We start from the raw sequence: 269,899 nt of genomic DNA, 5'->3' as shown, positions 1-269,899 counted from the left end.
TGGGCATCTTGGTCTGAAGGTCTAAATTTTCAGCCGTATGAATTTCACTCACATGATAAAAATTTCAGCTCTTTTACTTTACAAAAGTCAACAGATGAAAGAGTTGAGTAAATGTGGATGTTAAAACATAGGCAAAATGGTGAATGTTACACAGTGTGTAAAGTGGGCACTTAAACCAGCCAATGACAGGGCATAAGCCCTATAAATGAGAACACTTTCATATTCCCTTCTCAAAAATGCTTTTTCCTCTCCGTTGCAACAAGTTAAGATCTAAATCAGTCCCTTGGGAAGAAATCCAGCCAGTCTACAAACATTTCGACATACTCAAAACATTGTGAAATAAATATTTTTTAAATATTTGTTTTCCTTATTTAAATTACTGTGTTTCTGAAAATGTTTATTTATTTATTTAATTTTGTGTACATAATGTTATTTGTACATTGGCGGACTTATTGCTCAATGGCAATATCTTCCAACCAAGCAATAAAATAATAGTTTTATTTTTATAATTAAAGTTGAAAAACATATTCAATAGAAAATAAAGATTAAAAAGCTAAACATACATAAAAATAGAAATAAACCTATTTGTTTATAAATTACCTTAAATCAAAACTATTGATCAATGAGAAAAGGGAAAAAAGAGGAAAAAAGGAGAGATTAAGGAAGAGAAAGATGTTTCTTCAGACGTGATTTAAACAGAGATACTGTAGTAACATCTTTGATGGTGGATGGGAGATGATTCCACAGTCGAGCCGCATGGACACTATATGAGTTAGAGAAGAAGTAGGAATTGTGGATGGGTATTAAGGGATAGCGTTGAAATTTTTCACGCAGATATAAAGGAGCGTTAGGACTAAGTACATTGAACGGAAGTGAGAAGGAGTGATAGTCTCTCCGCTGTCTAATTTTGAGCCATTTCAGTTGCGTACGATAATCAGAAATGTGGTCATGTTTTCTTAGACCAAAAATGTACCTTATGCATGTATTCTGAAGTCGTTCAAGTTTATCGAGTTGCTCACAGCTTAAATCAGTCATGGAAAGATCAGCGTAATCTAGAATGGGTAGTAGTAGTAAGAGTGTATTTTAGTATTAATGGGTAAGAATTTTGGCAACCTTTTAAGTGAGTGTAGACTGAAAAATATTTTGCGGCTTAATTCATTAGTATGAGCTCGCCAGCAGAGATGTTCATTCATTAGTACTCCTAATTTTTTTCAGGATTTCTTGTATCGAATATTAGTACCATTAACATTTGGAGGATTAAGTGAAGATACCCGCAAACATAATTTGTGCTAAAGATGGGTTTAAAAGAGAGAGTTTCTGAGTTTCTCCAGGGTATGCTTGGTTACAGCAGTTTGAAGACTAGAAGGAATGTGTATTTAACAACGCACTTCTTTCGATTGTTGCGCGGTATTATTGACAACCCTGAAATTATGCGGAGCATTAGCTTTTATGTTCCTGATAATTACCTTAGACAGCGTCAACATAGACTGTTTCACGTTCCAATATACAGGACCAACCTGCCAATGGTTATGCCTGTTGGAAGGGCTATCTCTATGTTGAACAATATCACTTTGGACATTAACATTTTTCACGTCTCTGAGGGAGTTTTTCGTTACAAGATTCTCTTACTTTTTTAACATATTATTCTTTGGATATTATGTATACTAATGTGTTTTTTTTACATATACCTAATTATTTCTATATGTATGAATTAAGATATTTTATTTTATAATGTACATATATATGAATAAATAAATGATAAAATGATAAAATGATAAAAGTAAACCATACTCTTTTTTCCACGTTGATATGCAATTTAGTGTTTTAGACATCGATTATATTGCTTCACTGGTGCTTTCGGGTTTCAGTCCTACGCTTCGGGTACCAGTCTAGGGACTGTGAAATATTCTATTGCAAAAACACATTTTTAAATAATATTTCATGTTAACCATGTCGGGTATCAAATCCAAGACCTCTTAAGCTAGGGTTTCCTAGAACAGCGGTGCCCGTATTTTAACGGCCGTAGTGAACGGTGATGCAGTGGACAGCCGTCGTAAAGGTGATTAGAGAGTGGTTTCCTAGGAAAACGGTGTTAAATGGTGTTGATAACACCGTTTTCCTAGAAAACCACACTCTAGTCACCTTTACGACGGCTGTCCATTGCATCACCGTTCACTACGGCCGTTAAAATACGGGCACCGCTGTCCTAGGAAACCCTAGCTTTACACGGTAGGCAAATGCGCTGACCATTACACCAAGAGGCCGTGGTAATGCAGTAATAAATACGGAAATATATTTTTTTATTTGGGATAAAAACAACAGTTTTTACATATTTTGTATCCAGAAAATAAGAATAATTTAAACGAAAATTGTAAAAACCGTCAATATAAATTTTCCACAGTGGTGTAAGCTATTAATTTAGTACATTATCGGTATCAGAATAAATACAATTTAACAATTAAGAAATGTTGTGGTTTAAGTGGCCAATTTACACATTGTGTAATATTCACGATGCTACCTATATTTAAACACATTCTGCCTACATTCCTTCAGTACTTCCATCTGGCACGTACTAGGCAACGCCGGAAGATATTTTTTAATCTCTGTTATATGTATGTCAATATTAACAACTTCCTATATATTAAATCCAGTCCTAGTCTACAAAAATTTAAACAAAGTCAAAATATTGTTAAGGAAGTATTTATAAGCTGGAAATTTTTTTAGAAATGTGTCTTCTAAATCGGAATATTTATTGCCCAGCGCATGTAGCTGATTCAGTACATATGTATGTAATTGCTAGAAAATATTTTAATATGATGTACTTCTATAATAATACTGTTGATTTAAAACATCGTAAAGGAATAAATACAAAAATCAATCAATTCTCGACGCCAGAAAATTTCAGTTTTCATCTGTTTTCAGAATGATATTTTTTTGTTACAACTCTACTTTGGCTAACCTGTTTTTAATGACCGTATGATATCTTTCCGAACCTAGTCCTTATCAGGCTTTGGATTACATAGAAATGGTAGAACTTTATCGATGTTTGTGGATATATTAGAAGTTTATTTATTTATTAACGTCCAAAGGGCTTTTACATATAATTTGAGTACAAGCCTTCAAAATAGGACGTCAAGTTGACGATGGTAAGCATTTTCGACACCTCGTTCTGTCTGCGTTTAATCGAGGGAATAAAGCTGCTTGCGATATTTGCGCAGTGTACAATGAGCATGCTATTAATGTTTAACTAATTTGTTGTAAAATTATGAGGAGAATACATTACTGACTAATTTTTTTTTTCGTCCTCTTGTTCTCTTAATTTGGAAAAAAACGGAAAAAACTTATTTTAACACACAATACATAGTATATACTGTTTAAATCACGTCTGAAGAAACATCTCCTTTCTCTTCCTTAATCTCTCCTCCTTTCTTTTTCCTCTTTCCTCTTTTTTTCTTTTTCCCATTGAGCAAAAGTTTTGATTTAAGGTAATTTGTAAACAAATACGTTTATTTCTATTTTTATTAATCTTTAGCTTTTTAATTTTTTTTTCTATTGAATATGTTCTGTGACTTGAATTATAAAAATAAAACTTTTATTTAATTGGTTGGTTGGAAGAAATTGCCTTTTGGCAATAAGCCCGCCAATGTACAAATATCATTATGTTCAAAAAGTTAAATAAATAAATTCTTATATTTTCTTTTAAATTTTTAATTTAAAATAACAATACCTGAATAGTGTTTTGTCGGTAACACGATTGATTCTGTACAACTGACAAAAACAACCTTAATTTTAGTATCAGTTTTGCCATGAGAAAGCTTTGTGTAACCTGTAATTGCATTTTTCAATTATTGTTAATTCCGCCCAATTTTGTGGATACATATTTCTTCAATTCTTCCATCTGTTAATTTTGGTGACGTTTAAGAGCAAAAATTTTATCGATGAAGCTGAGATCCATCTAGCTGAATTTTTTCACCTGCGTACCAGACTTAAAACCAAAAGCTTTTTCGTCCATTTGTCGATATGCAAAAAGCGTTTGATAGAGTTGACCGAAATAAGCTTTTGAAGATGTTACCGGGGTATGTTTCTCTTTATAAGGACATCACAGCATGTATTAGGGTAGATGGATCACAAACATCGTGATTTGACATTCCTAAATTAGTCAAACAGGAACGTTGATGTCAATATGGCTGTTCAACGTATTTATCGATAATTGTATGAAGGAACTGAAAGTTTTAAGAACGGGAATTTTGTGATGAATATCGATAAATCGAATGTGATGGTTTTTTAAAGAAATGAAAGTATGACTGAATGTTAAATCATTGTAGATGGGGTGTTATACTGAACCAGGTAGAGAAATTTGTATATCTGGGAAGTATGTTTACTAGGGATGGAATGACTAAGAAAGATATAGAAATAAGGGTGAGTCCCGGAAACAGAGTGAGCTGTGCACTTAAACCAACCTTGGCAATTAAATATTTGTCCCAGGAGGCTGACCCTGATGTTGGAAAAACAGGGATAAAAGTATGTGCCAAACCTATATTTGATAGATGCGCAAATGTTGAGATCCGTACTAAATCATTTGAATAAATCCGTAGCACGTGACAACAAAATAAATTATTTTAATCAAATTACAAATTTAAAGCTTCAATTAAATTAACTTAACAGTAGAATCACCATGTAAAGCGCCCTTGAGGTATTTTATTACGAAAATGGCGCTATATAAGTTATCCACAATAAAATTAAAAAAAATTATGTAAGGCTTTTTAAAATAAATAAAATATGTGGGAGCTGCTTTATTATTTACCTTGTTTCAAGGTTTATATTTCAAATAGTAGATTTTTCGGCAATTGCTTTACTTTCAATTTAGCTAAACTGTTGGGATCATGATGGATATACTAAAGTGGGCCCATCAGAAATTTTTCAGCATTTGCTCGTGTAGAGAGAATACCACTCAAAACTTTTTATGAGAAGCCGGCCAGTTGACAGTAGTCAACAGGCTTTCTATTCCACTAGAAGATTGTTCGGTATTTCGTTCCCTATTTTGATTTATTTTGCCAATTGCCTTTGCTATTTTGACCATGTATGTTACTACGTCTCGTGTGAGTTCTTAATTACCTATCGCCGATGGGATGTCACATAGTTTTTCACCCGGGCTTCTGCATCGCGCCTCCAGCTGTTGTCTCTGAAAGCTAAAAAAAGGGCAAATGCATCAAACAGGTGAGGGACATCTTGAGGAGCTTCATTGTCGCATGGGCTGCTGTCGATCTCAAAGAACTTGAAACGATGCAGGTAGTTCATGAACCTACCATGACCCGTAAGAATCTTTGTGAACTCGTAGCCAGCTTTCTGCATTCTCCTGAAATCATAGGCATGAAAAATAATAGAGAAAAACATTTTAGTAATACTTCTGGTAGTTTCACTAAAATAACGATCGTTCCAGTGTTAAAGGGTCTTGCTTCTAATTTTCTTTTTGGCATAGCTGAGCGGTAAATTGGCAAAATCAGGGGTTATCTTCTTGAGCGTAGCCTTTTGAGCTTTTTTGTCAGCCTTTTCGTTGCCAAGGATTCCGCAGTGTCCCTTTATCCAGCCGATGTACACACCTTAGTGTCTGTATTGTAGCTTCTGGATATCTAATTTGATGTCCATTACAATAGGGTTGACCGAATTTCAGTCATTTATTGGATGGACGCCAGATTTGCATTCTGTTAGGATTGTTATTTTCTTCCATCTGTTTGGTGGCTTCCATAAAACATAGATCAGGGCTTTTCTGATCGCAAACAATTCCGCCTGAAAAATGGAGTAGAAATTGCCGAGTTCCAATTTTCTCGACGGTAGCTCTCTGACGCTATCGTAGGGTACAAAAACTGCACCTACTTTGCTGTCTAAGAGACTGCCATTTGTGAATATCCTCGACTCTTCTCGCGCCGTCCCAGGCAAAACCTGATCATCGTAGCCATGATCTTTTTTTTTTCGGTTTTCGGTCGTTTCGAAAGTACTTTGGTGATGATGACGGAAGTTTGCTGCATCAGCAAGCGTTGGGAAAAACATTTTAGTGATTTTACCTGCAGAAGAAGCGCGGTAATGATCCTCCCAACGCTGCTGCGTATTTTGTTTTATACAGCGTTTAGCAAAGCTAAGGGGAAATTCTGCTAAAGGCCATGATCTATCGGATAGTGCTCCGCTGGATAAGGAAGTGAGAAATAGTCTCCCCCTCCCTGATAAAATCTGTCATTTCGTAAGGCTAAGATAAGCATTATCGACAAAATCAAAAAATGAGCTTTGCGTTGGTTTGAACGTGTAGAGCGAATAAACAACGAAATAACGGCTAAAAAGATTTACGATGCAAATGCTGATGGATGCAGTAATAGAGGAAGACCGAGAAAAACATGGCATGACCAAATTCAACAAATACTTAAAGATGGACATGTCAAAAGTCGGAATAATCGGCGCGCGTGCATTAGAAGATGTATGAATGCAGAGGAAGCGAGATCTGTATGCAACGATAGAGTGTTGTGGCGTTCTATCCTCTCTGCCTACCCTTACGGGGAAACGGCGTGATGGTTTGTTTGTTAGTTTTGTTTTTCTTTTTAACTTTTTGTTGATGGATGTCTAAATCCCCTAGGGGGAGAAATCTACACCATGTCTACAGACATTTAAGCAAACTCGAAGTATGGTTGATTCACAAATCAGTCAATTTATCAATAGTTATCATCATCATCATTCCCTTTCCGCACCTAATGTTGCATAGGGCACTGCATTGGTACATCAATCGCAGTGTACCTTGACCGTGTTTTTACATGAAGGTAAGATGATCTGTCCTACGTTTCAGGTGCCAGTCAAGAAATAACAAAATCAAACACTTTAAACAACCTTCAAAATCAATATTTCACATCCGCCCTGCCAGGAATCGAATCCAGGACCTCACAAAGCTGGTGAACATTTATTCGGGATTATATCCCGAGAGAAGCCATCGAGTCAAATATACTCGTTCAGTATTCTAGTTCTTTTTCACACACAGAACTGTAATTTTCATTCTTCTGGTCATAGCGCCTTCAAAATAACATGAAGAAAAAAATTGTTTTGGCCTTTTTCAAAGTTTCTGAAGCAATCATCTTACCTTTATGAAACAAATATTTGGTGTAGCAATTCAGTGCCCTTTGTACCTTGGGGTGCTGATAAAAGGGTGGTGATGATGATAATGAATCATTACATTCATTTTCTTACACTAAATTGAAGATAAGTTTATCGTCGAATATTGTTATATCTTTTACTTATCCGTTGTAATCAAGGGCTAGAATAGGCACTGGATCGCGGTCCTGTATCTTCTCGCTTGACTAGTTCGTCCTTCTAATTACCAGAGATCGGACCGATCTGTCACCGTGACATTTAGCACCGAAAAATCCTATATAAATTTCACCCAAAATGTTGGAAGTTGAGGAAGAACGGAAGAAGACTGATAAAAAGGGTTTATACGTCGGGAATGATAGATAATCTGATACTTATAAATTAGAATGAGTGGTAAATCAGTATTATAAAGCAGAACAAACTTAATTATTTTTTTTTTAAAAAGGTACAGTTTAAAGAATTCGAAAAACCTTTGCATCAAATTTAAAATTTTACTCATGTGTCGGTATGATGTAGCACAAATCAACATAAGATTCAAGACTTAATGATTAAGTTGTATTTTTTATCTTCAGATGGACATTTAAACACCGAATTCGTAAAAAAAAATTGTAAAAATATACAGGATTTTGCTATAAAAAATATTTATTATTGCTATGCGAAGAATAATCAAATGAATGAAAGTGACGCTAATACAACGTCTAACGGTATAAGAAAGTGCACGAGTATAGAACTTGTATAACAAGGAAGACAGAGACGCTGTTCTGTAGCCGGTGTTCGTGTGAATGAGACAACAGCATCCAGATTGCACGATAGACACATGTACCATGCATGTGACAAAGAAAACGGTTCGTCACCAAAAAAAAATTATTGGCAGTGCGCGGGAGCGCACGATAGATAATGACTGACATAGTTATGATTTGTTTTTTAATTTTTCATTTATTTTTATGGAAAAAAAATGAATTATTAAAGGTTTGTCTCTAGGTTTTTTGAAAATGTCTGTTCTTCAGAATATTCCGTCCTTTTCTTTATGTAATACTACGTTAGAGCATTGTTCGGAAATGAATTTTCAGCCCAGCCTTTTAAAAGTTTGAGAACTTTGCGTACCAGAAGCTGATGATAATACAATATACTTTTCATAAATAATACCGATGATAATTTTACCTTCATGAATAAAAAAATATATTTATAAAATATATTAGTGTACCCACGCAGTTGGTGATGTTATTTTTATAATCAGTCGTGTAATTCAAAAATCAACATTGTTCATTTTTAAAAGTCATGAATATTTTTAATTCATTTTGTTACCTGTTTAAATGTCGTTTAAGTTATTCTGACTCTCAGTGTCTCATATAATGCGTTTTGTAAACACCATTACGAGTAATATAATATTTGGAATATTTGTGAAGCTTGGACAGTGGACTATGGGACGCTGACTGCCACTAATTTATTGTCTGTAGAACAAACAACAGCTGCACTATCTGCAGTCCGCAATGCATACAACATTAATAAAACATATTTATCGGGTAAGTTAGTTGCAAAATCCCCTGTATGCACTTTTTGCTAAATTCAGTCAAAACAAAATGATGAAAAAATATTTGCAGGCGTTGCCTAGTAAATAGGCTTCTGATGTTTCTTACGCTCTGGTAAAAACTTTAAAAAATTTACATGAGTTGAAAAAGTTTTGATGTTCGAACATAGGCAGAATGGTGATTATTGAAAGTGTATAAAGTGGCCACTCAAACTAACTTATTACAGGTCATAAGCCTAGGCATCCATCCGTCATAAGGACTAGGCTCAGGAGAATATCATACAATCATTAAAAACATGTTCGCTAAAGTGGAGTTGTAACAAAAAAATATCATTCTGATACCAGATGAAACTGAAATTTGATGGCGTCGAGAATCGATTGGATTTTATTATCCCTTAGGTTGTTTTAAATCAACCGTATTTATTTTTATTTTATTTTATTCCAGTAAAATGGCTAGTCTACCATATAAACATGAATATAATTATAAACATAACCATAAACATAAATATAAATATAAACATAAATATAACAATCAACATAAATATAACAATTAACAAAAATATAACAATAAACATAAATATAAACATAAAATAAAATTTTATATTTGCAGCACTTGTGGTGGTTTTAGCATATCGCGCCATCGCTCGTACAACGGTGAATGGATCCACCCTGCAGTGGCTTGGAGAATTTCGTTATTAGAGCTTATTAGCTTTTTATAATACTTCTTGATATTTAAATATTTTCTAGCAATTATGTAATGAACTGGGCAATATACATGCGCTGGGCAATGAACATTCAGATTTAGGTAACATATTTCTAAAGAAATTTCCAGCTTATAAACAATTCCTTGAAACAATATTTTAACTTTGTTCAAATTTTTGTCGACTAGGACTGGATTCAACCCTCTAGGAAGCTGTTTTTTTCTTTTTTTTAAATAAAAACAACAGTAATACAAAAACATAAATACAACATTATAGAAAAAACATAAACTAATATCAATTAAGTTTTCGGCATAATATAAAATGCGTTATAAAAATCCAAGTCAGTTAGATATTTATAAAGATGTCCATGTGTACGAGTTTTAGTGTGTGAGGACACGTGGTTAAGGAAGTGGGGTGTGGTTTTGGTAGGGGTGTGAATATAAGTGTGAAGGTGGGTTTATGGACAGGGTAAGTGTGTTTGATACGAGTAAATAGAAACATCTTAAATTTAGAATGTAAAAACATTTTTTTATTAAAAAAACAGAATTCCGTAAAAACAATTTTTTTAAATTCTTATTTTAAAAGTGGGTTTACTACAGTTAAATATATCTTTACTATTAAAAAATACATTTTAATTACGCGCCAAGCGAATTAAAAGAATATTCTGTGCATAGTTTGTGTGAACTGTTGGTATATGAAATTAATATAAACATATAACAGAGATTGAAAAATTGAAAAATATTTTCCGGCATTGTTTAGTATGTGTCATCTCTTTAACTTCACAAACATCTATAGATGGAAGAATTGAAAGAATATTGATGTTTAAATATTAGCAGAATGGTGATTGTTACATAGTGAATAAAGTGGCCACTTAAACTAACCAATGACGGGTCATAAGCCTTGAAATCCATCCGTCACAAAACGTCAGTACGCGATCTAGAACAACCGGTAACATCTTAATTTCAAAATAAAAAACAACTACTTCACAACATCATTATACTTACAGAGGAATATTTTTATTTTATGAAATAAACAAAGAAAATAAAAAGTGCATTCAGGAATACAACTTGTTAAAGAAAGAGAGGAAAATATATATTTATAATTCTTTTTTGTATAGCACTGATTGAAAAACCATTTATTTGTAATTTGTATGTTATATTAAAAGTATTTACTATTTTAAAATAAAATAAGTACACTTTTTTTTAAATACTCGGTAGACCGGTACTCTGATCGAATGTCACGTTTAAAGCTAAATCTAAATCTACCAAACATTACATAATCATTCTGACAGCCCGTAGCTTTCCATATTTTATGGTAGGAATACTTAGCCTGAATAATAGCCCCAGAAAACCACTTTGGATATCGCCTTCCTACAGTTGTCTGAGACTTTCTAGGAAAACAAGAATCAAGTACGTTAATCAAGTAAAAATGCAAGCATTGTTAAGGCTCTTTATAATTTATTATATATGTACGGCCTAAGTCAATTACAACAGTTACATGAAGAAACATAAATGCAAGAAACTGAACAAAAAGAACATAAAACTATTTAGCAAAGACAAACAAGGGCAAAACAATAATTGTATACAATATATTCAAAAAAACGAAAGACCTAAAACTTTGAGCTAAACCATGCCAATCCTACTTCATCCCACACTTTTTAGTCTAATGTTTAATTTAGTTTAATGTTTTTTAATTATGTGCAAATGCATTTTATGTAATACCTTGATTAACAAAAAAGTACCTCGTCATGTATGAGCCAATACTTTATTATTTTAGTATTTTTGTAGTAAGTTTTTTTATGTTCTTGTTTGTTTATTTCATTTATTTATTGCCTTTAACAATTACCAATTATATCGTGGGTATTCAAAGAAAAAGCACTGAGTAAAATTTTGCTGTTTTAACTTAATGATGAGGTTATGCTGTTGAAATATACTCTACAATCTGAAAAAACGCACCAAGTCCTATCTACACTAAAAGTCGAGATAGTTTCTGTAATAATTCAATAAAACTAAAATCCGTTCAGGGAAAAAGCACCAAGGGACAAGGGACGCCATACTGGTGGGCCATCAATAACAATATTTCGGATGTATTCAGCAGAGCTTATGGAGCAGTACTGGCTTGAGAAAGGGTGAGATTGTTGGTCGAGGACATGATATCCTGGAGATGTCCAGTAAGTGATGTCTACATGCTTCACTCAGGGGCAAACGTGGCAATTATTGTTTTCTTTCTTTCCTCCTTTTATTAATAATATATAACTTTTTAACATAACTTTTAATAACTTATAACATAACTTTTTAATTAGAGAAAAAAAAACATTTATCACAAAGTGAGTATAGTAGGTACAATGTGACTTCAATTTGAATTCCTTACTTTGGTATTAAGTATCAGCGAAAATACACTAAGTCATGTCAATCCACTATTATTTTGAAAAAAATGTTCTAAAAGTTCAGTTATTATTTATTTTACTATTGAATAAAATGTAATAAATAGATTTAAACTTTAATTACCTCAGAAGTGGTAATTTTGACTTAGTGTTTTTCGCAGAATACCCACGATATATTGATAAACAACCGTTTTTATTATTTGTTTAAATGGATCATTTAAAAAATGTATTTTCTCAATGGATTCTACAAACTAGATTTCGTAACCTCCTGGAGGCTGTTTGAGGTATTTTGATACACTTAAACTGAAAAAATACGTAGCTAAAATAACAACAATGTCTTGTTTTGAGATTTGCTGAGAAACGGGAAATTTTGAATGATTGAATGGGGTTGTTTATAAACAGGAATGAAAGGCATCCAGATACAAGGGTTGGAAGATAACGCCCGAGGCTGGTGAGGTCACCCTACAAGGGTTAAGTCCTGTTTTGCGATTTTTCGAATCGTTAAGTAAATAACCACTGTGAAACTGTTGTTCTGAATTATTGAGAAAATTCCAATGAAAATATTCGTGATGATATTACAACTTATATTTTAATATGAGTCATAAATTAAAAATACTTGATACACTTCTACTTATTCACTTGACCAATTAGCGCTTTCACCTTCTAATGGACATCTTCAGACCGGTAAATTAATATTATACAGTGTAAGGGCCATTTCTATGGGCGGGGAACAATCGCATAAGTCAAATTTATTTTTTATTTTTATTTGCTCATCTTGTAGTATGTAATTACGTTCACACGTGTTCCAAAACACATATGTCTAAAACTGTGTGAAGAATAATTTTGTCAATGTACTACTTTATTACACAAAATAATATTATTAGTTTTTTTTATACGCCTCCACTCGTTTGCGAGTGATTTTGGCTCTTAGAAACAAGAATAAGAAATTTAAAGAATATACGCTTCAGTAAACGACAAAAAAAACCCATACCCACGAAAAAATATAATATAATGTGAGGTAGTTCAAATCAGTATGAAAGAGTTATGTGACAATAAAACATTATTACCGTCTAAATAAAACGTAAACATAACATGAAATTTTGGGCCAAAAGTAAAGAGGGACATTTAATTCTAATTATCTACTTATTATTTACATTTGGCAAATAATATTTAACAAATTCAAATATTTTTATTATTTGTCCTTAAGAATTTAGTCAGAAGTAAATAAGTATCCAAATCATTCTGCGCGATTAAAAATTTTACGTTAAGAGGGAACGTATTATATTCTTCACAAATATTTTGAAAGAATTCGCTTCTTTCGTAGAGGGGACAGTCAAAAAACAGATGATCTAATGTCTCATATTATTAGTTATCTGCTACAAAAAAATTTCCCCGAAGAAAAAACTTTTCTTACTTTATGCCTTAAACGACGTAACATTGCAGAGTTATCACCTGATTTTATATTCCCGATCATTAGCAATAATGCAATTCCTATAAGTATGGAGAGAAAAAAGGACATTCTTTTAATGTTGTTTAAGATACAAAAACTGTCGCCTGAAAATGAGGCATTTCGACTTATGTGATTGTTCCCCCCCACCCATATATTTGTTTGAAACTAAATGTTATCTTAAGTGAAGGTACGTACATTTAAAAAAAAGTCGAAAAATATTTTTTATTTGTTCATTCATATTTTCCTCTTACAAACCATAATTGATAATAAAAATAATGTGACCTCAGTGGGGTTACCCGTGCCGAGGACACACTTAACAATATACTTTTTTGAAATGTTTTTACATCAGAGAATAAACAAAGAAGACTAACTTAATAAACAGAGATAATTAACAAAATATTTACAGTTTTAAAAACTAAGTTTTCGTATGTACATCTATATTATTTATATTACAAAACGCACAATGAAAATAACAAAAACCTTACATAAGCTATACACTTAGGGTATATGTAATACTCTAAAGGCCTTACTTATAAATCGGGTATAAAGTTAAGCTAGAGAATAGTGGTAGGATAATGATGGTATAGCAAAAAGTATTACTTATAGACCTCGCATAGAGTTAAACTAGGTTTAAATCCGGAAAAGCTACCATAGAAACTTATACCTGCACAAAATGTGGTATAACGCTGGAATAAGCACGCGATCTGTCAAAAGTTATATTTTTCGGTAAACAAAATGGATGGCTCATCAGCTTTTTTTTCAATTTTAAACAATTCGATGTCCTGCGACCTTCTTCAAGTAAGTGATTTTTAATAATTTGTTTTAATAATATCTGAAATGTTACAGGTTTGTTTGTATTTTGTAAAATCCAGTCTTTTGTCTACAAACATTTGGACAAACTAAAACATTGTAATAAAACTGGTCCACGAAGAAGTTTTGAAATTGGAAAATTGTTTTCAGGCGTTGCCTAGTATGTGAAATAATTCAGTCAAATTAATCCCTTTACAACAATAAAGGTTTCAGCTCTTTAATTTAACTAAAATCAACAAATTGAAGAAATATGTATGTTCAAACATGGGCAAAATGATGAATGTTACACAGCGTGTAAAGTGGCCACTTAAACCAACCATTGACAGGTCATAAGTTATGTAAATGCCTAAACTTCGATATTCCTTCTTTCAGGTATTCTTCATCCCTGTTGTAATTTGTTAACTAAAGAACTCGTTTTTACCATCTTCTTTATTTTTCCCAGTTTTGATTTATTTTCCTAACAGTTTTCTCCATGTTCTCCATTACACTGTCAGTAGTCTTGAATTGACTTTGACGTTTGTTTGTTTGTTGTTGTTATAAAAGTTACTGCGCACGCGCACATATCAGTGTTGACTGTTTAAAAAAATGAAGCGTGAAATAATCTGTGAATTGTTATTCCAGGTAATAAATATTTTTATAAGTACGTTTTTTTTATATCGGCAATAAATAGTTAACTCAGGTAGAGTTATTTCTTAATGTAAACCTGGTATAAGGAAATCTAATAAGTAAGGCCCTAAGGATATACCATACTTAATATTTTAATGAAACGAAGTGGGACAAGTTTATTAAAAACATGTGTTTGCGGTGCACTGGAAGGGAAGATTCTATTATGTCAAAATATTTATTGTTTTATTGCAATGTACCGGGTCAAACTAAGGGAGCTGATAAGGGTGAATTTTTAAATCCTATCTGCTGATTTATTAAAATTCTATGACACTTATTTTTAATTCTTTATACTTCCAAAATATCTAATCAACCTAACTTTGGACCTGTATGTTCTACGTGTAAAATTTTAATGTCTTTCAATTCATCAAAATTATATTTTCATCATCATTCCCTTTCTGCACCTTATGGCGCATAGATCAATGCATCGGTACACCAATTGCAACGTATCTTGATCATTTTTGTTACGTGAAGGTAAGATGATCAGTCTTACGCTTCATTTACCGGTCCAGGAGCAATGAAATATTCTAGTGTAAAAACACCCTTTTAAATAAATATTTCATACCAACCATGTCGGGAATGAAACCCGAGACCGCTGACCGCTGTCCATTTATATATGTTTAATCAGATATATGTTTAATTGTTTTATTTTATTGCTATTATTTTCAACATATTTTTTTTTTACCCACTTTTTATTCTTATTATTATAGATAGATATAAGTCCTGCACATGATTAAGGTTTCTTAATAGCAAACAAATATTTGTGTTAATATAAAATAGTGAATTTCTGTCAGAAATAAATGAGTGGAATCGATCGTATTATATTTAGATTACTTATTACTTATTAGGCAATAACGATGATAGGATCTAATCCGTAGTGGATTATCCCAATTTGAGGTTATGTAATTACAGTTACTTAAAATTATGTAGGTCATGACCGTTAAATTATACGCGATTAGGATTACTTACGTGAGATTTATTTTTCACTGGGCTTAATTGTAGAAATATATTATAATCTAGAACTTCAGAGATAAAACGTCACGTATAAAATTGGAGGCTGTGGGCGTGGGAAAAGAGCGATTTGTCTTGAGTTCACTTGTTTATAGAATTTTGACAGCACCCTCTGTTGGCTGGTCTTTCGTTTTGTACAATGTTCAGGCACATGACTCTCCCTCCAGCTGATAGCGATATAGCTAAGGTGCATGCAACTAAAGTCAGTTACGATAGCAACTTTAAAAAGTTCAAGAGTTATTAATATTAAATATTTTACCGGCTGTACACTGTTTATTGAGTATTTTTAAAGTAGTAATATTAAAGTTTAACCTTTTCTTTTATTTCTTTCTTATTTCATTTACATTTTTTAGGTCTTAATTCTAATGTGTACTTTTAATTTTCTATTTTTTTTTTCTGTAGATACTCGTATGAATTGAAATTCTCAATTTACTTTACTTTGTTTAATTTATTTTTTATCTTGTTTTGATTACATTTATGAGCACACACTATTTATATTTCTGTTTATTATTTTTTTTCTTATATTTTTAATATATTTAAGTAAATTACTATTCTTTAATTTTAATTGTATTCTTTAACTCTATTTTCTTACTTTAAAAAAAAATAAAATATCTCTTTAAACTATTTTTTATGTTTATTATTTTATACGTATACAGTATTATGTCTGTACTCTTTTTATTTGATTATTAATTAAAACTAATGTCTGAGCACCCGATGACAAACTATTATTGAATAGTTTATCGAGACAAAATATATCTTAATACTTTGTTTTCTTTATAATGTATTAATATTGTAAAAAAAATATTAAAAATGTGTTTTTTTTTTAAACATCTCGTTTTTTAGTTGATGTAATGGAAAAGTTCAGTGTTTATTATTTATTTTTTAAAATGTACTATTAAACTAAACATATTTTTTTAAATTTTCTGTATCGTATTATCAACACTATTTGTGTTATTTTTTTAAAACATCTCGTTTTTTAGTTAATGTAATGGAAAAGTTCAGTTTTTTTTATTTATTTTCTGAAATATACTATTAAACTAAACATATTTTTTTTAATTTTCTGTATAGTATTATCAACACTATTTGTGTTATTTTTTAAAAACATCTTGTTTTTTAGTTAATGTAATGGAAAAGTTCAGTTTTTTTTATTTATTTTTTAAAATATACTATTAAACTAAATATATTTTTTTAAATTTTCTGTATCGTATTATCAACATTATTTGTGTTATTTTTTTTTAAACATCTTGTTTTTAAGTTAATGTAATGGAAAAGTTCAGTTTTTTTTTTTAATATACTATAAAACTAAACATATTTTTAAAAAAATTCTGTATCGTATTATAAACACTATTTCTTAAAGTTTTGTGAATTTGAAATCACTTCGCGTGAGACATCCCCAGTTGTCTTCCCCTTCTTCTCGATCAGTTCTGCTGAGTGGTCAGTTGACCTACCGTAAACTGGGAATCTATCAAATCTCTCATTATTGGTTAAATCGGAAGAACTAGTGACTTCGTTCAAAGTAGTTTGTTTTTATTAAATATGTTCCATTATTTTTTGATACATATTTATTTATTTATTTTACACATTATATACATTTACCATTTATATACATATAAGGGCGGGTTTATTTCCTTAATGCAATTTCTCCCTACCTACCCAAACCGTTCAGTTTGAGAAAATTACAAGTACATGGACATATTGAATCCAACAGTTTTATATCAAATTAAAAACAAAGATTAAAATAAAAATATATAAAAAATTAACACTTAACTTTGAAGAGAGGAAGAGGGGATGGAAAGGAAAGAAGAAGGATAAAGGAACAACTTAATTATTTAGATAGTGACATTTCAATATTTAATTAAATGTAAATAAAGAAGGGGCGTCTTTAATATTAGTGGGTAGATTATTCCATAATTAAGCAGTTACTACAGTGAAAGAAAAAGCAAGAAAAGTAGAGCGATGGAAGGGTATTAAAAGGGTTCTCTCGTTACTAGAACTAAGAGATAGTCCGTGTTGTGATAGAGTTTGGAAGAGCTCTCTCAGATAAACAGGCGAAGGGGGATTCTTTAAAATATGAAGAAGTGATAGAATGTGAATGTTTCTTCTATGATACTAAACCAGTGTAGTTGCGTGCAATATTCGGCTACGTGGTCGAATTTGCGAAGATCAAAAATATAACGTATACAAACATTCTGCAATCGTTGTAACTTATCAAGTAGGTAATTCAGAGTTAGCATATGGATAACATACATCCGCATAGTCAAGGAGTGGAAGAAGTAACCTCTGGACTAATGTTTGCTTAACATTAGTTGGCAAAAAATTCTGTAATCTTTTAAGTGAGTGCAAACTGCTATAAAGTTTACAACTAACTTTGTTAACCTGATCGTGCCACCCTAAAAGCTTATGAATGGATAATACCTAAGTTTTTGACTGAAGTCATGAATGGAATATCTGTACCATCTATTTTGAAAAGAGGATGTGTGGAAAAATTCACTTTTGAATAAATTTATTGGAAGTCCATGTGTTTTTGTCCATGAAGAGATATGCTCGAGTGCAAGTGACATTACTTTATGCGTTTCAACAATGTCAACGGGTTCAAAATGTATATACAATTGCAAATCATCGGCTTATAAATAGTACGAACAGGGGAGGTTTTTAGGTATTGAATTGATAACTAAAAACCACTTGTGTTTGTCAAGTTTAAAAAATATTATAAAAAGAAACAAAAAATGCAAAACAAAATAATACAATAATTAAAAAATTGTAAAAATTGAAATATAATTACTATAAAACATTATAAAAAATTAACGAAGACTTAAAAACTATAAAAAATTCATATAAAACAGTTGTTAATTGAGATCCGACCCAGAAAATTTTATTCTTATTCTTTTTCTTTAAAAAAAACAACCAAATCGGTTCAATATTATGTATCTTTTTTGGGTGATACCGTGTATGTTGGATTTGATCCGACGTTTCGGCTACCATTTCAGGAGCCATCTTCCATCAGTTTTCCCGGAAGATGGCTCCTGCAATGGTAGCCGAAACGTCGGATCAAATCCAACATACACGGTATTACCCAAAAAAGAAACATAATATTGATAATAGTGACCGTGAAAACCTTCGCACCATTCAAATCGGTTCAGTTTTGGGGTACAAATTTTGTCAATCTTGGTTAGGCATAATTACTTCGACGTGCATTTGTCTTTTTCGCACAGAATCGGGGAGGCATTCGCGAGAGAGTGACAGAAAAACAATGTTCAAATAAAAAAAAACTCTTGACGCAAATTTATATCGCATAACCTTGTTTCAAATTTACAATAGTATATCACTCTATGCAACAAACCGTATATCACTCTATGCAACAAACGTATTTTGCCGTGACAGGAAAGTTCTAGCGTCAAGTAAAGTAACGAACTGATGTTGTCTGGAATTCGAAAGGTACAATATATAATATATCCATTTGTACAAGAACGCGTGACCGCTTTTCAAAATTACAAACGTTTGATATCAACTGTGCAGATGTGCACTGGTGAAAGCTTCTCATCTCGTAGTAGCGCCTGTATTGTGGTCTAACTGGATGAACAGTTCACGAGTATAAAGATAAAGTCTCATTTCGTATTATTTCATTACTCTTTCATATACTTTCAAAGGGCTACTATAGGGTCAAATATTATTCGCAGAACATCCCAGCTTTACATTAGATTCGTGTTTATTGATTTCGATTCCAATTTATTGATTTTGGTTTGCTGATTTAAATTGTGTTCTTGATTCAAAATTATTCGTTTAATCATAAAATTAAGAAAAGTCTAGAAGGAGCACAGAAATAATAATAATAATAATAATAATCCCAGTTTATTAACAAATATAAAAATTACTTTATCTACTACAAACACACTTAAGTAATAGATTTATCTGGATCATGTCTAGTCTGCCTAACTAGGTACAACCTGTTTTAAGGCAGACATTTTTATGCGAATATAAACATTAACATTACTACCTACGAGTTAATTTACTATCCAGTTATACTATAGTTATTTATTATTTAAGAATGTATTTTGAGTAAATTTTCCGATTTTTCTCGACCTAAACCCAGCAACCATTTCTTATCTAATTTATTCAATTGAATCCGGGTCATGGTTTTGCAATGTTTGGGTAACATATTGAATATTTTGGGGCCCAGAAACCTGAAATTTCTTTGCCCGAATTCAGAGTTTGAGATAGACCCCATGACCCATCCTGAAGTTTGACTTCTGGTAGTGTGGGAGTGCTCTTTTTGGGATTTGGTAGAATAATTTGCTTTTACAAACATTATTATTCTAAAAATATATAATTGCCTCATATCTAAGATCTTAAAGAACTTGATGCTGGGGTACATAAAGGGCTTTTTTTAAATTATTTAAATTATTTTAATTATTGATTTTTGAGCGGATTCGAGAGATTTTAATATATTTGAATACGTCGGCTGTGTCCAAAAAAAAACCCATTTCGCCCCATTTTCGTCGCGCGCATGCGTGAAGTCACCGCGTAATGTTGCCAGATTGCAAAAAATATAATCGTAACAAAATGTAAGATAATTATATTTTTTTAAAAAAGGTATTTGTTAATTTCTCTAAAATTGAATTTTACATGCGGAAACATTAATTGACACAACAGAATAGATTAGTAAATAATCATTTAATAATAGTAATTGAATTACTGAACTTTGAACTTAAAAAATGAAACAAATTTAATTTTACGTAAAATGGATATTTTTATGTCATGTAAAATAATTTTTCATGTTATAAAGATAATGTCAGTCAAATTTCCACCTCGGCGTTATTTAATCCGAGTGGTCCAATTTCCATTAGTTCTCTCATTAGATGAGCAAAGTATCGGAAAAGAATTACTACCCTGGCAACACAAACAAAATGTTATTTATTCTTTTAATTTTGTGTTTTTTGTTAATCTGACAGATGGAAAAATAATTAAATTTTTAAGTTATGCATTTGCTACTTACACATGAAATGTGATCCCATCCTGTTTTTTAAGATCCCAGCAATATTCCTACGCTTTAAAACGACACAACACGGCATAATTGAATTCGAATTGTGAGTTGCGTATTGAGTGCCGTCAACAATGAAACTAATGGGTCAAAACGTAAAACTACTCCTTTAAGAGTAGTTTAGACACCTTGTGTTTAGTGCGCGTATGCGGTTTCTGGACTTTTCTTAATTCTATGGGTTCATCTGACTAACTATTGATTTACATTTTTTTGTTATAATTTTATTGACAATTAATCGATTCGTTTCGAAAATTCGATGAATCCTATATAAATAATAATATGCAACAAAATTTGCCATCTGGCGGCCGTGACGGTTCATTAACAGCTGAAATACGATTTGTTATCTGTTGTATCTTTTAATGATCATTTTGGATAGTTTGTCGGTTTTTTGTTTCAATTTTAAGCAATTTTGAGGTCATGCAACCTTCTTATGCATAAAAATCGTATTATTTTCTTGGTATTTATATATTTTTGTACATACCTGATATTTCAAGTATTGTCCCGACATTTCACAAATTTTGTTTTTACCGTGCTGTTTTAATAGTCTTTTTTGCTCTTCACATTATATATATGATTTCTAAAATCAATCAATATTTTGTCAATTTCACTAGTCCACATCACGTTTGCACTCATTTTGACAGCTTTGACAAGTAATAATGTTCACCGCTACACGAGATAAACCGTTCGTAGATTGTTCGCACCGCTATAACAGCCGTCCTGCAAATGGCGGCACCGATGTTTGACGTTCTGCTCACAATCAACACTCTAGAAAACCAGCGCCATTCATTTGTACAGGCATTGGATTATAACATCATCCGCCGCCGAATGACAGCCGCTAGATGACAGCTCAGCTTTCGTAGGAAACCATAGCTTTAGCCCTACGACACCGATGATCGTGCAGTTCATTGGTAGACTAGTCCAAAAAAATTAGATCTAAGTTAAATATGCAGTTTTGTGTAACATTTTTCTCTTAATTTGATAAAAAAAAATTGTGCTAAAATATTTCTAAAAATTGTTTTTGCTGATAAATAAATATTTCCGTTCTTATTATTTACTCAAGTATTTCAATTTTGAAAGCCACTTTCATGGAAATCAAGTTGTGGTAGAGTGGAGTTTGAGCCTCTGACCTCTAGTTCGTTAGTTCAGGACTCTAGTCACGAGACCAGAACCAATAAAATGGTTATGATGGGAAAAGACCTAAAAAAAAATCCTCGGATGCGAAGCCTACCGGATTATGTGAAAATAAAAAGCGAGCTTTATCTGAGATGGTTTGGTCATGTAGAACTATGAACGACGAAAGAATGGTAAAACAAGTATATATGGCGAAAATCAACGGTAACGTGAGACGAAGTCGACCAAGGAAGACGTGACACCAAAATCTTAAGTCTGGTCATGTCAAAAGAAGACAGAACCGAAGGGCATGTATGACAAGATGTATGAATGTGTTAGAAGCTTTTTTTTTTATTTATAGACTACCAAACTACGGCAATTTTTTTCTCAATTATTTTTATGCATCGTATCATCATCGCTATGATTTTTAAAGTTTTGTAATTACTCCGCCCGTGGCGTCAATAGTTGTCGTCGGTGAGTTGGCCTGACATTCAAAAAGTGAACCCCGCACGTATGAATACACGTTTAACATGACTTCCCGGAAACCAGAAATATATCAAAACACATAATTAGTTTGCTATTTTAAACTAGAACTTGTGACGTTTTAAAGTAGTTCACTTTTATGAAAACGCGTTTTTATTATTTTTCAGTAAAACTAAAAAAATATTTTCTTTTATTTAATAAATGCACTTTTTTTACCGCTTGTAATAAAACATTATTTGTTTCTTCTTCTTATCTTGACTTCCTCATTTTCATTCACAAATATGACTAGGGAAGCTGGACTAGAATAGGACAGCCACGAATCTGATCCTGGCTTTTTTCTCTTTCCTGCAGCACTTTCCTTTGGATTGGATCCTAGCAATTTTGAATGTTACGCGGTGCGTAAAAAGGGTGGCCACTTTAACCAGCCGATGACAGCTCATAAGCTCGGTAATTGCTTAGCGTCCGTATTTCTTCTCAAAAATGTTTTCTATCTGGTGCAATACATTTTAATCTTGATAATTGCTTTGGAGGGGGAATCCAGCCTTGTACACAAGCATTTGGACATACTCAAAATATTGCAAAATGCTGTGTACTGTGCACCATCGCGCATCGGTCGCAAATTGGACATGATAATGAATATTTTTTATGTTATATGAGTCACGATCATTCTTCTCTTGAAGTATTTCAAGTACACTTGAAGTATGTTACAATTCAACATTTTCCAAACATACATTTATGTAATATGTGCTTCTACAATAAGTAACAGCAGGTATTTTAATTGGTTTGTTCATATTACCTACATGTCTACCTCCTCCGTTAGTTATTATCTTTACAATGATCCTGATTTTTTGGTAAAAGCATTGAAAGTAAAACGCGATTTTTCTTTAATTTATTTAATTATTTTTAGATATATATTTTTTTATCATACTTATTTTTTACTTTATTTTTTATGTATTTTATAAAGGCAACAGAATACAATACAACAAACATAACAAAACAACAAGGTATGTTAAAACAGGGATGAGAGAGTAAAAGTGTAATGATTTTTTTTTCTTTTATTTAGGAAACATACAGTACAGTTTTAAAGTTTTATATTTTACACTGTTAGACTTAACTTTAATGGACCAGTGAAGTTTTCATATTATAAAGTAATGTAAATTCTTCGTAACATTTTAATCGTGTATTAAAATTAAAGAACACCAACCTATCATTATATTATTATATGATTAACATAATTTCCACAACAATTACTTAAAGGTATAAAACTATAAACGTTCATTAATTATCTCACAATGGGTATGTCAATAAATCCTTACTTTTTTTTCCGAAATACAAATATAAGTTAAAATATTTGAGTTCGTCCAAATGTTTGTAGACAATACAAAAATATTTGTTAATGCCTAGACTTTCATATTCTCTTCTTTAAAACGTTATCTATCCCTATTGTAATTTGTTAATCTAGATGACTCCCGAGGGGGTGAAATCCAGTCTTTTGTCTACAAACATTTGGACAAACTCAAATATTGTAATAAAACCAACTGGTCAAAGAAGAAGTTTAAAAATTGGAAAATTGTTTTCAGGCGTTTCTTTTTACGTGAAATAATTCAGTCAAATGAATCTCTTCACAGCAATAAAGGTTTCAGCTCTTTAACTTCACTAAAATCAACAGATGGAAGAATTTAAGAAATATGGATGTTCAAACATTTAACGTTTCAATACTTTTAAATTTTTATACAGCAAAATGGTGAATGTTACACAATATGTAAAGTAGCTACTTAAATCACCCAATGCTTTTTGCTTTTTATGTATCTTGATATTTTTATGTTTTTCATTATGTATTTTTGTATCATTTAATTTAGTACTTAATCTTATTTGGCATAGTATTTATTACTCTTATTTTTTACTACAGTGTACAGTGAGTTTCTATAAACTATATCTTAATTATCATTTCAATTATATATTTATATTTATATATATTATTTTTCTATTGATTTTATGACACTATTATTTGTTTTTTTTTTAATACTGCTGTATTTTACTATTATTTTGTTGATTTCAATCATACTGTTATTTTGTATATTTGATTATGTATGAATCTACATTTGTATAATTTATAATTTACCGTTTAATATTTATATCTGATTATCTTTTATAACTTAAATTCATTGGAATTTTATTATTTATTACTTACACCTTGTTTTTCTGGATTGTTATTATATTGAATCACATGTCATTATATTTGATTCTAATCAATTTTACTAAGTATTTTTAATTGTTTTATTATGGCTTGACACGAGCACAACCTAAAAGGCCTGAATAAGTTCACATATATTTAAACGAGTATAATTTTGAATGAAGAAGTAAATAAATAAAATAAAATGACAGGTCGTGAGCCCTGTAAATGCCTAGACTTCCATATTTCCTTCATTAAAATGTTCTCCATACAAATACAAGTACCTAAATCCCCCATTACCTATTAAACACTTAACCTTGCCATTACCTATTGGTTATACCCACAATTATGATTACTGTACATGCCATATATATTAATATTAATTTATTTACTTAAGTACTTAGAATTTTCAATCCATTTAATCTTCACATTTATTTGAAAATGCGTAAACAAGGCGAAACAATTGTCACATAAATTTTTGTTTTTATATTGTCAAAATTAAATAAAGTGTTCGGTAGACTCAATCAATGTTTGATTCTTATATGAAACTTAGGTATTATCATTCATAAGCATTTAGACTGGCACGATCAGGTTAACGAAGTTAGTCGTAAACTTTATAGCAGTTTGCACTCACTTAAAAGATTACAGAATTTCTTGCCAATTAATGTTAAGCAAACATTAGTCCAGAGCTTACTTCTTCCACTCCTTGACTACGCGGATGTATGTTATCCAGATGCTAACTCTGAATTGCTTGATAAGTTAGAACGATTGCAGAATATTTGTATTCGTTATATCTTTAATCTTCGCAAATTTGACCACATAACCGAGTATCGCACGCAACTACACTGGCTCAGTATCAGGCATAGAAGAAACATTCACATTCTATCACTTCTTCACAATATTTTAAATAATCCCACTTCGCCTGTTTATCTGAGAGAGCTCATCCAACCTCTTTCACAACACGGACTATCTCTTCGTTCTAGTAACGAGAGAACTCTTTTAATACCCCGTCATCGCTCTAATTTTTTTGCCTCCTCTTTCACAGTTGTAGCCGCTCGATTGTGGAATAATCTACCCACTAATGTTAGAGACGCCCCTTCTTTATTTACATTTAAGTCAAGATTAAAATGTCACTATTTAAATATTTAAATTGTTCCTTTATCCTTCTTCTTTCCTTCCCATCCCCTCTCCTCTCTTCATAGTAAAGTGTTATTTTTTTTTATACATATATATTTATTTTTGTTAATCTTTGCTTTTAATTTTTGTATAAAATTGTAAGATTCAATATGTCCATATGTTTATAATTTTCTCAAACTGAACGGTTTAGGTAGGTAAGAAGAAATTGCCTTAAGGCAATATGCCCGCCCTTATATGTGTATTTATTGTATATGTATATAAAGTGTCAATAAATAAATATTAAAAGTATATTTATGAAGTTTTACAAAATAAACGCTAAATCAAAAGTAAATTAATGTTTTATTGTTTAGCTAACATATCAAGCATTTTATATTAAATATTTAATTTAAAATTTTCAATTTGATAGGTTAAAGCTCACACACACATTAGTGAGCTGTACTAAATAGACATTTGTTAAATAGCGCTAAAAATACGTCTTGACGATTTATAGAATCGAACCTAAAACCATTAATCATAATCCGGGAAATTGTAAGGGCGAAAATGTTTTCCAGAAACCGACAGTTGTTCCTTTCGCCCTTTTCATTATTTCATCGCGTACATTATACTGCATCGCTTCATCGTATATTTGTACCATTTATCACAGTCAAGGCGAAACTGACGTAAATGGCGACAGTAATAAAAATTCATTGAGGAAGTTCAGAGGTTTTCTTTATTTTTTTATTTGTTAATAGAGTACTAAACTAACCAATCAAAGAAAAATAAGTATCGTATTATCAGCGCTATGATATCAAAACTCTTTGTTGCTCAACTGTTCGCCCTCTTCTAGAACATGCCTCCGTGGTCTGGGGCCTTATGCTAGACTTATTTGTCTTTAGAATCGTATGCGACTTCCGTAATTCGACGGGTGGCAGCATTCTTGAACCACTCATACGAATGCAGACGATCGAAAAGCAATCGACTTTATCTCGAGTGCCCCAAAGCACTCGACATTGACAATCGAATGCGACACCGTAACTTCAGCTGTCAAACGTCCTTCTTGTGAAATGGTCGGCATTCATGTTTGAATAACGAGTAAGTATTTTTGTAATATTTTAACTTTAAATTTACAACACTGATCAATTTTATGATTATGGCGTATCAAAAAATGTGCAACAAATATAACTGTTCTTATTTTTCATCCATTTTTAAATGATGTTTCACTAGAAACATGATTTCAAAATTATTTTTTCGCTCGTCAATTTCAAAATACGTATTTGAGATATGTATTATACAATATCTTTTCAAAACCCATTAAATGAATATGCAATATTTCTAATAACATGTAGATGTGTGTTATGCCAAAAGCAAATAATAATTATAGATGTTGCAGTGTCTCAGTAAATAACTTTCTTTTATTTTTTCATAATATTCCATACACAAAATATTCAACGGAAGAAGTCTGACAAGAAACAATAAGAGTTTACGTGTGGCAGGAGAGCCATAGATAAATACAGATTTGTTAGTGATGCAACTTTCTCGTTCGTCTTTGTAATTAAATTGTCGGAGAGTTTTCAAGAATAGGATTATGACAAAGCAACTGAGATGCCCAATCGACTATTGTCGAGTGGGTGACAAAATGCCACATCTGTCCAGCATAAGGCTCCTGGTCTCCACTCTATGTCAATCGCATAAATCACATGGAATCAGTCCAACATCGCTTGCTTCGAAAAGTAGCGTGGATGCTTGGACAAGAGAGAGGTTATTATTTTTATTCTGCTATAGAGTCAATGTCAAATATTTCTAGTCTCCAAAAACGTAGAACTAATATTGATTCCATATACATGTTCGGCATACTAAATGGTATAATCGAATAATTCTATCATTACTGGGAGAAGTAAACTTCAATATTCCGACTCATAGGTTAAGAAACAATGAAGTACTGTTTATCGATTAGCATAGAACAAACTATGGCCTTAATTCTGCAATGACCCGTCTTTGTCGTATTGTTAACTCAAGACGATCTGGACTTTTTTGGTTCAAGTTTACAACGATCTAAATGAACACTAAATAAATAGTCTACATCTTGTCCTAATATTAACTTATATCTAATTATTTTAAAACTACATATTTACTAATTATGAACATTTCTAAACAATATACGTGCACTTCAAAAAACTTCTTTAAAGCCAACTCGAATACGATTATACTCCTCTACGTTGACTCATCTACACCAATCACGCATCTACGCCGATCTCGCTAATCTACGCCGCTCTCGCATAGCAACGCTGAATTCGCTCTTCTACGCCAATCTCGCCTATTACGCCGTTCTCGCACAGCTACGCCGAACTCATTCATCTACGCCGTTCTCGCACAGCAACGCTGAATTTGCTCTTCTACGCCGATCTCGCCTACTATGCCGTTCTCTCACAGCTTTGCTGAATTCGCTCTTCTACACCGATCTCGCCTATTACGTCGTTCTCGCACAGCTACGCCGAACTCGCTTATCTACGCCGTTCTCGCACAGCAACGCCGAATTTGCTCTTCTACGCCGATCACGCATTCAAGCAAAGCTACGCTGAACTCGCCCATCTACACCGATTCTGCATAGAAATGTTTTATCAATGTCTCGCCACGATGGCATTGTTTTCAACAACCTACGTTGACCTGCACAAGCATCAACGTACCAACAACCATCTTATCAACATGATAACATCATCAAGCATTCTGCAAGCATCATATCCAACCTTCGCAAGTCATGGAAAGAATCTTCATCACGCATTCACACATTCGGTTTGCCCTGAAACTCTTCGTTCTCTGACGTGAACAACTCATTGCCACGAAAAAGTGCATCATCTCACCCTGTAGATACCTGTCAATCTATAGTTAGATATTTCTCAGCAATGACCATCTGACAAATAGCTGGATTTAAATCAACGGATGACTTCTGCATTCAAATTTTAGTGATAACAATTCAATAACGTTTGCAAAAAAAATAATATCAATAATTTCCACTGTGAATCGTTTTATTTTTCGATAGATAATTATTTCAAGCACTGCAACGCTGCAAAGTTTATTCACACCAGAGTGCAACACTTCGATTTTCAGCGTCGTCAGCACTCATGGAACGACTCAAAATCGACAAGAAATTCAAGAACCGCTCTGTCATTACATTACCTGAATAACTTATATCAGCAGTACATCGCACCAAGATACTAGAGTCCTTCAAAAAATAAACTATCTTCGCCAGTTTGCCAGGAGAAAAACTTCATGTATCGTGAGATCACCTTACTGGAAGGGGGATGCTGTAGAGTCCATAGTTCATAGTCGATTACACACACGTGTTAAATTAGTTCACCTAAAATAGACCACTGACCGACGATGCAATGTCATCATTCTCAATCGAATCCAATACATTCGTAAAACGCAACTCTATGAGTATTGCACATAAAATCGGAGGGCATCGTTCTGCAGTACATTCACACCGTCCCTACCATGAAAAAATGAACTGCAAAAGAACGTCGTCTATAAAGAGACCATAGGACGCAGCCAACATCAGTCAGCCCGTTCAGTTAGTCGGCCCAACAAGTTCAGTTCAGTCAGTCAGACCAGATCGACGACTTCACTCAGTTCCAGCATGTAGTTCAAGTGCAGTTACTTCAACTCCTCATCGCCGAAACACTCGCCCGACATAATTCATTATTTATTCTTCATGTAATAAATATACATCAAACAGCAATCTCGTGTATTATCTGTCAATCTCTAACTGGAGTAGGAACTCCAAACAAAAAATTTTTTTTTTAAAAACCAGCTACTTCAAAACGTCAAATTTTTTTTCACAATTCGCTTATAGCATTATTATGTTTCATGGTAGATTTCCGGTTTCTTTTTTTTTCAACGTTTAGTGTATTTTGACAGCTACGGATTTCTACTTTTAAATGTCAGTACAACTCACTGACGATAACCCGTGACGTCACGGGTGAAGTAATTTTAAAATACAGAACTTCAAAAAATGAAAGTAATGATAATTGGATACATTTAACTATTTAAAAAATTAAACAAACTTTAAAAACATCCACTAAACTGTTATTGAATATAACACCAAAAAGTTATAAAGATTCGTGTTTACAAAAATATTTTTTTATATCTACTTCCCTGGTGAAGAAATAATGATAAAAAGGCAATAGCTCTGGTTTGATTAATATGTTTTTGTTGTTATTCGTGTTCTTTTTAAAATGTAACAAGATAATTGATTCAGTAGTACGAACGTTGGATTACTAAACCCGAAAAGATCTTAGATCCATTATTGCCATCAGATGAGAAAAATGTATCTCTGGGGATTAATTTCGGAACCATTATCAGACGGCAATGGTTGTTAACCTCGCTCGAAAGTATAGCCAAGGGTTAAAGTAGAATCTGTCTCTACAATTGAGATAAATTTGCCTTTTTCTCCGCTATCCCGTTACGTCTTTTTAGGGTGGACACATAAAATATGACGTAATATTTTCATATCTAGATTTAATAATGTCACATCTGCCACTGTCAGCTCTACGCTCGCTTTCATTCGCCAGTCTTAGTTGTTCTTTGGCGAAACACGCGGTGTTTTTATGTCACTCGTCAATCAAATTTGATACGCAGATATCGTTATATGGGAGCTTTCCCTACCTAGCGTACGGAGAATACAGAGACTTCGTCAAGCTAGACAGGAAGGTCGACCTCGTTATTTTATGTGGCGACCAAACTGTCGAAGTTACAATAGTTTGTCATTGAAAATAATACTTCTGTTCGAATTGACCCTGACATATAGGAAATAAACAACAATCTACAGACTAAAACGAACCCTTTATTTTTATTGATCACCCCTAAACTCCGCTTTTATTATATTGTTAGACGGCAGTTCTCTGTCGGTCCAATATCGTGCCATTTACTGGGACGAGATGACGAAAAGTCAAATACATTATTGAAACACTAAAAAACAACCAAGGGGCTATTCATTTTACGAATTTGTGGACGTGATTATTATTTTTTTATGACATTTGAATTTGTCTTTTTTTTCATTAATGTTTTATTAATTTATTTAAAAAATGTAACTACAAATACGCAATGAAATCTAATCGATCTTAAATCCACATACCATGATTTCAAGATTTTACTATAATCTTATTTCTAGAGGTGGAGTCAGTGCTATGTAAGCTCCTGACATCACTGCGACCGGTAAAGATCTTCTTTTTTTTTAAAAATAAATTTCACAAAAGGGAAATGTTTTTTTAAAAATTCTATACATATCTACTTTTACACATCTAGTAAATGTTATCAGTGTACCTCTCAAAAAAAAAGACTAACTCTTGTGCTTGGAGAGTGACTTACACTGTTGTAGTTGTTTATTTATAAGAGTTTATATAATTTTAAATACGAGTACATGAAAAAAAAAACATACGACATATAAAGAAAAATCATAAAACAATAATACATTCATACTTATTAAAATTTATTGTAGTTTTTACACGTGTTCAAAAAATTTCTTTAGATTTACTTTAAATGTATTTATTGATATATTATTTTAATAGTTTTTAGTTCATGGGGAAGATTATTATAATATTTTACACCTTTTAAGACAAAGCTTTTTTGACCATGACTTGTGTGGAATTTAGGAATTTTAATATTATGTTATGGTATCTGAGTGACTTATTCATCTCAAATTCTTTTATTTTTTCTTCTTTATAAATTTGTATAAAAGAATTTATTTTATAAAGAGTGTCTACTGTATGAATCTTAAATATTTTATACAGGCTTTCCGTATTAAATGTTGAGGGTTTTTTTAGAATTACTTTAATAATTCATCTTTGTACTATTTTAAGAGGGTTTAATATATTGGCATATGAACTACTCCACCCTACAATACCATATTGTAATAAAGATTGTACAATTAAGTAATAAGCTATTTTTAAATTATTGATTTTTAAAATATTCCTTAATCTAATAAATATGTATTTACATTTTCTAATTCGTTCATCTAGTTCACTAATATGGTCTTTCTATTTTAAGTTTTGGTCTATGTATACACCAAGATATTTAATTTTATCTGTTGTATCAAGTACTGAACATGTAAGATCGCAGTTAGTTTTGTTGCAATTGCTTTGGTGAATAATTATTTTTACTACTGAATCTAAATTTATTTTGTTAATAAAAAATGGAATTATTTTTGTCATTTCCGTATTTAAAGATAATATATTGTTGTCAAACCATAATTTAATAAAAAATTATGTCGGGAATCGAACCCGAGACTTTTTCAAGATCAATTTAGGATGGTATCGCAACACTATGGTATTATTTATATTTTTGTAGTACCTACAAATAAAGATTTGTTTATTAAGCCATTATTCTTCTTTCTGCACCCAGTGCTGCATAGAGTAATGCAGCGTATTTCAATCATTTGTTACATGAAGGTAGTGTGATCATTTTCACTCTTTAGGTGCCAGTCCAGAAACAGTGGAATATTGCAGTTCAAACAAACTTTAAAATCAATATTTCAGTTTATTTCAACAGAGAGGGAAAAATTTTTGAGAAGGGAATATGGAAGTCTAGGCATTTACAGGGCTTATGACCTGTCATTGGCTGGTTTAAGTGGCCACTTTACACACTGCGTAACATTCACCATTCTACCCATATTTGAGCATCTATATTTCTTAAATTCTTTCATCTGTTGACTTTTGTGAAGTAAAAGAGCTGAAACCTTTATCACACTCCCTAGGGAGGAAATCCAGCAAGTCTGCAAGCATTTGGACATAATCAAACATTGTTCAATATTTCAGGTTCATCCTGCCAGAAATCGAACTATAGATCTCAAAAATGGTGGACAAACGCATCAGCCACTACACAAAGAAGCGGATTTATCTCATCCCATTCAAATTTTTTACCCGAAAACAGCCATCAAATCGGAAGCACAAGGGTTCTGGTTCTATTTCACACACATGACTGTATTCTTTATCCGCCTTGACACAGATCTCAACAGATCTCACAGAGATCAACCTAAGTAAGCAGTTAACAAAAATATTATTTTACATCATTTAAAAAATTCATGTTACCTTTTTGTTTGACCTTATTTTTTGCAAAGTATTTACCAAAGTACAGATTTCCAACAAAATCTGAATAATAGCAATGGCGCAAGCAAAATTGCGAGTCTTATACTATTTGCGTTACGCAAACTATAAGTATTTTAATTCCTCTAATCCAGAAATCTCTTCCGATCGTTCGTTTTAAGGGGGATCACCTTAAGAGTCGGATTACAGAAAAAGCTATCAAAAGGCCCGCCTTCTTAAAAACCAAGGTTAACAAACTTCCTAGATTTTCATTCTAGACTTTGAATACTTGAATGGGGTCCCCGTTCTGTAGTTACCTCGAATTGTCGAATTTTTTTTTTTTTAATGAAAGTTTAATTTTCATACAAAAAGTTATTGTAATCTAATTAAAATAAAAATCGATATTTATTTATTATTTTGACACTTTATAAACTTGTAAAAAAAAAGAAGAGGAAAGTGGTATAAATTTGGTCAGTACTAAATTTTCATTTTTTATACTGACAACTCATACATGACAAATATTCCGTTCCTACCTACATGCTTTCTTATTTAAGTTGTTGTCGTCCTACCGTCCTGTGAGCAAGTCACATTGTGAAAAGTTTGTCTCTAATAAATTCTTAACGTATCCGGCATCCTCTGACAAAATTAAACTAGTGTCACATAAACAGCCTAAAATATACATCTCATAATCTATACGATACCGGTCATCTGTACAACAGTAAAAGGGAAGTGCTTCATAAAGGAAACAAACGGAAGAATTCAAAAGTGAGTAAACAATTTATATACTATCACAATAATTCCTGATCAGTGTACAGTGCCCGAAAGGTACTGAGCGGACCAAACGCAACTCTTTAAATCAGTCAGAGACTAGTGACTTATGTTAGCGAAAATATAATGTCTATATTTTATTATCAATGTTGCAATCAATGTTTATAAAAAAGATTAACTGAATATGTCGTACGTTTTTTATACCACTGTGCTTCAAAGAATTAAGGCAATTTCTTGCTACTTACCCAAACCGTTCGATTTGAGGAAACCAATAGTATACATATTATATTAATGAACATATTATGGGTATATTTGGGAATCGGGCCAAGTTGCTCCTTCACAACTGTGGTGTGTTGTTAAGGACGTTGTCCTCGTATGTAGGATTGGGTTTTCAAAATGTGTGGTTAAAAGGTTGGTTGATAGGTCTCGACTAGGGTGATGCCAGGTTTGAATAGGTTGATGCTAGGTTTTTGTCTTGAATAGGGTGATTCTGGAAATGGAGTAAATTTACGCACTTTGATTTTATTTTTTACTTCAATTTAAATTTCATTAATCCTTCAATTTTAATTTCACTATAAAACTTATGAGGTTTTTTTTTAAGAAATAAAAAATTATGTAAAAATCTACCCTAGAATATGAAGGGAGGAGGGGGTTTGAATGGAAAAGAAAGAAAAATATTATCATTTGTCGTTTGAAATTTCCATCGCATTCTAGCAGAGATAAAGCCATTGATAAAGCGATTCATGATAAGAAAACAATAATTAATAACCAAATAAACAATATTTCTTTTAGTCCTCTCCTGGCTTACTTCGAAAATAAAGATATCAAATTACCACTCGTGTAAGAAAAAACCATTTGATTTATTGGGTCCACGTGTAGTATTTAGTGAACATGATAGAAATAAAATAAAAAGGAATCAATTCATTAGTTACGTAAACCTTGACAAAGAAGCTTGTTTGCTTTGAAACCGGTCGGTGAAAAATAAAAATTTGTGGTTAAAAACAAAGTTTTATTATTTATTTTATTATAACATCATTTCTATTTATTGTTTTTACGTTATGATTTAAATTATACATGTTTTGTGGTTTCTTACGCAGACATTAGTTTGAGCTTAAATAAAAGGTAAGCTAGAGCATCGGAGTATGGATTTAATTGACATTGTAGCATTTCAATACAAGTTCAAACGTTTTTTAAACTGTTTTGTTAAATTATTAGTTTAAACTATACAGACGCGGCAATTCCTTAGTTTTCTAAAACAAAATTATTCGATTAGGAAGAAGCCGGCACACCGTATTTTTCCATTACTTTAGCTTCAATACCGTAATGTACACAGCATTCCTTAGGCTTAAACACCCTTGTCAGATACTCTTGTATTTCAAGGCTCTGAAACAATCTATCGATTTTCTATAAGCTCTAAATGTGGGAGTGATTGGAATAAGCGGTCGAAGGTAAATTTTGCTAATGGGCTTTAAAATTGCCATCCTACTTTCGGAGAAGAAATTCTTCCAGCTGATCGCTTCTGGGGGCGTAATCCTTGAAACTTATAAAATTACTTTTAGTAATTAAAGTTTTATTTTGTTTTCAACAAATAAATCCGATAAATGGGTGTCGAAAATTAAGGAGTTTTGCCAAAATAATATCATTTTAGCTCAAAAACAGTTTTGAAGATTACATATTTTTTGTACACAATTATTTCATTTAATTCTTATTATTTCAATTATTTCACACTTAAATGCATTATCACTTGTGTTAAGATTATATAATTATGTAGAAAGTAATGCTGATATTAATATCTTAAACCAATCATTAAATAATTATAGGAGAACTATAACGCAATGTATAAAATTAAATAGTTCCTTATGTTAGTTAGGTAAAATAATTAATAATAACTTTTTAGTATAATTCATTATCATAACTTTCATAATATGAATAGAATTTAACTAAGCTAGTCAATTTTTTTTAAATATATGTATACCCATATATAATCTTTTTTTTCGTCCCCAGCTGGAATTCTGCACTCCTACTTGGTAACCTTACTACAATGTTAGTATTAATTTATTAGAAAGGGCCCAAAAAAAATCTTTAAACAGGTGGACTACCGTTAAACTCTTAACTTCTCTAACTATGCTTACAGTATGCAGTGCCATAGAATGAACTCTCTTAAAAATCGAAAAATAAAGTTAGACCAATTATTTTTGCACAAACTAATAAACCTCTGATCAACTTAAACGTCTTCTTCGTCTGCTATCTAAACCGACAAGACAAAATCATATGTTTTACAGAGACAACGCGACAACTATACATTTAAAACAATTTTCAATACCTAGAATATGCTAGCAATTTCATTTTATTTTATAAATTTATTGCATAAATAAGTATGCATATTTAATACCAGGGAATCTATACAAAACTAGTCGATTAGAAAATTAATACAGAGCGTCCTCTGGTTAGGATAGTCTCCATCTAACATGGCTCAGCCTGTTGTAAGATGGAATTTTTTTATATTTTGCACAGAAATCTTTAATTCGAGTAATTAAAAAAAATACATTTCGTTATCCAAGTGACTTGCCGTTCAAAGAATTCAGAGTACAATATTATTATTTAACAGTATATATTGAGAACACACGTAAACCGAGACAAATACCCAAGCGTTAACCAAAACCATAATACAAGATTCTCCAATAGGAATCTGATACTAAGTGAAGGGGTCAACACTGTTCTGGCATCGAGGCAACACTATTATGTTGGCAAGGCGCATAATTTTTTGCCAGAATTGTGGAAAATCATGAGACTTGTTGTCAAGTTGAAGAAAGTGTTGACCTCGCGCTTTCATGACGTTGGTCGTAGGGAGATAGAGAGGTTGATGCATGCCGCGGATTAAAGATTCTTACTGGATGTTGAAAATAAAATATAAAAATAAAATATAATGAATAAAATACAAAAGGCAATCACGAAGTTTCGCATGTATTAATTTAATTTTGTATATTTTATGTATTTAATTATGTGTATGCGCATGAGTTTATGTATGTGTGCATACACATACATGTATGTGTGCATGTATATATATATATATATATATATATATGTATGTATGTATTTGTTTATATATGTGTATGTATCAATATGTGTATACTAGTAGGTTTATATTTTATTTGTCTGTTCTTCCTATTAATTTGTTAATAATTATTATGTATTAAAAAGTAAATGCCTAGTTTGGAACGGGGTATGTACCCTTGTTAGCTGAACAAAGTATACAAAAAAATGCATGTTAAAATATAATATGTATAAATAAATTAGTTGTTTTATAATACTAATATAACAATAACTAGAAAAAACTACTTAATAATAAATGCAAAGCTAATCAAATGTATGAATTTAATAATCATTATAATATAAATATAACGTATATATAACTATGGATTCACCGAGGTTGATATTTTTAATGACGATGAACGTTAATTTAAGTCAAAAGTCATAGAAATATTCAGAGAAGCACGTTATACTTAATTTATTATTATTATACTCGTATACTTTCTAAATTTGTTTTATTTAACATAATTTTAATTATTATGTCTTTGGTGTAAACATTTTTTTGTGTGCATTGGTGTCCTACACTAAAAGTGCAAAAAAAATGTCAATATACTTAGTACATTCTGTTTCCTAGTAAAATTAATAATCACAATTCTCTCCTAAATTACATGTGAACACAGCATGTACGAAAAAATATAAAAAAAACGTTTTCTTTGAAATGAACAAGTTAAAATCAATTTTGCTAAGTCAACTTATAACAATAATTATGCCTTAAAGATATTACAGTTTTACCTACATAATATGTTAAGTTTTATTTATTAATCACAGTAAAGATCTGTTACTTAAAGATGAAAGGCTGGAAGTCACTTTTTTTGCAAAATTGAGTTATAAATGTCATTTTTGTTCATATATTTAGATTCTTTTCATGCAAAAAAAATTGGAGTCCTCCGGTATACCACTACTGAAATAGCCTGCACTAAAACACCAGTAGTGCAGTAATAATACTCATTCTTTCAACAAAATTCAACGGTTTGCTGGTATTAAAGCAGTGGATACCGAATAAATTCCATAACTTTTATAACAAACTACCTCTGACGCAGGCGAGGGATTTTGCACAAGATTAAGTCTTATTGTCGAAATCAACCATAATTAACCATCATGTCATTTTTTTTGCCGTGATTGTATTATTTTACTTTGCTTTTATCACATACTGTTTACTTTCAATTACTGTTTCATTGCTATTAATATCAAGTCATTAAATCATATTTACCCGTTTTTTTCATAAATATTGAATATTTTAATTAATGGCACGTAATTGAATGTTTTTTCTTAGATAAAGTTTTAAAAATATATTGTTTTTCATTCAATATTCTACATTACTTTTTATACTAGAGGAATTAGGGCGCGGGCGGGGCGATTAGAACAAAAAACACTGAAGTCGCATAGTTATTCGATAGTCAATATTTTTAATGTTTTTTTCTTAAATATTCTTACTAAAAGCCTATAAATCCAAAAAAACAGCAATAAATTGTAATTTTATTTGTTTTAAACGCTATGATTTTTTTTAAGTTTCGCTTCTACTAAGTCAGTTCTCACGATTGGTCCGCTGACGATACGTAAACCGGATATCTTTCACAACTCTTTTATCATTGGTTGATCAACATGAACAAGTGACGTCGTTCAAAGTAGTTCGTTTTTATTTAAATATTTTTTATTCTTTTTTTCGTATATTTTATAGAAACTTTGCAGTACAATTTAATGCTCTTATTTTTACCCAGCGCAATAAAACATTTTTTGTATCCAATTTCTCGTAGGGCTGAAGTTCCTCATTAGAGCACATGTCTCACTCCTGTATTTAACCCACTATTTTTTATATCGTTTGGTAACATGTTGCATATTTTCGGTATTTTGTACTGCGGTATTTTTTTGCCGTATATATAGGAACAACTTGCCCATCCATAATAGTTAACTATTTTCAAATTGTTACCAACTTCAATTACATATCAAAGTAGGTACCTGTTACCTAAGTAAAAGAAATAAGATAATTAAGACATTATTATAAATGTTACTTTTATTGCCATTAAGGTATTTTGAGCTTACTGTGGATAACATACAGAATGTTACCTAATGTAGATTGTTGTTGATCTAACGCGATCCGTTCATTATTTGGCGGGAAATGGGAAATGGCGCTGTCTAAATAAGGCGGGAAAACAGAAATAAGCGTCACCGGCGTGTGACAAATGAGCGACAGTCACGCGACACGGCGTCGGTAGCCATCTTGTGAGCCGTTGTAAAATAAATGCACATCTCTATCGACAATACCGAAATCGGTTTGTTAAAGCTGTTGTTTATTAAAGTTGTCAAGTAACAATTTGACGACACATTTAGAAACACACGTATGCATTAATTGTTTTTTTTTGCCATTAACATTCTCAATATTATCTTGTTTTTCAAGTATATTATTTTATCTTATTTTCCCCATATAATTTTTTTACATGAATAATTATCTGTGCTATTACACATTTACATAATATATTTAACATTGAAAGGATTGGAAATTTTTAACGAATTTTTTTTTAATACCTAGATAATAAAAAACAATAAAACGCTTTGCACTTACAGCTAATCAAAACGGATTGTTTACCCTTGAAAATAGACGCACTTTATATCTGAATTATGCTATTTATATATATATTTTTATTTTTTTTTTAAAAAGAAATATTTGCGTTTTTTTTATGATTTACCCAAATATTTAATTTTGTGACCCATTTTCAACGAGTTGTAAATAACTCACTATTAGAAAATGGAATCAAGTTGGAGTAGAGTGGGATTCGAACCACGGACCTTTGGCCCGTGAGTCCGAGACACTAGCCACGGGACCACAACCCGACCATTATGAAACCATAAAGTAGACTCTTTTAACCTACTCTCCAAAATTAATCTTAATGTCCCCTTTCGCATGACAAGAAATAAATATTTATTCCATCTGCCAGTCTGTAGCACAAACTATGCACAACTCTCTTTCCTATATCGTTTTTGCTCAAACTATAATGCTTTTTTTCATCTGTTGATATATTTAACATGCCCTTAATTTATTTAAAAATAAATTAAGACTCATTCTTCCTGGATGCGATACGCTCCCACTTGCTATTTAATGATGCTCAAGCTTACACAAGCCTGAACACTTACTCCTACACAAACACAGCTCTACAATTACTCTCATACAAATACACACAAACACACCCTTTTGTTATACCACAATTGAATATGTATGATTTTTATTTAGAAACTTCGCTGGTTTGCCTTTAAACCGTATCTTTTTCACGTTACTATATCTTTGTCGACTGTTTGTTTCTGTATAAATAAACACCAGAGAATCTATATCAAACTTGTGCATTTAAAAATTAGTGTAGAATGTCCCCCGGTTAGGTTAGTCTCTACTGGTAATTTACATTTACACATTAAAAATGCTTTTTATAAATTTTGTTTTTCCATAAAAAACTAAACACATTTAAAATGTTGACAGTATATCGATTGTAAAAATACCTTTGTAAATGTGCTTCAATTCCATTTATGGGATATATATTTTAAAGTTATGTAGACATTGCTGCAAGAATATATAAAAATATACCATTTGTCACAAAAGTACATAAAAATCTTGAGGAATTTAAATTATTTGTAAAAAAATGGCTACTTGATTTGTGTCCCGAGAACTGTCTTGAGATGGCCACCCCACTAAAGCAGTAGACTTGTTTATATAAAATTATTTTTCCATTTCATGTTTTATATTTGTATCAGTGTCTCGATGAATATATTATGTCATATACGAGTATGTATATGTGGCATTCGTGCGGATGTTGGGCCACCGGGAACTTACCGATGTAAAGGTGCCTACAACAGTACCTTGTTCTTGGCCTAATGTCTGCCCAGTAGTAAAATATGTGAGCTGTACTAATAATATAATTTTGTTTTTTTTCTTCTTTTTTCCTTTTTTTTTCTTTTTATTATTTATGTTAATATATCTGTGTGGATTTAAAAATGAATGTGTATTATTTTATGTATATTTTTTTAGACATCATAAGTTTATATTAAATCATGTAAATGAATACCTCGACACAGGTTGTGCCCAGTATTAATATTTCAAACAAAAAGTGTTTTGTAAAACGTAAAATAAATTTCTTTTTTTAAGTTATGTATTTACAACTAAACATATTGCTTTTTTTACAGCTACCGTAGGACAACTCTACAATGGAAACAGGTAGAAATTTACATCTTAAATTGATTATCTGTATAAACTTAAAATACTCACCTTTTATTGTTGTATTTAGTGTGTTTGTATTTTATTAATGTAAATATATTGTGTTCTGTACATTATATTATTTTTATCACATCTATCTTGTTTTTCCGTGCATCTTTCCACCGTATTACTACCTATAAATACATGTTTTTTTCTGTATTATCTTCCAAGCACATTACCTATCTTGTTTGTCTAAGTATTTTTCTAGCATATTACCAATAAAATAACTTGTTTTTTATGAACATCTTCGTAACACATTATCGTTTTTTTTTTTCTGTTTACCTTTTCAACATATTATCTTGTTTCATAATTATCTTTTCTGCATATTTTCTTTATTTTTTTTTGTAGATCACCACAACAAAATTACAATTCTTAAAACATTATATGCTGTACTCCTTGCTAACAACAAAGAGCAACTGCAATTCTTGGTAACAAAGGTCTACGATGTATGCAAGACAAGCGATTTGCTGATGAATGTCGATAAATCGATCGTGATGGTTTTTGAAAGAAATGAAAGTATGGCTAAATGTGAAATCACTGTGAATGGAGTTATACTAAAACAAGTAGAGGAATTTTTGTATCTGGGAAGTATGTTCACTAGGGATGGAATGACTGAGAAAGATATTGAAAGGAGGGTGAGTGCCGGGAACAGAGTGAACGGTGCACTTAAATCGACCATGGCAAATAAATGCTTGTCACAAGAGGCAAAATTGGCCGTTCACAACGGAGTCCTGGTCCCGTCCCTAATGTATGGGAGCGAAGTATGGACTTGGAAAAACAGGGATGAAAGTAGGCTGAATGCTGTCGAAATGCGATCTCTCAGGCGAATGTGTGGTAAAACTATGAACGATAGATGCACAAATGTTGAGATCCGTACATTATGTAAGGCTGAGACAAGCATTATCGACAAAATCAAGAAAGGAGCTCTGCGCTGGTTTGGACATGTAGAACGAATGTAAAGCGAGAGAACGGCTAAGAATATTTACAATGCGAATGTTGATAGATGCAGAAATAGAGGAAGACCGAGAAAGACATGGCATGACCAAATCCAACAAATACTTAAACATGGACATGTCAAAAGTCGGAATAATCGGCGCGCGTGCATGAGAAGATGTATAAAATATATAAGATATATAAGATGTGTAGAGGAAGCGAGATCTGTATGCAAAGATAGAGTGTTGTGGCGTTCTATCCTCTCTGCCTACCCTTACGAGGAAACGGCGTGATGGTTTGTTTGTTTGTTTGTTTATTTATTCCTAAAAATGTGGAGTTGCTTTTTAAAAAAAATGTCAACGCCAAATTTAACATGACCTTATGGTATTATTACCAGAGAAATATATTTTTTAAATCAAAATTCACACTTATGATTTTGAAATACGGGTTAAACAAATGTATCAAAAATATATAAAAATAGTTTTAATTCATGTTTCACCAATCAATTACAGCGTAGTTATGTGTTGTTATAGATTTCCGGTTTCTGGGTAGCTATTTTTTCCAACGTTTAGTGTATTTTGACAACTGCGGAGTTTTTTTTTAATGGCAGCACAACTCACCTACGGAAACTCGTGACGTTACGGAGTAATTTCAAAATGACAAAACTTTTATAAATCATTGCCATGGTAAAACGACATTTTTCTTTTGTGGGTTATTTAACAAATTAAGTTTGCCTATTAACAATTCATTTTTATTTTTAAAAACAGTGAACTTACTCTTTGGAGTACCGATTCATATCTATGAACCATAGATCAAGACTAAGAAAAATAATTGAAGACAAGTTTTTTACTTACTTAGGTACTTAAAGGTTGCCGTGTTATTATTAAAACGAGAAAATATATCTATGTTAGTACCAACAAACTTTTTTCAGAAAAGCAATTCTTTGGATTTTAATTAATTCTGAAATCCGTTCATGGCGAAGCGTAATTTTAAAAAAGCACAGTAAAAAGAAATAAATATAGCCCCAGGAGTGAGCTTCAAATCAAAGTCAAAATTAGTTCCCCGAAATTTTCCAGAGAAAATATTTTTATGGAATAATTATATAAATGCTTCTCAATTAAGCATATCAAATTGCTTAGTTTATTCGTTTTCGTAATTTAATGGTCCATAAATAAAAATCTGAAAGTTTTTGTACCAAAAATTAAAATAAACAGAAATAACTCGAATATTTTGAGTGTGTCTAAATCATTTTAGACAACGTTGGATTTCACTTCCTAGGCAGTTATAAAGATGGAAATCTGTTGCAACAGAGAGAAAAAACATGTTTGAGAATGGAATTTGGAAGTCTAAGCATTTGCAGAGCTAATGATCTGTCATAGACTGGTTAAAGTGACCACATTTTTTTTATTTAACACTTTATTTATTTAACACTTTATATACATATAAGGGCGGGCATATTGCCTTAAGGCAATTTCTTCCTACCTACCCAAACCGTTCAGTTTGAGAAAATCTCAAGTATATGGACATGTACTATGTAATTATGCAGAATTTCATAATTGTATTCACAAATTTAAAACAAAATAAACTAAAAAATTACATTTTACTATGAAGAGAGGATAGGAGAGGTGAGGGAAAAGAAAGAAGAAGGAGAAAAGATCAACTCATACATTTAGATAGTGACATTTCAATCTTAATTTTAATGTAAATTGAGAACTAACAAACTAACTTAGTGGTAAAGTCTCTAACATTAGTGGGTAGGTTATTCCACAATCGAGCAGCCACTACTGTGAAAGATGAGGCAAGAAAATAAGAGCGGTGAAAGGGCATTAAAAGGGTTCTCTCGTTACTAGTTTATTCGTTACACTTTACGCACCAACCTCGTCTACAAATATTTGGACATTATTAAAAAATATTGTTTGTTAAACTAACTGGCAAAACGTATAAAAGTATTTTCAAGTGTTTATTTATTTATACATCAACGGTTCAAAGAACCTTTTTCAAAAAAATAATAATTTACAGAAATAATCACAGCATTGCACAATAATCATGTAGTACATAGTATGAAATAGTAGAATAATTAAAATTAAACAATTTAGTAAACATATAAAACAAAAAGTTAAAAAGAAACATAACATTTTTAAATAAAGATAGCAATAACCATGAGAAAATCTTACGTACTAAATATAAACATAACACAGTAAAGTTAAGAATAACTAGATAATAATAATAAAAAAAATAATACAACATTAGTACTTAAAAAATAAAAGTTGTTTGAGCAATAAAACAAAAATAAAAATAAAAAAGTTAAATTACTAAATAATAATACCTCTTTGTAGTGAAATCATCATCAGTTGGTTGGAAGAAGTTGCCATTTGGCAATAAATCCACCAATGTAAAATTTAAAATTTTGTCTAACATGTTAAATAAAGAAATAAAAAATCACGTATTCCAGGAAACAAAGTTAAATTTAATAATTTATTTTTAAATAAATCCATTATTTTTCTAAAAAATAACGAGTGAGAATTGCCTAGTAGGTTAAAAAATTCAGCCATATTAATCTCACCCACATCAATAAAGGTTTTGGCTGATTAACTTCATGAAAACCAACAGTGGAAGAGTAAAGGAAATGTGCATGTTTAATCATAGGCAGAATGGCGAATGTTACACTGTGTATAAAGTGGCCACATAAATCAGCCAATGACAGATAATAAGCCTTGAAAATGCCTAGACTATCATATATCAGTTTTTTCATGTTTTCTAGGTCTGTTACAACAAATTTAGAACATTTTAAGTACTCAAGAACATTTGTGAGCAAATACTGTAGTTGTAAGATATTTAATAGTAGGTTTGTCGATTGTGGACAACAACATTAGCTGCATATCCCGGCAGTCATTCCACGATAGTCTCTCTAGAGCCTAGAGTGAGTGATATCTTTTTTTTCAGTTAAAAGTACCGTCAAATGGGGTAACTTGAGACGAAATCGAACTTTTAACTTCTACCAAAAGTTCATTTACAATTATTTATTTATTTATTTACACGCGCTACGGGCTTTTACATTTATTAGAAATACATAGGTATGTATATTTAGTTAAAACTAAAGATACCATAAGAAAAACTGAAAGATACAATAATAAGTAAAAAATATGGAAATGTACAACATAGGTATATGGGTATATAGAAAGATATTTAATATATTTTCAGATAAAACATACACACATACATACACATGCACATGCATACATACATACACACATATACATACATGCATGCTTACATATATATTTACATACACATAAGTATATACATTATTATCGATATACATGAAAAAAAATAGTAAATAAAGACCAATATTAGGAGTTTTATTCACATTAATTTATAACCTTTTGAATACTTAACCTATAATTATATAAAGACGGACGAAATAAATCAACTTCTTCATACTCGTTACCTAGCCGGTGTAGTCTAAGTATTGGTGAATTGTAATAATAATTTTGACTGCCAGGATATTAAAACTTTAGCTGCCGATTATTTCGAACGGGTAGTTTTATGCTGATAATTTTACTTAATTCCGGGACGTTCAATACGCCATTTGCAATTTTATATAAGTTTAATAAATCATTTATAATTCTTCTTCTTCAAAGAGTTGACATATTTAGTGAACACAATAAATTATCGCAATCAATATTTTCAGTGGGTATATTAAGTTTGTAATTGATGAATCTAAGGAATTTACGTTGTAGTCTTTCTAACTTAAAAATATGAACATTGACATAAGGTGACCAAATCGTTGAATCGAATTCTAAATTAATTCTAACTAAGGCAGTAAATAATACGTTGAGGGTAGTGATAAAATTAAAATCCTTTATAGTTTGCTGCAAATATTCAAGACATTTCATCGCCTTATTAGTGATGGTATCAATGTGAAGAATAAACGATAATTTTTCGTTTAAAACTATCCCCAAATCCTTTATTTGTGTAGTTCTTCCCAGATTTATATTTTTGATTTTGTACTTTTACTTCTTCTTTTTAGTTTTTACTTCTTGTAAATGATATTACACAACATTTGTCGACATTTAAGAAAAGTTCATTTTTCTGGAACCAGTTGTAAAGCCTTACCAAATTAGACTGAAGAACTCCACAACCGATATCAAAGGTAATAGTTTTTGAAATTTTGAGATCGTCGGTAAAGAGAAGAATGTCTACTCTTTTATATATCGACACAATTTTGTTAACGAACAAAGAAAACAGTATTGGTCCCAGGTGGGAGCCTTGGGGTAACCCACTAGATGCCTCAAACTGATACGAGTTGGAACCGAATACTTTTACTAAGATTTTCCTTGATAACGGGTAGCTTTTAAACCATTCCAAGATATAAACAGTAATTTCCAATGAACTAAGTTTGTGTATTAAAATTGTATGAGAAACCTTGTCGAACGCTTAACTAAAGTCAGAATAAACTGTATCGTAATTTGATAAAATGGTGCATTTATCCAATCCTTTAGTCAATGTTTCCCTTTTAAGCACATTTAAAGCTTAGGGCACTTCCTAAATAACATTTAAAATTCACGTCTAAAAACATACGTTTTTGTCTTATACTTAGTTTCAATAATAAAGTCTTATTTTATCTTATTTCATTTTATTTTATTTTATTTTATCTCTAATTCTTAATATTTTATATGTATTTATATTTTCGACACTTGACACTTGTCGATATTTACTCACATGTCCACCCTCATTCCAATATAATACGCACTCACCCACCCTCTCCCTCACTTACACTCACACAAACACACTAGTATGTATTGTACGTGTATTTAATGTATTTCTGTGGATATCTGTCATTGGTTTTATTCAATGTATATTTTATTTGTTATATTTTTGTTACATATATTACTGTTGATATCCCCAATAAATAAAAAATAAAATAAAATTTTAAAAAATGTAGTCTCAAGTTGCACCTCAAAGCAGATTGGGGGGGTATTTTGGGACACTGCTCATTTTCTTGTCATATCTCGAGTTAGAAGGGGAATATAGATATCTTGAGATACTCGAAATTAAACAAATTATGTATTTGGGAAAATAAGCATTACAAAAACTGTTTAACAAAACAAAATCATGGGCAATTGTATTTCAGAACTAATTTAGAGAAGATATGTCTCCCTCTGAAAACTTTTTCAGGCGTACGTTTTCACATTGTTTATTTGGTCTCGACTAGCTAATTTGACATCGCTTTTGTTATAAGAATGTCGATTTCTTGGTATCACGACCGTAAATAAATTTGATAATGAGACAAATTACTACGTCATTGTGGTCTCCTATGCAAATTTGAAATTTATATCCTAAACGTCTCAAGTTAGATCCCAGTCTCAAGTTACCCCTTTTGACGGTATCATACTTGGTCTTCTATACAAATTTTAAATTTATATCCTAAACGTCTCAAGTTAGATCCCAGTCTCAAGTTACCCCTTTTGACGGTATCATACTTTACAAAAAACTAGTATACAAAATCTAGTGTTTTCACTTAATTGTTGAGTAAAAATTTTAAAACTATATATGACTGAAGTTCTAGCTGTTTCCTTTAGGAAAGACTTTCGTCGAATAACTTGGCCAGGATATGTAGGCGTGTAGATATGTTGTTATTGCCAATCAAGTTATCTACACCTCTTAATGTATCCAATATTTAATAATATGAAGAACCCTCAAAACTCATTGGTTTAAAACTCATTAGTGCAAAATTCAAAATAAGGCACATGAGGAAAAAAAATAATTGATTCATCATAATAATTTCCTTCTTTGCACCCAGTGGTGCATAGGGCACAGTATCGGTAAAGAAAATGCTGCGTATTTCGATCATCTGTTACTTAAAGGTAAGGTGATCAGTCTCATGCTTATGTCCAGAAACTATAAAATATTGCTGTTTAAACAACCCTTCAAATCAATATTTGACATCCACCTCACCAGGAATCAAAACTAGGACCTCAAAAATGGCAGACAAATGCACCTTTTGCTTCACAACGAGGCAGACTTTTCTCCACTCGATTTCTTATTTGCTCGAAAAATTGCTGGAGAGAACAAAATTTTTGTCACTTTTAATGCATAGATAAACGTATCGAGGGGTCCTAGACCCGTCGGTACAAACCGATGTACTTACATCAAAACTTGATGGTGAGGGGGTCGGTAGTGTATCTTCGTAATCGGTCGGGAGAATTGTATTTTCAACTATGACTATGACTGAAGCTATATCATTTTATTGCGTAGATATGTTACCGTGACGCATGCTTTCCCTTGTTTCATATCGATGTAACTACCCAAAACTTGAAGGTGGGGGGTCGATAGTGTATCTTCGTAGTCGCTTGAGAATTTATATTCAACTATACCGTCACGGTGGAGGTATGACGTCCTTAACTTTCCATCATAATCGAGGCCCTGTAATTTTAAGTTTTTATAATATTTTGAAATATCAAAATACCATATTATACATAACAATATTTGTATGTAAAATGTAATTAGTCGGACCAACTTTCAAACAACTCTACCTACCCGTCCTTCCCATTTCTAAGCGCACTCCACGTAACAATAATCCTACGTGTGAGTGCCGGTAACAACATTAAAAATGGCCGTACTAATCTATTGTTAACCGATTGAAGTGCTTCACAAATTGTTCAACAAGCGAGCTGTGCCAGCGTCCATTTAGACCGCCGCGCTAGTTCCATACATACAGCTGTGCCAGCGTCTCACTCCCGCCAGCTTCAGCAGCCAGGTTCTAGCACACGTCACGCTTCATCATCAGCAGGTTAGTGGAGTTTCGCCTTCCTTCCCCACCAAAACAGTCAACTATCTAAATTTTCCTCCTCCTAGGACGAGGTATTCTTAACACTTTTTCCACTCAACTGTACTTGCACCGTAAAATCTGGAAAAAACAAAAATAAAAAATTCAAAATCTATTAAAAATACCTGTTCTCAATAAATTGTGACATTAAATATGACGCAAATAAAATGTTTACATAAGTTCTTAGAACCTTTTGAACTCACTATGTTGAACATAAATAAATAAATATTAAAAAGCAACGGGAAAAGTATGAAAATATTACATGAGCTGCTTTTTGCAGTAACCTGAGACATATTGAATGAAATTCCATCGTAAAAGTTACATTCCCGGAGACTGGTACATAAATTTTTACTGTTATTATTTTGATTAAAGTTCAGATAGTAGGTAGAGTAGGTATACCCGCGTGCTTTGTTTGTGATATTTTATTGATATCTTTGTTTACCGTTAAGTTATCTATTCTCACTTTTTTAATCATCTTCGTCATTTTATATTATGTAATTCATATGGCATAAGACACTGCATTTGTACACTAATCACGAAATCTTACGGTTGGTTCTGAAGGGCCAATATCATATTTTATATGTTTCTTGCCACCATTTTGTCGATGTCAATTAAAAAGCTTTTAAAATTAACTATTAATTGTGTACATTGTAAACGGTAAACGTTCAGTGTAGGTTGAAATAAATTATTTGGTCCCAGGTGGGCGACATTATAGAGATAGATTATCAAAAATCAATAAGTTAAAAAATTCTTAGATGAAAAAGAATAATGCAGATAACCAAATAAAGTACCTACAAACACTTACCCTTTCATCAGTTTCGCTCAATCGGCAAGAACATGAGATTTCTCCAAAAAAATATAAGATTATGTTGTATAAATTTAACTTTATGAATGAAATCAAAAACGTCATCTATAAAATACCTTACTGTAAAATGGAACAAATATGACTCAAAGATCTGAATTTTATGAAATAAACAACTCGTTAGTGAAATACAAAACTTTAATAAAAGAAGCAATTCTCTACAAATGTACCAAGATTAGTTAATATAAAAATTCAGAATTCTGCCTAGCTAATATGAATGAGTGGTTGACAATAAATTTATCTAAGAAATAAATATTTGTAACAATAATAATGACAAGTGAAATAGATTATTGATTGTTTTCTTCTCGAGATGATATGAAATAATGTTGATTTTACAAAATAAAATCCGCAGATGGAACTCATCGTCTGCTTCCTTGCATTTGTAAATTTGTGTCCCATGATCTTGAAGAAAATTTTAAAATGCTGACATCGACTTTTCTTGGTATTTACAAATAAACTTCGTAATAATTAGTGATCCATTCGAATCATGGAGTAAATACACTACATTGTAAAATCTTTATCATCGGACAAGGTAGATAAAAGATGGGGTAAATAAAATAGAATACGGTGAAAAAATGGAAAAAGATAGAAAAAGGTGGAAGAAGGTAAAGAAAAAGGTAGAGAAAAGGTAAAGAAAAAGGTAGAGAAAAGGGTAGAGAAAAAGGGAACCTGTATAAAATACAATCTCATTAGAATATGATATCTCTCTCTACAAAAATTTCGGTAATAAATTTAAAACAAACAGGCTTACGTTACGTTGAACGTTCCCTTTCTTGAAGGACTACATTTTTGAAATGTGCGATCGCCTCTCTTTGAGTCTTTGCGCGATAAATGGACTCTTTGTCTCGAGTTATCAAATGAAGAGAAATGTACTTTTAATGCACGGATATCGTATGGATAAGTTACTACCGTGGCCGTCAGATGGCTCTAAATCAGGCAACTTAGAATTATAATCCAGTATTAAAATGCTTTCAAAACGGGGTACGTTGGACTTGTTTTTTACAACGTTACAACATCTGTCGTAATGTTTTTTTATTAATATATGTTTTCAAAGACGTCAAGTTGTTCATTATAACGCCACAAAATATCTAAATTATTACAAACAAACCATCACGCTGTTTTTCCGTAATGGTAAATGGAGTAGATGGAACGCCATATCTCTCTGTTTTTATATATAAATCTCGCTTCCTCTACATTAATTCATCTTCTCGTGCACGCGCGCCGATTATTCCGGTTTTTGACATGTCTTCAAGTGTTTGTTGGATTTGGTCATGCCATGTTTTTCTCGGTCTTCCTCTATTTCTGCATCCATCAACATTCGCATCGTAAAGTTTTTTAGCCGTTCTTTTGCTGTTCATTCGCCCTACATGTCCAAACCAACGCAGAACTCCTTTCTTGATTTTGTCCTCAATACTTATCTCAGCCTTACATAATGTACAGAACTCGACATTTGTGCATCTATCGTACATAGTTTTGCCCGACATTCGCCTGAGAGATCGCATTTCGATAGCATTCAGCCTAATTTCATTCCTGTTTTTCCAAGTCCATACTTCGCTCCCATACATCAGGTTCGGTACCAGGACTCGTTGTGAACTGCTAATTTTGCCTCTTGCGACAAACATTTATTAGCCAAAGTTGATTTAAGTGCACCGTTTACTCTGTTCCCGGCACTCACCCTACTTTTAATATCTTTCTTAGTCATTCTATTCCACGTAAACATACTTTTCAGACATACAAATCCCTCTACCTGTTTCAGTATAACCCCATCCCATTCACAGTGATTTCGCATTCAATCATACTTTCATTTATTTCAAAAACCATTCGATTTATCGACATTCATCAGCAAATTGCTTCCCTCGCATTCATCGTAGACTTTTGTTGTTACCAAGAATTACGGGTCCTCTTTTTTGTTAGTAAGAAGCACGGCATCATCAGCATACAAAAGACAGTTAAATCACCCGTTTTTGCTCCCATTCTTAAAAACCTTTCAATTCTTTCGTACAGTTATCAATATATGTGTAACTGCCATTATGATATCACACATCCCTGTTTGACTTTTTTAAGGATGTCAAACCAGGGCGTGTATGATCCATTTACCTTAACACATGCTGTGCTGTCCTTATACTCTTCGTTAATATTACGATTTACGTCAGTGGCCCTTATAGATCCAAGCCGTAGAAACATCAAAGTCTAAAAACACATTTTAAAATCCATATTTAATATCAGAAATCGGACACGAGGTGTAAGTGTCGCGAATTCACGGATCAGAGGGTCCGCGGCTCGAACCTTCTCTACCACAACGTTATTCCCATTTCCTAATCACGAGTTACTCGCACCTAGTAGTGGTAGCGTTTTTAATTGTTTTTGTTTTAATAGATTCTACTTTTTAATGTTTTTTTACGATCAAATTATTGGTTTTCAATCACTAATATGTCGTGATAATTTTTTAATGGAATGTAACGAAATCTCGAAATGTAATTAAACGAATTCTTAAAGGGATAATTAAGAGAAAGCAAACAGTTTCGGCAAATTCCCTTCCAATGTCCTAGAGGCGCTGAGGATTCTGTAGTTTGGCTTCTGCCCACCTTAAAGTAACACGAAAGTAAAATTAATTTGGTTCTATCCGCCACACAAATGCTGATTGTATCAATTTCGCTTGAAAAGTAATGAAAACGATTTATTTCACCGCGGAAGAATGGCTTTAAGCTTTAAGGGGATTTAAAACAAGTGAAATATTCCAGTAAATGCGTAAACGAGAAAATGATAATTTTCTTCTGGAATTCTAGAATTGCATTCATTTTCCGGAGAGCCGATAAATCACTACTAAAATTTTACGACATGAAATGTAATAATTATTGTTACAAATTATTCAAAAAGCTAAATCTACATAAAAAACTTTGATGTTTTATTTATTGTCGTACTATATTCAACATTTTTCATCCTTGAAACCACTTTTTATTTAGGAAAAAAACAACAGTTGTTATATAAAACACAAAATAAAAAAAATATTGCATACATCCAGTCAAAGTTTTTCACAAACATAATTAAGGTATTCTTTATCCCTGTTGTAATTTGTTAATAATGAGATAACATTTTACAAAGCAAAGAAAGAAAAAATTATATAAGACAAGAATATGAAGGTTAAGGGATGGGGAAATAGAGTGGAGGAGCGGAGGCGAGGTATTTTCATGATAAAGTTGACCGATTCAAAATTTTGATATGATAATAACATGAACATAATTAAAGGTGCATTATAAATTTATTTCGTTTGTTTTGTTTTTTTTGTGTTGTTCAAGTTATTTGTTTTATATTTTGTTATGATATATTTAGTTATCTTGAAAGTATCCACCATATATACCCGAATCCGTTTTAAAGACTAAATGTCTTTCTTTGGATTCACTCATATAACCGGAATTTTTTTTTATAAAGAATTGATTATATTTCTTCTTCTACTAACCAAATTATGTATGGAAAACCGGGAACAAATATTAAAATTCCTAAATTCCACACAAACCATGGTCAAAATAGCTTTGTCTTCAAAGGTAAAAAATTATAATAATCTCCCCGATGAACTAAAAACTATTAAAAATAATATATCAATAAATAAATTTAAAGTTAATCTAAAGAAATTATTGTTTAATGTTTTTTCTTTGTATATCTTATGTTTTTTTTTCTCATGTGACAATTATATAAACTCTTATAAATAAACAAACTACAACAGTGTAAGTCAATCTCCAAGCACAAGAGTTGGTCTATTTTTTTAAAGAGTTACAGTGATAACATTTACTAGATGTATAAAAGTAGATATTTATAGAATTCTAAAAAAAAACATGTACCTTTTATGAAATTTATTGATAAAAAAAAAATTAAAGTTAAAATATTTACATTTCCAACTTTTAATGTTCCTTTCGCTGTCGCTCTAAAACCCCCCTCTCTACAAGGTACGGACAAGGGAAACTATAAATAAAATAAAACCATCATTCAGTTTAAACCCCATTATGTCGACAGTGCAGTGATAAAAAATGTTAGTATCTACTCTCGAGCACCAGAACGCCCCCAAGTGACCCGCAAGACCGAAGACGCACCCAAAAGCCGCAGACTTACCCAAGACAACTGGTTGCAAACCAACTTTTCCACATCCCAAACCTACTTAAACTCTGATTATTGAAGATATCTATTTATCTAGATGTTTTGGTTCCTTTGTTTCATTGTTGTTACGAATGTCTATCTATCCTGCCAGGAATCGAACCGAGCATGGTATGCGAACGCGCCAAACACTACACCTCAAGGCGTAATTATTTCAATTCGATTACCTTTTTTAGGATTTTTGTTTTTCTGTGTCCAGGCGGATGAAGAATATAGTTCGGTTTGTGAAATAGAACCAGAATCTTGGAGAAGTATTTTCAACTCGATGGCTTCTGAAAGCAATCCATCTGTATACCCTGTTTTCATTTTTTTTTTGTTTCTCTCATACTAAAAAATATATTTATTTGTCAATAAACGAGTAACTCTTTTAAAATTGACAATATTTCAATTCCATAAAACCAGATTTTTATTAAATTTAACTATACTGATTAATAAATTACAACAGGGATGGAGAATACCTTAAATAAGGGAATATGGAAGTCAAGGCATTTACAGGGCTTATGACCTGTCATTGGCTGGTTTAAGTGGCCACTTTACACACTGTGTAACATTCACCATTTTGCCTTTGTTTGAACATCCATGTTTCTTCAATTCTTCCATTTGTTGATTTCAGTGAAGTTAAAGAGCTGAAACCTTTAGTGTTGTGAAGAGATTCATCTGACTGAATTATTTCATATACTAGGCATATTTATTAATCTTAATGACTCCCGAGGGGGTGAAATCCAGTCTTTTGTCTATAAACATTTGGACAAACTCAAATATTGTTAACTATACTATTTTCATTGCCGCCTTTCATTGTGAGTTAGGCAAATTAGAATATTTAGGGCTTATGTCGGAAATTGTCATCTCCCCCATGACTATATTGTAAACATGAATGGTAGCAAAAACTTTGTTTATTCAATGGTTACTAGACATTGTTTACGACTACTTAATTATATATTTCAAATCTGCATATTTAGTGATAAAAATATTTTTCCCTAGATGTAGTGTGCGTTGTGCGGTCAAGCTGTTAGCAAACAAAAAAGTTTTGCAAGTATCGCATCCACAACACCCGGCACTTTATAACTAAATAATTTTAATGCTGGCAGTTTTTAGTTCCGAGAATCCTTTGTTAACAGCTGCAATCTCTGACACCGGTGTGAAGGTTAACCTGCTAACAAATGCCACTTCGGATTAAAACCCCTTATATATGAGCCAGATTTCTCAAACAGAAGGCAAAAACCATTCTTTCCAGAAGTCTCATAACACCCGTCCTAACATATGGCTTTATATTTGGATACTTGCCAAACTTGATACTTGGCGAGGCGACCATCACAATCCTATGTACATTGGCGAATAGAGTGGCGAAAAACGGAGGCAAATGCCACGCTATGACATTTATCTTTTCTCGTTTTAAGACCCTGGTAAATTAAAATATATACCTAAACAGTATTTTTACAATTGATAACCATCTTGACTATTCGGTCTTTAAATACAGAGCATCATATACATATAATTTATTTTTCTTCTTCCTCAGCCTTGAGCTCTCCACTGCTACTGCTAGCAGGGGCGAATCGTCAAAATAAGCGATTATGTACGGCTTACCATTTTATTTGACTTTCGATAATAATGTTTTATAGTAGACTAGCGGACCCGACAGACGTTGTTCTGCCCGAACGTTGGCTTCCCTGTTATTAGCTTGGAAAAATATTTTTCATTGATTAGTAGGTACCTAGGTACTTGTTTATATTTGAATTATAAAACATAAAATAAATATTTTTTCAAATATGGCATTCTTTTTACAAACGTACAACTCCGGTTGTCTCACCAACAAAGGGGTGTACTTATGTAGGAATACGATTTTTTTCAATGTATTGAATTTAATGTTATTTAAGTGTTACCAAAAATCCAATCAAAATAAGAAATGGGTAGAAATTATAAGGAATTTAAGGAAAGAATCTGATTGAGATCCACAAAAAACAGATGCTGTTTGAACAATTTTTTTTTATACACAAAAAAAAATACCTTTCAATTTTTTTGCAAATGCATTCTCCTCGAATGCAGCCCTGGTAGATCGATGAATAAAACATTTTTGCTCCTAACATCTTTTTTATATATTCGATTGTAGATTTTTATATCTACGAACACGAACAGCGCAAATATCTATATTTCTCTGAAAACCGCACGTAAATCGGTTAAGCCGTTTAGGAGTACGGTGACATCACACGTACAGAGGAATTATATATATATAAAGAAGATATGTTCATGCAAAAATAAATCAAATAATTGCTATTTATTAGAAATCACCACCACCGCTTATATCTTCCTACAAAAAAATATCTATGAAGTGCGCCCAGCGCCCAGCCCGTTCTCAGTGAACGATGAAACTAGCCGATTACCTCAGTTTATTCCTCCATACAAAAAAGTACACTATATTTTACATGTTTAACCCAAATCAGCTTTTGTAGTACTAAAGCAAACTTGCAGATCACAAATATTATTTGAAGTTTCTTTATTTGGAACTAGTATTTCGAACATTTAATATTTCCGGAGGACTATTTTTCTTTGATAGGATACCGTTGATATATTATGTATCATATAGGACATGTGACGTTTGCAGTGGCCGTTTTTGTCATTATTTTTATTTTTTTAAATTGGCCAGTGCTCAGTGTTAACAGTTACTGCTGAATGTCATTGAGGTATTTGTTAAAAAAAACTTTTGCACATGTATTGTATTTAAATAAAATAGAATAAAGCTGCGTACATCGCGTGGTTAATAATCATTGTTGTTTCAATTGATTTTCACAAAACCACAGAAAATAGTCATTTGTAATTATATAACTTACATATTATGTACTTATATATAGGTACAAATTAATGAACATTTTTTGTAGATTACCTATAAAATAAATCTTGGCTCGCCACTGACTGCTAAATATCTAAAATTGGCATGTTCCAAACGTTCCACTCAACTCTGTCCCCCGCATTTTACTTACCGGTTTTACTAAAACTTACCGGAGTAACGTCGACTAAAATTATGTTTTTAATATAACTATTAAGTTCATTTACATCGTCATCATTACTAATAGAAGTCGAGGGTTCTATTTCCGGCATGATCGACATTGAATATTTATCCAAAAAGTCGTTTTTACTCTACAATCTTTCGTAGTCTCTTTTTGTAACAAATGATCGAAATAAGCTGCATTTGATTCAACAATGCAGTGCCTAAGGTTTGAAGATGCGCACAAGGTGCACAAGGGTACAAAGGTTTAAAGATACCCAAGTGAACAAGGGTTCGAAGATAGCCAAGTATACAAGGGTTTGAAGATGATGATCATAGATCATAGATTTCCATATTTCTCATAATTCCTTCATCTGACAGGAGAGACATGAGACTCGTTGCAGACCAATCCTCAGGATTGTGACCCAAGAAAGAGAGACCGTATAGATTTTTTACTTGATTTGCCTAAAACTTCACTTGATAATTTCTACCTTGAACCCAAACATTAAACATTAATCTTCTGGAGTGTTTGCTGAACCAAAGCTCATGCTTTATTTTCAATCTTATCAATAAAATAAAAAATATGACCATATATCATACTTTCGCTCCGAACTCAAGTGGCTTCGTTTTAATCAGCGCATAAACTTTCAATCTCTCTAACTTCTTTTTAAAATTCTTAACAACCCTTGCGTACCAAAATATCTTACTGAGAATTTAATTGACCTTTCTTATCACGGTCTATCACTTCGCTCTTTTCGGGAAGAACACTTCTCATTCCTCGAGAAGTTCATCATTCTTCAGCAATTCCTTTTTTGTTCACGGTATTAGACTTCGAAATGAGCTACCTTTTTGTGTAAAAAATACACTTTTAAGAAAAGCCTGAAACATTATTACACATCCTTAGAACCTAACCTCCCTTCATTTTATTTTTGTTTAAAATTTATTCAATTTTTGGTTGCGCAAGTGGTTGATGGGATTGGGTGGTTTGTGGCTGGATGGACCGCCAGTGGATGAAGGTCTACCTATTCTACCCATCCTGTGATCTCCCAACTTTCAATGTTTGTTATTCTCCTCGTCTCTATGGCCATGGGTATCTACGGTTGCTATGGGAACAATTTTCCATACCCAAAGCAACCAACATCAACAATAACACATTTTCTCTTGTTGATAATTTTTGTCAACTACCGCATTTTCATAATTTTATCTGCCCGCATCTGCTCGTCTTTTAATCATCTGCCTGCATCTGAACATCTTTTTATTTTCTGACCGCCGCTCCGCCACATTCATCTTTATATTTTGCAAATAACTAAAGTAAAAATGTGCCGTGTTCACCAGAAAAGGAAAAAACTACCCAGAAGCCAGGACTTGGAGATAGCATCCGGATTCCTGTCCCTGATTCCTTTTCCTGTCTTCCTAAAGGTAGAATTTTTGTTTGCTGTAGTTTGTTTGGCCGCATACTGTTCTTTTCCACATTTGCCATCTCCGCGCTACGCATCTTTTATTTCCCCGCAAAAATTAACACAGATTAACGATTCAGTCAAATAATATCCACGCAAATTATAATCGCCACCCCAATTATTATTTATTTTCTTTCCTGGATCCTCTTCCTGTCTCCTTCCAAACTCATTACCTGATCCCACATTCTTCATCATTTAATGTTGATAACATAATGACGAAGAATGTGGGATCATTTCTCTTTAATACCGCAGAGTGTGTGCGGACCAACTACTGCTTTACAAAATTATGACAGGAATGGTTGACTGTACAGAGCTGCTTGGTTTAATAACAATACACTTGCCAGCCAGGATTTGTACCACCTGTTTCATGTACCAATAAGTAAAACATCGTATGTTAAAAATGCTTTTTTTCGTAGGACTTTTTCAATGTACAATACAAAATTTAAAAATATAGATTACACAAACATCACTCTGTCAGATTTAAAATTTACACTAAAAATGTATTATGTAACTTAGTAGACATTATAATAATAAATATGTACATCTCCCCTCCCCTCCTTATCCTCTCTTCAAGCATTCTTGTCCTTATCCCGCCCAATTTACAGTAACTTGATGTTCTTAAAATAAATATTTAAAAAATCTTTGATTATTGAGTACATGAAAATAACATTTTTATACGTATAAATTGTATGTATTTATTTGATATGTAATATATTTTCTCTTCTAACTTTGTATACTATGTGGAAATCTGTTATTAGTTCTGAGTTTATACACTATATCTGTTTGTTTTCTAAAAATATGTATGTAGAACTGTTGATTTCCCAAATAAAATAAGTATTTATTAGTATTTAAGTTTCTGTGTTGGAAGTTTTATCTGCCTCTAAAAACAACTATTACTTTTAACATTTTAAGTCATTTTTAATTATTTTTCTTTTAACAGTTTGTTTTTTGGTTGGCTGGAAGATATCTCTTTTAGCAATAAGTCCATCAAAATACGCCAATTTTAGTATTTCAAGATTTAAAAAAAATATATATAAATTAAGCCGCACGTACAAACATACGTATTTTTAGCCTTCATAAAAGTACTTTTTGCAAAAAATACTCGGCATCATTAGTTTCAAAGCTTATTATTGGAATTTCAAATTTAAAAGAAGTATTGAACGCCTCGCGGTTTAGTCTTTTCGCCCTTAATTCTTTTTCGCCTTACATAATTCGTACTCAGTAACGACTTGAATTTTTTAACTAAATTGCTTCCTTCTTCAATCACTTCAAACCACTTAAATATTTTCAAGAAAAAAATCTAATCGGCGGCGTTCTCTTCGGAACTCAAGTAAGACATTTTTACATTTTAAATAATCGAGATAAAGAGAGCTTATTATAAAGTTTAACGTATTATATTTTAATACAGACGAAGAAATCATTGGTGACCGACCGAAGTTTCGGTTCAGTAAAACGAGTTTCAGTTTCCGCCAAAAATCGGCCGAAACTTCGGCTCAGCCGAAACCTACTGTCGGGATGTGTCGGACACAGAATCATGATTACGTTACGTTTATTTTATATAAGGGGAATCCATTATATTTTGTAAGTATATTTATATTTCTGTGTCAGGGTGAAGAATACAGTTCTGGTAGTAAAATAGAACCAATACCTCGTGGCGTAGTGGTTGACGCATTCGCTTATTATGCTTGAGGTCCTCGGTTCGATTCCCGACAGGATGGAAGTATTGACTTAAAGGTCAGTCTTACACTGCAGTATTTCATTATTCCTAGTCTGTCACCTGAAGCGTAATCCTGATCACCTTTTCTTCAATGCAACAAAAACTATATATTTAAACAACAATTTTAATTTCGATGCAGTGCTCTATGCACCACTGGGTGTGGATAGAGAAATGATGATGATATTGTATAATGACTCAAAAATGCAAATATTTAATTCGTGTTTATTGATTCTGTGGCTTAGATCTAGAAGGGCCGGGTCAATGTCAGATGTTATATTTTTCTTACCACCATTTTATAGAGGGTCGATATCATTATAAAAACTTGTGCATTTAACTGTTTTATACACATATATATGTGTTGTTATGTGTTTTGTAATTATTTGTTATCTAAGGCGTCGAACGGTTCATTATAACGCCACAAAGTGGCTAAATAATTGAGGCCAAAGATGGTCAAATGCTAAAAATAGTATCAAAAGCGACTAACTGCATATTTAATACTTAATAAAAATAGCGTTTCTTATGTTAAACTTTAGATCAATTGTTAAAAGTATTAATGGCACCAAATACTATCAAATAAAAAATATGTTTTGTAAATATTTCAATTAAAAAGTGCTATTACATATTTGAGTGATTTCTAGAAAATAGGTATGGAGTCGTTTAGCCATCTTTGATACTGGGGGTCTCAGTAACTCTCCTGTAATATTACGATTTACGACATTGGCCCTTATAGATCCAAGAACAGTACTCGTATTTATAATTATCACCTGTAGATAAAAGCAGAAATGAAAAACAATCAAAATAAGTTTTAGACTCCTTATTTATGCCATGAAATTTACTATGAATAATTTTGAATTGTGTCATAACTACTGTGCACGGTTACCCTATACACTAACTATAACTGAAACACTGTATACAGTTGTACTCACACATACAAATGTAGAGTTTACAATTTACAACATAGGTAGCCAAACTTTTCAGCAGCCAGGCCAAATTTTAGAAATTATATTTACCGTAGGGTAGTACACAACCGTTTTTTTCGTTAATCAAAGCAACCACTATATTATATTCACCGAATACAGTCCCCTATGCACATACGGCATTGCATTGGTACACCGATACTTACTTCTTTTAGTTTTAGTTACATGAAAGCAAAATTATTAATCTTACGCCTCGGGTACCAGCCCAGAGCTAATATATTGCGGTTTTTAAAATCTGTTGACATTTCATGACAAACTTGTCTGGAATCGAGAAAGTAAATTAACAATATTTTTCAATAAAAATAAAAACATTTTTTTTTTCATATTCATCATCATCATTCCCTTTCCGCACCTAATGGTGCATAGGACACTGCATTGGTACACCAATCGCAGTATATCGTGATCATTTTTGTCACATGGAGGTAAAATCATCAGTCTTACGCTTCAGGTATCAGTCCAGGAACATGAAATATTCTAGTGTAAAAACGCCTTTTTAAATAAATAATTCAACAATGTCGGGAATTGAACCCGAGACCTCTTGCATGGTAGGCAAATACGCTGACCCCTACACCACCAGGCCGACTCATTTTCAACCACTTATTATTTATTTTATTTCCTGCTGGGTTTGAAGCTACACAAGATTCCTTTTTAATAATTTTCTATTTTATAATTTAAACCGAGTCTATTAAATACTAAATCTCGTAATTAAAAATAAAATGAAATACTAATAAATAAATTAAAAATAAACTTATTTTAAGACACCACTCCCCATTATGTACGCAAAAATTGTTTTTTCTTTTACGTAATGGGAAACGTTAATGTAATTATAGTATTGAATTTACATTTTAAAAATGTATTTAGTAGAACATACCAGATTGTATACTTAAAAATATACATTTTTTTCTTTTACGTAATGGGAAACGTTAATGTAATTATATGTATTAAATTTACATTTGAAAAATGTATTTAGTAGAACATACCAGATTGTATACTTAAAAATATACATTTTTTTTCTTTTACGTAATGGGAAACGTTAATGTATATATATGTATTAAATTTATATAAAAAAAATGTATTTAGTAGAACATACAATATTGTATACTTATACATTTTTATCTGAATAAACTAAAAAAAATACACATGTAGGTAATAAGTTAAGTCTTCATGTCAATTTTGTGTTTGTGGAGATATAGGGTTTGGGGATTGAAATTCGAACTTTTCTAAAATTAGACATATGGAAACATGGAAATCATGATCGAGATACGCTGCATTTGATGCAACGATACAATGCCTTATTTACCAATAGGTGCAGATGACGATGATGAAAGTTATTATTTTAATTAAAATGACCCAGCCCAGCAGGCTACTTGACACTTGACACCCGGTGGGCCACGCGCGGACCGCAAGCAGCGGGCAGCGGGTTGGCCGCCCATGTTATACAATATCGAGAAGTGTCAGATTTCCCTATAGTCCACTTGTTGGAAAACCATACATAGTGGTCTATAGGACAATGAATAGGTAAGCATTTGGATTGGACTAAACTTTCTGGGTAATTGTTTCACCTCGCTTGGGCCTTTGTCCGAGAAATAAAAGAATGTGATTGCTTTGAAGGGGATTTTATTTGGGTTTTATCCTCCGGTTTCCTAAAAATTCCACAACAAAAAAGAATGATATAAATCGTTTGAAGAGAGAAAATTCACGTTTTACGAATCAATGAAGCAGCAAAACATGATTTTAAAACAAGACGGTTTGTAACAATAATGATATTTTGTGTAAATAGTATTGTAAAAAAATAAACGTCAATGCGGTTACCTTATTTCATTTATGATACAAATCATCTAGTACTTAGGGGGACTTGTTGCTGAAAGCAATATCTTCCAGCCGATAAAAACAGACTGATAAAAAAAAAAATCAAGCCGTTCTTTACTGGGCATTCTATCAGCTCTAAGTTTATACATAAAAACATATGCTATAAATACTTTTGCTGTACATAAAATAATATGATAATGAATGTGGGATCAGGTAGATGTAAGATTCAAAGTAGACAAAAAGAGGATCCAGGATAGAAAAAAATGTTTATAAATTAATGGCAGTACACAATAAAATAATACTGAGTGGACCTGATAATATCCCTGTAGAGTTGATAAAACTTATCCGAGTAGAAAACTTTGATGAAGACAATAAGCTTTTTAACCAAATTTATGACACGGAAAAAATCCATGGGAATAGCTCCAGTCAATATTTATCACACTACCCGAAAAACAACATCACAAAAATGTGGAAATTATCGACTCATTAGTCTTATGAGCCATACGCTCAAAATACTTCCATGCCTGAGTTAGAGGCAAATGAGAACAGGATTTGGACGATGCGCAGTTTGGGTTTAGGAAGGCCTTCGGCACGCGTGAAGCATTTTTTGGAATGAATGTCCTTCAAAAATTTCGAGACCAGTAAAAATACGTTTATGCGTGCTTTATTGACTACAAGAAGGCATTTGGCATAGTAAAACACTCAGAATTACTAAAACTATTACAGGAGTGCCAGCTGGATGACAAGGATGTTAATCTCATAAAGAATCTTTACTGGCAGCAGATAGCTGAGGTAAGATTATGTTAGAGAGATATTGCAATAAAGCGTGGAGTAAACATGGCTTCTTATTATCGCCTCCACTTTTTAATTTATACATGAGAAGAGTGCTCTCTGACGTCAGTAAGGGAATAAGAACTAACGGCAAAATTATCAATAACATCAAATAAGCTCATGATACCGTTATTCTTGATGAAAACTAATGTGTCCTTCAGGAACTTCTTGATAAAAAATTTCGAAGCTGGGCTTAAAAATCGATGTGACTAAAACAAAGATGATGATGTTTAGCCGAAACCCGCACAATAGTGCTGTATTGCGACGACCAACCTGCTTCTGGTCATGCCGATTGGAAGAGCAGTCAAGCAGCTGAACATTATCACTTTGGAGATCGACATCTTTCACATTAGTGAAACTGTGTTTAAGAGGCAAATATTCTTACTATTAGAGAGTATTATACATTTATAATGTCGAACTATTGCTCAAGAGTTCTTGGTTTGATATAAAGTTCCAATTTAACGTCTTAAATGCTTTGTTATTTGTTATGTTACTTTGTGAATAAATAATTTGAATTTGAATTTGAATGGTCGAACAATCAAGTGAGTGACTAACTTTAAATACCTTTGCAGTTAAACAACTTCTGATCTGGACCCGGATAAGGCAATTAGATTGCTGAAGAGAGCTAGCACGATAAGCATTTAATGGCATTAAATCATTATTCTACTAAAATAATCTTAATTTGAAACTAAGGCAGAGAATAGTAAAGAGCTATGTGTTGTCAATACTGCTCTATGGAGTTGAAATGCGGACTCTCAAAGTAAGCTCCATGAACTGATTATAGACTTTTGAAATGTGGCTTCACTAGAGAATGCTGAGAATCCCGTTTTAAACAGATTTAGTTGCCAACGCAGAGGTGCTGGGATGAGCCAGTGCTGAAAGAGAACTACTGTCATCAATAAAGCAGATAAAACTGGCTTATCTGAGCCACACCATGCGCGGAAGCATATATGCGCTTCTACAATGAATTATGAGGTGGAAGATCGAAAGAAAACTTGGAGTTGGAAGGTGATAGATGTCCTGGCTGTGGCATCATTTTGGTCGAATTTCTACCTCACAGAGAGACCATCATTGCACAACGATATTGTGAGACCCAAATAAACTAAAGAAGCGCATGCAAAACAAAAGGAGGGGAACGCTGTGAGAGGAATGTGCTTGTTGGACGACAACGCTCGTCCTCACACAGCCTTAATCTTAGCCAAGGCGCATTTGGACTCATTTGGTTGAAATGTTTTTAACCAACCCCATATTCCCCTGACTTGGCGCCTTCAGATTACCATCTTTCCACCTCTCTGAAGGCGCACGCGGGTGCAGAAAGAGGTTCTGAAGCGGGGGAAGGAGCTGGCGGGAGAGTTCTTCGATGAGGGCATAAAGAGGTTTGTGCGACGGCTCATCACATGCATTAGACGGGATGACGATTATGTGGAAAAATAGGCAATAAGTGAATCAACCATATCCTGTTTTTTTTCAAATACGCTTTTTCTGAAAGAATATAAAAATCTAGTGCACTCTTTTTCTGAACATGCTTCTTATTAGATGCACTGTCTCATCGAAATTTTGAAAAAATAAAAATTTTAAGTATCGGAAAATTATATTTATGACATCATAGATGAGTGCATAAAAAAAATCGCATTTTTTTCTGTTAAATGTAAATTAAAAAATGTAAATTTAAAGGGGAATTGATTAATTTTTTTCTGAAAAGGGAGTAGTGGGTCAAATAAGTTTGAGAACCAATTAATAAGTTAAATAAAACAACTAGGGGTGGTCCATGTATTATTATAACTTATCATAATATGTGTTATCAAATTAGACTCTAATCTGAATCGAGTATTCTAACAAATACTACGAATCGAATATTATGTTTAATTTCTTCGGTATTCGATGATTGCGAACAATTTCAGATATTTAAATCATTACAAATACACTTTAAATTCTAAAAATATTAGCTGATGTTGAATTATATTGACAATATTAAGGTTTGAATAATAAAGTATGTATAAATATGCAAATTTTTTGTCGTTATGAAACCGCTTTTCGTTTGTTATAATAGAAATTCATCTCTTGAAATTTACATCACCGTACATATACATAGTTCAGCACTTACGTAGGCTGTTTCAAACGAGCAAATTTTAAGCATTGTGTGAAATATGATTATTATATTTGTCCCGGATATGCGGCGTAGTGTTTATTCGTCTTGCATAGTCCCGGCTCGCTGAATATAACGAGGAGAGATGAGTTTACATTTTGTATTTATTACGCGAAATAGTACCATGTTGCTGAATACATACACGAATTCTAGTCTCGAAGGAGAAGACTGCATGCAACAAATACCTAAATGTTTACAGATGTTGTCCATTGCTTGGCCCTTGTCAATAAAGTCAGATCGAAAATATCATATTAGGCTGATTTTTAACACTTTTTACAGTTTTCTGTAAAAAATATTGAGCAGGTTTTTAACTCACTTAAGAGCGACTCGAAAAATAGGTATTTGAATACAGATTTTCTATGTATATATCTAGCAGATGCCTCACGAATACTGGGTGAAAAAGTCAACCGCGCGTTGGAATGATTATGTCTCACATTCATGTTTTCCGCACCCCCAAAACTAAACCGATTTTGCTTTTTATAGAAAAATTATCGGGAAAAAATCTGTGCTTGCACGTTTTGCTGTTTCCAACTACTACTACTACTACTACTACTACCATCACGCCATTTCCCCGTAGGGGTAGGCAGAGAGAATGGACCGCCACACACGTCTATCCTGGCATACACTCCTAGCCTCTTCCACATTTATACATCTTGTCATACATGCCCTTCGGTTCTGTCTGCTTTTGACATGACCAGACTTAAGATTTTGGTTTATCTGATCATGCCACGTCTTCCTTGGTCGTCCTCGTCTAACGTTGCCGTTCATTTTTGCCATATATACTTGTTTTACCATTCTCTCATCGTCCATTCGTTCTACGTGACCAAACCATCTCAGAGACCCTTTTTTAATCTTATCAATTATACTTGTCTCAGATTTACACTCTCTCCTGATTTCATCATTCGTAACCCTGTCATACATTGATTTCCCACACATTCGTCTAAGAGATCGCATTTCAACCGCGTTCACTCGGCTTTCATCCTTCCCCAATAGTTGTCATATTTAAATACCGTGACGGCACATTAAACTTAGCACTTTTAAGGTTTTTAGAATGGTCCTAGCTCCTATAAAAGTCTTTATTTTAAACTATAGGAACTGTTTTCTATAGTGTACAAAAAAATATTTTGTGCAATAATCCAGGGAAAAAATACGAGAATACGTTTGTATGAAGAAAAGTCAGACCGCGCATCCTCTTAACTAATTAGTTTTTGGTTTAATTCTATAAATTTAATAATTTCGTGTTGTTGACGGTTGATCATTCAAACAGCGATAAATTAAGATGTACATGCTCAATATTCTCAATGTAAACGTTTCATTTTAATACATTTATTTTAAGACGTAATATAGTTGAGCTTTTTAATAAAATAAGCCGTTTTTTCATTGTCCGGTACAAAAAAAAATACTTACGCGGTGTTGTAACTTAAGGGACGATTTGTATGTAACTACTTTCCGACCTTTCTATATCTACCGGTTTCGAGACGTACCCGTCTCCTCATCAGGATATTAATTACATTAATATGCTAATTCTACTGTGCGCCTTAACCTTAATAGGTAGTTGCACAAAAATGCTGCAAAAAAACCAACTTGCTGATACGACACGTGCTATTAAAAAATGAAGCAAACGAGTACATTTTTATGCAACTGTGGGTTGCGGATTAACATGTTAGTGTAATTAATATCCCGACAAAAGGACGGACAAGTCGCGAAACCGGTAGACAAGGAAAGGCCGGTGACACTTTAACATGTAAACATATTTACTAACAGTTTTTGAAATGTTTGACCACAATTATTTTTTTTTTGCTTTTTACAATAAATGTTACACTTTTTAAAAATATTTTTTTTTAATCCATTCTAAGGAGGGTGAGTTTTGTTTTATAGTAATATGATTATGTAATGTAAAATTAAAGAAGCAAAAAAAATAAAAAAATATCCTGAATGTGGATTATTTCAGGATCAAAGGTTAAAAGGAGTAATGATATGTCAATAAAATAAGGATATTCATTTAAGGCGGCGTACACGATTTATTTGTCTCTTATCGGATAACCAAAAAATATGTCGTCTGGATATCATATACAATACAACAAAAAAATCCACAACGTTATACTTTATATATTCATAATATTGGAAATGTTCATTTTACCATGAACTTCTTTTAACTGACGACTAAGATAACTCAGTAAAGAAGAGAATTCTATGCACTTTTTACCACTTTAGTAAACTTTTTAGCTTAATATAGTCTAAAAACAAGAATTTTCTAAAAATTATAAACAAGATATAAACCATACACCTGCGTACATTTCGAAAGAAGCATAGGTTTTTTTCGCAAATAAATAAACAACTTAAAAAATTATCATTGGGGTAAATAAAAAAAAACATTTCAAAATTGCGATGGAGACGTCACAAGAACAAAATTATTAGTTGCTGTTTTATTTATTAGTTTTATTTCTTTTATTATTAATTATATATGTGTACGCGTATGTATGTATGTATGAATGTGTATTTGTTTATGCATATATATTTATGTGTGTATATGTTTGTATGTAAATATCAAAACTCTTTACTGCTCTCTAGTTCAACTCCATCTAGAATGTGCTTTTTCAATTTGGTCTCCATTCTATAAAACTCACACTGACCATATCAAGTCTGTCCAACACCGTTTTCTAAGAAAAGTGGCATGGTCGCTCGGATTGCAAAGGGGCAATTATTCCTATTTTGAAATAGAGCAATCTCTTAATCTGTCTTCGTTGGAGAAACGTAGCACTGACATAGATCTTATATGCATTTAAAAAAAAATAATGCTATAAATGATGTCCCATATCTGTTGCAATCAATTTATTTTCACGTTCCCAACCATATTACCAGAAGTCAACAACTACTATTTATTCAATCTTCTAAGAGCAACTTTTGTTTTTATGCCCAAATATCTAGAATGTGTAGATTAGTAAATTCTTCACAAAACTTGAAATTCTTTGGGATGGATAGAGCTTACTGCTTTTCGTGGATCTCTTCGCCACTAAAACAGTGTGGAATGAAGATGGATTGGCACGGTTTAGCTCGAAGTCTTATATTTTTATCGTGTTTATGAATATATTGTACACCATTATTTAATTGCCCTTATTTGTCTTTGCCACGTAGTTTTATTTTCTTTTTGTTTATTTTTATATATATATATTTATGTTTCTTCATTTAACTTGTTGTAATTGGCGTAGGCCGTATATGTAATAAACAAATATATAAATATATATGAATGTGTGTGTAAATGTATATGGCTGTATGTGTGTTGTGTGTGTATTTTTATACATATTTTTATTTATTTTTGCGTTGTTTTATATTTACTTACACTTTCTTCTTCCTGTTTTTCCATCCCATTTCCTTCACTCCTAACAAACTGTACGTTTTGTTTTTTTATATTTTTGTTCCTTTGTGAAACCCGTTAAAGGTCTTGTTATTTTTTGTTATTCTGTATGTATTGTTTACTAATATTACTATATTGGTTTTATGAAATTTAAATTAAAAAATAAAATTACTTACGATGTTACACGTGCCAAAGGGCCAAAATAATGTCATTATAAGATCTCTTTGTTTTAAACGTGTTTGCACGTAAGATCTTAATTCGTTATGCAGTTAATTCGTGGATAATTTTGGAGCGTGTGTTAATGCAACCACGTGTAAAATAAGAGCAGTTACGTGTAATCTCTTTTCTCTTTTAAGTAAAGTTGATTATTTTCATTTTAGATAAGGATTTCGTTGGTTTTATTTTGAATATTATATTTATGTTCTCTTTTATACAGCATTTATTTACAGCTCAAACATACAAAAATATTTTTAATTAGCTAAGTAGTTCAAAAAAAATATTTATTAATTACTACTACGTATGATATTTTGTTGTTGATGTACTTAAATCAAATTTTTGTTTCGGTTTTTTTTTAATGTACACGAAATAAAATGTTCACTGTAAAATGTAAAAAATAACAACATCCGCACATTGAGATATAATATGTATAGATAACACTACACAAATCCGAGCTAAAAAGTCGTCCCCAGAGGAAAGGAATGACCAGCGGAAGGAGCAAGTATCGTCACGTCATATCACGTCGACTTTGACAAGCAAAACAAGTAGTACAGTAAAAAAGCACGGACTGCTTACATCAGTCTACTGTAAGTTCTAATCAGTATGTTGCTCTTTTCCGCATACGCGTCACCTTTGTTTATCGTTTCACTATACGCACGACTAACTGAGCAGAACAGAGACAGGAGATAGCTGGTAACATATTAATAAAACGTTTTTTAACTTCAAAATAGCTTTTTAGATTAAGATAAAAACATTACTTACCGATGAAAGGTAATGCCATCGCTTTTCCAGATCGATTTGTGCAGTATCTTAGAGTACATATAGGCATTTTAGTAATTGCCAGGAGAAAAGTAGCTGGTAAACGCTGGCAACAGACTAAAGTCCGTTCTATCAAACATATGCCAATTGGCCGCAAGTCGAAAGAACATATTTCGAACGCTCATGTTTACTCTAGTTATATACCTCAATGCTTCCGCAATTAAATGTTTGCGCCCCTTCTTTATTTACATTTAAATCAAGATTGAAATGTCACTATATAATATTTAAGTTGTTTATTTATTCTTCTACTTTATTTCCCATCCCCTCTCCTTTCTTCATAGTACAGTGTTATTTTTTTATGTATTTTCATTTTCTTAATCTTTGTTTTTAATTTTTGTATAAAATTGTAAGGTTCAATATGTCCATGTACTTGTAATTTTCTCAAACTGAACGATTTGGGTAGGTAGGAAAAAACATGCCTTAAGGCAATTTTAATTTATATAAACTATATATATGTATATTTAAATATACACAGTAAATAAAGTGTTAAATAAAATAAATTTATTAAAATATTTATATTATTCAAATATCTATTGGTAGTTTCTGAACAATATTTTTGTTTATTAATTTATTAAAACATTAGGTTCACAAATATGCATATTTTGGAAGCTAATTGCCAAAAACAATATTTTCCAGCAAACCAAAAATCAAATGGTCAAAACTAGTTATTATTATTATTAAAATTAACACAATTTTTAACGTTTATATCTTTTTGTGTATATAATTCTTCCGTACGTTTGTATGTCACTGAACTCTTCCTAAACGGCTAGACCGATTTTTATGAAATTTTTTGTCGGTGTTTAAGTGGTCTGTGTGGTTTAGATTCACAATAAATTGGACCCAGTAGTGATATTGTACGCTTTTTTATTCTGCTTTGGGCAACAGCAAATCACACAATGACAAAACGAAAAGATCGAAATGTCAAATGTCACTTAGTGTATAGTTTATCGAAAATTCGAAGATTGAAAAAACGTTTGCTAAACCAGCTAATAGCAGGCAAGCCAACGTTTGGGCAGGACAATGTCTGTTGGGTCCATTAGTAAAATATATACAAAAAATATTTTCTAAAAAAATATTTACAATATTTCACAAAACCAACAAATGGAGATACCGTCTTTTGATTTGGGACAGTCATAAAGAACAAGCTGCCTTCCTTGTTCCTCTTCACAACTTGGTAAATTAATAATGTGGCTTTCTCATACACATGTAGCTATCGAAGCAGAACTATCATCCCCTGGTAATTTTACGCAGTATACGAAAACAGACACTATTAAATTTGTTGATTCCCGAGATAATGACACTTCCACATATTTAAGCATTTAATTAACTTCTAAAGTAAATACGAGATTTTCTTTTTTACTATAAATAAGAAAAAGACATCTGTAACACTTATAATAGGGAAATATCACTTTTTTACATCTTTAAAGTTATAAAAGTCTATGAAATACTGTCCGGTAACAGAATATTTTTTTGCTAATTATTAGTAGCATAAAACATACTTTTAAATTTTCAATTTTGAATTCCCGCAAATACGGTTATTTCATTGGCCACGACCCGAATATGTCACGATTCATGTTTATTTTTCGTTCAATAGTGGGCTGTTAATAACTCGCAGAAAATGGCCGCAAAATTCATTATTTGGGTAAATTGTAAGAACGAAAAATTTTTTTACTAAAAAACCTAATTTTATTGATTTCAAAGTTTGTTTAAACTGCAGTATTTTATTGTTTTATCTGAAGCGTAGAACTGCACATAATAAACTATTAAAATACGCTGCATTTGGTTTACCAATGCAGTGTCCTATGCGCAAACCTCATAGAGTCTTAATTTTGTCCGTGTGATAATGTAAACAAAATTAGTACACAACAAATAAAATGTAAACCCAAAATTATCCCGTCTATAATACTCGTAACTCCCGAAAGTAATGAAAATAAATTGAAAATTATTTATTTTATGTGGGTACATAAATATGCTCCGTAATGAAAAGTGGAAATAAATATTGTACCTTGTGTTTTGACACACCTGTTTAATGAAAGCACATTATTTAAAATTGGTTCACCCCTGTTAAATTGTTCTCCCTAAAGGATTTAAGATACCAGAGGCGTGCTGAATTTATTAGCCACTCTGCCAATATTTGAACCACTATAATATATTACCTTTTTTGGAACCTGTTTATATATATATCGATTTAATTCAAATCCTCGAGCGAATTTCAAAATTGACAACTTCATCAATTGATTTCGTAAAATTTGCCATCATGGTACAGGTGACATTTTTACGAATTATTTTGCCTAGTAGGACAAGGCTAAACATAACTTATTTTAAACATTTTTACGTGACATCTGGACTTTAGCGTAGGTCTGATCACCTTAACTTTGTCTAACAGATAATCGAAATATTCTACAATATACCTATGCAGTGTTCTTTCAGGAGCGAGTCGTCCATATAAGCGATTATGCGCAGCTTACCATTATATTTGACTTTCGATAATAATATTCCATAATTTTATTTATGGGATAATATGTAAAGAGGCTCTACTGACAGAATGCTGGCAGTCATTAAAACAAGTTCCAATAAAATAGCATTTAAGGTTATTTTATTCTTTCAATGTATTATTTCTCCAATAAATTTATTTTATTTTAGTAAAAAATAGTAAAAAAATAATTTCAAAATACATAGTAAATTAATAATATTTTATCGGTAAATCAGTGTGGATTTAAAAAAGGAATAGGTAAAGATACGGCAATCTCTGGTATAACAGATCTTCTTTCTAAATATGTAGACTCCGGCAAGAAATGCCTTTCAATTTTTTAGACTTGGCAAAAGCTTTCGACACAATATCACATAAAATCATGATGCAAATATAGGTTTACAGGGTAATTTAACAAATTGGTTTATAAGCTATTTATGTGATAGAACACAACAAGTAAAAATAGATAATATTACTAGCGAAGAAAAAAACATTGATTTTGGTGTACCGCAAGGTAGTATTTTGGGACCGATTTTGTTCATTTTGTATATTAATGATTTATGTCTGACACACATAAAAAATTGTGACATAATTGCATTTGCAGATGACACTGCTCTAATTTTTACTAATAACAAATGGGATGAAACTTATTCTGCTGCTCAAAACGGTGTCAATATAATAAAAATGTGGCTGGATAACAATCTCTTAACTTTAAATATTGACGAAAAAAAATACATAAAATTTAGTCAAACCACAGTAGGACAGCCTAAACAAAACTTTCAACAAATTCAAAAAATATGCTGTGACATACTTGAATCAGTTCATCACATAAAATATTTGGGAAATAATCATTGATAAATATTTTAAATGGACAGAACACATCGAACATATAACACAAAAAATTAGAAAACTTTCCCAAATCTTCAAGTCGATACATAACATCTTATCCCCAATAAAACTCAAACAACTATATTTTATTTTATGTAACTCAATTATAACTTATGGGATAATAGGATGGGGGGGTACTCATAAATCAATATCGAAACCTCTCGAATCGGCTCAAAAATGAATAATAACTTTTAAAAAGGCCTTCAGGTACCCCAGCGTCAAGTTATTTGAGATTTTAGATATAAGGCAATTATATATTTTTAGAGTAATAATGTTTGTGAAAGAAAATTATTCTGCCAAAAATGAGGATGGGTCATGAGGTCTACCACGAACTCTGAATTCGAGCAAAAAAAAAATCAGGTTTCTGGGCCCCAAAATATTTAATATGTTACCCAAACATACAAAACCATGACCCGGATTCAATTAAATAAATTTGTAAAAAAATTGTTTACTGGGTTGAGGTAGAGAAAAATCGGAAAATTTACTCAAAAACATTCTTAAATAATAAATGGTATAAAGTAGTATTGTATAATAAATCAACTAGTAGGTAGTAATATGTTATTGTTTATTTTGCATAAAAATGTCTGCGTTACAACAGGTTGTACTTAGTTAGGCAGACTAGACATGATCCAGAGGAATCTATTACCAAAGTGTGTATGAAGTAAATAAAAAAAATATATTTTTTGTTAATAAACTAAGATTATTATTATTTTTATTAAAAACTATCAGAAGTTTCGATAATCAAATAACTGTAAGCATTTTTATAACTGACGACTCGAGAGTCATGACTAAGACCGGTATTAGACACATGGCACATGGCTTATGGTAGTAGACACATGTGCTCATATTTTTTTATATACTAAAAGTTTCTTAATATAACAATAATAAAAAAGACATATCCTGAATAGATATTTTTAAAAAATTATATATTATGAGAACAGCCCTGCTCCGACTAGTACCATTATCATACGACAGAGACGACGCTCTACAATGTCAAGTTAGCCGAAATGGCCGACAGTCTCTTTCTAAGTTTCGACGTACGCTATATAATGCCGGGTACTGTACATACTCGTATACCGCGAAGTTAATTATTATTATTGTTTTAGTTGATTTTATAGATTATTGGTAATACATATCAATATTCTATTGTCAGCAGCTAAAGCTGAGAGATCAAAAAAGTATCCATTTATACATTACTTATAATATAATAATATGTTTTATGCACGTATTTAAGATCATTTTTGTAGTTTACCCATAAAAAAAAATCGTTCGCCACTTTCCCCATGCACCATGAAATGCAAATAAGGGAATGATGATTTTTTTTTTTAATCTACTTTTGTGTGTTCATATCGTTGCATACAAATACCTCGAGGAAGTTTTAAAAGAGAAAACAAGGCATTTTTTTAATGACATGTTACTCGATGGTTTGAATGATCACTTTGTTACATTCACCCCTCTGCTTTGAGCTCTGAGAAGGTATTATTTTCAACCCGATTAAATAGACAAAATAACTGTTAACATACGTAGTGCTCATACAATTTTTGAAGACGCATTTTAGTCGCTTTTTTAATATTTGTGAACTCGTTTACAATGCTCCGGCACCTTGAAACGTCGCCGCACGCCCCTGCAAGCTACCGGAAGCGGACATTGGAAACGAGGGAAGGAAAAAGTATGTAAAGAGCTCTCCTCATTTCCCGAAAAATACCCTCGCTGAGTCAATATTCAATATTGACAGCGGTCCAATGAATGCCCCTCGATCCGTTTACGTAGCAGTAAAATTGGTCTGGGGTTTTCTGAGCTAATTCTGCCGTATTTACACGCCCCCTACGCGACGCCATGAATACAAGAGGTGCAGACACAGGTGGTACAGGTAGAGATCTGCCTATTTAATTTTCTGTGTTCGAGAGTTGAGCCAGGAATAACAATGGTACATCTCCACTCTTCGCTTTATTGCTTTTTATTTTAGGGAACGATTGGCAACAGTAGAACGCAAAAACGTTTTGATTTTTCCCGGCTGGAGGTTAAGGCTGTAGTCTAGTAAAACTCACGCAAAATGAGGAAATCATACGATTTTGCAATTTTAAAGCGAATGTATTTTTTAAATCGCGCAATAATAAAAAAAATGAAAAAACATAAATTAGATAAAAACAATAATTTTTATAGGTATTTCTGTTAAAAAATATACTTAAAAGTTTTATGACACAAAAATATAATTACTTTTAGACCGGCAGATTACGCCATTTCAAATTTAGATTAAACTTAGGTATCTGGGATCTCAATAAACACTAAGTATCGAACTAAAGTTTGTCGTGGTAATTTGAAGATAATAAATTAAACGTGAAAGTGGCCGAGGCAAAAATTAGTTTTTTTGTTTTTGAGAAGAATTACAAGCATTTTAAATCACATATATTTTTGTGACATTTTCTTTTATTTCTACGTAAAAGTATGCCTTCGGTAATACTTAAAAATATATATATTTATTAAAATATTTTAGTTAAAACGTTTATTCTTAGTTACATAAAACTTTTTAGTGTATTTTTTAACAGAAATACCTTTAAAAATTATTGTTTTTATCTAAATTTTTTTTAGTTTTTTTATTATTGCGCAATTTAAAAAAAACATTCGTTTTAAAATGGCAAAATCGTATGATTTCCTAATTTTGCGTGCGTTTTACCAGACTACAGCCTTAAGTTGAAACTGGCTCATAAATGTTTCAATGTACCTGCGATGCTATTCACACAAAATACATGCTTAACATACAAAATACGCGAGATTAAAGTGTTTTCTACGGTCGCGAGAGCGTTTGGAATATCACCCCTGAATTGAGTTTTTCTTCTAACATTTCTTGGTGGAGCTGCATTTTAATTATAATAATAAGATTACGCGTTCGGTTTAATTCCACTTTCATCGTCATCATCACTCCCTTTCTACACTGCGTCGGTACACAAATCGCGGTATATCTTTATAATGTTTTTGTTACATAAAGGAAAGATAATCAGTCTTACTTTCGGTACCAGTCCAGGGACTATGAACTATTTTCGTGAAAATCACATTTTTAAATCAATATTTCAAGTTAACCATGTCGGGAATCAAATCCGAGACCTCTTACATGCTAGGCAGATGCGCTGACTACTACACCACGAGGCCGGCACGAAATTTTAATTCATTAATATAGTAACCAGGAAAAAAATCTGCTGTCAGGTTTTTGGTGGGTTTTTTTCTGATAGTGCTTATTTAAATTTATATTTAAGTTTCATTAGTTTATTTATTTGTTTACAAATATCATTAATTTAATGTTATTTTTGTACCTTCATTCTCACTATTTTTGTGCTTGTGAATATTTTGTTATTCGTTGTGCTTTCTGATTTCGTTGTTTATATGCTTATTAGAAATTTCCATTTTGTTTCTTTGATAATCTGACAGATGGAAAATAATTCAATTTTTAAGTAATGCATTTGCAACTTAAATATTCGTTTGCTAATTACGTACACATGAAATGTGATACCATCCTGTTTCTTTAAGACTCTAACAGTATTTCTACAGTTTAAAAGGACACAACACGGCATAGTTGAATTCAAATCAGGAGTTGCGTACTGAGCGACATCTACAAAGAAACTAATGGGTCAAAACGTAAACCTACTCATTTATGAGTAGTTTAGTCACCTTCTGTTTGATGTGCGTATGCGGTTTATGGACTATTCTTAATTCTATGATATATACTATAGATAGATAGATAGAATATAGTAGTATCTGCCTATAACACTTCATACAAAATAAAGTGGATTTATGTTGGTAGATATTATTGACAAATCAATAACATATTTGCTGTGTTCTATGACTAAAAGTCTCCAATATTTTTCTGATTTTGTAAGCGCTATTTTGCCTGTCTCGTATCTTTTTAATTGAAAAAGTAAGTCTACTCTGATTAGTTGTATAAATTTTTGCTATAGAACCTACATATTAATACATAAACGCGCCCTATAGAGAAAAATATTTTTAAAAGTAACGACACAAAAACGTACCCATAGCTACTACTTTTTGGTGGATCCCAATCAGTTTTTTTCCTTAAGTTCCTTATATTTTCAACCCATTTATTTGTTTTCACTGGATTTTGAGCAATGCTCAAATAATATTGACTAACGTTTATTATATTTTAAAAATGTGTTCCTATCAGTGCATCCCTGTAACTAATAAAAGCTTCGCAATTGCGCCGCATATTTAAATATAAACATTATTTTCCAAAAAATAATGTTTATATTTAAATATGAATTGTTTTAAGCTTTGTTAATCACTCATGAACAAATATTGACCAATGAAAAGTTACACAATTCTTTTTACAATGTTTTTCCAAAAGGTTTTTTTACGTGCTTTCATGATTCAAGCAGGCATTTTGGTTGCGATTCTAAACGTCAACGAATTACTAAATTCACGTTGGGCATGTCTGAGCGTTTGGGCATAAGTTAAGTATCATCATTTTTTAGAGTTCAGACCATATCTATATGTCAATGTATAGAAGTAATATTTTTGGGGATACTGCTAAAAAAGATGAAAAACAACCTTTTAAGAGTTCCCCCACAGAATCACACCCTCCATCTTCCGCGACTCATGTATGTAGTATGTTTATACAGCAAACACCAACTAATAACTTGTAATAAGTTACTAAACTTCAAGGCTCAATATAAACCTACAGTAATTACTTTTACTCATTTTCTTTGAACTAATATCTGAGGCGTAGGTTTGACAACATTGTCTCGGTTTCTGTGTACAACTACAATGATAATATATTCACCATGAAAAGTTTACTATAAAGATATGTACATCTCTTTATACCTCACCATTTATACTTATAAAGAGTTGATTGGTTTTTAAAAATAATAAGACACTAATTGAATCGAAACTTTATTTCTAATTATTACATACATCATTTTTGTGAAATGCTTCATTAAATGCAATGGTCTTGAATATGTTTTTATCTAAAAAAATATAATTTTTAGCACAGTTCTGAAAATAAGGCATCATGTCATAAAGAAAGGCATATTGTTTTTTGTACACTAAATTGATATCTAAATATCCTACTGTAAACTCAGCAATATCAGGTTATGATAAATACGTTAGCCGTCAAAAAATAACAGAAAACAGTAAAAATTGGAATCACAACTGATTTTAACGCTGGCAAGACCAAATTATAAGTGGCTTTTTTGACATTTATCTAAATCTTAAAAAATAGATGTGTATAAAAAGAATCTAATAAAAATACATTAACTAATTTTTAAAATGCATTATTGTTTTTTATTTAACTGTCTAATGATTATTTTGTCTTTTGGGGTTGATCTATCTATTAAAACTAAATCAATATTTAATGTACGATCCATATTTGCTGTACATATAAAACCACAAATCGAGTGCAGTCTAATTTTGAGTGGAAAATCGAAGTTTCTTAATTAGTAACGCAAAAATGAAAGTTGAACATTTTATTAAATGCAAGATAAAATAAAATCGCAAGCTTTTGAAAATAACATTATTTTATAAATTACAAATTAATGATTAATTTATACATTGTCAAATAATTAGTTGCAAGCCTAATCTTAAATATAAATAAGATTCATTAATTGAATTAGGATGTTTGACTTGTTTTTAAAAATAATGTAATTTTTTTAACAGTCATAAAATATATTTAATCCTTAGTTTTCAACATCCACCATCTCCATATTGTCGCTTACATTAAAACACCGCGTATCTCAATTTTGATAGGTTTTCAGACAGAATAAATGCTTCTGGTTTAATGAATAAAAATGCCCATTTTTAAAAAAGAAATACACTATATAAGGGCATTTTTGGATCAGTAATCGAACACAAATTTTGTTGACTTAGATCCGACACATGTTTTGGACTAACTTTTGGCATCTGAATCCAAAAATGAACCCAGCTTTTGTCTACCACGTCAACGTTTAAGTTAAAGGATATCCTCCCTTTGTCCCAAAAGTCATACGAAATGTGCATACTAACATTCAAACCATTAATGCGGTAAAATGATGGAAAGAGAAACGATTGATGCGATCTATTTTTGTGTGTTTTGTATGAAATTAATTTGGAGTTGGAAGAAATAAACGACCCATCCGGGAAAATGATTATTTGAGGAATAATAGATAGAGGTTTCACTGCACACTGTTCAAAGATAATAATTTTATTCATACAAAATCTATACATAGTTACTGTATGTCTAATTGTGTTCACGCAAGTAGTGACATTCTTTTACCAAACGGAAAACACACATATGAAAGTAAAAATTTCAAATTAAGATAAGCTGCCGAGAAAAAACTTGACATGATAAAAGAAAATTAACTACAGTTTTGAAATCAGCGTGCCAATGAAAATCAACAGAAATTGTGTTTAAGATTGTTCCTCAGATTTATCTAAATCACGTGGTGATATGTAACCACACATAGTTAACAGAAATAAAATAATAATTGAAAAAACATTTTTTTTTAGATATATAGTGTTATAATGTAAGCGATGATATGCCATGATTTAGAGAATAAGTTAACAAATAAAAGAAAGTGTGCACTTTCAATGATAAATATGTAATGCTTTTGATACAGGTATAGGAATTTAAAAAAACCCAAGTACAAGAGGGCTGTCTTATTATTATTTTGGATAACTCTGTGAAAATCCGCTGTACAATAAACATCCCAACACGTCTTGCAGATTGTTCTCAGACTAAAACAGTGAAGGAAGTTAGTTTTCAGTTGGTTAAGATGGTGGATATTGAAAATAGACGCCTTACTTGCTTTAAAAAAACCCAAGTACAAGAGGGCTGTCTTATTATTATTTTGGATAACTCTGTGAAAATCCGCTGTACAATAAACATCCCAACACGTCTTGCAGATTGTTCTCAGACTAAAACAGTGAAGGAAGTTAGTTTTCAGTTGGTTAAGATGGTGGATATTGAAAATAGACGCCTTACTTGCTAGTTTTATATATTTATAAATGCTTGCACAAACAAACTTGGTAACTGTGATGATAATAAATAGAGGTAATATGCACAATGGATTCTGGGTTGTTACGCTGTGTTTTTTGCACTCTTTTCCGACGTTCAGATATTATTTGTGCGGATATATGTATGTACTTAGGATTTGTACCTCGTCGCAGTTGTTGCTATATGTGGCTTGTTAATCTGAAATCTGCGTCATTTCCGTCTACGCTTTTATGTGATATCATTACTGCTGGGTAAGGGGATGTTTTTGATCACATCCCATCATCTCTGTTTATATTGTCAGAGTGTTTGTAAATCTCGCTAGCTTCTTTTACTAATCGAGTTTGGTGACTCTTCAGTCTCTCTAAGATTACTGGCTCAAAGGAAAACTTATGCCCTGTTTCTATGTGATGTAAACAGATCAACATCGGCGGCCTCCGTAGTGTAGTGGTCAAGACGCTTGACTCACGCACGGAAGGTTCCGGGTTCGATTCCCGGTGAGAACACAAAAATTAAAATTTGATTTTTCTCAAGCCTGGGTGTTCTGTGATGTAATTCACCACTGTAATTGGGCCTCCTGGCCTGTTGTGGTGCAAAATAAAAAAAAATAATAATAATAAAAAAACATATTACAACAGAGATGGGGAACTTTTTGGAAGGGAATATGAAAGTCTAGTCGTTTACAGGGCTTATGACCTGCCATTCGCTGGTTTAAGTGGCAAGCGTGATAGGCGTACACGCAAGCCATTACACTAAAAGGTGGACTTATCTCCGATCGAGAGTACCTAGTCATTGAGACAGAAACACAAGACCTTTCGTGTCAACCATGTTGGGAATCAAACCTGAGACCTCTCGCATGGTAGACAAACAAGCAGTCCACTAGACCACGAAGCGGACAATACAAAAAAATAATACCCGTAACTCTAATATTTAGTATACTTAGGTATTTTTTATACCTGTTTCAATGTAATCTATTCAAACTGAAACATCATGTACATGTGATTCATAATAGATAATCTTCATAAATTCGTAAAAATTTTTACCCTAGTCAAAGGCGTACCTTGATCAAAAAGTTTTGGGAATTATCACCTTGTGGCGCTCTCGTTCCACCAATTTTAATTCTTTTTTTTATTTAGGTTGGTAAGTCTGTCATTAACATTCCCACCAAATAATTCATTGTATTATGACATTAAAAGTTGCGCTGTTGTGAGCTCATAAACCATTATGTATATCTTTAAGTTTTTGCGGAGAGCATAAACCAGATTTGTGGAAATCCAACTCATAGATCTTGCGCTACGATAACACACCATCTCACAATGCCATTATTTGACTTCACCAAACTCACCTGATCTGACCCAAAAAACACATTTTAGCAGCTCGGAAGAAGTAACGGAAAAATCAATGCGGCTCTGAAGACCATACTAAAAATCGAGTACCAAAAGTGTTTCAAGGAGTAGATCAAACATTAGCATAAGTTCGTTACAGTCCATATGGATTACTTTGAAGGGGACAATATTGATCTTAATGAATAAAAAATTACATTTACAATTTTCCGAAAAAATTCTTGAAACTTTTTGATTAATAGGTGATGTAGGCTAAATATGTTTGTCATAAATTAGACAAATGTGACTTTCAAAATCTTAGCATTTTTACCAGTGGCAATGTTTAACCTGAGCTACTTTTTCCACAAAATCTCTATGAGTGGCATACAGTTGGACATCTCTCTGTAGATCTATCCACTTGACTCCGACTGCATCGTCTCCGGCTGTCAATGCGACATATCTCAAGGTATCTCCAGACTCATCGTGGAAACTAAATGCCGTTGTCTCCATCCAAGAGTTGTCGGTGTTCCTGGGATCATCTACATAGGTGCAGAGGACTTTTTCTCCCTTGGAAAAGAACTCTTTTAGCGATAAATCCAACATCAGCTTTTCATCTGAAATAATTTATTTTCATTAAGGAAAATTTAACAATTTGTTTCATCAAAAATATTTTGAGTATATACATATATCCAAATCTTTATGGACAAGTACTGTATTTAACCCTGGAGGAATTTTACCAAGATCAGATATTTTTCAACAAATATGGAGCACTAAATTGAAAAAGAATATTAAAGTCTAGGCATTTACAAAGCTAGTCTTAGTGATCACTTTAGACATTGTGTAACATTAACCATTCGGAAGAATCTCATTTACATTAATAAAGGTTTTGCCTCTAATATTTCACAAAAATCAGTAGATTAGAGAGATATATGAATGTTCAAACATAGGCAGAATAAGAGGTAGTCAAAAATTGAGTTGACTGTAAGTCTTTTGATGTTTATAATGCCCAAATTCACATTTCTGTTTGAAAACACTCGTCTTCACACATTTCACACACAAAACTATATTATTTATCTGCCCAGACACAGAACAAAGATAAAGAATTACTGAGTACATTATACGTAGACAACCTTTTTTTTAAAACAGAAAATAAAATAGCATTTACAATAATCGCTCTTTCATGAGATTGGTCGTAGGAAGTCAGAAAAGTTGATGCATGCCACGGATTGGAGATTCTTACTGGATGTCAAAAATAAAATATGAAAATAAGGAATAATTTAAAAAATATATTTATAGATGGCAACCATGAAGTTTCACATAAATAAATTGTCTATGTTTTTATGAATGTATGTATGTGTATGCGCATGGGTGTATGTATGTGTGTGTGTGTGTATATGTGTGTGTATATATATATATATATATGTGTATAATATGTGTATGTGTGTATGTATATGTATCAAAATGTGTATACGAATAAGTTTATATTTTGTTTGTCTGTGCTCTCTATTAATTTGTTAACTATTATCATATATTACAATGTAATTGCCTAGCTTGGAACGGGGTATGTACCCTTGTTAGCTGGGCAAAGTGAACGTAAAATTGTATTTTGATAAAAGGTGTAAATAAATAAATAAATAAAAATAAATAAAATAAGTTGTACCATCTGTCATATGAAGGGAGTTGGTGGCTTCTTCCAAGAATTCTCTGACAGCTGTATTGGAAACTTTCTCTCCCGGATCTACCATTCCTCCAGGAAGTGCCCACTCCTTATTGTCTCTTCTTTGCACCACCACCAACTGTAGAATAGGTCTGTTAAATAAAACTTCAAATTAATTCAATAACACAAACTAATAAACTTTGAACTTCTTCTCACGGGGCTCTATTGGATGTTGGGTAAACAAGGCAATTGATTGTGATTAAGTGATGCGCACGACAACATGGTGGGGTTTTGAACTTCAAGAATAAACAATTATTGTGCGGTACAAGGATCCAAAATTATTTTTTGCAAACACTTAAATATCTTAAAAGTAATCGCACGGTGATAGGGAAATTACATGCGCTTGCGTTGACAGTTAGTACCTCATGGCCATAGAAAAAAAAAGGGTTGTTACCCACGGATGAGATAGTAACATTCTTATCAGAGTTCAGTAGGTAATTTTTAATTTAAAAATGGCAACGTACAAAGAAAATGTGGCAAAACCAGCAGTAGATCCATTGCATACCAAACGACCGTTTCTTTGGACGCGGTCCAGAATATTTTGAATTGCTTAATTAGTAGTTTACTTATTAGAGGTAGTGTTGTTCATGATTTCTCCATCCTTGTTCCGTTTCCAGCGGGTCACGATGGGGTCGGCCGCATGGTTTGGGCCCCATCGCCCCAGGAGCCCGTGCCCCTTCAACCCCGTCCTGCCCCTCGGGTTGACGGGATACCCCGTACTGTCCAGACTGTAGACACCTTCGTAGCTCGCACGGTTCACATCGTTGTCCAGGCTGTTCCATTTAGGATTGAAATTGAGACTTCCTATAACAAAGGGATTGAGAATCTTCAAAATACAACTTAATAAAGAATTTTATAGATATTTCAACTACTACTACTGACATCAAGTAATTTCCTCATATTTATATTAAAAGATACATAATATTATAATTTTACCCTCCACTTAAGTCTAGAGACTTTTCGGTGGAACACAATTTCACACATACAGTAGCAGTCACAGAAATTGCATCACCTAAATATTTTAAGGTTTTTAAAAATTGCATCAAATAATTCAAGTTTAAATATCTTTTAAAATAATATTACGATCAGTCCTGACATATTTTAATAAGATTACATACAGACTCACAAGAATAAGTTGGCATACTAGGAGGGCACTGAAGTGTGTTTTAGGGTTGTACTAAAACATTCCCAGATATCCTATGGAATTTCGGAATGTGATTTTTTTAAATATTTTTATATTGAATGAAAAACCTATCCAATTGAAATTCGGAATGTAAAAAAAAATCAATACCTGAATGAAAATAGCATATTACCAAGAAGCTGCCTTTAGTTAAGAGAACTCATCTCCGGAAATTAACAAAAGCTTCTTGTTTCTTTAAATACAATTATATTATTTGAATACCATTTTATTATTTACATACATAAAATACATAATTGAATAAAAAAATATCACAGTAAATAAAAAATAAAACAGGTGTGATCAATTAAATCGATGCTTGAAATATGAACATAATCACAACCTTAACTGTCCTAGAGTCTGAGTCCGATTCAGTATCATTATTAAGAGAAAAAAAAGGATTGGTCATGTAAGTTTCGACAATCAACTATTTTATCATATTTTTCTTCTAAATGGATGACGTGGCCACAATGTGGTGACACTGAAGTGATAGTAAATTGTGGGACTTCTGATTTGTCCCTTACAACATTCTTTTAATTTACTTCTCTTTTAAACGAGCTCCAAATCAGCTTGATTTGGTTCATAGTGGTATGGAGGCAACCGTATTACTAGAGTTATAGAGAACAATAGGTAACCATGTTGTGTAAGAAGATTGTGAATTTTATGCACTAGGGGCTTTTAATTCAATTTAATAATCTCAATTTTAAAAAGTTTTTGCATTCTAGGTAGGTACAATTAATTGTTTGCTAACAGCCATTCACGCAATTCTTGAATCTTGTTATTTTGAGTTGGTGGTTTGTTTAACTCTCCCTTCCCGGTGATGTGTAGCTAGCAGTCGCGTGCACAGAGTTTTCAACTAGGATAGGCAGTAGAAAAAAAAGTACGATTTATATAGTATAAGTACCTAATCAATCTTACCAAACAGTTTCCTTCACTAGTCACATTAGTTTGAATCACTATGCTGTAGGTAGTTAATATTGAAATTACCCAAGCTACATCAAATATCAAAAATAAATGCTAAATTGATTTAACATATTTCTTATTTTAAATATAATTTATATAATATATTACTACGAAATCCTTTTTTAAATATTTTTATATTTTCATTTATTACGGTTGCTACACTCGAAATTAAATAATTTTGGGCTCTATTAGATATTCTCGTAAATGCACTACTAGACAATTGCAAGTGATTTTCTAAGATACGATATATTTAGCTACCAAATCAATAAGTTCCAAAAAATTATCTTTTTATTATTTTTTTTTTAAATAAATGCGAAACAAAAATTTTCTCGATTGTATAATTATAACAGAAACCAATTTGAGGTTATTTATTCGACATGATTGTCTTTTATTAAATAATAATAAAAAAAACGCTAGATGTCAGTAACGTATTCGTTTGTTCTTTCTAAAACAATGTACCTACCAACGTTCAAAAAGCACTGCCTACTAGCTTACACATACACGCGTAATTACAACTGAAATAAAACCCACACATACATATTTCGTTACCGCATCGCGTTATGTTCCTTTGGAAGAAAAAAGCATTTGTAGTTCGTGCTTCTCCCGACCCAGGCCGATAGCGGCGTGCTGATCGGTACATAGTTATCTCTGGCGCGTTTTTCAAATTTTAAAAATAGTTACTAATATTTTTGATATTATTTTTTGCTATTATTTCAATGAAATTCTAGTACTGCACTGTTTATGTGCCTTTTTGGAACGCACGCCACTGGTAGCTAGTACACATTGCATCGAATAACTTTAATATCTCTATAAAAATAATAAATAGGTTAAGATTTTTGGTATTCTTCCTTTATACATTTACGTTTGAAATAATTAAATAATAAATACTTGTTGGGCACAGAAGAGCATTTTATCATAAATCTGAGATAAATCACCGTTACAATGAAAATATTGCACCATCCAACGTGTCGTATTGTTGCGGCGGTGAAGTAAAAGGGTACCGAATATGCGACTGTCTCAAACACTCTTAACATCTTTACTCTCGAGGCTATAGATATATTCGCGAGCGAGAGAGAAAATTTCACACTGCCACAGAACGCCAGTTGCTCTCGGAGTTTCACTAAGGGTAGTCCATCAGCTCGTATTGTGAGCATTAGCCTTATATTTCAAATATCATCACTTTTGACTTCAAATATAGTTAGTTGAAGCAATTGCCTTTGAATATTTCATTTTTCAGATTTTAAATCTCTCATTTTTGCATGAGCATTGACCAGGGGCGAACCGTGTATAGAAGTGATTATGCGCAGCTTACAATTATTTTTGACTGACCATAATAATGTTTCACTGTAACTTTATTTACAGAAAAACAAATAAACAATTACTATTTTATTTTAATAACTTCCACCGTTTGTATTTTTATCCTCATATAAATATTAATATTAATAAAGCGCGCCTAGCGCCTGCGGTGAGCCAAGAAACTAGCTGATTACTCCAACTTATTTTTTCATACAAATACAAATTTCTTTGAGATGGTACTTTTGACAAAAGACCATAATTACTTTCATGCGTCATATTGCAGGACATATGGCGCTCGACTACACAGCACCGTAAAGGGTGGCTTTTTTTATCACAGTAAGGGTAGGGTTAATTGGACGCTATGTTTGGAGTATTGTCCATATTTGGCGAAAGTTTCTCAACTACCCATTACCGGAAAATCGTGTTCATTTCGTGGTGGTCATCACTACTTTTTGTTTTTGAAATTCTGTTGTTTCTTACTCGGTACTTTCCCAATTACAAAACTTACTAATATTTTCTTGTTACTCTTTTAAGAACTTACCAATATCCGGATCGGCGTATGATTTTCCTTCCAAGGTATGAGAATTATAAACTGGTGGGTTGTATTCTGGAAAGTCTATATCCCAAGAGACCTTCGCTTCGGGAACATCAAATCTCTTCACTTGTGATCTAGGGTAAAGCCCACCCCGACAAATTGAATGAAACTTCATGACTGCCCGCATATGAGGGTTAGAGGTATCTGCACACCAGAATAAAAGAGAACTAGTCATAATCAGCAAACAGTAATACATATTTGCCACTTTTAGTCAAAACTATTTCAAGATAACATACAGTTACTGAGAATTTCCTACTTATACTTTATCTAAGAACCAACCGATGATATTAAAATTTCACTTTAAATATGATAAACATGATGGGTCACGAAAATTAACATCAATGCATTAAAAAACTAAAATATTGTGATTAAAATTAAATCAAACTTTATCCAAATAGTATACTATTTTTATATTACTTTAATTACCCTATTTCAGGAAAACACTAAATTATTAAACCAGCGTTTTACAAGTCATAATATTGTGTATAATAAATAATAATCGTTTCAAATTTGACATGTGACGTTTATCGAAAAATAAATCATTGCCATAGAAAAAATATATATTGCCATAAACAAAAATAGTATCTTAAGATAGGGTATAAACTGGTACTGGTGGATTTTTTAAAGCTGTCGCGTTCGTAATACTTACACAAACGCATTGTGTAGTATGTAGTATCTGTGAATAAGCTCATTTGGTCCGTGAGTCCACAATACTACCACGGGACCACAACCCGGTTCCAGCAATAAATATATATTTTCATTTAATTATCTTCTTCATTTAATCAATTCAGATCGATAATCTAGTGCTGGCGCTTTCACAAAACTTACACAAAAACATTTTTAATGTACAGAATATTGATTTTCAAAATCTAGATATCATATTAAATGTTTTTAATAATCCCTTTTGTTTTTTTCAAAAAAGTATGTTTTTATTTCATATGTTGTGTTCATTATAATGATAATGAATACAATGTAATTTTTATGCACAGTGCAAATTACATTGGAGAAAATATGTATACACACTTATTGATAAACAAAAAAGATAGCACATTTGGTTAAAATTTGATATGACCTTTTTTTAAATCAACATCCTGTAATTTTTTTTAATGTGTTTGTGTGAGTTTTGCGAACGCGCCAGCTTTAATTCAACAGGCAGTATCGATCATTTTTTGTTTGTTCATGATGATTTTAAAATTTTTCAAAGGTACCATATCAAATATTCTTTATACGAAATGAATTAAAAAGTTCTTCTCATTAAGGAAACCTGTTATAGGGAGGACAGTAGGTACAGCGTTATTTTTTTATTTTTTTACGTATTTCACATTTCACATGTCATTCATATATTGTTTTTATTTTTTCTATCTTAATTTTCATCACCCAGATTTTGATTTTTCTTTTGAAATATAATTCCTTATCAGTTAGGTAATTAAATTTTAAATAGAAACAAATAAAATAATTTGGCGGAAAAATAATCCTCGGACCTTTGTCCAAATATTGTATTAAACAGGGGAATGTTGACAAAATGATATTATTTACATACTGTGTAACATTCGCAATTCTGCATATGTTTAAACATCCACATTGCCTCTACTCTTCTATCTGTTGATTTTTGTGAAATAAAGAATAAAAGAGCTGAAACCTTTATCACGTGGGTGAGATTCATCCGGCTGAGCCATTTCACCTACTAGGCAACGCCTGAAAACAGTTTTTAAATTTCTGTACTTCTTATACCAGTTAATTTAATCGACAATGTTTTTAGTACGTCCAAATGTACAGGGATGCAGCCAATGACAGGTCGCAAGTCGTGTAAATGCCTAGACTTCCATATCCCTTCTCAAAAATGTTTTCTCTCTCTGTTGCAACAAATTTAGATTTAAATAACTCCTTAGGGAGGAAATCCTGCCTGACTACAAACATTTGGATATACTCAAAACATTAATCATATTATTTCTTGCTCTTGTTATATTTATATTTATGTTCATGAGCAGGGAGATAACTTTTGTTAAAAAATTCATGTTCATGAGCAGGGAGATAACTTGTTATAAATTCATGTTTATGAGCAGGGGGATAACAATGTCCATCTCCAAATATGTCTAGAATAATGATTTTAGTATACATTAGGCATATCTCAGACACATCAAAGGCTTTAAAAATTTCTCTCTATGGGGCTTTTTTGGCACCTTGATATTATATTTTATGATTCCTTTTCGTACTTTAATAATTAGTTTAATATTTGTAGCTGCAGCGAATCCCCTAATATTAGGATCCCCATAACATAAAATTCGAGTATATTTTTTTATAGGAATGGTTAGAACTAACAAAAATGTCTTATTATGTGTGTTTAATATTACCCATGACCGGTTGATATATTAAACTTTTTAGGTGACTTCCAAAAATGTCCCCGCAAGTTCAATGCGGCTAGAGAGGTATATCCAAAATAATAAAGGCTAGGTAGACGCATAGAGGTGATGGAAAATAGAAATCAGCATACTCTAAAACTGCTTTATTCAAAATAAAATATAAAATCATAGACAAAATATGAAAGAAAGTAAGCAAATAATACAAATAATAGCAGTTATTTCAATATTTTCATCCTCATCATCACTTCCCTATCCGCACCCAGGGTGCATTGAGAACTGCATCGGTACTCCAATTGCAGAGTATCTTGATCAATTTCATTGCATAGAAGGTGATCAAAATCTTAAGCTCCGGTGCCATTCAAGGAAAAATGCAATATTATACTGTAAAACCGCCTTAAAAACCAATATTTCACATCCACCCTCCCAAGAATTGAATTCAGGACCTCAAATGTTATAGCCAAACGTGCTAACCACCACACCACATGGCAGACTTGTCTCCATTTGTTTTCCTTTTTGTGAATTTTTACCCGAGAGTAACCATCGAGTTGAAAACACTTGTCCAGGGTTCTGGTCTATTTTACATGGATAACTGTATTCTTAATCCACCCGGACACTCATTTTTTCATTGGAGAGGTTAAACATGCATTTATCCAAGTACTTACTTAATTATTCCTGTTTATTTTTGAATACTGCTCTGCATAGGTGGTTAAAATGATTTATTTTTATATTTACAGACTTTTCCAGTCAAATGAAAAGTATGATTCTTTAATAAACAATATATTTTCTGGGATGACTTTTTGTTAATAAAAAACAAAATAATTTTATGAAAAAGAAACAATAATCTGATTCAATTTATTTCAGTTACGTAATTTTTATGGTACATAATGACAATTCATAAAAATAACACATACCTACATGTTTATAATATGGTGAGGTACAATATTTCGTCCATTCAATTCAGAACTATCCTAAACGACACTTTTCGAAAATGCTAATTTTTACAGAATGTGATCCCGTGGCTAATGTCTCAGACTCATGGCTCAAAGGTCGATAATTCGAATCCCACTCCCCCACCTTGGTTCCCATTTTCGAAAAGTGACTTATTTACAACCTGTTGAAAATTGCCCTCAAAATTAAATATTTGAGGATATCATAACGCAAATATATATACATTTTTTAAAAATATGATTCTCTATTAAATTCCTTTCCTGTGTATACACTATATATCTTAAATGCCAAAAATGCAATACTTTTTAAATTACCCATTCAATAATTTCTGTTTATCCTTAGTTGCTTTTAACCATTTTAAAATATCATGGCGTTAACAATACTCTGGGCTGGTACTTCGAACGCAATCATAGCCCCGCCCCGTATAGTGCGTTTTACATACTAAATACGCATTATAGCGCGCAGTCAATGCATTCGGAATACCAGCTTTGGAACGTACCGTTTGTGAAATTGTAAAAATTACTCTCCTGCACATTTTATGTTTTGGCGTTTGGGATAGTTTAGAATTAATAAGACGACTTATTTATAAATAACATGAAACATTTTATTATGGTTTGACTCTCTATCTTGTCGTTTGCTTAAAACCAACAGATACGGTTTCTAAAATAAATTATAGTTTCATTTTTGTATTTACAGCTTGCAAAACTCAACATCTTCAACTTATTGAAAACATACACAAGGTTAACAACTAACTCTTTTTTTATAAAGTAATTTGTAGCTACTAAAGTTTTAACCCTCCAACGCCCAACGCCCAACGTACATTATACATACACCTATGTAATGGAAATATCGGCCTCACGGTGTAGTGGCCAGCACGTTTATCTACGATTGCAAGAGGTCTCGGGTTCGATTACCCACATGGTTGACATGAAATATTAATTTAAAAATATGTTTTTACACTAAAATAATTCATAGTTCCTGGACTGGCACCTGAAGCGTAAGACTGGTCATCTTACCTTCATGTAACAAAAAATGATCAAGTAACCCTGCAATTGGTGTATCAATGCAGTGCCCTATGCATTATTAGGTGCGGAAAGGGAATGATGATGATGATATAATGGAAATGGTGTTAAATAATTTGTCAGCCTACCATTTGGCATATCTGTATATTGATAAAACCCTCTAAATGTAAAAAATTGAAAATGCAAGTAATTTTTCCAGCTTTATCAGCCAATAAAATCCTATGAGGCTTTTTTCATATGGTCTGGTGAAAACCATTGATTCCATTGACTATATTATTTTTTTTCGAAATCTCATCCATTGTAACAATTTAAAGAAACTAAAATGGTTTCATGAGTATGTAAAAACTTTTCTTGAGTCAAAAATTCAAAAAGATTTTTTTCAGTTAAGTCAATAATGCATTTAGAGGGTTTTACCGGTATACTGATAATACTAAGTCATTTACTTTTTTCATTTAAAAATGTTTTTTTTTTAACTTATAGATATTATTTATTTGTAATTGATTCACTTCAGTTTAAAAAACTAAACTATAAAATTTCCAGTGACAGATCAAATGGGAAAAGGTCATTTTTATACTGCTAACCTCCCATAAATTCTCGGCCTCGTGGTGTAATGGTCAGCGCATTTGCCTACCATGCAAGAAGTCTCGGGTTTGATTTCCGACATGGTTGATATGAAATATTATTTAAAAGGGTATTTTTTCACTAGAATATTTCATAGTCCCTATACTGGTACCTGATGCGTAAGACTGATCAACTTACCTTCATGTAACAAAAAAGATCAAGATACGCTGCAATTGGTGTAGCAATGCAGTGTCCTATGCACCATTAGGTCCGGAAAGGGAATGATGATGATGATGATGATGATGATGAACCTCCCATAAAAATTGATTTGAAAAATAAATATTGTGTGGCATAAATTAATCAATGTTTATCGGGTTTTTTATACCCATTACTATTCACCGCAGATTTGTTTATTCACCATAGTTATACCGGGTTAAACTTGTTTTATTAACTAGGTACCTAACTACTTAATAATTTATGTACAATTATGATTTATTTTAAAGACACTGGGTGTGCATATTTTAATAGTCTCACTAAAATTCAATATACCCATTATTGGAAGTGGTTTTGTAACTGGTTAATTTTTTTAATAAATTAGATACAGGTTGACCATTAAGATGTAATTATCCTAGAATATCCAAAGATATAGAAAAGTATTCTTTAGACTAAAGTCAATATTATGTATTAAATTCTACATTTTTAACATTGTAATATTATCCATTTATTTAAATGTATATACTTTTATGTCTACAATGTGTTTTTCTGGTGAACATATTTACTCCTTTTTTTTTTTCAGATAGAAACATCATGATACAGTATGTTCAGGATAAAAGCTTCCAAACACAATAAGTGCGGAAAAAGCATTTTCATTAGTTTAAATATTGAACAATTACATAGGTATTATATGATTATGTTCTAACAAAAGTATTTAAACCGCAAACACCTATTGGTGCGATCCTTTTACCATAATATCTATGAGACCCATGTCATTGATTAAAAACAATTTTTTTTTTTTTTTTTTTATTTATCAAAAGCATACAAAAATTAACATATAAATTATCGAGTCCTAGTGAACTGCATAAAATGCAGTTCGTCAGCAGGTGCTTATAGTTAAGTTCTAATATTATACATAATCTTTAATAAATTAAAACTAATAAAACTACTTTGACCGAAATTGTGCTTCGAAGCCTTTTGTCTTAAACTCAGTAGTTATTATTCCTTACTAGGAAACTCTGAAATGTTGAATGCCTACATTTTTCAGATTTTTTAGTTTATTTTATTTTTACTCACATGAGAATTTATAAAAACTTTTTTTTACCTGAAAAACACAATGCTGAAATAAGCAAACAAAAAATTGAACTTAAAGTTTCATCAAAATTTTTTTACAAAAATTATAAAAACACTCATCAATAACCGATAGTTGTAATATATTTGTAATACTATTGTAGTACTTTATTAAGTGATATCTATTAAAATAAACCCACTGTCTATATGAAACTCTTTGATAAAAATGTTCTCATTATTAGCTCACCCTGTAGATGGTCTAATAATTTGGCAATGAATAAAATTTAAATGGACTCTCATAAAAATTCAACAGTTTATTCTTTGCACACTTGCAGCAATGACATGTTTTTAGACAAAATATTAAATTTTCACAAGGTAAATTATTTATATCAGATTAAATTATAAAAATTACTAACAACTAACAACTGCATTTTTTCTATGAAGACAAAAACACAACAAGTATTACTATAAAACTTATAGTCCTTCAAATATAGCTTGATTAGAAGACAGCTGTCAAACTAATTTCATTAAATTAATGTTATTCTATGTCTTTATAATTTGATCTAATTAAATTTACCATGTATTTTTATTGTTATTTATTATGGCTTGACACGGGCATAACCTAAAAAGCCTCAATAAGTTCGTAAATATTTAGTTTAGTAATTTTTAATGAATAAATAAATAAATAATTTAATAAATAAGTGATGGAAATTACTGATCACTGATCAAATCGATTTTATCAGTTATTTCATGCAATCATGAAACTCTGCTTCCGAAAATTGATAGAAAAACGCTAAAACAAGGCTATTATAGTGTATTTAACACAATTATTCACAAAAATAAGACATTTATACTTTTTTCATGAACAACATCAAATGAATTATTTTTTTATTCGATCAATTTACATTGATTAATTTGTCCCATCTCTAACGTTTTTGCAAAATGATGTAACCTTGTAAGAACGGCGTTAATAATTAGGTTATTTTTTTTTTAGTTTTAAAGCTGATTTTATAAATTAATGTTAATTTATGTGTCAAGCATTGTATTAAATAAATAAATTAACACGCCAGATATGAATGATTTTTCGTGTGCCTATATAAATAACTCCTTTGACGTTACTACTGTCACTTTTTCTGACAAATGTCATTCTAGATATCAGCACCGTTTTCCTAGGAAACCCGAGCAGCTATATTTTAAGGACTATAATAACCTTTTCCATTTCCAGTCAGTAGTGATGTGCATAATTTATCAACAAATAATCGAATAATGAATAACCAGTTATGTTTTTATTTTCATTAATCTTGTAAGACAAGATAGTTCCTACAATAATAGTACTAAGTACTACTTGGTCCAGGATTTTTGGGAGTCTACCAGATAATTTGTTGCTTTAAAATGTATTTTAAAAGCTTAAATCTGTCAAGTGAAAATGAAATCAACATAAATAATTTTGAATAATAGATAATTAAAAATAAATGAATTGATAATATAAAAAAATGTTTTCATATTTTTGCTTTTATTAATTTATTTTACTATTGAATAGTAACGGTAATAAAATAATCGAAACGGTTTGTTTAGTTTGATGATCTATCAAAACTCGATATTCTACGTTTTTATGTAAGTAGGATAAATTATAAAAATTTATAATTTAAGAAATCAAACACTGATTTGAGTCTACTGAACACTCAAACAAATGTGTGTGTTCAAACGAAAATACCCTTACAAGGTGAAACAATTGTCACGAAATTTTTATTTTTATATTTGTAAAAATAAAATAATGTGTTCACTAGACTCAAATCAGTGTTTGATTTCTTATATTATAAGCTTAAATATGGAATTCTACAAAATAAACACCAAATCGATCAACAAGGATAAATTATGTATGGTTTAGGAATTCCATTTTTACTAATATAATATTATCCTAGAATACATAGATGTACATGGTACAATGATCATTGTTGACATTGCATATTATGATCACAGGAACAATTGTTTTTAAAACTAATTGTGCTTATTAAATAGGACTTTGCATAAAAATTGATAATTTTTTAAAAATTTATTTTAGTAGCATAATACTTAATTCAATTAATACTGAATCTTTTCAACTCTAGTTTTTTAAATCAATACACCATTGAGACGATGTAACCAGTACCATACAACTTTTCTTCCAGAATATTTCCCTACAATGACATTGAGAAAACTGAAATATTGGCACCCCACAAATTCAATAATATTGTTTATTTGTCTGCAACTCGCTGTTGGTAAAAGCGATGTTACAGAAAATACATGGAAAACTAATTGCTTTGGTGATTCCGAAACTGGTCAGTGCAAAGACAGTTTGATTCAAATTTGTTCTGATTACTATATGTGTGATATGGTTATTGAAACTAATGTACCACCAAAGCGTATTGGATATGTAAATGGAAAGGTGCTTGTAGCCATAGAGTCAGAAACATTTTTTGTTTCCAATAGCACACTAAACCCGGTATCAGCCAAGAGAATTATATCACCTTGGGATGAATTTGTTGATAAACTAGATAATACATATTACGCAGCTGATGGAACCACATATATGTCAGAGAGTGAATCGAAAAAGGAAATTGAAATAGTTACCACAGGAGAGCACAGCTTTAATCAATTGGCTTTCGACTTTGAGAACAGCAAGTTATTTATCCTTGCATTTCATTCACACAACGAAAGATTCGGAAATGTATTTGCCATAAAAACTGAATCATTAAATATAGTTGATGATAAAGTGCAAGCTGAAATAATACAGGAGATTGGAGACCAAATATCAGCGATGGCTTTAGAGGGAGGATCAGACAAGTTACTTCTTGGAATAAGAACAACAAAGGGAGGGAAACTAGTCAGAATCACTAAACAGAAAGGGAATCCTTGTACAGAAAATGTGTACGGTAAAAAAGCAGTTGAAGATATAATACAAGAGACTCAAGATAAGCTTCTAAAGCTACTTGCTAACACCATCACCATATCACCGAAAAATAATAATCTTTTAAACAGTGATATAGACTTGAAATCTTTGGAAATGGATAATGTTCGACTTAAAAGAGACCTACAAGTAGCCACAGCCAAGTTGGATTCAATAAGTTCAAAACTGTTCGGTTTTAATAAAAATCTTAAATCTACTCACTTAACATTGGAAACAGAAACTTTATTAGGTAATGAAAATTCCTCTCAACCTGATATAATTGACTTTAACAATCCTACAATCTTACCTTCTTTTTCTTCCCCTTTGCCACCTACAACCTATCGCCCACAACAATCCACCGACTCTATAATTTCCCCCCGCCGTTCTATTCCCACGCGCCCTTCAAAGAAATCACTTGCAGAGATTGACAAATGCATACCAATTGGTGTCTTTAATGCAGTTAATCTCAAATTATTGGCAGAGCATCATAAAAATGAGGAGCTAGAAACTAAACTAGCAGAGCTTACTTATGGATTTGATTTGATTTTAGCTGAAGTTAATGAATTAAAAACAAAATAGTTTATCTTAAAAGCTTGAACTAATACAACTGGGGTTAGTATTATATGTATATTTCCCTTTAAAATAATAATCATTTAATCCAAATTATCATTAATTATATTTGGCTACCTCAATGGTGTAATATCTAAGACACTTGCATGAAAGTTTTCGGATTGATTCCCGGTGAGAACACAAATATTAAATGTGATTTTTCTCATACCTGGGTGTTTTGTGCTGAAATTCACCACTGTTGTTGGCACTTCTGGCCTGTTATGATGCAAAAATAAATACGAATGTAAATCTAAATAACTAACACAAAATATGAACAGCATAAAAGTTTGTAATAATTGAATTTTTAAAATCACTCGCAAACGAGTGGAAGTGTATTATATATAAAAAAAAATATGAACTTACGTAATGTTCCATGTACCCCTTTTTCTGTCTTATTTATTCTGACATTCCTACCTCATGAAATTTTATTTATAATAAATTTGACTTAAATCACTCATATCACCTGTCTCAAGGAACAAACTTTTTTTTTTTAATTCTTTTTTGACAAACAACTTGATGTGTATGTTCTAAGACAAATTAACCTGTGGTTTTCTTATCCATATGCAATAAACATAAAGTTTTTGAAATGCATCTTTTTCTTTTACCTGCCATCTTGACACAGATATTAGGAAAAACCTGCTCCAATCTATACCACCTCTGATTCCAGAATATGCTTCCATGTACTCGATTCCATTCATCCAGTGCATCTATGACCTACCCATAGAATTAAGAATAGTCCAGAAACCGCATACGCACATCAAACAGAAGGCGACTGAACTACTCATAAATGAGTAGGTTTACGTTTTGACCCATTAGTTTCTTTGTAGATGTCGCTCAGTACGCAACTCCTGATTTGAATTCAACGATTCCATGTTATGTCCTTTTAAAGTATAGAAATACTGCTAGGATCTTAAAAAAACATGATGGTATCACATTTCATGTGTAATTAGCAAACTAATGAAATTTTAAGTAGCAAATGCGTTACTTAAAAATTTAATTATTTTTCCATTTGTCAGATTGTCGAAGAAACAAAATGGAAATTTCGTTATTGTTGCCAGGGTAGTATTTTTTTTTACCCTACTTTGCTCATCTAATGAGAGAACTAATAAAAAATGGACCTCGGATTAAACAACTCTGTGGTGGACATTTGACCGACATTATCTTTAAAACATCAAATATTATTTAAGATGATATAAAAGTATCTGTTTTACATCAAATAAAATTTGTTTTATATTTTAAGTTTAAAGTTCATTAATTTAATACTATTATTAAATGACCCTTTACTTATCTACTCTGTTGTGTCAATCAATATTTACGCATGCACAATAAAATTTGAGAGAAATTAACAGATTGCTTTTTTTTACCTTACATTTGTGTTATGATTTATTTTTTTCCCATCGCGCAACATTACGCGGTGACATCGCGAATCCGCGGCGAAAGTGGGGCATAGTGAGGGGATTATTGGACACAGTCCGATGTATTCAAATATGATTCTACGCTCCTTCTGGACTATTCTTAATTCTATGGGCCTACTTGACACTTTTTTTGTCTTAGAAAAATGGTTTGTCATTTTAACATAATTATAAGGAAATAATATGTATCGTTTTTTTTTTGCTATCCCATTTAAGTCAGATTCGTTCTAAAGTTTCGGCTACCGTTGCAGGATACTTCCATTATACTTCATCATCGCTTCCGGGCAATTCTACCTCCAATTCAACCTCCACCTCATCCTCCTCTGGCACATAGTCCTAATCATCTTCTTTTTTGGCCTCGAATGGCTTAGATTCTTGACCACTTTCTCAAAATAATTGTGCTCTCCGCGCATCATAATCTGCACCTCTTTCTGTAACGTGTCGACTGTTTAATGATGAACATCATATTTCCCTCATTTACTGACTCATCTACTGTCTGCAGAAACGACGAAAGCGATACTGTTTTCTTTGAAATAAATATTATAAATTAAAGCAAAAAATCTCCCACGAACTACAGAAAACACATACTGAACAATTAGTAAATACACTAATTGTACAAAAAACTAATAAACAAAGATAATTATAGCAATATTTGTCAAAACAAACCTAAAAAAAATCAAGTTAAACAGCAAAAAAAAACTTTCCATGCTTTCCACTGAACACTGCCGCCGTCAAACTGAACTTAAATTCAAGTATACACACTAAAACACCAACTGCCTCGAAAACATGTTTTAAGGGGCGCCCAACCATGTTACACATATCCACTATGCGACGAATTCAACTATAGAAACCTATAAAAATGCATGTTAGGTCTGCACACTGCACACTTGTAGTGTTTCAAATAGAAAAATGTTTTTGAAAAATAAATTTTCGCTGTGAAATATTTGAAAACATGCTGTTTTTGCTTCCGTTGGGCTTGCCGCACCGACATTGAGAAAGTCATAAAAACTTTTGATTCTTACATGGCAGAAAAAAATATTACACGGCTTTAAAAGTACAAAAGGTCTGGACAGACCTTGTCGCTCATCGGAGAGTTAATAAAATAAAAATTGTTATAAACAAAATAATTTACTTTTATTTCACTCCTACTAAATCTAAAATATGAGTGTATGACCTATTCTATGGCGTTTTTAAATTTTAAAAGAAATCTATTTAATAAAGAGGGGGAAAAACGAGGTTTTTGCCCAATACATTAAATAAGGTTTACCTGAGCTGTGTAATTACAGTTAGCTGCTTTTCCCACTACACCATTAGTTATATTTACTTTTGGTACAACGCAATCTTAGAGAGTTCATCAAGGGTATCAATGTAATTTTAATATTATCAACTTATGTAGGTCATTCTTGATCCCAGACTGAATTCTTTTTGGTATTCATACTCTATATTTTATTTATAACTTTGTGTTAGTATAACTAGTTAGCATTTCGATAAGTCTATTTTTTCTGTGGTTCATTTCTCAATTCCGAAATCCTATCAGGTATTATAATTGCTTCTGCTTTTAACTAATGTCACATTTTACCTACAAAAATAATAAAGTATGGTTTATTATCATTTCAGTGTAATTATGACATAATAAATATACAGTTTATATCTTCAAGTTTTATTTTGCTAATATTGTTGCGCATTAAGTTTGAAAATAATTTCAAATGAATAAATTATCACATAATATTGAAATAATCATTAGGGACCAAATGTTTTCTTTTCAGATTATCTGCCACAATATTTCAAATGGCTTCAAGAAATCTGAAATCCAATCACTTTACTAAGTTGATAATTTTTATAATTTACATACAACTTACGATTAGTCAGAACAATGTTACAGAAAACATATGGAAAACGAATTGCTTTGGGGATTCTCAAAACAGTCAGTGTAAAGACAGTTTGATCAAAATCTGTTCAGATTACTATATGTGTGATATGGTTATTGAAACTAATTTACCACCAAAGCGCATTGGATATGTGAATGGAAAAGTACTTGTAGCCATAGAGTCACAATCATACTTTGTTTCCAATAGCACATTAAGCCCGATGTCGACCCGAAGAATTATACCACCTTGGGATGAATTTGTGGATAAACTTGAGAATAGATACTACGCAGCGGACGGAACCACATATGTGTTAAAAAGAGATTCTAACAAAGAAATTGAAATAGTTACAACAGGAGAACACAGTTTTAATCAGTTAGCTTTCGACTTTGAAAACAGCAAGTTATTTATCCTTGCATTTCATTCAAACAATGAAAGATCGGGAAGTCTATTTGCTTTAAAAACAGAATCATTGAATATTGTTGATGATAAGGTACAAGCCGAAAGAATACAGGAAGCTGGAAACCAAATAACAGCTATGGCAGTGGAGGGCGGGTTAGACAAGCTACTGCTGGGAATAAGAACAACAGGTGGAGGGAAACTAATAAGGATTACCAAACAGGAGGAAAATCCTTGCACAGAAAGTATATTTGGAAAGAAAGCCATTGAGAATATTATCAGAGAAACACAAGAGAAATTACTCCAAATATTTACAGGCAATATTTCACAATTACTGCGTAGTAGAGAACTTGGCACTGGTGATACAAATATTAGAGTCCTGGAGATGGATAATGTCCGACTCAAAAGGGATTTGAGAGTGGCTACAGCCAAGTTGAATTCATTTACTTCAAAGCTATTAAGTTTCAATAGAAATCTTCGATCCACACCCAAAAAATTAACAGATGATACCCTTTATGACCAGAAAGTATCTATTGAATCAGATAATGTTGCCTTTCCAACCAATCCTCCTTCACCTAGAGCTCCCCCTGGCCCTCCCGGTCCTAACTGGTATCTAAACCCCCCCGGCTACCCTCGGAACCCTACCCATAACTACCCCACGGGACCCCCAGGCCTTCAGACCAACTATACATTGAAAAATAATGAATGTGATGTTGATAAATGTGTATCTTTAGAAGCACATAATGAAGTGCAGCAAAAATTAGTAGATGCACTCCTTAAAATCAGCGATTTGGAAAGAAAACTTACAGAACTTTTCTCTGGAGTAGATTCGATATTAGCTGATGTAGATTAATGTCGTGCTCAAATTTTTTTTTGTTCTTTAAACACAGTCCGTTCTGTAATGTTACTTCTAATAAAGGTAGGATTATTTAATATTTAAACCATTTGGATTTATGTTTTATTTTATTTACACATCAGTAACTCATTCATTGACACAGTTGAACAGCAGTGGAATAATTTTAAAAATACAATTCATGATGTCTGCAAAGAACACTTAAAGCCCGAAAAAAATATTCGCAAGAAACAATGGATGAAAAATGAAAAATCTTCTTTGTGACGATAATATAAACCGTAAGCTGAGACAACGAATGATCAAATGTTATATATAGTCAATCTTACTGTACGGTGTAGAGGCGTGGACTCTAAAAGTCAATATTATAAACCGCCTTGAAGCATTTGAAATGTGGATCTACCGTAGAATGTTAAGAATATCTTGGACCAATATGATAACCAACAATGAAGTATTACGTAGAGCCAATACTAATAGAGAACTATTCACCACTGTTAAGCTCCGTAAGATTTCATATTTTGGCCATATGTTAAGAGGTGATAAATATGCCATACTTCAGCTTGTCATGAAGGGGAAGATCGAGGGATGTAGAGGGGTCGGAAGAAAACAGCTTTCCTGGCTTCGAAACATCTGAGCATGGACCAGAATTAGAACTGTGGAGGAGCTGTTTCGCACTACTCAGGATAGGGAAGCTTTCTCCCAAGTGATCGTTAACGTCGGGAGGACCCGACATGAAATGTGAAGAAGAAGAAGAACTCATATATAATTAAATTATTTTTCTTTAAGGTCTAGTTTATTTTTATTTTGAGCATAAACCAAAAACTGCTTGAATATGTTTTAGATGTAAACAAAAAATCCATCACATTGTAAGTATAAGCAGAGAAGGTAGAACACCACACCACTCTATATTTAAATACAGAACTCACTTTTATATTTATGCATTTTCTCATGCACGCACACCAATTATTCCAACTTTTTCAGATGTCCATTTTTCTGAATCTATTACGGCTTCCTGTATGGTAGGTGAAATCGTTGTTATTTTCGTTTAACTTTTGTTAATTTGGTTACAGTGATTTTTAACGTTAATGTTTTATTTTAATTTACTAGATTTAATAAATTGTAAAAATATTGCATTAAAATAAAAAACAATAGAACAAACAAATGATCACTGACACCCTGTGACTAGGGTACCAACCAACACAGTGCCCTTTGCATCATTAGGCAAAGATAACGAAATGATCATGATGATGATATATGTCCTGGTGAATGAATAATACGGTTATGTGTGTCAAATAGAAACAGAATTCTGGACGAGCGTTTTTGACTCTATAAACTCTCAGGTAAAAATCCTAAAAAAATAAATCTAGTGAGGATAAGTTGACCTCGTAGTGTAGAGGTTGGTGCATTCGCCTACCATGCTTGAGGTCCCGGGTTAACTTCCTGGCAGGGTCAATGTGAAGTATTTGTTTTAAAGGTGGTTTAACACTGCAATATTTTACTGTCCCTGAACTTTTACCTGAAGTGTAAGACTGATCACCTAATCTTCATTTAACCGATAATCGTAATATGCTGCATTTGGTGTACCAATGCAGTGCCCTATGAACCACTGGGTGCGGAATGATGATTATGATGAATAATAAGTTTTACTCATACAGAGAATACTGTTTACTGACATTTTTTATGTGTTTTGTAGAAATGAGTAGGTAAAGTACATGCAAATACCATTTTCAGAGAATTTTTATTGTAAAAGGTTATTACTTTTACAGCATGAAAATGGTTTTCAGTTTTTACTGTACAGACTTTGTTTACTGTCACAAATGTATAACATGTATTGTATTGTACTTGTTCAAAGTCAATTGGAATTCGCTTCTTCTGTTTGGAATCAACTCAGCACAGTCGCATGAAGTTGGGACTTGTATCTCGATAAATATAAATCATTTGTGAATGAATAAATATATCGTCCTGTATATGTGCCTTGAGAGTTTCAAGTAGCGAAGCAGACGAATTCAAAAAAGAACTTGACCTCGATTCGTGCCAAACGTTTATAAATAGGACACTATGAAATAATTTACAATTACATCATTTATATACAATCACATATCATATCAATATTGACTCTTTCAAAATTCCACTAGCCCAGACCATGAAAAAACATTATTTAATTTACCCAAATGTGAAACAAATTCTTGTCAAAACTATTTTATATGTCCTGTGATCTGTTCAATAATCGCTTAAATTATTTAGATGTTAATAATCAAAAAGAAAATATAATTCAGTTTACTTAACTCTCCCTTCTTGATCTTACTCTTAATACTACAGGTGTATTTGCGAGCTGGACAATTTTACGCATCACGCAGGCCAAAATCCAAGAGCCAGTACACTACGCTGTCAGACGTCAGTAGCTCTCCGAGTTTTGTTAGAGACGGTCTTCGCGCTTGCACCATTAATATTATCACTTTTGACTTCAACTTCAACTATAAATAATTGAAGCAATTGCCTACGAATATCCAATTTTTCCGATTAAAATCTCCCAATTTCGAATGTATAATGACTACACTCCACTGTAACGCGAGGATGTTTTTGGCACAGTAAGGGAAGGGTTAAATATGATATAATATTATTATCTAATAATTAATAATTGTAACCAAATTAATTAAAGTATTTTATTTGTCTTTTTCATTTTAATTTAGTACTAAATACCACAAATTTATGCTAAATATGACTTCCTTTGGCCTCAATATTTTTTTTTTACAACACATTTTAATCAATTAGATTTTGGCATAAAGACACCACTTCTCTGTCCCAAAACTACATCAGATTTTACTTTTACATATTTTACTATATAATATTTTATTTATGTAATACTCATGTCTGTTGGCCTCCCTAAATTAACAAAATAAAATATTGAAATTATTATTACTGTTATCTCAAGAAAGCATGAAATATTCTTTAAAAATTAAAATATCTTATTTTATTTGTCTTACATATTGCTAGCTCAAAACAACAGTGAGAGATCTGAAAAATGTATTCCGAGATAATCAGACATTGAGGTGTGCAACGGGTCTGACTGAATTAAATTATTTGAAGTTGATTGTGAACACCAGCATCACTTTTGTGAGTTCCCTGACATTTCATGATCAGATCGAAACAGTTTGTAATAGTTCGTTGAAGATGTTAGGATTTGTCTTGCATACTGCCAGGGTTTTTGGTAGTACACAAGTACTGAGAATTCTTTATAACTCGTTGATGCGAAGTAGACTCGAAAGTGGCTCGATGATTCGGGGACCGTGTGAGTTGAAGTACTCTCTTATGGTGGAGAGGGTTCAGAAGAAATTTCTTCGGTTTCTCTACATAAGGGAGTGCGGATATTATCCATGGCTTTATCCCACTGAGTTCCTCCAGGGTATGCTTGGTTACAGCAGTTTAATAATAGAAGGAATGTGTATTTAACAACGCACTTCTTTCGATTTTTGCGCGGTATTATTGACAACCCTGAAATTATGCGGAGCATTAGCTTTTATGTTCCGGATAATTACCTTAGAAAGCGTCAGCATAGACTGTTTCACATTCCAATATACAGGACCAACCTGCCAATCTCTATGTTGAACAATATCACTTTGGACATTGACATTTTTCACGTCTCTGAGGGAGTTTTTCGTTACAAGATTCTCTTACTTTTTTAACATATTACTCTGGATATTATGTATACTTATGTGTTATTTTTATATATACCTAATTTTACCTTATTATTTTAATTATTTCTATATGTATGAATTAAGATATTCCATTTTGTAATGTACATATATATGAATAAATAAATAAAATTGAACTCGTGGGTATATAAATGCCTTCCTTTTCTTCATTATTGTTACCCAATGACATATTGTTTCATGGACTTCATATCTGTTTGACTAATTTGAAGTCATGGGAGATGTATCTCCCATTCCTGTAGGAACAGAGTTTTTGTACAACATTTCATGAATGAGATTGTTTCTTCAAATGAGGAAATCCAGTGATTTTTTTTATTTGTTAATAGACAATAAAACTAAGCCAATTTTTTTTTTATATATATCGTGTTATCAGCGCTATGATTTTTGAAAGTTTTGTATTTCTGAAATTACTCCGCAAGTACCGTCAGAAGTTCTCTTCCGCTTATTCTCGGGCAGTTTTGCCGATCAGCCCATTGAAGGTAAGTAAACCGGATATCTTTCACAGCTCTCTTATCATTAGTTGATTCATATAAACTAGTGACGTAATTGAAAGTAGTTAGTTTTTATTAAAATATTTTTGATTATTTTTTTCGTACATTTTTAAGAAACTTTGCTGTACAATTTAATTGCTCTAATTTTTACCGCATGCAAAAAAACATTTTTTGTGTCCAATTTCCTACGGGGCTGAAGTTCCTCATTGTCAGATTTTTTCATACCACATATGGTACATACAGCGCATAGTATCGTAGTTATGACAAAGAGTAACACAAAAATCCGAACTAAGAAAGTATGTACGAGTATATCTCTTTCTCTTGTGAATGTTTGCATGTATATCGATTCCCTATCTCTTTATTTGCAATTGTTGAGGGCAAAGCAAAATTTTATACAACAGAGATCCAGCTATTAATTGTCTATTCAATAACGCGTCATTGATTAAGATGTAATATACAGTAACTATAATATAATTAATTCACATTTGTGTTTTGTTCATCTTTGTCTCAGTGTCAATGAATAGCTTTATTATTTAGCATAAATCATCCTTATTTTAATTAAATGGGTCGTATTGTTACTTTTTTTTTCGTTTTATGTAACAACAAGCAATAATCTTTTATGTGTAATTAAATAGACACGTTATCCTCTTAATAGCTTGATCAATGTTATATAAAATATTGCTTTGCCCGCAACAATTAAAAATAAAGAGATAGGAAATTCCAATATGTGCAACTCCAACTATCCGGATTAATGAGTGCCAGACGTTATCCAGATATACAAAAATCCAGATAATTAGATCAACCATTACATTAAGACAATGTTTAGAAATAAAATGCAAAATTTACTCTAAGATCACTTTTATTGCTTTTGAAATAATATAGCGAATTGTCAAGTCAATTTCTTTGATGAATAAACGGGCCGGCTGTCAGCACCCTTTTTTGGTATTTAACAACCTTATTTTTTATTTCCTGATAACGATCCTGATATTTGGCAATCCGGATGACTGGAGTTTGGATAAATGGAGTTCTACTGTACTTGAATAAATCATAAGAAGAAAAATCGACGTAAAAGTTTGACGAAACGTCGGAACAAATCCAACACACACGGTATCACCCAAAAAAGAAACAAATTGATAAATAAATAAGGTTCAGTAAATATTTTTGCATATTGATGTTACAATACTCAAACTTTTAGGCTATTGCCATGGCTGCCCTTACTCAAAATATCACAGTCTTGATGGTGATAATAAGCTCATTGTAGTCTTTTTGAAACTAAGGATTTTTTTTTATTTATTAAAAGTTTTTTGTTTTTTTTACAATAAACATAAGTGATAAAACAGAGTTTTCAAAAAATAAAGCATAATTACATAGCAATGAAATACATATTAATAGTAAAAACAGTAAACAAAAAAATCCCACAAAGGCATGGCCTGTTCATGGGTATACAAGGAAATTCTAATGAATTTTTGCTCTTATAATAAATAATAGACAGTTATAATATTTTTGTGTAACATAAGAAAGAAAATATAAAATTTGATTTTGATATGTTATCTCACTTAAAAAAAAAACTCAAGGCATACCGGTATAAAAGATATAGCTCCTTCTTAAGTGACTAAAGAATTTTCTTACATTGAGATCACAAACAGTACTACGTACATCACAAGGAGATGCACGAAACAGAGATTCTCATATTCATTTTGGAGTTCCGCAGGGAAGTGTCCTGGGACCAGTTTTCTTCCTCATAATAGGGAAGTATCCCTTTTTTTGTACATTTTTTAAGTAACAAGGATCTATGAAATACTGTCCAGTAAAAAAAAAATTGTGCTACTTATTAGCAGCATAAAAAATGCTTTTAAATTTGTAATTCCCGCAAAAACAGTAATTGCATTGGCCACGCCCCTAATACGTCACGATTCATGTTCCTTTTCAACTTTATGTCAAACCATTCAAGTGTTTTTAGAACATGGTCACAAATCTTGACGTCACAACTATCAATGCCAAACATGTCGCATTTTTTGAGTGACATATTTTCTTTTTAAAAGTTATATATGAAAACATTTCTCCACAATATACATATTGATTTTGAAGATACAATTAATTATTCTGAATCTATTTCATACATTTTTATTGATATTCGTAGTATGGGATATTTCCCAATTAAATAAATCAACTCCTTGGATGATCTTAGTGGCGGAAAAACTTTACCATTTGAAATATATAAACTTTATCATATTTACTTAGTTCATATTTGTGTGTAACTCTTTACCCACATCAAATCATCAGAATCGTAAAAATCAAAAATATTTTTTAAAAATGTCCTTTCAAAATATTATTGCAAACTTTTTCAATAAATTGAATTGTATTTACGAATCTAACTATATATTTGTTCTTCACAGTTACAGTGCAATAAAATCCTTTTCTTGTCAATCACGACTTCATAATTCTGCGTAACATTATGTCGTATAACGACGAAGATCCGTTAAAATTTTATTCTGTGCAATCCTGAAATTGTGCTAATTACACTTTCATATGTGAACGCAAAACTCACAATGTGGTTTTAAAAACACATTATGTTCTGATAAAAAATATAGGTAAGGCATAGTTCAATGCATTTATGCGAAATGGATGTGGTCTTATAACCGGTTTGAGGTCAGTGAGATGCCCACACACATACTCAGACATGTATTTAACAAAAAGCAGTTTGGTGGTGCCATTGAATAAAAATGTATAATCTCGTAAAAGAGTGAAGCCACATTAAAAAAACACAAAATTAAATTCATTATAAAAACAGATTACTGCTTTCTTTTTTAAAGATGCATTTTCGCATCAGAATAATAACAGGATCCTAAATAGGAAAATAATTTCCAGTTTTAGGGGTCTCACTATTATTTCAAGTTGAATTACTTAGTGGTAAGTATTAAAAAATATATGTACATAATTTGTTATTGTCATTTTGGATTGGTCTTTTATATATCTATATCTATATGGTTTTATTTTGAAATAAATTGATTTTGGAATTGACATTGAAAAAGAAATCGATAATTTTTTTATTGATATGTAGGCAAAACAGTGAATGATACACTCCGTAAAATGAGCACTTAAATTAGCTTATGACAGATCAGAGCAATATAAACTAATTTCATATAAGTATCCTTCTCGAAGATGTTTTTTTTTACTTGAGAGTTGCATTATAATTTATCTTGCTTAATATTTACTCTTGAAAGGGATAAAATTGAATGAATTAATAGTGAATTAATTGATAGTGAATTAATAAATATTGTATTAATTAATAGTAATTATTTGAAAGTTTACTTCCAAAGCTACATATTCTAGCTTTGATTTTAAGTGACAATTGGGTGAGATGTTTCGGCAGTGGCCTATTTGAGGAATTTCTCAGCATTTTCTCTAATGTCCAGCAAAATCATCATCATCATCATCACCACCATTCTCTTTCCACACCTAGTGGTCCATACGGCACTCCATTGGTACATCAACCGCAGCATACCTCAATCATTTATTTTTTACATCAAGATAAGATTATCAGCCTCATGCTTCAGGTGCCAGTCCGGAAAATGAAATATTCTAGTATAAAAACACATTTTTAAATAAATATGTTGTATCAACCATGATGGGTATCGAAGCTGAGATTTCTTGAATTTATCAATCTTGATAAACCCCCTAGAGAGTTAAATCCATCTATGTCAAAATCCATCTTAATGTTATTGATTCATTTCATCGTAATCTGTTATTTTTATTCAATGGGTGCTATGTTATCCAAAACATGGGGTAACATCAATTTGGCCATATTAATTTATAAATATAAACAGTTCCTAGCTTGTATACTTACTGTAACCACAGAGAAAACACCTTTAACGGGGTAAGCATATATTTTATTGTTTTATTTTTAAAACAAGTTACGTACATGTGTTATCACTAGATTTAAAAACTCGTTGAAAATAAGTTATATCTAAATAAGATGAAGATGCTCCAAGTCAACAGAAACGCCAATTTAGACCAAAAAATATTTTAATGTGTTAAATAAATATATTTTTATGAGATTCGCGAGCAAAGATTTAAACACTTTAAAAACTTCAGTAAAAATTGAGTAAAAAGATCTTTAAATTATTGTTGTTTGAAACTACCTTAATTAACCTCTGTGTGCATATAATAGCCCCGCCACACTACGCTCCTTGCGCTGCTCATGCTCATGCTCCTCACGCTGCCGCCCTCTCGCCCGACGTTGCCCTCTCCGCCCACACACTGCTCTACTCGCGCAATTAATTGCGACGTTCCACACTGTTATTTGTCTTTCTATACAATGGACGATGAAACTGTGACAGCGTGCGCGCTAAGCATTTTTAGTACAGCTAATTATATCAATGTATATTAATATGGAATAATGGAATATTTTAACGTTTTTTTAAAAAAATTTATTCCCTTTTTTAATTACTATAAAATAAAAAAGTACCTTTTAATCTTTTACAGAATATATTACACAAAAATATTATACCTGTCTATTTATTTATAGGAGCAAAAATTCATAAACATTTCTTGTACGAACAGGCCATGCCTTTGTGGGAATTTTTGTTTACTATTTTTACTGTTAATATGTATTTCATTAATATGTATTTCATTGATATGTATTTCATTGCTATGTAATTATCCTTTTTTTAATACTTTGTTTCACCTCTTTTGTATCTTGTAAATAAAACAACAAAAAAAAAAAAAAATAATAATTTTAAAATGTCATACAAAGAAATATACATAATTCAAAATTGACTCGTGCGTCTTGTGCGAGCGCTTGATGCGTGCTGCGACCGCGCGATCATGTGGCCACTAACTCGCGCTCATATTACCAGTTGACTCACCCTCAAAAAACCGACAAAATAGGGAGCGGCGGGTACGACGAGGAGCATGACGTGCGGCATGACGAGTAATGTTGCCACACTACGTATCTGCCTCCTTTCCTCGCTACTTCCCATGCCACTCGTCGAGTGTGTGGCAGGCCCATTACCATTCTAATGTCACCAAATAACTAATCCAGAACCATTATAATATATATTTTTGGAAATAAAAAATATTTAATTTTGTGAATCACTTTATTTGTTTACACAACCGACTAGTTTTGGCAACAACACATTGCCCTCTTTAGGGTTATTTAACAAGTTGCTATTTTTCAACAATATTATATATATTGATGATCCACAAAGTTAGTGCTACAAACATCCAAAATATTCATATGTTAACAATGTATGTTTTTTTTTTCTAGTTTGTCGACAACTTTTCAATGGCTTCAAGAAAGTTGAACTTTTGTCATCTTACTATGTTAATAATATTTTTAGTATGCATACGACTCACTATCGGTCAAAGTGATGTTACTGAAAATACTTGGAAAACTAACTGCTTCGGAAATTCTCAAACCGGTCAGTGTAAAGATAGTTTAATAAAAATTTGTTCGGATTACTACATGTGTGATATGGTTATTGAAACAAGCGTACCACCAAAGCGCATCGGATATGTAAATGGGAAGGTACTTGTGGCCATAGAGTCGCAAACATATTTTGTTTCCAATAGCACACTGAACCCAGTCTTGACCAGGAGAATTATACCACCCTGGGATGAATTTGTGGACAAACTAGACAATAGATACTATGCAGCGGATGGAACCACATATATGTCACAAAGTGATTCTCACAAAGAAGTTGAAATACTTACAACGGGAAAGCACAGCTTTAATCAGTTAGCTTTTGACTTTGAAAACGGCAAGTTATTCATCCTCGCATTTCATTCGAGCGATGAAAGATCGGGAAGTCTATTTGCTATAAAAACAGAATCATTGAATATTCTTAATGATAAGGTACAAGCTGAGAGGATAGAGGAAGCTGGAGACCAAATAACAGCTATGGCAGTAGAGGGGGGGTTGGACAAGTTGCTGTTGGGGATGAAAACAACAGCTGGAGGGAAAGTAGTCAGAATCACCAAACAAGAAGGAAACCCATGTACAGAAAGTGTTTTTGGAAAAAAGGCCATTGAGAATATAATTAGAGAAACGCAAGAAAAGTTGTTAAAAGTGTTTACTAACAACATCTCACAATCACCAAAAGGAAACTTTCTTTTCGCCAGCGATACAGATGTTAGATCTCTCGAGATAGATAACGTCCGGCTTAAAAAGGATCTACGAATAGCTACAATCAGGTTAAATTCATTTACTTCAAAATTGTTCAATTTTAATCAAAATCTTAAATCTATACGCATAACGGTTACAACCGAATCCTCGTTTTATCCTAATGGTTTGCCTCATACTACCTCTCTTCAAGAACACCAAACTTTTACCTATCAGCCCTCTGGCCCCTCTGGTTTTCCAAGCTTCCCCGGCCCCTCTGGTTTCCCAGGCTTCCCCGGCCCCCCTGGGCCCCCTGGCAACCTGGACCCCCGCCGCACTACCAGCTCCACTACCCCCTCCTACCCATCCAGCCCCCCCACCACTACCCAAGGTTACTTTCAGCCTACAGATTGTGGTTGTGGTTTTGACGATTGTGTGCCTCTAAAAGCATACAATGAGTTGGTAAAAAAACTTGAAGAACTTTCTTTTGGAGTAGATTCTATTTTGGCGGAATCAAATTAATGTCGCACATACAAAAAATTTTTTTTAGAACTGATACAAAAATAAGTTTTTAACCAATTTTTAGGTGATAAAGTTTTTTCAAGATAAAATTGATAAGTTACCTTTTTATTTTTGTTCATATGTAGCCTGTAGATACCAGAGGCGAGCCATGATTTATTTTATAGGTAATACACACACATTATTATGTGGCAGTGTTTTACATTCCTCAATTTTACATTTTCCCGCTTTTTACGCCAAAATGTTTAGGTCCCATTTCTTCCCATACATTATCATTAAAATATTCCCCCAATTGACTTTTTTACGTTTTCATAGGTTTTACATTGAAAAATTTTCAAAACTCATTCGATCTGTCAAAAGAAAACAAAGTTCATACGTTTTAGTGCAACTTCCGCGGGACAACCTAATGAAATTCACGAACTTCATTTACATAATTGTTCAGTGATGGTGAATTGCAACTGCAAAAAACTGAGTAGTGTTCAAAGTATAAAATATCTTTAAATAACTATGTATTTGAGGTGGGATGAACAAATTGAAACTATAACTGCAGAAATTCAGCGCTTGATACATTTTTTCATCCCACTTAGAAATATAGTTTATGTCGGGAATTTGAAACACCTATACCATGCACTGGCAAATTCTGTGTTGACTTACGGTCTAATTGGTTGGGGAGCTTGCACAAAAACCGCCCTTGAACCTGTAGCAATTGCACAGAAATCTTTAATCCGAGTAGTTAAAAAAAAAACATTTCGCTATCCAAAGAAGAATAAAATTGAGGTAAATAAAAAAATGTGTAAATTACTGTCTCAAACTAAATTCAAAGTAGGTGCAGTGTAATTGACTTTTTTGTTTAAGTGTCTAATTTTGACATTTTACTAAATTGGGACATGCAGTTGATGCATGTTTAGGAAGAATAAAGTTTTTACATCAATAAATTACGATGCAGAAAGTTTAAAAATGTGGAAATAAAAATTTTATTGGAAGTTATAAATATAATGTGAAAAGAAGACAATTAAAACCTTGGAGTACATACATCCCTAAGGTTAAAATACATTGATGTTTTGATTTAGAAAATACAAAATATTTTTAATAAAATCAAATCATTCATAATCCCCAATGATGGTAGTTTAAACATTTTTCTGCTGTATATTGAGTATAGTCTAGTACAATAATTATATTTTTATGTAATTTCATTTTTCCCATACATTTTTCATTTCCTCGCTTAAGCGTTTTCCTCAGTTTTACACTTTTTTGTTGCTCCCTTGAAAAACGTAAAACAGGGGGTTTTACTGTAGTTTCAAACAGTTTAATAATATACGTACAATATAAAATAGCTGTAAAATTACTCTTTGGTAATAATACTACTTTTAATTACTTATATTATGTATGTGTATAAAATCAATATATTGCTGCTCTTACTATAATGTGTCATTAATTTTGAAGATGTTTTTTAAATTGACTTAAATTTATTGTCTTATATTTCACTTAAAGATTCTTCTCATCGTTTCTTTGAATCCCTTAAAATATATATGTGTATATTTATGTTATTCCTCTTTTTAAAATTTAAATGTTATTACTATTTTATTTTATTTTTACATCTGAGCATGTTTTTCATTCTTTATTTAAATTCTTAATTTTTAATTACTCTTACAAATTTTCTTCATTTTTAATATTATTTCCATTTGTAAATACTCACTACAAACTACAAACCTTAAAATATATTTTTTTCACTTAAATCTTAATTTTTAAACAACTTTCATTTATGTTTTTCTTTTTCCTTCTCTTTATACTTTCATAATTAACCTTACATATAATTGCTTTATAATATGGAAACTTCACTTGTCCATTAGAGTTAAGTCAAATTGTGTAAAATATTAAACTTTGTAACTGTACTGTATGTTTCCGAAATAAAAGAAAATAAAATAAATAAAATAATGTGATTTATGACATTGGCCCTTTTAGACTTTAAAAAATAAGCAGGAATCATTAGTTTTATATGTTTATTTAGTATAGAACCTAATTAACTTATAATAAATTTTCACATGGTCGGGTTAGACAATAATTTTAATATGCACAGTAAAATTATATTATCAACTAACTTATATTTTGTACTTTCACATACATACATGAATACACGCTTTAATATTATAAACAAATTATTTTAAGTTTGCTAATAACAGAATATAATATTAATTATCTTCGTTTACGCCCCACTCTCCCTGTTGGCTTTTTAAACACTTCTTTCTTTTGACTCGCTTTCTTTGTTTCAAAATCATCATCTTCTTCTGTAAATAAAATAATAGATGCATAATCCAACCCAACTAGAGAATAGTTTTTTATTTTATTTTATTAAATACATATTTATCATTATTCCCTCATGCTGCCTTATAGGCTGCATGCACTGCATTGGTACAATAATCAGCATATCTCAAAAAATAACATTGTAATATAAATTGCAAGATTATTAGACTTACGCTCCAGGAGCCATTCAATGAACTTTAAACTACTGCAGTGCACAAACACTTTTTTAAATAAATATTTAATATTAAACTTGTTGGGAATTGAGCCTGAAACCTCTCGCATGGTAGGCAAATGCGCTAACCACTAAACTAATCAACAATGTTATTTAAGATAAAAATAACAATAATAACTGTTAAACATGTTTTATTTATTATGTGTGCAATAATAAACTAAGAAACAACTAATAAATACGCGCTACCTAATGTTACACGAGACTGTAAAAAAATCTTACCTGATTCATCGGAGTTATTTTCTTGTAAGTATTTCTGAGGGGCACGTTTTCTGGCTGAAGTACGAACATTTTCGTCCAATTTAGTCCTACTTTTTATTGGTGTTCGATTCTGAAAACATAATTAAAATAATTGATCATTATAATAATGAGTGTGGGGGTGTAGTATTTTGGCTACTATGTATTATATTTAACCATGATAATGCGTCAGAATTTTGTATTAAACAGTATCAGTTTTGGTACCTATACATAAACATTGTGAAAACTCTATTTAAAATACTCAGCTGATTCATTATATTGGCCTCAAAATGTGATAAAGCGTAAAATTTTATTGAACATGTATCCAAATTATTATTTCTAACGATTTATGTAGCCCCTTTTGCATAAAAAAAATACCAGATATTACAGAAAAATAAGTAAACCACTGTTAAATCATATTAATATATTAGTGTCAGAAAGCAAATGTCGTATGAAGAAGTATGGAGGGAATCATTTATAGTATAAAAAAATGACTCATGAAAGTACTTGCATTCTTTGGGATGTTGGATTTGTTTGCCAATATTTTGATATATGTCACTGAATATTAAGTTTTTTTTAAATGAAAATACATATGAACTTATGCGCATGATAAAAAATATATATACAGGGTGGCCCGAAGAGTGACGTCCAAAGGAAAAACGTAGGTGCCTCGTGTTGAGGGGTATTCGAATCACCCCCATGTATGCTCCGCGATATTGCATAGTTTTCGAGTTATGATTTTTTTAATTGGTTTTTGAAAATTTTCGACCGGATCGGATTTAATTATTTTATTTTTATTTTGTAAAAAAGTTTTTTTGAAATATTTTTTTGCGTCTTATTCAATTTAAATTGTGCTTTTACGCATGCTACGTGCTGCTTCATAACCGTTGCCTTGTGCAACTCCATAAAAATAATGCATTTCTGAATATTCACTTAACGTGTGGCTCATCTCTAACACTTTCAAGTAAAAAAAAAAACAATAAATGAGCAAAGTAGTCATAGGCATGGTCCATGGGCAAAGCAAAGCGTAGTGGTAGAGATAAAATGGTGACACGAGTAGCAGTAAACACAAGGTGAGAAACGACTAAAGTGAGGTGATTCTTGTTTGCGTCGACTCCGGTTGCTTGTTATCCCTCTAGTTTACCCCAGATCTAGCCACAGAGAGTGAGAGAGACAGCAATATTTCATTACCTGACCCATTGTTTTTCTAGGTAAAAAGGATTAACGGGCAACCCAATGTCCGAAAACATTCCGCAGAAAACATTCATGATTTAACTTAAAATATCCAGATTTTAGCTTTCTTACATTGTTTTGGTTACTTTACACACTTTCTATCATAATTAGCCTTAGGAATGATAAAAAATGCAATAATTAATTTTTTTAATCAAATGACTATCTTAGGAATTTTCCGCCTCAGTATCTTTGAAAGCTGATTTCAGCGAATACTAGCCTATTAGGATATATTTTTTTGTATTATTATGAAAGCTAAAAGTCTGAAGCAGTTTTCAAAGTTATCCAAAAACAAAGAAATTGCCTTTTTATATTTTAAATTTAAAGTTGAAAATTCAAGTCAAGTCAATTCAAGTCAAGTCAAGCTCGAACATAAATTCTCAATTTTAGGTCAAAACTTTTGTAGGTTCCATTAATGTTATGAAGCTGATTATTTTATACGTAAAATCACAATTTAAATTGAATAAGATGCAAAACAAATATTTAAAAAAAACCTTCCGCAAATTAAAAAATATTTAATTAAAACCGATCCGGACGAAAATTTTCAAATACCAATTTTAAAAAATCATAACTCGAAAACTATGCAATATCGCGGATCATACATGGGGAGTGATTCGAATACCTCTTAACATGAGGCACCTACATTTTTCCTTTGGATGACACTTCTCCGGCCACCCTGTATGTTTCACTGTCCTGTAAAAATTCAATTTACACCATTGGCCGTTTTATATAATTATTAAAATACAATCTGACACCGCATCCTACAGGAATCAAAACCTCTAGAGATTCTTCTTTATTGAGATATCTGTCTTCTAGATAAAAATCCTAAGATTAGATTCCAATGTACACAAAAATTTGGTCGTAGTAAAATATTGTAAATATAAAAATATACCTCGGAATCGCTAGGGATGTTATCGTCACTATCGCTAGAGTTTGATTTCCTCTGAGGGGCTCGTTTGTTGGGCGCTTTGCGAGCGGACTTGCTGCCGGCAGCAGGTGGCTGAGCCCTGTCCTCGTCCCCCTCCCCCCCTACCATCCCAGACTCCTGCACAGCGAAGCACTCTTCTATCTTGTCACTCAGCTCGCTCACTACAGCCTACAAATATTAAATAAAAACAAAATTTCATACCGATTTTTTAGGAAAATTCCTGTTAAAACATTTAAATCACTTATAGTATTTTAAATTTTAAAAATACTGTTTTAATATGTCACATACACAAATGTTTAAGACAATTAATCAAATAAAGATAAAAAGTTAAGAAAAAAATAATTATATGAACACAAAGGAGTATGAGAAGAAACTACAAAATGCACATGATAATGATACAAATGGTAGTGTTTGTTATTGCTTCAAAGTTTCATATAAATTTTAAAAGCTGAAGAAAATATTGCGTGATTTAACAATTTCACATAACCAAAAGGACTAATGGATTTTAGACAACATAACTTTATATCAGACAGCAGTATTTACTGAGGGCAGTGGTGGTCACTCGCACTAACAGAAATACACATCCATCAGTTTCTTATCATTATGAGACTCGGAGTTCCAGTAGCCATCTGATTTCCCGACAAATGGTTAGAACTTCTTTAGCACGGAGGCAATACTCCTACATAGGACAAAAGCTATATAACATAATGCCAGAACCTTGGAAATGTTGTAAGAGCCACAAGCTAAAGAAGTTACTGACTACTTTCCTCAGTGAAATTGGTCGCAGAGTCTGAGAGGGGTTGATGGTGGCTGTTAGATGGCCAACACATATTCTCATTTGAATTGTAATTATATACATATTTTTAGTTTTTTATAGTCTGAATTTTTGAAGATCCTCATTCCTTTTTACTCTATTTTCACTATCTATTTCACATCTTGTACCATGTTTTTATTAATGTTTTTTCTTTTTACTATCTATTTTACTATATATTTTACTGGGTTTTTTAATACGTTTTTTACCATGTTTTTTTGCTACATTTTTTACTTTTTTTTATTTATATGTAATTGACTATGTTTCTCACTATATTTTCACTGTTTACTACGTTATTTATTTTTTCTATATATTGATTGCTGTTTTTTATACATTTTTTTACCGGCTTAGAACGGAGTAAATAACCCTAGTTAGATAGTCAAAGCAACTTTGTATAAATGTACAATTTTATGTATATAATATGATGATAAATAAATAATTACTAAAAACACCATTATATTTATTTATAACACCATGACTAAAAATTTAATAATATATATTTTAACAGATTTACAGCAAAAAAGTCCAGAGTTTTGTCTCATATGTTCACAATACAACACATTTGAGAAATCGGTTAAAGTAATAAACTTTATTACTAAATTATGCATTATCAAATAATTTGTGAAATTACCTTTAAGTCGGCCTTTGCCATTTTCCCCGCATTGGTGATTATAGTCTTGAAGCACTCGTAGACTTCTTTGTGGAAGAGTTTGTCCTTATAGCAATCGATATTCTCAATAAGTTTCTTCACCGAACGCTCATTGTAGGTGAATATACAGAGACAGTAGGCCAGGTCACGCCATTGTCTCTCTATAATGGAGAGCTTAAAGCGAAGACACAGCTTCTCAACCAGCGCTTCCATCTGACGATCCTTTTGGATGAGAGACATCACATACCTGAAATAATAGCATATTTTCATATTATACATTCAATAGAAATTTTTAAATATGTAAATAAAACAGATTCAGAATTCTGTTCAATATTTTCATTTAAAAGTTAGAAAACGGAGTGCTTCCTGGATACATGTTAAAAGGTATTAGATATAATAAGAATTTACACAAGTGTGAACGAGAAGAGAAGGTGTCTTCAGGCTTCCTATGGTAAGACAGATTGGAGTTTTAGAACGGTTCAAACCGTCAATAGGGTCGCAGTGAGTCACATCTTGCTGGAGAGTGTGATTCTATTGAATGCTGCGAATACCCAGTTGCATTCCACCGGCAACACTACTGACTAGTCAGACTCGTTAGCGTCCACGTCGCGAACCCCGGGCAATGGGATCACATTCATATTGAAGTGATCACAGCAGAAAGGACGAAAGGTGAGTTTCTGGCGCCTCCAAACCAGAACTAACCAGCTAATAAGGCAAGGTAACCCCGACAGAAAAATCCACTAGAGAAGGCAACTGGAAACCACTATGGTCATCTTTTACCAGGAATAACTATGGCGAGTACATCTGTTGGGTTCATAGTCCATAATCGATGACACACATGTGCTAAAAGGTTTCACCTGAAATAATGTGATGACCGAAGAAAGCAATGTCATCATTTCCTGTAGAATCCAATATCACATTTAATGCAACTCTATCAGTATTGGAGATGTAATCGGGATCATCGTTCTGCAGTACATTCACATCGTCCCTACCATGAAGAACAAAGGAACGTCGCCTATAAAGAGACCTCAGGGCGTGGCAACGCCAGTCAGTCAGCCCAACAAGTTTAATTCAGTCAGTCAGTCCAGCTCGACGACGTCACTCAGTCCCAGCATGTAGTTCAGGTGCAGTCTCTTCAACCCATCATCGCCACTACGCTCGTGCTACACAACCAAGTGCTGTATCTTATTCGGCATGTAATAAATACGCATTAAACAGCAACCTCGTGTCTTCTCTGTCAATCTCTAACTGGGGTAGAAACTCCAGCCCTCAACAAACCAAATCCTACACATCCAACAAGCAGTTGTCCTGGCCTCGGAGTAGCGCAAGACCGAGATGCTTTCGCTGTAGTGATCGCCAACGTCGGGAGGACCTGATACAGCACCGCAAGAAGAAGGAGTCAACAATTTACCGATTAATCGCAATCAAATATAACTTCTGACAACAATCATTAACTAAAATAACAAATTATCCTGCAGTCCGGGAAAAGTACGTAAAAGTAAGTAAAAAACGAAAACAAGTGGAGAACCGTGGAGTTTGTTTTAACACGCCTCATTTGTACCTTTTTAGATCTCGCGACCCTTAGTGACTTTGTTGGTTGGACCAGTCTAGCCTAGACATTAATATTTCTTTCTTTACACTCACTTTATAATGGTTCTGAAGTCCTCCTCCGGCAGCTGGAGGTCGGGGTCACTGAGGCGGGAGATGATGTCGGGGATGACGTTGTAGAGCGAGTTGCCCTTGCTGGCCAGCTGCTTGAAGAACAGGCGGGCCATGGTGCGCGTGCTCGGATCCGTGTCCACCACGCGTCGGGCAAGAGCCGACACCTGGCCGCGCACGCGCACCATCTCCTGCAGGATCAGGTACGACAGCATCTTCACCGTGCACTGCCGCACCTCCACGCACGAGTCCTCCAACCTTTCCGCACAAATATACTTTTAGTTGAGGGGGTTAAAATTAAAATTTCCACTGTCCATGATCGCTGCTTTTAGAAAAACTAAAAACTATTTTTTTGATAATATTGATGATTTTTGTAGCTATTTCTTGATAAAAACTCTACAGTTCAATAACTGAATATGCAGTTACAACTTTGTAATATCAATCCCCTATAACAGGAATTTATTTGCTTTTAAAACAATAATTAAAAGAACAAACCTTTCGTAAATGAAATGAGTCCAAGGTTGAATAACATTAGGGAATCTCAGTGTGAGATCTGCTAAGGTCATGACAATGTTACATCGAACAGTACTATCAGAGGAGTGCTTCAGAGTTGTCATTAGGAGTTGCATGTTATCTTCACAGAATGTAGAAGACACCAGCATGAATCTAGAAGAGAAAATAAAAAACATATACAACTCTTCTCCATTCATGATTCGGCTTCATTAATTACAAGAAGAGAGTATAAAGTAGATAAACTAAACAAGAGCAACTCATGCCCCAGCTTCTATGTTGGTAAAACAAGTAGAAATTTCATAATAATAACTTTTCTGAATTTGCTAATTACCTAATTGAAAAAAATTCACACTTTTGATAGTAATAATGGATTTACATATTTGTAATAGAGGCGTAAAGTTAGGTAATTATGAAAAATTAGAAATTCAAAAGCCTGTCATTAATAATCTTCCCATAATTAATAACCAAATTTAAGATTGAAATAAAAGTCCTTTACTAAAAATGCTTAACAATAAAAAATATAATTCAATCCAATGCGTACTACCTACCCCTTATTACTTTTCTGAGAATCTGTAGTCTGGACGTAAAACACTAAACACATATTAACAGATTAAGTATTTTCGGTAATTTATTTATTCACTTACAGCTTATAATTATATGAGACATAAGTCGCAACTCCATTGGGCCAAAGTCCTGCACAGAGTTGGGTATCTACTTGTTATTTGGTAAGATTTAAAATATTTAGTGTTAGTTTATTTTGAAGCCATTACAAAGGAACTGTCACATTCGGAAACTGATAGGCATATTAAGTTTATTTTAGTGATTTTTACATTAACTGAATGCATAGTTATTATATGTACGGAAAATGTATACAGCAAAACCTCGTTTTTACGTTTCTCGATTTTACGTTTTCTCACTTTTTATACCGAAATACTTAGGTTTCATTTTTTTCCATACATACTCATTTAATTTTCCCCCAATTAACGTTTTTTACGCTTTTCATAACCCCGGTTTTACGTCTAATTTTTTTTCATAACACATTTGATCCGTCTATTGTCGATATCAGACCAGAACACTGCCGGATTACTGGAAACCACTAATAATGACGCATTTAAACAGCAGAAGCTATGTTTTATTGTATACATACAGTAAAACCCCTTTTTTACGTTTTCCCGCTTTTTACGCCAAAATGTTCGAGTCCCATTTTTTTTCATACATTCTCATACAAATTTACACCGAATTAACGTTTTTAAAATTATTCAAAACCCCGGTTTTACGTTCAAGATTTTTTGAAATACATTCCTTGTGTCATAAAACTCAAGGAGGTCAACACCAAAATGCCGCATTATTGCATTATTCTACCTAACACGATAAAAGTACGTAAACGACGCAACCTTTCTAAGCGAATATATTATACACGCAACTATAGTATGAATAGACAAACATCTCTGTAGTCAATAGGGGTGAGTTTGCTATCTGCATTGTCTTAAAATTTCCGAAACTGTCCCGAACATTCTAGAGGAAATAACAATGTTACGCGAGAATACATACATAAAAAGGCTAAACCATTATGTGAAACAAAATTCAAAAGGGCTGTAGAGTAATAGATCTTCTTTTTACTGTTTGTTTATCGCTGTTTAGGGTCAATTTCTCATATGTTTTCAAATGAAATTCGCCATACTGACATGTTACTTAAAATGATTTTCTGCTCGTCTGGTTAAGAACATAAAGACTATTTTTAACGCATTCCCACATGTTATTAGAACAAATTCGTCCTAATGAGATTAATTTTGTATCTGTGTGTGATTATTTTATGGCGTACAAATACAGCCGCTGATGGCAAACGGCTTCTGGGTTTCATCATCATTCCCTTTCCACGCCTAATGGTGCATAGGGCACTGCATTGGTACACCAATCACAGCGTATCTTGATCATTTTTGCTAGATGAAGGTAAGATGATCAGTCTTACCCTTCAGGTACTAGTCCAGGGACTATGAAATGATCTAGTGTGAAAACAAATTTAAAGTAAATATTTCGTATCAACCATGTCGGGAATCGAACCCGAGACCTCTTGCACGGCAGGCTAACGCGCTGACCATTACACCACGAGGCCGGCTTCTGGGTTTACCGAGCTTTTCATTTTTGATGCGTTTATTGTTTATTCATATACAATCTGTGTTTTTTCTCGCTTTGTCGCTGCGCTTGTCGTATGTGTCGTTTTATCGCTCAGTATTCAGTCATGTTATTTCATTTTCAAACAATTTTTTTTCTTATAAAGGCTGTTTTATTTTAATTTTTGTATTCAACTTTAAATATAAATTGTGAAAAATCTTTTTAGTTTTTTTATTATAATAACTACATATATCAACAATGTTTTGAGTTTATCCAAATTTTTGTAGACAAGGACCTACATATGTATTACTATAACAGTGATATATTATATTTACTATAGTAGTAAATTATTGTGTAAATGAATGTGTTGTATTATGGCACTTCCTAAATGTGTTCTAATCATTCATGAAAGGTAAATATATTTTTGAAAAAAAAAACTAATTAATAACATTCTTTAAAAAAAAACTATACAAATTTACTTACATATCTTGATGAAATCGCTTATTAGTTTTATAAATAAAAACACGCATTTTTTAAATAATACATACTATTTTTCATACATTTTTCATTTCCTCACTTTAACGTTTACTTCAGTTTCACACTTTTTTTCGTTGCTCCCTTGAAAGTGTAAAAAGGGGCTTTTACTGTATATGTTTGTAATACTGTATTACACACTACATTAGTACATACAGGAAATCGAGGTGTTAACGTAAACTAAAACTACAATAACTAAAAAAAATTAACTTTCAATACAGTACAAGTGTAGTTTTGAATCAATAGTTTGCATTATTCCATTGAAATAGAAGACCCGTTTAAAACCACCGGATTACTGACAGAACCAGAGAAGTGAAATGCCGGATTATAGAGAAGTACTGTAGTCCATTCACTACTGGTTTTGTTGGTTTTCTCAAAATCGAAGATCATGAACGGTGGCAGTTTTTACCTCCTCATATTGAATAGTCATTTGTCTGTTCAATTTTCCCAACCCTGGCAGCGATAGGATATGTTAGTTCGTTAGCTCGATAGTCAACTGAGAGAAACAAATCTGAGCCGTTTACAGCAGGTTTACCTGGACAGGGCGAGCGTGGCGGCGGCCCTGAGGCCAGGCGGCGTGGCGGGCGCAACTCCCGGGGCCAGCAAGGCGCGCAGCAGCGGCGCAGCGCCGGCCAGCAGGGCGTCGCGCGCCATGTGCCCCCCCGCACCGCCTCCCACCAGCTCCGCCTCGCACACGGCCCGCACCAGCTCCGCGTCGGCGTCGTCCGCCACTGCCCCTTCGAGCCCCGCCTCGTCCTCCTCCTCCCCATCCACGGCCTCCTGAAAGACAGTAGACAAACTTTTTAAATACGTGACCCCTTTTGTAAAGGAAAAAAATATGGTAATCTGTAGGATCTTAATTTTATTTTACTCTCATAACAGTGTAAATTATTTGTTATTTTATTTATTTATTTAGTTTAAGTTTATTGTTGTGCACACAGTGCTATATTGGTATAATTAATATTATTACAAAAAACATAAACCTAACACAGCACTAATTACATACACAACACAATATACAATACAATTTCTGACAGGACAACAAAATGTGACAAAAATATGTTTAACGCATGGACTCCATTTGTGTGAAATGTGGTGTTTGTTTTATATCCATTTTTTTTCAAAAGAGGCTAAATATTATTAATAGAGGCTAATATTATTAATCGAGGCTAAATATTATTAAAGAGGCTAAATATTATTATTGTAAATGAGACTCAGCTTCCGGTCGATTTCAGAACCACTTGGAAGATTTATAGAATATCTCAGACAAAATGTGTACTGTGACACTATTAATGTTTCTTGACCATAATCCAACATAATAATTAAATCATCCTTTTCTTTTTTAAAAAGACTTTTACAAGTGATATTTCTCTTTAAAATCATACTATTGCGTACCTGTTGTGATATATTCAGTGCGCGTAACCTGCTAGAAGCACTTGTAGAACTGCTATTAAGAGTAATCTCACCAATTTTTCCACTCTTGCGATTTTTAGCAACTGCTATGTTGTTTTTTGCACCAGCAACTTTTCTCTGTTCACGAATCTAGAAAACCATCACAATATCCATCAGTTTTTAAAAAATAAAAATCAAATTTCGCAGTGAAAAAATATGCACATTGAGATAAGTTATAAGGCCAAAGACTTAAAATCCTGCACTTCTAGAAGTAAATATCTTGGAAACTCATAGAAATAGTTGTTGTGTGTTTAACAATTGTCAAAGCCTTTTAAATATATTCTGGCACCTGAAGCGTAAGACTGATCATCTTACCTACATGTTATAGGTATGCTGTGGTTTGTGTCCTGCCTGGTTGGTGTCCTGGTCGGTGTACTGCCTTATACACCATTAGGTGTAGAAAGGGAATAAAGGAGAAGAATCTATGTATATATAAAATATACATAAACACATAATGTTTGCTTCTCATCATTTATAATTGATAATGATAACATTCTTGCAGCAGATCTTTTCAATTACAAAATTAAATTAGTGATTTAAATAAATTATATTCATAAAACACTTAAAATATATGCATACAGAATATATAGATACAGCAGTTTATTCACATAGAACATATTATATGGTAAATGTTGGTTTCCTACCTCATTTCGCCTTCGTAATTCTCCGTACACTGTAACATCCAAGTAAATAAGTTGCTGCAGGGCGATATGACCCAACAGGACTATCAATCTACTCAAATATTCAATAGGGAAGGAGGCTATGTCATGTTCCTCGGGGTAGGTTTCCCTCATTTTCTGCGTTATCTCTTTCAACAGTTTAACACACAGCAAATCCGGCGTATCACAAAGCACATAAAACACGTCTACAGCATTGGTTCCCAGAGATGCAAAGTTTTCCATTTGGAAGAAAGCTTCCAATGTCGTATCTAGAATGCTCTGCAGGAGCGGAGCATCTGTTTGCATCCGTCGTTGTGATTGTCCCATCGTCAAGAGCATCTGCATGGATAGTACTCTGGTTTTGTAATTCCCCTTCAGTCCAAAGTTTTGAATAATCTCTAAGTTGGCAGAAGCTACGGAGGATTTAGCTTTGGCCAGCATCACGAGAAGACTCAGTGCGGCGACACTATCTTCGTCAGTGGCTTCTTCGTGCTTCTTAGTAAAAATTTCCCAAAGCACCTGATGAAATCAAACACACAAGATTAAATTAAAAGGCATAATCAAATAAATGATGACCCTCGTGTATGGGAGCAAAGTATGGAATTGGAAAAACCAGGATGAAAGTAGGCTGAATGCTGTCAAAATGCGATCTCAGGCAAATGTGTGGTAAAATTATGTATGTTAGGTGCACAAATGACGAGATACGTACATTATGTAAGGCTGAGATAAGCATTATCGACAAAATAGAAAGAAAGAAAGGAGTTTGTGATGAAATTATTTTAAGATTTTTTTCTATGGCAAGAAATTTGAGACCATAGAGGAAACGAAGTATATATGCAAAGACAAAGTGATATGGTGTTCTATCCTCTTTGCCTACACTTACGGAGAAACGGCATGATGGTTTGTTGTTGTTGTAAAATTAAAAATTATTAAATTATAGCCAGAGTAGGTCATCTCATACATACCTGAATAAGGGGTGGTCCCACGTGGCCCTCCTGCATCCAGCGCGCCAGTAAAGCCTGCAAGGCAGCAGCGTGGCCCCTGTTGGCTCCCTTAACCAGCCGGAGCAACTTATTAGCAGCAGCCCCAGCTTGAACCCGTTCTGTGCCTCCTTCACATATTAAGTACATCTGCCGATATGCTTTTTCCACTGCATCCTTTTTTTCCTGTAATTTCATTAATCTTAATAAACAAAAATTCCAATATATATAAAAAAATTACAAATATTAGGAAATATAAATAATACAGAGATGCCTTCTGTCTCCTTTGCAACGAGGAAGTTCAATGATTCGAGAAATTGGATATAAAAAATGTTTTTTTACACGTGGTAGAAATTAGAACATTTGATTTTGCGGCAAAATTTTTCAAAAATGCATGAAAAAATTAAATAAACTACTTTGCAACTTTACAGGTGTAAGTGTTTACAACCCGAAGTTGTTACCATCAATAAATTATAGCGTTGTTATGTTGTTGTGGCAACCGACAATAGATTTCCAGTTTCCGGGGTACCCATGTTTTTTGACATTTCGTGAGTACAAATATTATGTTTTTATAATTGTAGGGGGTTCAAATTTTGCATGTCAGAAACACTCACCGACTGAACTTGTGATGTCACGAGCGGTGTGCTTTCGTAGGGGATTTATAAAATTACAAAACTTAACTTTAAAAAATCATAGCGATGATAATACGATACATAAGATTTTTTGCATTAGTTTGATAGTAGCGCTGAACATGATTGGAAATATTTAAAAAAAATTACATGTAATCAAATCCATAAAATTTTGTAAATATTAAAACATCTCTTTTGTGGATAGTAAATACCTGATCAGGAGACCAGACGAGTTGCAACATTCCCATAATGCCAAGAGAGGCTGTCTCGATATTGAAACTGTGCGCCGTGGTGAAGAAGTCAATAGCCTCATACACATCCGTGGCCTGTTTGGACATGAGCAGGGTATACACCAGGGGAACAGCTTGCTGGACAAGTTTGCTGAAGGAAATGGATTCCTCGAGAAATGCAACCACATTCTCCTTCTCTTCCAGTTTGGTAATGAGCTCCGATTCCTCTGCATCGGAGAATTCTCCACTTTTGTTGTCGGCGACAAATACATTGTGCAGAAGGGCAATAAAGTAAGAAATCTGAAATTAATTCAATCAAACATAAATACATCTTCCGTGACTGGTCTTGCCATAAATAAACTGCAATCAGAAATTCTTTTGTTGGGAAACGTTTAAAATGTTGGGAATTCAAGTAAATCAGTCATTTTACTGTAATTAAAATACAAATATTTACCTGATCTTTCTTATCCATTTCGCACCTGAGGAGTTTCGCTTCTGGATACATTCTTTCTGCATGTCGGATGACCATAAATGCTTGGAAATAATTTTCGTCGTGTAACAACTTCCGGATGGTGGCGTATGCATCATTTACAGTACCTTGTGACAGGGGAGGATCATCCTGCGTCGGTTGGTCTATTTTACTCCCAATCACGCTCTTTAACTCATCTTTAATATCGTTCCATTTCTTTTCGAGCTGTGGATCCACCCCTGGATTTAGCTTCTGTTGTAGAGCTTCCAAAATAGCTTTTTCTTTTGTTAACTCTTCTTCTAAGATATTTAATTTTAGTTGAGCAGAGAATGGATTATGTTCAATAAAAACCTGTAAAAAAAATTACTGTCAACCACAAAATTTTTGGAAAATTTAATATCTTAGTTCGGAGAATTTAATTTTTAGGAATCAAATAACTAATATTTGAAAAATTATCACATCTTTGATCCAAGCTTATGCTCAAGTGGGGACATTTTTATCTTTGCATAATTATGAACATGAAGAAAATAAATTGTCCCAATACTAATAAACAGTTAGCATCCATTTTTTCCAAGCATTGTTTTTAAAATGTTTCATACACACATTATTGCAAAAAGGCAAACAGAACTGATACATTTTAGATATCTTAAATCAAATTTATTTTTAAAAACTAACACCTTCTTTTTCTTATTGACAGTAATTAAGTTTTGTTTTACCTTAAGAAGCTGCACAGCATTCTTCCGTACTAGAGTGGCCTTGTCCTGTAAGCGCCCAATACCCCGTGCTAATACACGTTGCTGTCGGATTAAAGGAACACATCCTTCTCTCTGAAGTCTACACCAATTTTGTAATACCTTTGAAAATAAATTGTTGTTTTAATTAATAATTGAAGCACTTTTTGATCTCCATTTTAGACTTTATTTACACTGTAGTAACTGCTATCACAATGGAAGACCTGTTTTCTGGTACTGGTCGACAGTACATATTTGTGTAATTTAATAATAATAAAAGATTAAAATAAATAATTGTTGTTAACCCTTGTTACAGGTACAATCATCGACTGCCAATTTTTTAATTCATGTATTTTTTTTTAAAACTTTAACTAATTTCAGTTACTGAGAATTTCGTAGTAATTCCAAAGGAATGTTGTAACTCGTGTCTGTGATAAGAATAAAATTATTCTTTTTTTTTTTAATAAAAAAAAAGTATTTGCATTCTTATGATTTACCTAAATATTTCCATTTTGGGCGGCATTTTCGGCAAGTTCTAAATAACTCACTATTAGAAAATGGGAATCAAGTTGTGTAGGGTGGGATTCGAACCACGGACCTCTGATCCGCGGCACTAGCCACGGGATCACAACCCAGTACGATATACTAAATAAGCTGGGATTGTACATTTGTCAGTATACATAATTTACCTTAGATCTGACATAAGCAGATACATCATGAAGATGCTCTTCAAGATCGTCTAGAAAATCATCTCTCATGGCACGTCTCTCATCAGACTGGCCTTCTCCCTTCAGTTCTCGGCACAGAATTTCACACATCATTCCCAGTACACTGCAGCGCAAAGGGTAACACTGGCATAAACAGGAATAATAATACTTATAAGCCCTTTAATTTAATAATACTATATAGTTTTGTGAGTTTTAAAAGTATTTATTAAAGGATAACAGAAAAAACTTCATTGTAAGATGTCACTCCCTATAATTCATTGACGGGATGATACAGATCTATTTTAATTGCATTTTCCAAAAAATTTTAGGAGAGCAATAATACTAGAAAATTAAATACATTTTTCAATTAAAATACTTCTGCACAAATAAGAATTATCCATAACAGATTCTAAATTCACTTATAAAGCTTACTTAATACATAGTATGTTGGCAGACATAAAAACATTGAAAACTGATTTTTGTTAAAAATGCAACTTGCTGTTCTGCGTCCAGAATCTTCGAGACTGGTATCTTTATAAAGAACTTCCACCGAGAATTTTCACTAGCAAACTTGTAGGTTTTTAGATAATGCACATACAATAATTATTCTAAAAATTTATTTTCGAAAAGTTTCTTTTTATCAACCTTTCCCCTAATGAGACACAAATAGGTACACAAGTAACAAGTTTTCAGTTAAACAAAAGACATCTTAAATAAGCACTAAATAATGTTCAATTCCCACTTGAGCGATAATAATGGCACAGGTACAAAATTGTCATGTTTTATTTAAATATGAAGAAATGTTAATGAATATATTTCCTATCTGCAAAATTAACGGCACAATTCAAAAATATATTTATGTGGCCTTAAAAACAAAATTGCCAATTTCTTACTTTTTAAAAAATTTAACAAATAATAAAGGCACAGTGACCATTATTTTATTAAGAAAATCACCTCAAGGGCGCTATTGTTAAAACTAGATGGCACAAGTGAGCAAATTTTACATTGTGTTTGCGAATTAATGTTAGTTTACATATAACGTGAATGCGGGTAAAACTGCTCTCCTGTAAAAGTGAATTTTTGAGGTGCGAAAAGTTTAAATAAATTATTCACTTTTTTAAAAAGTCCTTCAGAAAATAACTTAACGAAAATACCAATAAAAGTAGAAACAAAAAAAAGTTCTGAATTCTACAAATATTTCACCATTTCAATGGAATTAATTTTAATGTTAGTGTTATTATAAGTCGAGCAATATATTCACCTCATCATTGTCCAAGTAGCAGCGCATAGCCTGCGCGGCAGGAATCATGTGTGCGGGCAGCAGCTGCGTGAGCTCGGCTAGTAGTGTGGCACAGTGGCGCTGTGCGGGAGCTGAGTCTCCGGCGCCCTCGGGGCTCACACCATCCGAGCCTAGCGCCTCGCCTACCTCGCGCACCAGCCGCGCCACCAGCCCGCCCAGCCCCCACCCCTGCACCAGCTGCGCGACTCCCGCGCAGATCGGCAGCACGGCGTGCTCGTACAGTTGAACCATCTGCGGAGAAATTTGGTTGACCATATTTTTAGTGTTGAATTTCAGTGCTACAGTTGGATATAAAAAATGTGATAGAGCGTTTTATTGTACGGCAAAGTGTCTCAAAAATTAATAAAAATGAAAACATCACAAGTTCTTATGAATCAATCAATCAATTACAGAATTGACATGTGTTGTGATAGATTTCCGGTTTCCGGAAAGCCATTTTTGTCACGTTTAGTATATTTTGACAGCTACGGGGCTCTACTTTTAAATATCACAACAACTCACCGACGGGAACTAGTGACATCACAGGTGCAGAAAAACTTAAAAAATCATAGTAATGAGAATATGATAAAATATTTGGCATGGTTTGATAGTAGAATAAGAAAAAATAATTAAAATAACTGACAAATAAAAAAGTATAACAAAACAACACTTACTCATTGTTTTATACAAATAAATTAAACACCAAATTGTAAGACTAAATTATTGCAAACTGAAGTGAATGCAAACGCATTACATACAGGGTGAGGCAGCGTAAATTTGGGATTTGAATTGGGTTCCGGGAGGCGACGTTTGGCCGCTAGAGAGTGCGGATGATCTCATTCAAATGTATAAACACGCAGGTAAACACAATCAGGAAAATGTATGTATGGAAGTATGGAAAATTGTAAATCAGCGGTAGAACAGCCCACGAGATCAGCCTTTTTTGCAATCTCCTTGGCGCTCTGCGCGCATGCATGCAGCTGCCTTTGGAATTTCTGACCGCTCTGTGAGGCGAATTCTTCATGATGACCTCCACTTTCATTCTTAAACTTCTGCGAGCGCCTGATCTCTTTGAGGGATAATCTTTAGTGGCCGGCGCGCTCACCCGATTCAGCCCGTTATGACTTTCTTTTTAGGGGGGTTTCTCAAATCAAAATTTGTTGCAACAGAGAGTGAAAACATTTTTGAGAGGGGAACATAGAAGTTTAGGCATTTACAGGGCTTATGACCTGTCCCTCTCTGTTGCGACAAATTTAGATCTAAATAACTCCCTAGAGAGGAAATCCAGCCAGTCTACAAACATTCGGACATACTCAAAACATTGTTGTATCTCGAATCCTTGGTGTACATCAATTGTCCAAGGACCGATGTTTAACTGAAGAACAATAACCAGCATGCTAATCATTATGCCGGAAAGAGTTGAATGGCACTTGGGAATTTGTGTAAATCAGTTCAGCGCCACTAGCCGGATGCAAAATTTAAAACAGAGTAAACATAAATTTAGAATACTGTAGAATAATGAGAAAAAATTATTTAAATTATGTTTCTAAATTTGTTGCAACAGAGGGAAAGATTTTTTAAAAGAGAATATGGAAGTCCAGGCATTTACAGGGCTTATGACCTGCCATTGGCTGGTTTAAGTGGCCACTTTACACACTGTGTAACATGCACCATTTAGCCCATGTTTAAACATCCATATTTCCTAAACTCTTCCATCTGTTGACCAAATTATAATTATATTATCTTCCGATTTATTTGCCCTTCAAATTAGCAAATCATGCTACCACACCCTGCATAAAATAATTAAATAATGGATGATAATTGAGTTGTAAAATGAACAGATTTTGAAAAAAAGGGGGATAAGGGTATTATTTATTATCATCTCAAAAAATATACAAAATTAGAGGACTGTGAGTCACAAAACCCGCTGCATAGATTTTAAATACCAAAAAAAGTATTCAGGTGAGTCGCAAAACCCGCTCAAACTCTTGCTTACACATTTATTGTGAAGTATATAGTAAAATATTTTTTTTTGTGAATTACTCATAAGCAAAAAAAAGCCTCCAGAGTGGGTTTTATAACTCTACAACTCAATTACCCATCCCATTGTTGGATTGATTTCAATGCACAAACCTGCACTAATTTGATGGTACAGGACAGTCCGTGGTTATACTTTTTATTAAGAACGCCAAGCACTTGAAATACTGACTCCCTGGTAGTTTTGTTCTTTATGGATATATCTTCCATTGCTCTATAGCAGGGTTGAGCAACTAAACTGAAATCATTTCAACACCAGTTAATACAGAACAATTTGGTAATACAGTAAAACCCCCTTTTTACGTTTTTCAAGGGAGCAAGAAAAAAAGTGTAAAACTGAGGAAAACGCTTAAGTGAGGAAATGAAAAATGTATGGGAAAAAAAAGATTTTTTTGGTACAGTATAGTGTACATATACTTCCAGAAAAATTGTAAAAACGGTGATAAGTGGAAGTAGACATTTTTTTTTTTTATACCTATTTTCAATGCCACTAAAAATATTTTTTAATTTTTTCAAACAATATTATGTAATCTGTTTTTTATTTGATTTAAAAACAGCATTTTAAAATTATTTTATGTATAAAAAATATTGAAAAAATTTTGAATTTGCACAATATAACACAAAATATTTTTTCTCCTAAATGTTGGGAAATTTTATTTATACGGTATCACTTTTTTTTCTATGGCATCACTAAAAACAACTGTCATATAGTTTGCGGCTTTTAAAACCACATTTTTTATAACTTTAAATATTTCTATTGTTATGTTTTAAACATCGCAATTTAATGATATTAAAACTTTATTGTTTCTAAATGTTTGTCAACTGAGTATCATGATTTGTTCAAGTCAATATGACGTTCTTGTTCAAATGAAAACTAAGACTAACCCTAAAGGTTAATAGGAACTAGGAACATTTAAACAAAGAGGTCAATTACACTGCACCAGCTTTGAATTTAGGTTAAGACAATAATTTATCCTTTATTAGTTGTTTACCTGTTTTTATTCTTCTTGCGTGGCACACGCGGTGGCGCGCGGGCTGCAGCATCATTATTACGACATAATTTTGGCTTTTTTGACACATCAAATGAATTTCGAAATTTTTTAAGCGTGAAACCGGGGATTTGAAAAATATAAAAAACGTTAATTGGGGGGAATATTTGTATAAGAATGTTTGAAGAAAAATGGGTCCTGAACATTTCGGTGTAAAAAGCGGGAAAACGTAAAATCGAGGAACGTAAAAACGAGGTTTTACTGTATGTAACTACAGAAAGGAAGTTTTTTGCAAAATTTGGTTTAAAATATAAGTGCCAAAAATATTTTTGCCAACCACATGAACTTGTGGCTTAAGAAAGTGGGCAAAAAGATCAGTGAAAATAGTATAATTTTATTAAACTGAAATCTTTATTGATTCTTAGAATTAGGTTATACTTTGTAAACTTTGAGCAAATCGATTGATATTAAAATGTTGTGTCTATGATAAACTCTTTTGATTGGATGTCCAAAAAGGTAAATGTTTTCAACATAAAATAACATTTTACAAAGCTTCTATCGATTTAGTTATTTAATTCAACAGTGTTTTGAGTATGTCCAAATGCTTTCAGACTGGCTGAATGTTTTCCCTCTCTGTTGCAACAACTTTAGTTATTTAATGGTTAGATACACAGCTTTACTACTGTAATGTGTACGTATGTATTATGCAAGACCGTAATATTTAACGATGATTAATTTAAAGTAAATAAAATTAGAATATTATTCTTATTTCAAGCATTAACTTTGTGGTCAAACATTTTACTAAATGTTATATTTTTGTGCAACTACTACTACGGTAAAGGTGTAAAGTGGGATTCGCATGTTAGTGTCATCAGTGGACATAGAAAAGTCCATAAATGGTTATATACAATTATTTACTAACGTTTACTACTCTTAGTGACATACTTTTCAAATAAAGAATTTATTCTGCAACAATGTTAAAAATCCTTAAAACATAAAATAGACTTACTCTACAAAAGTGTCATCAGCGAGAGGAGGATCCCAGAGGCGGTTGAGAGGAAGCTGAAGTAAGTTGTAAATAACATCCAGAGCTGCCCGTCTTTCTCCTTCCCTCCACTCTCCCTCTTTCTCGGCGTTGTCATTGTTGGCTGCCTTCCGACCGCGCTTGCCGAGGGTTAAGGTCGCTGCCATCTTTTTGTTTATATACCCAAAAATTTATAAATTAACACAACAAATTTATAAATAAACACAACAAATTTATGAATATACACTCAAGCTCGTTGAAGCTTATATTAGTATCTTTCGATCAGTCATTTTAATGTTGTATTGGTAATGAAGATAATTTGTCAAGTTTTTACCAAATGAAACAAGATAATGTAATATACTTCGGATGCCATCCAGAGGTCAAGGAAATCGATGTGAAATGAATATCACCTTCGTAAATAGGTTTTCCATTAAGAGTCATCATTATAAATTACAAGAAAAAAGAACAAATATCTATCTGCCATATGGGAAATTACGCCATTTTCACAATAGGGCGATTGTTCCACAACTGTTCCGTATTTAAATCATCTCCAGAAATTACTAAGACTAAATATTGAGGCTTTACTGACAGAATGCATTGAGTCATTAAAACAAGTTCCGGGATAATCGCATTTAAAACTTTTCTATTCTATCAACGCATTATTTCTCCCACAATTTTCTTTTTTTTTTTTTAAAAAGCTTTAAAAGGTAATCTTTTTTCTAGGCATTTCATAAAATTTTAAATCAACATCCTGCACCTATATTTAAAAATATTTTAAACATATAGAGGCTATACTGGCAGAATGCATTAGGTCAATTGTGCTGTATTATATAAAAACAAGTAAATGCTCCTACCTCAGAACAGGTATTTAGTATACCCAGTGAGGATAGATAGATATGTTTGCTTATAATTTAATTTTACATGTTTGTATTGCACTTAATATTACTTAATTGTCCCTCTTTCACTGTTTTGCTAACATTGCAATATTTACTCTAATGAATACCGATTTTCAGCACTGAACTGAACTGGCATAGTGTTTCAAACACATACATGTAATGGTTGTTTATTAAAATACATGGCATGTTGGTTTTACATTTTTGTGCAACAACTATGGTTAAGGTGGACGTTTAGTGGGTTTTGCATGTTGGTTTAATTGGTATCCTGACAAAGAGACCGGTGCGTCTCGAAACCGGTAAACATAGAAAAGTCGGTAAGTGGTTACATAGAAAAATTTAATAACATTTTGATTTTATTTATTTAATCGCGACATAATAACTGATTAAGCACAAAGACACAGCCTGGAACGACCTATACCAGTGAACTTTTGAATTGTGATTTTAATTTGAAAGAATCTGACAAACGAGTGTATCCAAAATTATTTTGTATAAAGATTTTTGCACCAAATATATTTAGTAATTCACCTCGGCTTGCAGTTTGGAATCTTTAACCTTCATCAAGCTTGTGTGAAGGTAGAGAAGCATCTTCAAACAGTTGAGAGTACGAGTTCTTGTTTCTGAATCTGTCTCCTTCTCTTGGAAGATGTTCTCCAAGTGCCCACATAACTGCTGGCAGGCTCTCTCCACATATTCAAAACCTATCAAACACAACATAATTTTAATATAATTTAATTTATTAAATATTTTGCATAAAATACAAGCCACCTAGGATTAAAGGCAGAATTCGGTATAAGTTCATGTATATCAGTCAAAAATTAGTTTTAAACAGACCCCAGATTCTGCATTTTAAATCTAGTCGTAAATTTGTGGGTCAATTTTAACATTTGTCCCTAATTTTTCTGTAAGCCTTAGTAAATGTCTAGACTTCCATATTCCCTTCGATAAAAAAAAAACATATTCCTTTGAGATATCCACTTAACATACCTTTATTAATAGAGATCCACTCTAGTTTATTTCCGTAGACTAATATTGAGTAGTACGTATCGAAATGGTCGAAAATAAAGTCTACACCCGAGTTGTTATAAGCGCGAACAGCCTCTGAAAGATTAATAAAAATACAATATTAACATACTGCGTTTATTCGTCATTTGTAACACAATTACACAAAATAAAATAATACTAAACCTTGAAGTTTAGCTGCCAAAACTCTCTGTTGCACTACATCCTCGACGTGATATTGGCCTATGTGCGATTCTAAGAGCTCATCTTTTTGCAAGGGGATTACAAATTCGTAATCTGTCATCTTTTTTCTATAGAATGGTACACATGCGCTATTTCTTAAATTGACGAAGTGCAGAACAAAAACATGAACTGACGAAACAAAGCACCGACTTCCAAATCCGTTGACAGATTTAAATCTTGAAACTTGGAATTTTCAAGCAAGAAACCACAGATTATAAACAATGTAGAATGTAGGGAGAGTACCACAAACTATACTCTAGAATACCATAAGCAAAACATGGAAGCCTTGTTTAACATCGATAGTGAATCAATAAATCGGCTGTGAATCAAAATATTTTTTTAAATTTTCTGTATGATCATACTAGTTTTTTTACCAATAAGTTACATAAACGTATTTTGTGCTTATTTTTATACTATCTAATATTCGTACAAACCAAAAAAGTGTACATTCTTACGTTGCACATAGGCCTAGTATTATGAACGCATTTATAGCGCGTATTTAGAACGTAAATACGCGCTATAAATGCATTCACAATAACAGCCCTAGGGTGTTATTACGAATCTTCTCGCGAAGGTACAGAGTGGTTAATTTGTGGATTTTTATTTTTTGCATGCGACTACACTTTGCTACATATATGGCTACCACTGATAATCATAATTAACATTTCACAGCTGGAGATTGTAAAACTGTTTGAAAAAGGTGAAAAAAACTAATACGGTTTTGTCAATTCAACTTAAAATTAAATGTTTTGCATAATGCTTAATACTACAAGAATGTTCTAAATGAAAATCATCATATTTGGTTTTACGTGCTCGATTTATTTGACGTGCAATCATCAGTGTGGCCATATATGAAGCAAAGTGTAGTCACATCCAAAAAATCAAAATCACCAAACTGTTTTCTTCTCCACCCCTGCGAGAAGATTTTGAATAGTACCTCGGGGTATTTATCTGTAGTATAAAACTGTGACTTTCCTTGCTTTTCTGTTGCCTAAATCTACTTTTTATTTAGGTAGGTACATCTATCTAGTTATTGTTGCTGTTGCTATAGCAACAGCAACAATAACAAACCATAATGGTGTTTCCTCATATGGGTAAGCAGAGATAATAGAACACTACAGATCTCACTTCTTCTACATTACAAGCAATAATGCCCACGCGCTGATCAGAATCTGCGCAGAATCAGAATCACGCGCTGATCAGATCAGAATTTCGACATGTCCATCGTTAGATTTGGTCATGCCATGTCTTTCTCGGTCTTCCTCTATTTCTGCATCCATCAACATTCGCGTCGTAAATCTTTGTAGCCGTTCTTTTGCTGTCCCTTCGCTGTACACGTCCAAACCAACGCATAGTTACTTTCTTGATTTTGTTGATAATGCTGGTCTCAGCCTTAGATAATGTACAGATCTCGACATTTGTGCATCTATCTAGATAATATATCTTATATATATTATTGACTTCATAGTCGATAAAAGATCTTCATTGCCTCTCTCCTACGTATATTGGAGAATGTATTTGACATAAAAAAGTTTTATCCCAGATACGTCTCTTGCAGTCTTTTTCCACTATGCCTTTTATCCCCAAACATACATACGGCAGACTCCATCCCGTGTCTTCGAATTCCCACTCACCCATTTACATCTCCCACAAGTACTACTCTCTTATTCTTTTTTTTCCCATTCATCACATTCATTACTCCTCTTCCTCCTGGCTGTATGTTCCATTTACTTGGGGTCAGCCCTCCTAGTTGCATTTGTTGCATGGATCGTTTTTTTTAAGGCCGGTTGCTACCTGACGCCAAGACAGTAACCCCTCTAGCTAACTCTGGCTTAGGTTGCCACTGTTGACTATTATTCTTTCGCTGCCATCCTAAACACAACGTTCTGCCTGACGCCGCTGTCTCCCAACAGCTCATAGCCCAAATTATGTCTGGTGGCCTAAAAAAAGATTTGTGCCCCTTCCGCCTGTTCCGCCGTACTGATGCACTTTATCTCTGCCATTACAGTGAGATAAGAAGTCTTCACCCGTAGCCCTAGGCAAAGGATCCCGTTATACCCCATAATTCTGTCCTCACCCAAATTCAGTCATCTAAACACTTCGGTCTATTGAAGTGAAAGGTGCCTCCCTTTGTGAGAATGACTCCAGTGAGGATCGAGGAGGTGACGCAGTCCCCTAGGATCTGGGTTAATGGTCTCGTTTGGGTATGACAGGCACATATATGCCAACAAACCATTGCCCGAGACCAAGGGTTCACATTCATTGCACTAGTCCAAAACTTATTCTTCTTAGATTTGCAGTCGGAATTCACTAGAGCATATCCTATTAATATTATTACACTGGTCAATCTAACCTTGAAATTGACAAACATAAGTCTAGAACTTATAAAGACATACTCTTACATTCTATCATTCTGGGCAACATAAATGCGGCAACTCCCTGGCAAGCTCTGTCTGTATCTGGGACCCCAAACCAGTGAACCAGAGCATCACCGCGCTTCATTGAACCGCTTCCCTTTTTTCAGCTCTCTGTAACTATCATTATATTTGTAAATAATGAAGATACCCTGCGATTGGTGTACCAATGCAGCGCCCTATGCACCATTAGGTGCGGAAAGGGAATGATGATACAACCCAAAATGACATTGATACAACTATTGATGTCTGGTTGTATCAGATTCAATTTTGTTTGGTGTAATCAAATTATAATAAATACATAGAATGTATGTAATGTAAAAATAATCATTATAATGAAATCCTGTAAAAGCACCGGGTGTTGATTTAAAGTCTATCAAATTATAAAACTTACAGTCCATCAAAAAAAAAAAGAAAATTGCCGAGGGCAATTTACGGCTCCCTTCATACAGAAAAAAATCAAAACAACAGAACTGAAACAGAATGTCTCAACCTTGTCATATTCAATCACAAAACAAGCTTCTAATGATTTCGTGTTGCCAGCATAAAATGATTTGTAGATTTTCAAAGATGTCCATTTTTTTGACATACTGTAATTTTAAGTATGAAATTAGAATACAATAAGCTAAATAAGTTACGTAGTGGTGATTCATAACGATTTGTACTGCAGATTATGTCAATAATTATTTTGTATAGTATTTATAATCAGTAATACAAATAAAAAATTTAGTGTACCTTATATGAATTAAAATCTAAATATTTTATTCCCATAAACCGTTTATGATTTGTTCAATCAATAAAGCTCATCAAAAAATGTCATAATCCATCCAAAATTATTTCAATGTTTTTGTCGAGTCTTGGTGAGAATATTATCTATTTAAAGATTGCGCTGAAAATTCCCATTGTAGACGGTCCTGTAATGTTGTATTACATTAAGCAAAGGATGACATATTTTTTAGTACAGGTATTTAAAAACAAAAAAATAACAAGTATACATGCTGTTTAATAATCTATTTTCCATCATTTAAAAAAAAAACAATTGTATAATTTAGGCCTGTTATAGCATATGTCTCCATTATGTAAAAAAAAAAGTTAGATATATCAAGTCTTGTAATCTACGTAAACTCATGTGACATCATGGGCCACATAAAAGATATTCAAACGCACGAGAAATAAAATAAACAATAGAAAGTCAATAAAACGAAATATAATTACTCATTAGTCTAACAATTCAAAATACATTTGAAATTATTATTTATCAATATCGCTGGAGGAGCAAATTTATTTTAATACCCCTTTACTCTGAACAACCTTTATTTAAAAAAATATATATCTTTGTGTTCTTCATCTTCCAACTCATTTTTCAGTGTTACATTTCAATTTTTTTCAACTCTACAATAAAACTGCAGAAAACCAAAAAAAAATCATTTCATTTAAGAAATACAAACTGATAAACTATTAGTTTTATTCTCAAATATTAACATATTACATTAATAAATTTAAAATGCAATGATAACTCATCGCAAAACAAATATTTATTACTAAGAACCTACTTATGCATTCGTAGATAAATTAGGTCTACCCACAGAACCTAGACCATTTCTTATTTTTTTCCCCATAAAGATGTTTCTAATGATCTCAAAGGTCTTAGATCTCCAAAGCCGTTATATTAGGCAGAGATGTCATCCTAGGAACTTCAACGACATTTTGGAATGGATTATGTATGAATTCCACTGAATTTCATATTCATCAATCTTAAAACATTAAATTATACCTATTTCAAAAAATTAAAGGAAACAAAAAATCAATATAAAAGAAATAATCCCTCATATATATCACTTATAAATCTTAAGATAAACTGTAATTTAATTATTTTTAATAAATTATTTCAATTTAGTACCACTTTTCGGTTATCATTAAAATTAGTAAGAGAAAAAAAAATATTTGTAAGCTTAGAATGAAAAACTTTTTTAAATTAAAATTTTTAGAAATGATTGAATTAATTGAAGAGATTAAAAAAATTGCTTTTTTTATCTTTCTCTTCGGACTTTCCAAATAAAAAATTAAAACCACTATTTTTAGATTCCTTGACTTCTGATTGCTTGTCCTTTTCAACATTACTTGTTTCTCCAAACAAATTAAAATCTCCTTCAAAGTCACCTGCAAAATTCAATCATACATAAAAAAAATGTTAAGATGTTCATATTCAAATGTTCCAACAATTTGAATGTATTTGAAAATTCTTACCAAATCTAGGTGCCGGTGATGCCAAAGAATGTCCAGTATTGTCATCTTTACCAACATTTAAATCATCTCCCTTTGTTAGAATTGAAAGTTCTGCTCCAGTTGCTGAAAACATACAAATATACAGCATAGAATTAAGAATAGTCCAGAAACCGCATACGAGCATCAAACAGAAGGCAACTAAACTACTTATAAATGAGCAGTTTTACGTTTTAACTCATTAGTTTCTTTGTAGACGTCGCTCAGTACGCAACTCCTGATTTGAATTCAACTATGCCATGTTGTGTCCTTTTAAAGAGTAGAAATACTGCTAGGATCTTAAAGAAACAGGATGGGATCACATTTCATGTGTAATTAGCAAATGAATGTGTAAGTAGCAAATACATTACTTAAAAATTGAATAATTTTTCCATCTGTCAGATTGTCGAAGAAAACAAAATGAATATTTCGTTAGTGTTGCCAGGGTAGTAATTTTTTTTACCCTACTTTGCTCATCTAATGAGAGAACTAATAAAAATTGGACCTCGGATTAAACAACTTTGTGGTGTACATTAGATCGACATTATCTTTAAAACATCAAATATTATTCAACATGATATAAAAATATCAGTTTTATGTAAAATAAACTTTGTTTAATATTTTAAGTTCAAAGCTCATTAAATCAATTACTCTTATTAAATGACCCTTTACTTATCTACTCTGTTGTGTCAGTCAATATTTCCGCGGGCACAAAAAAATTTTAGAGAAATTAACAGATTGCTTTTTTTTTACCTTACATTTGTGTTATGATTATATTTTTTCTCATCGTGCAACATTACGCGGCGATGTTACGAATGCGCGCGGTGAAAGTAGGGCATGATGTATTCAAGTATGATTCTACGCTCCTTCTGGACTATTCTTAATTCTATGCATACGAGTATATTTGATCAAAAATATTTTATATTATTGTTATCAAAAACATTTTTCACTTTGTGGTATGACATTTTACACTTATTTGTTTATAAATTTGTATAAACCACTTAATTTTTTTTAATTATTTTTTTTAATTACACTTTGACCGGTTTCGAGGTTACTACCTCATCGTCAGGATTTTAACTAACTTATAATTACACGCGTTGCTATTTATATAATAAAATATTTTATGAAAGAGACAGAAAATTGAAAGAAAGAGAGAGAAAGAAGATAAAATAAATCATAACGGGAATAGTTTTAAAAGAGGACTCGAAGTTAAATTTAATTGATTATTTATTATTTGAAGTTTTTGATTTTATTTATTTATTTTATTTATTTATTTATTTTACATAAACGGCAGAAATTGCCTTTAACATATATTGAACATAAATATGAAAAAAAAATTAAAAAATACATATATAGAAACATAACAAAAAATTATAAAAATTGCATAACTATAACAATAGTAACAAGCAGGTAAATACATAAAAGCAACCAAAAATAATAACGAAATAAATACATTAATATGAAAAAACAAAAAAGGAAAAAACATTTTTAAATAAAAAGAAAAGTTTAAGAATAATATTGCGAGAGAAAAAAAGAAATCAGACTCGTTTTATAACTATCAAGTCCAGAACCAAATATATCAGCCTTGTCCTCATACTGATTGCCATATCTATGGAGCCTAGGGATAGGCGAGTGCATGTGATAGTTGGTTCTAGAACTTGTAGAACAAAAAGGAGATCTGTGGCGGGTATGTCGACCAGGTACACGGAAACACACCAACTCCAGCAAATCTGGACAGTCAATTAATGAATTGATCACCTTAAAAAGTAATATTAGGTCAGTTAGGATTCTTCTATCAGAAAGTCTTAAAAGATTTGCTGAAGACAACAATTGATTATAATTAAATAAAGCAGCAGGAATATGAAGTTTAAAATTAATATATTTTAGAAATTTCTTCTGGACGCGCTCGAGTGAATCAGAATGTACACGATAATGGGGCGACCAGACTGGAGAAATATATTCTAAACGACTTCTAACCAGGGAGCAATAAAGTGACTTGATTGGTGCGATACTTTCAAATTTATTAGTAACCCTACAAATAAATCCCAACATACTTAGCGCCTCGTTTGAAATCTTGTCAATATGTTTGATAAATGTAAGTTTATCATCAAAAATTACGCCAAGATCCCTAATGAAATTAACTCTTTCAATTGTTGCGTGGTTCAACAAATAGTTAAAAATTAAAGGTTTCTTACTTTTTGAAAAGGAAATAACCTGGCATTTATCTATATTGAGAAAAAGATTATTTTTATTGCACCACTCGTGAATTCTGTTGAGATTCATCTGCAGGGTATTGCAATCATCAGTATTATTTACAATTCTATAAAGTTTAAGGTCGTCAGCAAAAAGCAAATATTTTACATCGCTAAAAATTTCAACAATATCATTTATATAAATTAAAAATAAAATAGGTCCCAAGTGTGATCCTTGGGGTACGCCGCTTGTTGCTAAAAAACTATAGGAGATATGAGAATTTATTTTAACTGCTATTTTTCTATTATATAAGTAACTAATGAACCATTTTAAGAGTTCATCACGTATTCCCAGTCGACCAAGTTTCTGCAACAAGTTAGAGTGGCAAACTTTGTCAAAGGCTTTACTGAAGTCGGTGTATATAGCGTCGACCTGGTGCTTCTTATGAAGTGCACTAGCAATAAAATTCTCGTACAAAATGAGATTGGTGACTGTTGAACGACCAGTAATAAACCCATGTTGCTCAGGAGCAATTATTTGTTTTAAAGGTATAATTAAGTTATCAAGTACAAGTTTTTCAAACAACTTAGGGAGGGTAGACTGAATACAAATAGGTCTGTAGTTGGATATTTCATCTTTGCTACCCTTTTTAAATATGGGTGTAATGTGGCTATATTTCCATATATCAGGAAATACGCCAGTAGTTAAAGACTTATTGAATAAAATTTTAATAGGATGTGCTAATATATGAATACAATTTATAATGTAGACTGGAGGAATACCATCAGGGCCAGCAGACTTACGTTTATCCAACGATTTTACAAACTTGATAATTTTTTTATCAGAAATAGTATAGTTAATGTTTTACTTTAATGGCTTTACTAATTTCTAATCGTTCTAAATTATCTAAACGTAAACCATTTTTATTGACATGCAAAATTTCTACACACTATTCATGGTTTTCGGATATAAGATGATTTGCGAATTCTGAAAAATTATTATTACTCAGACATCTTATATGTTCTTTGATTCTAACTTTAAATTTACGTGAAGTTTTTCCAATATAGAAATTTGGGCAATTTAAACAATTTAATTTATAAATTCCCGAATGATTTAATTTATCATCCTTATATTTACAATTTGTTAATATTTTACCTATGTTATTATTAGTATAAAAAGCTGGCCTAATATTGTTAGGTAAAATTTGTGCTATATTATTAGAAAATGAATTAATGTACAAAATTCTACTAAAATATTTTAGTATGTCCAAATCTGCATATTTTTAAGTGCTGAATTTAACTCACAAGAATCAAAAAATATGGATGTTCAAATATGGTAGAATTGTACATACTTTGTTAAAAAATTTAATAATTCCTTAAACCTGCTAGTTAAGCCAAGCCAAGCCAAGCCTTGCCTAAATCTACGTGTTTCCTTTTTAAAATATTTTTCTTCTTTATTGAGATACCACACTTAATTATTACATAAAGAAATATTTGTATGAGTGATTTACCCAAATACTGCGTTGTTGTAAATAACTCAATAAGAAAATGGGAATCAAGTTGTGATAGAGCGGGGTTTGACTAATTTATGAGTCTGCAACACCATCATGAGACCACAACAAATTTGATAGTATAATAAATTATATATTAATATTATACACATTAGTGTATTTGATTATCTTTTGCCCTTACTCATCATGCTGCTATCGTCACCAAACTCTGAATAAATGTCGAATGAAGATATTGAAGGAGGGACACTCAAGTATGTCTTTTGTGTCCCAAATAACTTGCTAAGAGTTCTAGATACAGGCTGTGTTGTCTTTGGATATTCCTGCATAAAAACAAGTCATATTATAAAAAATATTTGATTGTATAACTATTGCAGTATTTATTTATGTATTCAAATAAAGAAAGAATTACAACTTTTAAAAATATTTCCATAAATAAATTATGCATTTTTAGTCATACGAAGACTCGCCAAGTAAATTTGTGTGGCTGAAAATATATATTACAGAAATGATACATTTTCTCTTTACTCGGTTTACATCCGTTAATTATTTATAAAAATCAGCCAGTTTCGAGAAGACCTTCCTTTCTTAACACAATTTATGTAGGCTTCGCTACAATGTAACAGGTAAACGCAGTGAGCAAAAATCAGCAAAAAATTAAATAAAAACTACTTTCATAAAAATCACTCTGTCTCTTAAAATGTCAGTTATTTTTTAATTAAATTTTGAATTTACACTACCATATACTGTTTATTATAATTTAATAAGAGGAAGTAGAAGTCAAATATATTTATAACAAGTCATAAAAAATGCATAGGTGTTTGTTTATATTCGCATTTGGAGAATGACGAACAAAGAGCAATCCATATTATAAAAAATATAATCAGAAAATGTCGCCTTTCTGCTCACTAACCATACAAAAACAATATGTGAAAAGAAGACGGATATAATCAATTAGCTCATTGAATAAACAAATCATCTTACGCATAAGCTCCCATGTTTCTCACAAGAGCTTTTGAAGAATGTGTGTGTAATTTGGTGCATCTTGAAGCATTAACATAAAATGCTTGGATGAAGAAATAATCGAGTAAATCTACCTTTTTTGCCTTTAAAGTGGAGCCAGCGTAGCGGGTATTTCTACCCTTCCGGCTGATAAGCACCAGCCAGGCGTGCGGGTAGAACTATCTTTCCCACATAAAGTGTGTTAAGGCAATAGAAATAACTGACTTAATTATGTATAAAATCACATATATTTTAATACTGATCTAAGAGGTAAAGTAAAATTTTGTTTGATATGTATTTAGGGCATGTTCCAAAATTATGTAAAATACTGCCTTCGACACAGGACATTATCTTAACTTAATTTGTATAGACTTTTGTTCTTCCAATGTGTGAAACAAAGTTTTGTTTAGATTATTATTTCTTAATAATCAACTTTATCTACCTTGTATTTGTATTTTCACGATTATTTTTTTTATCGTCTTTTAAAATAAGGATAATTCGGAAACTAAACTCACTGCTGGTATTTCTTCTCTATTAGGTTGAGATGGTTGCTCTGGGATTTTAGGTGGTATTTTTAAATACTCTTCAATTCCTGGTATTTTAGAAACATTCAATTCTCCAGCCTTATCAGTTGTATGGTTCTTGAAATCATTTTCATGAAAAAACTTTGATACAGTTGTATGAGTACTTGGTGGAGTGTTCTTAACAAAATGAAAAGTAAGGCAACTATGTAAAAATATGTTATTTATTTCATTTAAATATATTTCCATATTGAATGAGTGATTGTTGCAAGCAAGTTAAATGATTTTAATTTGAGATAACAGTAAACAACGATTTTTATTTAAAAGGTAATAACATTTTAAAAATAACTTCGAATTACTGTTACCTACCTCTCTACATTCTGGCGATTTCATGTTATATTTTTCACGTAACTCTCGTAAAAGCAATTCTTTTTCTTTAAGATAAGCTTCACTGTTTTCCGATTTATTTTCTATAATTTCATCACATTTTTTTATATTTTCCCATAAATTCTCAATGGGCTGCTGAGCAGAAGAGTGGAATTTATTTGGTGATTCATTTATGATTTGAGAATTTGGTTCAACAAGATTCTCAGGAGTATCGAATTTTACTTTCTGGAAACAATAATCATAATTTTACCTACTTGTTCTTAACTTCAAACATATAAACATTATATATTATTATTAAACTCTAAAGAAAATGTATTCAAACCTTCATCTGCTCTTTTCCATCCCCAGATTTTCTAATACTTCCTGATAGCTGTTGTGATTCAATATTTTCACCAATGCCAATTTCCTCAACTTTTTCACATCGATCCTTATGTAAATTAAAAATTCTTTGAAAATATGCACATATAAACATTTACAGAGTAAGGTAATTCAGACAAAGACACTCAGGGTATAATATGAATAATACAAATTGTATGTCAGGGATTTTTTGTTCTTCCCTTATTTGTATAAAGCATTGATATATGACCATGTATTACATGGAGACATGATCAGTCTTGCGCTTCAAATGCAGTTCAGGGAATATATTGCTGCAACAATATTATTGGGAATCGAACCCGAAACATTATGCATGGTAGCCAAATGCTAAGAAGATATATGTTTAGTAATGATAAACAAATAAATAAAAATAAATAAATATTCATGAAGATATATTTTCAAGTAAACATTCAATATAAGTTTATGCTTAGGTTGAACTTGGTAACTTACTTGCAACACTTTGTCGATAGCATTTATTTTTATTTTATTACCTCCCTCATCATAAATGTTTAGTATTTCTACGTTTTTATTACCAATTTCAATGTTTTTTAAATTTTTAAATCTCTCTTCCGATTTCAACACTCTATCCTGTAATATTTTAATCTTTATATTATTTTTTAATTTTCTTTCTTCAGGTTTTAACACTTCGGATTTCAATACCTCTCCTTGGACTACTTTTTCCATGTTTTTGTTTTTTTCTTTTGGTTTTGTTTCCTGGCTTCCCTTTGATGTATCTGCTTTAGGAGCTTCATTCCCATATTTGTTCAGGTTCTCATTTCTGTATTGCGAGGAATCCCTTCCATGTGCATCTTTAGAAGCTTGTTTAGCTTGTGTCTTGGATTGGGAACTGGACTGTTTTGGCTGCATTTCAATATTCATTGGTGAAATCGATTGGGGTTGAGAACTTACAAAATATTTCGATTCAGAGCCTTGCTCCTCAGTAAGGTTTTTTTTTTTTTTTATCTATAAAAATCATGTAGTGTTATGAAGAAAAAGTCACTGAAAATACAAAATTGCTATTCTCTCGTTGAAAAGTGGTTTTAAAAAAATACAGAAAATGCAAAAAGTAACTTTTTAGTTTTGTTATATAGGTATAAATAATAACTTTAAAAACTAGTTTTTTTAAGTTGGAATGTAGACAGCAAAAGGATTAAATATCTACAGCTAATGTTTCAATTGTTTAAGCTCATGATTTTTTCAATGCAGTTCGTAATTAAATGCAAATAAGGGAAACAAGAAATGAACTTATATAATGTAAGTATGTGATAAATAAATTGGGCTTCATCTGTACCTGCGGGTCGGGGAGATTGTAGTCCATAAAATTCAATTTGACAACCAAATCAGCAGACGGGGAAACTAACTCATTGCACAAGGGGCTATATTGGGACTTACTATGCATCATTTTTACTTTTACCTGCTGAAACAGGATATCACACTTGAGTTTATTCTCAGCTATACTGCTTTGAAGATCTTTAATAAAAACTTGTTTTTGTTTGGAATCAACCATGAACTGAGCAAAATTGATAACCATATTTTGGGTTCTTATCTTCTGCAAAGTTTCGTACATTCTTTTTGCTTTAGTATAATGATCTAAAACATTTTCAATGTTCATTACTCTGAACTTTAACATGTTCACTTCATTCTGTAATGCCTTTCTTTCCAAAGCCAAATGTTTACTTTCATAATCTTCTTTCCGTTGATTCCATTTTCTATTGTATGTTCTGGTAGTTTTTTCACAAAGTTCTTGATACTTTCCATTTTTTTGTTTTTCTTCATACAAAGACTGATTCATATTTGCTTTGCAATCCTCCATTGTAATTGTGAAAGCCCTTAACCTTAATAATAATACAAAATACATCATTATATACTTTTATAATATATTGTGACATGTTGAGCAGGTAGGTATTTGAATTGTCAAATAATCAGTAGAATAATTTACCCATTTAAATACTCGAATAATATAGACATTCTCTTCTGATGATCGATTACGGTGAGTTCAATTTTTTTGTTATTTTCTTGATATTGCCTCAAATGATTTTGATAATGCTGCATAAGTTTCTCTTTCACTAAAATTTTGTGTATTGATAAAAATCCAAGTTACTAATCATAATTTATGACATTAACATAAGTAATATTATTTGTATAGTAATCTAATAAATCATTATTTATATGTCTATCAGTTTTAGATTGGTAAATAAATGAACAATCATATAGTTTATTATGACCTGGCATTACGTAAACATTGCTCAATAATGGAGAAAACACAATATTATTGTTATACAATTACCTTTATAGGATGCTTTCTTGAAAATTATATTTTGTTTTGATACATTTAATTCGTCGGCTATTGAATTTAAAGCTTTGGCTTCACTCGCATCCTCCATTGTGTGTCTATAATGAGAAAGAAACCTTTCACAACCACGAGATCTACTCACTTTTCCTTCACCTCACAGATTTGCTTCACCTTTAAGTTCAGTTAAGTATTTTCTTCTCTTTTCACTAAGTTTTTATTTTTATGATCATACGGAAAAATATTTTTATCTTTCCCGGTAATTTTAATCTATGGTAAACTATATTTCTATAATTAGGGGTGGGCAAACCTAGCCTCTATTATCGATAGAGGAATATCTATATATTGTTATTCTAAAAATGATTGATTTTGTCTGTCATGCACGGGCCCGTTTCACACGTACCGTACCAATCCACTCGGCCCAGTAAAATTAAGGTAGGTGGAGACCCATTTATTATTTTCTTTTTTTGGTTTTATTTTTTTAATTTCTTTTCTAAAAGAAATCGAGCGGAGATTAATCGGTCTCATGGTATACTATTTTGTGTGTTTACCTATTAAATCCACCCTATGTTATTTCATGCTATTGCAATATGTTAAATATTCGACTAAATTGGCGGATAGGAAGCTGACTTCTATTCTTTAAATAAATCGGATTCATTTTCGTCTGTTACAATTCGATCTTTAAAACTTTTGGGTTGAAGTGATCCGAAGCTAAAAAAATACATATGCATCCCAAATTGTTTTTTAAAGCGCTGTCTCTCTTAGTATTACATTAATTATTTTGCACCGGGCAGCTGAGACAGAGACAACGTTCTACAAAGTTTGGAGTCTCTTTCTTTTCTCATATAATTTAATAACTGTTGATGCGTAAACACACTGACGCGCTGTCAAATGTTTTTAGGTTATAAACTGTGCTCATATTTAAACGTAAAAAAAACATTTGATTATGTAATTCTGAAATTGAAATAATAAATGATAAAATGTACGTTTTTGTAATAAAAAAAAGTATTATTCGTGGTGTAATGGTCAGCGCGTTTGCTTACCATTCAAGAGATCTCGGGTTTGATTCCCGACATAGTTGATAAGAAATATTTATTAAAAGGGGTGTTTCCACACTTGAATATTTTAAAGTCCCTAGACTGGTACTTGAAGCTTAAGACTAATCATTTTACATTTATGTAACAAAAATGATCAAGATACGCTGAAATTGCTGTACCAATGCAGTGCTCTATGCCATAGTGCTCTAGTGCACCATTAGATGCAGAAAGCATATAACAGTCGGTGAAAGCCAACTATTGCCTGCTAGTTTTTGTTTATTGATGTATTATTTAATTACTATGGTGTTATACATTCATAGTTTGTTATAAAAGAACAAGCTGAAAATAAAAATACATTTTCTGGGCGTCATGGGACTTTTAAAAAATAATATTTAATGTAAATAAAGAAACTCAATTCTTAGATTATTCAAAAATTATTGTCATTTGCATCGACATTGGTCATAAAAACAATAAATTACATAATGAAATAAACCAATAAATATAACAGAAATGGTTTTCCTACATGATTGCGAACAATTTTAAAACAATATGCAAAATGCTGTTCTGTTTCTCATGTGTTCAGATCCATGTCCGGGACTCTGCTATGCGTAAATATCAGTTTGAGGAGGAAGATTTAAAGCATTTTTTTGTACCCCTTAAATGGTTATTATCCCGAGATCCTGTCCGATCTCTCCGATATTAACATCCCACTCCCTACTCATATTCTAACTTTCCTGTCCCCGCCCAATAAACTTTTATTTTAAATTGTATGTAGGTAAAATATCCAATTATAAATCTTATTAAGCTCTAAATATATTATGTGTACAATATATGTGCAGTGTACATTAAATACTAACACGCTAATTTATATAAATATTACTAACACACGTGTAAATATCTTAAAAATAAAAATCTAAAACTCGACACTGGCTAGAACGCTCCAGTTAGGAGGTGAAAAAAACAAGATGAAGATTTTCGTCTGTTAATGCACTTTTGGTTAATGTCGATATGGTCTCGAATTTTTTCTTCTATCTTCTATGGTTTGCGTGACGCTAATATCTAGAAGCCAGAGATAATTTAGAACTACTACTAGTTGGAGCTATATAATCTATGTATATAATCTGTGGTTGGAGCTAATAGTTCTACATTGTCTCTGGTTGGAGCTAGAATTTTGTTGTTCGTGCGTAGTGCGTATCGTAATGTCAATAATTTTGTCTTATTTATATTTTTTGTCCGCATGAGACACGCCTTTTATCACTGTGGCCGTTGCTTAAATATCACTTAACCATGAAACACTTAAATAAACGATTTTACTAAAATATCATCGCATTTACAAAATGGGTTTATTGAATGTTTCTTACATATTCATTCTGTGCTTATGTTACGCTGAATCATTGCACGAACTTTGTGCAAAAACGTCGTTTCAAAATGTTAACTGCAAAAAACAGGTGAGTTGTATTTTTTCTTTTATTAAAGTCATAAGGTTAAAAGCATGTTAAAGCTTTCCTCTTGAACACTACATTGATTCTCTGCAATACTTATCCCAATACAATACATTGTTTTTAAAGAGTCTGAATAAATATTGTAACCCAGAATTATCAAGGGAGCATGCAGTAACGTTTTCCAACGAATATTTACAAAGTAGTTTTAGAAGATGTATTTCAAAGCATATTTTGAATCAGCCAGTTATTCTTTTCCCTGAAGATGGAGTCTGTAGAATAGGGTATCCCAGAAAAATTAAAGTTTTATTTTTTCAATGCATACCCTCTAATTTTGTTTGAATGATGTCAAAACACTTATAAATAAAATTTCACGTAAATTGAATCACGGCAACCCGTGCCGACTTGCATCGGAACTTGTCAGAACTTACATAGTACGGCGCGCGCGAACTAAGTGTTAATTTGCTTGTTATATCGTGTTTGTTTTTATTAGTGAACGCATTGTTTTCGTTGTGTCAACATGTCTGTGGAGTTACGCAGTTCTAAAAAGGAAATATTTTTGGTTACGGATATAAAACATCAAATTACAGGTTCTAAACTTCCCTCTAATGGACAAGTGCTGGCGGTTTTATTTTATAATATTCGCAAAGTCAATTTAAGCATCAATAAAAGTGCAAATCTTACTATTCATGAGTGCATTATTTATTGAGAAAAGGCACGTATACCGACTAAATCTTTACCTAACTGTGTTAAGAAACTTGTAGCCTTATACCAAGATTGGAGAAATTTGCAAAAAGATGCAAACAAAACTCAAGATGTGTTTGAGCAGCGTCGACAAGAGTTTGTTACAAATACAAAAAAAATTGTTGAACACATGCCGATGCGCTTCAATTAATAAAGATAAATGAAGATAGATTTAGATAGATTTTCTTACATAAGCAGAGAGAGCCAGGACGACCCAGTCATTTAGCTGGAGTGGACTAAAAATTGACAGAAAAGGAAGAAAAGGCGAGTCTTAGAAATATCCAGGAGCAAAAGCGGCTGGCCACTTATTTGGCATCCATAACACCCTCTACGTCTTCTCATGAGCCATTACAAGAAACTTCATCTTCTGAGTCTGAAGTAACGGACTTACAAGAAGATTTGTCCATTCCAATTGAGAGGAAACAGCCCGATACTATTCAAACTTTTATGAAGAAAAATTTCGTTACTCTGAAACTGGTGGCGGCATTAGACAGGTCTCAGTTAAGTATGAGAGATTCTGTCTTTATTATTGAAGCAACTATTGAAGCACTTGGCCACAACACTGACGAATTTCCTATAAGCAAGTCCTCCATCCAAAGAATTCGTACAGAAAAGCGAAAACAGTGCGCAGAAGCTATAAAACTTAATTTTCAAAACGATGTACCAGATACTGTAACTGTACACTGGGATGGAAAACTGTTGCCGGCTTTAGATGTACGCAAATCTAAAGAGGAACGTCTACCAATCATTATGTCATACGATAGTAAAGAACAACTTATGGCTGTGCTATGTGCTGTTTTCTAATTATGATTAGAAAACTCATCGGGAAGCGAACAGGCACAAGCAGTTTGGAATGCTATTGTTGACTGGAATCTTGAAGATAAAGCACAGATCCTCTGTTGTGATACTACTGCTTCTAACACAGGCCGAATTAATGGTGCATGTGTGCTTCTCGAACAGAGAAATGTTGATTTTTGCTTGCCGCCATCATATCTACGAATTGGTACTAAAAGCTGTGTTCGTGGCCAAAATCAGCCAAGTCACTACAAGTCCCGATATCCTTTTATTCAAAAATTTTCGATCAAACTGGAAAAACATCAATGTAGAGAAGATACAAAGCCACAAAGAAACGCTATTACGTCTGAACGATTCTAAAATTGATGAACTTTTAGAGTATTACAGAACTGAATTGACCAAAGAAATTGTAAGAGATGACTATCGAGAGTTAATAGAGCTCTGCACAATATTTCTTGGCTGAGATAAAGTTAATGAATTTAAAATTCGGCCTCCAGGCGCCATGCACCAAGCAAGATGGATGGCGAGAGCTATTTATTCATTAAAAATATCGTTGTTTAGCTCTCAATTCAAAATGTCAAATAAGGACAAAACAGCTCTATTAGACGTCTGCCTGTTTATCGCGACATCCTATGTCAAGCCTTGGCTGCAATGCACTTTAGCGGTAAAAGTGCCCTACCAGGACTTGTGCTTTTTGAAGGCTGTGAAGGCATACGAAATGGTTGACAAAACTATATCAAAAGCGGCTATACAGAAGTTTTGCCAGCATTTGTGGTATTTAGCAGACGAAGTGTCTATCTTGTCTATTTGACGATGATATTAACCAAGAAAGTAAGGTAAAAATAGTTGCTAATTTGGCCAAAGAAAATCCATCGGTCCACAATAAACGCTACATTCCATCGAGAGAAGAACTTAGCGGGCCTCTTTTCGAAAAAAACATCGATGACTTTGTTTCCATGAACAGCAGATCCTTTTTCAGGCTACTCAAAATTGATGACAGTTTTCTCATGGAGTGTCCTACTTTGTGGCCTGCTAATGCTTCGTTTCAACACGCTAAAATGAAGGTGCAGTCACTGAAAGCAGTTAATGATACGGCTGAAAGAGCTGTTAAGTTGATGCAAGACTTTCATGGCTTAATCACAGTGGACAAGGAACAAAAACAATATTTATTACGTTGCGTACAAGAACACAGAAAAGTATATCCTGACGGTAAAAAACAAACCTTAAAAAGAAAATTTAATTAATAATGTCCTTAAAATAATTAATATGTATAATACAAAATAAATATGACGCAATAATCAAAGTACCATTGTTTTATTTACAAAATAAATATTAAGTTAAAATATTCGCCTATGGTTTCCTTACAAACTTTTATATTCAAAGTTTGACATCAAGTCGGCACGGGTTATCGCTATCCGATTTCAATTATAATAATTATTATTTCAGTTATTAAGGTCAAATGGAACAAAATAAGAGGGTATGCGTGTCTCAATCTGTAAAAAAAAAAATTGCCCTCATAGTCTGGGACACCCTACTGTAGAAGTATCGGTGAATTTTTTCGAATAAATATTTTTTATTAAAAAAAAACTTACAGGTTCTAGAATACATGATAGAGAGTTCATATACGTTCTGGATTTATTTTAGTTAAATAAATATTCTTATTATTTTGCACCACAACAGGCCAGGAGGCCCAATTTAGCGGTGAATTACAGCACAAAACACCCCAGCTTGAGAAAAAACACATTTAATATTTGTGTAACCAGAACCTATCATATGTGAGTCTACCGTCTTCACCACTACACCACAGAGGTCATCATTATTTATAAATGTACTACATGTACTTGAATATTTATTACCAGAGAATCTATATAACACTAGAGCATTTTAACATATTAATCATATCAATGAAGGGTTCTCTGGCTAAGTTAGTCTCCGTCTGGCGTGGCTCAGCCTGTTCTAAGATTGAGATTTTTTGTGTTTTAATTTATTTTTATAATTATCTTCATTTTACTGTTGGATAACTTATTTTTAAAAATCTATGAAAGGTTTTATGTTTTCCTCCTTTTGAAACAGGTTCTTTTTGTGGATATTTTTATTTTGTATCTTAAATATTGTAGTATTTACCTTAATATTTTGTCCTATAGCCTACCTTTTTTCAAGGTCAGGAGTTAAAACCAGTTATCTGCTTTAAGAAATACGTTTTAAAACGATTACAATATTAAACCTGTTCCAAAGGAACACCTAATGAAGATTCTTTAAAAAATGCATTAATATTTTTGAAGTTGATTGACCTCATCGTTATCCACATGTTGTGGTGCATAAGGTACTGTAATTACACGTAGAATGCTTTGTATTTTGACAGTTAATAATATAAAAGTGGTGGTTAATCAGTCTTATGGCTCAGACTCCAGTCGAAGAAAACTTTGCATAACCATATTAAATAGTAAAAGCCAATTTAATCTTGATCTTATTATCCTTACCACCAGGTCGTAATATAAGTATTTATTTCTCAAGATGTTTTTAATTCCATTAATATTATGTATATTTTTTTATTAATTAATATTCTGGAAATTGATAAGCACATAGTATTGAGTTTATTAACAATATTTTCCATATTATAGTCCAAATCTTCATAACTACTGGATTTTTAAAAAATAATTATGCTCCCCATATGTTTATAAGTAAATAAATGAAAATAAATTCATACCTTTTACAAGTAAATAAATAAATTGGAAATGCCCTGACTCAACATGGATTTTCTAATGAGTCGGGACCACAGACATAGGTCGTTCACAGTTGTTATTAAATAAAAGTAAATATGTATCCATATAAAAAAAAAACAAGATTATTTTCAACATCCTTTTTCTTCTCTTTAACAATTTACACTTTGAAAGATGTATTTACTCATGTGGAGAAAGCAAAATCTTTGGGATTAGCTAGAGTAGTATGGTTATATAGTAATTATTTTAATAACACTTTTTAACTCTTAAATTTTTTTGAATTTTGATAAAAAAACTTTGCAAACTTTGCAAACTGTGCATGCTGTGGTTATCATAATATATACATTAGATTAAAAACGTTGAGATGAAGAGGTATGTTTATTTTAAATGTTGAATAAGTTTTTTGGCAGTTAGTTAATATGAGGCTGTTATTTGAATCCATTAGAAGTATTAAAAAAAAAGATTTCTTATTATTTACCCAAATATTAAAATTTTCAGACCATTTCCTCAGTCATAAACAATTTGTACTGGAAAAATGAGAATCGAGTTGTGGTAGAGTGGAATTTGAACCTCGGACCTTTGATTCATGAGTCCACAAAATAGTGAGTGCAACGGTACCACTACCCGGTTTAAATATTTTAGGCAGTGTATTTGGATGTGGGAATTTAGTAATATGCAGTTCCTTTATTAAAAAGCATAGAATTCAAAATGATTTTTATATTTTGCTGTTTTAAAACCAGATAAACCAGCTAATATATAAATGGGATGTGTGATGTCACCATGGCTGTTCAACGTGTACATCAATAACTGCATGAAAGAACTGAAAGGCTTAAGAATGCGAGCAAAAATGGGTGATTTAAATGTTAACTGTCTTTTGTATGCTGACAATGCCGTGCTTCTTACTAATAAAGAAAGAGGAACTGCAATTCTTAGTAATAAAGGTCCACGATGTACGCAAGGGAAGCTATTTATTTATTTATTTATTAACGGACACTGTCCATGTATACAATTTATAAGGTTTAATTATTACAATAAAGGAATAGTTTAAAACATTAAGAAAAAAAGAAAGAAGCATTGACAAACATAAGGGACATCGAGATAAGATCTGGACTATTTATTTAGTGCTCGTTTAAATCGTTGTAAACTTAAACCAAAAAACCATTTGCTGATGAATGTCGATAAATCGAATGTGATGGTTTTTTAAAGAAATGAAAGTATGACTAAATGTGAAATCACCGTGAATGCAGTTATACTAAAACAAGTAGAGGAATTTGTGTATCCGAGAAGTATGTTTACAAGAGATGGAATGACCCATTTTGTGAGCACGAGACAAGCGTTATCGACAAAATCAAGAAAGGAGTACTGTGTTGGTTTGGACATGTAGAGCAAGTGGACAGTGAAAGAATGGCTAAAAGGATATACAATGCAAATGTTGATGGATGCAAAATACAAAAAAAACATGGCATGACCGAATCATGATAATCAAGCAAAGTAAACAGTCGACACCAAAAAAAATATCTTTATGAGAGGGCAGCACTTTGGATTATAAATAATTTTACCGTTTGTTGAAAAATTAATTGATAAGAATTAAGAAGAATTACAAAAATGATGTGTTCAAGAACAATGTTCAATGTGTTGTAGAACTAATGGATGATAAAAAAATATGAAAATATATATGAAGAGAGTAAATGGTAATGTAGGATGAGCATGGCCGTGACCAAGAAAGACTTAGCAGATAAATGAAAACAAAATTTGGTGGTGTCAAAAATAAGTATAATCAATGTGCATGTACGACAAGATATATGAAAGTGGATGAAGCTAGGAATATAAATATATCAAAATAGATGCATATGGCATTCCATCCTCTGTGCTTACTCCTACAGGGAAATGGCATGATTGTACTAAAATATAGTAGATTTAAACACGATTTTGGTCACATTGTAGACGCGCAGACTTATAGATTGGAGGTCTAAGGTTCGAACATTGTTATGCGCTCAGAGTAATATTTCGCTACTCTCTTATAGAGACGCCCTTTCGCTCTACTACAAAGAACAAAAGTGTTCCAAATTTTTGGTTTGGTTTTTGGTTTAACAACAAATGTGTAAAGATGGTTTCGGTTTGCGCTTGCAATAATTCTCGACCTGAGTACCTACGGTCCGGCCCGTTGTATTGCTATAAACTGTAGTTCACTTCGTGATTGATAATTATAGAATAATTCTTGTCCGTATGGGCGGGCTCTATAAGCGGGTGATATATTATTACTCTGAGGTTATACCACCGCTTAATATTAAAATTTCTAGCACAGTTTTTTTACAACTTTTAAATGGCCTCTAAATTGAAATATTTAGGTAAATAATAAAAATGCAAATAAATATAAAATCGAGGCGATGTTCTATTAAATTTAAAGATACTTGTATCCAAGTGCGTCAAAACAGTTTTTTATTCCAGTTATGGGTGGACACCCAGAATAAAGGTGATTGCGAAGTGAAATATTATAAAACCAACAGTAGCGAATGTTCAGAGTTGGATTTCCACCATGATACTGACTCTACGGCCGATTTGGGAGACGTGCAAATTATGCCCTTTGTATGGGACTATAAGGATCAACACAGTCTGTACTTTACACTTTTCAATGTTATCTTCTCTAATATCCGATGGAATCGTAAGTTACTTATACATATTGATAGTATATTTGCTACAATTTTTAATATTTTATTTTAGATTTGTTTTATTGCATTATTGATTCTTTCATATTTTTAACCTAAATGTGTGTGTTCTAAAGTGTTCCATGTTATGCAGGTTTTATAGAATGATGGGCATTCGTGGTACTCACATGAGAACTCATGATATAAGAAATTTCGATGTGTGATAAGAGAAAACAAAGTTTTTTTTTGCAATTCTTACTGAAAATTTGTTTGAAATATGTTTTACGTTTTTAAAAATAGTTATATTTGTATACCGTTCGCCGTGCGCCCGAAGACAGCAGGTAATACTGTACTTTATTACGGGTTTGGATGGTTCTAGTTCCCATAATAAACCATTTTTTTAAAAACGAAACAATATGCACGCAATAACACGCCAATTGTAAATATCTATAATGTGTAAAAAAGAGCTCTGCGCTGATTTGGACATCTAGAGCGAATAGACAATGAAAGAACAGCTAAAAATATTTACATTGCGAATGTTCATGGCCGCAAAAATAGACGAAGACCGAGAAAGACATGGCATGACCAAATCCAACAAATACTTGATGATGGATATGGCAAAAGTCGGAATAATCAGCGCGCGTGCAAGTGATGATCTACGAATGTATAGGAAGCGAGATCTGAATGCCAATATAGAGTGATGTGGCGTTCTATCCTCTCTCCCTACCCTTACGGGGAAACAGCGTGATAGTTTGTTGTCGTTATTATTGGAAAAAAACATTTCTCTAATGCCATAATTCAGAGAGAAAATACGTGAATCCGTTTGCATGAAGAAATCTCGGACCGCGTTTCCTCTTAAGGTTAAACATAATTAAGTATACTTACAAAACTTGACTAAAAAATCTTTAGTAAAAACTGTTCGGATAAACATAAAAAAGATGTTGTAATTTTTCATTGGTAAGTAGGTACCTAGGTACTCGTTTATGATTGTATTCCAAATCTAAAAATAATAGATATTAAAATATTTTATTTCAGTAGGTACCTAAGTACTTGTTTATGTTTGAATTTCAAAACATAAAATAATAAATTATTGTCAAATAAAGAAATCTTTTAGCAAATGTCAAACTCTGCCCAGGGATGCACTTAAATGCAATTTTCAAAAATGTATAAAATGTCAGTTGATATTATTTTAGTAAAACCAAAAATCCAGTAAAAAGAAATAAATGGGTAGAAATTATAAGGAATTCAATTAAACAACCTGATTGGGATCCATATAAAAACTAATGTTGTTTGTAAACATTCAAAAACAAAATTTTTTAGTACACAAAAAAATAACATCCAATGGTGATGGATTAAAAAAACATTTACGCTCCTAACTTTTTTTGTACTTAATAAATTGAAGATTTTATGAGCTATAAACCTTCTTGTGGCAAAGATGCACATTTATCTGAAAACCGCACATAAATCGGTCCGGTAGTTATCCAGTCCATCGAGGACAACCATTCGAACATTGCCTTTTATATATATATAGATAGAAGATAGATATAAGCTTCACTTTGTTCAACTAATTGAAAGTTGAAGTATTGAAAAAAAAAAAGATGAATAAAAGTAACATATTCATTAAATATAAATAATATTATATGTTTTTTTTTTACATTTACATTTTTTTCAGGAGGCCTAATTACAGTGGTGAATTACATCACAGAGCACCCAGGCTTGAGAAAAATCATATTTTAATTTTTGTGTTCTCACCGGGAATCGAACCCGGAACCTTCCGTGCGTGAATCAAGCGTCTTGACCACTACACCACGGAGGCTGCGTTTAAAAATATATGTCAAATGCCTGTCTCATAAATTAAGCTTTTTTGGTAAATTTTTCCTTAAGGGTATAATATCTTTATAAACGTTGTTTAGGTGGTTATTCTTTAATTGTTAGACTGAAATAAATAATTCAGCAATGTAAACAAGGTTTTTAAAAAGGATTGATTATTATGTTTATATTAAGTACTCAAATAAAGAAATATATTAAGATATTATACAAGACTTTGATAGGTGCTTATTCTTAGAGGGGGGTCAGTGGTATACAAACTGCTGAGGTTTCTGCAAGCTGTAAAGATCTATTGTGTTGGATCCCCGTGAATAGTTCTCGCATTCCTCCTGGATGGATGCTTAGGAAAACTTTTATTCTAAAAAGTTTGATTTCAGAAATAATATTTTCAAAAAGCTGGTTTGCAGTATATTTTAAAAAAATATATATATTTACATGAAAACTGCATACAAGTAATGTCCTATAAACATATTTAAAGTATTTAATTTATCTTATCTTTTATTTTAGATGTGAAGTTTCGCTTTGAATCTAAAGGTGAAAACAATAGCAAAGGATATAAAAATCACTGTCGGGAAATACTCATAAAAACAAATGAATCTTTAAAGAATATTTCATCCCTGAACTATGACTGCCACTGGTCGGATCAGGATCGCAGATATCAAAATGAAAAGTATTATTTTGATTACGAAGCTACGGGAAGTAAAGGGGTTTCAAGAGGAAGATACATATTTATTGTTCCAGCCGTTAAAACTCTAAGTCAGTTATTTTTTCTTGTAATAGAAGTAATATTTTGATACAAAAATGAATTATTATTATCATTTTATTTAGTTTCTTTTATTCTGCCTACAGTTATTATTATTAAGTCCAGTGTTCTTCTTCCCTTTCTTTTAAATCCAATAAGTACAAATAAAAAATATATATATACGGTTTTGAAATTGGATGGCTGCAAATATTTACTATTTTCAGGTTATTTTCCTTATTGCCACATTTTTATTGCATACTGATTTTTCATAGAATAAATTACATAATACTACATAAGTTCAGATTTCTTTCCAAAGTTCATTTGTGATATATGGGCTTAGTAATGTTTTTGCATCATACAATACAGTATTGAAATGTGGCAATTGTTTCTTTCTCTAGCAACTGAAAACAGTTTTTTAACACTTTGAAATACACTTACAATGCATGTAATAATTCTAATATCTTATTTTCAAATTAGAGGAAACCTAATTATTTAGACCTAATCCTTACTGTGTTTATTTACATTGTGATTTACTGTAACTACTACCCATTTATTTTCAGCCAAAAATGATGCGTTAATATTTTATTTATGTTTATGTAACCACATAATTTATTTTTTCCCACAATATGGCTTTTTATTTCAGCAATTCTTTAAAAGTAAATAAATATATTTTTCCTATTTGTTAATATCGCTCGACTGCCAATTTTGAGAGATGTAATGATGCGCTGTACAATTTTAAGTGTATACATACAATTTGTTTTACAAATTGTAACCCATCATGTTTAGGCTAACCAAACAATCCGATCTTGTGTATTGAATGCTCAAGTCTGTGATGATTTTGTATTATGAACATTGTGTGGACAGAGTCTTATATATAAATAATGTATTAGCAGCTACATATTACCAGGTGCCACAGACAAACAATTTCAGAGTTTATGTGGACGGTAACATTGGTATGAATAATCGTACTATAGATTCTAATATAAACTAATGAAAAACACACCTCACTGCTCCCCTACAAATTGAACGGTTATTTTCCCTTTATATATTTTAACTTTTATTTGTATTTTTTAGCACCCGTGGACATGCCAGAAGACTGGGAACCATTTGTGTATCTCAATGTGATAAATCCACAGCATGTGAATATTCACGTGCTTTCTAGTAATAAAGATATTCTCGTGGACAGATATATCATCAAAGTTCACCGTGCATTGTTGAAAACAAATAGTTTAAATAGGGACAGTGGCTGTAACATATCTTCTTTGCCGCATATTCGAGGCCATGAATCGATATATTCGTATACAATTCCAAGCTCAGGATGGTACACATTTGAAATAACTCCGATCAGCCCAAACTGCTTTGGAGATGTGTGCAAATCAGTGTTTAGTCCTACAATCAACATTGGTGAGTTATTTTAATGTTTAAAAAGATATTTACTTTAGTTTTTGTTATTTTTTTTTTATGTTAGACACAATTTATATGTACCGATTTCTTTTTTTATGGTATGATAATATTGATTTATTAATTATATCTTGATTTTTAATTTTTATTTTATCTTTGTTTTTTCAGAACAAGACAAGATTGTGTACTCCATTTTATGGATAACCTTAGTCTTTACAGCGGTCTGGATACCAATCATCGTTTGGTTAATCTTTGGAAGTATGTTTCAACTTTTCTCAATTCTATAGCATTGACATTGATAAAATACTGTTATAAAGTATTGTACCTTCAGCTATCTATACATTTAGATTTTCGAAAAAATTCTATTTGAAACACAAGATTGTTTTGATAAATAACCTCGAAGACAGCTTCTAATACAACCTGTACTAATAGTAACATGAATGAACCAAATGTTAACATCTATTCATTTAATTTCAGGTACAACAAAGAAATTCAGGCCAAATGTCCTGATCATTCACCCCCCAGGAAATAAAATGGACGCAGAAGTGACTGATTTACTCGGGCAATATTTCATATCGGAACTAAATTGGAAAGTTATGTGGAAAAAAGACATCAAACTAACTGAACATAACGATCCCTATATGTGGTGTATAGAGGCATTCGATAAAGCGGATGTAGTTTTGTATATAGTGAATCCATACTCCAAGGATAATAATATAGATTATGTAGAGACAAATATCTATAGAAATTTAGACCAGATTTTATTAAAGCATGTGAGGAACGACACTTTGAACTGCCCCATTGTAAATATACTGTTTGAACATTATAAGACTAGACAAGTCCCCGATGAATTGAAACATATGAAGACATTCCGATTATTAAGAGACTGGTTTCCGCTTCTTCGTTTTATAATGCATTTCAATACATGGGACCGAATAAAGCATCCACTTCCCAAACTTCGAGCTTCTAAAATAGGAAAACAACTCTGTGCACACTTGGACACCCGTTAACACAAACTCTCACGATTGTACCATAAAATGTATTCAAACTGTCGCAAATATATTCAACAAGCGACCGAACAAAAATACTGTGATGACTATTTATTATGATTGTTGCAAAGACTGACTTAAGTTACATAATGTATGTAATTATTTCTTTTGTTCAGTAAATGTGTGCAATATTTTTACACTTAAGCAGCTAAAAGGAAGAACATTCTCAATTTTTTGCTCATCTGCTGACAATGTACATAATAGTGGAGTTTTACCTACCATTAAAACTCTTATTATGTTTCTATAGATGTCTGGAGTACAGTTGAGAGAAACAATCACTTTTTTTTCTTCATGTTTTGTGGTTTTACTGTATATTCCTGGGTCTGTGGTTAACTCTATGGTCGCCTTTTCCGTTTCCGAAGTTGACAGAATAATTTTATTGTAGCAGGAAATAACTAAAAGTCTGGCTTCATTGTTGAATTAAATAGGCACTTTGTGTTTATTTACTTAGAGTCGCAAAATAAGTAGATACATATATAAGTGAACCAAGAGCCAAGTTCTCATTATTATATATATCATAATAATTCAGCAAATTCTATATCTAGGAAGGAAGTATCTTACGCCATTTACTTGGAATCTGTTCCAAGCAACTTCATGAACATCAAATCTTCATGGTTGGCTGCAGGATGATTTTGCCCTTTGGTTGTAATTCAGCCATATTACAATTTCAAGCAACAACAGTTTTTGTAAATTATTTTCAACTTAATTTTCATAATTCCCTAAGTGTTTACTTAAACTCTTTCATGACTGAAAAATGATGTGCTATTTCTAAATTTGATTACATTATATGAACTTCTAAATTATTATTAATGTGTATTAGGCAGTTAGTTATCGACAAAAACATTGAAGGATTATTCATAATACATCTATGTTCTCTACATAAAGGTAAGTATAATTCAATAAAAGCCTTCACTTTACAGTGCGGTTAATTAATAAAAATTACAATATTTGAGTTTGTCCAAATGTTTGTAGACAAAAGACTGGATTTCACCCCCTCGGGAGTCGTTCAGTCAAATGAATCTTCACAACAATAAAGGTTTCAGCTCTTTAACTTCACTGAAATCAACAAATTGAAGAATTGAAGAAATATGGATGTTCAAACAAAGGCAATATGGTAAATGTTACACAGTGTGTTGAGTGGCCACTTAAACCAGCCATTGACAGGCCATAAGCCCTGTAAATGATTAGACTTCCATATTACCTTCTTTAAGGTATTATCCAATCCCTGTTGTAATTTGTTAATAAAAATTACTTTTTAAAATGTACAAATATTGTCTTTATTGTTTTTAAAATATTTTTTACATACAAGCAAAATATACATAATTCAACAAAAATAAATATATTTACAATAATTATTTAAATCGTTTTATTATTCATCAATGTAAAAGTAAATGGTTAAAATGAAAGTGTTTCACGTTGAATGCCTTCTAATTAGAATATGTCTAGATCAGTTTACATTTTTTTTTGCACCACAACAGGCCAGGAGGCCTAATTACAGTGGTGAATTACATCACAGAGCACCCAGGCTTGAGAAAAATCACATTGGAATTTTTGTGTTCTCACCGGGAATCAAACCCGGAACCTTCCGTGCGTGAATCAAGCGTCTTGACCACTACACCACGGAGGCCGCCATATATAGACCCACAGGGGTCGACTCCGACCTGCGAGGGGTCAGTGAGGTAGGTGAAAACTTTTACAAGGTCTTCTCTGATAAGCTTGTACATGGTGTGCAAACGAAGGAGGCTTAAATTTCTAAAATGTATTTCTAGTACCACATGTTTATTTATTTATTTATTGTGGATAACTTATATAGCGCCATTTTCGTAATAAAATACCTCAAGGGCGCTTTACATGGTGATTCTACTGTTAAGTTAATTTAATTGAAGCTTTAAATTTGTAATTTGATTAAAATAATTTATTTTGTTGTCACGTGCTACGGATTTATTCAAATGATTTAGAGAACAAGTGGGTTTTAAGTTTTTTCCGAAACATCACTTCACTTTCACAGCCTCGCACCTCTGCTGGGAGAGCATTCCATGCCATAGGGCCTGCGACCGCAAATGCGCGCTCACCAAATTTAGTGCGCTGTTTGCGTAGAGGTATAATAACTTTTCCTCTCGCCGTAGACGTAGCTGATCTAAGCGTGAGACGCCTGTCAGCTAGTTCATCTGGAATGCATAGTTCCCTTAGATATTCCGGAGCCGAGTTGTGCAGTGACTTATACATAAGCCAACAGAGTTTGTATTCGACCCTCTGTGGAAAACGTAGCCAGTGTAGTTCCCGAAGTAGTGGAGTGATATGACTGTACTTAGAGATTCCGAAAATATGTTACCTAAATTACTTGTGAAATTACTAAAAACGGGAAAATAAGTACGTAATAATTAAATATTGTTTTTATAATAATCATTTTGTGGTCATTGTTTTACTTGACATACAGCTTTTTCAATCATTTTAAAAGGTAAAAGTGTATGCCAACAACATGGGATTTTCAATTAGTATTCTGTCCCTTTTGTCAGAATATCAGAAAATTATTGTCAAACACTTATAGAACTGTTCAATCTTGATAATTGAAACAAAATTTGCAGAATAATAAAAATATATAACATACATAGTATATAGAAATCTAAATTGGTCCATAACTTTTATTTTTACAAATAGCATTATATTGTGGGTACTAAATGGTAAAAAATAAATGGATAATTTTTTTTAAAGAAAATAAATGTTTAAAATGTTTAACAGATGTTATTTTTAACAAGGCATATACATATCGTCTGGTGTCTGGCACAAGTTGGTAACTACAAATTTAAAATAAAAGATGTATTCATAACTGGCATCAAATAATGTTTGTTTATGAAGTAAATAAAAATATTTAAAATACAAAAAATAATATTTTATAATATCGGTATACTGGTATATACCCTCTAAATGCATTTTGTCTATACTGAGAAGAATCACTTTGAATGTCGGACTCGGCAACAGTTTTTCAATATATAATCATAATTAGTAAGCATTTGTACATACTAACTTTGAAACTAATCCTCTAAGTATTTAGAGGATTTTATAAGATGATAAAGCTCAAACTATAACTGCATTTATAACTTATTTTTTATCAGTATCAGTACGATATTCAACTCGCGGTTTTATTTGAATCGTTGATTTGGGATGAGTGCAATATCTCGCAACTAGTAAAATGTTAGTTACCAACTTGTTCCAGAAACCCGACGATATCATTTAATATGTACATATTTAATTTTTGAGTTGTAATCAATATTTGACGTCTTGCTCAACTTGCAAAACCGAGGAAGTATAAGTAGGATAGAAGTATATTGGATATTGTACAGAAGCTATGATTCTTGAGGTGCAGAAGTTACAGAAGAAGCAAATATCTGTTGAAGAATCTGTGGAAGTGTAGAAACTTCCATACACATGAATGCCCGTCCTGCCGGTAAACTGGTTAACAACCTGAAAATAAACAAAGAAAATTGAAAAAGCCTTACATTAATGATAACATTTAACACTTCATAAATATATAAACTCATTTATTCAATGAGTGAAAAATTTATAATATCATCTATTAAAAAAAAATTGGTGGTATTTACACTTTGGCAACTTTGTGAGACAGATGTTGGCATAAAAGTTCCCAGGTGATTTTACATGGATGAATAAAACATTTAGAAAATCGTATGTGGGGATGAGAGGGGTTAGGTTAGGTAGTAAAAACAAGAGTACTTATTAATTTGTAAATTGAAAAGTTTTACTAAAAGTTATACTGTTGGGCTAAATGTGGGTATATATGTAGGGATTTTTTTAAAGGAATAACCCGCTAAGTCTCTATTTTAGAGGCTTGTCAGCAGGTGGGGAGAGAGGACATATCCTCATATTCCATAGAAGGAAGTTATAAAAAATACACCAGAACACCCTCGACTAATGAGGAAGTTCATTGGTTTTAAAAATTATTTTTATTTGTAAATAGGCTATTGTAAACTAAGACAAAAGATTTTTTTATTAATCGTATTTTTTACTAAAACTAAAATCCCACCAAGTCACTTTCTGTAACTTGTTGGTGAAGGTTTATATTTATACTAACTAAATTTACATATATAATTAACAGCCGAAAAGATCAGTAATTATATATATATACATATATATGTATATAGATATATAATTACTGATCTTTTCGTAATAATAATATATATTTTTTTAATACAAGAAAATGTATGAAAAATTAAAATATTTACACATAAGCTACTATTCATATGTAAACTTACGCCATTTACTTGGAATCTGTTCCAAGCAACTTCATGAACATCAAATCTTCATGGTTGGCTGCAGGATGATTTTGCCCTTTGGTTGTAATTCAGCCATATTACAATTTCAAGCAACAACAGTTTTTGTAAATTATTTTCAACTTAATTTTCATAATTCCCTAAGTGTTTACTTAAACTCTTTCATGACTGAAAAATGATGTGCTATTTCTAAATTTGATTACATTATATGAACTTCTAAATTATTATTAATGTGTATTAGGCAGTTAGTTATCGACAAAAACATTGAAGGATTATTCATAATACATCTATGTTCTCTACATAAAGGTAAGTATAATTCAATAAAAGCCTTCACTTTACAGTGCGGTTAATTAATAAAAATTACAATATTTGAGTTTGTCCAAATGTTTGTAGACAAAAGACTGGATTTCACCCCCTCGGGAGTCGTTCAGTCAAATGAATCTTCACAACAATAAAGGTTTCAGCTCTTTAACTTCACTGAAATCAACAAATTGAAGAATTGAAGAAATATGGATGTTCAAACAAAGGCAATATGGTAAATGTTACACAGTGTGTTGAGTGGCCACTTAAACCAGCCATTGACAGGCCATAAGCCCTGTAAATGATTAGACTTCCATATTACCTTCTTTAAGGTATTATCCAATCCCTGTTGTAATTTGTTAATAAAAATTACTTTTTAAAATGTACAAATATTGTCTTTATTGTTTTTAAAATATTTTTTACATACAAGCAAAATATACATAATTCAACAAAAATAAATATATTTACAATAATTATTTAAATCGTTTTATTATTCATCAATGTAAAAGTAAATGGTTAAAATGAAAGTGTTTCACGTTGAATGCCTTCTAATTAGAATATGTCTAGATCAGTTTACATTTTTTTTTGCACCACAACAGGCCAGGAGGCCTAATTACAGTGGTGAATTACATCACAGAGCACCCAGGCTTGAGAAAAATCACATTGGAATTTTTGTGTTCTCACCGGGAATCAAACCCGGAACCTTCCGTGCGTGAATCAAGCGTCTTGACCACTACACCACGGAGGCCGCCATATATAGACCCACAGGGGTCGACTCCGACCTGCGAGGGGTCAGTGAGGTAGGTGAAAACTTTTACAAGGTCTTCTCTGATAAGCTTGTACATGGTGTGCAAACGAAGGAGGCTTAAATTTCTAAAATGTATTTCTAGTACCACATGTTTATTTATTTATTTATTGTGGATAACTTATATAGCGCCATTTTCGTAATAAAATACCTCAAGGGCGCTTTACATGGTGATTCTACTGTTAAGTTAATTTAATTGAAGCTTTAAATTTGTAATTTGATTAAAATAATTTATTTTGTTGTCACGTGCTACGGATTTATTCAAATGATTTAGAGAACAAGTGGGTTTTAAGTTTTTTCCGAAACATCACTTCACTTTCACAGCCTCGCACCTCTGCTGGGAGAGCATTCCATGCCATAGGGCCTGCGACCGCAAATGCGCGCTCACCAAATTTAGTGCGCTGTTTGCGTAGAGGTATAATAACTTTTCCTCTCGCCGTAGACGTAGCTGATCTAAGCGTGAGACGCCTGTCAGCTAGTTCATCTGGAATGCATAGTTCCCTTAGATATTCCGGAGCCGAGTTGTGCAGTGACTTATACATAAGCCAACAGAGTTTGTATTCGACCCTCTGTGGAAAACGTAGCCAGTGTAGTTCCCGAAGTAGTGGAGTGATATGACTGTACTTAGAGATTCCGAAAATATGTTACCTAAATTACTTGTGAAATTACTAAAAACGGGAAAATAAGTACGTAATAATTAAATATTGTTTTTATAATAATCATTTTGTGGTCATTGTTTTACTTGACATACAGCTTTTTCAATCATTTTAAAAGGTAAAAGTGTATGCCAACAACATGGGATTTTCAATTAGTATTCTGTCCCTTTTGTCAGAATATCAGAAAATTATTGTCAAACACTTATAGAACTGTTCAATCTTGATAATTGAAACAAAATTTGCAGAATAATAAAAATATATAACATACATAGTATATAGAAATCTAAATTGGTCCATAACTTTTATTTTTACAAATAGCATTATATTGTGGGTACTAAATGGTAAAAAATAAATGGATAATTTTTTTTAAAGAAAATAAATGTTTAAAATGTTTAACAGATGTTATTTTTAACAAGGCATATACATATCGTCTGGTGTCTGGCACAAGTTGGTAACTACAAATTTAAAATAAAAGATGTATTCATAACTGGCATCAAATAATGTTTGTTTATGAAGTAAATAAAAATATTTAAAATACAAAAAATAATATTTTATAATATCGGTATACTGGTATATACCCTCTAAATGCATTTTGTCTATACTGAGAAGAATCACTTTGAATGTCGGACTCGGCAACAGTTTTTCAATATATAATCATAATTAGTAAGCATTTGTACATACTAACTTTGAAACTAATCCTCTAAGTATTTAGAGGATTTTATAAGATGATAAAGCTCAAACTATAACTGCATTTATAACTTATTTTTTATCAGTATCAGTACGATATTCAACTCGCGGTTTTATTTGAATCGTTGATTTGGGATGAGTGCAATATCTCGCAACTAGTAAAATGTTAGTTACCAACTTGTTCCAGAAACCCGACGATATCATTTAATATGTACATATTTAATTTTTGAGTTGTAATCAATATTTGACGTCTTGCTCAACTTGCAAAACCGAGGAAGTATAAGTAGGATAGAAGTATATTGGATATTGTACAGAAGCTATGATTCTTGAGGTGCAGAAGTTACAGAAGAAGCAAATATCTGTTGAAGAATCTGTGGAAGTGTAGAAACTTCCATACACATGAATGCCCGTCCTGCCGGTAAACTGGTTAACAACCTGAAAATAAACAAAGAAAATTGAAAAAGCCTTACATTAATGATAACATTTAACACTTCATAAATATATAAACTCATTTATTCAATGAGTGAAAAATTTATAATATCATCTATTAAAAAAAAATTGGTGGTATTTACACTTTGGCAACTTTGTGAGACAGATGTTGGCATAAAAGTTCCCAGGTGATTTTACATGGATGAATAAAACATTTAGAAAATCGTATGTGGGGATGAGAGGGGTTAGGTTAGGTAGTAAAAACAAGAGTACTTATTAATTTGTAAATTGAAAAGTTTTACTAAAAGTTATACTGTTGGGCTAAATGTGGGTATATATGTAGGGATTTTTTTAAAGGAATAACCCGCTAAGTCTCTATTTTAGAGGCTTGTCAGCAGGTGGGGAGAGAGGACATATCCTCATATTCCATAGAAGGAAGTTATAAAAAATACACCAGAACACCCTCGACTAATGAGGAAGTTCATTGGTTTTAAAAATTATTTTTATTTGTAAATAGGCTATTGTAAACTAAGACAAAAGATTTTTTTATTAATCGTATTTTTTACTAAAACTAAAATCCCACCAAGTCACTTTCTGTAACTTGTTGGTGAAGGTTTATATTTATACTAACTAAATTTACATATATAATTAACAGCCGAAAAGATCAGTAATTATATATATATACATATATATGTATATAGATATATAATTACTGATCTTTTCGTAATAATAATATATATTTTTTTAATACAAGAAAATGTATGAAAAATTAAAATATTTACACATAAGCTACTATTCATATGTAAACTTTTATTTTCAGTGCTATGATTTTTCAAGTTTTGTATTTCTGAAATTACTCCGCATGTGACGTCAGAGGTTCTTTTCTGCTTATTCTCGATCAGTTCTGCCGATTGATCCGTTTACGGTAAGTAAACCGGACATCTTTCACAGCTCTTTTATCATTGGTTGATTCATATGAACTTGTTTTGTCGTTCAAAGTAATTAGTTTTTTTTTTTTTTTTTGTACATTTTCAAGAAACTTTTCTGTACAATTGAATACTCTAATTTTTACCGCGGGCAAGAAAACATTTTTCGTATCCAAGTTCCTCATTGAAATAAAATCCTTCTCGGATTTTTCTCTTGCCTGACAGGAATTGAACCTGCAACGTCAGTTTCACAGTTTGCCGTCTAACCAACTGCAGCATGCCTATCTTGCATATGTATATTTTTACGACACCTATCTTGCATATGTCCCAATTACAGTACAGAAAACTGAAGCTTTATAAAAATCACATTTAATTTTGTAATCTCACTGAGAGTCAAACCTAGAATCCTCTGTGCATTAGGCAAGTGTCTTAGACACTACACCATGGGAGGTACCTTTTTTAGCATACAGCCAGCTAGCATATCCGTAAATACCCGACATATACATTCGGGATGCTTTGGTATTACTCGGAAATACATCTCCTGTTCGGGATGCTTCAAAATTACTCGACCGTTCATTATTAGTTAGAACTTAAAAATCGCCCCTGAGTAACGCCTGCTAACATCACTCAACATAAACATTCTCGTTTTCTTTGTAGTATCTCAGCTAAGCCATAAATGTCTTATTGAAGAATTTGCTTTGCTTTGGTTATTACTGGTGTGAATCATTATCCATTCGTCAGGTATCTCCATTTTTGACACATCTGCTATTTGCGAAGCCACCTCGGGTGGATTCCGAAGCATCCACGCGTCGGGTATTTACGAATATGCAGCCAGCTATGACTTGAATGAAATTTTAGCAGATTTTGAACTTACTGATCTGCTTGGTCTCCCAAGCTTCCGATAAAGACGACATGCGCTCGAACTTCGGGACAGCAGGTGAGGGCAGCGGCCAATCGGGATGGAGGCACTCCGTAGCGGGACAGGTTGGCATCAGACAGGGCGACCAAAATTCCCTCGTCCCATGGGGACTCTGCTCCCTTCAGCTCTCCGGATAGCCCCTTCACGGCGTGTTGGACCGCTTGGACAGTCGTATCCCCCGACCAGCAGAATTGAGAATGGGCGTGCATTGTTCGGATTATCTACATAAAATACATTCTTATGTTCTTAATCATCATATAAGTTATGTTTATTACATTGAAGGATCAGATATTAGAAACATCATTTTGCATCATTCTAACAGAAGCAATATTACTGATTGAACTGCTAACTGTATATGGATAGCTAGGTAAATATCTAAGATATACAGTGATTGAAATTGAAAAAACCCTATGAGAAATAAATGCAGGAACTTATGCTAAAATGCCCTTTCCGTCATGCTCGTGTGCCTGTTGCAGACATTTTATTAAAAAAACATTTATAATCCCTGATAAAATAAGTTATATAATACTCCAAACGCATTAAAACCACTTGAAAACCAATTGAATTTTCACTGTAATTCAATCGAATTTGGGGAATATTTTTAATTAGTTTATTTATATATACGACCAATGGGCATTTTTATGGACACATTTATACATAGAAAATTATAAAAAAAGTAGAAAGACTCAATGGTTTATAGTAGACTTTGTGGGAGTGGAAGCGAGAGAGAGGTGTTTATAATTGAATTTGATTCAGTGATCGTTTGAAAGAAGACAACTTGTTATCAAAGAAATCAAGACTGGTATGTTTGTTGCAGACCTAAGAATTCTGGTTATAGGGGAATGAAAACCATAGTTAGTATGGAACTTAACCATAGGGTTATCGGTATGAAAGAGTAAGTTTTGTCTGAGGTTTCTAGTTTATTTAATTTTATTGAGCTCAGTAGTTCAGGCGCATCAAAGAGTGAGTTAAGAATTTTAATTAGGACTATAAGACTAAATTTTTAAAGTTAGAATCGCCTGTTTCCATAGAAATTTGTATTGAAACGGCCGGTACGCCGAAATAATTCTAACAAATTTATTAATTTATTTGTCAGATCAAATAAATACTTTGAGCAGGACACACGTCGGTCAGAATTACAATTTAAATCAAACACCTCGAGTCAGCGGCCTGTTAGTTTATGGCTTTGGCCTTAATTACATTATGTTATTTAAAAAGCCGCTAAGAGACAGAATTTTGGAAAAACCAGTGACTGGTCCCATCACTTAACATACACTAGTTTATCCGAATTTAATTTATCATCCTTTTTTAAATTTTTATATGATAAATAACAATCAAATAAATGTGAGTGCATGAATGCAAAAGCTTTTTCACCTTCTTGCTCTTTTGTAAATCTAGTATCTAAATACTAATGCAACAGTGATATAATATTATTATTAATATTTTTTATTCATTTAATGGCTTATGCCTTTAACATTTTTTATATTCAATAATCATAAAACAAAATCAAAAACACCTGTGAAAAGAAACTCAAGTGTTTTGAAAATGTACAAAAAAATACAAATATCATCTCAAAACAGAGGAAAATATAGAAGAGAGAAACAAATTGTTGTTAATCCTTTATTATACTTAAGAAAATCAGTCTTAGCCTGGTTATGGTTTTAGGGAAAATATTATAATGAAAAAAAAGCTTTAAATGCATATCCTGTGCTGACTATGGAAATTAAACTTGGGTATCCTTCAAAATAAATCAAATGTGTAACTTATAGCATTTATTAAACATACGAGGTTTGATAAAAAAATAAAAGTAATATTTTAATTTCAAATTTAAATACGTAATAAAATACATAATAATTAGTAATTTTTAATAGCCTATCTTTTTCCTAAATCTGTCAACTTTCGGAAATTTTAGAAACGTAGTTGGTTATTGGCAGACATACTAGCAAGACGTGTTTTGGTGAGATTGACAATTTTCAAAATTATTTCAGAGTGAAAATATTTATTTAGAGCAATAACAGACACCCGATTATGCCTGGCAACGGCTTGTTAAAAACTTTTTGGCAAAAATATTAGACCACATTGATAGACACCGGACTTAGCCCCCAGCCACTTTTTCTTAATCCCAAAGATAAATAGAACTATAAAAGGACGACATTTTGCGACTATAGAAGAGATAAAGACCGAATCGCTAACAGAACTGAAGGCCTTACAAAAATATGCATCTGTTTTCGTCTTTAAAAAAACACGATTTGTTATTTTAAAATAGTATTTGTTAACCTTTGCGTTTGTCCAAATTAATATTTGAAATTTTTTATTTTTTTATTTTATGAATAAACTGAAGAAAACATACATAATAAGTATTAAAAACAACATTTTTTAACATAAAAAGACCAATTAAGTTTTCATAAATTATGCAAAAGATATAAACATTAAATGGGACAAAATTTTTTTTTCAAAATTTAAAAAGAATTTAAAGTAAGAAAAGAAAAATTTGTTAACATTTGCGTTTTCCATGGAGGTAATAAATTAAAATAAATAAAAAATATTAAATGTAACACTACCTGTAATCTTTCTTTTTCATTTTGTGGAGGTCTATCAATAGAGACAAATTCCAAGTCATGAGTTTCTCCCGAGTGGCCCCAGATATCGTATTTCAACCGAGATTCGAACCCGCGTAATGCTTCCATCACTAACACGACGGCTTCCAAAGATCGATCCAGTCGCCCATCAAATGAATTGAATCTACAACATACATGTTTATTACACAATTACATAGACTTTTTTTACATAGTTATTTTAGCTCAGAATAACTAATCATAAACGACTTTGGGAGTCATCCTTAATTCTGACCTTTCTCTTGACGCTCAAATTAGTAGAACGATAAGTTCATGCTTTTACTAGCTGAGACAAATTAAATGCATATGCAAAAATTTGCCAGTTGATGCCCCCCGTCAATTAATAATTGCGTTTGTAGTGTCTAGAGTCGATCATTGTAATGGTATCTACGCAGGTCTACCAATGAATAAAATGACTCGCTTACAGTCGTATTAAATGCCGCAGCGAGACTTATTATTGGAATCTCTAAGTTCAGTCATATCACTCGGCTACTTCAGGAATTACACTGGCTGCGTTTTCCACAGAGGGTGGAATACAAACTTATGTATAAGTCACTCCACAACTCTGCTCCAGAATATCTAAGGGAACTCTGCATTCCAGATGAACTAGCTGACAGGCGTCTTACGCTTAGATCAGCTACATTATACGTCGAAAGGAAAAGTTATTATACCTCTACGCAAACAGCGCACTAAGGACGCGCATTTGCAGTCGCAGGCCCTACGGCATGGAATGCTCTCCCAGCAGAGGTCCGAAACTGTGAGAGTGAAGTTATGTTTCGGAAGAAACTTAAAACCCACTTGTTCTCTAAATCATTTGAATAAATTCTTAGCATGTGGTGACAAAGTACATTATTTTTCTTAAATTAAAAAGTTAAAATTAAATTTATATCTTCATATAATCACTTTGTAAAGCGCCCTTGAGGTATTATATTACGAAAATGGCGCGATATAAGTTATGCATAATAATAATAATAATTTCATAGACAGTTCTGAAATGACTGATAGGTATGTATTATGAAATTTAAAAAATTAGTATTGCCATTTGAATAACAGCCCTCCTATTTTGACAAAGTGTAATATAATTCATTTTAATGAAATACTTTCATTCTATAGCATATAAATGAAATTTACCTATACATGCTTCCAGAAACATCTATAAGCAAGCGTAATAATTTAGGTTTCTCTTGATTACTTCCAGGAAGGGGGGCACGATCCATTCTTCTCCTGTAAATAGCCTCTTCTCCTGTTAAACCTATAATCATACTATAAATTAATGACCTTAAAAGCTATATCCCCATCCATTATTACATTTTCATGTTGAGATTAAAGTCATAATTGACCAAATATTACTATTTTTAAATAAAATATCGTTGCCGTTTAGGCAAAAGTCACTAAGAAATCCCAGTTTGAAAGTTTGGAGACCAAGGAAAAATCTGATTTTTGTGTTTTTGTTTTTTTTTGTATACAACACAATTCCTTCATGTCTTTTTTATGAATTAAATGTAGTTCAATGGGTACTTTTACATTACCAATGGGTAACTTTTTCTTCTAGATACATTTTTTTAATGTGGCAAAATTTGGTTGAGTGACTTTTGCTTATTATTACTTATAACCCCAAAAAGTTAGTGACACGAAGGAAATATTGAAAATAATTTTAAATTTTGTAGTTAATAATATGTTTTATATAAAGAAATATTTTTTAACATGTTTTTTGTTTTATTATTCTCAAATATATTCAACTCAAAACTGCCATTTCTAGGGTTAGTGATTTGCCTGAGCGACGATATGGTTCTTATCTAAATTTTTAATGAAATCAAATAAGATGTAAACAAACGCACTTTTGTTTATAAATTCGTATAAACTACTTTCATTAAGAACTACTACCTAGTGGATCGTTACTACCTCATTTTTGAAACTTGTACTAACTTAAAATTACACTCATCACTAATTATATTGGTTAATATATATACATGCCCAGTGGGCATTTTTAAGGACAATATACATAGAACATATAATAGAAAGAAAAAACACAATAGTATACAGTAGACTAGGTGGGAATGGAAGCGGAAGAGAGGTGGTTATAGTATTTGATTCAGTGATAGCAAGACCGGGATATTACACAATATTAAAAGAAAAGGAGAATGAAAAAGAGTTTCATGGACGTGGAAAGAGAAGAGACTGCAATCATTTAAATCCAAAATCATTAATATTCTATATGTATTTAAAAAAACAAACTAATATGAAAATAGATTTTTATACCTTCAACAATTTTTGTATCATCTAGATCTCCTGATGTTTGATGTCTCTCCCAATGTCTCTCAGTGGCTCGAGCTTGCAACGAACTTAACACACTCCGCAAGGTGCCAACCTATGTCATAAAAATGCTCAAAAGTGTAACTGTTGAAAAAATAAATACTTTCAAAAAATACATAGGTAATAGTTAAATTCTCAAGTGTAAGTTCTAATGAACGATGCAGTTTATTTATAAAATACCTGAGTTCGAACTGCACCAAGAAACTGCTCATACAGATTGGCGTCATATTCGCTCATTTTAATTTCCCGTAATCGTTCCTCAAAGGTCCTCCTGTTCATTTCACGGGCTGCTTTTTTTATGTGTTCAGGGATATCGTCTTTTTCTGCATCCGACAACTAAAAAGACAAATGAGCATAAACCATGTTATAATCTGTAGAGATACTATAGATGCATTTATCGGTTTTCCACAGAGAATTCAAAATATATCAAATTATTTATTTTATTGCTACACATTTTATTATCTCGCCAACCTTGTACCACACTTTAAATAATATGATATTTATCTTTACTTTTGTAAAATAGCTCCGATAAATTTATTAAAAGCCCTTAACATTCACCCTTTAACATTCTTCAACTTTTAATCCCCGGAAAGATGAATCAGGGGTTTGTTCGAGATGCGGGCAAGTTCAAAATATTTTACATAGTTCCATTTACCTGATGAACAGGGTGTCCTGCGTCAAGGCGGTAAGGACCCCCCTTGCCCCCCAGCCCCGCAGTGTCCCTCCCCCCGGTGCCCCCGGCCCAAGTATTCCCCCCCACATGGGGTTCCCCCTTAGGGTCTACTTTTCCATGTTTTGGGCTTGAAACATCTAATCTGTAAGACAAATAATAAAAACATTATATTGTGAGCATTTTTGACTTAATTGTAGAACAAATAAGACATTTTTAAATAACTTTGTCTGAATAAATTAATAAAAAAACAGATATATTTCAGTTCCACTTGTATAAAATATATTTAAGTGATAACTGTGTTTTTTATTCTTTGTTTCTTTTTCCCAAAAAAAATATACAAAACTTTAATAAATAACTGTGTTTAATTCACAAATTGATTATTTTGTGTTTTATGGTTATTTTTTATTTATTATTATTACATTTCAATCAGTATGCCTATTCTTCTCTTTCAGTAGGCAAGCCTGTACAAAAAAAACAAATAACTTGTTAGTACAAAAAACATCCTTTTGGTATAAATATCTTCAAGACTGGTCTCGAAGATGCCTACCCAGGTGAAAGCGCTCATTGGTAAATAAATAAAATAGCAAACTAAATCAAGAAGTTTGATTGATATTTTGTATCAAAATTATTACCCATATCAAGAAATATTTACAAAAAACATAAATGTTAAAAAAGTTTGTTTGTATTTCTCCTTTCTACTTACCCACTTTTTCTATTGATTGTCATCTGCAGTTTCTTCTTGGCCATAGGATCCCTGACCTGCATCACTCCAGCAGCAGGAAGTCCACTCTCCTTAAGGACCCTCACTAAAGTCTCTCCTACTTCTGCGCTGTACTTATCAAAGTCAAATACGTTACTGATCGCACTCCCCAAATCTTCATCGGGATATCTCTAAAATGAATGAATACATATTAATATGAGTACTTTAACAACAATAGAAGGAGGCAAAACACCTCTAATATGCAAAATCTTATAACCATTTACTTGTTAATTAAGGCCCCCCTAAGGGTTCATTATATTTGATTTTATGATTCATGAAGCTCAGTTTATTTTAGCAGACATCTTGCATTTATTTCAAATCAAGTGTTTTTTAATGCAATCACTAAACGCCAACCGTCTGTTTCAGATTGCTACGGTTATGCTAAGTGCATATATTTGTACATAAAATATGTATAGTGTACTTACTTGTAGATGTTTGACAATGTTGACCACTTCTCTTGTTGAATAGGGATAAGTTACTAGACCCTGATCCGCCATGGCTCTTAAAGAAGCAAATGCTCTGACTAATTTATCAGCAGTCTCATGGGGCACATCGGGACCGTACTGGCGTAGGAGAGACAACTCAGATTCCATTGAAGGATTATCGACAGCGTGGCATGAGAATAAATCACCTGTAATAAAATAAAGAAATTCTAAAAACTATGAAGTAGTCACTTTCAAAGAGTGGATTTTTTTTCAATTTCAACAGACATTGATAAAAAAAATATGAGATTAAAAAAATACACACAACCCGATTAAGACCTGTTTATGTAAGTACTCACCTAGAGCTGCAAAGAAATCATTTCCAAGGAACGGAAAGCCTGGTCTGTTTGCCAAAACAATCATTCTAAAATCTTCATGCATCGGAATAAGAACATTATCTTCGTAGGATGATGATTCTACCAAATGTTTCGGTACAATCCTCCTTCCGTCGCTCAAAATCATTTCTCCATTCTCCACAAGTGTCTTAAGGATACAAGTAACGTGAGTCGGAGCTTTATCAGCTTCATCAACTACCAACACATGTCCAAATTTAACAGCATTCACTAGTGGGGAGTCTTCATATACAACTAGTCCATCTTTAACAGTAGGTTGAACTGTCAAGGACTGAACAGTAGTGTCCCTGTGAAGTTGTATGTATTCTCGTGGTCTATTAAGAAGCTGGAGTAATCGATCAGCTATCTTATTTTTACCGACGCCTTGATTTCCCACAAGTAATAAATGATTACCTAAAATAAAGTCTTGCAATAACCACTCTAACAACTCCATGTGCTGTGGTACATTGTAAAATAATATATCAGGCACCTTAGTAATTGCGTCAGTTTTGTAAATCGGTATACTGGTGTTACCGATAGTCAGGATTCCATTTTGTACATCACATATAAATTTATCTTTAGATTTCTTGGAGAAAAATCTGCTTCGGTCTTCAACAGGAGCGATGGAAAGTTTTTTACAAACTTCGTCCAGAGCATTTCGGGCTAAGTTGGGAAGAAATTTTGCTAGAAAAGTTCTTTGGATGGTATCGTAGGCTGAAGCAGTTGGATATTTGGCCATGCGATTAGCTATACGCAGTAGTTGTCTGGTTGATAAAGATGCTGAGAGGTTATTTAATGTTGTATCTCCTGATATGCGCAAGACATGTGCTAAATCTATGATAGACTGAAGTGGTTTAGAAATATCACCATGCTGAAAAATAGAATGAATAAAATATTAATTTTGTATATGGACATATGTAATATAATTAAGGAAGCCGTCAAATAAATTACCAATGTTTTTATGATGAAAGATTCCTCTTCCTTGGTGAAGTTTCTCATTTGGTGAAAAGTAAATAAACTGAGAAGTTCGGGAGTTAGCCACCCGGGGCCCTGATTTCGTGATGGAGGTTCTGCAAGAGCTATTATTCTGGAATAAATAAAAAGTATATATTTTTTTAAAGTTCAAAACAAAAGACATGTATTTTAATTTGATTTATTAACTAGGAAATACCTGAATGCTGGATGGATACGCAAAACACCACTCTCTGTCAACTGTTGCTCTGTGCGACCAGATTTAATGAGCTCATCATATCTGTCATGGCGTATTAGCCGTGTACCATCATACAATTGAACTTCACGATCATGCACCAAACTGTAATAATAATAATAAAATGATATTATGTCACAATGAATCAACCAATTAAATAAATTATGATCTCAAACCAGACAAATCTGAAATAAGACGATCTCTCTCTCAATCTAGCCATCCTAGACATTGATACATACTCGTAACACACACATGAATTAAATCTGAATGGATTGTGATATTAGTATGTCTGTGGGTAAAATAGAACCAAAACCCTGGAAAAGTGTTTGCGATGTGATGGCTATTAGGTAAAAATCCTGAAACGGTAAATTAAATTAGTCCGCCTCGTTGTATACTGGTTAGAGCAATTGCCTAGCATGCTTGAGGTTCAACTCTAAGAAATGACGCTAAGATATATTGATTTAAAGGTGAGTTTACACATCAATACTTCAAAGTCCCTGGACTAGCACCTGAAGCGCGAGACTGATGTTTCTTTCATAAAACAAATGATCGAAATACGAAATGAGTACCAAATGCAGTGGCTTATGCATCATTAGGTGTGGATAAGGAAACAATGATGATGATGATGTTTTTATAGAATTATATATTATTTTGTCATCATTATCAATCTATGTCCGCTCCCTAGTTGGAGCGTATGGTGTCCACAAAAAGATTACAGGCCTCTCTGTCGGCTGACAGCTCTTGCACATTCTCTTAAGTCAAGTTCACATTCCGTAGTTCTGATACGAATTGCCGACAGTAGTAACAGTCAGCATTGAAAGCATCCACTACATACCCAAATCCATTTTAAAGACTAAATGTCTTTCTTCGGATTCACTCATACAGCCAATTTTTTATTTTTTCATTACGAATTGATTATATTTCTTCCTCTACTAACCAAATTCAGTAAGGAAAAGCACGAATAAATATTTACATCTACAACTTTCAATGTCCCTTTCACTGTCGCTCTAAAACCCCCCCTCATCGTCTACAAGGTAAGAACGAGGGGAAGCATAAATAAAATTATCCTTCACCCAGTTCAAACCGCTTTATGACGACAGTGATATGAAATGTTAGTAAACAGCCAGCAGTGGACATCGAGAACCTCATGCCTACTAAAGTAGGCAAGCGTGGCTAAGGTTCTCAGGAGGCATTTGTAATAGATGGCCCAGCCAGCCGCATCGCCTCATTTAGATGACAGTTGTCACAAGAGGTGGCTGCGTCCGTTGTCTTGATTCAACATTCCTTACAAAGTCAAACCCCCACGCACACTCAGTACTCTTCTCGCATTTTGTTGAAAAGGTGGGTGAATTTTTATAGTCACCGTAACCAGTATGTATCGTCTCTTTTGGGCGATCCCATACAAAATTGAACCTACACGTGTAGAATTATTTCTAACCTTTCGGCTATTGTTGCAGGGGCTATCTTCAAAGTAGACCATAAATTGTATGGAGGCGTTATACAAGCAGCGTTTGGTTATTTTGTACATGTATGATTTTTAGATCAGATGTCGACCTGTGTAGTACCGCTCCGGTGGAGGGGTGCAAGCGATGCAACCCGTCCAGCAGCAGTAGTCGACCAGCCACAGCTGCGCGCACCAGAGGGGCAGCGCGCCACGCCGTGTCACCCCCGGCGCGCGTGCTGCGGCGCTGCAGCAGCTCGCGCGCAGGCACATCGCGGTACAGCGCCAGGCACTCGGCGCGGTAGCCCAGCGCGCGCGCAAGAGCCGACGCCACGCGGCTCTTGCCGCAACCCTTTGGACCTGAAACAAATGTATGAGTTTTTTTTTTGGCTACATTGTCTTTTCTTGCATACATTTTGTACAACACCATCTTGTAACTAATATTGTCACTATGCATGAGTGGATTTTACTCCAGAGTTTTTATATTTTTATAGTCATCTTCATAAAAAGAAAGTGTTCAAACCAGTCGAAATATTATTTAGTAAACCTATAGGTATCTGAAAAAAAAAGTTTAATGCCATATTTTAATATGTAGGTACATTTCAACAAATATTTAACTATACATAGAACTCAAATATGTTCATTGTTTTTAGATATGAGTGAGAAAAAAAAATTATCACCAAAAAAAAAACTGAAATTCGAACTCTGTTCACTTCAACTAGTTGTTCTTAAAGAAAAAGAGTGTGTCTAAAACATACAGAAAAAAATGGCTGATATGGGTGAACTTTACACCAAAAAAAGTAAGTTGGGAAATGTGGTGAATAAAACATTTTAACACCGCGTGGTCAAAGATTACTAACAAAAAAGTCTTAACTAACCGACAAGCATCACATGCTGCCATTACCGACAAATTAGAGGAATCTGAAATCAAGATGTCACAGCGAACAGTTCAACGTCGACTGCGCGATCTCGGTTATAATTCGAGACGACCGGCTAAAAAACCAAAATTGACACCAAAAACTATGCAAAAAGGCTAGAATGGTAGTAAAAATGCCGGAATTTAACTGAGTATGTTCGGAAATCAAAGTTTTTACCAAATTTCTAAACACTTTGAAATGACTAATGAAGTTTAAGTATCATATATATATATTTAAGTCTATCAACAGGCTTATTTAAGTACATTAAGCCAATCAACAGGTCCTAATAGATTGGCAATATATGCCATTTTTAGGTATGATTTAGCGATGAAAGTACTTTCCGAGTTTTGACAAGGAAGGCTCAATATGTATAAATAAAAGTCGGAAAAAATATTAATCATTCAGACGGTTAACATCCAACATTTGTGACGATTTGGTCCGTGATATACAGGTGACCAAATACTAGACTTAAAAAAATGCAGGGGGTAGAGCACCCCAAGGCCTGTAAAAAATGGCAAATATTTTGACTAAATTGTGAACCGTTTCTGAGATATATTGTTTTTTTAGTTGATTTCGCTACTGTCGTCTGAATTCTTTTTTTGGGATTAATATTTACTTTGCTAAATTTTCGTTTGTTGAATATTAAGTACATTATTTAAGAAAAAAATAACAGGGGCCATTATGCTTCAACAGTAAGACATTACTTAAACCAGGAGACATTCTTTCAAAATGGATAGATCGTGGTGGCCCAATTAGGTGGCCACGGCGTTTGCCAGACCTTAACTCAATAAAAAAACATTATACAGGGATACTGGAATGAACGATACGGGAATGAATGTTTAACTGAAGGGAACTTCGACAAAAGTTACGAGATGCGGAAAATATAATATTTCGGAAAGATGACATATTTCAAGATTAAAGAACGTTTTTTTTGAGAAAATTCAGACTGTGCATAAGAGCTGGTGCAAACACAAAATCTATTATTTAAAAAAAATCATCGTATCAAAAAATATATGTTTTATTGTGTTACTATTTACCATTAAAAGTAATTTGTTGTTATAAATACCTACGGTGTATTTTTTTAAAAGTAAATACATGACTTGAATAGTAATTTCTATAAAACGGCACTCTCACTTCTTTTATTGATAAGAAGAAAAAAATCTTCAGAAGTGGTTGCCTTTTAGTACTATGCGAAAGTTAATTTATTCTTAAAGTTTTTGAAATACCATGTGGTTTTTTACACCAGATCTTGGAAAAAATATCAGTGTCGGCGTCTCCGATACACGGCTGATAAACACTATTATTCAATAAAAAATATGAATTGAATAATACTTCTGATTGAACTAGACCTGTTATTTTTTTCTTCAATAATATACTTAATATTCAACAAACGAAGACAAAAAAATATTGAAAAAATAAATACTTGACCAAAAAAAATAATCATTTCAGACGACAGTGGCGAAATCAACAAAAAGAACTATAAAAAAAATTATATCTCAGAAACGGTTCACAATTTATTTCAAACAATTGCCTTTTTTTACAGCCCTTGGGTTGTTCTACCCCTTGTATTTTTTTCACGTCAAGTATTTGGCCACCCTGTATGTAGGAGAGTGATGAAACTACTGTACATCGTTGAAAGAATGATGAATCAAGTGCAATCAATACAAAAATGTCCTGGATAAAAAGTTGTGGCCCCAATTGGCAGATTGACGGGACAGAATATGCCATTATTCCATGGCATATTGACGACTAGTCAAGATCAAGTGCCTTGTTCAGCCACCAGCATCCCATAGAGCCTGCTCGCGAGAGGAAGTTTGGAGTATAAGAGACAATCAGGTTTGGAGAACTCCAGTATAAGGCGAGCACTTGTATTCATTTTGTATTGGAGTTGAAAAAAATAAAGTTGTTTTTATTCGACAGATAGAGCTTTTACATGTAGATTTACGAGTATTACTAAAAATACTGTAACATCATAAGGAAAGGAATTCATAGAATGTGGGATCGGGTGAGTAGTTTAGAAGAAGACAGGAAGAGGACCCAGGAAAGAAGAGAAATAAAATGAAAAGATTAGAGTTCTAAGGATACTCGCATATGATGTTCCAGGTTTTTTTTAATGTGACCAAAGAGATGCATTTTTCACATGAAGAGGTAGCTCATTCCAGAGTCCGGCGCCTTGAACAGACGAGGACAATTCCAATCTAAAGAATGCTGTGGTATATCAAGGAATGTAAAGTGTTCTCTCCTGAGAAATACGAAGCGATAGACCGTGATTAGAAACGTAAATGAATTTTTCAGCAAGATATTTTGGTTAACTTAACATAGAAACTAGAGTAGTTTTTCACGGTCACTGCTATCAGTTAGTATCGTATTTTTTTTTACCGACTGCGACACTGTACAAGTGTACAAACTATTAGTACATTAACACATATTTTTTTCTACACAACACATAGCTTGCCCTGAAGATGGTTCCTGCAGCGGTAACCGAACATTGGAACGATTCCAACCTACACAGAATCACCCAAAAGAGACGATAGTAATATTGCAGATGATATAAAAATTCTTACCTATAATGCACACATCAGAAACAGCGTGAGAGTGTACCAACTCAGCCAGTACTCTGCTTTGGTAATCATTCTCTACAAAGTTCTCCTCGGGCTGACTCCTCACGGTCCCGCTGGGCACCTCCATCTCGCTGGTCATCCCGTTGGTTGAGAAAGTCACATTGGCTGCCGAACCATCTCCGGGGAGAGTGACATTAGTCATGTAAAGGGAGCAGTTCTCGGAGCCTTTGGGACTAACGTCGAAGGTCTCCAGAATAGGCGTTATGTTTCTGATGACGTCGTTAGTGAGGAATGCTGAGTACGGGTAAAGCATGAATAGGACGGTGTGGAGTGGGAGATGAGGGTTGTTTTCCTAAAAAAAAAATTACAAAAATAGTGAATAAAACAAAAAAAAAAAAGTAAAAAGGGGTTACATTTTTGTTGCAACAACTAACATTGAAGTCCGAGAACGGACTCAGCATCCTCCTATAATGAGCGTCTTGAGGATGCGGCGGTGGACCTGGCTTGGACACGTGCTACGCATGCCTCGGGATAACCTAAACCCAAGTTGCCTGTTATTTAAACCTGCGGGCTCACACCGTCCTGGAAGGCCGTCGATGACGATCTTTCGACTTTATTCTGTGGAATTAAGGAGCGCTGGATCGACGTGGGAGGAGGCGAGAGTGGTGGCTGGAGATAGGGTCTCCTGGAGGCAACTGGTGACATCCACATTGTCCACAAAAAAAAAATTGTGAAAAAATATTAAAAAGCATGCTGAAAGGTTAAAATAAATGTACAGAAAATAAACTGATAAATTAAAGCTTTTCCTAATAATCTTTATTGACAGTAAGGAATTTTACCCTACCTATGCATAAAAAAGATTTTATTTTTGGCATTTACAGGGCTTATATCCTGTCGTTGGTTAGTTTTGCCTATACCACCATATTCCCTTCTTTAAAATGTTCTACATCTCTGTTGTGTTAATTTTAACAACTCCCTAGGGGATTAAATCCAGTCCTTGAGTACAAAAGTTTGGAAAAATTCAAAATATTATTATGCATTTATCTACAAATGAATGCAGTTACCTTTATTATTGAGCAAAATAATAATAATAAACCTTGAAATGTTTCTTAAATTGCTGTTATTTGTGTAAAATTCCCAAACGGAAAAATGTATTTAGTTTCATCAATTGAAAATAATGTTCAGTATTTTAAAATGAAACATTATTTAAAATAACAATGGAAAGGAGCGCTCTTATTTTTAAATGTTTCCCCAACGTGATTCTGTAATGTCCTTTGAAAACGCAACCTTGTCAAAACACATGAATAGAAAAAATACAGGTATAGTTTGACATCTTCACTTTTCCTTTATATAGGACGTCCCATTATGAACACTTCAGATCAGAGGTTCGATGTTAAAAATATTATTTATTTACGTGGAAATGATTTCTATTAACACATATTATATTACTCAACAATGTTTTGAGTTTGTCCAAATTTTTGTAGACAAGGTTTTGTAGACCTTGTCTACAAAAATTTGAGAAAACTCAAAATATTGTTGATAAATTACCTGGTCCATGAAGAAGTATAGAAATTGAAAAAATAATATTTTCAGGCGTTGCCTAGTATGTGGGTGAAATAATTCAATTAGATGAATCTCACCCGCATAAATAAAGGTTTCAGCTCTTTAACTTCACAAACATCAACAGATGAAAGAATTGAAGGAATATAGATGTTCAAATATAGGCAGAATTGTGAATGTTACACAGTGTGTAAAGTGGCCACTTACACCAGCCATTGACAGGTCATAAGCCCTGTAGATGCCTGGACTTCTATATTACCTTCTCTTAAATGTTCTTCATCTCTGTTGTAATATGTTAACATATATTACTATTTTAGCCACGAAATACATGAGAAAATTTCCTTTCAAATTAGGTACACAAATTATTTAGTACGTTAAGTATATTCATGAGGTATTTCCACAAATCGGGAATAAAGTTGAAAATATGAATATTTAGAGCGGATTTTTACGATTCTAATGATAAAACGATTGCCGTCCTGCGAGGTGAAGTGGTTAAAATGCCTGACTAACACACAGAAGGTTCCGGGTTCAATTCCCCGTGAAAACACATTTATTTCTTTTCAAGCCAGGATATTGTGCTAGAATTTACCGTAGTGATCGAGTCTTCTGGCCTATTGTGGTGCAAAAAAAAGTCGTTTTCATTGATAATTTTCGGGTTTAAAAATGAGTACGTACAAAATGGCACGCAGTGGCGTCACGTCACGCGCGGTAACGTAACACGTGCCGTTTGTCCCATAGGGCGCGAAACGTCTCGTTTTCAGGTAGTAATAATTGTACACCATTTATCCAACATCGTACGGAAAAAATAATTATACCATTACCGTCGTAATTTTTTGCTCATTTAAAAAAACACGAAAGGACCCTATTGTTAGATTTTTCAATAAGAACCTACAGTAAAGCTTTAATAAAAATGAACACGTTTAAACTGTATCGGTAAAAATATTCCTAATGCGTAAACACAGTGTAATTTATTTCAAATACATTTTTTTTTCGCAATTAGTCTAGGTGTTGTGGTGTATTTTTCAAAACTTCCTTCCATATCCTCTCTTTCCCACCTGCTGGCAAGCCTCTAAAGATAGATGCTCAGCGGCTTATTCCTTTAGTAATAAAAAAATACGTTTCGATCAAATATGAAAACGCGTTTGAGTCGCATAATCGTCGGGATAATTTAAACGAAATTATATAACAACCAAAAGAAAAATGCGTTAATAAACTTAATCAAGTAATTTTTTCACATGAAAACTTTGTTGGAACACTCTGTACCTACATAAAATCAGCTCATTCAAACTTACATTAGTTACAAAACTTTCTATGTTTTTTTTTAACGAGCGAGAATTCTTTACGTGAAGGCGAGCACGATCGCTCAATAAATGTTATTAATTTTGCAGAAGCGGTTGCTGAAATGTCGCGCAGACATTTTTAAAAATCTGTCATAAAAGCGAAAAGTTTTTTTTCAATCTTCTATGGCGTCACGCGATGGCATTATGACACACAGGCACTCACAACTCGCAGCTATTTACGGATACAAAACACAGAACTTAGGAAGTTACGAGTACCGTGATCAGTGATAGTAAAAAACATTGTTCGATCATTCGGTCATGTGTCGTAAGTCGTAACTACGTCGTAGCATTGCTACTGGCTATCTACCTGCTTACTAAAAACGAATGGGTATTTTACTCGCTTAGGGTGAATTTTTACGAACGAAATTGTGATTGATTTTATTCCACTAAATCGGTTGTCAAATTTGAAAACCTAATAAGGGAGATCAAAAAAAATAGTTTTTTTCTATTCCGTGGTTACTAGGTTATAATGCATACATTGCTATTGAAACTTTGAATGAAATCAGCTCGAATAAGGGTAAATTTAACAGGCCGAAATCTAGCAAGGAACATTATTTTCCTCGATAACAACTTAAAAGCTAGTATCTCACAACTAAAAAACTAAAACCTTGTAACTAGCGTCCACTTACTGGGTTACCAAATTGCTACAGGCACATAATAGGTAGGTGGGTATAATAGGTAATAAATTTTATATATTTACGTTTTTAATATCATAAGTTGCGTTTTTTAAAGCTGTATCTATCTAATTGTAGAGTTTTGTCCTAACTTCACCCATAAAGCTCTGAAGTTAGCCACCAAAACACAAAATGCCAAAAAGACAGTTGTACGATTTCGGTCAATTATAATGCAAAATGCATGGGGTCATTTTCTTGTAGAAAAATATGACTGATTTGAATCGCATTTTTGCAATAAAATTAATTTTCATGGTTTTCGATTTGTGGTCATTTTGAATTTAAGAAGCGATATATAAGACCAGCTACTCTAAATAATTGCTCACTGGCGACGCTGCTGGGAGGAACTGATAAATATTGGCGCACTAATGACAAAAGACTGGTATATTTATATGAATTTAATTTCCACCACATAAGGGGATCATCATGTAAAGCTAATCGTTTTTCTTTTTTGTACTCCTAAAGTTGTGACCGTGTCTCCAAAAACAGATTGTCATTCTCGTTATTTGTAATCGAGTCTCGCTGGTCTTCATTCATACTCAACATAGATTCTAACTTTTGTAATGATGAATTCATCATTGATGATGATGTAGGTTGGACTTCATTCTCAATTTGAGTTCGGCACATAGTATACATATGGCTATTAGATCGTCAAATTCAACGAAATACTTCCAAAAGGGCCTTGTTTTTGGTTTCATAATTGCACTTAAGTTGCACACACGACACAAATTAATTACTAAAACAAACGAGAACAGAAAATCTTAAGTGCTTACACTCACGTCACGGCGTATAAAGAAGTAAAAATAAGTATGCAAACAAACGCGTTGCGACAAGTGCCGAAAGCACGCGCCCGACTCGCTTGTGGATGGCTGGAACGCCTGGAACACCCCTCCCGCGCGTAAAGTACAATTCAAATTTCCGTTATAAAAGTTTCGGAAACAGAAACAGAAATAGAGGTCAAAAAAAGTGCAGAACTTCCGCAGCTGCGGAAGCAGAAGCAGAGGTCTGTTTTCCCGTTACTTTCATCGATAATTCCTGTGAATTTTTGTCATTAATAATTATTCCTGACCTATCAAATCATAAACTGGATATGAAATATTTATGTCAAAGGTGTTTCTGGACTGGCGCCTGAAGCGTAAGATTGATCACCTTACTTTTAATACAACAAAAACAATCTAGATACGCTGCAATCTGAGTAACTACCAATGCGGTGAGCTTTGCACCACTGGGTGCGGACAGGGAAATGACAATAAATAGCGTTAAGAAACGCACCTTTGTTGATTTTGTTCGTTTGTGCACATGTGTTCGTGTGTCCATGTTAGAGGTGGTTAAAAAAATTTAACAGATAACTGTAAAATTCAATGGATAACTGAGAATAACCTCTAGAAACAGTTTCACAAAAATAAATTAAACTGTAACTGTAAAGAAAAACTGATCAGAATATTATTAATTCACTAATTGAACTGCTTCATGAAACTGTTTCTCACTTCTCTTGCTTATGACTGAAACTGCCAGATCTAAGACTACCCTACGCTGCTTTAAACTGTTAATTTTGTAACAATTTCACGAAACAGTTTAATTTGTGAAACGGCAACTGTTACTGATACTCCTTTAAAATAACCGTAACGTACTTTAATTTATGTGTGTGTAGGTGCGTAATTAAAAAAATGTATGCATATTTATAGGGGGGGGGGGCATAGAAGTGGGCTTGATAAAAAGTTTGATCGTTTAAAAATACGAATGCATTAAAAACCTATTTTAAAAGCATTTTTTAAAGTTAATTATTGTTATGTTGCTTGCTTTGATTATGTTTTTTTTTTCATTGTGAATTTCAAAACCCAATTCTAAATAATAGTTTTTTTTATTCGAGTTTTGGTTTAAAATTCAACCGTTACTATTATTATATCAATTTAAAAAGAAATATTTGTAATGAAATAAATATTTGAAGCAGTTACCTTGTGATTTTCCATGTCAAAACAAATACGTATTTATTTTGTGTAAAATCGCAAAATTAACATTAATAAGCTGACCGGTTTCAAAACGCTAACGTTCCTTTGTCAAGACGCAAAAACAAACTCTACTAAATATTTTTAATTGATTTGTGTAACTCCCGATAACGAAATATTGTATCATCTATGTAACATTATAAAACCCTTAGTTTTGTATTCTATATATTGCCTTCTATTCTAAAGCAATTTGAGATAAATACACGTTTGTGCAGCGAGGCAATACATTCATTTTCTAGAAACAATTCCACCAATAGGTATTTTTCAGCAGATTATTACATGCTATCTCTGTTTTCCTCACGAATTCAATAACGAAAAATATTTATGCACGCAGGTAAATATTACAGTTCGTGGTGTAAAAATCTGATGGAAAAAGTTTCTATGCAATTTCCTTACTTCGGAGAAAATTACGGTGCGCGCGAGCTTTGATTCTTTTCAGAAAATAATTCAATCCACTGTAATTAATTAAGCCTGTAAAACTTCACACGACTCAGGTGAAAAATAGGGACCCTTTCTTCGAGAGTTTTCTTTGATCTTACGGTTATTTTAGCTCATTTATGTGTAGGTAATAAATTTACAGTTTTTTTTATCATTACCTAATATAGTAACATACGATTATTAAAAATCTATATAATTTAAATTATAAGTATTCGATGCAGGCCCTGTCGTTGTTTACAATGGCGACACGTATTCAAAAGGTCAATTTTTGTGTGATATCTACCAGTTTTAGCTTTCGTTTGCTTATGCCGCGGCCTGTTACTGCCCCGGGATTTGACTACGGGATAAGTCCAGGGATAGTAACATAAAACTACGAAGTAAAAAGTTCAAAAGTTCTAAGGTCTTCAATCGAGGTGCGTTGACATTTATTACTTATTACTCATTAATTAACAATATATATAAATATTACAAAATTAAGATAAATATTATCACATAGACGGAGAACGTTATTGAGAAGGGAATATAGGAGTCTAGACATTTGCGGGGTTTATGACCAGCCATTGGCTGGTTCAAGTAATCAATTTACAACTGTGTAACATTTATAATTCTGCCCATCTCTGAACATCCACATTTTATCCATTTTACTTATACGTTTTTTTTTTATTAGAACAAATTACTTGTAGCACTTAAGTTAGAAATTATTTTTTAGTATATTTTATTTATATAGTACGAGCTGAACCCGGCAATGCTTTGCTATTGTTAGATTTGAGTTCTTGCTAAATACATTAAATAAGCAAAATCGAAAGTTTGATATCAATTATTGTATTTAATCCAAATAAGATATGTGCGTAAACATAATAATTTTTGTGTTTCGGTTTAGATAAATTGTGAGGACCGAGAATTTTGATAAATAGGTGTGCGCATTTTTTTAAAAACGAAACAATATAGGGACACACCAATTTTATTTATTTATTTTTGCACCACAACAGGCCAGGAGGCCCAACTACAGTGGTGAATTACATCACAGAACACCCAGGCTTCAGAAAAATAACATTTTATTTTTTTGTGTTCTCACCGGGAATCGAACCCGCAACCTTTCGTGTGTGAGTCAAGCGTCTTGACCACTACACCACGGAGGCCGCCAAATATCTATAATGGGTAAAAAAGAGCTCTGCGTTGGTTTGGACGTGTAGAGCGAATGGACAACGAAAGGACGGCTAAAAATATATACAATGCGAATGTTCATGGATACAGAGATAGAGGAAGACCGCGAAAGACATGGCATGACCAAATCCAACAAATACTCAAAGATAGACATGGTAAAAGTCGGAATAATCGGCGCGCGTGCATGAGAAGATCTATGAATGTAGAGGAAGCGAGATCTGAATGCAAAGATAGAGTGATGTGGCGTTCTATCCTCTCTGCCTACCTTTACGGGAAACGGCGTGATAGTTTATTGTTGCTGTTATTGTAAAAAAAATACATTTCTTTAGTGCTTCAGCAGTAATTCAGAGAGAAAATACGTGAATACGTTTGTATGAAGAAAAGTCGGACCGCGTTTCCTCTTAAGATAAATCATAATTAAGTATACTTTCAAAACTTTATTGAAAAATCTTGAGTAAAAACCGTTCGGATAAACGTAAAAAATATGTAACTTTTCTTTGGTAAGTACGTACCTAGGTACTCGTTTATGATTGTATTCCAAATCTAAAAATAATATATATTTAATTTAAGTAGGTACCTAAGTACGTGTTTAAGTTTAAATTCCAAAACATAAAATAATATATTATTTTTAAATAAAGAATTCTTTCAGCGAATGTCAAACTCAGCTCAGGGATGCACTTGAGTCAGGAATGCGATTTTCAAAAATGTATTGAATGTTAGTTAATATTATTTTAGTATAACCAAAAATCCAGTAAAAATAAATAAATGGGTAGAAATTATAAGGAATTCAATGAAACAATCGGATTAAAATCCATAAAAATCTAATGATGTCTGTAAACCTTGAAAAACAAACTTTTTTTATACAGAAAACAATAACATTCATCCATTTTTTTTGTATGCGCATTCTCGGCGAATGCAACCCTGGTGATGAATAAAAAAAACATTTACGCTGCTAACTTTTTTTATACTTAATAAATTAAAGATTTTATAAGCTATAAACCTTCTCGCGGCAAAGACGTACATTTATCTGAAAACTGCACGTAAATCGGTCCCGTAGTTATCGAGTCCATCGAGGAGAACCATTCGAAAATTGCTTTTTATATATATAGATGGAAGCTAATATTACCAAACGTCCTGCAGCTACAAAGCGCATGAACAAATATAAGTATAATTCTAGTAACTTAAAAATATTTTTTAAAGTTTACAAAAAAATACATTGAGCAAAGTTTGAAAAGTTCAATAGTGTTCATAATAAAACGGCAAAAAAAAGCATTATTTACATATTATTATGGATAACAAAATGACGAAAGCGATGAATAATAACCGAAGTGAAAGCTATTGTAGGTAGTCCAGTATCCGGTAGGTGGTTACTGTAAACATGTGGATAGCAAATCGGAATCCGGCTCAGAGGCCGGTTGCTTCCTGGTATTTTTATTTTTTTAATGGAATAAACCGCTAAGCCTCTATTTTGAGGCTTGTCATCAGGTGGGATAAAGGGAATATGGAAGGAGGTAATTAAAAATACACCACAACACCCGGACCAATTGAGAAAAAAATCTTTCTCGGATCTTCTTATTGCAACTGGCGGGAATCGAACCCGCGACGCCAGTTTCACAGTTGGCCGTCTAACCAACTGAGCCGCGGCGCCTGTCGATGATGTCGGTAGATGTTAGATGCACATTTCACATTTGTAGGTAACAAGGAATAACGCCTATTGTTCCATGGGCGTTGTGTCCACTTTGGTCTTCTTTGTTTCGTAATTTGAAACGGAAATTTTCCGTACAATATTCCTGATTCTGTATAATTTATTAATTAGCATTGATATTAAATGCACCTTAGGCGATGAAGGGGAACGATGATGATAATTTATTAAAGGTGCATTCTTTTTTAAGCCTCTATGAATATGAAATACAAATAAATAAACCATTGCGCCGTTTGCCCATGGGGGTAAGCAGAGGGGATAGAAGGCCACGTCACTCTGTATTGGCATAAAGACTTCGTTACCACTGCATTCGAACATCTTCTCATGCGCACGCCGATCATTCCGACTTGTGAAATGTCCATCTAGCGTCGTAGCTACGGTCATGCGGGCCCCTGGTAAACATTGAATTTTGTGTCCCTCAAGACTTACTTTTTAGGAAGAGGAAATGAACAGAAGGCTGCGGGTCTGCAAAGTGCGCCCCCCTGAGGGTTACGCCCCTGGCAGCTGCCCGCCCGGCCAGCCCCTAGCTACGACGCTGTGTCCATCTACAATAATTTGTTGTATTTGTTCGCGTCATGTGCTCGTTTTCTGCACCCATCAGCATTTGCATCGTAAATCCTTTTGGCCGTTCTTTCGCTGTCCATTCGTTCTACATGTCCAAACCAACACAGCAATATTTTATTGATTTTGTCGATAATGCTCGTCTCAACCTCACATAATGAACGGATCTCGACATCTGTGCACCTATCGTACACAGTTTTGCCATACATTCGTCTGAGAGATCGCATTTCGACAGCATTCGGCATATTTTCATTCTGGTTTTTCCAATTCCATACTTCGCTCCCATACATAAGGGTCGGCACCGCCATGTTATTTCACTTGAATCCTTTATTACTAGTGTGTCACTCGTTCCCTTACCATTATCTTGGCCGCCCTGGGCAGGGAGTCGAGAGGGAAATCTGGTAGGCGCAGGGCTCCCGCGGCGGGCCCGGAGCCCAGCTCGGGGCTGGCGAGGGCGTAGGCGGCGGACAGCAGGGATTCCAGGCGGCCGGGGGGCACCCGCCCCCCCGTACTAGCCGTCAGCAGAGACAGTTGCTCCTAGAAACAAACAATATATTTATTTTTTAACAACGCTTATTATTTTATTTTTCCCAACGATTTATAATTTTATTCATTTTTTTTTGTATATTTTTTTTTATTGCAATATAGTCATGTTCCTATTATTATTTATTTATTTATTTTTATTTGGGAAAAAAAACAACAGTTTTTACATATATTGTATAAAGAAAATAAGAATACATATGAAGGAAAATTGTGAAAACAGTCAATAAATTTTTTCCACAGTGGTGTAAGATATCGATTAAGTACATTATCGGTATCAACGCGCAGAAAATACGATATATATTTTAACTGACTAAGTTTATTAACAAATTTTAAAAAGCACCGAACTACTACTATTACTACCTTATAATTGAAAAAAAGTGTATAAAGCATAATTGATTGCGATAATATTTGTCTACATATTTATGTTTTTTTTATTTAAAATATTTACCGACAAGACACTTAAAAGTTTTAGACAAATATTTACATTTTCGTTTTAAAAAAAAGGTGGGAACTCTGTTAACTTCCCATTGTAATCGGAGCCCTACACTTGGTCTAAAATGTAAGACACCTTACATTCATAAAACATAAATACTGTAATTGGTATACCAATAAAGTGCCCGATGCTTCATTTAGTGCAGATAATGGAACGACGATGATAGCATGCTATGAAATCCACGCGAAAAACATGAATTCAAATCTTCATTTGTTGCAATTGGGAGAAATAACATTTACAGGGCTTATGAGCTGTCATTCGCTGGTTTAAGTGGCCACTTTACACACTGTGTAACATTCACCATGCTGTCCATGTTTAAATGATATTAATGTTACACAGCGTGTAACGTGGCCACTTCAACCAGCCAATGACAGGTCATAAGCCCTATAAATGCCTAGACTTCCATATTATACTATATCTTTATCAGATCTGTTAAAGACATTTTAAATTTATCTCCTGCCTAACTTTTAACTTTTGACTTTTAATTTTGACTTTTAATTTTATCTTTTAGTTTTGACTTTTTTCATTTTTATTTTAACTTTTAATTTTAACTTTTAAATTTAATTTTTAATTTAAACTTTTAATTTTAACTCATAATTTTTTATTTTTTGTTTTATTTTTTTTGTTTTTAAATGTACATCTACTACCTGCATCTAATTAATTATTGTTGGTGAATTTTTAATAAGAAATATAAATTTTCATGGAAGCAGAGAGAAAGGGGAGGAAAGTATAGTTGGAGCCATGCAATGTCTTCTCCCTTTTATGTACTTTTTATTTAATGCATTCATAATAAATTCATGTGAAATCTGTAATTGGTCTTACTTTTTTTAATTGTTCTTTTTACCTTGTATTTATATAAAGGCTGTACGATTTCCTTAATAAATACATAAATATTCCCATCTCAAAAATGTTTTTCCTCTCTGTTACAATAAATTTTGATCTATAGAACTCCCTAGGGAGGAAATCCAGCCTGTCTACAAACATTTGGCCATAGCCAAAACATTTTTGATCTCAAATGTTTACATACAATAAATTGGCGTCTAGTCTTTTATGAATTCAATCTACGAAAATATCAAATCCAAAAAACTAAAATATTCGGTATTCTTTGTTTAAGGTTTTAGACATTACGGCGTAACAAATTTCGACAAATAAAAAAATATGATGAATATCGCATTCTCGATACTATTATATAATATGACAACTATTTTACATCCGTAAAATAGCGAAGACACGTTATTTTTTGTCATTGCCTTTTTTAAATGGCCCGATGGCGTGTGTCAGTAATTGTGAAAAATCAAAATGTATTGAAGGAAAATTATTTTCAAAAAATTCTAAAAAGAAATAGAAAACTCGAACAAAGAAAACCTTCATGCTAACTGAAAATTAAAAGAAGTTTTTGGGATTATAAATGTGACATCAAATTCGGAATTTGTTTTTTGCAATTCGTAATACCGAAGTATACTTAAATTGATTTAGAAAAAGTTAAATTTCGTTTTAAAAAAGTAAAAGTGACCTAAATCTTAGTTCAATATTTAAGGTAAACGCTGTTGTTATACTAGCAGATATATTTTTACAAACCGTTCAGTGATAAACTAGTTTGATGACTTAAATGCCTACCTGTAAAAATAAAACTATACATCAACTAATGTGGTACCCTGAGGTACAAAATAACCGAGAGCAATCCTATTGGCCACATAGTGGACCTGACAGATGTTGTCCTGCCCAAACGTTGGCTTGCCTGCTATGAGCTGGTTCCCCAAACGTATTTTTGATATTCGAATTCTCGATAAACTATATAAGTATATATTTGACATCGAGTTCGACATTTCAATCTATTCGTTACGTCATTGGATGATTTGCTGTCGCCCAAAGAAGAAAAAAAAGTGCATTTTTTTCTGTACGTGCGATGAATTATTAATATTTAAATACTGGATTTAAGTGGGTTCCTAAACATATTTTTTTTTCAAATATGGAATTCTTTTTGCAAATGTCAAACGCTATTCTCACCAACAGGGGTGCAATTATGTAGGAATATGATTTTTTTAATGTATTGAATGTCAGTTAATATTATTCAAGTATTACCAAAAATCCAGTAAAAAGAAATAAATGGATAGAAATTTTAAGGAATATTCATAAACAGGATAAACATATTCGACTTCGAGCTAAACCATGCCGATCCATCTTTATCCCACACTATTTAGTGAAGAAGAGATCTATAAAAAACCGGAAGCTCTATCTAGAAGACAGATTAAGAGTTTGCTCTATTTCAAAATAGAGTCCTATAAAAATGGAAGTCAAATTAGAGAAGCATATTCTAGATGGGATCAAACTAGTGAACAGTAAAGAGTTTTTATGATATTGATTTTTTTTAAGTCCGTCGTCATTCTAAGAAGTTTTAAAAAATTGTTTACAAAATTATCAATGTGTTCACGATAGGATAGTTTACTATCTAAAATAATGCCAAGATCTTTTACTGAGGAAACCATTGAAAGGGAAATATTTTTCAGTTTGTAGTTGCATTTTAAAGGTTTTTTTCATCGCAAAAAAGATATTATTATTGTTAAGTTGAAGACAATTGATGTCGAACCATTCATTTAGACAATAAATATTCTGTTGAGAAAGAAGACAATCATTGTGAGATTCCATAAGTTTGAGTAACTTATTGTCATAAAAAAAAAACAAATTTTGTATTTTGAAAAAAATAACACAGAGAGTTTCAAAATAAATAGTCATAAAGCCTCTAGATACATTGGCTAGGGCAAAGTCTAAGCAATCTGAAGAAAGACATTTGGACTCCACCAACTGCATACATTGACTCAATTGAAAAAAAAATGCTATTATAAACAAGCGAGACAATAAAATTATAGAAATAAATTTTAAAAACTCTGAATTCGTTTGTGGTAAATATGAACAGATTGAAAATATTTCTAAAATTATAAGTTTAAAAGGGGTAAAAAGGGACAATATTTTACAGTTAGATGAATATAAAAAAATTGATGTAAAACGCGCTAATTTATTGATATAAAAAACAATAATAAAATTAAGTTAAAGACAGGCGCCGTGACGCAATTGGTTAGACAGCCAACTGTGAAACTGGCGTCGCGGGTTCGATTCCCGCCAGTTGCAAGAAAAAAATCCAAGAAAGATTTTTTTCTCAATTTGTCTGGGTGTTGTAGTGTATTTTTCATTACCTCCTTCCATATTTCCTCTATCCCACCTGCTGACAAGCCTCAAAATAGAGGCTTAGCGGGTTATTCTTTCTTTTTTTTTTTTAAATAGTAAATAATGCGTACTAGCTTTTATTTTTCAAAACCGTTTCTTTTAATATTTAAAGATGCTTTTTTTCGTAAAATATCATATACTATTAGTACCTATTCAAATCGTTTTAAGTATTGAAACTTGTAGGGTTTTATTTTATTGCGTAGAGATGCCTACGTATTTTAAAAAAATATATTAAATTTTTAGATAAACCTGATACAAGGCATCACAATGTTAAATCAAATATTAAGCAAAAACGTAAAATTGTTGCTGATTCATTTTGAATTCATAGAAAAAATGTTATAATTATTTGAACTGTTTTCAAAGCTATTACGGTTCGGAAAACGTATTCACTTTAGACGATTAGAACTGTTTACATTATTCCGCGAATACCTTCGCTTTGGCTAAATGTTATGTATATCCGTATCCGACAGAAATCTACGAGTAATTCGCGAATACTTAAGATAAGGCAGGAAAATTCCGCATCAGTTGGGTAAATGTTTAAGAATTTGTCTTGTCGAAAGTTGGTATCGTGTCGCATAATGTGGATTTAATTTTAATGTAAAAGGAGAATGACTGAGCGGAAATATGAATGTCAAGGTATTTGTGAGAAATTACTTTACAACCCCTTCTAATTTTGTTCAGGGTCGTGGCGCATCGGCAGGTCGAACCTCAACTTAGGAGCTATTATAGTGGATGTACGGAATAAATACAGGGTGTTCTTTAAACCCTGTCGCATCCGGAACCACGATGATCAGTATAGGCAAGAAGACATATTAGCATATTAAAAAAATATTTGGAACGAAAAAAAAAATATTTTAAAAAAACCAATGGTTGCCCACTTCTGCAGGGGAAAAGCGAGGGGGGCGCGGCCGTGAGGTTCAGAATCCCCCTTCCCCCCTCCTTGTTTCTCCCCTGCAGAAGTAAGCAACAATTTGTTTTTTCTATATTTTATTTTTTAAGATTTTAGTCGTTCTAAAAAAATATTTTGATGTGCCAATATGTCTTCTTACTCATACTGATCATCGTGGTTTCGGATGTGACAGGGTTTAAAGAACACCTGTATATTCAGAGCAGATCTGGCAGAGGTGGCAAAACTCCGGATGTTTATAATTACAAGTGTAGGAAACAGCAAGTCTTGAGATTCTTAAAGTTATTTAGCACATCGAAAATAAACTTTAAGTCCGCCTCGTTGTGTAGTGGTTGGCGCGTTCGCCTGCCATTCTTGAGGTCCCGGGATCACGAGTGGACGCGAAATAATACTTTTAAAGGTCGTTCAAACTGCAATTTTTCATTGTTTCTGGACTGGCACTTGAAGCCTAGGACCGATCACCTTACTTTTATATAACAGATTATTAAAATACGCCGCATTTTATTTGCCGATGCAGTGCCTTATGCACCAATGGGTGCAGTAAAGGGAATGACGATGATGATTAGCCTTATTTGACACGATGTTACAGCATGATTGCAGAGATTTTTTAGAGCTAACGTTTTCTGCGCGGCTTTATCTAAAATTCGAATAAATAAAATTACTCTATTTTTGATTGCGAAATCTAAAAGAAACTATGCAAAAGCCAAATAAAATGGCGTCGCTTTTGAATAGAAAATTAAACGTTTAAACGTGCATTTAATATCCCGAAGTAGTATTTTCTTCAAAGAAATTTTAATTTTGGCTAAATAATACTGTAATATAAGATTTTTTTAATAAAATAAATAAGAAGAACCCGCTAAGCCCCTATTCTAAAACAAAAAACATATTGTATTAAAGATCTTACAGTTTAGTATTATACATACATTTATATGCAAGATATAAGCAAGTAAATATATAGTGCCCTATGCACCACTGAGTTCGGATAAGAGAATAATAATGACGACACAAATAAACAATAGTATAAAGTTTTGATACAAATGTTTGAAATACGATAACATTTCACTAAATTCAAACTTCATTCAAAATTGTATCGGCATCAAAGCTTTACAAGACAGGTGGTAGTTCGCGCTTATAAAGTTTTACGTGAATAAATGAAATTGAGATTATTTGTGATGGGGTAGTTTGAAGAGCAAGAAAGTAGCCACTGTGAGGGTGAGAAGATTTAAAAAATCAAAGTCAAAACGTTCTGGAGGAGGAAAAGGAGAGAAAAAAAAAAGAAAATCTAAGAAGCATTCAGCACAAGGACTTGAACACCATTCACCAGTTTTTCTCGGTTAGGGCAAAATATAATCTACAAAATTTTATGAAAGTATTTTATAATTTTTACCAGATACTAATATACACTCAGAGTAATAATGCGCTAAGCTATAGAGGAGCCCAAACTTAGGAAAACCATTATATGACTATTGGGTATTAAGTTAGCTACAGATCGCAGCAAAACAATGGGCCGTACTCAGTCGAGAATTGCCAAATGGATATCAATTTTCATTGTAAATACACTTAAATATGTACCTGTGTATTTATTATTGCAGGGTTATTCCAATTTATTTTTCTATAATTCGCCTATATTCATTTTATAGAATTGAAAATACACGTGCGTGTTTATTTTTTTATTTATTTATTCATTTTATTCATAATATAATTATGTATGTTACAATTATTAAGACATAAATCCCAACTTCATGGAACCAAAGTCATGTGTTGAGTTTGTTCGTTTGTCCGTCACATCTCCGAAACGGCGAGTCGTAGCGGCCTGAAATTTGGACACGTCATTTGAGATGCGATTTCAAGGTTAACGTTACTATTTTCGAATAAAATTTTAATCGACCTGTGCCCGATAAAAACTCAAACTTTATATGGATGCCTAGTTCGGCCCCGACATATTGCCCGTAATCAACTGTCATTATCAACAGTTAACAAACTTTAATTCACAAATTTATCTCCTAAACTGAGAAAAATAGTATCTGAAGTAAATATGTTGATATAAGGAAAGTTTTTAAGCAACATAATACACGTGTCGGGACAGTAAATGCCAAAAATCAATGTAAATCATGGGAAAATATTCGAAATTAATAACCTGTGAAAACTGACTCCTTTAACAGCGTTGACGCTCCTACTGCTGCAACCAAACATACTGCAATTCACCATAGTAGATTTTTATTTATTATAACGTAAATATCCAAGTTATTTACAAACAAAGCCAAGCACAGCGACAAAAGCATCCGATAGAACCATTATACCAATGTTGTCAAATAAAACAAAATGGCCGCCAATTTATTGCTAACCAACATCGCTTGCGTTCTATGAAACATAGTGAAAGGGCTTCTCTCTAGGTTGACGCATTATTACTATGAGAATATATATGATATATTGAATAACATTTAAATTGTGTTTAAGATAATATACATATAATCCCACACCAAGGACCAGAGGTTGCCCCTTTTGTGGTGAGGTTTTTTGTACTTTAGCTTAATATGTAAAAATGTATCTGTTTATAAAACATATAAAATAAAAGTTTTTATTTATACCGTTCAAATATCAGTCACAATGTTAATTAACATTTTTTGTTTATGTAAGTGCTTTCAAAACAAAATAAAAACAAGAGTACTTTCGTTAAACATGAATGACAGTAGGTCGATTAGCGAGAGCCTTAAATCTGAATGAAGTATTTTTGTGAAAAGTGAATAGAGACATTCTGATCAAATGTCATTTTTTTAACTAGCCATAAATCTACGATTGATAATTTATTTATTTGTTTATCTCTGGAATATGTGCAAGTTAGTGCTATGCTCTACTGATATCACAATACATTCTCGGGGTGTATTTCTGACTGCCTACCATACTAAACTTAATGTCGTGACTACGGTGGCAGTGTCGGAAGTTCCTGATTTGTATCTAGAGACAATATCTGCTGCAGAATGTGAACTATTCTACGGCACCCATGCTCGCAATAACTAATAGGTAACTAACTCTTTCTTAGTAGTAGTAAAAACACGATTTTTGCTAGTATACTTTAAAAAAACAATTAAAGACGTAATTTATAAAAAAGGTGCCATAGGATTAAGTAATTAATTAACGGCGTCTATCATGAACCAGAAAGTTTCCACGAGAAACCATTTTTAAAACGATTGAGACACGCCAATGGTATATATATATATATATATGTAAAAAAATCACCGCTCTGGTGCCATTCCCAGGAAGAAAATACGGAAATACGTTAGTACGAAGAAAAGTCAGATCGTGTTTCCTCTTGAGCTCTCAAGGATAAAACCCAATTTCAAGAGTTCATAACTGGATTATTCTTGGATTTGAATTGAAAACGACTGTATAATTTTTAAATTGTTTGAGTTGTTTGTTTCTTATAATTGTTTGTCTCAGTTTGATCTTTTTATATTGCTGTCCTTGTCATTTTTTAATGGCGTTCTTGTTATACATAGTATTATTGCTGTACCTACCATAATATTCGAGTATGTATATTATTCGTTCCAACTCAACACATGATTTTAGTCCCATGCAGTTGGAACTTGTGTCTCAATAAATCTAATGTAAGATAGAGGTTCAAACATAGGGAGAATGGTAAATGTTACACAGTGTGTAAAATGGCCACTTAAACCAGCCAATGACAGGTCATAGGCCCTGCAGATGCCTAAACTTCTATATTCCCTTCTCTAAAATGTTCTTTATCTCTATTATGTTAATATTATCAGCTCCCTAGGGAGTTGAATCCAATCCTTGTTTACAAATTGGACAAACAATTTGGACAAACTCAAAATATGATTTGATTATATATTTTTAATAAATATATTTTTAAACTAAACTAACCGAACGTTTATTAAAAGTTCCGAAAATTAATCGAATAAATTTTAACAGTGGAAGTAAAAATGAGAAAAAATCTTTTGAAAACGTGAAATATCCATGTACAATAATCTACCCACTAATAACAGAGACCCTTTATTAGTCTAGTCTACTAGTCTAGTATATTTACTAGTCTAGTATATTTACTAGTCTTTATTTACATTCAAATCACGTATGAAATGTCAGTCCTGAATATTTAAGCTTTTTCTTTCTCCTCCCTCTTTCCTTCCCCTTTTCCCACCACCTCTCTTAATATTATAGTGTAGGTATTTAGTCAATTTTTATTTCTTAAAAAAATATATGTGTACATTAATATTTTGTTTTCTAATTAAAATATTATAATATACCTAAATGTTTATGTTCATATACCGCTGATTTTATCAAATTGAACGGTTTGGGTAGGCGAAAGAAATTGGATTAAGGCAATATGCCCGCCCTTATGAATATGTACGTAAACTGTATATGTATATAAAGTGTTTAAATTAATAAATAAAATTATAACATGACGATTTTGCTCTAAATTTTGGACGAATTGATAAAACATATTTACATCAGTTAAGCAGTAACATTCTTGCGTCAAAAGATCGTAAAAACGCAATATTCAAACAGCCGACAAACGAGTCGTTGAGTTACCACCCTCTGTTCAAAGTTTGTTCTATTTTAGGCACGCATAAAAATACCGTGTATATTTTCCGAGCGAGGCGTTCATTGTGAAAAATACTCCCCGACATTGCTATTTATGACATAAGGAAATCGCGCAGTACTTGTGCGCTCAAGAATGGAAATACATGTCATTTATTTCTAAATGCAGGAAGAAACAGCACGCGAACATAACTCCAGACATTGCGCTGTCCCGAGACATCTTTACTCGGGGAGTTCGTAACTTTTCAGTTTACTTACAAAATGGTTGCGAGATATATTTTTAAATGAGATGACACAAGTAAAGAAAAATATTGTTCACTTTATAGTATGACATTTTACACCCAATTGTGTATTTATAATTTATTATGAACCACTTTTAAGTTATACGTCGACCGGTTTCGGGGTTTTATTTTTTTTATTTTTTTTATTTGAAAATTTATTTAAAAACCCTTACGGATTATGACATCCATTTTACATAGAATAATATTTACATTTTTCATTCATACTCTGTTGTTCAAAATAATATTTTTTACGTCTTTTGAAAAGCTTGTCCGAGTCTTTTGTTTAGTTTTATCTGGTAGTTTATTGTATAATTTCAGTCCCTGGTTCATTAGTCTCAATTGTCCTTGTCTTGTTTTAGAAAGTTGTATATGGTATTTGTCTGATATTCTCGTATTATGTCCATGTTGAATACAATTTTTTACAAGATTTAGTTCTTCGTCTACAATTACATTAGTGGCTAATTTATGGATAAATTTTAATGATTCTAGTTGAAAGAGTTCAGTTATATTTAATTGCTTAGTTTGTTTAAAAAGTTCTCTAGTTGCAGTTAAATAGGGAAGGTCATATACTAACTTTAATATTTTATTTTGTTGTCTTTGTAGTCTGTTTATGTCATTTTGATATCCTGCTCCCCATAGTTGCTTCCTCATCATCGGGACTTGGACTAACTTAGAATTACACACGTTGCTTTTTATATTATAAAACATTGTAAGACGGAAACAAAAGAATGAAAGCAGAAGGGAGAAAGACGATAATATGAATCATAACGGAAACATTTTAAAAGACGACTAGATGTTCAATTTAATTGATTATTTACTATGGGGAGTTTTATAGTTAATGGCTTTACTTATTTGTAATCTTTCTTGATTGTTTTAACATATTACAACAGAGATGAAGAACATTTAAGAGAAAGTAATATAGAAGTCTAGGCATCTACAGGGCTTATGACCTGTCAATGGCTGGTTTAAGTGGCCACTTTACACACTGTGTAACATTCACCATTCTGCCTATATTTGAACATTTATATTCCTTCAATTCTTTCATCTATTGATGTTTGTGAAGTTAAAGAGCTGAAACCTTTATTTATGCGGATTCATCAAATTGAATTATTTCACGTACATAACGCCTAAAAATATTATTTTGTCAATTTCTATACTTCTTCATGGACCAGGTAATTTATCAACAATATTTTGAGTTTGTCCAAATTTTTGTAGACAAGGACTGGATTCAACTCCCTGGGGAGCTGTTTATATTAACATATGTTTATATTAACATATTACACCCGCATAAATAAAGGTTTCAGCTTTTTAACTTCACAAACATCAACAGATGAAAGAATTGAAGGAATATAGATGTTCAAATATAGGCAGAATGGTGAATGTTACACAGTGTGTAAAGTGGCCACTTTAACCAGCCATTGACAGGTCATGAGCCCTGTAGATGCCTGGACTTCAATATTACCTTCTCTTAAATGTTCTTCATCTCTATTGCAATATGTTGATATAAACAGCTCCCCAGGGAGTTGAATCCAGTCCTTGTCTACGAAAATTTGGACAAACTCAAAATATTGTTTCTAGATTGTCTAAACGAAGACGATTTTTATTAATATGTTAAATTTCTACACCCGATTCTTGATTATAATTACGGTTTACGGTTTACGGTTTACAGATATAAGATGATTTGCGAATTCCGAGAAGTTATTATTGTTGAGACATCTCTTTTTTGATTATAATTTTTAATTTGTGTGAAGTTTTTCCAGCATAGAAATTTAGGCTATTAAAACAATTTAATTTATAAATCCCCGAATAAGTCAATTTATCACCCTTATCTTTACGATTTGATAAGATTCTACCTATGTTACTAGTATAAAATGCTGGCCGTTATTATTACTAAATGAGTTGATGTATAAGTGTAATCCTAACGGGTTTTTTAAAATTGTAAATAAATAAAAATAAAAAAAAAGATTCTACGCCAATTATCATTATTATTAGAATACATAATACTAGTATATCGTCAGCAAAGAAAATATACAAACAAACAATCAATCACGGGAATTTCCGTAGGGGTAGGCAGAGAGGACAGAACGCGATGTCACTCTGTCTTGGCATACAGACCTTGTTTCCTCTGCATTCAAATATTTTCTCATGTACGCACGCCAATTACTCCGACTCTTGAAATGTCTATCCAGCGTCGTATCTAGGGTCATGAGAGCCCCTGGCAAGATTTGAATTTTGCGTCTCCCAAAACTTATTTTCTACGAAGAGGAATTGAACAGACGGCTGTGGGTCTGCAAAGTGCGTCCCCCTGAGGGTTGCGCCCCTAGCACTCGCCCGCCTGGCCAGCCCCTAGCTACGACGCTGTATCCATCTACAAGTATTTGTAAGGTTTGTTCATGCCATGTCATTCTCGTTTTCTGCATCCATGAACATTTACATCGTAAATTCTTTTAGCCGTTATTTCGCTGTCCATTCGCGCTATATGGCTAAACCAACGCAGCACTCCTTTCTTGATTTTGCCGGTAGTACTAATCTCAGCCTTACATAATGCACGGATCTCGACTTTTGTGCACTTATCGTGCATAGTTTTACCACACATTTGCCTGATAGATCGCATTTCGACAATATTCGGCCTATTTCATCCTTGTTATTCTAATTCCGTACTTCGCTTCCATACATAAGGGCCGGTACCAGGACTCCGTCGTGAACCCGGTTTTGTTTCCTCATACACAATTCCTTAACTCTTCCATCTGTTGACTTTCGAGAAGTTAAAGAGCTGAAACCGTCATTGATAAAGAGTTGATTTATTTAAGAGATGAGGAAAAGTTTAAACATATGCAAAATGGTAAATGTTGCAGTGTGTACAGTGGCCAATTTTAAACGAGCCAATAACAGGTCATAACTCCTATAAATGCCGAGAGCTCCATATTCCCTTATCTCTAATGTTCATCATCTCTGTTGCAAAGTGTTAATCTTTATAATTCCCTAGGGGGTGAAATCCAATCTTGTCTACAAACATTTAGACATACTTAGAAAATTGATGTTTATGAAACTACGTAATATTTTTGTATTTTTTTTCCACCACAACAGGCCAGGGAGCCCAATAACAATAGTGAATAACAGCACAGAACACCTAGGCTTGAGAAATATCACAATTAATTTTCGTGTTCTCACCGGGAACCGATCCCGCAACTTTCCGTGCGAGGGTCCAGTATCTTAGCCATTACATCACGGAGGTCACTAGAATTGCGTTACAAATAAATTTATTAACATATTACAACAGAGATGAAGAACATTTAAGAGAAGGTAATATAGAAGTCTAGGCATCTACAGGGCTTATGACTTGTCAATGGCTGGTTTAAGTGGCCACTTTACACACTGTATAACATTCACCATTTCGCCTATATTTGAGCATCGATATTCCTTCCATTCTTTCATCTGTTGATGTTTGTGAAGTTAAAGAGCTGAAACCTTTATTTACGCGGGTGAGATTCATCTAATTGAATTATTTCACCTACATACTAGGCAACGCCTGAAAATGTTATTTTTTCAATTTCTATACTTCTTCATGGACCAGGTGGATTTATCAGCAATATTTTAAGTTTGTCCAAATTTTTGTAGACAAGGACTGGATTCGACTCCCAGGGGAGCTGTTTTCATTAACATATTACAACAGAGGTGAAGAACATTAAGAAGTTATATAGATGTTCAAATATAGGCAGAATGGTGAATGTTACACAGTGTGTAAAGTGGCCACTTAAACCAGCCATTGACAGGTCATAAGCCCTGTAGATGCCTAGACTTCTATATTACTTTCTCTTAAATGTACTTCATCTCTATTGTAAACAGCTTTCTAGGGAGTCGAATTCAGTCCTTGTCTACAAAAATTTTGACAAACTCAAAATATTGTTCATGAATTTATTGTTATGGTCCTGTCATTTTCGTTTGATTCTGCTTCCCGCCAAAAGTTCGCAATTCTCTTACAAAATGTTTCGTTCACAAGCTGCCGATTTGTTCGACTAATTCAAATTTGAAAGTCAAATTGCTTCTATCGCGGTACCAGACATTTCTGTCGTTTGGGATTAGTAGATCTGATATTTATACACGGACATTAGTATTGTTTGTATCGGTAGAAAGTTGTTTCCGACCGCGGAAGCCTCTCTAATTATCAATTTAATCGTTGTGGGGAACCAGACACGCAACACTCGGGGCAGATTAGCAACATGGGGTGCATTCACTCTATTCCCCGTGTGATGCGAGGACTGTACTATATTTTATTGCCTCAAATTACCGAGCTCAAATGTCTATTCATTAAGAAACACCGTTTCCCCTACGTGTAAATAAAATGTAAACACAATTTTCCGAGTTTTCTTTGGAAACAACATTACAAAATATAATTTAATTACTAAACCCTTTTTTGTCCCCGGGTAAATTAGAAGTTGAAGCATATTACTACTACTACTACCATCACACCATTCCCCCGTAGGGGTAGGCAGAGAGAATGGACCGGCACATACGTCTATCCTGGCATATATTCCTAGCTTCTTCCACATTCATACATCTTGTCATACATGCCCTTCGGTTCTGTCTGCTTTTAACATGACCAGACTTAAGATTTTGGTTTATCTGATCATGCCACGTCTTCCTTGGTCGTCCTCGTCTCACATTAACGCTCATTTTCACCATATATAGTTGTTTTACCATTATTCCATCCTCCATTCGTTCAACATGACCAAACCATCTCAGAGACCCTTTCTTAATCTTATCCATTATACTTGACACAGATTTAAACTCACCTGGTTTTTATTTCTCACACATTCGTCAAAGAGATCGCATTTCAACCGCTTTCTTTCGGCTTTCATCCTTCCTTTGCCAGTTCCATGTTTCACTTCCATACATAAGTTTTGGGACTAAAACTCAGTTGTGAACTGCCAGTTTAGCTGCGATTGACATATTTTTATTAGCAATTAGTGTGCCTAGTGCACCGTTCATTTTGTTGCCCGCGTTCACTCTCCTTTCAACGTCTTTTTCTACTCTTCCATCACTTGAAAACATGCTTCCCGGATACACAAATTCTTCATCTTGATCACAAGACATTCGTTGTTTACATTTATTATGCAGTCAGTAACCTCACTTCCCCTTTCAAATACCATCACTTTAGACTTACTTTCGTTTATCGCCAATTCGCTCTCTAGGCATACATCATACATTCTAAAGACTATTTTTTGCAAATTCTCGTTACTGCTTGCTAACAGAACTGCATCATCAGCATACAACAAGAAGCTTACTGAAAAATTATCCATTTTTACTCCAATACCCATACATATTATCTCTTTCATATAGTTGTCTATGTATAGGTTAAACAACTATGGTGACATTACACATCCCTGTTTCACGCCTTTTGAGATCGCAAACCAAGATGTGAATCCCCCATTAACTCTTACACACACTAAACTCTCCTCATAGAGATGATACTGCACGTATTAGTTTATTTTTTACTCCATACTTTTCCAACACGCCCGACAAATTCATTATATCTACTTTGTCATAGACTGTTTGCAAATCAACAAATGCGCAGAATAGTTTCTGACTATTTGCCAAAAACTTCTCCGTTAGCATTCGTAGCGCAAAAATTTGATCCGTGCATCCACGTCCACTCATAAAGGCTCCTTGCACGTCCCACACTTTATCTTTCAAGCATATTTCGGTCAAATAATAGAGCATTTATTTTCTGAAACGGTCGTTTGTTTTGTTTTTTGTGATATTTATTTATGCATATTTTCATTTTCTTATTTCGATTTGTTTGAAATTATCGTCTCCGGTTATAACCGTAATCAGGCGGAGGCGATAAGACTAGCTGACCCATATAATCACGCTTGCTTTCTATTAGATTCAGCTCCTGGACGTCTAAGACAGTTCTTCGGTAGTCACGTCTGAACTACGGGACGCGGACCCGGTTAGGTTAGGTTAGGTTAGGTTATTAGGTTAGGTTATATTTTCATTTTCTTATTTCGATTTGTTTGAAACTATCGTCTCCGGTGATAACCGTAATCAGGCGGAGGCGATAAGACTAGCTGACCCATATAATCACGCTTGCTTTCTATTAGATTCAGCTCCTGGACGTCTAAGACAGTTCTTCGGTAGTCACGTCTGAACTACGGGACGCGGACCCGGTTAGGTAGGACACACGGGAGTTAGTCGCAGACAGAGGCCTGGAGAAATTTCGTGGACACCAAATATGCTCCACCTAAAGAGCGGACATGGCTTAAGTATGAAGGTAGTTCATATTGTTGATTTTTATCATACATCATTTAACATTAATATTCGTTATTAAATATAATTGAGTAGATGCGAATTATGCTATTCAGATTAGCTATAGAATTATATATTACTATTCATATTAGTAAAAAGAGCGAAATGCAATGAAAATTGCCTAATTAACGTACAATACGGTATTGTTCCTATAGAACAAACCTTTTGAACTTTTTCAAAGATGGTGAATGGTAATTATTTTTATTTATTTATACATTTCATAATATATACAATTTTTTGTTCACTTTGCTCAGCTGTATGAAACAGTACTTACGATTATCTTGTTATATTAGTTTAAAATATTTTATTATTTAATTTGTTTTTTCATTTATTCTTAAATTGATTAAATTTTCTAATGAATATGTTGTATAATTTTTAGGTTTATTTTTTTTTATTAATCTTGGGTAAAAGGAAATTTATGTTTTTGTTTTTAAAAAAAATATCAAGCCAAATTTGTTAGTTTTATAAATTTTTGTAAAAGGCAGATTTGCTGGTTATGTTAATAAAATAAAAATAAAAATAAACTTCACGAATGGATAATGTTAAGCATATTGCCTATTCAAAACTCATAGTGCTACGTCGATTGCCTATACAAAGCGCACGGTTTCAAATTCATAATAAAAATGCACGGTACTATACTGATTACCGATTGCCTATCGAATGTTCAATTTTGTTTTTCATGTATAAGTAAAATATAAAACAAAACAAAAAAAAGCTATTTGAAAATATAAACTAAAATAAGAGTTCATTAAAATAATTTTTTTAAAGAAACAATGCAAACTTAAGAGACAAACTTAAACTTAGAAGAAAAGATGGAGAAAACTGTATTTCAATTTGAATTTATGATAGTGCGAAGAAAGATAATTTGTTACTAAAATGCAATACTAATATTATAAATGGTAATGTGTAATATTTTTTTTTTGTTTGTGTTCCCTTCACGTCGAAACGGAGCGACCGATTAATAATAATAATAATTATGGATAACTTATATAGCGCCATTTTCGTAATATAATACCTCAAGGGCGCTTCACAAAGTGATAAAGATATAAATTTAATTTTAACTTTTTAATTTAAGAAAAATAATGTACTTTTTCATAATACTTTTTCACCACATGCCAAGAATTTATTCAAATGATTTAGAGAACAAGTGGGTTTTAAGTTTCTTTCGAAACATAGCCTCACTCTCACAGTTTCGCACCTCTGCTGGGAGAGCATTCCATGCAGTAGCGCCTGCGACCGCAAATGCACGTTCGCCGAATTTAGTGCGCTGTTTGCGTAGAGGTATAATAACTTTTCCTTTCGACGTAGATGTAGCTGATCTAAGCATAAGACGTATGTCAGCTAGTTCATCTGAAATGCAGAGTTCCCTTAGATATTCTGGAGCAGAGTTGTGCGGTGACTTATACATAAGCCAACAGAGTTCGTATTCCACCCTCTGTGGAAAACGTAGCCAATTGCAATTGCGAAGTAGTGGAGTGATATGACTGAACTTAGAGATTCCAAAAATAAGTCTCCATTCAATAGAGACTGTAGGCGAGTGATATACCTTTTTGTAAAGGGATAGCTGGAAAGGTGATAAGTAAAATAGGATACTTATTTTTCATCCCGAATATATAAAAAAACATAATATTATATCAACAATAAGCAGCACTATTTTAAAATGATTAGGCGGTAAGTGGGATGTCAAAATGAATCAATTTAAAATTAATTCTTTGAATTTCTATAATTGACTTGCTTTCTCTCTGATTAGTTTGGTTTGCTTTTCGTTTTAGTCCTGCAGTAGGATTTTGGATTTGTGAACAAAATAATGATGCTACATCGCCATAGACTAACGGATCGTCATATTAAAAAATATATATAGTTGGAGGACCGGCAATCGAAACAAGCTACTTTCTACTTCGAAAAAATACATTATTCCACTCGGAAAGTTCTTATCGATAAACGGCAAAACGAATTAATCACCTAACTAATTTCTCCCTACTGCATGCGAGCGAAGACGCGGGTAGAGGCTAGTAATATAATGTGCTAGAATATTTGTTAGCAATGATAATAATTAGTTGTATTGTTTTCTGTGTAAAAAATATTTTTTAAATCCTAAAATAATTTCAGAAGTTTTCTTGAATTCCGACATGTATTTTTTTATAAAACGCATCTTTCTCAAGACATTTCATGCCTGAAATAAATAGTAATTAATGATCCCATATTCTTTCGATATTGCTATTGTGGTAAGAATCCTTTTACAAATAAAATATTGTACTTAGACATTCAACATCAACTATTGATTACTGTAATTGGCGTTTTCAAAGCAGAAGCACATTTTCATGTTTATTTCTGGTAAAATATAAGTACCTACCAAAGTCATGAACTGAAACACGTGGAAATATTATACGCGAATCGGAAGTTTGGCAAGAAATTAGAATAAGTTTGTGGCACGCAAAATAAGACAGTTCTACAAGCCGAGGCGGGAGCCACGGGCACACTTCGCGTTGCGTGTCAAAAATTAATACATTATTCTCTCACACGACACGGGCTTTAGTATCAATCATTTCAATTTAATAAAATTATTATACTCGCGCGTTCTGTGTCATTAATCAAGATAATAATTATTGTTCACTCTTGAGTGGCTATGTCATATGAGCGTACATATCATCTCTCTTATTTAAAAAATAAATAAAATAATAATAATAATAATCAAAGTTTATTAACAAAAATAACAATTACTTTATCTACTTCATACACACTTAGGTAATAGATTTCTCTGGATCATGTCTAGTCTGCCTAACTAGGTACAACCTGTTTTAAGGCAGGCAGAATGAAGTCGCATTCTGCGATAACAAGTCTAAGTTATGTGTTTTTAAAATAAATTATGGAAAATAGATTACTTAACCTTTCCCTTACTGACCTAATAACACCCACGCGTTACGGTGCTGTGTAGTCACTATACATTAAAAAAATAAGAGATTTAAAAAGGAATATTTATAGGGAATGGCTTTAATTAACCATAATTTAATTCAAAGATGATAATATTTCAAATCTAACTGCTGAAAACATGAAAAAACCATTGGGTATCGCTAACGACTCGGGCGAAACGTGCACCCGCGAGAACTTCCCGAGAGCTACTAAGTAGCTAGTACTGGACTACGTGACTGGACATGTAGTGGACGTGTAACTCCAGGTGTTATTGGTATACTGTGAGTATACTTTTGATGATATTTGTAATTTATCTCCGATTTCCGATAAAATGCTTTTTTATGCTTAATGAGTACTTATTATTTGATAACAATATATTAATATATGTAATAAACATCACCTATTGCCTCAGCAAAAACGTCGTGAAATAGCGAATATAATTAATTTTCTAAAAATTGCCTCCGGTTCAATCGGCTGTCCTGAAGTACTATGCAAACTTTCTATCAATGTTCCTTCCAAAGTTCTAAGGAATAACCTTCTTCTTCACATACCTCTTGTTTCATCTAATTATAGGCAAAATTCATATTGATGGTGAACTTTTAATAATCTTAATGTAATAAATAAATAATTTAACATAGATTTATTTGCAAATAATCTTAATGACGTACGGCGTTTGCTTTCGAAATAATTCGTAGTATTTTTTCTTTTCTTTTGAATTTACATTAAATTACTATTCATTTTATGTTCGAGAATCTTTTTTAACTTACTGTGATGCTACTTGTGAAAAACTGTAATTGGCTTATTTGTTATTTGTTTTGTTATATATATAAGATAATTATAGCTGTTGGTTATCCAAATAAATATTTTTTTAAAATAATAATAAATAACAAATTATTTCAGTCGATACGTAAATGTGTAATGGAGGAATACTGAAAATCTAAACCCAATATTTATTTATAAATATATTATAGTTATTAGACGCAATGCGTACTAGCTACACATCACCGGGGAGGGAGGATTAACAGTATATAGTCGGTGATACTGCAATATTGTGTAGTTATCAATTGAATATTTTGGCAGGCGATCTGAAAAAGTGTTCCGTTCATACATTACTTACGATTTTAATTAAACATAATTACCGCTTTCATTATTTAGAATAAAATAGCAAAAATGAAAAACTAACAGCTCTTAGTCCCTATAGTGAATTTATTTCAGCAAAACGATTTAGTAAAAAAAGGTTACGTGGTATTCCAGTATCACGGACGGTATGATACGTTTTGAAATACCCTTATTCCAAAATATCTTGTCTTTTGCTTAATGTTTTCTCTGTGTACAGTTATGATAAAAATAGTGAAACAGACTTAGAACCCTGGATGACAGCTTTCGACTCGATGGCTACTCTCAGGTAAAAATCCTCAAAAAGAAAATCTAAGGAGATAAGTCCGCCTCGTAGTGCAGCGGTTGGCATCTTCACCTACCATTTTCGCGGCTCTGGGTTCGATTCGTGGCAGGGTGAAGTGAAATATTGATTATAAAATTAGTTTAAGCTGTCATATTTCATTGTTCCCGGACTGGCACCAGAAGCGTGAGATTGATCATCTTACCTTAATGTAATAGATGGTCGAAATACGCTGCACTTGGTTTACCGATGCAGTGCCCTAAGCACCACTGGGTGCGGGAAAGGGAATGACGATGATGATTTGCTAAATGTAACACGACGTTGCAGCACCGTTTGCAGAGAATTTTTAGCACATTTTTTAAGAGTTAACGTTTTCTACACGGGTTTATCTAAAATTCGAATAAATAACAAATTACAACAGGGATGGAGAATACCTTAAATAATCGAATATGGATTTCATTTATGGGTCTAGGCATTTACAGGGCTTATGGCCTGTCATTGGTTGGTTTAAGTGGCCACTTTACACACTGTGTAACATTCACCATTTTGCCTATGTTTAAACATCCATATTTCTTCAATTCTTCCATATGTTGATTTTAGTAAAGTTAAAGAGCCAAAACCTTCAAACTCAAATATTGTAAAGAATAAATAACATTATTCGATTTCTAATAGCAAAATCAGAAGGCAATTATGTAAAAGCCTATGAAAATGGCGTCACTTTTTTTGGAAAATCAAACATTTTAACATGCATTTGACATCCCGAACTAGTATTTTTTATAAAACCATTTTAATTTCGGAGAATGAATACTTTAAAAAAGGTTTATTTTTTATATAAACAAAAAGAATTACCCGCTAATTCTCTATTCTAAAACAAAAACCCATATAATTAAGAATAGTCCAGAAACCGCATACGCACATCAAACAGAAGGCGACTAAACTACTCATAAACGAGTAGGTTAACGTTTTGACCCATTGGTTTCTTTGTAGACGTCGCTCAGTACGCAACTCCTGATTTGAATTCAACTATGCCGTGTTTCGTCTTTTTAAAGTTTAGAAATACTGCTAGGATCTTAAAGAAACGGGATGCAATCACATTTCATCTGTAATTTGCAAATGAATGTGTTTGTAACAAATGCATTACTTAAAAAATGAATTAGTTTTCCATCTGTCAGATTGTCGAAGAAACAAAATGAATATTTCGTTAGTGTTGCCAGGGTAGTAATTTTTTTTTTACCCTTCTTTGCTCATCTAATGAGAGAACTGATGAAAATTGGATCTCGGATTAAACAACTCGTAGACATTTGACCGACATTATCTTTAAAACATCAAATATTATTTAACATGATATAAAAATATCCGTTTTATGTAAAATAAAATTTGTTTTATATTTTAAGTTTAATGTTCATTAATTCAATTATTCTTATTAAATGGCCCTTTACTTATCTACTATGTTGTGTCAATCAATATTTCCGCGTGTACAATAAATTTTTAGAGAAATTAATAGATTGCTTTTTTTTACCTTACATTTGTGATATAATTATATTTTTTCCCATCGTGCAACATTACGGCGGCTTCACAAATGCGCGCGGTGAAAGTGAGGCATACTGGGGGAATTATTGGACTCAGTCCGATGTATTCAAATATGATTCTACGCTCCTTCTGGACTATTCGTAATTCTATGCAAAAACCATATTATATTAAAGATCTTACAGTTAATAATTCTTACGTATTACAAGATATAAGTAAGTCAATAATTAATATAAGTAAAAACCAGTAATGTGTAATTACTGATAATTTTGTTAACATTAATCTTATTTTGTTACAAAAATAGCTTGTGTGATCTATCGAAGGGTAAAACATGTTTAAAATAAATTTAGTCAATCATTTCAAACTCACGAAGAAAATGACTACCTAATTGAAAATAATTATACTGACCTAAAAACTATTCATCGAAAACCCTGCGAGTACTCTAAAAAGTTTTCTTTTCAGGGGTTGATTCGGCTTAAAAAAAACTTAAAATTTCAATTTAATTAAAAGCAATATTTTTTTATGTGATTAATACCACCACATTCAAACGAAACTATGAATGAAGCGAGTTCTCATAATAAAATTATACGCGACCTCTCATACGTTCACTTGATGTTACGTAATGGCAATTCTAAAAGCGTATCTGGTTTGGCGGTTGGGAATTCTAATTCCAGAAAGTTAAATTAGGCTCTAGAATTGAAATGAAAACATTTAAGATGGGCGAATGATAATACTCGCATTTAGTCCATTAGGCTGGATGTAACTTTCCTGCGCTAATTATTTCCCTCGAGGATAATGTGCCTTGGACATGAAATGCGCGGAGCCATTTGGCGCAGAAGGAAAATAATACTGATGACAAATGATTACAAACAGAGCCGGCATTAGACCGAGTAAAGAAAACAAAACACAATTAATACATAAATGAAAACATTAGTGTTATGATTATAAATGAAGAAGAAAAACGAGATTTCTACTGTTTTTTTATAAACAACGATTTTGATTGTTTATTTATCGAGTTGGCGTTTAATTTGTATAACTCCATGTTAGAATCTTAATATACAAACTAAACATGATTTAAGGACTATTTTTTTTATTTTAATTTTAAAAATGGACTAAGGTTCCGCCTTGTTAGAGCGTTTTCAAACCAATGTGAAGATTGAGTAGATAAAAGTCTTTATATACAGTTATACAAGTCTAGGTACTTAAATAATCCTGTAACGCATCATGCTTTACGTGTACATAGTTATGGGAAAAACTCATTTCGTAACGAGCGGAAATTTGGGTATTTGTGTTTTAAAGAAATTTATATTATTTAAGAAAAGCATTTATTGACAAATTGTGAAAATAACTGTGAACAGTGGGCGGTAAGAATCTGCGTAGGTAACAAACGGACTGCTATTTACTAAGCCGCAACCGGACCTGATTAGGAAGCTACTAACTTTTGATATTAAAAAGGTCACAATTTGCATTGTGTATTACAAAAATGTGTCACTATTTACTGCGTGGCAAAAATGTCAAGACTGACACGCATTAAAACATTTGCTGGCAGTTAGGCCACCGACATAGATTAGCTTGAACACGTTTATGGGACAGTGTTACAGTACGTAGATAAACAAGTGAAAATCATTATATTATTCATTATTCATGACATTATCCAATTTCTCAGTATTAGAAGAATGGAATGACATGGAATAAATTTATCATATAAATACACTTAAAATTAAAGAATTTAAGAAACTGGTTTGAGAAACATAAAAAGATTCATAGTATTTAGGGCATATCCTAGTAGGTGAAATAATTTAAGTATCTATATATAATAATTGAAACAGTAAAAATAATTCGTGATTTAGGCGTTACTTTTGACGAAAAACTGAACTCCCCTAAACATATTTCAAATATCAGAGATAAAGAAATGAGAAAGCTAGGTTTCATGTTGAGAATTTCCAAAGACTTCAATAGTACACACACTCTTTACCCTGCGTTTGTTCGTAGTCAAGTGGAGTACCGTAGTCAAATATACAAAGTACACATTAAACTTCTTGAATCGATACAGAGAAGAGTTCTACGACACATTAACTATAATCTCAATACCCCAATAGATATGATCAACTATAAAGAATTACAAGCAGAATTCAAACTACCTTTATTGTATGACAGAAGAAAAATGTTTAGTTTAAAGTTACTGTATAAAATAGTCAACTCTCTATTTGATTGCCCAGAAATGGTACAATTAATAAAGTATTATGTACCACAAAGACAAGGCAACAAATCTTATTTCTGGAAGAAAACTGCCGAATCAACGTCAATTACAATAACGTTATTTTTAGGTTGGCAATTATTGCTAATAAATGTGGGAATACTGTTAATATTTTTAACACGGGTGATTCACAAATCAAAAAATGTCTAGAATCTCATTTTTTCCTTTGAATTTACGTTTAATTATATTTAGTTTTCTCCTTATATTCAAGAGTATTTTGTATCTTACTTTTATTTTCATTTTCTATTTTAACTTAGTTCTCCAATTGTATTTGGTTTATTTAATGTAATTTGATTGTTTTACATCACGTGTACCAATGTAGTAGGTATATTTAATTTTGTATTACTGTGTACAATAAAAGCGAGTAAGCCGTGTAAAACAATATATATTTTATTATTAAAAAATCGAAACTCACCTATCAACATGTGTCTAAGCTCTTTTACTTCACAAAAATCATCAAATGAAAGAACTTGAGAAAAGGGGATGTTCAATATAGGCAGAATGTTCAATAGACGTCCATATTATCTTATCGTCTGTTGAAATATCAGTACGAACTGCCGAAGCGAGTACAAAAGATTCGTGTCTTTATTTTTTTAGAGGATATGCGGAAACAGGACAGTATACAAAATAATCACTCGAGCTCCAAAATCCAGGTTAAAGATACGAGAATACGTTTGTACGAAGAAAAGTCAGACCACATATATTCTTAATATGGCGGAAAATGTTTTCAATATTATTTGTTTCGCTAACCAAGCTGGGAAACTAAACCAATGAGATCGCTAATAGCGGGGTAACGTGTTCACAACTACACAACGAAAGATTAGGATGAACTTGGTTCGTAAAAGCATAAGACAAATCAATCTTTTAAAAATCCATCGAGAAAATTTTATCATAACTATAGAAGATAATAAATCCTACACTTCGCGGACGAATAGCAATTGAAACCGAACCCGCAACGGACCTCGGTAGTATAAAGTTATACATGGAAAGGCGGTCTGGGCCCCGATTATAATGGAAAGTTAACAGAGATATCTTCGACTGTCTATAAAGAAAAACCGATATTTGTGTACGAAAACGAGCATATTTGCATGAACATTTAAAGTATCTTCTTCGGTAACTTATAATTGAACATACTTAGGAGAAAATAATGTATGCATATTCCGCTTTTCATACAGAAAACTTAATTTTACTTTGTAGATAAAATTGAAGATAAATGTTAACTTCTCATTGTAATCGGGGCCCTGACTTTTCTTCATATTCCAGTATTTTCTCCCTGGATTATGGCAATATAGTAGTGAGATTTTAACACAGAATAGATAGTTACCATTAGCGTGTCTCCATCGTTTTGCTTTTAAGACAAACTGTTTCTTATGGGAGCTAAGACCATCCAAAAACCCAAAAAAGCGCCCAGTTTTATCTGCCGTCTTCAGACGTACGGTATACAAATATGATAAATGATATCGAAAAAATGAAAAGGTACTGACACAGAAAATTTAATTTTTAAACTTTATCTAAAAAAAAACAACATCGGTTTAGTTTTGGGGTGCGGAAAACGGGACAACAAAACCTCGATTTTAGTTAGGTATAATCAGTCCGACGTACAGTTGTCGTTTTTGGCACAATATCGGGAATGAATGGCAGAAAAACTATGTTCAAATACCTATTCATCGAACTTCTGACACCGCCTATCCTATTAACCACTACGCTACGGAAAAAAATATTTAGACAAACCTATTTTTGATAATAATTTAAAATGACAGTGACGACAATGCGATATAATTTTTGACAGCGTTAATTAGCAACATTGATATTTTTGTAAAAATCGCAGTAATAAGGCAAGATAACAAAAACAATCGAATCTCGATGGATGTTTGGAAAATATATTTAGAATTGACTATGTGCGTGTCTAGGAAGAAAATATATATCGAGAAAATTACTCCGCTCAGCGGCATTCATTTGTTTTTTGGTCATTTCGTATTCCTATAAAAGGGGAAAGGTGGAAAACTGTCTTCAGTCGACCCCGTCCCTCGGCGCGGCCGGATGTCGCGATTTTTACAAAGGAAAAACAATTGTAGACTAATTTATATCAGTCGTTGAATTAAAAGTTGTCATTTATGTATAAATGAAAGATCTAAAAGCATTTCTATAGGATATTAGCAATTTTACATCCAAACGAAGCCAGTTTAAGTAATATGAACGTTGAAGAAAAACGAGATCAAGTTGATACGATTTCCTTTGTGAGTAAATTTATCAATATCCTTTATTTATTAAAATTTACTTTGATTAAAACAAAAGTAGTTTTTGTTTTGATTTTCTTCCACAAAGACTGCTCGTCGAGACATACACATTATGATTAAAAAGAAATAAAGTGTTTGTCAAATATAAATAATGGTAATTGAATATAATATTTTAAAGTTATATTAAAAGTAAATGTATAGGTCAAAACTGACTTTAATCAATCGAACATTGTCTTATGTACTATTATTTATTTAAATTTATTATACTTAATTTTGTTTATTAACATTTATAGATATATTGTACAAGTATGTAAATTTATATATCGTCGGTGATTTATAAATGTACAATATACCGCGTAACCTGTTTTTTTACGAAAGTGTTTTACAAAATTAAATTCGTTATAGGGATTAAGAGCCATTAGTTTTTTATTATTACGATTTTTAATATAAATGATTATACTTTTTTTGATAGTCCAGCGGTATTTTTGGTTGATCAAAATCGTAAGTAGTATATTAAAAGAACGCTTTTTAGGATCTCCTGACAAAAAAATAATAGATGCAGTATTGTAGTATCACGATATGTAATTGTCTATTTTAAATATATATATAATAAACATAGATAAACGCATATTGTATGTTAGTAATATTTTCGAAAGTTTTCAAAAAATAATTATGAATAAATATTTTTAAAAAACTAAACGCAGATCAACAACTTAATTTTACAAGTAAAATCATTTTAAATCAAAATGATTTAAACGAATATTTTAAACCCTTTAACATTTTCAAAAAGTATCTTTGGATCATATAATTAGTTTAGTGAAATTTTAAGTATTTATTTACATATTTAAAAAAAATTAGAACAGGTTATTATTTCTAAATTTTACAATTTTATTTTTAATGACAAAATATTTTTTTCGTGTTATAGATTTTAATTGTATTGGTTTTAATCTGTCGAATCCATTGAATTTTACGTAATTTATTAAGACTTAGATTTGATTACAATGTTTTCAGTTTGTCCAAACATTTGTAGACAAGGTTGGATTTCACTCCCTATAGAGTTATTAGGATTGAAATATACTGCAACAGCGAAGGGAATATGGAAATCTAGGCGTTTACAGGGCTTCTGATCTGTCATTAGCTGGTTTAAGTAGCCACTTTACACTACTGTGTAACATACTTCTATATTACCTTCTCAAAAATGTTTTCCCTCTCCATTGCAATAAATAAAATAAAATATTTTTTTAATGGAAAAGTACAGCTAACTTATTTTCTGTATCTGGCTTTTCGGCCCTTTGTTTTCGAGCATTTATGATTATAATTGAATGAATCGGGTTAGTGTTGCGGACTCACGGATCAGAGGTCCGAGGTTCGAACCCCACTCTACCCCAACTTGATTTCCATTTTCTAATAGTGAGTTATTTACAACTCGTTGAAAATGACCACCAAAGTTTAAATATTTGGGTAACTTATAAGAAAATATTTATTTTTTAATAATTATATTGACCGGTATTTTATAAAAACGAATTTTTATGCCGTCTTAATATGAATATACAGGGTGTTCTTTAAACCCTGTCACATTCGAAACCACGATGATCAGTATGGGCAAGAAGACATATTAGCATATTTAAAAAAATATTTAGAACAAAGAAAAATTTTAAAAATAAAATATTTAAAAAAAACAAATGGTTGCTTATTTCTGCAGGGGAGAAGTGAGGGGAGCGCGGCGCAGTGTCAAACTCCCCCCTTCCCCTCCTCGTTTCACCACTGCAGAAATAAGCAACCATTTGCCTTTTTTGATATATTTTTTTTAAAATTTCTTTCGTTCTAAAAAATATTTTAATGTCCAATATGTCTTCTTGCTCATACTGATCATCGTGGTTTCTGATCTGACAGGGTTTAAAGAACACCCTGTATATATTTGTCTATGCGCGGTCTGGGGAAGCCTGACACAGTGCAATAACCCACGTGCATTCCGTGATCCAATACCGCCGATAAACTGGTAATATTATACAGTCGTTCTAGTATAGCAAGACCCGTCTCTTATTCTCTAGTTTTACAAATTGCAACGAATTGAATGTCAATAAAAAGGTGTCATTTATTTATACATACATTTCATATTTTACAAAATGGCACAAAAAACACTCTGACAAATTTTGCTTGTACTAGGAGTAGGCTCAGTATATATGAAGGGTCGGCAAGCAATAAATATTAGTATGCATAATAAAACTAAAATAAAAAAAAGTATAAAACTTTAACTGGATGTACGTACTATTTTTTATATTTTGTATTCTTATATAACAACTGTTGTTTTTCCTTAGTAAATAAAAATAATGTTGTAATGGGTTCCTATATAGGCAAATGCCTGTTCTAAGAAACCGATTTGTTGCGGCATATGTGGTTATCAAATATGTTTCCCATAAATAAAAATAATATTGAAGAAAGAAAAACAGTTTTATATATAATATGTTACATAAATTATGTAAATATGTCCCTTTCGATACAGGCTTGCTAGCGAAAGAGACAACTAGGAAAAGGGGGAAATGTAATTAGTTCAGATTTAATAATAAAATAATCCATTTCTTTCTTTTTTTTATTTTTTCCATTAAAAAAATGTTTTAAAATTTACACTTTTTAACTATTGCAATATATCAAATAAGAAAATATGCATAAAATGTGATTAAATTACATTTTATTATGTATTTTTAATGAAACAAATTATAAATTTATATTAATATTTTATTGACATTCAATAAAACTTTATATCTTAATCATTCATTTTCCGCACCTAATGGTGCACATGGCACTGCATTCATACATCTACCACAGCCTATCTTGGTAATTTTTGTTACATGAAGGTAAGATGATCAGTCTTAAATTTCAGGTGCTGTGCATCAATTATTGTGTGTAAAACTTTTTAAATAGATATTTCATGTAAACCATGCCGGAAATCGTACTCGAGGCCTCTTGCATGGTAGGTAAACGCGCTGACCATTAGACTACGAGGCGGACAAAACTAGAGATGGTGTAATCGTGGTCCACTGCTGTTAAAGCCGCCCCCCATAAATTTCCGCATTTTCAGTATCGCCATCTTATTAGGTATTTTTTGTTAAATCTGTTGCCCCTCGATGAATTGAACGTAGTTATGCATAAAGCAGCCAGCTATAATAAAGTAAAACTGAGATAATAGCACATTTGTGAAAAGAGTGAATAATCAAATCTACACAACAGTTGGAATGTTTTTGACTTTGACAAACGATAAACAATGAATATATTTTTTTTATTTTACAAACAAGAATCTAATTATGTATTTGACCAGTTTTAATGATTTTTTAGGTAGAGTAAGATTTTTCTAGTGCTGTAAGTGTTTTCTGCAAATTGAAAAATGCAGTTTTTGTGATCGACACCATTTTCAGAAGGTGATTATTAGATCATTTTGTATGAAAGCGGTCTGGCTGTTTTTAACAAAACATAGAATTGACCTGACTGCATCCGATAACATCAATATCACATTTTTTCAAAATTGTGGACTGGCTGCTTTCTGCATAACTACGTTCAATTCTAGGAGTAGAACGTGTGTTAGAATCACCGGTCAATCTATGGCATTAGTAGCGTTGCCAACGATTTTTTTGTAGATGTTCCGATTTTAAGAGCAATCTACCGAATTCGATGTAAATTCTACAGATTTTAAACATTTTGCACCATTATCAATTTTCGTGACATAACAGCAAACCATGATTTCCGATACGCGAAACTGTTTTCTAAAAAAAACTGTTTCTAGAGCAGTGTGGCAAAATTGTGGACACCAAAAAACCATCCCCTCCCCCCCTCATGAAAATGAAAAAATGTGAAACTGTTTCAGAATCTACCGATTTTAGCTTGGCAACGCTGGGCACTAGAATCTTTGAAATTGGCAAAATAGGAATTACAGAAGTTTTTCGCTCCATCAAAAAAACATATTCTACGGGTTTTATGAAGATTTGAAAGTTGCTGCAACGACATACATTTAGCTAAACAGTCGATCCATCAATGTTACAAGCGAGTTTGCTTAATTTTAACTATTTAATTAAACTACTAATTTAAACTCGCGTTTTGACAATGCGGCCTACGCCATATGTTTTGCGTATTTTGCATATAAATGCCCCATAGATTCATAATGTTGGGTTATTTTTTTCTTGTAAGTGCCTGGTTGGCTTATGGTGTCTATTGATTCTTTGTATGTCATATCTACAGCCCAAAAACTATTTTACCGAGATTATAAATAGGGGACCATATTAAACTCCAGTCTTCAAAAACGTGATTTTTTAAAAACATTTTTTTATTTATGAATGAGGGTAATTCCATGGTAACTCACGATACATTTGACTCTTTTTCAATGTGTTTTATCCATACAATGTAAAAAATATATATTTTGTACATCACTGTACATTGAACATCGATTAAGAAAACATTTTCAATAAAACAATAATTCAATTAAGGCAAACAAATATTGTTTAAATATTTATTTCGCTTTGGTAACGCGCGTTACATTGTGCGACATGAATTTCTATGCACATACACGGGTATGTAATGCTATAACTCCGTTTTAATTAAACATAAAAATAAAATAAACATAACGAAAACCTTAAGGAATTCTTTTTTATTGAAATAACGATAAACAAATTTCGCTATCTATACAAAGAAATAATGAAAAAAAAAAACAAATAAAAGTAACTCACCTTACATGGTTTTGGTAACTCAAGTTACATAATTTAACAATTCATGGTTTTCAACAAAATGTGTAAGATTGCTACCGAGTAGTAACATAATTAACTTCATAGGGATTTTACAATAATATTTACAGGAAAGATTCACTCATCTGAGCCTTTACCTAATAATGGAATATCATCTTCAGAATCTTCAGACGAGAAACCATAAACTTCATACAGTAATTAGTTTTTTTTATTCCCGATCCAACAATAATAAATCAGTTAAAACAAAACATTGTAGGGGGAATTTGACGCCATCCCACCAACAACTTGTCAATGTGTTTTTGAGAATTTGCGAATCCGCCTTAAACAATGTCTACAAGCTGGTAAAACTCACTTGGACAATATAATTTTTAAAACTTAGATACCATTAAAATGTCCATTTATCGTAGTTTCTAAAAACATAAATAAAACATTTCTAAGTTCAACAATTACTTATTTTTTGTAGGTATACAGTTGTTTATTTTTACAAGGTGTTTAGAGATATTTTGTCCAAGTCATAAGCATTCTTTTACTGAGTTTATTTCAAAGTTAATATTCAACTCGGATAGAAAAGATGGGTTGCCCATGCAAAACAACTGAATAGAATTGTTTGGTTTTATGGTCTTATAGTTTTAAATGTTTTATTGCATTATTGGATGCTTCTGCTAAATAGTAAACAACTACTTAAAATAAAAATATTATAGGCTTCGAAACATAGTAATAAAAAAATAATAAATAGCCCTCGTAGATTTTGATATACAACCGTAGTTAATTTCAAGTACCTAGATAAAATCAACAAAAAAGAGAAAATTGTTATTATTACCTACATACGCAATTTTATTTTTAGTAATTTGGTACAGTCCATTCAAATCTTTGATGATCTCTGTTTTATGTTTACATCAAAATATTTTTTCATAAAATATCATCCTAATGTGCCTACTAACACAAACAAAATTTGTGTGTTTAATTGGTTCACGGACACGCACTAATACATTAACATAGGGTTATTAAACATTCAAACGCACCGTAGGGTCAAGGTGTCGACAGCGGATCAAGTACCCTGCATGTAAAAATTATAAGCATTCAAATTTAATCTTTCTCACAGTTAAATTTTAAAATAAAAGCTCTCATAGGGCAAACATATTACCTCTAGCCGGCTGGTAGCTGAGACAGTGCGTACACATGGTGCGTCCATTATTTTTATTTGTGTCTCAACCCTAAATTTTAAAGGCAAATTTTCTTTGTTTCTTGTCTGATATGCATGTAATATTTTCATATGGCATTGACTTTACTGTAAACTACATGTATTCTAGTTACATATAACAGTATCACTATCATGAACTCTCATCTCAGTAATTTACGTTTGTTTGACTGGAAAATCAAAATGGTCGCATGTGGTACAGTGGATCAAATACCGTAGTACACAGTGAATCATGATCCACTGTGTACCTAAGCCTTTAAAAATATGTCTTATGCTACCCATATATTCATCAAAATCTAAACACATATTTATTTACCGTGTAGTAGAATGAGCCACTGTGAATTTATTTGTGATCCACTGTACCCGACCTAGAGTACACGGTGGATCATTTCCCATTTTTTTGATAAAGCAGTTGTACCTCTTCACATTTTTTTTATTTTTTTTATTTTTATTTATCAATCATATAACACAAAGTATAATACATTGAATTACATTCCCAGGAGTTACAACAACTCATTTCGGGACATAAATAATATTAACATTTTGAAAATAACACATATTGAGAACAACAAAGAAACAAAGCAAGTTTAACACCTTTATAACTAAATATACAACAACAATATATGCGCCAAAAACCTTTTCTTACACAAACAGAATAAATATATGTAAAAAAAACGCTTTTAAGAATAAAAAAAAAGGAGTGAATCCACTAAGGGAGATAAAGTCATTAACATCACATGAGTTAGTAAATCTAAAAAAAACAAAGCTTTCGTGTTCAATCCATTATAAAATTAAAGCCCTCTAAAAAATGGACTAACAGCATCCTGACTCCACTTATTTTCTAGTAAAAATATTTGTTTTTGTTAATTTGTGTATATACAAAAATAAAAATATACAGAAGTCTAGGCATTTACAGGGATTATGATCTGTCATTGGCTAGTTTAAGTGGTCACTTTACACACCGTGTAACATTCACCATTTTGCCTATGTTTGAACATCCATATTTCTTCAATTCTTCCATCTGTTGATTTTAGTGAAGTTAAAGATGAATCTCTTCACAACAATGAAGGTTTCAGCTCTTTAGCAAAACTATAGCAAAATATTGTAATAATATATTAATTGAAAAATGAATATGTTTTGCTTGGTACTGCTGTGGTTACTGTGTTTAGCTACCATGCCCAAGGTCACGGGTTCGATTCCAAACATGGAAAACATGGAATATTTATTTGACTCTTAACTGGTGTCATGGTAAAAATATATGTTATTGGTGTCCCAACTCCATGGAACCCACCCATTTAAAAAAATATATAGTACGATTTTAGTTTTAGTTAATAATTACAAAGTTCATATCGTTGAGTTTCCGGCACAAGTTGGTAGTTGAGAGATATTGCACTTTCAAAGTTAAAAGGTCATCCCAAATCAACAATTCAAATAAAACTGTAAGCTGAATATTATAAAATACTATTTATGGTTGCCGTTTACTTATATCACTTTAAGTATATTAATATATTTTTTAATGTGCATTTACAATACAATAAAAAATATTCAAAAAATTAAATAAGGTGAATCCTTATTTAGGGTAAATAGAGAATGGATTTTTTTTTTCTGTAGCTGAACTTTCAATACGAGAGGATTATTTATTATTTCTTATTGTAAACTTTTTATAAAGTAAAGTTGTTGTTTTTATTTCAGATGCTAATAAATACTAATGCTAATAAAAAAATAATCAGTTGATTTTGAACATGGTGGTGCACTGGGAAACATCTTTAAAACCACTCTTTGTGAAAACTGTTTGGATTGATGGACGCAGACATGCGATCTTATCCAAAGACGACCCAATGGCTCTGGCCATTACTCCAATAGTTAGCGCAGTACAAACAAGGACTCAAAGAACCATCAGCCCGGCGTTTAGTACAACAACTTCAACGGCAGAATCACCACGGTTAGTTCTTAATGCCAATCCCCTCAATTTAAGAAACTGGGAAAGACAAAAGACGGCCGCTACATGTTGCCCCGACACATACAAAATAGAAAGACATTGTTATATGGCAGGGAAGACTGAAGACATAATTATAGATCGTAACCCTCTCTCCGACAGAGTCATGCAATGGTTAGATCTCGCAGGAAGAGAGGACATTAAACAAGGGATAGAAGAAACAAAACACTACCTGGCTCAATATAATAAACCAGAAGTACAAACTTCAATGCAATTTGTGGAACAAATTCCAGAAAATACAAATAGAAAAGCACAACAGAGACTAAATAAAAAACAAGCACAAAATAGACATAAAAAGTATTACAAAATTGACAGTGATGATGGACAACAAAATGTAGGTCAATCTTTTGATTACCCTATTTCATATGTCTCTGATAACATCCAAAACTATGTCAAAAAAACGAATGGTGTAGGAACCAAAGACACCTGTTTCTCTACAAGAATGTCTCTTTCGGCCAATATAATTTCATTCCAGGACGATTCAGCGAACAATTCATCAGGTAGTGAAAACAAATCATTAAAAAATAAGAAAATCATCAAGCGGCTTTCGTCAACACCAACATTAAGCCTAGCCTTAAGACAATCTAACGACAAATCTAATGAAAATAATTTCAAATCAGAAAAAATATCTGATTCTATTGAATCTCAATATATCGAAATTATAAGAAAAAAGATGAGCGAGGCGAACTACAACATAAAGGCTTCACGGCGACAACTGCACATATTTATACCATCGCTGCCCAAAGCAGCTTATGATAGTAAAACTAGTAGTGTTATCGCAGTTGATGATACATAAAATTACATGTTTGTATATTAACATAAAAAACATTATTGCCAGAAATTGTATTTTTGAAATCTAAAAATAAACGCTTCATTTAAAAATACAGAGGTATATTTTTTTCAGTAAAATATTTTCACACGGAACTATGCATAAATGGCAAGTAAAATTTGTCACAGCAAATAAGAACCCGAATGTATCCAGTAAAGAATAGAGTTGAGAAAATGATGAATGCCATTTCTCTGGCAAAAATGCAGTACGTCTCGTGGTAGTTACACTGACTCTGGATTAGAGAACTGAGGTTTAAACCCTGCTCTACCATAACTTGACTCCCATTTTCTATCACAGTTTTTAATGACTAAATGAAAATGGTCCAAATTTTAATATTTTTAAATCATTTGAACTCAAATGTTTCATTTAAATTTTAATGACAAGATCAATGACATAGCATACTGTTTCTGTTCAAAATTGGTAACTATTATACTCGTAATATTTTGCTGCTTGTGATTATTTACTTTGTTATGTTATACTAGTAAATAGATGGACTAACCTCATAAGTAAGTGGGGGAACGTGGCGAGCCTGGAATCTGGATCTCAGGGGTGGATCCAGAGAGCTTCCCGCATAGTGAGGAACGGGAAGTCCGAGAGCCACAACCCTGAAACCTTCTCCGACACGCTCTAGTCTCCATTTCTTCACTTCTTCTTCACCATGGAGCTTTTAAAAATATAAAATGACCTACATCACACACTCCATTTAGCTAAAAAATCGTCAACTGAGGGACATAATAATTGTGACTATTTCTAAATTATTGGAAAAAGCGACCTGAGCCTCGATTATGATGGGAAAATAAAGAAGTCTTACCTTCACCTTGAAGGTATAGTTAAAGATAAATTCTCTCTAGCGATTACAAAGATGCACTACTGAACCCCTACCTTCAAGTTTTGGGTAGGTACATCGATATGAAACAAGGGGAAGCGTACGTCGCAGTACACATATCTACGCACTGAAATGACATAGCTTCAGTATGACGTCATATCATATTGAAGATAAAAGTCACTACCGATCCCCCCACCATCAAGTTTTGATGTAAGTACATTGGTTTATACCGACAGGTCTAGAAGCCTTCTATACTTTATATACGCATTAAAAGTGACAAAAATTTTGTTCCACCGAGCAATTTTTCCTTTAATTACGATTTATTTTAAATTCTAATGGTTTTGGGGCTTTTTTCTTAAAAGCCTATTTAAAATACAAAAGAGAAGTCATCTTTAAAATGTCATTGAGGTGGGGTAAAATTTCGACAGTTAGTACAGCGTCACTAGCGGTGAAGTATGAAAACTGCATGTATTTGCAGCACATGCGTAAGACCACGTGACCTCTGAGACAGCATAATTTGCATCCCCCCTTAAGGTGCAATGGCAACATTTCGAAAGAAATATTGCAAGTATGGAAAATAAATATTACCATTTCATTTATTCTTGTCTTCATGATAGAACCGGCTTTGTAGTCGTTCGATAGATAAATACAGACGATCGTATATCGTCTTGGCAATTGTCAAAAGTCTTTTAAAAATCATGTTCAAGCAAAATAAAATAAGATTATAAAATTAAGTTTATAAAATCGCCTTCATGTGGGCACTTTCTATCACAGAAGCCTATTAAAAATATAAATGAGATCTATTTTAAATGTTAATGAAGTAAGGAATGCGGACTAATTTTTGCGGTCATTCATAGGTTTGTTTCGATCATATGATATCGAGATGACAAGTAGGTAGAAGATACCGAGGAAGATACAGATAGTACAGAAGTTAAGTATATCGTCTCGATATGTACAGATGACGATAGCGTTCATAATTGAGGCCCTGATACTTAATATGCAGAAACAACTAGTATTTTATTTTGTTATCATTTAGGTGAGAACACTTTAATTGTATTTTTTCAGAGATTTACTAGAATGAGAATACTACTGCAATGCCAATGCAGTTACTGAAAAAAATGTACACAATATAAACTTTAGAATATCAAGTATAGACAAACAGATTGAAAACATTTTAATAATAGTAGAGCTCGGAAAAACTTACAATCAGTATTTGAAAGAAAATAAGGATGTAATAGTATGGTAATGCTAAAATCTGGAGTAAAATTTTTAAGCACTACTATTATAATGTAAATATAATGAATACAATTTATATGATGCACAATTTGTTTAAGTTACCTGCAAAAGTTTATCATATCTGTCAGCAGGAATAAGAAAACGGCCATCCTCTAAATGCATTTCCCGATTCTCCAGAAGGTTATTTAGAACAGGAAGTACATTTCTCTCTGCCTTTTCGATTCCTTCCAATACCAGAACACGTCCTTTAATGGCCGCCCGAACCGCGCTCTGCAGAGAATAAAATCATATTATGAAAAACAAAAAAAACACTCAAATTTTAAAAATGTATATAAATTATTCAGCTTATATTTACAATTTCAGAGGTGCAGTTTGATCCTGACTAGTTAGGGATTCTCTTAATTAAGACAATCACATAAAATTAATGCGTTCTCACCGGGAATCGAACCTGGAACCTTCCATGCGCGAATCAAGCGTCTTGACCACTACACCACAGAGGCTGCCAAATTTTCAATTATATGAATCGTTACTATTGTAACTATGAATTATCATTGTTTATTTGTTATGATGTACTAGCTAAGAGGCACAGAGTTTCTGGGTTTGATTTCACTATAAATTAAACCAGGGCTTGAGCATTTATAGATAATTGAAATAAAGATATGACTTTGAAATTAGATTTCTTTCCAAAGCACTATATTTTATACATGCATATTTTTGTAGTCACTTCTTGTATTTTAATAAATATATTTAGTAAATGTAATTGATGGGTTCAGTACCTGGTCAAAATATTTTGCTGTGCCGTGTTGGATTTCTCTGCGTTGCTTGAGATCGGCCTCTGTTGTGTCCCGTGACAGAGCCACATATTCTACTTCTCGCTGTGTTAACTCCAAAAACTGCATCGCGACATGGCGCCTGAATACAAAAAACATAATACAATCTAATTTTAAAGTAAAAAAATTTAATTGCTTTTCAACTTTTATATTGGCAAGTCTAATTTTTTTTGTTCATTGCTATTGTGTCAATTCTTGGTAATTTTGGTAGGATATTTTTATTTACTTTCAAATTTTTATATTTCTTATTTATTAAATCACATAATTAAACTTACAAAACTATGGGCGGGGGACAATCACATAACTCAACTTATTTTTTATTTTTTTATATACTGGCCTAGTAACTAAAAAACTAAATTCCTTCGCATCATACAAAGAATATGAACAAATTTAGATAATTTAAAACCAACAATTGACATTTTGAACATTAGTGGCATATACCAAATCCAGTGTAGAGACTGTACATTGGCCAAACAGAGAAATTATAAAATTTAAATGAAAATAGTAAGGCCTTTATCCTATACTTTCTCAGAATTTGCCAATCACATAATGGAATCAAACCATTCCAATTACGATGCTACATAAAAAATCTAAGTCATTTATACGATTGTCAATAACATTATTTATAAATTAGGTCAAATTGACTTCAAATATTCAGATTATTTTCTACCTGCAGTATTCAATTACTTTTATAACATAATTATTTTATTATAATTTATAACCAATTATGAGAATACCTGATTGATAAAATAGGTTAAGGCTGAAGTCTATTTAAAACGCACGAAAAATGACGAAATCATATGATTTTGCCATTTTAAAACGATGTTTTTATCAAAATCGGGCAATAAAAAAAAAAAGTAAACATGGTATTTCTGTTACAAAATATAACTACTGTTCGACCGGCAGATTACGCCTTTAAAAATTTAGACCAAACTTTGGTACATCGATTCTCATTTAAAGGCTAAGTAAAATGATGAAGAATGTAATGTTTTGAAGATAACAAATTGAACATTAGAAAAGCAGCGGTTAAATTTCTGGTTTTGAAAAGAAATACAAGCATTTTAAATTACATTTTTTTTTTGTATTTTTCTTTAATTCTACGTGAAATAATTATTAAATATTTTCAGTTGAAAACTATTTTTATGGACCTATAATTTAAAAAACAAATTAAGAAGAGAATTTTGGTTGTAAATATTAAATTTCTTGAGTATCTTTTGAATGAAATTTTTATGTTCATTACGGGCATTACGGATTACAGGCATTACGAATTACGGGTATTACAGATTACGGCCATTACGGATTATGGCCAGTACGGATTACGGCCATTACCAATTACGGCCATTATTCGGCTGGTAGTGGACGTTGGATCTGTGCTTTGCATTTTGATAAGGTTTTTAAAATCTTTATTGATCGAAACTCATGTTTTATTTTTCTTACGACACAAATTACACCAGTTTCGAGAATGTGTTATTTTTTCTAGTGATTTGTGTGTTCAAATTTGTAAAATAATTTGACATTAATAAAACTAACAAATCAAGACGTAATTTTCGTTGTACACAGATCTAAAACAGATCCATTAAATTTCAAAATCAATAGACAAGGTCTACAAGGCGCACAGAAGGAATACGGTAATATGTTTTGACGCTGCCGGTTAAGTTTCAATTAAAATTGGCGCCTGGGTGTTCAAAAATATAATATATTCGTGAATATCGACCACTTAATTTTTATCTAAACTCAACCGGACAGTGTTACTTAACAGGGGTTAAGGGTCATAAGGGCGAAACTACAAAAACACAGTTTTGAGATAAATGATTAAACAGTTTTCAAAAAATAATACTGTCTTTTAAGGGTAACAAATAAAGAAAATAAAAAATACAGTTAATAGAGCATAAAATGTTTTAGAGACAAAAATATGAAACTACGCTTTCGTCTATATGACCCTAACTTGCGCTTACATTAGTAAATTAACAAAATGATGTAAAAGGTGTTTTATTCTTCTGACTTTAAACAAAACGCTTCATTTGTAGTTTCACACAAATTTATCTAGGTAACTACTTATCGGATGAGTTTAATCTTTTTGTCACTAACAGGATATTTTGTTTGGATATCAGATTAGTACTTAATTTATTTAACATATTTTGTCGTTTTTCTGGAAGTAGACGGAAAGACGTATGAAAAGATGCTTCAGAACGAAAAAATCAACATTGGATGGGATAGGTGCTCAGTATACACACATTTCTCTATACTACGTTGTTACAAATGTAATGGATATAATCACAAAGCCCAGCATTGCAAAAACAACAAGTCCTGCTCTAGGTGCGCAGGCAATCACAGTTATGGTGAATGCACCACTGAAGCAAACAACCATAAATGCATAAATTGCAGAAAAGTAAACGACCGACTAAAGCTCCAGCTCAATGATAACCATTCATCATGGAGCATAGACTGCCCCACTTATAAAAGAAAAATAGAGGCAGTAAAACGGAAAACAGATTTTTTAGATTAAATTTAGGGAAGATAAGACATGAAAAAAATAATAACATTAAAATTCTATACTTTAATATCCGAGGAATCAAATCGAAGATAGATGAGCTTAACATGCAAATAGCAAACATGAAAATTAAGCCAAACATAATCATACTCACTGAAACTTGGCTGCAAGAACATGAAACAAACACATACAAAATAAAAAACTACGAAGCAGCGCACTCATGCAGAAATGGAAAAGGAGGAGGAGTATCCATACATATAGATAATCAACACGATTTTAAATTAGAAAATATCGAAGCCTATAAGGAAAATAACAATATCATTAAATTACAGGTAATAGACCCAAAACTCACAATATATGCAATTTACAGGCAACCTGGAAAAAATAAAATAAAAGACTACATCGAATACCTCGACCGAATACTAAATAATCACGGAACTGAAAAAAGCATCATTATCGGAGACCTTAACATTAATTTACTAGACACACATAACGACGTTAAAGACTACATAAATATGCTTAAAAGCAAAAACCTAAAAATTATCAACCGAAAAACTGACAAAGAATACACCAGAAAAAAACAACGAGGACAAAATTCAATAATAGATCATGTAATAACAAATATAAAACCAAAAGAGAATATAGAAGTTTACCTTACCGACACCCCACTAAGTGACCACAGACAAATAGACATACAATTGAAAATACCACCAAACAATCCCAAAAAAAGCCTACAAAAGTATGCCTCTAAAAAAATTGACTATGCAAAACTTAAAGAAAACATAACAAAAATAACAAATCATCTCAACATTGAAAGTTTTAAGGAACTACAAGAAATAATTCAAGAAGAAACGAGACAAAACACAAAAACCACCATTAAAAACTATACAACTTCAACTAAAGAAGGCTGGATGACAAAAGAAATATATGACAAAATTAAAACAAGAGACCAACTGTATAAAAAAATGCAATACTTTCCATCATTTACCCAGCAATTTAAAATTCTGCAAGCAGAAGTTAGAAACAACATAAAAAGAACAAAAAAAAAACACTTTGCTAGTCGCATAAATGAAACTAATGGGAACAGTTACAAAATATGGAAAGAAATTGAAAACATTACCCAAGAAAATGATACCAAAAAAACTAACATATCTAAATTAAAAAAAGAAAATGGTGAAGAGACTCAGAATGCAAAAGAAATAGCCGATATAATAAACAACTATTACACAAACATCGGAAAAGAACTAGCAAAAGCTATAGTAAATCAAAATACAACCAAAACAAATTTTAGAAAAATAGAATATGACGCAGAAATTTACTTAAGATATACGAGCAACAAAGAAATCAGCAAAATAATAAACGGGCTCAAAGACAACACATCACCTGGCCATGACGAAATAAAAGTTGTTACAGTCAAAAAAATAAAGGAAGAAATAACCACGACAATAGTGAAATTAATAAATAAACATATAGCAAACGGAAGCTTTCCAGAAGTAATGAAATTAGCAAGAATAACACCAATTTACAAAGGAGGAGAAAAAAACTTAGCTTCTAACTACAGACCCATTGCAAACTTAACCATTCTAAGTAAAATATTTGAAAAAGTGCTACACAATCGATTATACCAACACCTTGAAAACCTTAATTTTATTGCAAAAGACCAACATGGATTTCAAAAAAGAAAGGGTACCTCCACAGCAATGACATCAGTTTGCAACTTTATACAAACCAAAATTGATAAAGGAAATACAGTGACTGCACTCATACTTGACTTCAAGAAGGCATTTGATACAGTCCACATAGATACCCTTCTAGATAAACTACAACATACAGGAGTTAAGGGACAAGCTCTCAAAATATTTAAAAACTATCTACAAGGAAGAAAACAGTTTACGAAAATTGAAGAACACAAAAGTGAAATAACAACAATGCAATTTGGAGTACCTCAGGGATCAATATTAGGACCATTGTTTTATATAATATACATTAACGACATAATACACAGTGACATAATGGGAAAAAAAACAATCTATGCGGACGACTTAGGAATTTTATATGAAAACAAAAATGACATTGAAACCACTAAAACCATCAACAATGATGTGCAAAAACTATTAGAATGGACAAACAAAAACTTCTTAACACTAAATGCCAAGAAATGCAATATAATACATTTCGAAACACAAAAGAAGAACCATAACATGAACATAAAAATAAACAACGAAACTCTTAAAGACCTAGAACATGTGACTTACCTAGGACTCACAATGGACAGACAATTAAAATGGACAAAACACATAGACGGACTCACTAAAGTAATGGCATCACTACATAGCCTCTTCTACAAAATTAAAGATTTTATATCTAGAAAGGAAAAAATTATGATGTACGAAGCCTATGTCAAAAGTAAATTGAGTTACATGATCGCCTTCTGGGGAACTGGTAACAAGACAGACATAACAAGAATACAAAGACAACAAAATAAAATTCTTAAACTAACATACAACCTACCCTACCTGACCTCTACGACTGAACTGTACAAAAAAACACACCAGTTTGACATAAACTACTTGACTAAAATTGAGACCTTAAAAATTGTGCACAAAATAACACTGGGAAACATACAAGACGACGACATAATATTAGTCAAAAATGCTGACATACATAAATATAACACCAGACAACAAAAACACTATCATATTGAAAAAGCAAAGACAAACACAGGACAGTCAAAAATACTACATAATGGACTTAAACACTACAACGACCTACCTCACTACTTGAAAACTTTTAATGGAGACAAATTTAAAATCATTCTGAAAAAGCACATGATGACTGAACTAACTAGACTAGACGAGACATAAAATGACTAGACAATATTAAATTTCTAATGTAACCCTAACGGGTTTTTTAAAATTGTAAATAAATAAAAAAAAAATAAAAAAAACACAAAACAGCATTTTTTGTAGTTTCGCCCTTATGACCCTAAGCCCCCGACAATACAGTCATAATATAATGACTAAAAACTATTTCAAACTTATAATTAACAATATAATAATTAGGCGGCCTCCGTGGTGTAGTGGTCAAGACGCTTGACTCACAGACGGAAGGTTCCGGGTTCGATTCCCGATGAGAACACAAAAATTAAATGTGAGTTTTCTCAAGCCTGGGTGTTCTGTGATGTAATTCACCACTGTAATTGGGCCTCCTGGCCTGTTGTGGTGCAAAAATAAAATAAAATAAAATAAAAATAAAATAAAATAATATCTTTATTGGGAATTAAGAAAAAAAAATACATTTACATATTAAAAATAATACTAATACAATGCGTACTTACATCAAAAAACATTTATATTTAATTCCTATGATTACAATGTTGTTGATATATTTCCAATATTTTTATTTTTTTGTTGCATCTATCTATGTAGGTAAACCTGTACCAAGATAGATGCAAGTTGTAACATTATGGTGTGGTAACAGTAGGATATCGCACCCGCAGGTAGCTTAGCAAGAAGCGACAGCAAGGCGATCTACGGTCACTTGCTTACCCGAATGACCGCGGACCACCCCGCTATCGTCGCTAATCATAAACACATATCTGCATTAAAAAATTAAACATAAATTAAAAACTACACTAAGAAATTATACATAAATAAAAAACTACATTAAAAAATTATGCATAAATAAAAAACCACATTAAAAAATTAAACATGAATAAAAAACTAGATTTAACTACGTAATATGTCATAAATAAAGTTATATCATACAAGAATAGAATTTGGAAAACAAAAAATTAAAGGTTTGTAGATATTTACCTTGGTAAATTTAAAATAAAAAAAAATAATATTGTATTTGCCCATCATTACTTACCCACGATGACAATGCCTGCATGTTGTTGCTGATTTCCCTTTTGATTTTATTCTTATTCAAGTTGAATATATCATTCGCATTGGCTCCAATAATGTTATTATACAAGTTGCAAATTCTATGTATGCATGAATTTCTTGCTGTATTAGTGTTTACATCGCACAGTAAAATAATTTGGTGTGACGGGTAAGGTTAAAGGGTACATGGAAATAAATAAAACTAATAAATTAGGGCAGTCAGTAATGCCATTTAAAAGCTTGAATAAAAACATTAAGCCAGCAATCTGTCGTCTATTATCAAAGGAGTCTATCTTAAAATGTATTCTCGCTTCATTGTAATTATTGAATTGGTAATTATTTCTGTTTAATAGACATTTTAATAGTTTATTTTGGACGTTTTCTATTTTATATTTGTGACTTTCACAGTATGGGGACCATATTAAAGTTGTATGTTCAAGCCGACTTCTAACAAATGCGTAATATAAAATTTTCAAGATATTTATATCTTTAAATAGTTTAGTGACTCTAATGACAAAACCAAACATTTTAAATGCATCACCTGTAATATGCCTGACATGTTCGATGTAATCGAGTTATTAAAACAAACACCGAGGTCCCAAATTATTCAAACATTCTTAATAGATTTGAAAACAAGGTTATATTGATGATGAATGATATTAATGTTTCGAGTAAAGGTGAAATGGAGATGTGAGATCTAGAAACAGTTTTATTACCTTCCCTATTGAATCCTCACAACAAAGGGGAGAGAAAAATATGATCCAGCTGGACACATTAAATAAGTAAGTAGAACCAAAAAAGGAATGCTGGACCATTTGATGTGGAGTAGAATAGAGGAGGCCTACCTTAGAGAGTGCACGGCTACAGGCAGAATAGGAAGTAATATTTTTTAAGTATATCTCTCCACATTGCTATAAAGTGTCAAGAAGTTCAGATAATTCAACTCAAAACAACATTGTTAAACCTTACAGAGATAACCATTGACTTTTTATATGCATGTACGGTAAACTGGAAGTAGAATTCAACGATTTTGATTTGCCATAATGTACCAAAGACCTATGGTTCCTGACATTTGTTATGTTCTGGAAACCATTAACAGTATAAAACCATTTCTACTAGAACTTGTCAGAATACTGTACAAGATCAGCTGTTCAAAATTATGCATATTGTAATGTGATTTTAATTTCATTATTTATTAAATAAATTTAAACCTCCGAGTAGTATATGTTTTTTATAAGTAAACTTTTCAAAAAAGTATTTTCTTTTTCTCCCAATAAAAAACATCAATATAAACCATTTGCTTCACTGATTCTTTAAATAAACATGCCATTCTAAAATTACTTATTGTTACTACCATCTTCTTTGAAAAGTTTCGTATGATAAATATGTAGGAAATTGTGAAAATTAAACTTAATTTAACATGTATTTTCAATCAACAACGATCACTTTTACTATATTTTTAAATTGGCGTGGCACAATGCTTGCATATTATAATGGAATAAACGTTGTTATGTCAGATTGGGCCTCAAGTCTTTTGGTGTTCTCGGTCAAAACGTATGTCTTTTAATAACGTGAAATAAAATAATAATCTATTAATTTAATGTAGATACAAAATAAAATTAAGTTTGACTAAAATCGTTAACTCGAAAATATGCGGATTTGACTTAATGATGCTGTTCCGGACGCGCTGGAAGCGATGGAAGCCACAGAATATTGTATTAATTGTTTATAAATAATATTTAATAGTATAGGTCCTTGGTATATGTGAAAGCCAAGGGCTGAATCCATAATAAAGGTGATTTGTTCAACTTTCGGGTTCGGCCTTGGCTATACCGAGGAAAATGTAGAATAGGATTTTATTTGGATAATTTTATGTTGAATGTTGATTTTTTTATTTATAAGTATGTGTATTCATTATTGTATGTTGCGCGCCGCGCGGCATACTGTCAACTAAACCCGCACGCGGGCGGACGACGCTATTAACATGGCCGGCCGTCGGGTAGAGTAAGGTGGGGGAGGCCAAGGCGAATGGTCGCCCGTACCCCCACTCCCCGGCGACGGCTCGCGTACACGGCAGCGGTCGGGCAGTGCGCCGCGGGCGCTTTATAATGGGTCTATTTTTAAATAAACAGTTAGTTCGCTCAAGGCAGTTGTATTGTGTATTACTCTTCGCCTCCCGCTGGACTTCGTGCTTCGCTGCTGGCTTCCGCCGTGACTGCCCTGACTGAGCTCGCCTCTTTTCACCAACAGGACCCGTTGGAAAGCCCTTTTCAGGGCTACTGAGGTTAATTTGGCGGTCAGTGCTTTCTCGGTGCGCCGGGCTCTTAGGCCTCCCGTTTACGCCAGGTGGGCCGATTGAGTGGAACCAGGGAGACAAAGCCGCCACCCCCCCCTGTAACGGGTCGGTTACAGATGCAGTTTTGTAAAGTTTTTAACGCTATACAAACTGGCAAAATACATTAAGTCATATTAAATTTCATATATCTGTAGTTTTTTAAATAAATTTAAGGTTAAGTCGTATACCTAGTATTTTATTCAGGCTAAAAGCTTAAATAACTTAATATTTATAAAGTTTATATTTGAAGCACTAACTTAGTGGTTATTCATTATAATAAAATAAATAAAAAAACTTTGTTTTTAACCACTAATTTTTTATTCTTTTTTTTTCCACCGACCGGTTTCATTATAGCATGATAAAAATAAAAAAGGAATAAATTTATTAGTTACGTAAACCTTGACGAAGAAGCTTGTTTGCTTTAAAACCGGTCGGTGGAAAAAAATTATAATAAAAAATTTGTGGTTAAAAACAAAGTTGTTTTATTTATTTTATTATAACTTAATATATAATTAAGAAACTGAAAAATTATAAACATGTTCTTAAATGAGCACTTAACATCTTGCTATATTTAAATAAGATATAAAAGAGTAAATTTGGAACAAAACTTAAAAGCTTGAACAATGTTTGAGTATGTCCAAATGCTTGCAGACTGGCTGGATTTTCTCCCTAAGGAGTTATTCATATTTAAATTTATTTCAACAGAGAGGGAAAACATTTTTGAGAAGCGAATATAGAAGTCTAGGCATTTACAGGGCTTATGACCTGTCATTGGCTGGTTTATGTGGCCACTTTACACACTGTGTAACATTCTTATTCCCTTCTTATTTCTTATTATTTTTTATTTCTTATTCCCTTTTATATTCCCTTCTTAAAAATGTTTTTCCCTCTCTGTTGAAATAAATTATAACGCTTGATATCGCAAAACAGGGATTTGAAAGTTAAAGCTTTTTGCCAGTATACCCACAATGTTATGTAACCTAAAAATATGTCAAACACTCACGTTTAAATAAACACAATATAATAAATAAGCAAATACTTACAATTCCAAAGTAAATTTTTGATATTCTCTATCTCTGGTTTCAATCATCAGAATTGGTTAGTGATATTAAACACTGTTCGAATTAGAAAACAATTTCAAATTAAACCTATCCGATAATCTGGTTATTTTTGCCTTGACAAGTGTTTTGTCGATCCGTTGCCTGACTGTTAAATTTAAAATGTACTAAGTGGGCTTTTATTAATTGATTAACCTACACAGGACTATTTTAGATGCAGAATTACAGAGTAATACTTATTTGAAAGATAGGTATTCTGCAAAAATCCTTTAGGAATAAATAATTGTATTAATTTATTTGTATTGTAATAATTACATTAATTGTATTGTGCGAAAAAATATAATTTTGGACATAGCTAGATAATGTTAGCACGTAGTAGCCATCAAATTTGTTATTTACAGATTTTATTTACGAAATACTCACGCGAAAATTAAGTCTATCTCTGTTCTTCACTTTTTGGCACATAAAGTATGAAGAGTACGTAAGAAATTGACAAATGTAGGATGTTAATGGATAAAATTTCTTTTCTTGTTTCATCTTGAATTGGTATATTTTACGCCTTTGGAGGGGAATCGTAGAATATGAATGACAGACTACAGCCTTGGCTACTAAATGTTAGTGTTAGCGATTATCAATTCCCACCAATATAAGAATAGTGACAAAAAATTACCATTGAATGGATTTTAGTCATTAATGAATCGGATATTCTTATAACTGATATTAACAATAATATTGATATGTGCGTCACTACTTTATAATAAATATAAACTAAGTACTATTTAACATAAAATATGTACCTTGTTGGTCCTGGAGCCCCGAGAAGAAACATATCCTGGCCAAGAGCATCCTTCTGCAGCATCCATCGTAAGTGGCGTAATCTGCTCTGAGCCAGTTCATCTGTCGTCTCGTTCTTTAAGTTCACTACAGAAAACAGAATTTTCAAATTAAATATGTTATGCTACGTTACAGTACCAAGGATAGGTTTAATTTGTGTTTTCGTAGATCATCAGTGAGCGTTCACTACCATCAATCAAGAAAATAAGTATATTTGTTGTGACCCTAAAAACCGTCATGTTTAAATGAATCATAAAAAATAACTTTGTTTTTTAAGACCACATGCAAGTTTGTTATTAAACATTAAAACAATTTTAAGATTCACAGAAGTAACCATCATAGGATGTAATTATAAAGAGTTTATAACATATTTTTCTGATTTTGTAATTTAAATTTATTTTTCACATAGGATTCATCATAGAATCTCCTACAATAGTCAATCAATTATACCCTTATCATTCGAATTTGCAATTTAATATTGAAAACCATAAATCAATTGCCAAGCGGTTTTGTCTTCCAAATATTGAATCATTTTATAATAGCCTTTTCAAAATAGATATATAGAAATAGCTGGTGATTAACAAAACTTATAAATTTGCTTGTTGACAAATCTTGAATATTAATAGGTATTTTTTTGTAGAGGCATATACAGATTCCTTGAAAAGAATTACTATTTTTTTGGAGCCTAGTAGTGAGCGCAGCTAGTCTTTCTTTATTTTTAGTGTCAATACTTGTTTTTTTGTAGATTGGTGGTACATATACATACCAAAAATTTAAATCATGCATTAAAATTAACCTCCTATTTAGTTTTTTCAATAAGAACCTTCACTGCTCAAATAAAATTATCGGGTAGGTTAACCTTGTATTCGGGATTTTCCGAAACTGATTTCCTTAATAAAAAATAGTATAATTTTATTGGAAACATATTTTTCTCAACAAATGTTATTTCTAAATAAAATTTAGGTCTGATCTAACGAAGTAATCATTTGTTTATCTATAACGGGAACTTACGGTATTTTCTGGGGACATACTCATCGTTTACAGGATCGTCTATATCCTTGGATACTTCTCCGATAGTAACCTTCCTACCATCGGAATAACATCGGATAGTATTAGGAGTAATATGTACATTTTTTCTCCCCAAAATTCTTAGTAGAGTATCCAATCTCCTGACAGAGCTTCTATTAAATTGCATTTCAGAGAGATTTAAGATAACACGTTTAATAATTTAATCGAACTGGACTAATTTCATAATGTATTTAATATATTTTTATTTAAGTTCAAAGTCTACGCCGCCTATCGTAAATTCGCTAACCCCGTGGCCCTCTGTTGGGCTGTCAGTTTGACATTTGTCAGTTAGGTCACAGATAAAGCTGTTATGCTTATGTCAAAATTTAATGAGTATAGTCTATGATTTAACGGTTCTTACTTGTAAACGAAAATAATTTTGTAAACTAAAGTTTATCACGGGGGGGGGAAAATAATATATAAAAAAAATAACGTTTTTATAAGGTTGTTTCGGTATTGAGATAGAGTGGTGGCGAGATAAAATTTAAGGTGAGATTTGATCATCTCAGAGGCTGTGCAAAATCAAGTTCCGCGTTCGCGCGTATGAATAGACGGAAGCTGCCCGTCTCTCCACTAACAGAGAAAGCGGGAACATCCGCCGAACGGAAACTTGAGATGAATTAGAAAGATCGCGTCTTCCTGGTGCCTCATCGGGTATGTGGAATAAAAAGTTACTTCGCCATGTGTTCCCATTTATATTCCCCATCATGATAATATAATCCTAATTAAAACTAAATGAATTTAAAGCCCAAAAGAAAATAAAGAAAACTTAAATCTAATCTGAAAACGAGTAAATTGGAAGATAATTTAAAAAGCTTGAATGTTTTATGTACCTATGTTTATTAAACTAGAACATGATAATAATCTTAGAACTAGTTACAAACATGAGAGAAAGAAAAATACTTACAGATCTAGGTCCTTAACTAATGCAGTTCATAATTGTCACTCTTCACTAATATCTTAATTTTAACACAATGGTGGTTTCACTTATATGGAGAGATGACAGATGGTGGTCCGGATGCTGTGTTCGGACAAACACATGCTGGGCGATGTCCTGGGCGGAGATCTGCCATGGATAGAGCCTTGGGCGGCTCTCGGGATTCGGTCCCGTGGCGATGGTGACGGCGACAGCCAGCTGGAAGACTGGCCGGCCGTGGGCTGGGTACACGCGCTGGCGGTGCAGGAAACTGGCGTTCCTTTGGAGGACGATGGACGTCCTGGATGTGGAGGGACCTTCGCGGCTGGAAGGCGGCCTCCGATGACCCTCGTGGAGTAGTCGGATTCCACAAGGTTTCCTACGTAGCACTGGCTACCCGTACACTCACTTCACTTCAACTTCCACGACTATCGACATTGTATCGTCTCCGCGATCGACGGTACGATCGCGTAGACTCGACTCGCTCTCCCGACTGTCGACCGACTCTTGGTCGACTCTCCTTCCTGGCTCTTTTCCGACTCGTTTGGTCCGACTGTTTGGGGTGGTTTTATAACGCCCAAATTAGGAGCTCTTACCTTCTCCCTCTCACTTGTTGCTTAAAACACGTTCAAAATCAAATAATTTTTATTTTTGTTACATAAATAAAGAAATATGTAAGAAAAATCCTTCATCAAAAGGTAAATTGTTTTATATATGTTACATTACAGATATATATATCACAGACTACAGATATCTATATATCCGCGCAGCGACAATATATTATACCATCGGTGATACTGCAATACCATGCAACTATCAATTGATTTTTTGGCAGGGGATCCTAAAAAACGTTCTGTTATTATATGACTTATGATTTCAATTAACCAAAAATACCGCTGGATTATCAGAAACACTATCATTATTTAGAGTACAAATAGCAATAATTAAAAACTAGCGGCTCATAGCAACACTGATCTACATCGGTCCCTATAATGAATTTATTTCCGTAAAACATTTCGTAAAAAAAAAACAGATTATGCGGTATTTCCGTATCACTGATGATATGTAGATTTAGGTATAAGGATCTGTGGATGGTATAATAAAATTCAAAAAAAGGTTTTAATACTTTATTTTAAAATACATTCATTTAAATAAAGTGATTAGATAGTGTAAATAATATATTTTTTCAAATAATAATGGTAACCATCTTGTGCAATTACTAAAATAAATTATTATGTCTTAGGTTTTTGGAAATTATATTGTTTTTTGGATGGCAGAAAGATCATTTACAATGGCACATTACCAATTATTCGCCTAAAGCATTTACTAAATCTAAATATAAGTATTTAAAGTTAAAACAATATTACGTCTAGGCCAGTCACAAACCAGAAATATTCATTCAACCAAATTAAGAATAATTTCTTAAGTTTTGCTTTCTGTTAATAGACTTACATAAATACATACGTCCATCACAGCTATCTATTATATTAAAAATAAATAAAATCTAATGCAATATTCCGTAGTCACCAGACTGTCACCTAAAGTGTAAGACTGATCCTCTTACTTCCATGTAATAAATCATTGAGGTAAGCCGAATTTGGAGTACCAATATGTGCCCTATGCACCTTTAGGTGTGGATGAATGATGATGAATAACCTTCACACTACATAAAATTACTAATTTATTATTTAGATAAAATAAAATATTTAATTATTTTATACATAATATTTTAAACACCCAAAAACCATGAAAAAAAAATCATTGATACCATAAAATTGTGACCCAATTATAATACTTCAAAACACACACATGAGAAAAAAATATATATCCTAGTGCCAATTTTTATGTGGTTGGGTACTATGTTGCATACAATTCATTATTAAGTAGATAACATTAAAAAAAAAAAATGTTCATAATTTTGCAAGTCTTAGTGCACTAATTTTTTCTTTATTATCGAATACGTGATATTTTTTCAAATAAGTATTAACGATTTGAGAAAAAAAAACACGATAATAAATAATTACACTTTACAACATAGAAAAATAGCTCCCACCTCGGAAACTCAAATCTGGGATCTTTTTTATGTCTGCTGTTTTTAAACAGACACCATTAGATTTTTTATTTCCCAAAAATGGTTCTGTATAGCTCATCCATAATAATAATGAAATTAATCCGACAATTTATATTAACCATAATGATTTTTAATATTATGACGTGTTTATTGTTCAAATGTAACAATAGTTTCAAATGAAACACTTCATTTTGTCAATAGAGGGTAGGAGTTTTTATTTACCGCTTTTAATCTACATAACTTACTCTGAAGAAACATTATGAATTTATTTTAACACGTTCGTAGACACTTCTCTTAAAGGATCCACTCATATGGAAACATCATAACTTTCTAAATTTTTTAAATATTTCATTTTCAATTGGACCGCAGTTTACAGTTTGAAGTAAGTATGTGGAAAATTGTGTTCTGACCATAGAATTAAGAATAGTCCAGAAACCCCATACGCACATCAAACAGAAGGCGACTCAACTACTCATAAATGAGTAAGTTTACGTTTTGACCCATTAGTTTCTTTGTAGACGTCACCCAGTACGCAACTCCTGATTCGAATTCAACCATGCCGTGTTGTGTCCTTTAAAAGTGTAGAAATACTGCTAGGATCTTAAAGAAACAGGATGCAATCACATTTCATGTGTATTATCAACTAAATGTGCTTGTCACAATTGCATTACTTAAAAATTGAATTATTTTTCCATCTGTCAGATTGTCAAAAAAACAAAATGGAAATTTCGTTAGTGTTGCCAGAGTAGTAAAAATGTTTACCCTACTTTGCTCATATAATAAGAGAAATAATGAAAATTGAACCTCGGATTAAACAACGCCGTGGTGGACATTTGGCCGACATTATCTTTAAAACATAAAATATTATTTAACATGATATAAAAATATCCATTTTATGTCAAATAAAATTTGTTTGATATTTTAAGTTCAAAGTTCATTAATTCAATTACTCTTATTAAATGACCCTTTACTTATCTACTCTGTTATGTCAATCAATGTTTCCGAGTGCACAATAAAATTTTAGAAAAATCAACAAATTGTTTTTTTTTTACCTTACATTTGTGTTATGGTTATATTCTTCGCGATCTGGCAATATTACTCAGTGACTTCAAGTATGCGCGCGGCGAAAGAGTAAGTGGGGGAATTATTGGACACAGTCCAATGTATTCAAATATGATTCTACGCTCCTTTTGGACTATTCTTAATTCTATGGTTCTGACACTTAAGCTGCAAACTGTTTTAAATGGGGACACAATATCTCATACTACCATGTAATTACTTAAGTTTCATGCAAGTTATAGTCGTCTTTTCACCGCCAATGTCTTTTGAACTGGCGGCTTGAGCCGTAATTTTTTAATTTTTTAAAAGAAATATTTGCGTTCTTATGATTTACCCAAATATTTCATTTTTAGGGCCATTTTCAATGAGTTGTAAATAACTCACAATTAGAAAATGGAAATAAAGTTGGAGTAGAGTGGGATTTGAACCACAGACCATTGGTCCGTGAGTCCAAGACACTAGCCACAGGACCACAACCCGATTTGAAATAATTTTGATAGCTATTCCAGGCATAACCACAAAGGAGTTAAATAATGTTTATATAATATGTATACCATCCACCTCGAGGTTTAGTGGTCAGCGTCTTTGCCTACCAGGTCTCGAGTTTGATCCCTGACATGGTTGACATGAAATATTTTATTTAGAAAGATCTTTGTACACTTCATTAATTCACCTGATCATAAAACTTATCAATCGAGATACGGGGCGATCGGTAACATGCACCATTAGGCAATGATAATGATTGTTTTTTAAAACTCATTAAAAAAAATGGTATTCTTGTTCATAAACTAACTTGTTATAGTACACAGTAATTTAATTGATAATTTACCAAACTGAAATAATCCTAGCATAGTATTTTAGAACATTATTTAGAAATGGTAATCAATGGAATTGCAGTGTGTTGACTGAATCACCTAATAATATAGGTATACATTTTTATTTTCCGAGGGCGTCGACAATATTTAATATGGTTCTGAAACCAATAATGACAAAATTATATAAAGATTATGGTAAGAAAAATATCAGTAGGAAATACAAATGTAATATTGTTATAAAAAACATAGTCAAATTGTTCTCAAACTTCTAAGGCGATGTGATAAAAGTTAAAAAATAATGCTAAAAACACTGCCAAAGATATATTGTACTAAAGATTTTTGCACAGAAGAAAGTGAATCGGTTATGTTTTTTATTGTTGCAGCAGGTATCACAAGATTTTTAAATTCTTCACTAAAAATTTCAAATACTGTGAGTATTGTGAGATTGAATATTGTCATATTACATTATATCTGATTTATTTGACTTCATAAAATATTGTATCATTTTTTAAATTATATTCATAAATTATTGAACACACTGTCTAAAAAAAGTCAGTATGCATACATATCCTTTACATACACTGTATGTGTAAAAAATACTGATTAATATAGTAAATATCACGTTTTCTTCCTTTGCATCAACCTGTACCGTGATTAAAAAAAAAAGGTAATTCAATCATTGTACATAACAGCAGATAAAATTGACTAAAATTATAAATAAAAATTATGAGATTAACAAAATGGTTTAAGAATCTTGGGTCTTAAACAAGGAATGACCAGAAATGGTGAATCTTAACTACTTTGTTGGTAACTTTGCATACAGCCAATCTTTCTTAGAAATATACTGGCCAAAATAACATTATAATTTTAATAAATATGTTTATATGTGTATCCATAAGGAAACTACATCTGGATGTTTTTTTTAATTGATGTTGAAAGAAAAATATTGTGTATTTCTTCTCTTACTCAATGCTCAGGATTTGCATCATATAGCTAATATTATTATTCTTCCATCAAAGTGTTAACGATGCTTTAGAAAAAAAATTATACATAAAGATAATGTTTGCCTGTCATATTAAAATTAATTAATTCACAAATCATAAAATTATATCACAAATAAACTTTAAGATACAAATTTGAATGACAATTTATAAAATCAATCTAATATAACAAAGAAAAAACAATAAATAACGGTTCAATAACAAATTTAAAACTATATCTAGTTTTTTTTTAGTTAGACGTTGTGGAAAAAATCATTTGTTTATTTGGTACATATCAGGTCAGTCCATAAGTTTGTGCGCATTTATAGCACATTTCGGATTCCCTATTACTCAGTAGGTAGAACAATAGGTTTTCAAACTTGTCGAATTAAATTAAAAAATTAAAGAAGGAGAAAGCAATATTGATGATGAGCCCCGTTCAGGACGTTCCGTTAATTTTGACAACAATGTTTTCAATAGTCTTGTGGAGTAAGAGTCACAATTGACAGTGGATCAGATTGCAGAAAGGATGGATTCATCTCATGGAACAGTAGGGAACAGCTAGGGAAGTGGGTACAGAACTTTTGCATCCGAAGCCAATTGCCAGCAGTGTATAAACATCTGCACTTCCCTTTTATCTAACTTTGAACAGGAGCCATTTTTAGACTGTTTGGTAACAAAAAATGGATTGTTTATCACAATGTCACAAGAAAAAGACAGTGGACAGATAAAGATAAGCAGCCCACTCCAACAGCAAAGGTATCTTTGCATCCTAAAAACATACTTTTAAGTGTTTAGTTTTATTTATTATGAACTGTTAAAACCAAATCAAACCATTAATGCAGATGTTTACAGTGAACAACTTCATAGTTTAAACTCAGAATTGATAAAAAAACGCCCGCGATGTGTGAATATGAGGAAAGTGATATTTTATCATGATAATGCTAGGCCGCTCACGGCTCATAAAACACTACAAAAACTTACTGAATTTAATTAGGAACTTTTTCCGCATCCTGCTTACTCCCCAGATTGCTCCAAGTGATTTTCACTTATTTCGTTCTCTACTATTTTTCTGACAAGGGAAAAAATCCTATTCTAAAGTACAAAAGGAGCTTTCAAGTTTGTTTTGCATTAAAACCAGAGTCTTTCTACACTAATGGAATAAAAATTTGCCTTTAAGATAGCGAGAAATTGTAGATAATTTAGGAAAATAAATCATTGATTAAAATAATAAATTGTGTTTAAATTTTTTTTTTAATGCGTACGAACTTTTGGACTGACCTGATTTTTATAAATTCAATATGAAAATAATATCTAATAATAACTTTGTATTCTTTACAATTTTATTAATTAAAACATTTATTTTATTACAGATATTCATGAACATTGAAATTGAGTGAAGTGAATTGGTCACAAATCGGGTTTTATGAAAGACTCGCGTGCTTTAAAAATCAGCCTTTTTATTGGTAACTATCAAATTTATAGAAACATTAACAATAAATAGTAACAACAATAATATAATGCTTCGCTGTGGTTGCTACGTGAAAATAATAATAAAATCGAAAGCAGATTAAAAAAGTTTCCTTAAATCAAGGTACATATAATACATCATCACCATCACCAGCTGTCTCTTGTCAATGGTGAACATAGGCCTCACTTTAGTCTCCATATCTCCCTATCCTGAGCCAACCGCATTCAACCATTTCCTGCAACTCGTCTTATGTCATCAGACCACCGCGTCTGAGGCCGGCCGACACTTCTTCTACCCGTTCTGGGTCGCCATTCCAGAACTTTTTTGGTCTATCTAGAGTCTGTGGTTCTGGCTATAAGACCAGTCCAGCTCCATTTATGGTTGGCAGCCCTGAGGACCACATCGGTGACCTTTGTTCTCGCTCTAACCCGTGTATTGGTTTTTCTGTCTCTCAACAAAATACCCAGCATTCTCCTTTCCATGGCTCTCTGTGTCACTGATAATTTGTGTATTTTTTTTTGTGAATACAAAACTTTCACAGCCATGTACAGGGAGAACACAAGCATCAAAAAGTTTCTTCTTTAAGTAATGTGAGTACTTCGTAGATTTCAGGATATATGAGAGCTTACCTAAGGCAGCCCATGCTAGACCTCGCCTTCTTTCTATTTCTACCTCTTGATTATCTTTCCCGAGCTTTATTTCGTGTCCTAGGTATATATAACTATCAACCTTTTTAATGATTTGTCCATTTGCCAAGATTTTACATGATTGGTTTGCATCAATTAAGTTTTTGAAACATTCATTTTTAAGCCTATTTTCAGGGATGCTGTGCTGCTTCGTTTATCATGTTTTCAAGTTCTTTCCCATCTTAAGCAAATAGGGCTATATCATCTGAGATTGCTAATGAGTTCGGCGTTGATGTTAATACCCTTGTTCCAGTCAAGAGTTTTAAAGACGTCTTACTCCTCTTCTTATGCGGAAAAATACATAGGTTGTTGTGTATGTTAATTATTATGTACGGATTTCCCAAGCAAAAGAAGCTACATAATTCAATCGATTCATTTATATCTGTATTTAAGAACCCAATTTAATTTTTTTTTGATTATATTTTTACTCTACATAAATCCAGTATAATAGGGTGCATATTTAACACACTTGAATAAAACTTAACCCAGACAAAAAATAGTGTCCAATTTATTCCTCTATCAATAAAAGCAAAAGCATAAACATCTGTCAATCCTTAGGCACTAGAAAGGTAGTTCTCATTATTTGCCTACAATAAAGATATTTGGAATGTAATACAAATACAATAACTAATAATTATATTTCAATCATACAAATATGTAAATATGTGTACATCCACCACAGTGTAAAATTTTGTACTTAAACATTTAAACTAATTTTATATGTTCATATATATATATATTTATAATTTGATATCTTATTTGTGATGAGATTTATCAGATACTAAAGACTAATTTTTCATTTATAATTGTTCATTTTAATACATTATCATATTTTTTTTTTGTTTGTTTAATTTTATCGAACATCAAGTTTCACTACACATACACCAAGATTTAAATAAAATATTTATACATTAAATTAAGTGCTATATCAAAAATTAATTACAGCACTAATAGAATTCGGATAAGAAAATAACCATACTTACACCAAATTCAATAGTACAAACATTTTATCACATCAAGTGGTAATAATTCTGTGTTTATGATCAACAAAATAAAATAATTTTTACTAAAAATATTTTTTTAAAACTAATCACGAGTGCTAAACCCTCAAATCATTATTTTATGTTATAAAGTATTTTGAAAACAACAACAGAAATTAAAGATGAAAATATTTAAATCAACAGTATAAATATATTTACATATAAATGGTAATAATAATTGCACAGTTAATGTTGTGGACGAATGAAACACATTGTTTCAAATTGCGAAAGATGCTAAAGAATAATACAAGTCTTGAATGCTCGATTAATCTTAAAATGAGACCCAAATTTACTCATCGTAATCAACAGGCTCACATTTGATTTCAACAAGTGGAAACATAGGAATTTCTTCTTCCTCGGTATTTTCTTGACTAGTTAATAACTTTTTAGTTTTGTATTTCCTTTTGAATTTAATTTTATTTTTCTTTTTACTCATTTTTCCTAGAGGCCTATCGCTGCCATCTTCGTCTGAATCAAACTCGTATTTGACATTTTTGGACGTCTCTCTTCTTGCCCGGGTACGAAGGGATGCCAAGTCTAGCCCCGAAATAGGAACATCGGCATCATCAGTACTGTGATCCAAACTTTCAATCTTGATCTTTTGATTAGGTTTATAATCTCCGTCAGAATCGTCATCATCGGGAGTCTTGTAAACCTGCGGTGTTTTGATTTTAAGTTTGAGCGTACTGATGTTCGTGACTTGGAAAGGTATGAAAGGTTTGATGTTCTTCTCCGGCCCAAAGATTCTGGAAAGAGTTTCCTCATCTAGCCCAAGACTACACTGTCTGGGATCCAGTTGAAGGTAACTGGAGGGATAAGACTCATCAGTCAATTGTACTCCGTGTCGCTTTTGTAAATGTCTGTTAAGGCTCTTCTTCCCGTTGTATTGTTTCCCACAAACAAGACACTGGAAAAAAACATAAAACAACAAATCATAAAGCAAGCCTTAATTTCACATTCATCTTCCAAAAGACACAGTCCACAGTATTGCTGACATTAGCAAGAGATTGAAACTTTAAAAAAAAACATAGCCTACAGTCACCTTTTGATGACATGTACTTTTAAATAGTGTTATCTGTATATTTCGTAGAAGACAACTTAGAATTAATCAAAACTAGTAAATATAAACTATAACAATAAAATGTGTACTATGAAAGATAAAACACGGGAGTCAAATTTTGCCGTTTTGAAATTAAAAATGCAGAAATTATTGCAATAAGGTGTTTTATACATGAACACCAAAGTCCACAAAAATTATTTTTAAAGTTGAAATAAAAATCAGAAGTCCACTTTGTTTTAATGGAAAAAACATCAGTAGTCCCAGATATGATATTTTTATATGTACTATCATTATCAAAATAATTAGTATTTTACATTGAAATTTCTTTATAGATTGAAATTATCTCATTTGATTAAAAGGCTATGATGTGGTTTCTTCTTGAAGGATCTTTAAGATACAAATAATATAGCTAGTGAACTCATTAAGTTCAGATTTATGCAAAACTGTAGTAAGTGAAATTATACAATCATGAACAGCTGTTTCGGATTGCATAATGGACTTCATGCAAGAGATTGTTGAAAAATACAGAACTTTGTGACATTCAAAGTCACTCCATTATAAATCTGTGGTTAATGAGTTTTACCTGTCAACCGATGATATTTGAATTGTAAAAAAACAGTATAATTTATGTGTACATATAGAATATAAATATGAAATAACATGAATTAATCTACAAATTCATTTGGCTAAACGATTGTATCATTAAAAATTATAATATAATACAAATCAAAAAGGAAAATAGAATGTGGCAAATTTAGAATCTCACCTGCAGATGTTTAACAGGAGAATGTGTAAGAAGATGTGTCCTGAGCGCTGAGAGCCGGGGGCAGGAGCGCCCACACAAGGGGCACGTGTGGACTTCTGCCGTGTCGCTGTGGTTATCCCTCAAGTGGCGCTCCATGTAACGTTTTGTTGTGAATATTTTACCTGAAAAATTAACCCACCTCACCATCAGTCAGGAATTTTTTGGCATAAACAACATACGTAGGCTAAAACTGCGCAGCATAATATGACTGCAAATTTATATCAAATATTTTTTATTCTTAATTTAGGAACCCTTTAATGTAAATAAATACATACAGTAAAACCTGATTTTTACGTTCCTCGATTTTATGTTTTCCCGTTTTTTTACGGCGAAATGTTAAGGTCTCATTTTTTTTCCATACATTCTCAATAAAATATTTGCCCAATTAACGTTTTTTACGTTTTCCATAACCCCGGTTTTACGTTGAAATTTTTTCAAAACTCATTCGATCTGCCAAAAGACGCCAAGCCGCCACGTTTGCCCAAAATGGCAAATAAAATCAAGGTAAATAAAGAAATGTGTAAATTGTTGTCTCAAACTAAATTCAAAGCAGGTTTAGTGCAATTGACCATTTTGTTTAAGTGTCTAGTTTGACATTTTACTAAATTGTGACATGCGGTTGACGCATGTTTAGGAAGAATAAAGTCTTTACATCAATAAATTACGATGCAGAAAGTTTAAAAATTAGGCAATAGAAATATTATTTGAAGATATTAACATAATTTGGAAAGAAGATTGTTTAAACTGTTATCATAAAAGTGTGAAACAGTTTTGCCATGATGTAAATGACAGTTGAAATTCTCTGATGCCATACTAAAAAAAGTGACATGAACAAAATTTCCCAATATTTAGAGAAAAAAACATTTTATGCAAATTCAAATTTTTATTTTAGTATTTTTAAGGTTAAGTAAGTACCCACAAAAATTATTTTAACATGTTCTTTTTAAATTCAATAAAAAAAACACATTGGAGTGTTGATTGAAAAAATACAAAATATTTTTAATGAAATCCTAGGTTAATATGAATGGTCCCCAATTATGACCCTTTTTACAATTTTTTGCAGTTTTTCATTTCCTCACTTTAGCGTTTTCCTCAGTTTAACACTTTTTTTCGCTGCTCTTGAAAAACGTAAAACAGGGGTTTTGCTGTATTTAGAATTTGTGGATATTTTAGCAGACGTATTTTGAAGTTTATATACTTAAAATAAAATTGCCAATAGTTTGCACATTGTGAAAATAATAATAATACAGAATTTTACCACACTGAGGACATCCAGTCGGTGAAGAATCGTCATGAGTCTTCATGTGTTCACGTAAGTTAGTGTGATTCGTAAACTGCTTGGAGCAGATTAAACATGTCTCCAAATCTGTGACACAAAAACAAATAATAATTTACCCCGTTCATAAGTACAAGAATTGTAGGATAATTATGTGGCTTAGATTTAAAAGGACCAATGTCAGATTTCTTTTAATCTTGCCAGTCAAATGTAAATGTGTTGGGTGTTAACATAAGTCGTGTCAGTTTTTTCCAAATTTAAAAATGAGCACCAAAAGTTTAAAAAAATGTTCATTAGAAAGAAAATTTTCAAATCAAATATATTATTTTATTAGATTAAAAACCTTCAAAACGGAATGTCAAGTAGACGAAAGTAAGCATTTTCGACACCTCTTTCTGTTTGTGTTCAATCGAGGGAATAAAATTGCCAAAGCTGCTCGCAATATATGTGCAGCGTTAGTTGAAGACGCTACGAATTATTGGCTAATTTGTTGTAAAACAATGAAGGAGAATACATAATTGACTAATTTGCTGTAATTTTTTTTGAGTCCTCTTTTGGAAAAAACAGACACAACTTATTTTAACACCAACAGTCTTATTCTGTAGGTGCCAGTCCAGGGATAGAGAAATATTGCGTTGTAAAAACACAATTTTTAAATAAATGTATCATGCCAAGCTTATTGGGAATTCAATGAGGAAGTTCAGTGTCTTTTTTTTCTTTTTTTATTTGTTAATAGACAATTAAACTGAGCAAAAGAAAAATTGTTTTTTTTTTACATATCTTATTATCAGCGCTATGATTTTTGAAAATTTTGTATTTCTGAAATAACTCCGCGTGTGACGTCAGAGGTTGTTCTCTGTTAGTTCTTCGTATTGGTTCGTTTACGGTAAGCCAACCAGATATCCTTCACAGCTGTCACATCATTAGTTGGTTCATATGAACAAGTGACGTTAATCAAAGTAGTGCGTTTTTATTAAAATATTTTTAATTATTTTTTTCGTAAATTTTCAAGAAACTTTGCTGTACAATTTAATGCTCTAATTTTTACCGCGTGCAAGAAAACATTTTTTTGTGTGCAATTTCCCGTAGGGCTGAAGTTCTCATGCACGGAGCAGACTTCTACAGTTTTATGTGGTCCCATTATGTTGTAGATCAAAATTCCGATGTTTGATCTCAGTTCTGCTGATTCCTGTGTATTCTCAGCTCAGTTATATTCCTAGCTACATAGCTGAAAACAGCCCTAAATATGAAATAAATTCATTATAAATTCACAAATAATATACCTTGGCCAGTGTGTTTCCTCATGTGATATTTCAGTTTTTGCTTTTGGAGGAATTCTTGACCACAAATTAAGCAAGCATTAATATCTTCTCTCGTGTGAGTTCTGGAAATACAATATATTTCATAATTCTGCATTATTGATTTGTCTTTTATTATTTTAACAAATAATTTATAAAACCAAAAATTAACATAACAAAATTGATATAAATTTAATGCATTTTCAGAAATATACGAGGCGTGTTTTTTAAGTAAGTACCGTTTCGATATTAAAAAAAAAAAAACAAGTAAACTTTTTGTAACAATTTGATTTTTAAATAAAAGACAGTAGTTTTATTTACTTATCCACATAATAACCACCAATATTAAGACACTTGTCATATCGAACTACAAGCTTTTGTATTTCGTTGTGATAGAAGTTTGCCACCTGATGACAGCCACTGCGACACAGTCGTTTTTCGGCTACCGTCATCATTGTGGCGTTGACCTCCGAGATGCTTTTTCAGATATAGAAACACGTGGTAGTCACTGGACGCTAGATCTGGGCTGTATGGTGAATGATCAAACTGTACCCAGCCAAATGATGCGATGAGATCTTGAGTTCAATTGGCCACATGTAGACGGCTGTTGTCATGCAACCAGACGATCACTTTACTCAGCAAGCTGCGTCTTTTGTTTTCGATTACACGACGCAGGTTTTATAAGGACTCACAATATGTTTGGGAATTTATTGTGTCACCACGAGGCCACCCCCCAACACCCCTTTTCTGTCCCAAAACACGGTACACATGATTTTCCGGGCTGATATTGTCGGCTTAAACTTCACTTTCTTGGGCGATGTTGATTGCCGCCATTCCATGGATTGTTGTTTAGTTTTTGGTGTAATCTCTCCCTCATATTTCATCGCCGGTGACAATTTGGCCCAAATAATCATCACCGTCAGCATTATAAAGCTCAAGAAAAGTCAAGGTGCTGCCTAAACGTTTGGTTTTGTGCGCCTCTGTCAACATTTTTAGTACCCATCGTGAGCACGGTTTTCGATAGTTTAAGTGTTTGGTAACAATTTCATAGAGAACACTTCTTGAAACTTAAGGAAACTGCTCTACTAACGAAGAAATTGTCAAGCGTCTGTTCTCTTTCACTTTTTCGTCGACTTTCTGCACCAAATCGTCAGTGATCAATGAGGATTGCCCACTCCGTTCCTCGTCATGAACATTAGTTCGGCCATCTTTGAAAGCTCTGACCCATTTACGTATCATTCCATCACTCATAATATTTTGTCCATACACTTTACAAATTCGACAGTGAATGTCAACTGCTTTCACGCCTTTAGCAATAAGAAAACGTACAACTGCGCATATTTCACAGTCGGCGGGATTCTCTATCAGAGGAGGCATTTGAAATAGTAAAAGCAAATGTAAACACGATCAACTGATGTCGCAATGGTGTATGTAGCTTGTCAACAGATGTAGGTACATACTGCGCATGAGCGGGACACCGACTGCAACGCTACCGCGGCGGAATTTCAAAACGGTACTAAAAAAACTCACCTCGTACATAAAAAATATTAAAAAACAGAGGTTCACTGTAATTTGAGAAGAACATTTATTTTTATTCTATGTGAAAAATGAAAGATGCATCTTCAGTATGTGTTTTAAAGAGGCATCTTAGACTGTTTTTTTTTCCATTTCTACCTTCAACCCCTATCCTTCTAACTTTTTTCTGTCATATAATATGTATTTACTGCTTTCCTGACACCCCCCTTCCTGTACTAGTTTTCCACTTCCTATTGTCGTGAAATTCATTTTCTAAAACATGTATTCATTTTTGGTGCTGGAGACATATGAAGAAAGAGTTAGAAGGATAGGGGTTGGAGGTAGAAATGGAAAAATCTTGGGTCGTTGCTCTATACTTCAGATAAAATCATTTGGCAGGTGTGTGTGTCATTGATCAATGGACTTTGACCTCCACATATCACATATTTATTACAGTTGATTATAAACGTTTTAAGTAAGTACTGTTAACTTTGTTGGTTGTCAGAAATTGTTGTGTAGCAATAAACCCGTACATTATGCTAAAGTTATCAATAAATAAATAATTTAATCAAAATTACAATTTGTTCCAAATTAATCAAAATTATTTTGAGTAAACAATTAACACATAAAATTTAAAAAATCAATGTATTAAATCATTTTGGCAAAAATATTATTGAAAGCATACCTTATATGAGCATTACAAGCTCCTTTATCAGAGAACGTCTTCTCACAATGGATGCAGGCATATGGCTTCTCTCCTGTATGTAGTCGGATATGACGCAGCATATTCGACCGTTGAACAAACACACGAGTACAGTGCGGACAAGCATGACGCGGACCAACATGAATCAAGAGGTGTTCCTTGTATGAGTCGCGTTTCTGAAATAAATAAAAATTGAAACCTCAGACTTTAAAGAATTTTTTTATATTCTTTTTCTTCCAGTTTTGCGACATTTTGTTCCAAACACAATTTAATTTTTGAGTCTTTAACTGATGTTATTTTATTTAAGCTATTTTTTATATACTTTAAGATATCTTCTTTGAATATTTATTTTGCCCGTAAATGGGCGTTATTTAATACCATTCTCAATCAGATTTTTTATTGATATATTAAAAACACTGAACAGTGCTCTCAAGTACAGGTTATCTTAGTGAAGGGGACTTTTAAATCAATTTGTATACAATTTTTTTATGTATGTAGTTTAGTAAAAAATTAAATAAAATCTAGGTTTAGGTTCGATTTATATTTTCAAGTTCAATTTATAAGAGCTTTAATGAGGTAATTCACTAAATAAAATGAAAAATGACACCAGGTAATGTTTTCCGTCACATTATGGCAACTTACATTGAAGACCTTGTTACAGAATGAGCAAGTGTATGTGATGACATTGACGGAGTGGTTCTGCGAGCGGTGAGTATAGAGGGCTGACTTGTTGTTGTATCCCTTCCCGCATACAGAGCAGCTGAAGGGCGGAATACCAGGGTGTACTACGAGGTAGTGGAGTTTCCTGATGAAAACATGAAATCTTATGTATTCAATAAAAATAAAATAGAGCTGGTTTAAATGACCCGTATATTATAAATACCACTTAATAATATACTAAGTAAAATTTTATGTTATGTTCATGATGTTAAAGATTAAACATAAAAAAACAATGACGATAACATTTGTCTCTGTGATAGGAATTTAAAGGTTTCGAATTATATTTCTGGTGAGAAAACAAGGAAAATTTGAGTCTTTCCAATTTCTGGGCAGATAATGAATAAAATTCTGTAATAATATCTAGAGCTGGCAAAGAAAACTCTAAAAATTGAATAGTAAGTGTCAAGGGTACAATAAGGACCTTAAACCTTTGTTCCCTGAAATAGCGTGTATTATAAATAAAAAAACAATTGATATAAATAAACGTAAACAAACTAATACTATTATTTTTGTGGTTATTATACGCAATTGCTTTATGACAATAAACTTTACAAGTTTAAAATCATATACATTCTTTTTAAAATTCAACTGATTTTAAGATTTTACATAATATAATAAAATATTATTTAAATTTATTGTAGAAAATAGGGAAATCATTTTTGAGAAGGGATTATGGAAGTCTAGGCATTTACCGGGCTTATAACCTGTTATTGGCTGGTTTTAGTGGACACTTTATACACTGTAACATTCACCAGCGCCTAGCAAAAATATAACAGTCGGGTTGTGATAGTGTTGAGGACTCCAGATTAGAGGTTATTCACTACAAATTATTGTACACATTACAGCAAAATCAATATTATCCAGGCATATAGAACAGATACATAAAGCATCTCTCTCACCTGTCTTGTATAGAGGGTAGTCCATGGCCGCAGATACGACACTTGAAGCGGGACGCAGACTTGTCTCCGTGTGCCACAGTGCGGTGAGTAGCTGCGGCTCGAGCTGTCCGCATCTGCTTCCCGCACTCCACACAACGCAGCCCCACTAGTCCAGGAATGTCCGAATTGCGTTCTGACTTGTGTATCGCCTAACAACATTTGTTTTATTAAACTTTTAATTTGTAGACAATTTGTAAAAAGAAGTCAATTCTTGAGAGATCAAGAAAACAGAATGGACAACTCCAAAATCCCTTACATTGCAGTTAATGAAATTCCACCTGGCCATCGCCTTCCTGGAAGACTGCCTAAAAGATGGAGGGACAATTGAATCTAAACGCCCCCACGCGTAGTAGCTTTCTGCCAGAATAGATCTAGATGAAGAGGAAGAATTCGTGAAGTTTTTTAAAATGTTTTTCGTCCAAAGCCATAATAATAAATACTTAAATGAATAGAACAAATTGCTTAACCTAAGAAAGAAATCATGATCTTAATTTTATTTTCGTAAACAATACTGCCTTCCTTGCGAAGTGACGTCCCCAATTTTACATAAAATTTGTTGAATTAATTTTTCTTATCTAAAGTACAACATCTAGCGCCAAACATATTATGATAAAACGGCTTGTCGTGGATTTTGAGGAGTGATACACAAAAAAAACAGACCAATGCAGTATTCCCCACTTATCCTTAAGTAATCACCGGTGTTTACTTAAGTTTAAAATGTGTTTTTTTTTGCATTAATTACTACACTAAAAAGCGGTATATCTTTTGTTTAAATCACTTTTATTTTATTGGTTGGTTGGAAAAAATTGCCATTTGGCAATAAACTAAACTACAAAAAAATAATTAAATAAAAAGTAAGTAATGAAACGCAGCACAAGTTCATAACAAAAATATATATAAAATAAATATATGTCATGGTGGCAGGTGTTTTCTTGATTTTTAAAATTATTTTTTTAAGTGAGCAGCTTAATGCTGACAGGCTTAAATCTATTTTAAGTGAGCAGCTTAATGCTGACAGGCTTAAATCTATTTTAAAGAAAGTTAGTTGTTGGCGAACTTTAACCATTCCAAAAACAAATCTAGTCTTTTTTAAATTTACTGAGACCAGCTCTTGTGGCAGCTTGTTCCAACCATCAACAACCCTATTGCTCAGGAAATATTTCCGTGGATCTAAATCCACGGAATCTAAATTGAATCTGGTTTTCTTCAGCTTGAGACTGTGGCCTTGATTTTGGCAAGATTTCACTTTTTGGAGATGCCACTCTCTTCATAAAGACGGCAGAATACAGATCATCGACTTAGACATTTTTCTTGTCTATGTAAGACTTATCACACTAAATACACACCTCGCAGTGCTGTTTCAAGTATCGCGGTAGCCTAAATGGTCGGGACACGCACCCTGCGACCGCACAGTACAGGCGCCGTGTGATAGGGTGAAGGTCCAGGAAGTGTTCCCGAAGAGCGCTCAACTGACTGAACACTCGGCAGCACAACATGCACTTGAAGGCGTGCCACATTTCTCCCGCATCATCAGGGCGTCCTCTTCTTCCACCGTGCTCCTCTTTTTCATGGGATGCCCACCAAATCTATGAAATACACATTAATTATGTTTTTTACGCCCAATGGGTATTTTAACATTAGCAAAATTTTTTTTTGATGTATTAAAATAAACAAACATAGGTATAAGAGTAATAAAATACAAAACAATGAAAAAAAAAATCAAAAATCAAAAAAGGAAAATTAAATTTACAATTTACTAAATATGTTCAAACATAATATTGAAGGAAAATGGAATAAATTGAGACGGAAAGAACAAGATGTATATATCTGAAGATTTTTCCACAAAGGAAAACAAATTCGGTCCTCAAAAATGTTGCGTAAAAAAATAAATTTACCAAAGACAAATGAATTCTAAAGATAATTCAAATTCACACACACACGCATATACTGTGCACTGACTTCTCTTTTTTTATATACTTGATAATTTTTTTCTGTGAATTGTTTCATCAGCTTTGCGACTTTTCAATGTATTTATTATTTTGTAAAACTTTTCTGTATTATGATTCCCCAATAAATAAATAAAAAAATAATTTAAAATTGATATTTGAACCACTAACTATAAAATAAAATATAAGAAAACAACACTGCATTATATTTATTAAAAGAAATAATGAATTTCATTGATTCTTGAGTACTGGTTTGTTTTTCTTTCAATAATGCAAGTTATTAATGACAAAAGAGTATGATATTGGTTAATTTATAGTTTTATGAACAGTGGTTAGAAGTTGATTACCTTGTCACTGAATATCATCTCACAAAAGCAACAGCGATAGAAATTTTCCTTATTAGAAGAATAATGAACTTGGCAATGGTGGAGTTCTCTTTCTATTTCATGCCAGAATAACATGGTACAGTACCGACACTTCAGGCCTGCTTGAGGACTTGCACATGGAACAGTTTTCATTTCCTCCCAATGTACGGACAGGTGACTTCGCATTTCTTCTCTAGATAAAAACTCTTCATTACAAAACTGGCAAATGTACAAATCACGGAACACATCACATTCTAAACTAATGTGTTTTTGCATTTCTGAATGAGTTTGGCAATGAATCAAGCATAAACGACACGTGTAATTAGGTAAACATTTCAAGGCATGATGCTTTATCATGTGTTCTATCAATTCATAGTACGAAGGAATATTTTTCGAAGGGTAACATAATGGACAAGTAATATTTTCCGGATCATTCTGTTTATCAATTTCACGATTAAAGAAATTATTCGATGTAACAATACTTGAATTCATTTCTAAGATATTTTTATTAATGTAATCAGTTTCACATTTTCTTATAACCACGAACTGTACGACGGTCACGTCGAAATCTTCTCTTCCCGACCATTTTACGAGAAAACTTTCTGTTGCCATTGAAAGATCGTTTCCTGGGTCTAATGTATCCAATTCTAACTTAGATGTAACAATGGAATCTTCGTCCATTTCCTGAGATACATTGTCATCATCGCTTAAAATTTCTTGTTTAATTTCCGGAATGAGCGCTTCGAGAAGAGGATAGTTATCTTCTTCATTGTCGGCTTCTTTTTCCGAGCACGTGTTATTGGGTTTACTTTCGATATCGAAGGTTTGATTTTGATCACTCTCAGCGGATTGAGAAAATGTGTTGACATTTGCTCCGAGGACAGAGAATCCTAAATTCTTCCCGTTGACGAAAGAAGATAAACATTTAAGAGAAAACTTGTGATGGTAAAGGAAATGTCGGAGGAAATCAAAATTTTGCAGATTGTCTTTGTTACAAAGTAGGCAAGAAAATATCCAGGAATTGGGATAAACAACAGTCCAGACTTCTTCGGTTTCTTCTTCTTGAATACATGTCACGGCGTGCTTCTTGAACAGGTGGCTATTAAACAGGTCCCCGGCGGGAAGCAGAAGGTTACACATGCGGCAGTGCGCCAACTGGTGGTACGTGATGTAGTGGAGCCGCAAGCTTCTCTCATCCAGGAACTCGTCCACACAGTGTGAACATCGCAGGGGGAGATGGCACTGCCAGTGTACATCCCAACTATGTTTGTCCGCCATCAGATACCTACAAAGAATCCTCCTGTTGTATTCTGTTCACAATCCTAAATTATTTGAAAACCGGTTATATATTTTTATATACAAAGAAACCGATTTATGTATATTTTGTGTATTTTTGTGGATATCTATTATTTTATGTAATATTTCAATTTTCTTTGCTTCTATACCGTAGAGCTTTTAAAAATATAGAATAAACTGCATCATACCATACCACCAAAAAGTCTCCAGACTTAGTCGGTAGCAAAAATCACTTGATTCTTTGCACCAACTGAACCTGTGGTAGGTCCAGCTCTGGGGCCCAATAACAGTGGTAAATTACAACACGGAATACCCAGGTTTGAGAAAATCACTGAATTGTGATCACACTGGGAATCAAGTTCGGAACTTGAAGCAAGAGCTTTAGATATTACACCATGGAGGCCTTAGAAAAATTTAGAAGGAAAATTAAAATTTTAAACTGATAGCTTAGTGAACTTTTATTGATCGATTGTCTTACCTGCACGTTCCGCAGAAGGGTTTATTGTGATTAAGTATGTAGTGCATAATTAATTTGTTTTTATTTATGAAGCATTCGAAACATATTACGCAGGACATCGGCCCGGTCTGGTTTATTGTTTTGATGTCTAACCAGACATCGGATAAATGCTCATCCAACTTCAATGGAGGCATAATATATGAAATAAACATATTCGTAAAATAATCTTCCGGTGGTTGCTCATTTCTAGCAACGGTAGTAATACGATTGTTGTCATTTTTATCAGGAGGAACTTCTGGTTTTCGACAAAACTTCTTTTTCTCAAATATTTTGGTAAACAAGGGGCGAGTTCTTAATTCTAGGATAGTATCATCAGTGGACTCCTTATCGAAAATCTTGGAGGTTTTTTCTTCCGCTAATAAAGAAAGGGGTTCGTTGTCGGAATCTTCCGATTCGGCAAGTGAAGGCGGATCCATAATTATAAAATTATTAGGATCTTAAACTTGATTAGGTTTAATGTATAATCATAATCACTATTAAGGTATATTCAATATAATACTTAATTATTATTCGACACTAATATTACCTAAGCATTTTAATAAAAATACTTCAAAACAACGTTATTAATAAGAAATACTCATCAAAAGATATAATATTTTTTAAGTTTAACAAATACATATCTGATATCTGTCAAAAGTATTACATAGACAATATATTTTTTGTGAACTAAATTCAAATCGATAATAAAAAAAATAAAACATCGCTGTAGGTAGGTATTATTTTCTTTTTCCTCAGAGTGATAAGGGGCCATAGCTGTAGAGATGGCACATCACTTTATTTCATAAATCAAAAGCGTGTAATATACGGTTTCGGTTTGCGCTTGAGATTCTCGATCTGAGCACTTAAGGCCCATTGTTTTAATGTAAACGACAGTTGACTTTATGATTGATAATCCTAGATTGATTTTTGTCAGTATATGGGTGGCTCTACAGCTGTGGCGCCTGCTGAAGAGCCCCTGTGGCGCCTTATTACTCTAAGATTTGTTGTTCCCTTGATTTTGCTTTAGTTACCTTTAATATATTTCAACTGAAAGTTCATTATGACTGATTTTTCTTTATCTATAACTATAATATACCATTTACAGCAAGTTTTTGAATTAATAAAAAGAAAAATACAGAAGGATATTAAAATAATTATTAATATATTTACATCTTTGACACGCTTATTAAGGAACAATATTATCATATTAGAAATAATGAATTCAAAACACTTACGATAATGCAATAGATCTCATTCATTTTTTTATGTTATAAAAAAATTGATGTTTAATTGCTATAGATAAAGAAAAAAAAAAGTTATCATTTATAAACTAAAATATAATTTTAGGTAATGAAAGTGAAATCAAGGGAAAAAATTTGAGAATTTAATATCTCAAAAACGGTAAACATGCTTGACTTTTATTTTAAAAGTTTAACAATGTTTCGTTACAACTTTTTTTTAACCTCGAGTGTCTTGCCATCCTGTATACACTATTAATTTAAACCTGCTGTTTTTATTGGTTGAAACAGCATTTTAATTAATAAATCTGAACAAAAATGGCTGGCAGAGATAATATAAAAAAAATACGCGCTGTTTCTTTTGACATAAACTTCTCGACCCTCATATCATAATTGTATTTATTATTTATTTGTTTATTAATCATATATCATGTTTTTATTTATTACTATTTTATGATTTATTGATTATTTATTTCATTATGTATTTATTATTTACTTGTTATTTATTTATTAATTTTTAAACGTCAAATACAAAGAATAAGTATTTTAGCGGACTTATTGCTAAAAGCAATATCTTCCTGTCAACCAAAAAACAGCAAGCTTATTCTGACACAATTTTTGTATCGTAAGTTCGTTCGTTCACCATATATTCATCTCATTTTAACATAATCATAACCTCAGAGTAATAATGCGTGATAGCTTGGCGCATTATTACTCTGAGATCATAACCATATTTCGCTCTCGTTTCCTCTCATACAATACAAATAACTTTCAGCATAAGGCCACAGACTTGTCAAAAGAAGAGTTGATCAAAAGATTGTAGACACTATAAAATGGAAGTAAAGACATAAAAACTTGATAAATTAAAAAAAGCAGCTGTGTTTTTTAATTGAGAGATAAGACTTGCACATATTAACTTTACAAGTGTACATTTTATGTTATATATATATATATTAAAAGATGAGGAATGTGGAATCAATTGATGAGTATTGAAGGAGAAAAAAAAAGGAACCACGGAAAGAAAAGGAATAAAAAAAATATTAAAAAAAACATTGAAATAGACGGAGTTCATGATTCTGAGGATATGATATAGTTATGTTTCAGGGGTTTCTTTAAAATGTCTAGAGAAAGTGCATTTTGTTAAAGAAGAGGTAGCTCATTCTAAAGTTTAGCAATATTAGTCTTGTTATTTATAAAAAATTAAACATAAACTCATAAAACTTTATTTAGTTTTATATTAGAAGGAAAATACATTTTTGACATCATCATATATCTTACCATGCCTGATGATGCACAGAGCACTGCATTGACACACCAAATG

At 32.4% G+C, this 269,899-nt stretch overlaps 10 protein-coding genes across 17 annotated transcripts; 5 read left to right on the top strand and 5 right to left on the bottom strand.

The window, feature by feature from the left end:
- Positions 1 to 38,733: 38,733 nt before the first annotated feature.
- LOC148276314 (uncharacterized) lies at positions 38,734 to 98,991 on the top strand. The gene is made up of 3 exons (XM_088234452.1): positions 38,734 to 38,861; positions 40,693 to 40,723; positions 95,584 to 98,991. The coding sequence occupies exons 2-3, from the start codon at positions 40,714 to 40,716 to the stop codon at positions 96,918 to 96,920; spliced, it is 1,347 nt and encodes a 448-aa protein (XP_088090578.1). The 5' UTR covers positions 38,734 to 38,861; positions 40,693 to 40,713; the 3' UTR covers positions 96,921 to 98,991.
- Positions 78,084 to 99,105, bottom strand: LOC148276313 (ADP-ribose pyrophosphatase). Of its 3 annotated transcripts, XM_088234453.1 has the most exons (6): positions 99,029 to 99,105; positions 88,880 to 88,935; positions 87,187 to 87,384; positions 83,776 to 84,013; positions 83,153 to 83,301; positions 78,084 to 82,106 (listed from the first exon to the last, which is right to left on the bottom strand). In XM_088234453.1, the coding sequence occupies exons 1-6, from the start codon at positions 99,067 to 99,069 to the stop codon at positions 81,820 to 81,822; spliced, it is 969 nt and encodes a 322-aa protein (XP_088090579.1). In that variant the 5' UTR covers positions 99,070 to 99,105; the 3' UTR covers positions 78,084 to 81,819. The 3 variants fall into 3 exon arrangements, with proteins under 3 accessions (XP_088090579.1, XP_088090580.1, XP_088090581.1); XM_088234454.1 differs by lacking the exons at positions 88,880 to 88,935; positions 99,029 to 99,105 and adding an exon at positions 87,667 to 87,789; XM_088234455.1 differs by lacking the exons at positions 88,880 to 88,935; positions 99,029 to 99,105 and adding an exon at positions 87,477 to 87,784.
- Positions 99,106 to 99,764: 659 nt separating this feature from the next.
- LOC148276312 (uncharacterized) lies at positions 99,765 to 101,573 on the top strand. The gene is made up of 2 exons (XM_088234445.1): positions 99,765 to 99,899; positions 100,129 to 101,573. Exon 2 carries the CDS (start codon positions 100,151 to 100,153, stop codon positions 101,477 to 101,479), a length of 1,329 nt encoding a protein of 442 aa, XP_088090571.1. The 5' UTR covers positions 99,765 to 99,899; positions 100,129 to 100,150; the 3' UTR covers positions 101,480 to 101,573.
- Positions 101,574 to 109,434: 7,861 nt separating this feature from the next.
- Positions 109,435 to 113,071, top strand: LOC148276311 (uncharacterized). The gene is made up of 2 exons (XM_088234462.1): positions 109,435 to 109,554; positions 110,947 to 113,071. The coding sequence occupies exon 2, from the start codon at positions 110,965 to 110,967 to the stop codon at positions 112,300 to 112,302; it is 1,338 nt and encodes a 445-aa protein (XP_088090588.1). The 5' UTR covers positions 109,435 to 109,554; positions 110,947 to 110,964; the 3' UTR covers positions 112,303 to 113,071.
- A 153-nt stretch (positions 113,072 to 113,224) lies between these two features.
- On the bottom strand, positions 113,225 to 136,986 carry Cap-D2 (CAP-D2 condensin subunit). Of its 2 annotated transcripts, XM_088234460.1 has the most exons (20): positions 136,770 to 136,986; positions 136,569 to 136,682; positions 136,110 to 136,282; positions 134,674 to 134,855; positions 132,772 to 132,913; positions 130,621 to 130,890; positions 129,342 to 129,503; positions 128,638 to 128,775; positions 127,907 to 128,272; positions 127,435 to 127,752; positions 126,579 to 126,779; positions 125,599 to 126,132; positions 124,898 to 125,044; positions 124,038 to 124,282; positions 120,839 to 121,009; positions 120,329 to 120,601; positions 118,667 to 118,931; positions 117,189 to 117,392; positions 115,052 to 115,160; positions 113,225 to 114,584 (listed from the first exon to the last, which is right to left on the bottom strand). In XM_088234460.1, exons 1-20 carry the CDS (start codon positions 136,885 to 136,887, stop codon positions 114,493 to 114,495), a joined length of 4,224 nt encoding a protein of 1,407 aa, XP_088090586.1. In that variant the 5' UTR covers positions 136,888 to 136,986; the 3' UTR covers positions 113,225 to 114,492. The 2 variants fall into 2 exon arrangements, with proteins under 2 accessions (XP_088090586.1, XP_088090587.1); XM_088234461.1 differs by lacking the exon at positions 129,342 to 129,503.
- A 3,304-nt stretch (positions 136,987 to 140,290) lies between these two features.
- LOC148276309 (uncharacterized) lies at positions 140,291 to 151,872 on the bottom strand. 3 transcript variants are annotated; one of them, XM_088234450.1, is made up of 11 exons: positions 151,699 to 151,872; positions 149,775 to 149,878; positions 149,427 to 149,553; positions 148,779 to 149,322; positions 147,938 to 148,450; positions 147,435 to 147,539; positions 147,095 to 147,337; positions 146,720 to 146,905; positions 145,387 to 145,525; positions 141,488 to 141,589; positions 140,364 to 141,400 (listed from the first exon to the last, which is right to left on the bottom strand). In XM_088234450.1, the coding sequence occupies exons 2-11, from the start codon at positions 149,869 to 149,871 to the stop codon at positions 141,240 to 141,242; spliced, it is 2,217 nt and encodes a 738-aa protein (XP_088090576.1). In that variant the 5' UTR covers positions 149,872 to 149,878; positions 151,699 to 151,872; the 3' UTR covers positions 140,364 to 141,239. The 3 variants fall into 3 exon arrangements, with proteins under 3 accessions (XP_088090577.1, XP_088090576.1, XP_088090575.1); XM_088234449.1 differs by lacking the exon at positions 151,699 to 151,872 and having other exon boundaries at positions 149,775 to 150,690; XM_088234451.1 differs by lacking the exons at positions 146,720 to 146,905; positions 151,699 to 151,872 and having other exon boundaries at positions 140,291 to 141,400; positions 149,775 to 150,690.
- A 76-nt stretch (positions 151,873 to 151,948) lies between these two features.
- LOC148276308 (uncharacterized) lies at positions 151,949 to 165,439 on the top strand. 3 transcript variants are annotated; one of them, XM_088234447.1, is made up of 7 exons: positions 151,954 to 152,262; positions 155,958 to 156,115; positions 158,961 to 159,174; positions 161,492 to 161,740; positions 162,801 to 163,130; positions 163,296 to 163,385; positions 163,605 to 165,439. In XM_088234447.1, the coding sequence occupies exons 3-7, from the start codon at positions 159,090 to 159,092 to the stop codon at positions 164,135 to 164,137; spliced, it is 1,287 nt and encodes a 428-aa protein (XP_088090573.1). In that variant the 5' UTR covers positions 151,954 to 152,262; positions 155,958 to 156,115; positions 158,961 to 159,089; the 3' UTR covers positions 164,138 to 165,439. The 3 variants fall into 3 exon arrangements, with proteins under 3 accessions (XP_088090572.1, XP_088090573.1, XP_088090574.1); XM_088234448.1 differs by having other exon boundaries at positions 152,154 to 152,262; positions 155,953 to 156,115; XM_088234446.1 differs by lacking the exon at positions 155,958 to 156,115 and having other exon boundaries at positions 151,949 to 152,262.
- Positions 165,440 to 171,133: 5,694 nt separating this feature from the next.
- Positions 171,134 to 246,167, bottom strand: c12.2 (von Willebrand factor A domain-containing protein c12.2). The gene is made up of 20 exons (XM_088234457.1): positions 245,828 to 246,167; positions 244,780 to 244,903; positions 234,161 to 234,296; positions 233,487 to 233,654; positions 231,822 to 231,986; positions 196,285 to 196,464; positions 186,489 to 186,837; positions 183,121 to 183,367; positions 181,531 to 181,671; positions 181,311 to 181,446; positions 180,327 to 181,230; positions 179,971 to 180,176; positions 179,489 to 179,676; positions 178,768 to 178,927; positions 178,293 to 178,448; positions 178,059 to 178,167; positions 176,931 to 177,051; positions 175,746 to 175,926; positions 173,140 to 173,405; positions 171,134 to 171,345 (listed from the first exon to the last, which is right to left on the bottom strand). The coding sequence occupies exons 1-20, from the start codon at positions 246,009 to 246,011 to the stop codon at positions 171,228 to 171,230; spliced, it is 4,239 nt and encodes a 1,412-aa protein (XP_088090583.1). The 5' UTR covers positions 246,012 to 246,167; the 3' UTR covers positions 171,134 to 171,227.
- Positions 222,361 to 231,375, top strand: LOC148276307 (uncharacterized). The gene is made up of 2 exons (XM_088234458.1): positions 222,361 to 222,569; positions 230,190 to 231,375. The coding sequence occupies exon 2, from the start codon at positions 230,240 to 230,242 to the stop codon at positions 231,287 to 231,289; it is 1,050 nt and encodes a 349-aa protein (XP_088090584.1). The 5' UTR covers positions 222,361 to 222,569; positions 230,190 to 230,239; the 3' UTR covers positions 231,290 to 231,375.
- Positions 246,168 to 254,719: 8,552 nt separating the features above from the next.
- LOC148276305 (uncharacterized) lies at positions 254,720 to 268,010 on the bottom strand. The gene is made up of 10 exons (XM_088234456.1): positions 267,323 to 268,010; positions 265,531 to 266,833; positions 264,584 to 264,823; positions 263,199 to 263,386; positions 262,222 to 262,384; positions 261,562 to 261,755; positions 259,347 to 259,447; positions 258,046 to 258,153; positions 256,749 to 256,909; positions 254,720 to 255,829 (listed from the first exon to the last, which is right to left on the bottom strand). The coding sequence occupies exons 1-10, from the start codon at positions 267,775 to 267,777 to the stop codon at positions 255,212 to 255,214; spliced, it is 3,531 nt and encodes a 1,176-aa protein (XP_088090582.1). The 5' UTR covers positions 267,778 to 268,010; the 3' UTR covers positions 254,720 to 255,211.
- Positions 268,011 to 269,899: the final 1,889 nt, after the last annotated feature.

Source organism: Micrasema longulum, unplaced genomic scaffold (genome assembly GCF_059751315.1).
Source record: "Micrasema longulum isolate JH-2025_06_02 unplaced genomic scaffold, ASM5975131v1 h1tg001243l, whole genome shotgun sequence".
NCBI lineage: Eukaryota > Metazoa > Arthropoda > Insecta > Trichoptera > Brachycentridae > Micrasema > Micrasema longulum.
Note: the sequence above shows the minus strand (reverse complement) of the source record. Positions and strands in the feature narration are given on the sequence as shown.

Excerpts from the sequence above, each read along its gene's own strand:
- LOC148276313 (XM_088234453.1), bottom strand. The coding sequence starts at position 99,069 with ATGGAAAGTTTTTTTTTGCTGTTTAACTTGATTTTTTTTAG. Across the intron at positions 87,385-88,879 it reads ATCTCACCCACGTGATAAAG|ATACCTCTAACCCTCATATG; the intron begins GTTTCAGCTCTT and ends TCTGGTGTGCAG. Across the intron at positions 83,302-83,775 it reads AACAACACTACCTCTAATAA|ACCTATTCTACAGTTGGTGG; the intron begins GTAAACTACTAA and ends TTTATTTAACAG.
- LOC148276312 (XM_088234445.1), top strand. The coding sequence starts at position 100,151 with ATGGCTTCAAGAAATCTGAAATCCAATCACTTTACTAAGTTGATAATT.
- LOC148276311 (XM_088234462.1), top strand. The coding sequence starts at position 110,965 with ATGGCTTCAAGAAAGTTGAACTTTTGTCATCTTACTATGTTAATAATA.
- Cap-D2 (XM_088234460.1), bottom strand. The coding sequence starts at position 136,887 with ATGACAGATTACGAATTTGTAATCCCCTTGCAAAAAGATGAGCTCTTA. Across the intron at positions 130,891-132,771 it reads GTACCATCAAATTAGTGCAG|ATGGTTCAACTGTACGAGCA; the intron begins GTTTGTGCATTG and ends ATTTCTCCGCAG. Across the intron at positions 126,780-127,434 it reads TCGTCTGGTCTCCTGATCAG|GAAAAAAAGGATGCAGTGGA; the intron begins GTATTTACTATC and ends ATGAAATTACAG.
- LOC148276309 (XM_088234450.1), bottom strand. The coding sequence starts at position 149,871 with ATGGAGGATGCGAGTGAAGCCAAAGCTTTAAATTCAATAGCCGACGAA. Across the intron at positions 148,451-148,778 it reads ACAATCTCCCCGACCCGCAG|ATAAAAAAAAAAAAAAACCT; the intron begins GTACAGATGAAG and ends TGATTTTTATAG. Across the intron at positions 141,401-141,487 it reads ATCACCGGCACCTAGATTTG|GTGACTTTGAAGGAGATTTT; the intron begins GTAAGAATTTTC and ends TGAATTTTGCAG.
- LOC148276308 (XM_088234446.1), top strand. The coding sequence starts at position 152,152 with ATGGGTTTATTGAATGTTTCTTACATATTCATTCTGTGCTTATGTTAC. Across the intron at positions 159,175-161,491 it reads CTCTAATATCCGATGGAATC|ATGTGAAGTTTCGCTTTGAA; the intron begins GTAAGTTACTTA and ends CTTTTATTTTAG. Across the intron at positions 163,386-163,604 it reads CGTTTGGTTAATCTTTGGAA|GTACAACAAAGAAATTCAGG; the intron begins GTATGTTTCAAC and ends ATTTAATTTCAG.
- LOC148276307 (XM_088234458.1), top strand. The coding sequence starts at position 230,240 with ATGGTGGTGCACTGGGAAACATCTTTAAAACCACTCTTTGTGAAAACT.
- c12.2 (XM_088234457.1), bottom strand. The coding sequence starts at position 246,011 with ATGCAATTTAATAGAAGCTCTGTCAGGAGATTGGATACTCTACTAAGA. Across the intron at positions 179,677-179,970 it reads ACATTGTCAAACATCTACAA|AGATATCCCGATGAAGATTT; the intron begins GTAAGTACACTA and ends CATTCATTTTAG. Across the intron at positions 178,449-178,767 it reads CAGGACACCCTGTTCATCAG|TTGTCGGATGCAGAAAAAGA; the intron begins GTAAATGGAACT and ends TTGTCTTTTTAG.
- LOC148276305 (XM_088234456.1), bottom strand. The coding sequence starts at position 267,777 with ATGGATCCGCCTTCACTTGCCGAATCGGAAGATTCCGACAACGAACCC. Across the intron at positions 258,154-259,346 it reads GAGGAAACACACTGGCCAAG|ATTTGGAGACATGTTTAATC; the intron begins GTATATTATTTG and ends TTTGTGTCACAG. Across the intron at positions 256,910-258,045 it reads GACTGGATGTCCTCAGTGTG|GTAAAATATTCACAACAAAA; the intron begins GTAAAATTCTGT and ends TTAATTTTTCAG.